At 36.7% G+C, this 288358-nt stretch overlaps 9 protein-coding genes and 3 pseudogenes across 10 annotated transcripts; 5 read left to right on the top strand and 7 right to left on the bottom strand.

The window, feature by feature from the left end:
* Positions 1 to 1707: 1707 nt before the first annotated feature.
* Positions 1708 to 2750, top strand: LOC101144624 (etoposide-induced protein 2.4 homolog; annotated as a pseudogene).
* An 11292-nt stretch (positions 2751 to 14042) lies between these two features.
* On the top strand, positions 14043 to 22753 carry LOC101146103 (olfactory receptor 10R2). Its single transcript, XM_004027042.3, has 2 exons — positions 14043 to 14175; positions 21757 to 22753. Exons 1-2 carry the CDS (start codon positions 14149 to 14151, stop codon positions 22702 to 22704), a joined length of 975 nt encoding a protein of 324 aa, XP_004027091.3. The 5' UTR covers positions 14043 to 14148; the 3' UTR covers positions 22705 to 22753.
* Positions 22754 to 33049: 10296 nt separating this feature from the next.
* LOC101146452 (olfactory receptor 10R2-like) lies at positions 33050 to 34057 on the top strand (annotated as a pseudogene).
* Positions 34058 to 65524: 31467 nt separating this feature from the next.
* Positions 65525 to 67695, top strand: LOC101151011 (heat shock protein HSP 90-alpha-like; annotated as a pseudogene).
* A 25008-nt stretch (positions 67696 to 92703) lies between these two features.
* Positions 92704 to 102555, bottom strand: OR6Y1 (olfactory receptor family 6 subfamily Y member 1). 2 transcript variants are annotated; one of them, XM_055374673.2, is made up of 2 exons: positions 102416 to 102555; positions 92704 to 97693 (listed from the first exon to the last, which is right to left on the bottom strand). In XM_055374673.2, exon 2 carries the CDS (start codon positions 96263 to 96265, stop codon positions 95288 to 95290), a length of 978 nt encoding a protein of 325 aa, XP_055230648.2. In that variant the 5' UTR covers positions 96266 to 97693; positions 102416 to 102555; the 3' UTR covers positions 92704 to 95287. The 2 variants fall into 2 exon arrangements, with proteins under 2 accessions (XP_055230648.2, XP_055230651.2); XM_055374676.2 differs by having other exon boundaries at positions 92704 to 96271.
* Positions 102556 to 108462: 5907 nt separating this feature from the next.
* Positions 108463 to 118424, bottom strand: LOC101147396 (olfactory receptor 6P1). The gene is made up of 3 exons (XM_055374546.2): positions 118286 to 118424; positions 114602 to 114696; positions 108463 to 111467 (listed from the first exon to the last, which is right to left on the bottom strand). The coding sequence occupies exon 3, from the start codon at positions 111443 to 111445 to the stop codon at positions 110492 to 110494; it is 954 nt and encodes a 317-aa protein (XP_055230521.2). The 5' UTR covers positions 111446 to 111467; positions 114602 to 114696; positions 118286 to 118424; the 3' UTR covers positions 108463 to 110491.
* Positions 118425 to 126753: 8329 nt separating this feature from the next.
* OR10X1 (olfactory receptor family 10 subfamily X member 1) lies at positions 126754 to 127734 on the bottom strand. Its single transcript, XM_004027046.4, has one exon. The coding sequence runs from the start codon at positions 127732 to 127734 to the stop codon at positions 126754 to 126756; it is 981 nt and encodes a 326-aa protein (XP_004027095.4).
* A 26672-nt stretch (positions 127735 to 154406) lies between these two features.
* On the top strand, positions 154407 to 155349 carry OR10Z1 (olfactory receptor family 10 subfamily Z member 1). The gene is given in 2 exon segments (XM_063693803.1): positions 154407 to 154664; positions 154666 to 155349. Coding segments are annotated over 2 exon segments (942 nt in total).
* A 3330-nt stretch (positions 155350 to 158679) lies between these two features.
* SPTA1 (spectrin alpha, erythrocytic 1) lies at positions 158680 to 240196 on the bottom strand. Its single transcript, XM_004027048.5, is given in 53 exon segments — positions 158680 to 159276; positions 159278 to 159340; positions 160744 to 160888; positions 161651 to 161797; positions 162184 to 162237; positions 163148 to 163335; positions 165455 to 165506; positions 165957 to 165974; positions 167140 to 167252; positions 168084 to 168380; positions 170891 to 171100; positions 174053 to 174129; positions 174746 to 174914; positions 175508 to 175606; positions 182450 to 182582; positions 183817 to 183938; positions 184544 to 184664; positions 185812 to 186020; positions 187360 to 187464; positions 187648 to 187785; positions 190206 to 190337; positions 190609 to 190771; positions 191117 to 191220; positions 192046 to 192189; positions 192981 to 193178; positions 193288 to 193387; positions 195325 to 195506; positions 196295 to 196439; positions 197644 to 197735; positions 199155 to 199256; positions 200254 to 200440; positions 201061 to 201212; positions 202399 to 202536; positions 204354 to 204446; positions 205265 to 205482; positions 214789 to 214911; positions 216204 to 216447; positions 220006 to 220187; positions 221544 to 221748; positions 223092 to 223247; positions 223393 to 223470; positions 225026 to 225136; positions 225757 to 225894; positions 228019 to 228120; positions 228230 to 228365; positions 229830 to 229984; positions 231379 to 231523; positions 232090 to 232223; positions 234268 to 234414; positions 235214 to 235354; positions 237059 to 237184; positions 238787 to 239026; positions 240173 to 240196. Coding segments are annotated over 53 exon segments (7293 nt in total). The 3' UTR covers positions 158680 to 159180.
* Positions 240197 to 253411: 13215 nt separating this feature from the next.
* Positions 253412 to 254389, bottom strand: OR6K2 (olfactory receptor family 6 subfamily K member 2). Its single transcript, XM_004027049.3, has one exon. It carries the CDS (start codon positions 254387 to 254389, stop codon positions 253412 to 253414), a length of 978 nt encoding a protein of 325 aa, XP_004027098.2.
* Positions 254390 to 269979: 15590 nt separating this feature from the next.
* LOC101149201 (olfactory receptor 6K3) lies at positions 269980 to 274377 on the bottom strand. The gene is made up of 2 exons (XM_019039566.3): positions 274340 to 274377; positions 269980 to 271781 (listed from the first exon to the last, which is right to left on the bottom strand). Exon 2 carries the CDS (start codon positions 271762 to 271764, stop codon positions 270817 to 270819), a length of 948 nt encoding a protein of 315 aa, XP_018895111.3. The 5' UTR covers positions 271765 to 271781; positions 274340 to 274377; the 3' UTR covers positions 269980 to 270816.
* Positions 274378 to 277794: 3417 nt separating this feature from the next.
* Positions 277795 to 278790, bottom strand: LOC101151362 (olfactory receptor 6K3-like). Its single transcript, XM_019039553.2, has 2 exons — positions 278743 to 278790; positions 277795 to 278685 (listed from the first exon to the last, which is right to left on the bottom strand). Exons 1-2 carry the CDS (start codon positions 278788 to 278790, stop codon positions 277795 to 277797), a joined length of 939 nt encoding a protein of 312 aa, XP_018895098.2.
* Positions 278791 to 288358: the final 9568 nt, after the last annotated feature.

The following is a 288358-nucleotide window of genomic DNA, read 5'->3' as shown; positions in this document are numbered from 1 at the left end:
AAATAGCTGGTAATACATTTTAAAAAGGAGGTAAAAATATCCACAAAAAGTATGAAACACTGATAAAAGCAATTATAGATGATACAAACTAATTAAAAAAATCCCAAGGTTATGGATTAAAATAATCAATATTGTTAAAAAAAATCATCATGCTAAAAGCAATCTATAGATTCAATGCAATTCCTATTAAATTACTAAGGTCTTCTTTCCAACAATTAGAAAAACATTCTGAAGTTCATGTGAAACCATAAAGAGCCTGAACAGCCAAAGCAATCCTACAAAAAGAACAAATAGTGTGATGCCTCTCTGTATTTGTTCCGTTTTTAGAAATTTTTTAAAAAAGAACAAATCCAGAGGCATCACATTATCTGACTTCAAATTATCTTACTAGGCCATAGTAAATAAAATGACACAATACTGGTACAAAAATAGACATATCAAACAGTGGAACAGAATAGAGAACCCAGAAATAAAGCCAAATACATACAACCAACTGATGTCCAACAAAGTCAACAAACATAAACAATGGAGAAAGTACATTCTATTCAATAAATGGTGCTGGGAAGATTAGCCAGTCATATGCAGAACAATGAAAGTAGATTCCTAGCTTTCACCATATAAAAATTAAATGAAGATAAATTAAAGACTTAAATGTAAAACCTGAAAGTATAAAAATCCTAGAAGAAAACCCAGAAAAACTCTTCTAGACATTGGCCTAGGGAAATAATGTATGACTATGCTGCAGAGGGTGGCTCATGCCTATAATCTGGGCACTTTGAGAGGTGGAGGCAAGCAGATGGCTTGAGTCCAGGAGTTCAAGACTAGCCCAGGCAACATGGTGAAATCTCTTCTCTACCTAAAAACAAACAAACAACAACAACAAAAACACAGAAAAAACCCCAAACCAAAAATTTATGACTAAGATCCCAAAAGCAAATATGACTAAACCAAAAATAGACATATAGGACTTAATTTAACTAAAAAGCTTCTGCACAGCAAAATAAATAATCAACAGAGTAAACAAAAAACCTACAGAATGAAATAAAATATTTTTAAAAGACTAATATGCAGAATCTACAAGAAACTCAAACAATTCAACAATGAAACAAAAAACAACCCCAATAAAAACTGGGCAAAAGACACGAACTGACATCTCCCAAGAGAAGACATGCAAATACATGACAAACATAAAAAAAAAATCAACAGTACTAATCATCAGAGGAATACAAATTAAAACCTCAATAAGATATCATCTTGCACCAGTCAAAATGATTATTATTAAAAAGTCAGAAAACAACAGATATTGGCATGAATGCGAAAAGGAAATGCTTATACACTACTGGTGGGAATGTAAATTAGTTCAACCTGTGTGGTAAAGAGTATGGAGATTTCTCAAAGAACTAAAAATAGAACCATCATTTAACCCAGCAATCCCACTTCCAGGAATCTACCCAAGGGGGGAAAAAAAAGCTATTTTATAAAAAAGAAAAGACACCTCCATTTGAATGTTTATCACAACACTATTCACAATAGGAAAGTCATGGAATTTACCAAAGTGTCCATCACTGGTGGATTGAATTAAGAAAATGTGAGCGCCCTGGTGGAGCGAGCCTGTGGTTGGTGAGGGGCTGGGCCGGAGCCTTCATGGCGGAGCCGCGGGTCCTTCATGAGAGATTTGGACACACTTTTCTCTCCTCTGTGTAGTTGATAGTTTGCTGGTGAAGAGATGGCTGACAGTGTCAAAACCTTTCTTCAGCACCTTGCCAGAGGAATCAAAGACTCCATCTGGGGTATTTGTACCATCTCAAAGCTAGATGCTCAAATCCAGGAAAAGAGAGAGGAGCAGCCTTGAAGAAGGCAAGTAGTGTCTTGGCCCAAAGAAGAGCCCAGCATATAGAGTGGAGGCAAGAGAGTGAGCCATGTGTTGTTAGCAGAATTTTCCAGTGTTGTGCTTGGAATGGTGGAGTGTTCTTGTTCAGTCTCCTTTTGTTTTATCGAGTATTTATTCCTGTGCTTCAGTCAGTAACAGCCCAAATTATTGGTGATCCATCACTACATGGAGATGTTTGGTAGTGGCTGGAATTCTTCCTCAGGTCAATTTTCAATGCTCTTTGGGTGCTCCCCTTGTTTGTGCTTAGCAAAGTAGTGAATGCCATTTGGTTCCAGGATATAGCTGACCTGACAATTGAGGTATCAGGGAGGAAGCCTAACCCATTCCCTAGTGTCAGCAAAATAATTGCTGACATGCTCTTCAACCTTTTGCTGCAGGCTCTTTTCCCCATTCAGGGAATGTTTGTGATTCTCTTTCTCATCCATCTTGTCGGTCAGCTGGTTAGTCTCCTGCATATGTCCCTTCTCTACTCACTGTACTGCTTTGAATATCGTTGGTTCAGTAAAGGAATTGAAATACACCAGCAGTTGTCTAACATAGAGAGAGCAATTGGCCTTACTACTTTGGGTTTGGTTTGCCCTTGGCTTTTCTCATAGCAATGCAGTCCTCATATACTATCAGCAGCTGCCTTTTCTCTATCCTCTTTCCTTTATTCATTATCAGCGCCAATGAAGCAAAGACCCCTGGAAAAGCGTATCTCTTCCAGCTGTGCCTGTTCTCCTTGGTGGTCTTCTTAAGCAACAGACTCTTCCACAAGACAGTCTACCTGCAGTCTGCCCTGAGCAGCTCCACTTCTGCAGAGATGTTCCCTTCACCTCATCCGTCTCTTGCCAAACTGAAGGCTGTTGCAGGCCACTGAGTTGCCTGCCATCCAAAGGGGATAGGCGGGATTGGAAGGAGGCTGTGGCAGCTCTTTTTCCTGTTCACCTCTCCCTGCCAAGGAAGACAGGACCCACTCTGCCAAGGGCCCTCTGCGTGTTCCCTTCTCTCTGAGGAATTGGAATTTTTGTCTCTGGTGCACGTGAGGCATAATGTTCCCTGACACCAGTGTGTGGATTTTTAACATCACCATGAGTCTAAAAAGGACCACAGGTTTTACTGCAGCTATTTTCTAGCATTTGCCAGTCCCTGTGCCTGGACTGATTTGAATACTTTGTTTTTCTCTCTGTGCCATCTACCCTCCCACCTTTCCATCCTGCCTTCTACCACCCTTAGATAAATGGATTTTGTAATTCCAACTTGTATTTTGTGGATTTGTTATTTTTGTTGTTTTTCTGCCAGGCACATACATTGGGTATGGGAGGTAAAGGAGTGTCCCAGTTGCTTCTGGTCACTCCCTTTATAGCCATTACTGTCTTGTTTCTTGTAACTCAGGTTAGGTTTTGGTCTGTCCTGCTCCACTGGGGGAAAAAAAAAAAAAGCCTGAAGAGATGAGATAGGAGGAAAGATCTCACAGCCAGATCTGCTGGGTTTTGAGGAGTGATATTTTTTCTTCCCCTTGAAGGGGGAAAAGCTGTTTTCACTGGTACATTTAAAGTCCTCCAACCATGGAGAGGTACCAATTCTGGACAAGTGCCACTGCTACAACACTAAACCTGAACTTTTCAACTCCATTGGGGGTGGGAGGCGGTGAGCAGAAATGTGCTGTTGGCCACTGCCAGGTCTGTTTCATATTTCAAAGGAATATTGGATGTTGAAAATAGGAACCGAAGGGGTAAATGTATTAAACATGTGATTGATTGCTGTTTTCCTGTCATTTTAAGAGACTAAATGTGGGGGGCAGTTGTCAAAATACCTGTACAATTTTAAAATGTCACAGTTAAACATGAGCTGGTTTTCCACACACACACACACACACACACAAATGTATATATACACTGTGGAATACTACGCAGCCATAACAAGAATAAAACTGTGTCCTATTTAGCAGCATGGAAGGAGCTGGAGGCCACTATCCTAAGTAAAATAACTCAGAAACAGAAAACCAAATCTCACATATTTTCACTTATAAGTGAGAGCTAAACATTGGGTACACATGGACATAAAGATGGAAATGATAGACATCAGAGACTCCAAAAAAAGGGAGGGTGGAAAGGACCTGAAGTATGAAAAGTTATCTATTCGGTACAATGTTCACTATTTGGGTAATGGTTACACTGGAAGTCCAAATCACATTAGTACACAATCTATCCATGCAACAATCCTGCATATGTACACCTTGAAACTGCAATAAAATAAAACAAATACAAGAATAAAAGGTCATAAGTTTACAACAGTACAAAACTCAATTGTATTTGTTTAGAATAGCACCAAAAAGTAAAAATCAAAATTAGAAAAGCTCTATAAAATGCTCTCAAAACCATGAAATAGTTAAGTGAACTGAAAACCAAAATAAAAGTTGTTGAGAAAAATTAAAGAAGACCTGAATAAATGTAGAGGTATACAATTTTCATGGATTGAAAAACCCAAAATAGTCAGGATGGCAATTACCCCCCAGTTTGATCTATAGTTAAACACAATCACAATATAAATCCTGGTGTGATTTTTCTCTAGAAATTGACACATTGATTATAAAATGCATATGAAAATGCAAAGCATGTAAAATAATCAAAGCAATTTAGAAATGTAGAAAAACATTTAAAATATATTAGCACACGATTTCAAGACATACTATAGAATGACATTGACTAAGTGATATTATCATAAAAATAGACATACAAATCAATGGAACAGAATGTATATTATAGAAATAGTCTTATGCATATATGCTTAATTGATTTTCAATAAAGTTGTCAAGGTAGTTTGATAAGGAGAGAATAGTTTTTCAACATACTGTTCTGGAAATATTGGATACCCATCCAAAAAAAAATTAAAGTTGATCCTTACACCACCACATACATAATTACACCTCATATAGACATTGCAACTTAAAAATGTCAAAACTGTACACATTTTAAAGAAAGCACAGGGGAAAATTTCTTCAACTTGGAGTAGACAAAGACTTATTAGACAGGAGACAGAAAACATGAATCATAAAAAGAAAAAAATGATAAATTGAACTATGTCAAAATTAAAAACTTCTGCTTTTAAAAAGTTAGGCAATTTGATGGGTGTAGAACTCTGTGAAAATACTAAAAATCACTGGACTATATAAATAAAGAGTATAGATTTCATGATATAAAATTATAGCTCAAAAATTTATATAAAAAGGAATGATTAATGAAATGGAAAGGTGATTCACATGCTAGGCTAACATCTTTACAAAATATATACCTAATAAAGAGCTTGTATCCAGAATAAATATATATCTCTTATATAAAAAAGGAAGACACATAATTAAAAGATGGTCAAAGGTTTGAACACACACTTCAAAAAACAAGATATACAAATAGCCACAGAGGACATACAAATGCTCAATATAATTATTCTTCAAAAGAATGCCTAATAAAACTAAAAGGATAGATATCTATACATGTAATAAATTAAAAAACTGACAATGCCTAGAGGTGGATAAGATAAGAAACCATTGGAATTTTTACAACATTGTTGGTAGGATTGAATTATGGTACAACTTCTTTGAAAAACAGCTTGGAGGTTTATAAATAGCTAAATTTATATCTATGATGTGGCAGAGTCACTCCACTCCTAGGTATGTACCAAAGATAAATGAACATATATGTCTATACAATGACTGGGAAACTTATGTTCATAACAGTTTTATTCCTATTAGCCTCCAACTAGAAAGAATCCAAGTATCTTCCAACAGTTTGATTTATCCCTCACTGAATAAATTGCAGTGTATTCATAAAATGGAATACTATTAAGCAATAAAAAGAATGAACTGACAAATGACACAACATGAGTGAATCTCAGAAATATGCTAAGTGAAAGAAACTAGACACAAAAGTTATCATACTGTATGATTCAATTTACATGAAACTCTGGAAAAGGCCAAACCATATTAACAGAAAACAGATTACTGTTTTTCTGGGACCAAGACTGAGTAGAATTGACCACAAGTGGGGAGGGGGAGAGTTCTGGCATTGTAGGAATGCTCTGTAATTTGATTGGAGTGTTTCTGGGACCAAATCTGGGTAGAATTGACCACAGGGCTGGAGGGGGAGATTTCTGGCATTGTAGAAATGCTTCGTAATTTGATTGGAGTGTTGTTGCTTAGTATTGCTTAAATGTACCAAACTGTACATTTAAGTTGGGAACATTTTATATGATGTAAGTTAATCCTCTATAAGGTTAATTGTTAGTATTAAAAGTTTTCTAATAAAAATAAAAGACAAGGTGGAACACTTTTAATTCAAAGGTCAAACACAATTATTGAACCAAGTAGTCTCTCAAATTTATAAAGAAAAAATGTAATAGGAAAATAAAATAAATAGATAATTTTCAAAAGTTGGATAACAGTGTCTGATAATTTTTTAAAAAGTGCTTACCTCTACTATTAATCAAAGAAATGTAAATGGGAGCATGGTGTGATTTTTATATTTCATCTTGGCTAGAATTTAAAAGATTAAAAGTAACATCATATACATTATGGAGAAATTGGCATCTTCACATATTGTTAATGAAAGTATAAGTTTTATAACCTTTGTGGAGGTTATATGCCAACACAATGCATATTAAAATTTGAAATAAGAATAGATTTTCAATCAGCAATTTCATTTTGTGGGTAATGCACAATTTTTCAAAAAACTATTTCATTTATCCAAACTCTGAGAAATTTATAAAAATTAATAAAATGGCATTTATAAAGTTATTCCAACTATGGACAAGAAAAATCACAACTCTAGCATCTATTGCAAAGATTGAGGTAGGTTTACATATTGTTACTTTTTGAGAGTCTAGGAATTTAAAATAATAGGTTTGATAGAGAAAATAGAGGCTTATGTATGTATTGGAAGATTAGGAGAATAAATGTCAGGAAAGCTGCTCTTGATTTTCCGAATTGCAAGGATCACAGGAAGCCCTCACAGATGATCTTGGCTGCTTCAGTACTGATGGATGATTCTCAGAAAATCTGAACGTGAAGGGCTAAAGTCCACATCTATCATCTGTTAAGTGCTGGCATATCACCCTGCCCCAAACAACTGGCTTCCCCCTTCTGCATCCACATATTTCATGAATGCTCCTTTTTCGTAAAACCCTTTTGGCAAGGTGATATGGAAAACAGACATCAGGATTTCCAGAATTTTTATTCCTACATTGTGGTACAGAGAACTTAGAAGTGTAAGTATGATACTAAATATCAGTAAAATATAGTCAGCACAGGTTTCCCTTTTAGATATTCACCATCCATACACATCCTTGTGTTGATGTTTAAATTTCGAAACAGTAATAACGAATATAATGAAAATACATCTCACATAAAGAGGTACCCACATTTATCTCTAAAAATGAAACAATAAATTATTTGATAGCCTTTTCTTTGTAGATGGAATTATAATGTTTTGTAACATCAACACACCTTATATATACTGGTAGGTTAAGACAAGATGGGAAAATGATCAACATACACATATATACATAATAAAGCAAAATAAAACAGCTACTGCAATCCTTGTTTCTGTAAATAAACATGAATATCACTGATGCTTATGATTTTTTAAAATGTCACCTGTTTATATTCTTTTGAACTCACCTAATACCCCAACATTTCTGAAGGGCTTGAACTATTAGTGACTGCCTAAATTAGGTTGTTTTAGTCTTCTATTAAATTTTGCCTTTATATATGAAGTAATAAAAAATGCCCTAGAACATCTAGATTCTAGACATACTATTTTCTGCCTTGGTAGTGTAGCGGCAACACCCTATTTTTCATTAAAAAACAGGATTCATTTCTGTCTGTAGATTACTGGTACAGAAGGACAAAGTAGACTGAAGTGGCCAAGGGGCCATCTCAATCACCATTTTTGTGTTTTCTGGTTGAAGTAACACTCCTTTGTGAAATAACACTTCTAATCCACAAAGCTCAAACTTATGCATATAAGTCATTAGGAGTAATAACAGAAGGATTCATTTCATCTCCCCTTACGTCGGTTCTCAGACTTATACATTCTTGTTATTAGAGAATGGACACAATCCTTTGGCTGCTGGTTCAGAGTATATTCTGCTTTGGGCAGGCACATGGGGCTGTACTAGGTGTTGGCACAGAGCCAGTGCAGTAACTGAGCCTCAAGTAAACCATTTCATATTCCACCAGGTCACCTCCTTCTGAGTGGTGGAATACACAGAGGCTTCCCAGTATTATTTAGTACATAATTATAATTCTCTCACTGACTTGTGAGGTCACTTCTGCCAAAGACCAAGTTCTCAAATACACATACATTAATTTCTGAGCTCTCCTTTCTGTCTCTATACTACTTATTTCTTCCTGCACCAATAGCATGCTCTTTTTTATTACAAAAGCATAGTTTTTTTTTTTTACTAGGAAGACTGAGGGCCTCTATTACTTGCCCTTTACAAAATTGTTTTATAATTTCATGAAAATTTTGGAAATCTGATTGTCAGGATGACTTCAAAATTTATGCACGGATTTGGGTTGGAATTATATTGGCTTTATAGATTAGCTTGAACAAAATTCACAACTCTATATTATTTTGTCATTCTGGTAAAATGCATTCATAAGATAACACACTGTTTGATGATAGAGCTCAACTAGATTTGGTATACTTACTAAAATTTTAGGTTTTTGCAAAACATCTCAATGTTCTTAATTAGAGTTTCTAGGGGCAGCGCCCTGGAAAACATAATTTAACCCTCTTTTGATTCTTAGAAACACTGAAGTTGAGTGTCATTGGACAAATACATCAGTCTTCTGATTAAAATTCAGTAAAAATTTTCCACTTGGTCTGTTGCATTACAGTCTTAATTGTGGTGGGCTCTCCTTCAGAATCCATCACAACTTTCAAATGGACTCAACTTTCAAAGCATAGATGGGCTAATTATGCTCATGACTTCAACTCCCCAGGCTTCTCAACTGAGGCCACCTTTGAGAAACTGGTGACATTATTTTTTCCAAAATGAACCTGACTCCTAATTAACCCCAAGACAACAGCTCCAGTGCAGTAGATCTAACCTCAGGAGTCCAGTGCTTACAGTACATGCTTCTAATAACCACAGCCCACGTTGGTCATCAGAACTTCTGAAGATGGTGACTTATCTGGAGAAGCTGGGAGTCCTGATAGATGGAGGAGGCTAGCTCTGTTGATTCAGATGAGAGTTTCTATCTCAAGGCAGCTTCCCTCTCATTTGCTGTTATTTCCTCAGGCTCTGATTTGTGGCAGTGGTGCTACTTGTCAGGAGACTGCCAAATACTGAATAGCTGCTTCTCTCTAAATTAGAAGGGAGAGAGCAATGTAAGTACTTACCGAGCAGTGGGAACATTGACATAGCTTGGGGATTTGTGGGGACTGGACTTGAATGATGAGTAGTGTTTGAGAAAGCCTCTTTCTGTGCCCCCCATGGAGTTCCAGTAAACAGAAAAATGAGGGAAAATACCTTACCAGTTTAAGTTGATTCTCTGAAGAAAAAGTGCATGCAGGTGATAGAGAGAATACTAAGATAAACCTAATTTAGATCGAATGTCATAGGGTTGGTTTCCCAGAGAAACTGAGAGTTAACCTGCATGTAACCTGAAGGGTAATTAAAAGTCTCCAGGTAAAGGGTATATCCTTTAGGACAGAAGAAACAATGTGTACAAAACCCCTGAAGCAAGAACTGGATGAGTTGGAGACAAGCAAAGAAGGCCTGTATAAATGCTGTTTTAAAAATGCTTTTCAATTGACAAAATTAAATATATTTATGGTGTAAAACATGATATTTTCTCCCATTCTGTAGGTTGCCTGTTCACTCTGATGGTATTTTCTTTTGCTGTGCAGAAGCTCTTTAGTTTAATTAGATCCCATTTGTTAATTTTGGCTTTTGTTGCCATTGCCTTTGGTGTTTTAGACATGAAGTCCTTGCCCATGCCTATGCCCTGAATGGTACTGCCTAGGTTTTCTTCTAGGGTTTTTATGGTTTTAGGTCTAACATGTAAGTCTTTTATCCATCTTGAATAAATTTTTGTATAAGGTGTAAGGAAGGGATCCAGTTTCAGCTTTCTACATATGGCTAGCCAGTTTTCCCAGCACCATTTATTAAATAGGGAGTCCTTTCCCCATTTCTTGTTTTTGTCAGACAAAGGGCTAATATTCAGAATCTACAATGAACTCAAACAAATTTACAAGAAAAAAACAAACAACCCCATCAAAAAGTGAGCAAAGGATATGAACAGACACTTCTCAAAATAAGACATTTATGCAGCCAGAAAACACATGAAAAAATGCTCATCATCACTGGCCATCAGAGAAATGCAAATCAAAACTACAATGAGATAACATCTCACACCAGTTAGAATGGCAATCATTAAAAAGTCAGGAAACAACAGGTGCTGGAGAAGATGTGGAGAAATAGGAACACTTTTTTTTTGGTGGGACTGTAAACTAGTTCAACCATTGTGGAAATCAGTGTGGCGATTCCTCAGGGACCTATAACTGGAAATACCATTTGACCCAGCCATCCCATTACTGGGTATATACCCAGAGGATTATAAATCATGCTGCTGTAAAGACACATGCCCACGTATGTTTATAGCAGCACTATTCACAATAGCAAAGACTTGGAACCAACCTAAATGTCCAACAACGATAGACTAGATTAAGAAAATGTGGCACATATACACCATGGAATACTATGCAGCCATAAAAATAATGAGTTCATGTCCTTTGTAGGGACATGGATGAAACTGGAAACCATCATTCTCAGCAAACTATCGCAAGGACAAAAAACCAAACACCGCATGTTCTGACTCATAGGTGGGAATTGAACAATGAGAACACATGGACAGAGGAAGGGGAACATCATACACTGGGGACTGTTGTGGGGTTGGGGGAGAGGGGAGGGATAGCATTAGGAGATATACCTAATGCTAAATGACGAGTTAATGGGTGCAGCACACCAACACATGTATACATATGTAACAAACCTGCACAATGTGCACATGTACCCTAAAACTTAAGGTATAATAATAATAAAATAAAAAAATTAAAAAAATACAAAAAAAACCATGATATTTTGATATACATATGTATTTGATATGCATATGTAGAATGGCTAAAGTTAATTAACATATACCTTTAGCTCATGTACTTATTTGTTTGTGGTGAGAGCACTTACAATCTACTGTTAGCAATTTTCAAGTATATAATACATTATTATTAACTATAGTCACCAAGATATGCAATAGAGCTTTTAAAATTATTTCTCCTATCTAACTGAAATTTTGTACCCTCTGATAAACATCTTCAAAACTCTCCCCTCAACTGCTCACCCAATTTCAGCCTCTGGTAACCAACATTCTACTCTCTGCTTTTATGAGTTTGACTTTTTTTAGATTCCACATATGTGTGAGATCACATGGTGTTTGTCTTTCTGTGCCTGGCTTATTTCACTTAGCGTAATATCATCCAGGTTCATCCATCTTATTGCAAACAGGACTTCTTTCTTTATATGGCTGAATAATATTTTATTGTGTATGTATACCACATTTTCTTATATTAGGTTGGTGCAAAAGTAATTGTGTGTTTTTTTTTTTGCCATTACTTTCAATGGCAAAAACTGCAATAACTTTTGCACCAACCTGATACATTTGTCCATTAATAGACACTTAGGTTGATTCCACACCTTGACTATTGTGAATAATGCTACATAAACATGGGAGTGCAGCTATCTCTTTGACATTCTGACTTTATATCGATATACATCAAGTAGCGGAATTACAAGATCATATGGTAGTTATATTTTCAGTTTTTTGAGGAACCCCTTGCTGAGTTCCATAATGGCTGTACTAATTCACAACTGTCAACCGTGTGTAGGGGTTCCCTTTTCTCCAAATCCTCCCTAACACTTTACATCTTTTGTCGTTTTGATAATAGCCATTCTTACAGGTGTGAGGCAGTATCTTGTGGTTTTAATATGCATTTTCTGATGAATAGTGGGATTTAGCATTTTTTCAGCTACCTACTGTCCATTTATATGTCTTGGGAAATGTCTATTCAGATTCTTTGCCCATTTCTAATTGGGTTATTTGTTATTTTATGATTGAGTTTTTAAAGTTCTTTACATGTTGTGAATGTTAACCCATTATCAGATATATGGTTTGCAAATATTTTCTCTCATTACATATGCTGTCTCTTTATTCTTTTGATTGTTACTTTTTCTGTGCAGAAGTTTTTTAGTTTGACGTAATCCCATTTGTCTATTCTGGCTTCAATTACCTGAGCTTTTGGGGTATAAATTCTTTTTCTGCTTTCTCTCTGGAATGAATTTGAATTTACTGACAGCATGGGTTTATGTACCAGACACAACTTTGTTGACCCAGTTCCTTGTATGGTGCCTGGCATAACAGAAATATCTGTTTTATGAATGGCCATCACTATCCTGCAATTTTATGTGCCCCCCAATCTTGCTCTGCCACCTTCATGCCTTATCTTGGTGAATATTAACTCCATCCATTCTAGCAACCATGCCAAGCACATGGAAGTCATCTTTACCACTTTTTTTTTTTTAATCCTCATACCACCCATTGTGTCCTATAGATTCCACTGGCTAAAAGTTCCTCAATCACATTCCTTTTCTATTTTTACAGGATCATCCTGTCTTTTCTGGATTACTGCAAAAACTTCAAGTCCTTTGGTCCCCAATCCATTCTTCACACTGCTGCCAGGGAAGTCTTAGGGTTGTTGTGATGGTTAATTAGAAAATATGTGTTAAACACTTACAACAGTTGTCTGGCATATACTGAGCACTATTTTAACGTTGATTTTTATTATCATGGTCATCATCATCTTTCTAAAATAAAAATCTAATTAAATAATGTCCCAGGTTATAAAACTTTCAATAGTTTCTAACAGATTTGAAGGTACATTTTAACTCTTTGTTAAAAATTCTACCAAAGTACTTGTTGTTCCAATAAAATACATTGTTTCATGCCCTTTACTTTTACATGTATTTTCTGAAAATTTATGATTTCTTATTATTTGTCTACCCACTACTCAGATTTCAAAACTTCACTCAAGCATAACCACCTCTAAGTAGTTATTGACCTCCATAATCCAATTGGTATTTATTTTCCGTATTTCTTTATAGCGACATATGCATATCTCACGTAATCCCCCATCGAAATGTGCAGCAGTCGCTGCTTTCTATGTTTCCTTCTCTGGGGGTTAATATTTTTCTTTTTTCTTTTTTTTTTTCTTTTGAGATGGACTCTTACTCTAACACCCAGGCTGGAGTGCAATGGTGCAATCTCGGCTCACTGCAACCTCCGCCTCCCAGGTTCAAGCGATTCTCCCGCCTCAGCCTCTTGGGTAGCTGGGATTACAGGTGCCTGACACCATGCCCGGCTAATTTTTGTATTTTTATTAGAGACGGGGTTTCACATGTTGGCCTGGCTGGTCTTGAACTCCTGACCTCAGGTGATCCGCCTGCCTTGGCCTCTCAAAGTGCTGGGATTAGAGGCGTGAGCTACTGTGCCTGGCTGGAGGGTTAATTCCTTAAGGTTAAAAACTACCAATTATTTGAACTGAGATCGCCTAAACACAACACAGTTCATGACTGAAACTAAACTTTGTAATAGATAAATACATGAATGCTCTCTCTGGGCACTATAACTGAGTTCTCCCACACTCTGCCTCATTTCCCATATTTGCTGCTTGCTGCTGTCACTGCTGGATCTACAAGCACCTGTCAGTCCATTGCTCTGCAATTTCTCAAAATATATTCCTTCCCTTGAAATAGAGGCTTGAGTTAAGGAGTGAACATTCTTGTCTCCAGCAAAAGGGCAAAAATCAGAAACTGTAGGAGGAAGCCCATGGGAGGTTTTTCTGCTGATTGTATTTCTAGTAGCTTCTAGATTTGTAATGAGTCACTTCACCAAAGGATCTAAAATAGGAAACCAACGAATTTCCTGAGTCTATTCCTTTATCTATTGGGGAAAAAAAGCCTTGAGGAGCATTTTCCCTTTGGATCATAGTTGCTAATTGAGGGAGGGCAGAATTTGTCAGAAGCAATGTGGTCATGGCTCTCTAGGGTGCTAGATAGTAAAATTACCAAGCAGGCATTGATGCTAACGTGAACCAGCAAAAAAGCTCATTAATTATACTCATTAGGGCTGTAGCTGATCCAGCCCATACAGAAGAGGCACAATGACCACTGTTCTGGGGAGCGAAGTAGTAAGTCATTTGTTGCTGTCTTGAAAAATTTTAAGAGACTAGCAGGAAGATGTGTAATATATTGGGAAGATGCTAGTTTTGGGGAATTACTTAGATTTTTCCTTAAAGGGCCTGGGCCATGATTAAGATATAAGGCAACTGCATTCCTCTGTACTCCAGGATTCGTGTTTTAAAGAAAGTGAAATTCTTTCATATTGGAGATTTGGTCTTTATTCCATAGATGGCTTGCAGAAATTAAATTATCTAAAATCTTAGGACATATTTATGTCATTTCAAAGATGTTAGCTAGTTATGCCTTTTATCTTATGTTTAATTCAGAAATTGTTGAGATTTTCTTCAAATTGCAGTCTACAAATACATGACAGCAAAGGATTGGAAGGTGGTAATAGGAAAAGTAGCTGGATGGGCAGATAAAATAATGCTCAAGTTGAGGTCTTAAGGTCAAGAAAAAAGAACATTAGAGATATTGCAGAATGGTCAAAAAGGCTATCCCTGGCACCAGTCTTAAGAAGGAATGAAGGAAGGAAGGAAATATTTAATTAGGGCTTCTTATAAGTCTGGGCTACGTTTTTTACTTATGTTGTCCATTCATCTTTATAATATCCCATATTACAGAAGAGAAAACTAAGATTCAGGAGGATTAATTTATTTGCTCAAAGAAAATGCTGAAAGAAGAATGTGAATTCCATCTTGAGTGCTTTCTTTATAACATAAATTTTTATCCAGCTTCCTTGATCACTTGCTGGAAGTATCTTTACCAACTGCATGAAAAATACCTACAAATTAGTTGCAATGATTTATTTAGGTATTAATTTGCTTAATTATAATTTTGTCAGATTTTGAATATTTGTTCTTGCTAGAAACTCTGATGCTGATGTGGTTAGAGAGATGTGTATAAATGTTTGGTGCATGATATGGAAACTTTTGTCAAATGAACAACATAGTCTTTGATTCTAAGAGCTTAAATTGTACCAGGTAAGAATGATCATTGTATAGAATGATCTAAAATGTAAGAAGTCCAAGAATGAGTGTTTCACAAGGGTAAAGATCTTTGATTTGCTCACTGTTGTATCTCAAACACCAAATAAGGTGTCTCAGATTTAGTAATGTATACAATAAATAGTTTTTAAATTGAAATAGTGCTTGGAAACCTGACTTACAGGGAAGTGATTTGAAAGATTAGAGGATCTGCCCTAACACAGGAAAAGGCATTGTCGTTATAAGACATGGCTCTTTGCATGTTCAGTGAACTAAGAAGTTCCATATGATTAAAACATTGGGATAAAATCTGGGAACCGGAATAAATGTTTGCAGTGTTGTGAGAGCTCTAACAGCCTTTTTCCTTGTCTTTCCTTCCTTTTTTCTTCCCTTTCTTTCCTTCCCTTTCCCTCCCTTTCTTTATCCTTCCTTCCTTCTTCCTCCCTCCCTCCTTCCTTCCTTCCTTCCTCCCTCCCTCTTTCCTTCCTCCCTCCTTCCCTCTTTCCCTTTCTGCTTCCTTCCTCCCTCCTTCCCTCTTTCCCTCTCTGCTTCCTTCCTTCCCTCCCTCTCCCTCCCTCCCTCCCCCTCTCTCTTTCTTTTCTTTCTTTCTTTCTTTTTCTTTCTTTTCCTTCTTTTTTTCTTTTCTTTTCTTTCTTCCTTTCTCCCTTTCTTCCTTTCTTCTTTCTTTTTTTCTAAGAAAATTGGAATTTTACAACGTTTGCAGGGATTATTATAGGGTTCTGAGTAAGAAGGTACTTGGTTAAATGTAAATTTAAATGTCTGTGTGACTGCCACTTCTTCTGAGTTGAACTGTTTCAACACCCACCTTACCATTTATTCTCCTATCCTCTCCCATTTTCTCCTAGCTGTTCTCTGTGTTCGCAATGCCATGCCTCCTATTCTCAGGCCCCTATATCTCTGCTGCCCAAATCACTCTGGAAAATAATCTCCTCCAATTGCCCTTCCCAAGTCAACAGGAGTGGAGGTAAAAATGAAAAACAGAATGAAACAAACAAAACCATATAGCTTCCTACTTTGAATAAATTTGTTTCTTCTAATTTCTCCCTTCAGGCTGGATACAAGAGAGGAAAGGCAAACAAAATTAAAGAGTGTCATAAGATATTTATTCTTTTTAAAGAAATACAGATTCTCTTCAGATTCCATAGTTCTGGCTCTAGAGAGGAATCAGTCATGTAGAAAATACCAGACAGGGGTTACAGGGGGCCTGGAGAGAAAAAGAAAGTTCATTCTCCAATAAAGATGTTATGAATCAGTTGGTCAGCCCATTGAGTGTGTATTCTATTTTTGTAGTTCTGTCTGCAAGAAAAAGTACAAATATATTTTAATTGACACCTAGTATGCATGCACACATACACAAATTGAAATAAAATATTTGCTTTAAATAAGGGCTATTCAGACTGAGTATGCTTTATTTTAATCTTCTTTTATCTGCTCTCCATTTAAATTTAAAAACTGCTGGGGTTGAAACCTAATTTGATTCTATAACCTCAGTGATGTAATAAACATAAAGTTTCAAAATCACTGTCTTAAAATGTATTTTCCTATAAGACAAAGAGACCAGCCAAAAAAAAATTAATAATAGTTAAGAAAATAATACCACTAGATAGAGCACTTATTATGTAGCAGGTGCTGTTCTCAGCACTTTATATAAATTAATACATTTAATATTAATCACAGCCTGTTTCATAGATGAGACAACTACAATATAGTGGGGTTAAATAAATTGTCTAAGGTTACAGTCACCCAATGGAAGAACTGGGACCCAAAGCCAAGTTACCTTCCTCTAGATTCCATACTGTCATTCAATACACAATAATCCTGCCTTTCTTAAAACAAATACTATTAGTTTGTGTTACAATTTTCAATTTTTCCTTATTAAAAATACGTTTTTACATATAAATCTCTATAGGCAACTTTTAAGAAATAGAATATTGGAATAAATTAGATAAATATATTCAAGGATGTTGATATATTTTGCTAAATTTCTTGGCATAAACAAAACCAAATTATAATCTTATTAGTAAATTTTTTGTTACTAGTCATATAACACCACCACAGCTAAGTTGATGAGTGTAAATAATATCTCTACTTTACTTTATTTGAAATACACTTCAAGTTAAAATATATTTTTGACATAAATTTTCATATGTTTGATGCATTCTATTTCTATTTTATAAACTGTATGCTTTTATATGTTTTCTTCTTCAAAGTTTGTTATTTTCTCCATTGGCTTGTAATACATTTTTTATTAATATTAACATCTGAAGAATATTTTTGGTAGTTTTCCATTGGTGGTTTGCTTTCTATTATTTCTAATTGTGCCTTTCTGTAAATAAATATTTTATTTTATACAAATTGTTGCTTAATACTCTTTGATAATATCTCATTATTGTTTAAGTTTAGCTTTTCAAATTTTCTGTCCAGTAATACAATGTTTTCTAATCCTTTACAATTTTTTTTGTATTTTATTAACATATAAATTTTGAATGTATGCGTTGAAAATTTAAACTGATATTTAAAATGTATTAAAGATGTATTTATTAAGTTACTATTATAGGTCAGAAACAGTTTAGATGGCATTGAGATGTTTTATATTTTAAAAATCATTAAATTTTTGTTTAGGTAAAGAATTAAGGTATAAACTTTCTTCTGATAACTGCTTTAAATTTAGCCATATTGTCTAATATATATAGCTGACATTATTTTCTAGAACTTATTTTATTTTACATTATATTTTCCCTTTGACCCAACACTTGTTTAATAGTATTTTCAAATTATCATATGGAAGAGCTTTCAAAAATATGATTTTCATATGATTTTATTGTTACTGATCAATAGTTTTGCTCAAATGTACAGACAGGTTTTCTATATTTTTTTAAAAAATTTTAAGTAGGCCGGGAACGATGGTTCATGCCTGTAACCCCAGCACTTTGGGAGTCCGAGGTGGGCAGATCATGAGGTCAGGAGATCGAGAGCATCCTGGCTAACACGGTGAAACCCCGTCTCTACTAAAAGTACAAAAAAAATTAGCTGGGCATGGTGGCAGGTGCCTGTAGTCCCAGCTACTCAGGAGGCTGAGGCAGGAGAATTGCTTGAACCCGGGAGGCGGAGCTTGCAGTGAGCTGAGATCATGCCACTGCACTCCAGCCTGGACGACAGAGTGAGACTCCAACTCAAAAAAAAAAAAAAAAAAAAAAAGGAAAAAAATTAGAATAATTAAACTTAAAAAATTAATGTTTTAATTAATGCTTCTTTAAATATATAGGATAAATGTGTAAGATACATTTTAGTCTTTACAGTTTTTGATCAATGTTTGTGAGCACTTGATAGTCATGAATATGAATAAGATGAAAGGGTAATGGATCATTTCTATGTATAGATACAAGTCTTTTATTTCATAGCATTCTGATTGGTGTGAAATGGTATCTCATTGTGGTTTTGATTTGCATTTCTCTGATGATTATTGATGATGAGCATTTTTCATAAGTTTCATGGCTGCTTGTATGTCTTATTTTGAGAGGTGTCTGTTCATATCCTTTGCACATTTTAAAATGGGATTTATTGTTTTTTGCTTGATTTGTTCAAGTTTCTTAAAGATTCTGAATATTAGGCCTTTGTCTGATGCATAGTTTGAATATTTTCTCCCATTCTGTAGGTTGTCTGGTTCAATATTTGAAAATCAATAAATGTAATTTATGACATAAACAATTAGAAATGAAATTCATATGATCATCTCAATACATGCAGAAAATTTTCAATAAAATCTAACATCCCTTCATGATAAAAACCCTCAACAAACTAGGCTTTAAGGAACATATCTCAAAATAATAACAGCCATCTGTGACAAATTCACAGCCAGCATCATATTCAACAAGCAAAAGCTGGAACTATTCTTGAGAACTGAAACAACACAAGGATACCCATTCTTACCACTCCTATTCAAGGCAAGAGAAAGAAATTAAAGGCATCCAAATAGGAAGAAAATGTCAAACTATTTGTCTCCATTATTGATATTATTCCATATCTAGAAAACTAATTTAAAGACTCTGCCAAAAGGCTCCTAGAACTGATAAATGACCTTAGTAAAATTTTAGGATACAAAATCAATGTAAAAAAATCAGCAGTATTTCTATACATCAATAATGTCCAGACTGAGGGTCAAATCAAGAACACAATTGTATTTCAATAACCACAAAGAAAATGAAATATCTAGAAATGCACCTAATAAAAGAGGAGAAAGGTCTCTACAAGGAGAACTAAAAAACACTGCTCAAAGAAATCAGAGATAACACAAATAAATGGAAAAACATTCCATGCTCATGAACTGGAATAATCAATATTGTTAAAATGGCCATACTGTCCAAAGCAATTTACAGATTCAATGCTATTCCTATCAAACTACCAATGTAATTTTATCAGAATTAGCAAAACTGTTATAAAATTCATATGAAACCAAAAAAGTGCTCAAATAGCCCAAGTAACCCTAAAGAAAAAGAACAAAGCCAGAGAGAAGCAACATACTAGCCAACTTCAAACTATACTATAATGTTACAGTAACCCAAACAGCATGGTTCTGGTGCAAAAACAGACACATAGACCAAAGGAACATAATAAAAAACTAAGAAAGCAAGCTGCACACCTACAACCATCTGATCTTCAACAAGGCTGACAAGAGCAAACAATGGAACAAGGACTCCCTATTCAATAAATGGTGTGGGAATAGCTGGCTAGCCATCTGCAGAAGAGGGAAACTGGACCCTCACCTTTCACCATATACAAAAATTAACTCAAAGTGGATTAAAAATTTAAATGTAAAACCTCAAACTCTAAAAATCCTAGACGAAAACCTGGGGAATACTATTCTCAATATCAGCCTTGGCAAAGAATTTTTGGTTAAGTTCCCAAAAGCAATTGCAGCAAAAACAAAAATTCCTAAGTGGGAGCTAATTAAACTAGAGCTTTTGCACAGCAAAAGAAACTATTGACAGAGAGAAGAGATTCTTATTTCCACCTGTTAGAACCTGAGGGGAGGTTTATGTGCAGTAATTAGAATAAATTTCATATAAGCTAATTTTATTTAATGGGATTCTACCTGACTAAAAAGTATTCTTGTCTTCTCTTATACTAAGATTTAATTAACTGTTACTAGAAAATCAAAGGTATACTACATTGCTTTGACTATTTACTGCAGAAAAAAACTATTGTAAGTTTCAAACCCCAATTTTCATTTATTCATAAACCATACACAAAGTTTTTCCTAAAAGCAGTTTATGTATCAGAATTCAATGACTCTACAATGGACCATGTTTTATTTAAGGCATGCTGGACTCCATGTGTGTCTATAGATAAAGATGATGGGTAAGGAAAGAAGGAAGGTGATAAGGATAATTCTAGTCACTTCAGAAAATACTTATTCTGCATATAAATACAGATAATTAGTCACAATCTGTTTGCTTATTTTTCTTGAATGTCTACATTATTGCTGTTCAAAGTGGGGAATAAGTGATATTAACCTAATTCAATCCATCTATATTGAGCTCAACAGAAGCTATCTCCCAACCCTCTGAATATATATATATTCAGGTATATAATATCTTCTTTTGTAAAATGTGTTTATGGTTATTTTAATTATTATTACAAATATAACTGGGCATTACTAGAGTGGTAAACTTTATCAGCCTGAGAATGCAAATAATCAACTTACAATTGTTTCTATCAACAATCTTCAAAGAGCTGTGATGTGTTCCAGAAACACTTAAAGATCCTATAGTAGGACTAAAATGGTGACAACGAAATGGATCACAATGCTCCAAAGGCCTCTATTTAGTGATTAAACTAGACACATTTGGGCAATTCTGATTTCTTTTCATATAAATTTTATGATCATCTTATCAACCTTTAGATGAAAATCCTGCTGGGATTTGTTAAGAATTATGTTGACTACATAGACCAATTTGGTCAGAATTGCTCTTTATTTTATTACATCTTTAAACTCATGAACATGGGTGTTCTTCACTTAGTCATATATTTTATAATTTAACCCAGCAATGTTTGAGAGATTTCTCTGTATATGTCTCACACTTTTTTGTTAAATCTGACACTAAGCTTTTTTATGATATTGTGAATTGAATTGTTTTCTTAATATCATTTTTAGATTTTTTGTTGCTTGTTGTAGTAGGCCAAATAATGAGCTCCCAAAGATGTCTATGTTTTAATCACCAGAACCTGAGAATATGTTAGATTATACAAGCTCGAGGAATTAAGGCTACAGAAGGAAAGTCAACTGACAATAAAATAGAGATATTATCTTGTATTATTCTGGTGGGCCCAAAGTAATCATAAGGGTTCTTAAAATTGGAAGAGAGAATCAGAAAGTCAGAGAAAGAGATGTAACTTTGTTGACTTTGAAGATGGAAGAAGGGGACCATGAACCAATGAACACGAGAGGTAGTTAGGAACCAGAAAAGGTGAATAAAAGGCAAAATTCTTCTTTGTCACCACCTGAAAGGAACAAAGGAGTGCATGCCCCAAATTCTTATATTCACGTACCTGAATATGTTTTACTTCTTTCCCCCTTTGCAGATCTTGGCAGAAAACCTCACCATGGTCACCGAATTCCTGTTGCTGGGTTTTTCCAGCCTTGGTGAAATTCAACTGGCCCTCTTTGTAGTTTTTCTTTTTCTGTATCTAGTCATTCTTAGTGGCAATGTCACCATTATCAGTGTCATCCACCTGGATAAAAGCCTCCACACACCAATGTACTTCTTCCTTGGCATTCTCTCAACATCTGAGACCTTCTACACCTTTGTCATTCTACCCAAGATGCTCATCAATCTACTTTCTGTGGCCAGGACAATCTCCTTCAACTGTTGTGCTCTTCAAATGTTCTTCTTCCTTGGTTTTGCCATTACCAACTGCCTGCTATTGGGTGTGATGGGTTATGATCGCTATGCTGCCATTTGTCACCCTCTGCATTACCCCACTCTTATGAGCTGGCAGGTGTGTGGAAAACTGGCAGCTGCCTGTGCAATTGGTAGCTTCTTGGCCTCTCTTACAGTAGTAAATTTAGTTTTCAGCCTCCCTTTTTGTAGCGCCAACAAGGTCAATCATTACTTCTGTGACATCTCACCAGTCATTCGTCTGGCTTGTACCAACACAGATGTTAACGAATTTGTGATATTCATTTGTGGAGTTCTTGTACTTGTGGTTCCCTTTCTGCTTATCTGTGTTTCTTATCTCTGCATTCTGAGAACTATCCTGAAGATTCCCTCAGCTGAGGGCAGACGGAAAGCGTTTTCCACCTGCGCCTCTCACCTCAGTGTTGTTATTGTTCATTATGGCTGTGCTTCCTTCATCTACCTGAGGCCTACAGCAAACTATGTGTCCAACAAAGACAGGCTGGTGACGGTGACATACACGATTGTCACTCCATTACTAAACCCCATGGTTCATAGCCTCAGAAACAAGGATGTCCAACTTGCTATCAGAAAAGTGTTGGGCAAGAAAGGTTCTCTAAAACTATATAATTGAAATATTATTACATTTTAGATTTCTCAATAAATAATGCCTTTTTATCACATGCATATTATAACTGTAACAAATTCATTGAAATAATAGGAGTCCTTAAGAGTCATGTCATAAAATATGTTTTTCTCCTTACAGTCTCTTTAAATTTAATCCACAAGCGAATGTTTTTCATTTTCTCATATGGAATCTCAGGGAACTCCTCAAATTTAAATGCCTAGTCCACTGGGATAACTGAAAATTTAAACTTAATTTAAAGCTACAATTTCTGCCTTTTCTGGGTGTTGAATTTTGAATTGGGAAGCCTTCATTGGTACCAGTGAAGGTTGACTTATGTATTAGCTCTTTCAGCAAACACTTTTCTCTCTACTTATTTCAGTGACTGACCCTTCAAGCATTATACTGGGGAGGGAGGGATAGGTGGAGGGAACGTCTTGCTTCATTGCCACAGTCATGCTCTGGCAATAGTGCTTTCAGATGTTGCACACTGAGTCTTTCTTATGCAGGCAGCTTTCATGGCTGCTGAAATAATTCCTTACTCGGAACTTCTACCACATTTCCTGTGATACGGTTGAATCTGCCTCTAGCTGACAGCTTGTAAATTTTCCTCTTAATTCTGAGGTTTCAGCATTTATCTGGGTCCCATGTTTTCTAAAGGTCTTATTGGACAAAATGTTATTTTTAAGTGATTCCACAATGACAATTTCTCCTAAATGGTCAATATGTGATCCAAAAGAAAATTTTGACAATCCTTGCTACCCATAGTCAGTTGAAGTGCTGACATATTTCTCTGTGTACTGGTATTTCAGGCCAGTAACTGCAGATTTCTACATTCAGATTTCTCAGGTGAGCTCAGATACCAATCCACTGTGTTCCTTTATCTCCAGCAGATATATATCAATATCTTGAAGCAGTTTTCTACTCTTGGGGAGAGATAAAACATTAAGAAAGTTAAGAGCTTCCTCCAAAGATTATATTTCCTCCCCTTTGTTCTAAAAATTTTTATTTTTTAAGAGTAGTTCACATATTTTATTCTCTCAGCTTTTGTGCCTCAACTGAAACTAAGAAAAACTGCCTTTTATGACATTGCTGCATGTTTTTCCTATAGTTTAAGGTGTTATGATGGTGTTTATTGGTAAATATTTAGTTCATAAAGTTACTATCTGTATACAGAGTCAGGTAGTTGGCCTGACCAGTGGTATAGCCGTAAATAGTCACCTTAATCACTCTAGATCACATTTTGCAGCACATGGTTTTTTGAGAATCTGTTGAAAGCTATGTATCTAATGCATGAAACTCTCCTCATGCACATATACAGGAAAAAAAAAAAAAACTTGCTTACAATCTGAGGAGTTTACATAGTATACAAAGTCCATCCCTAAATCCAATTCATGGGAGTACTTGTTCATGGCCAAAGTCATATAATCTATTTAAATTTGCTTTCATCATTTCACCTTTTCTTTTTTACTTTTAACAATTTGTTGTAACTTTTTTTTACCTGATTGAAAGGTTATTTATATCATCATGTCACAGAGTTTACATGTTTTATAATTTTATTATAACAGCAGGATAGACTAATAGACATCCCTGCTGCTATCTTCTAGATCCCTTTAATGGATTTAATTTCCTTTTTAATATCAAATTTCAGAAAAATTTACCACAAGGTAGGCAGAGAAACTATCCTGGTCAAGATAGCATAATCAATTAACTAGAGTATTGCTATTTTATGTCACATTCATTAAAAATTTAGGAGAAGATACTGTGCAGTCTAACATTTGAGGTTTTTAAATACAGAATATATATACGTTAGGAAAACTAAATTCTATACTGTGAAAAAGAAATGAAAAGTAAGCGGGAAGTTTCAGAAATAAACTACACTTAACATCTTGATCAACTTTCATGAAAAGTAGCTGATTTTTGTGTCCAACACTAATGTATAGAATATTTTCTGCAGCATGCCTACATGAATGTGATTCAAAACATTTTTTTCTATCTTACTATATGGCTCTAGTTTCCTACCATCCTGGCATATAGGTCTCTTGAATTCCTTTTTTTATTAGTAGAAACAAGAAAGATTTAAAATTATGTTTAAAAGGTATTATAATAATAAACAGTAGAATAATACTTCTACAGGAAAATAATTTGCAGTGACAAAATGGCCTTGTTTGCCATCATCATACTGTAGCCATCATTAATTAAAAAGGCAGTAGAAGATAAACATAAATTTGCCATTCTGTGCACCACATTTCTTTACTTACAGATTATAAAGTGGGATCCTATAGAGAATGGTCCTGTACTGGCCTAAGAATCAAAAAATGTCTTATTTGAAAAGATTATCTCCTTCTTTGTCCAATGTCTACCATCAGAGATTTTTTTTTATTTTCACCTGTTTCATGAAGTATTACCTGATTTCCATTCTTCAAAACACCATAGCAATGTAAGCTTTACTTATACTTCTTACTGAGCTCTGACATATTGAGCTGATTATGTACATATCTTATTTTCTCTAATGGACAATCAACAATGTGAAACGAAGTAATTTATTATACCAATACATTAACTCCTCCTAAATGTCTTTTATATCCCTGACATTCAGGAGATAACTAATACATGTCTCTTAACTTTAACTGAATAAATGACTGCTTGGTCTAGCTAAGTAAAACATCTGAAACTACACGTGAAAGTGTAGCAATATTTATGTCCCCCATAACAGTAATTAAAAATAACAATGACAATGATAATTTATTTTGCTTATTAATCTCTTAAATGGGAGAGGGCTTATAAGATTGGCTTGTCTTAACTCCATACAATGTCAACTGAGCTGCTCAACTAGAATTGAGGGACCCACTTCCATTTGGCTCATTTACACGGCTGGCAAAATGATGCTGATTTGTGGTGGAGCTGAGTCAGGGCTGTAGGTTGTGAGAGTCAGTATCTCTCCATGTGGCCCTTTTCATGGGGTTCTATAAACTTTCTCACAACATCATGACTGGTTTCAAAGACTAAATATTCCAAGAAACAGAAAGAGGAAGCTGCTAGTCTTTTAAGGTATAATACCAGCAGGTTGTCTGCTCCTGACACCCAAAAAGACAATGATGTGATGGGCATAGGAATAGCAATGGACATTCCCTTGTGAAAAAGGAGGAAATTAGACATATCACAGTCATTGGTCCATAGAAATTCTGAAATTCATCTGGACACATGTTGCCAGTCCTATTTTCTGGGAATGAATTCCATGACTCTTAGATCTAACCTGTGATGCCATTTCACCACTTTCTGATCATCCTTTTTCATCTGCAAGACATAGCTACAATTTGCAGACATGTCATTTCTTAGTCTGATACCTCCATGGAAGAAGTTGAGGGTCCAAAGGTCTATTCATTTCTGTTTGCTCTGTAGCCTTTAGCACATGTTGATAGAATGCCTTTTTAAAACTTGCTGAGTTTCTTATGTTTCAGTTTATAAATTAATTCCATTAGATAAAAGTCACATCCATATTCATTTCTTTATTATGGGTCACTTGTGAGGTAGCAGTATTAATAACTGCTGTATGGCAATTCCCTTAAGATTCTTAAAAAGACTTATTGCTTAACTTTAAGGATTCAGGCCCTTAGGATATTTATAAATCTTGTTGGGTATAGCCTAAAATATTTCTGAGTTCTAACAAAAAGTATTACAGCTACATTCTTAAGAGGTTTACCCTGAGGCATTGGTTTCCTGATAGCACCTTGGATTTGATTTCTTCCTTGAAGCCATTTTGTACCTTGAGAGTCTTTGTTGAGAGAGACTGTGCATGAGAAACATCTTTATTTGCAAACCCAACAAGTTTTGTTTCTTTCTGTTTCCTCTAAATTCTCAGAAACTTAAGAAACTTTAAAAAATTATGTACTTTTTAATTGACAAATAGTGATTGTGCATATTCCTTAGGTGCATAGTAATATTCTGATATAAATAATGTTATAGGGATCAGATCAAGGTAATTAGCATATCATCATCTCAAACATTTATCATTTCTTCATGTTGGGAATGTTCAACACCCTCCTTCTGGCAATTTGAATCTATACATTATTGTTAACTATAGTCATCCTACAGTAGCATAGAACACTGTAACTTATTCCTTTATCTAGTTGTAATTTTGTATCCTTTAGCAAATCTCCACCTATCCTTCCCTTTTCTCCACTATTCCCTTCCTCTAGTATCCTGCTTTCTACCGTCTTTTCATATTTTATCATTGGTTGGAATTTTCTATAATCTTCCTAGAAATTTACCCAGGAAGATAATGAGATTACTAAATAGTCTATTTTCCAGGCTGTAGCATGTGGCCCTGCTGCCAAACTTTAGAGCAATGGATAATAAGTATCCATGTTTTACCTAAGTATGATAACAGTTTCCTCTCTGTCCTTCAAATATTTTTCTCTCTGTGCTTCAAAGCTTTACCAAGAGTTGCCTCATGATCCTTTCACCTTTTAGTAAGAGACTCCTTAAGTCCTTATGGATTATTTATACCACCAATTGCAAAATTAATGCCAAATGTTTTAAATGTTGATTATAACAGCACCCTGCCTTTAGATACCAAATTCTGTTCTCATTATTTACTGCTGCATAATCAACTATCTACAACTTTAGTTGCTTAAATTAGCTGTAATTATTTTGCACACAAGTCTGCAATTTTGGCAGGGCTCAGTGGGGACAGCTGGAATTTGTTCTTTGTGCCAGCAGGTTGGATGATTCAATTGGGGCTGAAGGATTTACTTTCAAGATTGCTCACTTATGTGCCTGTTTTATTCATGTTAGCTATTGGCTGTTTGCTCAGCTGGGGCTATTGGCCAGGAGCCTTGGTTTTTTACCATATAGATTCTCCAAGGGCTGTTTGGGCTTCCTCAAAACATGGTTACTAGGGTACAAAAGTAGATGATTCAACACTCCATAAGTAGCAGCTACAAGACTTTAGAGACTAGGGTTAATAAACAGATACAGTCTTATATTTACTATAATTTATTGGTCAAAGTAGTCACTCTTCCTATCTGGATTCAGGGGAAGGAGGAAGCCACCAAAAGTTCCTGTCTGGGTTAATCACTTGGGCTTTTCTCTTGTTTTCTCATCCCTGCAGCATCTTTTTTTAAAAAAATTTAATTTAATTTAAAGTTCTGGGATCCATGTGCAGGATGTGCAGGTTTGTTACATAGGTAAACATGTGTCATGGTGGTGTGCTACACCTATCAACTCATCACCTAGGTATTAAGCCCAGCTGCATTAGCTATTTATCCTGATGCTCTCCCTTCCCCCGCCCCCCAACCATAGGCCCCAGTGTGTGTTATTTCCCTCCCTATGTCCATGTATTCTCATTGTTCAGCTCTGACTTATAAGTGAGAACATGCGGGACATGACTTATACGAGAGCAGTTCACGTGAGCACCTCGGAGAGACGTCCATGCGTGTCTAGCATTTGACCCATTTCCAGCCCAAGTGGATGGACTCACTGTCAGAAAGAATCGATATGTGAGCTGAAATGGGGAGAAAGCTGATGGGCTTTGTGAAAACCTACATGAAGGCATTGTCACACTTTTCTCTCTAACCCAAACTGTATTCATATACTGAGGAAATATTTACCAAATTCACATTATATTCCAGAAGCAAACCTGTTTCTAATGTATCTGAAAGATTCTGCCATTCTAATATTCTGTCCTCTATTCTTTATATCTTCTTCTCTTTTAGCTTTCAGAAATAGGAACGTGTAGCAGCATAAAAAAGAATACTTTTCTTCAACTTCAGAACGAAACTCTAGAGGCACTATGTAGGGAAATTCAAAGGAGATAGTTTCATTGATGTGTATTTTAACAAATGATGCCTGAAGAATCTCCACATCTCTGACTCCTTAGAGAATTTCCAAGAGAAAGTCAACTAATCCCCATGAATAATAGGGCTTTTTCTTTGGCCAATGAATTCTCGTAGTGTATTATCATGGTTCCACATGCTAATTAGAAAAATTATGGACAAGTATTGGGCACAATGTGGTAATTAGCTCCCTGTGGAGATGGCGAGCTCACTTACTAACCAAGGCATTGAGACCATGGCTAATGTAAAAAGGAAAGGCCATTGATGACACCCATTGAGGCACTACCTAAAGTACCCATGGAGACAGGGCACAGGTAACATTTTTCTCTGGAGTAATGCTATTTTCTTATTTTGGTCTTGGGAGTTCCTGAAAGATGAAGAAGAACCCTGAGGCATCATGACAGGGAAGGCAATTTTGGCAAATTTCACTTAGAAACCCTTTACAGAAGTTTCTAGGAAGTGCCTGAGAATGAATTAACTGGCAGGTTACAAGGCACTAGAACTCTGATTTGAAGAAATGTAAAATTTTAATTTTTATTTAGAGACCTTGATTTTTTTTATTAAGAAGACCAGTGACAGTCATTTATTTGTATGTCAAATTTAAAAATTGTTGAGTTTTTCCATGAGCTAGTGATCTGTTTATCCCTAGTTACTAGTAATGAAAAATAGAAATTGTGACCAAATGACAAAAAGCAAAGCTGAATAGCGAAGAAAATAAGGATAAAAATTGAGACCAAGGCCAAGACAAAGGCAGAGACCCAGGCTAAGTCTTGATTATTTCATAGGGTGGAGGTAGTATTAGTCTTAGAAAGGAAGAATAAAAAATTTACAGTAAACATAGAATGTATGAGGAAGACAGAAGTGTTTCTCACTTAAGAGGCACATGGTAGTGCCTCTTAAGGAAACCAAGTTACTACAAAATAAACTAATCGGAATTATTATTAATTCATTAATAGACATTTATTTTTTCATCAAGTATCCATATCTGATTTATTTAAATATTGGATAAAGTTGAGATACAAAGAGAATAAGGTGAGGCATTTATCCTTGGGACTCTTAAATCTATTGGAGAGACTAATAGGAAAAAAAAATTAGATATAACATGTTGAGTATTTTGATGAAGACATACTAGACAAGCTTTAGATTACTAAGAAGGGAACAGCACACCCTCCCTAGACATATTGGAGAAAGTTCAATAATTGATGACTCTAAAAATTTGAGGAATGAGTGGGCCATACATTAAGTGGAAATGATATTGGAGGCTGAGATCTCTCTCTCTCTCTGTCTCTCTGTCTCTCTCTCTCTCTCTCTCTCTCTCTCTCTCTCTCTCTCTTCCAGTGGAATCTTGAGACACAAGGGCATATAATAGAAACTGTATTTCAGTACAATTCCTGTGTGATGAAAACTTGGAGGGCTAGATTGTAAATGTATGTGGGACAGAGAATCAGATGTCCTATGATTCAGCTTAAGGAATTCTGACTTTACCTGTAGATGATGAAGAGTTACTAAGCAGTATAATGTGAAAATATCAATTCACAATTTCTACTTGTTAAGAAGGTGATCTAGTTACTCTATTTTTCTTCTTTTCTTTTTCTCTCTCTTTCTCATTTTCCTAAGCATTTCTTTCAACCTGTAATGTCTTGCCTTCCAAACTCATGCACTATCTCCTACTTAGCAGTTACTTTAAGCAGTATCCTAGACTGAGTTAAGTAAAGTCAAAGATTTCCATAGTAAATTTTATTTTTCACTATTAGTTCCACATAGGTTCCAAGGATGAGTTTGAAAGAACAGATGGTTGATGGGGTAGGAGTTATAGAGTAAATACTGAGTAATGTGACCTTACTTTTCATTCAGGTGCACCAACTTTATTTGCTTACTTTGTCACTATTAATACTGGCGATGAGCCTGTAAGTGAGAAAACACTCCAGGAAAGGATATATGGAAAGTGGAAAGGCACAGATGATGTCTCAGGAAGAATGTTAGTGAGGACTCTGTTTTGGTCAAATGCATGGTGTATATTCTTTATTTATAAAGCTTAGAGATAAGGCCATTCAAAGATGTATAGAGATAGAAAATAAATCTCTTGGTTCTAGTCCCATTTCAAAATTTTATTAAACATTTGCCTAAGCAAAACAGCAAACATTGATAGCAATTTAGTTATTTGTAAAGGATTTCAAGCCCCCAAATCAAGTGTTTCTAAAATTAAAATAAAAAGTTTAGCTAGTGAGATAATGGAGGAAACTATTTGATCATCAGAAATGATAAATAAGATAGCAATATTTTTTACGGGATTTTTTGCTCTGCATTCAGATAATAATATCAGAGAGATTTTTCATCCCAAAATGTTGAAGCAGAGTGTAATATTACAGGCTAGGTTGATATTAAGGTAACAAGTTTTGAAAATCCCTGGAATCAAATATCATCTACTTGAGAGTTTTGAAATGATTTAGAGAATAAAGTGATATCATTGGTCATTTATTTTTTTAACAGGCTTTGAAGCACTTAGTATATATTGGGCATCATTGTGTGTTTTTGAGATGCAGTTTCTGTTACCTGGTAAGTTATAATTTGTAGAGTCAAAGACATTCTTATAATAATAGTTTGTGGCAAAGCAAGTAAGATTCTAGTGATTACTCAGGAAATCCAGAAAAAATGGTGCAGCATGATTAGGAAGCTGTAGGAAGGATTCTATGAGTAAAGTCATTTTAAATGAAAAGTAAAAGGAGACCACAAAATCAGAAGCAGAAAAACAATAAGTATAAAGCAGAGACTATTTCCAGATATAGAAAGTAGTATGAAAAATGACTTGGTTGTGTAAAAATTCTCACTGCTAAAGTACATATGAAGGAATCTATAATGGCAGTTATGAGTGAAAAGGTGAAACTGGGAAAAGTGTGAAGGACCTAGAATATTTTATAGGTAACAGAGTCAGTTGTTGTGGTAATATGATAGGATTTGTTCTATAGAAAGACAATTCTGCTGCTATTATGAAGGATTACTCAAAGTGGAAGAGAGAATCTGGGCAGTTCATTTATAATACTATAGTCCAGGGAAGGGATAATTGCTTGCAAAAAATAAGAATGAATCCTAAAAATGAAAAAAAATAGATTGAATGTGGAGTATTACAAAAATGGTGAGTTTAAACACGTCTTAGAAATTTACAGCTTAGATGGCTTAAGAGTATTTTGAAACTATTTAATGAGATACAGAATCTAGATAAAAGAACACATTTAGGCAAGAGGTAGCACAGAATAAGAATGTTTTGATTAAAATGTATATAATTCAGTACCAGCAATGATAAATATGTTGGAGGCCTTAGGGAAGATATCTGAGCCCACTTATTCAGAAACTTAGAGACAGCTCCTTGGAATGACAGCCTTTTGGGCCTCCAACAGGTACATCAAGGATAGGACATAAAACAATGGGCAACAAGTGAATGCTGAAGCAAAACTAAAGATTCTAGCTATGTCTTTTCTGTAAGGAGAAATCAGGCCTATAATTCTGTAAGAGTTTGTAGAGTAATCATAAAGCTAGTCCTAAAACAATAGCAATAGTTCAAAACCAATTTATTTGTAACAAATGAATGCATAAAAATTGGTTATATAATTAGTTGTAAAAGGGAACTGTGCTCTTTAAGTAACGCAAAGATCAATGGATGTTTCTCTAGATGGGGAAGGTATTAAAAACGGGTGTAGAAATGTCAATTGTCAGACATTGGTGCTATTGCTTATTCATGCTATCACTTATTGACATATGTATCAGTAATCAGGATAAAAGTGACCATTGAAAATAATAATTAATATAGATAAAGGATTTTATAGCATTAGATTACAAGAATCCCCTCTAGTCTGCAGGGAATATATTCCAAGACTCCAATGGATGTCTGAAACTGAACAGTACTGAACCCTAAATATACTATGATTTTTTTCTATAATACATGCCCATGATAAAGCTTAATTTATAAATTAGGTATAGTAGGATATTAACAGTAACTAATAATAAAATAGATCAACAATAACATTATATCAGCATCACTACTCTTGAGCTTTGGAGCCATTATTAAGGAAAATAAAGGTTACTTGAGCACAAATTTGGTGATACCATGACAGTTGATCTAATAACTGGACGGCTTCTGAGTGACTAATGGATAATAGCATATACAGTCTGGATACACTGCACAAAGGGATGATTCTTATCCTGAGCAGGAAGGAGCAAGAAAGTCTCCAAGTAGGGGACCTAATAGATAGGCTTTATTTGAGCAAATGACTGTACACTTCATGTGTACATTTGTCCCCAGATTCACTGCTAAAATCAACAGCAGAAAATAGGAGTTTGAATGCATATCAATTTAGAAGAACTTCTGGTTAAATTTACAATTCTTTTTTCTCTCCCATGCTTGTTGTTTCTCATTCAAACAAGACTGGCATAGCTACTTTATGAGGGTAGGTCTCCCTGAATTTTAAGTTCCAAAGATCTCTGGACCTGATCATATTGACTTTATTCCGTGGGATCAACTCTTCATGGCCAATTCTTCCTCTGTCACTGAGTTCTTACTGCTGGGCTTCTCCAGCCTTGGGGAATTGCAGCTTGTCCTCTTTGCAGTCTTTCTCTGCCTCTATTTGATTATCTTGAGTGGAAACATCATCATCATCTCAGTCATTCATTTGGATCACAGTCTTCACACACCCATGTACTTCTTTCTAGGTATACTTTCTATCTCTGAAATCTTCTACACAATTGTTATTCTGCCCAAGATGCTTATCAACTTATTCTCTGTATTCAGGACACTCTCCTTTGTGAGTTGTGCCACCCAGATGTTCTTCTTCCTCGGTTTTGCTGTCACTAACTGTCTGCTTCTGGGAGTGATGGGTTATGATCATTATGCTGCCATCTGTCAACCTTTGCAATTCGCTGTTCTCATGAGCTGGAAACAATGTGGACAACTGGTAGCAACTTGTATTATTAGTGGCTTCCTAATATCTCTGGTGGGAACAACTTTGGTCTTTAGCTTCCCTTTCTGTGGCTCCAACAAGGTCAACCACTACTTTTGTGATATTTCACCAGTTATCCATCTCGCCTGTGCTGACAGCTACATCAGTGAACTGGTCATCTTCATCTTTGGGGTCTTGGTGCTTGTTGTGCCCTTGATATTTATCTGCATTTCCTATGGCTTCATTGTCTGCACCATCCTGAAGATCCCATCAGCTGAAGGCAAACAAAAAGCCTTCTCCACCTGTGCTTCCCATCTCATTGTAGTCATTGTCCATTATGGTTGTGCTTCCTTTGTCTACTTGTGACCCTCAGCCAAATATACATCAGGCAAAGATAGGCCGGTGACAGTGACCTATACCATCATCACCCCACTCTTGAACCCCATGGCATATAGCCTCAGGAACAACGATGTGCAGATTGCTATTCGGAAACTGATTGGAAAGTCTGGGTTTTCTCTTAAGACTCTAATCAGAATACTTTCTAACAGTATGGACACCATTAGACCAATTGTGTCACGATTATTTAAATCATGAGATTATCTAGTCTATTTATCTAACTAACTGTGAGGCCTTGGATTAATTGTTTGACATTTGGGGCCTACATGTTCTATGTAAAGCAGAGATAGCAATATTTTCTTCCTGGAGTCATTGTAATTAAGATAGATTACAAAATATCTGGCAATAAAACATAACTCTCCTCCTCTTTCTCTTCTTCCTCTGGATTTAAAGTCCTCAAAAAGGCCTTAGCAGCCATCATTTTTTGCCCTGTATTTGTCTTGCTTGACCAAAATCTCTGACTGCACTCTGTTTAAGGTTATGTCCAGCTTAAAATGAGGTGTCCAGGTCTGAAGGTGGCTTAGATCTAGTGGTATGACATGGCAGGGAAAACTGTACCATACAGGTAATTAGATGATTCAAAACTGGACACTAGGTCATGACTGAAGCTTTGACTCTTCTCTGAATCTAAATTCTAATATATGGAAGGTAGGGATAATGTAATTTCCCTGTTTTACTTCATGGGGGTTTTATTTGTATCTTATAAATAGTATAAAAGAAGTGTAAAAGCAGTGCAAAATGTGAAACCATATACAATGTAGAGCTCATATGAAACAAGCTTTGCATAACTGAGAGGATTTTATTTCTTTCAAGTTCTTCAAAACAGGTATTTTGGAATGGCTTTTCTGACTGCTCCTTTGAACCACTTCTTATATAATGTAGAAGTTATGCTATGTAACATAGAAGTTATGCTTCATAATGGAATGGAAAACAATATTCAACCATTCTGTCCCATCTTGGGCTAAAGGTATCTATGTGGCTTTCCACACTGAATTTATTAGGAAGAGGAAGCTACGCAGTTTCAAGTTTATCATGAGAATATATAAGATTTGAGAGAGAAGTACTTTGGTGATCATCTGGTCCAATCTGTCACCTGTACAGAAATTTCTTCATCAGTATCTCTAAGGGAAACCCTTCTCCACTGATTGGGCATCAACGACCTCATAAAATGTATATTCTCGTTGCACTCAGCTCATACTATTATCCCCTCTCATTTCAGCTGAAGTTTGCCTCTGCTTTTCATGCATTCTATCTCTTGTGTCATACAGTAAGTTGAGTCCTGATTCACAGATGTTTGAGACAGTTATGATGACAGTCTAAACATTTTCCATAATTTATGTGACCTGAATTTCAGATGCCTCACTATCCTGGGTGCAGTTCTCTAGCTATGCTGTAGATTATCAGTATTCTTTTAAAATAATAATAAATAAAACTGAAGTTCATATTTCATATGCAGCCTCTTTTTTCTGGGGTATAATATAACTGTATTCTTTCCTGTTAACCTTATTTAGATTTTCAAATTAAAATGTGTCAAATCACAAATAATGTTTTGTTATATTTAAAAATTATAACCTCTGTTCCAATTTTTATCTCCCTTTTCCAGTTTTTGGCCTAGGTATTTTTATTTATTTTCATTTTACTTCATTTCATTTTCATGGTTAAATAATTAAGGCATTTCAAGTACAACATTGGTTATTGCCATTGTTTTCTTCTGTTCTTTTTTTTTCTAACAGGTTTATATTTCTCATTTATTGACCAAATGTTATTTAGGAATGGAGTGTTTATGTATTATAGATATATTCTTGCTGATATTTAAATAACTTCTGTTATTTATTTCCAGTTTTGTTTGTGGGAGAATGTGATTGACAGTTCTATTTTTACAAATTATTATGTTTTATTAATGGTTTCTTATGAATTATGCCCAGTGAAGCACATTCATTTAGATTAAAATTTTGGTATGTGTAGATGTTATATTTATTTTATGAATAAAATTTAATTAAACTATTTTAGTACCCTATATTGTTATTGGTGTGTATATAACCTGTCATGGTTTCATAGTGCTGAATTAAAATGCTTTACTGCATTTTAGAGCTTATTAGAGTTTTATACACTTCTAACAACATTGATGTTGAATTTTGTTGTGAAATCTTTTATTACATACTAAATAAACCTCTTGGGATTTAACATGTATTTCTACCTATAAATGCACTAAAATAATAGTAGGTGTATTAAAAAATACATATAAGCCCTCATCAAGAAGGTGAACAGGAGAGAACAACACAGGACAGACATCAAAACAATTATAGAAGCAAAAATAAAAAGGATGATTGACATGGTTGTAAGAGAAAGAGAGAAAGTTGAAAACACACCTGCAAAATGGGGAAGCCAACCAGTTCACAACACCAAACTGTATCTGGACATTCTTGTCACAATTGGGTCACCCAGATGACATTGGAAAGAGTAAGATTGGCTTAATATCTGAATAAGGAACTCGAATTCTCCATCAGTGCTTCTCAAATCATCTGCAGTAAAGAACCAGTTTCTTTTTACATTTCATAGAAGGCCAATACTTCAGTAAAATATGATAAAAATCAACTACTAGAAAAAAAAATGAAAAGCACCTGAGCTATTCTATATTCTGCTCCAAAAATGTGTCTGATTATGTGCTTGTATGTCTCAGTAATACCAAATTTTATAATAGTTGCTTACCACTGGTAAGTAACAAAAATATAATTTAGTTTCCATACCTGTCTCATTACAAGCCAATAACAAAATCTCATAGATCAGCACTAGACTGCCAACTCCCAACGGAGTAGCATTGCTTTGTGTCTGTTGACTGCCAGTTTAAGATTGGAGGTTAAGTTTTACAGCAGTTAAACTAAGGACTTCTGACTTCAAACACTCGGTAGAACAGAGGCAAATGTAAGGGGCTATACTTCAAGCAGAGGATTAAATGTGAGTGCTTTCATACTATGAGGCAGCACCAGCCTCCTTCCCAACACTCAGACCCCAGATTGACAGCCAGTCTTACACCTTTCACTTAGGTAGTAGGAGTGTTTCTTTCTGGAGAAGGTAATGAGAAGTTATGAGTAATTTCAACGAAATGAATAACATTGCTTTGCCTGACTTCTGCCTTGGACCCACCAGTTCACAAGGTCTACCCATGTGCAGAGAGCTTCAAACAGCCTTTTTAGTGCTGTGGTCTGGAATATATTTGAACATCCAAGAGTTATCAGACATTTGAAGAAGGCTTTAACATGAAACACAGATACCTAAAGATAAGAGAGAATCCCCAGGGGGATATACAGAAAATGCATAGAATAAAAAATAAAATAATTGATATCTTCATATAAAATATATTGGAACCATGAAAGAAGAGTATACCATGTACACTTTTTGATCAAAACACACACACACAGAAAAGTGTACAAATTATGATGAATACATCAATTAATTACCACAAAGTGAATATGTGTAGATCAAAAAATATAATATTCCAAATACTTCATTACCCACTACCTATTATCTAACAGAAACAATATTCATGGCTTCTAATATCATGCATTAGTATTTTCATGCCTTCACACTTTATAATGATATAATTACAGAGTTATGTTCCCTAGTATTATTATTCTCTTTTACTCTAGTTTCTCTTTTCGTATCTTTTGCTGTTATAGCCTTATCCATCATGTTTATTGTCTTATGTTCCTCCAAGTTTAACCTTCATTTATGAAATAATTTTTCTTTCATTTCCAACTGCTTCCTAATCTACCCCCTCTTTTCAAAACTTCTCCTCTATTCAGTCATGACTGAGTTTATGATTCTGATCTTTGCTGTTATTTTGTATTTTCTATCACTTCTTTAACTTCTTTGACCTCATTTTGAAATATTTAGTTAGAGTTTTCATCGATTTTGAAGTCATATCTTCCTGGCTATTGCAAGTTGTGCTCCCTGGGAAGCATATTCTGAGACAACTTGGCATATAGAATATTTGTTAATAAACGTATGGGATTAACACCTATGGAATGTGGGGGGAAGTATCGGGTACAGAGAGAAGTCAAGCCGAATGCACTCCTAGTGACAGCCTCAGCTGACCCAACAGTGAGTTCTGTAGCTAGAATGACCATTCAGAGGCATCCTGAGCTGAGCCATGATAGCCAGGGCTTTATTAATCTGCATAATTTTGTCTGGGTGTAGTTTGCTCCACGAAGCCTGTTACTTTGGACAAAGTGTCTGTGTTGCTGACACAATGACTGAGTTGACAGCTAAAGTCTGCCTACTGACAGAGCTACCATCAGTTGGGGGGCAACAAGTCCTTTACTTGAAGGAGAACCTGGGCAGGATATCTTGGTTTTCACTCAGTAGGTGCACAGTTATTCTCTATAGTAATGTTGTACTGCTGATGATTTTTTTCCTCATAATAACTTCATATGAGATATAGGCATGATCTTTTCCTGAATTCATGTTTAGTGAGATTTGTTTTCATGTACTCTTGTAAGGGGAGGATAGTATTCTTAGTTTTGCAGCTGTTGAGCTCCCTCTTGTGTTGTCATCAGAAAGTATTCAGCTGTTAATTGGAGCCTCTAAACATTCCTTGTTTTGGCTAATATCAAATCAGCAAACTGACTTTTTAAGTTATTACCATTGGCAGTTGTTTTTTGTTGTTCTTGTTGTTCTCCCGATATTAGTACTTCCAGAAGTTGTTCTTTTGTTCCTATCACCATTTCTAATACTATGTTTAGAGTTCCTTGTGTGTATTTTCTTAATTATATTTTTAAAAAACAGGTCATGAGGGTTTTAAATTTCCGTTTTACATTCACTTTTTTCCTTATTTTTAAATTAAGGAATAGTTTACATTTAAAAATTTAAGTATTTTAAGTATCAGTTATTTGAGGTTTTACAAATACATTCACCCATTTAACCACCCCCACCAATCAAGAAATACGATATTTTCATCACGTCCAAAAGTTATCTCATGTGAATTTCCAGGTGACTCCCTACCCAGAGACAACACAGAATTGATTTTTATCAATATAGTTCAGTTTGCACTTCTTGAATTTGAGATATATGTAATATTATAGTAGGTACTCTTATGTGTCTAACTTATTTCAGAAAACTTAATGCTTATGAGAGTCATCTATCTTACTCCAAGTAAAATAGTTTGTCTTTTTATTGATGTATTCACCTGAATGGATATGCAAAAACATATTTATTCATTTATCTGTTGATAGACATTTGGTTCATTCTTATTGTTGGCTGTTATAAATAAACCTGCCATGAACATATTTTGAACAAATCTTCTGTGGACATTTGTCCTGTCTCTTACATGTTTAGGAGTAGCACTCCTGGGGTCATAAGGTAGGTACACGTTTAACTCCATAATATGATCCCAAATGTTTTCCTGTATGGGTACACCACATAACTTTCCTACCAGCTGCTTCACATTCTTTCCAACTTTTGGCACTGCCTGTTTTATGTTCCTGTATTTTTAATATATTAATAATTCTAGTGAGGGTAAGTAGTACCTCATTTAGTTTTATTTTGTATTAGCCTGATATATAATTATGTTGAACATTATTTTATCATTTGCCTATTGACCATTCCATTTTAGTAAATTACCCTAGTCTTCTGCTCATAAGATTATTTTAAAATTATTGAATCCTATTATTTATATATTCTGAATTAAGTTTGTTTGGAACACATATGTACTATGAACATTGTCCCCAAGTCTGTGGCTTGCATTTCTATTATTTAAATAGTGTCTTTTAATGAGGGCAAGCTTTATAGAATTTTGATTAATTAAATTTACAATTGTTTTCTTTTATATTTAGTATTTCTTGTGTCTTGTCTAATAAATGTTTTCCTAAACTGAGATTGAAGAAACCTTCCCTTATATTTGTGCCTAGAGCTTTATAGTATTAGCTCGTGTTTGTGGTGCAGGTTCATTTATGTTTTATGCCTTAATCAAATATATTGAGACATAATTTATATACAATAAAAGACGCCAATTTTAAGTGTATAGTTTGATGTTTTGACACATATGTAGAAACATGTAATCACCACCATGATCAAGATACAGAACATTTCTTTGCATGTAAGACAGAAACAAAGGGTTATCAGTGACAGTTTCTACCCTACATCAGGCTCAGCCTCCAATGTGTTTCTGCATTATATTTGTATTGTACTTTATTACTTATTCATACAGATAAGTAATTTCAAGTTAAAAGAGAATTATTTATTTTTTTATATTATCCCTTCTTGCAATGCTTTTCAATTAAAATCAGATATAGGCAAATCTTTAACCCCAGACTTACCCAAAGCAACTTTTCTGCTGATTTCAAATGCGTTAAAAGTTGTACAACAGAATATCCAGCCTGTATTTGTTTTAAAATACTTAAAAAATATCAAGAAATATTTATTAAGCTACACTTTAAAAGACCGTTTATATTAGTATAAAGATGAACAAATAGATTAATGGAACAAAACAGAACATTCAGAAATAGAAACACATATGTATAGTTAATTTTCTACAAGGCTCTCAAGGCAATTTATTATAAAAATGTTATTGAAAATGAAAAAAGATATAGAACATTTCCATTACCCCTAAATTTTCTCACATGCCCCATCCCATTGTGTCCCCTATACCACCATCAGCCGCAGGAAACCAATGACTTGCTTTCTATTGCCAGAATTTAGTTTGACAATAAAGAATCTCATCAAAATAAAATAACAATTTGCTTTCTAACTTCTTATCACTAGCATACTTTTGAGGTTTATCTGTGTTGTATGTGACTTCGCAGTTCATTCTTTTTGTACCATTGTGTATATATACACAATGGTTTTATTTTCTTACACTCTCAACAGAAACGTATGACAGTTACCAGTGGCTTAACATTCTCAACAAAATGTGTTAGTCTTAATTTCATACATTAAGTAGATGCATAATAGTATCCAATTGTGGTTAGAATTAAAAGTTTTTTTGATGACTAAAGACACTGAATATATTTTTGTGTGTGTATATTGGTCATCTACATATTTTTTAGTTGAGCGTCTTGTCAGATCTTTTGTCCATTCCTCAGTTAGAGGTATATTTTCTTCTTTCCAATATTTTAATTAGTTCCTTTGTCTTCATAATTGAAATGTAAGAGTTCTTTATGTTTTCCAGGTATATATATTTTTGTTACTTGTATATTACGCAAATATTTTCACCATATTGTAACTTGCTTTTAATTTTCTACCATGTCTTTTGAAGAGCAGAAGTTTCCTTTAGTTTTGATAAAGTCCAACTTATTGACTTTGACTTTTATAGTTCAAGTGTTTTCTGTCATACTTAATAAGTTTCTGAAAAATTCATGCTCACTAAGGTTCTATCTAATGTTCTTTTTAATAATATTAGTTCTTACAAGCAGGATGTGATTCATCTCTAGTTAATTTTTGTAAGTGGTGTGAAAAAATTTCAAGATTCTTTTCTATCCAAATGCATTATTATTGGAAAGAGTATTCTTCTACCATCAAATTGCCTTGAGGCCTTGTAGAAAATTAACTATACATATGTGTTTCTATTTCTGAGTGTTCTGTTTTGTTCCATTCATCTATTTGTTCATCTTTATACTAATACTAAAAGTATTAAAATATAGCTTAATAAACATTTCTTGAAATCAATGTAATGCCCTCTGGATTCTGCCCTCTTAGTCCTCATGGGAAGCCATCCATAAGGAAGAGCTATACTTTAGAACTTGCTGGAAAACCACTCTCTGAAGTACTCTGCAGGTGGGGGGCATCTATGGGAAGATGCTTCTGTTGGCAACCTTCTGGCAAAATACTTTTGATGATGGTACCACCTGGGAAGTAGCGCTACTGGGCATCCTACTTGTTACTAGACTTCACACACACAGCATGTCCAGGCAGATGAAAGCAGCCAGAAATGTGAAGAGAACTCTGTTTTAACTTCAATGTCCCTTCACACCTTCTACAGAAGAGCTTAACATCATGTCTGCTGGTACAGGGGAAACATTCCAGTAACACAATCAGGACAAATAAAGGTAGATTTGGAGCTAAAAGGCAATTACATTCTTAATTTTCTTTCTTTTTAAAATTTTGACAGAATTTAGTTTTTATTCACCTCTATGGGCCCTAGAATTATGTTAATGTCAAGGGATGTTTATAAAGTATACTCCACTAAAATTTTTCTGAAAATTCTAACAAGGACATTTGAAACAAGGGTTACAGAGGTCAATTACAATTTCACTCAGAAAAAACAATAGCACTCTTGATTTATTCAGTAGTTGTTTTTTAATATAGCATGAGTCACAGATAAGCTAGTTTTTCAACTAGGTCAACACTGACATTTTTTGTGTGTGATAAGAACATTTAACATGAATCCACCCCCTGATCAAAAGGTATTGGTAACTGTAATCATATATTATGTCATTCTTGCATTGCTATAAAGAAATACCTGAGATTGGGTAATTTATAAAGAAAAGTGGTTTTGTTGGCTCATGATTTGCAGAATTTACAGGAAGCATGGTGCTGGCATCCACTTGGCTTCTGGTGAAGGCTCAGGGAGCTTTCAATCATGGTGGAAGGTGAAGCAGGAGCGGGCACATCACATGACCAGAACAGGAGAGAGAGAGTTGGGGGAAGGTGCCGCAAATTTTGAAATGGCAAGATCTTGTGAGAACTTACTCACTATCATAGAAATAGACCAAGCCATGCGAAGTTCACCCCCATGACCCAAACAACTCCTACCTTCAGCACTGGTGATTACAGTTCAATGTGAGATTTGTGTGGCGACAAATATCCAAACTATATCAATATCTCTCCGGATCCTCCCAAATCTATGTCCTTCTCACATTGCAAAATATATTTATGCCTTCCTAACAGTCCTCCAAAGTTTTAACTTGTTCCAGTGTTAACTCAAAAGTCCAAAGTCCAGAGTCTCATCTTTGACAAGGAAAGTCCCTTTCATTCATGAACCTATACAATCAAAACCAAGTTATTTACTTCCAAGACACAATAGGAATACAGGTATTGGGTAAACATTGCTATCCTAAAAGAAAGAAATAGGCCAAAAAAATAGGGGCTACAGGCCCCATGCAAGTCCTAAAGCCAGGAGGGCAGTCATTAAATCTTAAAGCTCCAAAATAATATCCTTTGACTCCATATTCTACATCCAGGCCACACTGCTGCAAGCTCCTCAGAGAGGTGTCAGTCATGGCTCTCAAGGCTTAGGGCAGCTGTATCCCTATGACTTTGCAGGGTTGAATCCCCATAGCTGTTTCCACGGGTTGGTGTTGAGTGTTCTTGGCTTTTCCAGGTGCAGAGGGCAAGCTGACAGTGAATCTTCCTTTCTGGGGTCTGGAGGATGGCGGTCCCCTTCTCACAGCTCCACTAGGCAGTGCCCCAGTGGGAACTCTGGGGCGGGGGGCAAACCCACATTTTCCCTTTGCATTGCCACAGTAGAGGTTCCCTGTGGGGTTCCCCACCCCTGCAGCAGGCCTCTGTCTGGGCACTCAGGCTTTTCCATATGTCCTCTGAAATCTAGGCAGATGGTGCAAATTCTCATTCACTCTGAACTCTGTGTGCCTACAGGCTTAAAACCATGTGCAAATTGCCAAGGCTTACAGTGGCTTGAACTCTCCAAAGTGGCATGTTGAGCAGTACCTGGGCCCCTTTGAGCCCCAGTTGAAGCTGGAGCAGCAGGATGCAGAGAGCAGTGTCATGAAGCTGTGTGTGTGGCAGTAGGGATTCTGGGCCTTTAATGGAAGGGGCTGCCACAGAGGTCTCTGAGATGCCTTCAAGGCTCCTCCCCCATTGTCTTATCAGCACTTGGCTCCTTTACAGGTATGCAAATTTCTTTTTTTTTTTTTTTTTTTTTTGAGACGGAGTCTTCCTCTGTTACCCAGGCTGGAGTGCAGTGGCATGATCTCGGCTCACTGCAAGCTATGCCTCCCAGGTTCATGCCATTCTCCCGCCTCAGCCAGAGTAGCTGGGACTAGAGGCGCCCGCCACCACACCCAGCTAATTTTTTTTTTTGTATTTTTAGTAGAGACGGGGTTTCACCATGTTAGCCAGGATGGTCTCGATCTCCTGACCTTGTGATCTGCCCGCCTCAGCCTCCCAAAGTGCTGGGATTACAGGCGTGAGCCACCACGCCCGGCCCACTTAGGTATGCAAATTTCTTTAGTAAAGTGGTTGTTCCACAACCTGCTTGAATTCTTCTCCCCTCAAGAGCTTTTTCTTCCTTTGCCACGTTGCCAGGCTGCAGATTTCTCAAACTTTTATTCTCTACTTTCCTTTTAAATATAAGCTTCAGCTTTAAGGTGTTCCTTTGTGCCCACGTCTGAGTTAGGTTGTTAGAAGCAGCCAGGCCACATCTTGAATGCTTGGCTGCTTAGAAATTTCCTTCATCAGATACCCTAAATTATCATTTCAAAACTTTAACTTCCACAGATCCCTAGGGCATGAACAGAAGGCAGCCAAGTTCTTTGCTAAGGCATATCAAAAGTGACCTTTGCTTCAGTTCCCAGTATGTTCCTCATTTCCATCTGAGGCTTCCTCAGTCTGGACTTCACTGTCTATATCACACATCAGCATTTGGGTTACAACCATTTTACCAGTCTCCAAGAAGTTCTAAACTAAACCTCAACTTCCGTCTTCTTTTGAGCCCTCAAACTCTTCCATTCTTTGCCCATTACCCAGTTCCAAAGCTGCTTCTACACTTTCAGGTATCTTTATAGTAACACCCCACTCCTCTGTACCAATTTCTTGTGTTATCCCATTCTTGCCTTGCTATAAAGAAATACCTGAGACTGGGTAATTTATAAAGAAAAGAGGTTTAATTGGCCCATGGTTCTGCAAACTTTACAGAAAGCATGGTGCTGGCAACTGCTTAGCTTCTGGTAAAGCCTCAAGGAGCTTTCAATCATGGCAAAAGGTAGTGGGAGCAGGCACATCACTTGGCCAGAGCAGGAGCAAGAGAGAGACAGAGTGGAAGAGAACGTGCAACACTTTAAACTGACAATATCTTGTGAGAACTCACCTCACTATCACAAAGAAAGTACCAAGCCATGAGGGACTCATCGCCATGATCCAAACACCTCCCACCAGGTCCCACCTCCAGCATTGGGGATTTATAATTCAACATGAGATTTAGGTGGAAACAAATATTCAGACTATATCAAATCACAATGTTGTACAGTTGGTTTCTAGAATTTGTTTATCTTATATAACTGAAACTTATATTCAACAAAATGGAACTCACATTTTCTCCTCCCCTGCAGACTGGCAACCACTGTTCTACTCTCTGTTTGTATGAGTTTGACTAATACTGTATCAATTTCTATTCTGGGCATATATTCAAAATAATTAAAATTGGGATTTTAAAGTGACATTAACAATCTAATGTTTATTATAACATTATTCACAATAGCCAAGAAAAAAATAACCTAAATGTCCATGAACAGATTAATGGATTAAGAAAATGTAGTATATACTTACAATGGAATATTATTGAATGTGATTAGTAATCTTAGGCAAGAAAGAACTTGTTGCTCTTTCTCTGTTCTTCACCATGTGAGGATATAATTAGACCCCAACTATCTGAAATCCTGAAGCAAGCCCCCTTATTAGATGCTGAATCTGTGAGTAGTTGAGCTTGGACTTCCCTCCCTGCAGAACTGTGAGAAATAAATGTTTGTTGTTTAAGCCACCCAGTCTATGGTAATTTGTTATAGCAGCTGGAACTGATTAAGACAGATGGTTTTCATTTCTGTGGCATCAATGGTAATGGCTTCTCATTTGTTTCTGATTTAATTTATTTGAGACTTTTTTTTAGCCTAGATAACTTTTTATCATTTTTTTTTATCTTTTCAAAAAACTAACTCTTGGTTTTAAATTTTTTTCAATTGTTTTAATATTCCCTATTTCATTTATTTCTGCTTTAATCTTTATAATTATTTTAGGTATAAAGTTAGATGGTTTATTTGAGATCATTCTTTTTTAGTGACGGTGTTTCTTGCTATAAACTTCTCTCTTACTGCTCTTTTTGCTGTATTCCATAAGATTTTTTTATTTGTCCTGAGATACTTTCTAATTTCCCTTTGATTTCTGCTATGACTCAATGGTTGTTCAAGAGTATGTTGTTTAATTTCCACATATTTGTAAATTTTTCATTTTTTTCCTACTGTTGGTTCCAAGCTTCATTCTATTGTGGTTAAAAAGATATTTTTATGTGTATCAGTCCATTCTCACATTGCTACAAAGAAATACCTGAGACTGAGTAATTTATAAAGACAAGAGGTTTAATTGGCTCATGGTTCTGCAGGCTGTACAGGAAGCATGATGCTGGCATCTGTTTGGCTTCTGAGAAGACCTCAGAAAACTTACAATTATGGTGGAAGGTGAAGAGTGAGTAGGCATATCACGCAGCCATAGCAGGAGCAAGAGACAGAGTGAGGACAGAGGTGATATACACTTTTAGACAACCAGATTTTATGAGAACTCACTCACTCACTATCACAAGAACAGCACAAAGGGGATGGTGGCAAACCATTTATGAGAAATCGATGCCCACGGTCCAATTACCACCCATCGGTTTTCACCTTCAATACTGGGAATTACAATTTTACATGAAATTTGGGCAGGGAGACAGATCCAAACCATATTCATATGATTTCAATATTCTGTTTGTTGATACTTAGCGTATGATCTTTCCTGAGGAATGGTCTGTGTATTTTTGAGAAGAATGTGTATTCTGCTGCTGTTGGCTGCAATATTCTGCATATGTCTATTAGGATCATTTGATCTATTACATTGTTCCTGTCCACTGTTTCTTTATTGATATCCTGTCTGAATGTCCTATCCTTATTGCTATCACTGTGTATTTCTTTCTTCAGATCTGTCAATATTTGTTTTATATGTTTCTGTGCTTAGATGCTGGATGCACACACACTTATATGTAGATTTATAATTAGTATATCTTCTTATGAATTGACCCTTTTCTTCCATCCTTTCTTCTGTTGTGTAAAAGTAATCTTCTCTGATAGTAAGTATTAATTTCTTACTTTTTATTTTTTGTGTATTTCTTGTAGATTTTTGATTTGCTGTTACTATGAGCTGGTAAATGACATCTTATAACCAAATATTTTAAATTGATGTCTACTTAACTGGTTATTAAAAAAGAAAAACAAATAAAGAGAAAACAAAAAAACTACACTTTGACACTATTCCCCCTGCTTTTTGAGTTTTTGTTGTTTCTGTTTATAACTTTTTCTATTATCTATCTCTTAAAAAGTTGTTGTAGTCATTATTTTTGATGTTTGTATTTTATTCTCCCTATTCAAGATATGAGTGGTTTACACACCACAGTTACAGTGCTAGAGTATTCTGTATTTGCTTGTTTATTTACTATTACTAGTGAGTTTTAGACCTTCAGGTGATTTTTTGTGGTTCATTAATGTCCTTTTTTCAGATTGAACAACTCTCTTGAGCATTTTTTTTTTTTGTAGAATCAATCTGGTAGTGACGAAATCTCTCAGCTTTTGTCTGTCTGGGAAAGTCTTTATTTCTCCTTCATGTTTGAAGGATATTTTTGCTGGATATAATACTCTAGGATAATAGTCTTTTTCTTTAGCCCCTTAAATATATCATCTCACTATCTCTTGGCCTGTAAGGCTTCCACTGAGAGGTCTTCTGCCAGACATGTTCAAGCTTCTTTATATGCTATTTGTTTCTTTTCTCTTAGTGCTTTTAGGATTTGCTCTTTATCCTTGGTCATTCAGTTTTGATTAATAAATGGCTTGAGATAGTTTTATTTGAGTTGAGTCTTCTTAGTGTTCTATGACTCTGTATCTGGATATTGATATCTTTCTCTAGATTTGAAAAGTTCTCTGTTATTTCTTTGAATAAACTTTCTACTCCAATCTTTCTACCTCCTTTTTAAGTCCAATAAGTCTTAGATTTGCCCTTTTGAGACTATTTTCTCACTCTTGTAGATGTGCTTTATTTTTTTTCTCCTTTCTCCCCGACTGTGTATGTTTATATATCCTGACTTCAAGCTCACTAATTCTTTTAATTTATCAATTTTGCTGTAGAAAGACTCATGCATTTTCACCTTCTCGATTGAATTTTTTAGCTCCAAAATTTTTGCTTTTTTATTATTTCAATTTCTTCATTAAGTTGCTCTGATAGAATTCTGAATTCCTTCTCCATGTTATCTTGAGGTTCATTGAGCTTCCTCAAGACAGCTATTTTGAATTCTCTGTCTGAAAGGTCACATATCTCCATTACTCTGGGATTGATCACTGGAGACTTATTTAGTTTGTTTGGAGGGGTCATGTGTTCTTGGATGTTCTTGAGGCCTGTGAATGTCCAGCAATGCCTGGGCATAGAGGAGTTAGGTATTTGTTTCAATATCACCAGTTGGGGCTTGTTTGCACCTGACCTTCTTGAAAAGGTTTTCCATGTATTCAAAGGGAATTGAGGGTTGGGTTGTAAGCCTACTGTCACCAAAGCAATATCAGCACTAGGAGGCACCCCAATCCAGTAATGCTGTGACTCGTTTGGACTCCTGGAGTTACTGCTTTAGTGGGCTTGGGTAGAATCAAGGAGAATTATTTGGATTACCAGGCAAAGTCTCTCACTCTCTTCCTTCATTTTCCCTTCATCAAAAAGAGTGTCTCTCTGCACTGGGTTGCCTGGAGTTGGGGGAGGGTTGACGCAAGCACTCCTGTGGCTACACAACTGGCATTCTGCTGGGTGATACTTGAAGCCAGGAGGGTACTAAGTCTTGCCCATGGCCTGTGGAAACTACTGCCTATCTGCTGATGTTATTTATTCAAAGCCCAAGGACCCTTTAGTCAGCAGATGATAAATCCATGAGGACTAGGTCCTGCCCTTCAGGGTAGCAGGTTCCCTTCTGGTCCAAGGTGGGTCTAGAAATGCTATCTAGGAGCTAAGGCCTGGATGGGGTCTTCAGGAATTTGCTTGATGCTTTGTTTTATTGTGGCTAAACTGGTACCCAATGTACAGGACAAAGTTTTTTATACTCTTCCCTCTCCTTTCCCCAAGCAGAAAGGGTCTCTCCCCGAGCTGTGCAAGCACTCCCTTGGCCACCACACTTTGTGTCTTACTGGGTCTTGTGTGCCCCAATTGCATCACCTCCAAGCACAATACAGCACTAGGGCTTGCCCAGAGACTGCAGTCCTTAGGGCCTAACTACCTCTGAAATCTATTTTGCGTCCCAGACCACATTAATGAACTGGTGGTAGAACCAGCCAGAACTTAGTTCCCTCCTGCCAGGGCTGATCTAATTGTTTCGTCCATGGGTGCTGGCAGAATTCTCTCCTGTGTTGAGCTCTGCTGTGAAAGAGTAGCACTGAGTTTCAATGCATAGTCTCCTAATCACTTTCACTTCACTACCCCTTCCCCAAGCACACAGATTCTTTTCCATGTGGTGCTGCCAGGGATTGGGGGAGAGGTGATGTAGGCAAAGGAAGATTATCTTTCCTAACCTCTTCAATGCCTCTTTCCTTGATGTTGTTAACAACAGGTACTGTGATTGCTCACCTGATTGTTTGGTTCTTATGAAGGTGCTTTCTTGCATGGATTATTGTTCAATTTGGTGTTCCTATGAGGGGACAATTGCTGGATTGTTCTAATCAACTATCTTGTTCCCATGACTCGACACTTTTGTCATTATATAAAGAGCCTCTCTTTCTCTTATGATAGTTCTTTACTTAAAGTTTTTTTCATTTAATATAAGTATAGCCACCCCTTCTGTCTTTTGGTTAACATTTACTTAATTATCTTTTTCCATCCTTGTACTTTCAGTTCACATGGGTTCTTAAATCCAAAGTGAGTCTTTTGTAGATAGCATGAAGTTGGATCTTGTGTTTTTTTAATCAATTTAGCCTGTGCCTTTTAATTGAGGTGTTTAATCCATTTAAGTTTAATGTAATTATTGATAAAGATTTATTGTTGCCATCTTGTTATCCAGTTTCTGACTGTCTTATTGTCCTTTCATTCCTCTTTTTCTCTTTTGCTCTTTTCCTTTATGATTTGTTAATTTTTTGTAGTGATATGCTTTGATTTCTTTTTTACTTTTCTTTTGTGCATATTGTGTAGTATTTCTTTGTGGCTACCATAAAACTTATATACGACTTTTCAAAGTTATGGGTGTTAATTTCAAGCTGATAACAATTTAACTTCAATTACATACAAAACTCTAAACTTTTACTCTTCCGCCTTATACATGTTACTGAAATCACAATTTACATCTTTTTATGTCGTGTTGTGGATACCTTGACAAATTATGTAGTTTTAGTTATTCTTAATAGTTTAATCTTTTAAACTTTTTGTTAGAATTAAAAGTGATATTGCTACATCACCATTACAGTATTGCAGTATTCTGTATCTGTCTATATACAGATGATTCCCTATGTACAATGTTTCAATTTAGGATTTTTTGACTTTATGATGGTGCAAAAGTGACACACATTTAGTATACTCCTTGACATATGATGGGGTTATATCCAGATAAATCCGTTATAAGTTGAAAATATTTTAAGTTAAAAATACTTGAACTTAACTTTTAACTTAAAATATTTTAACTTTTAACTTAAAAATATTGAAACAGTTATTTTTCCTGATCCTCTCCCTTATCTCACCCTCCACCCTCCAATAGACCCCTGTGTGTGCTGTTCCTCTCTATGTGTCCATGTGGTCTTATCTTTTAGCTGTCACTTGTAAGTGAGAACACACGGTATTTGGTTTTCTGCTCCTGTGTTAGTTTGCTAAAGATAATAGCTCCAGCTTCATCCATGTCCCTGCAAAAGACATGATTACATCCCATATATAGGAGACATAAGACTGAGAATGTTTCAGCTTTTTGAATTGCTAAGAACATATATTTAAGGCTTTTACCTTCATTTTTTTTCTGTAATTTGGATAAAGCCAGGCCAACAAAAAAGAAATACAGCACATATAGTGAAACTTAATCAAGTAAAACAGAGAAAGAAAAAGTAGTTATTAATTCAACAAATATATATGTTACCTTTTTACTATGTATCAGGCAATATCCTAAATGATGGGGCTAGACATTCAGCAAAACATTAAAAAATCACCCCACAAAACCAGAAATATGTAAAGGAAACATGTAATCATAATTACACAGAAATTCTAATATATGTTAAGAATAAAAAGTAAATTATAATGGGGATGTTTTTCAGAGGTTGACCTCTCAATGAAGACTGAGCATAATGAAGTAATTCAAGTCCCTTTCTCTGAATATAGAAATAAAAGATATTCTTTGTTTGCATATTTGAACTGTGTTGGTATATTTGAGATGAAATATGTATCATACTAAGTTTACTGGAAATCTGGGTTTAAACTCCAGTTTCAAAAAGGAATGACTATCTTTAATTTCCTGGAAAACTATCCTTAGGTACATGAGAATGTCAGCAGAGGCAGCTACTGGTTTGGGGTCCTGCCTGAGTTCACCACAAATTGTGTCAAGAAGTATTTCTGTAAGTGTGACTAACTATAGTATTTTTTCCAGGTCTATTTCTGTTCTAATACTTTAAAGGTTTTTGGACAGTTTTCTTTCTAGAGTTATGCAGTACCAAGGCTGGGGACTTGGCCAGCATCCTGTGGAGAAATGTTTATCTAGGAAGATGCACTGAGCAGACCAGAAGTCCAAAAAAGCCCCAAAACTCAGCTGCAAATGGAGAAAAAAAACTTTGTGAACATTTGAAAATTGCTGGAAGCAGCAGTAGCTGCCATGGGATCTCTGTGGGTAACCTGTGACAATGGTTAGTATAACTGGAAAGAAAAAGACTCTGAGACAGGAATCCTCTCATTTGGGAGTTTCTGCTGCTCTGAGAGCACCTGCTGGGAACAATGCCAGGAACGTCTGCTGGGAGCCACTGCCAGAAACTGCAACAAATACAGTCAGGCTGGGGAAGACCTTGATGCTAAGTGCCTTCAATTCTCTCTGCCATCCCCTTGCGAGTCACTCATAACAAGCTGAGGGAGAATAGAGAGGGCAGATTTTTCCTCTGTTATCTCACAGAGGAGGAAGAATAACAATTTCCAGGAAACTTGAAAATCTAGATACTGTGTTACCTGAGTCCAGAAATAAAAAGTTCGACTTTTAACCTAATTTCAAATTCAGGGTCGCACAACAGTGGCGCACAAATGCAGACAGGTACTTAATTGTTTTCTCTCCAATCCCAAGTCCCTCTCATCTATCTTGAGTCAGACTATTAGAGAGTTGCAGGAAAGAATGAGAATAACGGGGGACTACCCAAGCCCTCTAGGAGGTTACCCACAAAGCTTTACTCCCATTCGCAAACGTTGAGGCGGACCCTTGATTGAAGTTATTTTCACCTCCAAAAAGCTAGAAAAAAGCAGAGTATCACTTCTGTGACCTGCACTTAAGCACTCCAGAATTTGTCTTCAGTCTCTAAATATATATTCTTTCCTGCTGTTCTTCAAGGTTTCAGCTCTGTCATCAAAACATTGCTCTTTTCCCCAGCCCTCATGCTGTGCTCCTATGCTCCTCTCCTTGGTGCAGCAACTCAATTGTTAGGCTTCAGATGAACACAGACTAAAAGAGAGAACTTTGCTTCTTTTTTGACAATGATAAAGCAAGACTTTGTCCTGATGAAGTCTAAGGAAAAAAAAAGTTTCTCCTTCACTAAAAAAGGCCTCGTAAAAGACAGGCCTGAATTATCTCCTATAATGTGGTTTTTTCCATATTCACTTGTACTTCCTTAATTTACAATAGCTTTCAGCCTCTAAGAGACACCAGGGAACTTGGAAGAGATGATCAACTAATTATCAATGCCATTTTTTTCCTTTTTTTTTTTTTGAGACGGAGTCTCATTTAATACACAGGCTGGAGTGCAGTGGCACAATTTTGGCTCACTGCAACCTCCGTCTCCTGAGTTCGAGTGATTCTCCTGCCTCAGCCTCCTGAGTAACTAGGATTACAGGCACCTGCCACCATGCCCGGGTAATTTTTGTGTTTTTAGCAGAGATCGGGTTTCACCATGTTGGCCAGGTTGGTCTCAAACTCCTTACCTCAGACGATCCACCTGCCTCGGGCTCCCAGAGTGCTGGGATTACATGCGTGAGCCACTGTGCCCCACCTTCTGTTTTTTTATTTTATTATTTGTTTCTATTACACCTGTGAGATTTTGGATCTGTGGTGTTCTCTGCATCCCCTTTGCTAAGTGAGAGAAGTACAGAACTGTGCCAAAAATAATATTGCAATAATGATTCCCTGGAGTTTTGGAAAGTATAAGTACCAAGAAACATTTTGGGGCCCTAGCTAATAAGAGACTAATGAAAAGTTTTCCAATGATGCTTTGGGGGATGCTTCTCAGAATTATCAGAAGAGCAGGTAGGTAAACACAGTTTGGGGCATTGAGAGGTTAATAGTAGAAAGGAATAGAATAGTGTTATTTCAATATAGAAATGGTTGTGATAACATTAATTTTTGAGTCTCATCTCATTAGAAGATTTCACTGGATTACAATAGCTAAGTTCTAGGGAACATCAGAAAATAACCCTGTTTGGATTATTTTATGTGGGAAAGTGAATGAACATAGTATGTGAATTTGCTAACAGAAAAGTACCAGTCACCATGCTCATTTTAGAAATGCTCTTATTCTCCCATGAGTTTTAGTTTGTTTATCCAGTTACTCAGTGATAGTGAGATAATATATGATAGCTTGAAAAAATGGAAGATAGTATAGGGCTTGGGAGAGATAAAATAGAGCCTCACCAAATGAGCTACAATAAGCTATTGCTTCAAGCAAATGCCATGAAATATGTTATATTGAGCCCATAGCACTGATTACTTGCCTATGAGCCATCTCAGAAAGACTGATTCCTTAAGCAAGGCTTCTCTGGGTAACTGAAAAAAGAAAAACATAGATACCCATAACTCTCCGTCAAGAATGAGCTTTCAACAGTTCACTCACTTTTCATTCTCAAATGTCACATGAGAGTATTATCTGGTGACAAAGGTATATTAGAAATGTCCAAGCAATAAGGAGGTAAAAAAATGAGTGTCTAATTAACTTGCCATTCTTTACAGACCTTCTGCTGTTTTTGAATCTCACCATCCTAACATTCTGTGGACAAAAAATCTACTGCATAAGCCTCAGAGATAGCAACTGGGGAGGTAAATAAATTGCACTCCTCAGGGAAGATCCTGGTGCTATTTGTTTCGTTAGTCACCAGTTAATAAATAAAGTATTGTGAAGAGCCAGACTGAGAGACAAAAAAGTAAAAATAAAAATAAATGCCACAGTAGGGAAATTCATAAGAGCTAGATGCAGTTCATATTCCACAACTTCTTGGTCATGTGAAAGATCAAAATGTGGGCAGTACAATCATAAATATGCAATGTGATCTAGTAGGTTGCCAACTGGATCTTTATTCCCATCAATTTCCTTTCGAGGCTTAAAATTCCACCACACCCTTAATGAGCTTAAATAATGCCTTTTACAGATGCCCTTTATATAATAAAATATTTAATAATCAACTAATTAAACAAATAGCTTTTAGATAGCAATTTGTTTGTAGATATTATTGGGAATACAAAATTACTCCAAGGACTTTATGCTCTGATATATGAAAAAGTGGATTTAACAGAGATATAGACCAATGGAACAGAACAGAGCCCTCAGAAATAATGCCACATATCTACAACCATCTGATCTTTGACAAACCTGACAAAAACAAGAAATGGGGAAAGGATTCCCTATTTAATAAATGGTGCTGGGAAAACTGGCTAGCCATATGTAGAAAGCTGAAACTGGTTCCCTTCCTTACACCTTATAGAAAAATTAATTCAAGATGGATTAAAGACTTACATGTTAGACCCAAAACCATAAAAACCCTAGAAGAAAACCTAGGCAATGCCATTCAGGACATAGGCATGGGCAAGGACTTCATGTCTAAAACACCAAAAACAATGGCAACAAAAGCCAAAATTGACAAATGGGATCTAATTAAACTAAAGAGCTTCTGCACAGCAAAAGAAACCACCATCAGAGTCAACAGGCAACCTACAGAATGGGAGAAAATTTTTGCAACCTACTCATCTGACAAAGGGCTAATATCCAGAATCTACAATGAACTCAAACAAATTTACAAGAAAAAAACAAACAACCCCATCAAAAAGTGGGCCAAAGATATGAACAGACACTTCTCAAAAGAAGACATTCATGCAGCCAAAAAACACATGAAAAAATGCTCATCATCACTGGCCATCAGAGAAATGCAAATCAAAACCATAATGAGATACCATCTCAAACCAGTTAGAATGGCAATCATTAAAAAGTCAGGAAACAACAGGTGCTGGAGAGGATGTGGAGAAATAGGAACACTTTTACACTGTTGGTGGGACTGTAAACTAGTTCAACCATCGTGCAAGTCAGTGTGGCGATTCCTCAGGGATCTAGAACTAGAAATACCATTTGACCCAGCCATCCCATTACTGGGTATATACCCAAAGGATTATAAATCATGCTGCTATAAAGACACATGCACACGTGTGTTTATTGCAGCACTATTCACAATAGCAAAAACTTGGAACCAACCCAAATGTCCAGCAACGATAGACTGGATTAAGAAAATGTGGCACATATACACCGTGGAATACTATGCAGCCATAAAAAGCGATGAGTTCATGTCCTTTGCAGGGACATGGATGAAACTGGAAACCATCATTCTCAGCAAACTATAGCAAGGGCAAAAAACCAAACGCCGCATGTTCTCACTCATAGGTGGGAATTGAACAATGAGAACACATGGACACAGGAAGGGGAACATCACACACTGGGGCCTGTTGTGGGGTGGGGGGAGGGGGGAGGGATAGCATTAGGAGATATACCTAATGTTAAATGACGAGTTAATGGGTGCAGCACACCAACATGGCACACGTATACATATGTAACAAACCTGCACGTTGTGCACATGTACCCTGAAACTCAAAGTATAATAATAATAAAAAAAATTAAAAAAGAAAAAAAAGAAAAAGTGCATTTCGAGATCATGCAATTGACTCTTCAATCATTGTATATTAATAATTTTTGTGAATAGCACTGTGCTGGGCACTAAAGAAAAAAATTAAATTTATATAACTAATTTTATGAACTTAGATATGCACATTGTGAACTTAGAGTTCATATCTATCTTCTGTGATTCACTCTAGTATAGAATAGAAATTTGCTAAATAATTTGAAAGAAAGGAAAGTTTATATCACCCTTATCTTCAGAGACCAGAGTTGCCCGAGGTTATAGTTCTATTTGGGTCATCAAAAATGAATGCAAAGTGGATAAAGATTTTCCAGATAGAGGGAAAGAGATGAGGAAATCACAGAGGTGAGGTGCTGCAAGATGAGAAAACATAGTCTTAACATGAAAAAATCTTCATTTTTTTATTGGAGCATTTAAGGACAGTGGTTGGGGAGAGGAGAGAACACTTGGTGAAGAAAGTAAGATGCTTTAGCATCATTCCTGCTAAGAATTATACTTTGCTTATACAGCCTAAGGAAATTGTGTAATATAGACAATGTTAGTTATTAAACATGTGTTTATTTAATAAAGTAGTTAAATTCACATGTTAATTTCCTGTTTGCTATTTAAAGTAGGCAATGTGATAAGATCACCTAGACTTAAACACTATAAGAGATGTAAACATGTCACTGGAAACAAACGTAATCTGAGTATTTTGAAACAATACAATGAATAGATATGATCACTAGGGCATTTACTACTACAGGTTCTACCCCCTTCTCTGATTTATTGTTTCTCAATCCATGGTGTAACTAGCTCTCTGCATCTTTTAGGGTAAACTATCTGTTCTTTCATTTTTGTTCTCTGTAGGTCAATCTCTGGGCCAAGTCAATCAAGCTAACTTCTCCTCTGTCAGAGTTCCTGCTTCTTGGGTTCTCCAGCCTTGAAGAAATCCAGCAGATCCTTTTTCTGTCTGCTTGTGGCTATATCTGATTGTTCTGAGTGGAAACATCACCACTGTCACTGTCATCTGCCTGGATCAAAGCCTCCACATACCTGTCTACTTATTCCTAGGGATCCTCTCCATTTCTGGGACATGCTATACCTTTGTCATTCTGCCCAAGATGCTCATAGATCTGTTGTCTTTGCTCAGAACAATCTCATTTATTAACTGCCACTCCAGTGTTCTTCTGCCTGGGTTCTGCTGTCACTAATTTCATGTTCCTGGGCATGACAGTTTATGATTCCTATGTTGCCATCTGCCATCCACTTCACTACCCTGTCCTTATGAGCTGGCAGATATGTAAACAACTGGCAGCAACGTGTGCTGTGATTGTTTTTGTTTGTTTGTTTGTTTGTTTTCACTGATAGGCTCCTTCTTAGATTTTCAGCTGCTTTTCTGTGGCCCAAACAAGATCAACCACTACTTCTGTGACATCTCACCGGTTATTCAGCTTGCCTGTACTGATACCTACAACAGGGAGCTAGTCATCTTCATTGGTGGAATTCTAGCACTTACGGTTCCTCTGATTTTATTTGCATCTCCTATGGCTTCATTGTTCACACCATCCTGAAGATCCCATATGTGAAAGCAAGCAAAAAACCATATCTACTTGTGCCTCCCATCTTATTATTGTCATTGTCCATTATGGCTGTGCCTCCTTTGTCTACCTGTGACCATCAGCCAACTAATCATCCAGCAAATAACCATCTAGCAAGAACAGGCTGGTGACAGTGACCTTACACAGTTGTGACTCCATTGTCGAATCCACGGTATATAGCTTCAAGAATAAGAACGTTCAGATGGCCATTTGGAAAGTGATTTGCCAAGGAGGATTTCCTCCTAAAGCTATAATAAGATTATTTCACATCTACAGAAACATTATTTCAGAGGACATAGTGATAATTATAATTATAATGTTAATAATACTCTTGTTTTTCATTCACATAGCACTTTACTAGCCTCATAGTACATGCTTCCCACGATATTATTTTAATGAACTTTTTGGGGTGCCATCTCAAACTTGGGTTTATTAAAAATCAGATCCAAGCCTCAAAGACTTTTTAAACTTGAACAAGTAAGTATTTTGATTTCTCAGTATATTTAAAGGATGGTTTTAGTTTATTTGGTGGCAGATAAGTAAAACATCATGGGTGGTAATTTAGTATAGAAGGTTCAACTATTACAACTTCTCTATCATCTAGAACAATCTTAGTAAGCCACCTTACAATGAGATTATAAAGAAAATGGAACCAATGTAATGGAATTTTTTTATATAATTATGAGCTACCAGTGTCGGAGAGAACCTAGGGCTATCATGTCCACTTCTCAGTCATTGTAGGATTCTCACCTGCAGCATTCTAGTCTCAATTAACTGCTCAGTAGGGAGTTATATCACTGTTAAATATTTCTAAGTGTTACGAAGTTTCACTTTTATGTATCATCCTCCTTTTGCTCCTATTGTCTCTAGAGATGTATAACTTGTATATAATATTTAACCTACACAGCAACAATTCAAATATTTGAAGAAGCATAATGTATACCTCCATTAAACACTTAACCTACCTGAAGATGCTTTTGAACTGCATGATATATCTGAGTTCACAGGCTCCTCAAAATCTTGGTTATCTTTCTCTAGATTCTTTAGATACTTTCCATTTTGTTAATAGTGTTCTCAAAATGACTTACCAGGAAATGAGGTAACACTGCAGGTGAGTTAAGATAATCACTTTCCTTATTCTGGAAGTCAATTTTACGTCAATACAACTTAAAGTTCACTACTTCTCTATCAGTTCTACCACATATGTGCTCCCCTCTGACCCTTAAGTTGCTTAGACTAAAGAGTTTAATGTTATATATCTACAACCCTATGATCATGAAACCTATTATGCTTAGTTTAGTTTAATTTTATTCTTTAAAACAATATTATATTTGGAATTTGTTCTTTTAAATTACTGTTTTTGATTTTAGCATATAGTTTCAGAATACGAAGGTCTTTTCACATCCCATTTATAATATGCAATCTACTGGCTGCCTCTCTTATTGTTTCTTTGTGTCTCTTCTAGACTTGAATAGTAAACAGTATTTGTATTGTATGAAAACACAATTAATAGTGGTTGTGTGGATTCCAGTGCTCAATGGCAAAGAGAACTATGGTTGAATACTGATGCCTGGCAAGAGGTGAATGTGATTCATGGTTATATGGTCAGATGTTCATACCTTTGTCTTAGATACTCAATAAAATGAAATCACTTATCAGTCAGTCTCCACAAGCTCCATTTTGGACACCCTCATGCTTGATTTCCTCTCCATCACATAATGGGAATCACTGAAAATATGTTCTTCTTTAACATTTACAAGTTCCAAAATGTAAATAAATGTAAATGTAATAGGTAACCCTTTTAAAAAACATATTCTTGGGCCGGGCACAGTGGCTCACACCTGTAATCCCAGCACTTTGGGAGGCTGAAGCGGGCGGATCACGAGGTCAGGAGATCGAGACCATCCTGGCTAACACAGTGAGACCCCGTCTCTACTAAAAATACAAAAAAATTAGCCAGGAGTGGAGGCATGCGCCTGTAGTCCCCAGTACTCAAGAGACTAAGGCAGGAGAATCGCTTGAACCTGGGAGGCGGAGGTTGTAGTGAGCCAAAATTGCGCCACTGCACTCCAGCTTGGGCGACAGAGTGAGAGTCGGTCTGAAAACAACAACAACAAAAACCATATTCTTGGAAATAATATAAATCTCATGGGTGAATTAGAACAGATTAATTCATGATGCCATAAGAATTACCTGGATTGCCAGATTACCTAGGCAACTTCGTAATAATCAGGATGGTAGAAGCAGGATCTGTGGGTGGGTGGGACATGATCTTATGAAGTGGAAGTAAGAAATCACCCGAGGTACCTGGAAAAGTTTCTTCTATTGCCACAGAGAAAAATGCCATGGCATTATTTTCTGTCAAGTCTCTCATGTCTCCCACGTATCTCTTATAACCTTCCTTTGTGGCAGTGATATTCTGAAACAGTTATGCCCTTTACAACTATTCTTAATGCTTATATTACATGTTTTGTAATATAAGAAAAAGATTTGCTTTTCTCTTCATTTTAACAAAAATACACTATGATAAAAAATGAATAGGAAAAGATACAGAGAATGATATTTCTCTGCTTTTTTTTTCGTGTCTTGAAAAACAGGGATTAAGAATCTAACATTCTGTGAATAAACACAAAGAATGAATGTGTATAAATTATTTTCAGGTTGGATACTTTCAGACTGGTTCTATCTACCCACACTTACCCTTCAGTAACAGATCTACCAGAAAGCTGCAGCAACTCAAAGGAAGCCAAGCAATTAATCCTAGAGGAAGGGACTCTTACTACCCCTTGATTTGTCAACCTTTTTTTTTTTTTTTTTTTTTTTTGAGACAGAGTCTTGCTCTGTTGCCCCGGCTGGAGTGCAGTGGCACGATCTCGGCTCACTGCAAGCTCTGCCTCCTGGGTTCATGCCATTCTCCTGCCTCAGCCTCCCAAGTAGCCGGGACTACAGGCGTTGGCCACCACGACCAGCTAATTTTTTGTGTTTTTAGTAGAGAAGGGGTTTCACCGTGTTAGGCAGGATGGTCTGGATCTCCTGACCTTGTGATTTGCCCGCCTCAACCTCCCTGTCAAGCTTTTATAGGTAGGAAAAGCAGCCTTAGTATAGATATTGGAAAATAAAAGACAGAAATTGACTGACTAGTAGCAATTTAATAAATAAATAAAGCTGCCTTTAAGAGTCCATCAATTATTTACTCTTTCATCAACTATATATTGAGTTTGATGATGGAAGTTACAACAATGAAAGATCCATTTTTTCTGCTTTCAAAATATTGAATCTACTACTTACTTCCCCCAAATCCTCACTCAGGTAAGAGAGTAGTTTTCCTTTTTCTTTTTTGTTGCATATCTTATTATTATTCCTACTGAACCAGTAGTAACACAATATACGAAGTACATTCTCTTGGGCATAAGGCCAGTATATAGGTGGGAATCCCATAGGGCTAAAAAGAAAAACAATCTAGGATTTCTGGATGTGCTCTGAAGTGGCACCTTCTAAGCTGCAGTATTTGTTCAACAGTGTTTTTCCAACAAAAAAGAGGATGAGCTCACCTGAGAAGCATCCTGAAGGGAAACACCGTTGCACTAGGCAGAGATCAGGAGACCTAGAAATTCTTCTAACACAATCTGTGACTGTGTACTTGTTTCTTTTATTAAGTAAAAACTGTTGAAAATTCTATTGTACACATTTTAAGTAATGCTTTTTTTCTTTTTCTGTGGCCTCCTTTTCTACTTATTTTACAATTAAAATATTCAAAAATATGTTATGTAAAAGGCATTGAGTAAGTTAATGAACATCAGTACGGTAGAGAATCCTATCAAGATGGATTAATATAAATTGTACTTAACTTTTTACATTAAAAAACTAAAAGTTAGAAAAATATGTGACATAGCAGTTTGTAGACATTAGACAAGAGACAGAATAAGACTGTTATTCTTGAGAAAAGAGAAATAAATGATTTCCACATGTTATGACTTAAAAAGTATTTGAAGAGTACAAAGCAAAGAAATGTGGATCCTGTAACAGACTCTAGACAATCCTAATTTTAGTTCTAAAGAAAAACTGAAGATGGAAATGGGAGTTAAGAGAGTGAAAGAGAAAAAACAGCCCGTGATTAACTTCAGCTGGAATTATTCCAACACTTATGTCTCAGTATTATCCAGTTGAACATAAGTAATTCCATAGGACTTTAGTACTGGACACTGTGTGACCATGATGGAGTAAGACAAAATATGTTAAAGTATTTTAAATATAAGAAATTTATATGCTTCTTATATTTAAAAATATAACAACACCGAGATAATACTGGATAATACTGAGACATAACTGATGGTATAATACAAGCTCTATATGTGTATACACATGTATGTATATTTATGTGTTTATATATAGAAAGAGAGAGAAAAAGAGAGAGAGAGAGGCAGCAGAGGACACCAAAATATATCAAGTAGTCTTACTGAATTAAGGATTAGATTAGATAAAGATTATAGAGAAGACTAGATTACATAGAGTAATTAAGGAGACTAGATTAGATAAAGATTAGAGTATAGAGAAGACAAAGGGGCCATTTCAAGACAGATAACTAAAGAGAAGGGATTAACACACACATAGGGAGGTCTAATAGCTGCAAAGGGATCTCCTCAAATCTTTGGAAGAGTGCTAATTCGTACATTTGTTAGAGTAAACTTCTTGTAGAAGATGAACAACTACTGGAAGCAATAGACTAAACAAGTCCTAGAGTTCACACAAAGAGTTTATATTCCCAACAGCCATCAAGTATAATTTATAGAAATAAAAAATATTATCTGAATTTTAAAAATACATTAAGCAGGATTAGCTGCAGACACTGCCAAAGAAAAGGTCAATTAACTTAAACACATAGCCAAGGAAACAACCTGTAATTACAGCAAAACTTCAAAAACTCCAAATAACGACAACAACAACAAAACAAAAACAGAGGCTTGATGACCTATGGTAAAGTGCCAAGCTGTCAAATATTCATGTAATTGAGATCCCTTATAAACCCCCAAACCCAAAAATCTCAGAAATTTCAAGCAGAATAAAAACCAAAATTATGCTAGAACATATAAGAATATAAGAATTCAATTATTAAAAACTAATGATAAAAAGAAAATTTTAAAAATAGTGAGAGACAAAAGGAAAGAAAGATGGTGAAACAGAAAGTCCACTGCTTATATTCCTCAACAGCAGCAATAAGTTCACAGCCATCAATGGGAAAATACCTCTTTGTGGGAGCCTTGAGATTTAGATAGGAGATTGTGAAACCCTAGTGAAGATCAAGATGTAGGAAAGCCATTTTGAGGGGGCAGACCTGCCAACGGTGGTCTCAGCTCTAGACTTAGCAATGGCCTTGTTTTATTGTGGACTTGGATACAGCCTTATTTTGCCATCTGTCAAGCAGCCCAGGAGGAGTCACATATACTAGTGCTTCAGAAAACAAGCTTGTTGACCTCGGTCCCAGGTGTGGAACTTGAAATGGCTCTGAAACTCAACTCCAGGCATTAATAGTTGTGGTCTGAGAGTAGGCTTGTCCAGTCAAGAACCAAGAGAAGGACGAGCTTGTCTATGACCCTCAGAGGCAGACCTGCTGCCATCAGTCTCACAGAGGATCCTGACACAGCCTTGTAACTTGGATTCATCCCCGCTCAGGTGTGGTCTGAGGGCAGTTTTGCCTGACCAGGGACCAAATGGGGGATACACCAAACCTTGACCTCAGAGGCAGGCCTGCAGATCTTTGTCTTTACTGCAGCCCTGTGACTTATATTCATCTCCTCTCAACTGTAGGCCAGGACAAGTACTGTCTGCAAAGGGGCCTACCCAGTCACTTAATGGGAGCTCTCCCAAAGACCTGGAGGAAACCATACCCATCCACAAACCTAGTAACAGGCCTACCATCTGTGGACTCTGAAATGGATCCTCATTCTAGCACCAACCCTACTGTCCAATGTACTGGAGGTAATCAGTCCACCTGGGGTGAACCAGACAGAATCCATACCCACTGAAGGCCCTGGTAACAGGTCTATTAAGCACAGATCCCATTGTAGATGAAGAGGCAGCCACATGATCTAGCTCGAAACCCACTTTACTAGGATCCTGGGGGCAATCTCACCAGCATAGAGGCTCAACAGGAGAAAGCTTTTATCTGCCAAAAGCAGTGTTTAAATGCCAGAAAAGATGTTTATTCAGACATCAATGGGCAGACATCAATGCAATCTATACAGATAATGAAGAATTAGGCAAATGTGACACCACCAAAAGAAACTAGTAAAGCTTCAGTAGTAAATCACAAAGAAATGGAGATCTAGGAATTGCCTGAGAAAGAATTCAAAATAACCATCTTAAAGATCTTGAACAAATGCAAGAAAATGCACATAGAAAATTAATTGAAATTAGAAAAACAATAATAAACTACCGGTGTCTCAGAAGGAAAAAGAAGCAAATAAAGAGGCATAAAGCTTATTTAAAGAAATACTGGCTGAAAACTTCCAAAATCATGGGAGAGACATAGACTCAATACAGTTTCATGGAAATCAAAATGTCCGAACAATATCAACCCCAACAGTAACACTCTGAAGCACATTATAATCAACTTATTATAAGTCAAACACAAAAAGAGACTTTTGAAAGCAGCAGTAAAAAGAAACTTGTCACATAAAAGGGAACCCCTTTAAGGGTATCAGCAGACTTGGCAAAAACAAAACAAAACAAAACCTAAAAAAAAAAATTTTTATATGCCTGGATGGTGTGGGATGATACAGCCAAAGAGCAGAAAGAAAAAAATAAAAACTGCCCAAGAATACTATACGTAGAAAATCTCTCTCAGAAATGAAGCAGAAATAAAGACATACCCAGACAAAGGTAACACAGGAATGGAAAACCAAACATTGCATGTTCTCACTCATAAGTAGGAGTTGAACAATGAGGATACATGGACACAGGGAGGGGAACAACACACACCACGGCCCGTGTGGGGTTGGGGGGGAAAGGGGAGGGAGGGAGAGCATTAGGACAAATAGCTAATGCATGCAGGGCTTAAAATTTAGATGACGGGTTGGTAGGTGCAGCAAACCACCATGGCACACATATAATTATGTAACAAACCTACACATTCTGCACTTGTATCCCGGAACTTAAAGTAAAATGTAAAAAAAAAAAAAAAAAAAAAAAAAAAAAATACTAGAGTTCTTCAAGTTGTAACAAAAAGATGCTAAAGCCAGGTGCCGTGGCTCATTCCTGTAATCCCATCGCTTAGGGAAGCCAAGGTGGGAGGATCATTTGAGCTCAGGAGTGTAAGACCAGCCTGTGTAGCAGCGACATCACATCTCTAAAATAAAGAAATAGATAACATGAAACATTTTTAAGAAGTTAATAGTTAAAAAAAGCCACTAGTAAAAGTAAATAGTCAAATCCGGAATAATCTAATACTGTAATGACACTGTGTAAATCATTTTAAATTATATTATAAAAGCTTAAAACACAGAAATATTGAAAATAACTATATTCTAATTTGGCAATGAATACACAATCCAGAAAGATGTAAAGTGTGACATGAATAACATAAAATGTGGGCAGAGTGAAGTAAAAGTGTAGAGTTTTTGTATGCAAGTTCAGTTGTTAGCAGCTTAAATTAGAATGTTATAATTATAAGACGTTTTATATAAGCCCCATGATAACCAAGTAGAAAAACAACTCTAGTTGATACATAAAAAACAAAGACATGAATCAAAGTGTACAACTATCAAAATTCAACAAATTATAAAGAAAGATAGGAAGATTGGAAAAAAGAAATAGAAGAACTACAAAGCAGTCAGCAAAAGTCAAAATGCCGGTAGTAAATCCTTTACCTATCAATACTTACTTTAAATGTAAATGAATTACATTTTCCAGTCAAAAGATACGAGTGGCTGAATGGATTTTAAGAAAAATAAATAAATAAAAAATAAAAGCCGAGGTGCTTCAGCATCCTGGTGGTACTGATGTGCTGTGGAGCCCTTGTGGTCCCTTAACCAACATGCCTGAGGAAACCGAGACCCAAGACAAATCGATGGAGGAGGAGGAGGTTGAGACATTCACCTTTCAGGCAGAAATTGCCCAGTTGATGTCACTGATCATCAATACTTTCTACTAGAAGAAAGAGATCTTTCTGAGAGAACTGATTTCAAATTCATCAGATGCATTGGACAAAATCTGATATGAAAGGTTGATGGATCCCAGTAAATTAGACTCTGGGAAAGGGCTGCATATTAACCTTGTACCAAACAAACAAGATCGAACCCTCACTATTGTGGACACTAGAATTGGAATGACCAAGACTGACTTGATCAATAACCTCGGTACTGTCACCAAGTCTGGGACCAAAGCGTTCATGGAAGCTTTGCAGGCTGATGCAGATATCTCTATGATTGGCCATTTCGGGGTTGGTTTTTATTCTGCTTATTTGGTTGCCAAGAAAGTAACTGTGATCAGCAAACATAACAATGATGAGCAGTACACCTGGAAGTCCTCAGCAAGGGGATCATTCACAGTGAGGACAGACGAGTGAACCTATGGGTCGTGGAACAAAGGTTATCCTACACCTGAAGGAAGACCAAATGAGTACTTGGAGGAATGAAGAATAAAAACATTTTTGAAGAAACATTCTCAGTTTATTGGATATCCCATTACTCTTTTTGTGGAGAAGGAACATGATAAAGAAGTCAGAGATGATGAAGCTGAAGAAAAGGAAGATAAAGAAGAAGAAAACGAAAAAGAAGAGAAAGAGTCCGAAGACAAACCTGAAATTGAAGATGTTGGTTCTGATGAAGAAGAAGAAGAAAAGAAGGATGGTGACAAAAAGAATAAGAAGATTAAGGAAAAGTACATCGATCAAGAAAAACTCAACAAAACAAAGCCCATCTGGACCAGAAATCCTGATGATATTACTAATGAGGAGTAAGAATTCTACAAGAGCTTGACCAATGACTGGGAAGATCATTGGCAGTGAAGCATTTTTCAGTTGAAGGACACTTGGAATTCAGAGCCCTTCTATTTGTCCCACAACAGGCTCCTTTTGACTTGTTTGGAAAGAGAGAGAAAAAGAACAACATCAAATTGTATGTACACAGAGTTTCCATCATGGGTAACTGTGAGGAGCTAATCCCTGCGTATATGAACTTCATTGGAAAGGTGGTGGACTCAGAGGATCTCCGTCTAAATATTTCCCATGAGATGTTGTGACAAAGCAAAATTTTGGAAGTTATCTGGAAGAATTTGGTCAAAAAATGCTTAGAACTCTTCACCAAACTGGCAGAAGATAAAGAGAACTACAAGAAGTTCTATGAGCAGTTCTCTAAAAGCGTAAAGCTTGAAGTATATGAAGACTCTCAACATTGGAAGAAGTTTTCAGAGCTGTTAAGATACTACACATCTGCTTCTGGTGATGAGATGGTTTCTCTCAAGGACTACTGCACCAGAATGAAGGAAAACTAGAAACATATCTATTACATCACAGGTGAGACCAAGGACCAGGTAGCTAAATTTGTGGAATGTCTTCGGAAACATGGCTTAGAAATGATCTATATGATCAAGCCAATTGATGAGTACTGTGTCCAACACTGAAGGAATTTGAGGGGAAGACTTTAGTGTCAGTCACCAAAGAGGGCTTGGAACTTCCAGAGGATGAAGAAGAAAAAAAAGAAACAGGAAGAGAAAAAAACAAAGTTTGAGAACATCTGCAAAATCATGAAAGACATATTGGAGAAAAAAGTTGAAAAGGTGGTTGTGTCAAACTGATTGGTGACGTCTCCATGCTATATTGTCACGAGCATATATGGCTGGACAGCAAACATGGAAAGAATCATGAAAGCTCAAGCCCTAAGAGACAACTCAACAATGGGTTACATGGCAGCAAAGAAACACCTGGAGATAAACCCTGACCATTCCATTATTGAGACCTTAAGGCAAAAGGCAGAGGCAGATAAGTACAAGTCTGTGTAGGATCTGGTCATCTTGCTTTACAAAACTGCTCTTTCATCTTCCGGCTTTGGTCTGGAAGATCCCCAGACACATGCTAACAGGATCTACAGGATGATCAAACTTGGTGTGGGTATTGATGAAAATGACCCTACTGCTGATGATACTGCTGAAGAAATGTCACCCCTTGAAGGAGACAATGACACATCATGCATGGAAGAAACAGACTAAGCTCCAGCTGAGGGAAATATATTTTCAAGGATATTTTTCTTTATTTTTTGTTAACATTAAAAAGTCTGTATGGCATGACAACAACTACTTTAAGGGGAAGATAAGATTTCTTTCTACTTCTAAGTGATGCTGTGATACCTTAAGCACTAAAGCAGAGCTAGTAATTTTTTTTTAGTTTCACATTGGCTTATTTTAACAGATCGAAGTAATGTGTGTTGCAGGATGTGTGAAACATGATGTTTACTTTGTGGTCTAAAGTGTTTAGCTATCAATCCATATTCCTTAATAGGCCAAATCTTGTTATCCAAGTGTTCCTGAGCTATACCTTGATGTTTAGAAGAAAAGTATTTGTTACATTTTGTAGCATCTACTTTTGAACTTTTCATCCCCTGTAGTTGTCAGTTCTGTATGAACTAGTCCTCTAGAAATAGGTTAAACTGAAGCAACTTGATGGAAGGAAATCTCCACAGAGAGTTCTTGTTTTCCAAAGAAAAGTATTGTTTGGAGGAGCAAAGTTATAAGCCTACCTAAGCCTATCACAAAGCTTTTCAAAAAATAACTCAGAGCCAGTCTTGTGGATGGAAATGTAGTGCCTGAGTCACATTCTGCTTAAAGTTGTAACAAACACAGAAGAGTTAAAAAAAAAAAAAAGCCAAGATCTAACAATATGCTGCCTACAAAAGACTCTTTTTAGCCTTAGGAACACATGTTAAAAGTGAAGGGATAGAGCAAGATATTTTATGCAAATGTAAACCAAAAAAAATCAGGGAAAGTTATATTTCCATCAGACAAAATAGACTTTCAATCAAAATCTGTCATAAGAGACAAAGAAAGTCACTGTACAATGATAAAGGGATGACATCATCTTGAGGATATAAGAACTGTAAAGATAGATGCATTCAACATGGGAACGCCTAAACATATATAAAGCAAGTAGTAACAGAACTGTAGGGAGAAATAAACAGCAATATAATAATGAGACTTCACTATCCTACTTTTAAAAATGGACAGATCATTCAGAGAGTGAATCAATGTGGAAACAGGAGACTTCAGTAACACCATTGGTCAAATGGACTAATAAACATATACAGAACATTTCGCCCAACAGAAGTTTAATACAAAATTTTCTCAAGTGCACATGGAACATTCTCCAGAATAGATCATGTTAGGTCACAAAACAAATCTTATCAAATTGAAGAGGACTAAAATCATCTCAAGTATCTTTTCTGGCTACAATGATATAAATATAGAAATCAGTAACAGGAAGAAATTTAGAAAATTACAAATAGGTGGAAATTAAACAACACACTCATAAGATACCAACAGGTCAGAGAAAAAATCAAAGGGGAAATCAAATGTACATGGAAATAAACAAAAATTGAAACACTACAGCTTTGCCCAGATGTGTCTCCTCATCCCCATGGAACAGGAAGCTAGGGAACCTGGAACGCCCATCCAGGCCATCACCTGAAGTAACAGAGAACACCTGAGAGTAAACAAAGATCAAATACATAGCCATCTGCTTATGCTACAGCTGGCTCTTACCCTTAAGCGCCATCTACTGCTCCACAGGTCAAATTGCAATGCCTAATATAAAAACTGCTAAAAGAAGTGAAAAGGGATATAGAAACAAAGCCAAAAGACCCTACTCAACATACTCTACAGTTGCACCACTTAGAAAGAAGGGGAAAGGAAAAAAAATATATAAGGAAAGAAAAAAAAAATCCTATCCACACAAAAATAATTACAAAAATTAGAAGTGCCATCCTCTCCAGATGAAAGGGACCAGTATAAGGATTCTGGCACCATAAAAAATCTGAATCTTGTGACATCACCAAAGAATTACACTAGCTCTCCAGCAAGGACTCATAACCAAAATGGGAGCTCAGAAATGACAGGCAAAGAATTCAAAGCATGAATTGCAAGAAGGCTCAATGAAGTCCGAGGCAATGTTGAAAATCAACACAAGGAAACTACTAAAGCAGTCCAAGAAATGAAAGAAGACATAAACATCTTAAAAAGAAATTAATCAGAGATCCTGGAATTAAAAACTCACTTAAGAAATTTCAAGATACAATTGAAAGTTTTATCAATAGATTAAACCAGGCAGAAAAAAAAAAAGAATTTCAGCCTTTTAAACTAGCTCAGGCAGACCACACACAGAGAAAGAGAGAGAGAAGAATAAAAGAAAAGAAAATCAACAAAGTCCTTGAAAAATATGTGATTATGTAAAGTGACCAAACTTATGGGTTACTGGCATTCCTGAGAGAGAAGCAGTAGAAGTGAAAAACTTGAAAAACATATTTGAGGGAATAATTCTAGAAAAATTTTCCAACCTTGCCAGAGTAGTAGACACCTGAGAAAGACTTTACAAAATATATATCACCAAGAAACCGAGTTACCAGACTAAGCAAGGTCAACACCAAAGAAAAAAATCTTAAAGGTAATTAAAGAAGATGGTCAGATAACTTACAAAGGGATTCCCATCAGACTAACAACAGACTTCTCAGCAGAAATCCTAAAAACCAAAAGAGATTGGCGACCTATTTTCAGTATTCTTAAAGAAATGAAATTCCAACCAATGTTTCATATCCTGATGAACTAAGCTTTATAAGTGAAGAAGAAAAATTTTAGTGACAACCAATCACTAAAGGAATTTCTTACCAGCAGACCAGCCTTACAAGAGATCCTTAATGGAGTTATAAACATGGAAACAAAAGAATGATACTGGCTACCATAAAAACACACGTAAGTAGCCCACAGACCTAATAAAGCAATTGTACACAATTAAGACTATAAAGCAGCCAGCTGGAAACTTCATGACCATCAGGTTCAAAACCTTGAATTTAAATGGTCTAAATATCCCACTTAAAAGGTACAGAGGGACAAGTTGGAGAAAACACAAAACCAATCTATCTGCTGTCTTCAAGAGACCCATCACTCATGTCATGGCATCCACAGTCTCATAGTAAAGGGTTGGGGAAAGACTTATCACACAGAGAGAAAACAAACAAACAAACAAGAAAGAACAAGGGTCATTATTATTACATCAGATAAAACAGACTTTAAACCAACAACAGTAAAAAAGGACAAAGACGGGGGAGGAGCCAAGATGGCCGAATAGAAACAGCTCCGGTCTACAGCTCCCAGCGTGAGCGACGCAGAAGAGGGTGATTTCTGCATTTCCATCTGAGGTACCGGGTTCATCTCACTAGGGAGTGCTAGACAGTGGGCGCAGGTCAGTGGGTGCGCACACTGTGCACGAGCCGAAGCAGGGCAAGGCATTGCCTCACTTGGGAAGCGCAAGGGGTCAGGGAGTTCCCTTTCCAAGTCAAAGAAAGGGGTGACGGACGGCACCTGGAAAATCGGGTCACTCCCACCCAAATACTGTGCTTTTCCGACGGGCTTAAAAAACGGCACACCACGAGATTATATCCCGCACCTGGCTTGGAGGGTCCTACGCCCACGGAGTCTCCCTGATTGCTAGCACAGCAGTCTGAGATCAAACTGCAAGGTGGCAGCCAGGCTGGGGGAGAGGCGCCCGCCATTGCCCAGGCTTGATTAGGTAAACAAAGCAGCAGGGAAGCTGCAACTGGGCGGAGCCCACCACAGCTCAAGGAGGCCTGCCTGCCTCTGTAGGCTCCACCTCAGAGGGCAGGGCACAGACAAACAAAGAGACAGCAGTAACCTCTGCAGACTTAAATGTCCCTGTCTGACAGCTTTGAAGAGAGCAGTGGTTCTCCCAGCATGCAGCTGGAGATCTGAGAACAGGCAGACTGCCTCCTCAAGTGGGTCCCTGACCCCTGACCCCCGAGCAGCCTAACTGGGAGGCACCCCCAAGCAGGAGCACACTGACACCTCACACGGCAGGGTATTCCAACAGACCTGCAGCTGAGGGTCCTGTCTGTTAGAAGGAAAACTAACAAACAGAAAGGACATCCACACCAAAAACCCATCTGTACATCACCATCATCAAAGGCCAAAAGTAGATAAAACCACAAAGATGGGGAAAAAACAGAACAGAAAAACTGGAAACTCTAAAAAGCAGAGTGCCTCTCCTCCTCCAAAGGAACGCAGTTCCTCACCAGCAACGGAACAAAGCTGGATGGAGAATGACTTTGACAAGCTGAGAGAAGAAGGCTTCAGACGATCAAATTACTCTGAGCTACAGGAAGACATTCAAACCAAAGGCAAAGAAGTTAAAAACTTGAAAAAAATTTAGAAGAATGTATAACTAGAATAACCAATACAGAGAAGTGCTTAAAGGAGCTGATGGAGCTGAAAACCAAGGCTCGAGAACTACGTGAAGGATGCAGAAGCCTCAGGAGCCGATGCGATCAATTGGAAGAAAGGGTATCAGCGATGGAAGATGAAATGAATGAAATGAAGCGAGAAGGGAAGTTTAGAGAAAAAAGAATAAAAAGAAATGAGCAAAGCCTCCAAGAAATAAGGGACTATGTGAAAAGACCAAATCTACATCTGATTGGTGTACCTGAAAGTGATGGGGAGAATGGAACCAAGTTGGAAAACACTCTGCAGGATATTATCCAGGAGAACTTCCCCAATCTAGCAAGGCAGGCCAACATTCAGATTCAGGAAATACAGAGAACGCCACAAAGATACCCCTCGAGAAGAGCAACTCCAAGACACATAATTGTCAGATTCACCAAAGTTGAAGTGAAGGAAAAAATGTTAAGGGCAGCCAGAGAGAAAGGTCGGGTTACCCTCAAAGGGAAGCCCATCAGACTAACAGCGGATCTCTTGGCAGAAACCCTACAAGCCAGAAGAGAGTGGGGGCCAATATTCAACATTCTTAAAGAAAAGAATTTTCAACCCAGAATTTCATATCCAGCCAAACTAAGCTTCATAAGCGAAGGAGAAATAAAATACTTTACAGAAAAGCAAATGCTGAGAGATTTTGTCACCACCAGGCCTGCCCTAAAAGAGCTCCTGAAGGAAGCGCTAAACATGGAAAGGAACAACCAGTACCACCTGCTGCAAAATCATGCCAAAATGTAAAGACCATCAAGACTAGGAAGAAACTGCATCAACTAACGAGCAAAATCACCACCTAACATCATAATGACAGGATCAAATTCACACATAATGATATTAACTTTAAATGTAAATGGACTAAATGCTCCAATTAAAAGACACAGACTGGCAAATTGGACAAAGAGTCAAGACCCATCAGTGTGCTGTATTCAGGAAACCCATCTCATGTGCAGAGACACACATAGGCTTAAAATAAAAGGATGGAGGAAGATCTACCAAGCAAATGGAAAACAAAAAAAGGCAGGGGTTGCAATATTAGTCTCTGATAAAACAGACTTTAAACCAACAAAGATCAAAAGAGACAAAGAAGGTCATTACATAATGGTCAAGGGATCAATTCAACAAGAAGAGCTAACTATCCTAAATATATATGCACCCAATACAGGAGCACCAAGATTCATAAAGCAAGTCCTGAGAGACCTACAAAGAGACTTAGACTCCCACACATTAATAATGGGAGAATTTAACACCCCACTGTCAACATTAGACAGATCAATGAGACAGAATGTCAACAAGGATACCCAGGAATTGAACTCAGCTCTGCACCAAGCAGACCTAATAGACATCTACAGAACTCTCCACCCCAAATCCACAGAATATACATTTTTTTCAGCACCACACCACACCTATTCCAAAATTGACCACATACTTGGAAGTAAAGCTCTCCTCAGCAAATGTAAAAGAACAGAAATTATAACAAACTATCTCTCAGACCACAGTGCAATCAAACTAGAACTCAGGATTAAGAATCTCACTCAAAACCGCTCAACTACATGGAAACTGAACAACCTGCTCCTGAATGACTACTGGGTACATAACGAAATGAAGGCAGAAATAAAGATGTTCTTTGAAACCAACGAGGACAAAGACACAACATACTAGAATCTCTGGGACGCATTCAAAGCAGTGTGTAGAGGGAAATTTATAGCACTAAATGCCCACAAGAGAAAGCAGGAAAGATCCAAAATTGACACCCTAACATCACAATTAAAAGAACTAGAAAAGCAAGAGCAAACACATTCAACAGCTAGCAGAAGGCAAGAAATAACTAAAATCAGAGCAGAACTGAAGGAAATAGAGACACAAAAAACCCTTCAAAAAATTAATGAATCCAGGAGCTGTTTTTTTGAAAGGATCAACAAAACTGATAGACCGCTAGCAAGACTAATAAAGAAAAAAAGAGAGAAGAATCTAATAGATGCAATACAAAATGATAAAGGGGATATCACCACCGATCCCACAGAAATACAAACTACCATCAGAGAATACTACAAACACTTCTATGCAAATAAACTAGAAAATCTAGAAGAAATGGATAAATTCCTCAACACATACACTCTCCCAAGACTAAACCAGGAAGAAGTTGAATCTCTGAATAGACCAATAACAGGATCCGAAATTGTGGCAATAATCAATAGCTTACCAACCAAAAAGAGTCCAGGACCAGATGGATTCACAGCCGAATTCTACCAGAGGTACAAGGAGGAACTGGTACCATTCCTTCTGAAACTATTCCAATTGATAGAAAAAGAGGGAATCCTCCCTACCTCATTTTATGAGGCCAGCATCATTCTGATACCAAAGCCAGGCAGAGACACAACAAAAAAAGAGAATTTTAGACCAATATCCTTGATGAACATTGATGCAAAAATCCTCAATAAAATACTGGCAAACCGAATCCAGCAGCACATCAAAAAGCTTATCCACCATGATCAAGTGGGCTTCATCCCTGGGATGCAAGGCTGGTTCAATATACGCAAATCAATAAATGTAATCCAGCATATAAACAGAGCCAAAGACAAAAACCACATGATTATCTCAATAGATGCAGAAAAAGCCTTTGACAAAATTCAACAACACTTCATGCTAAAAACTCTCAATAAATTAGGTATTGATGGGACGTATTTCAAAATAATAAGAGCTATCTATGAGAAACCCACAGCCAATACCATACTGAATGGGCAAAAAGTGGAAGCATTCCCTTTGAAAACTGGCACAAGACAGGGATGCCCTCTCTCACCACTCCTATTCAACATGGTGTTGGATGTTCTGGCCAGGGCAATTAGGCAGGAGAAGGAAATAAAGGGTATTCAATTAGGAAAAGAGGAAGTCAAATTGTCCCTGTTTGCAGACGACATGATTGTTTATCTAGAAAACCCCATTGTCTCAGCCCAAAATCTCCTTAAGCTGATAAGCAACTTCAGCAAAGTCTCAGGATACAAAATCAATGTACAAACATCACAAGCATTCTTATACACCAGCAACAGACAAACAGAGAGCCAAATCATGAGTCAACTCCCATTCACAATTGCTTCAAAGAGAATAAAATACCTAGGAATCCAACTTCCAAGGGATGTGAAGGACCTCTTCAAGGAGAACTACAAACCACTGCTCAAGGAAATAAAAGAGGATACAAACAAATGGAAAAACATTCCATGCTCATGGGTAGGAAGAATCAATATCGTGAAAATGGCCATACTGCCCAAGGTAATTTACAGATTCAACGCCATCCCCATCAAGCTACCAATGCCTTTCTTCACAGAATTGGAAAAAACTACTTTAAAGTTCATATGGAACCAAAAAGAGCCCGCATCGCCAAGTCAATCCTAAGCCAAAAGAACAAAGCTGGAGGCATCACACTACCTGACTTCAAACTATACTACAAGGCTACAGTAACCAAAAGAGCATGGTACTGGTACCAAAACAGAGATATAGATCAATGGAACAGAACAGAGCCCTCAGAAATAACGCTGCATATCTACAACTATCTGATCTTTGACAAACCTGAGAAAAACAAGCAATGGGGAAAGGATTCCCTATTTAATAAATGGTGCTGGGAAAACTGTTAGCCATATGTAGAAAGCTGAAACAGCATCCCTTCCTTACACCTTATACAAAAATCAATTCAAGATGGATTAAAGACTTAAATATTAGACCTAAAACCATAAAAACCCTAGAAGAAAACCTAGGCATTACCATTCAGGACATAGGCATGGGCAAGGACTTCATGTCTAAAACACCAAAAGCAATGGCAACAAAAGCCAAAATTGACAATTGGGGTCTAATTAAACTAAAGAGCTTCTGCACAGCAAAAGAAACTACCATCAGAGTGAACAGGCAACCTACAAAATGGGAGAAAATTTTCGCAACCTACTCATCTGACAAAGGGCTAATATCCAGAATCTACAATGAACTCAAACAAATTTACAAGAAAAAAACAACCCCATCAAAAAGTGGGTGAAAGACATGAACAGACACTTCTCAAAAGAAGACATTTATGCAGCCAAAAAACACATGAAAAAATGCTCATCATCACTGGCCATCAGAGAAATGCGAATCAAAACCACAATGAGATACCATCTCACACCAGTTAGAATGGCAATCATTAAAAAGTCAGGAAACAACAGGTGCTGGAGAGGATGTGGAGAAATAGGAACACTTTTACACTGTTAGTGGGACTGTAAACTAGTTCAACCATTGTGGAAGTCAGTGTGGCGATTCCTCAGGGATCTAGAACTAGAAATACCATTTGACCCAGCCATCCCATTACTGGGTATATACCAAAGGACTATAAATCATGCTGCTATAAAGACACATGCACACGTGTGTTTATTGCGGCATTATTCACAATAGCAAAGACTTGGAACCAACCCAAATGTCCAACAATGATAGACTGGATTAAGAAAATGTGGCACATATACACCATGGAATACTATGCAGCCATAAAAAATGATGAGTTCATGTCCTTTGTAGGGACATGGATGAAATTGGAAAACATCATTCTCAGTAAACTATCGCAAGAACCAAAAACCAAACACCGCATATTCTCACTCATAGGTGGGAATTGAACAATGAGATCACATGGACACAGGAAGGGGAACATCACACTCTGGGGACTGTTGTGGGGTGGGGAGAGGGGGGAGGGATAGCATTGGGAGATATACCTAATGCTAGATGACCAGTTAGTGAGTGCAGTGCACCAGCATGGCACATGTATACATATGTAACTAACCTGCACAATGTGCACATGTACCCTATAACTTAAAGTATAAAAAAAAAAGGACAAAGAAGTATATTCTGTAATGATAAAGAATTCCATTAAACATGAAGACTTAACTATGCTAAATATATATGCACCTAACACTGGAACACTCAGATTCATAAAACAGGTACACCTAGAACTACAAAAATATCTAAACAGCCACACAAAAGTGGGGTACTCGACACCACTGACAGTATTAGACAGATCACCGAGGCAGAAAACTATCAGGGAATTCTGGACATAACTTTGACACTTGGCCAATTGGACTTAAAAGACCTCTACAGGGCTTGGCACGGTGGCTCACGCCTGTAATCCCAGCACTTTGGGAGGCCGAGGTGGGTGGATCACAAGGTCAGGAGATCGAGACCATCCTGGCTAACACGGTTAAAACCTGTCTCTACTAAAAAGACAAAAAATTAGCCAAGCGTGGTGGAGGGCGCCTGTAGTCGCAGCTACTCAGGAGGCTGAGGCAGAAGAACGGCGTGAACCCGGGAGGCGGAGCTTGCAGTGAGCCGAGATCGCACCACTGCACTCCAGCCTGGGTGATAGAACGAGACTCCGTCTCAAAAAAAAAAAACAAAACAAAACAAAAAACAAAAAGAAACCTCTACAGACTACTCATCAACCACAGAATATATGCTTTTCTCAACTGCACACAGAATGTACTCTAAGAGGGACCACATGCTAGGCCATAAGGCAAGTCTCAATAAATTCAAACAAATAGAAATCATACCAACCATACTCTTGGACCACGGGGGAATAAAAGTTGAAATTAACGCCAGGAGGATCTCTCAAAACCACACAATTACATGGAAACTAAAAAACTTGCTTCTGAATGACTTTTGGATGGACAACGAAATTAAGGGTGAAATAAAACAATTCTTTAAAATAAAGGAAAACAGAGATGCAACATACCAAAATCGCTGGGATGCAGCGTAAGCAATGTTAAGAGGAAAGTTTATGATGTTAAACTCCTACAACAAGGATTTTAAAAGATCCCAAATTATCAATTTATCATCACACTAAGAGGAACTAGAAAAACAAGAACAAACTAACCTAAAGCTAGCAGAAAAAAATAACCAAAATCAGAGAAGAACTGAACAAAATTGATATTCAAAAATCCATTAAAAGGATCAATAAATCCAAAAGCTGATTACTTGAGAGAATAAACGAGATCAATAAACCACTAGCTAGATTGGCAAAGAGAGAAGATCCAAATAATCACACTCAAAAATGGCAAAGATGACATTACAACCAATCCCACAAAAATACAAAAGATCCTCAGAGACTTTTATGAACACCTCTATGCACACAAACTGGAAAATCTAAAGGGAATGGATAAACAACTGGAAGCACACCACCTCCCAAGATTGAATCACGAGGAAGTTGAAACCCTGACCAGACCAATATCAAGTTCTGAAATTAAATTGCTCATGAAAAGCCAGCGACCACCACCATCACCACCACCACCAACAAAAGCCCTAAACCAGATAGAATCACAGCAGAATTCTAATAGACATACAAAGAGAAGCTGATACCAATGCTACTGAAAATATTCCAAAAAATTGAGGAGGAGGGACTTTATTCCAACTCATTCTATTAAGCAAGCAACATACTCATACCAAAGCCTGGCAAATACACAACAAAATAAGAAAACTGCAGGCCAATATCCCTGATGAACACAAATGTAATAATCCTCAAGAAAATACCAGAAAGCAAATTCAGCGGCATATCAAAAATTTAATTCACCATGATCACATAGGCTTTATTCCTGGAATGCAAGTTTAGTACGACATATGTAAATTAATAAATGTTATTTACTACATAAGCAGGATTAAAGACAAAAACCATATGACAATCTCAATTGATGCAGAAAAAGCATACAAAATTATACCATGTCCCTTCATGATAAAAACCCTCAACAAGCTAGGCATCAAAGGAACATACCTTAAAATAGTAAGAGCCATCTATGACAATGCCATGGCCAACATCATACTGAATGGGCAAAAGCTGAAAGCATACTCCCTGAAAATCAGAACAAAACAAAGATACCCTCTCTCACCACTTGTATTCAATACAGTACTGGAAGTCCTGGTCGTACTAACTAGGCAAGAGAAAGAAATAAAAGGCATCCAAAAAAAAAAAAAAGAGAGTAAGTCAAACATCCTGCAGAGGATATGATTCTATATCTAGGATATAAACTCTATAGCCTCTGCCTAAAGACTCTGGAACTGATTAAAAATGTCAATAAAGTTTCAGGCTACAAAACATTTCTCAGAGGATATACCCAATGATAGAACTGCTGAGTTGAACGGTAGTTGTAGGTTCCTTAAGAAATCTCAGGCCGGGTGCAGCGGCTCACGCCTGTAATTCTAGCACTTTGGGAGGCCGAGACGGGTGGATCACCTGAGGTCAGGAGTTCGAGACCAGCCTAACCAACATGGAGAAACCCCATCTCTACTAAAAATACAAAATTAGCTGGGCTTGGTGGCACATGTCTGTAATCCCAGCTACTTGGGAGGCTGAGGCAGGAGAATCACTTGATCCTGGGAGGCGGAGGTTTTGGTGAGACGAGATCATGCCATTGCACTCCAGCCTGGGCAACAAGAATGAAACTCTGTCTCAAAAAAAAAAAAAAAAAGGAAACCTCCACACTGGTTTCCACAATGGCTGAACTAATTGGCATTCCCCCCAGCAGTGTATAAGCATTCCCTTTTCTTCTCAATCTTGCTGGCATTCATTATTTTTTAAACTTTTTAATAATAGCCATTCCAACTGGTGTGAGATGGTATCTCATTGTGGTTTTGATTTGGCTTTTTCTGATGTTTAGAGATATTGAGCATTTTTTCATATGCTTGTTGGCCATATGTATGTCTTCTTTTGAAAAGCGTCTGTTTATGTCCTTTTTGACCTTTTAGTGAGGTTGTTTTTTGCTCCTTTAATTATTTAAGTTCGTTGTAGATTTTGGATATTAGACCTTTGTCAGATGCATAATTTGAAAATATTTTCTACCATTCTGTAGGTTGCTTATTTACTCTGTTGATAATTTCTGTTGCTGTGCAAAAGTTCTTTAGTTTAATCAGTACCCACTTTTCAATTTTTGTGTTTGTTGCAATTAATTTGGGAGACATAGTCATAAATTCTTTGCCACGGCTAATGTCCAGAATGGTATTTCCTAAGTTTTCTCCTAGGATTTTTATAGTTTGAGGTCTCACATTTAAGTCTTTAATCCATCTTGAGTTAATATTTGTTTATTGTAATAAATCGAGGTCCAGTTTTTTTCTTCTTCATATGGCTTTCCATTTGTCCCAGCACCATTTATTGAATAGGGAGTTCTTTCCCTATTGTTTATTTTTGTCAACTTTGTCAAAAAAGAGATGGTTGTAGATATGTGGCTTTATTTCTGGGTTATCTGTTATGTTCTGTGAGGCTGTGTTTTTGTATCAGAATCATGCTGTTTTGGTTACTGTAGCCTTGTTGCATAATGTGAAGTCTGGTAATGTGAGGCTTCTGGCTTTGTTATTTTTGTTTAGGATTGTTTTGTCTATTCAGGCTTTTTTTTTTTAGTTTCATATGAATATTAGAGTAGTTTTTTAAGAAACCCTTTATTTTAAGTTCTGGAGCACATGTGCAGGTGTAAGTTTGTAATATAAGTAAACTTGTGTCATGGCGATTTGTTGTACAGATTATTTTGTCATCCAGGTATTAAGCATAGTACCCATTAGTTATTTTTCCTGATCCTCTCCCTCTTCCCCATCTGCACCCTTCAATAGGACCCAGTGTGTGTTGGTACCCTCTGTGTGTCCATGTGTTCTCATCATTTAGCTCCCACTTGTAAGTGAGAACATGTGGGATTTGGTTTTCTGTTCCTGAATTAGTTTGCTAAAGGTGATGCCCTCCAGCTCCATCAATGTTTCTGCAAAGAATACGATCTCATTTTTTTATAGCTGCATAGAATTCCACAGTGTATATGTACCACATTTTCTTTATCCAGTTTACCACTGATGGACATTTAGGTTAATTTCATGTGTTTGCTATTGTGAATAGTGCTGCAATGAACATATGCATGCGTGTGTCTTTATAATAGAATGATTTATATTCCTTTGGGTATATATCCAGTAATGGGATTGCTGGGTCAAATGGTATTTCTGTTTTTAGGTCTTTGAGGAATCACTACACTGTCTTTGGTTACATTGGTTTTGCATCAAAAACTATCAATTTGGAGTTCTTTAGCCAGGAGAAATATCTTCAAAAATTGAGATGAAATAAACTCTTGTTCAGACTGCCCAAACCTGGGAAAATGTATCACTAGCATACTTTTACCACCAGTAAATACTATATATAGCTTCAGGTATATAAAAAGTTATCAGATGAAAATTTGCATCTACACAAAAATATGATGAGAAAATAACATGCTAGATAGAAGTGTAAATATAAAATTCATTTTCTTTCATTTAAAAAACCTTTGAAAGATAATTGATGGCTTAAAGCAAAAATAATAATAAAGAATTGAATGTTTAGAATAGTTGAAGTAAAATATGTAGCAATAATAGAATAAATAATAGGTAATAAGGATTTTCATTATATATTAAATTATATAATATTACATGAATGGTGACAGTTATATATTATACATCATATCTAGATCTATGTTAGCTAATGAAGTAATCTTTAGCTTCATGTATTTACTTTTAAATTAATTATGATTCAATAAATGTAAAAATTCAGCACCCTGTTTATATTACCTACATTTTAATGTTTAATTAATAGTCACATGTTGTTGACATTGTATTGGATTGAACAGACATGGAATATTTCCATTATCCCAGAAAGTTGCCCTAAACAAACATTAGTAAGCCAAAAGTGAGGTAAGTGGAAACATTAAAAGAATACTTAATTAATACTTTTAAGAAGGCGGTAAAAAGAAAAAAAATAGTTTAAGAGAAGATGTTGTCAGATTGGATTAAAAACTAAGACCAACTTATACATAACCTATAAGGATGATATAAGTCTCTAGAAGAATCTTAGGAGAAAATTTCTGTGACCTTAGACAAAGATCTAATCACAGACGTTAAAAGACGAATTCAATACATTATACTTTAAGAAAATTAAAAACATTTGCTCTTCAAAAGGCCTTTTAAGGAAACAGATAAAGACTACTGAGTCAAAAAAAATTAGCAAAACATATAACTGACAAACACTTGCATTGTAATGCAAGAATAATTCAAATACTTAAAAAGAAATAAATCCAATTTAAAAATGGGCAAAATATTTGATTAGATCTCAACAAAGAAGTTTTACAAATTGAAAATAAATAAAAAGATGTTAAACCTCAATAGTCCTTAGGGAAATGCAAGTTAAAATCAACAAGATACCACTATATGCCCTCTAAAATTATCACATCAAAAGACTGACATTATTAATCATTTGTGAAGTTATAGATCAATGGAAATTCTCACAGATTGTTTGTTGGAATGTAAAATCATTCAGCCACTTAGGAAAGTTTTCCAATTTTGCAAACCTTAAGCATAAAATTCCATATTTTCCACTAATAATCTCCCCAACCAACCCTCATCTCCTAAAGAGAAACAAAAGTCTGTGTTCACAAGAAAACTTGAACATTCATAGCAGCTTTATTACTAATAGTCCAATGTTGGGAAAAAGGCTTATGGGGTGGCTGTATAAACTGGCCATAAAAATATGGGACAATAAGTTGTGGAAAGCCACAGGAGGCCTCTGAGGAGGAAAGCCTCCTTATTGCTGTCACATTCCCATGACCAGAGCGTGACCTGCTCTCTTATCTATAACACTGTGCTCAAGGAGAAAGACACTCTTTTGAAGCATTGGAATGTGGCCAGACATGCTGGCTCTTAGTTAAGCCCACTCCCCACAGCTGCTCTCTGGTAAGTTAAAGAATAAATCAGTCTATCATTTCTCACTCATAGGTGGGAATTGAACAATGAGATCACATGCACACAGGAAGGGGAACATCACACTCTGGGGACTGTTCTGGGGTTGGGGGAGTGGGGAGGGATAGCATTGGGAGATATACCTAATGCTAGATGACGAGTTAGTGGGTGCAGCACACCAGCATGGCACATGTATTCGTATGTAACTAACCTGCACAATGTGCACATGTACCCTTAAACTTAAAGTATAATAATAAAAAAATAAAAATAAAAAAAAGAATAAATCAGTAGTTAAGTTTATGCTGCTTCAGCACAAAGAAAATTTACCTAAACCGCCACTGCTATAGATTAGGTGTATGACACACCGTCCCCCTTTCACCGTTTCACCCCTAAACATCTGCTTCTTAGATCTAAGTGATTGTACTCAATAAATATATTGTGGAGACCAGAGCTTGGCGCCTTTGCAGCCTCCAAAAGTGCATTGGCCCCCTGGCACCCCAGTCTTTTTGTATTCTTAACCTGTATCGTCTCATTCCTTCGTCGTCACCAAACTTCGGATACCCTACGGGTGGTGTTGAGGCTGATCCCCAACAGTCCAAACTAAAAATCACCCAGATTTCTATTAACTGATGAATAGAAAAACAATTGTGTTACATCCATATGATGGAATATCACTCAGTAATTCCATGTAACTGATGCATGAAACAAAGTGGAAGACAGTCTCAAAGACATTATGGTAAGGGAAAGTAGCCTGACACATAAGACTACATATTGGATGATTCCATTTATGTGAATTGCTATACAAGGCAAAGCTAAAGGAGCAGAAAGAATATTAATTGCTGGTGACTAAGGGTAGGGGGATGGGTAGGAGATTTGATGTAAAGGGGCATGAAGACACTTTATAGGTTGATGAAAATGTCCTAATGAACAAAAACATTCATATTAATTGTTTTTGCTTAAGAATATACCCATTTTCAAAATTCATTGAACAGTACCCTTAAAAAGGTGAATTTTATTGAATGGAATTACCCTAAAAACATATTTTTAAAAAGGTATTGTAATATCAATCAGAAAAAAGTGAAAAGTAATTTCTAGTGAAAGCTCTGATGAGGAAATATAGAAAAGCTTCTCTTTTAATGCTTAAAATCTTGAAAATATAATGATGTACTTTCTTAATTTTTATTGGTGTTCCCTGAAGCTTGGGCCATTCATTGACTTTGCACTTTCTCATCTACAAATGAGTCAATTATAATTAGATGGTGAGTTTATTTTAATGAACAAATATCCGTGTCTTTACAGAAAAATTGAAAGGGTCAGAGAAAGTGGAGGGAGAGAGTAAAGAAATCAAAAAATCTATAACTGAAAAGATAGAACAAAAATATAAGCAACTAGAAGAGATGAAAAACTAATAGACGACAAAGTCAGAACAAAAATATTCATAAAGGAGGAATTGGAAGCAGCAAATAGTCAAAATGTATTCAAAATTCCCATTTTCATTTCTATGTCTGAACATATACTTATTCAATTATTCTTTTGACAAATTTATTGAGCACCTAATGTGTGCCATAGTTGAATGTACACATGAAATATTAGTAAACTAAACAGACAAAAATTCCTCCTGGAATCTGCACTTTAGTGGGAGAAAACTATAGACATGAACAAATACATACATGCAAGGGCAAAACAGTATTCTGAAAACAAAAATAAATAAACCAATGAGAAAATTGATAGCAGAGACAGGGTGGTTCAGGAAGCCTTCTTTAATGAGTGATTTTAATGAAGTTAGGAAATCATCCTTGTGTATTCTAGGTCAAGGAAGCAAGAGAAAAGAAACTAAGGCAGGAGGGGCTTTGATAGTTTTAGGTACAGAAGAAGGCAATTTATTACATAACTCTTATTCTGTTTTAGATCTTTCCACTGCAGCGGGGTTAGCCTCTCCAAAGAATGCTAGACTTATAACCTCCTTCCTCCCAAAAATTCAGGTATGTGGAAATTTCATGAGATATCACAACAGGGAGACAGTAGTCAGTAATAAATTAATTGTACATTTTAAAATAAAGAGTGTAACTGGATTGTTTCTAACACAAACGATAAATGTTTGAGGAGATGGATACTCCATTCTCCATGATGCACTTACTTCACATTGCATGCCTATATCAAAACATCTCATGCACCCAATAAATTATACACGTACTGTGTACCTACAAAAATTAAAAATAAAAACAAAAAAAGAAAATTATGAGAAAATTTCAGCTCTAAGAAACAGGCTTGATCAGTGATATTATTAAAAGGGTATCTGGTCCTGGCCTACTTGTCTTGCTCCAATGTCCTTGACACCCTGGCTAGTCTCTTCCCATTCTTAACTTGACAGTGCATTTGGGAAAGAGGTCAAATATCCTGAAAGAGATGTGCAGCCACCAAAACTTCTTTCAACTTAAGACCTGTTTGAGTGAGAGAACCTGAACAGGGAAAGAGAATTTGAATTGAAATTTAGTTTGGTTATTTGTTGACTTGACAACAAATAATGCTTGAGAAGTTAGATTCCCAGTGTGGTACTATCGCAAAAGAACAAAGGTGGGGTCTAGGATTCTAATTTATAAGAGTAAGCAGTTACTGTATTTGGGTCTAGAAATGTGTGACCTCAATCCCTGAGAGCAAAAACTGTCTTTATGTGGAAGAGAGAACCACACAAAAGAATGCTGGTTCAATATCCTCTGTGTCTTCCCTTCTCGGGAATTTGAACCAAGCAGTATTTTTTTTTTCAGACATAGACAAATTGGCATTTTCAGGATTTCTGAAGGTAAAGATTCAAGATGGTTTTCAAGAGCGCACAGGTATAGATTATATGTCAGCATTCTGAAATTGTTTCCAGGGTTATGAAAAAAATCTCTGCCTTGATCATTTAGGGCCTAGATTTTTAGTGATAGAGTTGGACTATTTGTGAGGACATGGAACGACACAGTATCAGGGTTGAGTAGGATTTAGTTTAAGCTTTCAATCTAAGATAAAATGACAGGTCTAGAGAAGTGTGGGGTGGTTAGTTGTCAGGCTCTGAATGTAGGCATTATCTTAGGTCACAAATTTTGTCTCTATGCCTTTCTCTCTCTCTCATCTCTCATCTGTCCAGTTTATTATTTTTAAGCATACAATTTCAGCAGTTTTCACTGTTTGCAAAGTTCTGCAAGTGTCATAATTATTTAATTCCAGAACATTTTTATCATCCTCTAAAGAAACCTCATACTGATAAGCAGCCACTCCCCACTGCCCTCTCTCCCTACACTCAGCCCTAGGCAATCACAAATTTACTTTTGGTATCAAAAGATTTGCTTATTCTGAACATTTCATATAAATTGAATCATACAATATTTGGTTTTCTGTGTTTTGCCATTTTTACTTTCTATAATGTTTCAAGGATCATTTATGTTGCATTATATGTCAGTGCTTAATTTATTTTATGGTTATATCATACTTTGTTCATTTGTTCATTGTTCATGGATACTTGGCTTGTTTTTATTTTTAGCTAGTATAGATAATGCTGTTATAAACACTTGTGTTTAAGATTTTTGTGTACTTGTGTTTTCAATTCCCTTGGGTAAACCTAGCAGGAAAATTACAGGGTAAACTAGTTTTTTGAAGTATTGCCATGCTGTTTTCCAAAGCAGCTGTACCATTTTATATTCTCATCAGGATTACAAGAGAGTTCCAATTTCCCCGCATCCTCACTGACGCTTGTTACTATCTTTCTTTCTTTTTTCTTTAGTCATAACATCCCTAGTGGATGTGCAGTGTATCTTATTGTGGTTTCAATTTCAATTTGTTCAAAATTAATTGAGTATACATGTAAAGGTTTATTTCTGAACTCTCAATTCTATTCAAGTGATTTATATGTCTATCCTGAAGCCAGTACCATGCTATCTTGATTACCATAGCTTCACAGTAAATTGCTAAACTGAAAAATGTAATTTGTTCAGCTTTATTCTCCTTTACCCCCAATTTTTGGCTATTTTCTGTCTCTTTCATTTCCACACACACTTTACGATCATTTTGTCAATTTCTGCAAAAAACCAGCTGGTATTTTTGTTAAAAGTGTCTTGAATCTGTATATGAATTTGGGGACTATTGCCATCTATTAACAGTTCTCCAATTCATGAATATAAAATATCTGTGAATTTAAGTTTTCTTTAATTTCTTTAACCGGTGTTTTACAGTTTTTAGTGTATAAGTTGTATTTCTTTTGTTAAATTTATTCTTACGTATTTTATTCTTTTTGATGCTATTGTAAATGAAATTGTTTTCTTAATTTCATTTTGGATTGCTCATTGTTAGAGAAATACAACTGATTTTTGTGTGTTGACCTTGCAACCTGCAATATTGCTGAAATCAGTTATTAGTTCTAACATTTGTGCATGTGCGTGTGTGTGTGTGTGTGTGTGTGTGTGTATGTATTGCTTAGGTTTATCTATACACAAGCTCATGTCACTTGCAAATGCAGGTAGTTTTAATTCTCCCTGTGTAGAACCTCTGATGCAATGTTGAATGGAAGTAGTGAAAGCAGACATCTTTGTTCCTAACCTTAGGGGTAAAACATCCAGGTTTTTACCAGAAAGCATGATGTTAGCTGTGGATACTCCATAAATGCCTTTTGTGAGATTGAAGAAGTTCCCTTATTGTTCTAGTTTGAGTGTGTGTGTGTGTGTGTGTGTGTGTGTGTGTATGTGTTTTAATTAGGAAGTGGTGTGGGATTTTGTCCAATACATTTTCTGCATCTACTGAGATTATCATGTGATTTTTGTCCTTTAACTTATTATCATATATTACATAGATTGATTTTTATATGTTGAAGCATTCTTGCATCCACTTGTCATGGTGTATAAGCCTTCTTATTTGTTGCTAGATTTAGTTTATTAGTATTTTATTGAAGATTTTTGTGTCTATATGCAAAAAAAAAAGGAAACAAATTGCCATATAGTTTTATTGTCTTGTGATGTTGTAATGTATTTTTCTGGTTTTATTATCAGGTGATATTGGTCTCACAGAATGAGGTGGAACGTATTCTCTCCTCTTCTCCTTTTTGAAAGTTTGTGGAAGTTTAAAATTAATAATTCTTTGAGTGCTGCTAAGATTTGCCATGAAGCCATCTGGTCCTAGTTTTTTATAAATTATGAATTCAATAATTTTCTGGTTATATGTCTATTTGTATTTTCTATTTATTCCTGAGTTAGTTTCAGTAGTTTGTGTATTTCTAGAAATTTGTCTACGTCATCCAGGTTAGCTAGTTTGTTAATACAAATTGTTCATAATATCCCCTTATAATCCTTTTTATTTCTGTAGGTCAGTAGTGAGGTCTTCTTTTTTATTTCTGATTTTAGTAATTTGCATTTCTCTCTCTCCCTTTTTTTGGTCAGTCTAGCTAAAGATTAGTCAATTTTGTTGATGCTCTTAAAGAACCAACTTTTGAGCTTGTCAATTTTCTCTATTGTTTTTTATTCCCAGTTTTCTTCTTTCTCTGGCTTTGGACTTAGCTTGTTCTTATTCTTTGTAATTTTATAAGGTAGAATGGCAAGTTATTAATTTGAGATATCCCTTATTTTTAATATAGGTATTTTCATCTACAAATTCACCCCAGGCACTGTATTAGCTGCATGTCATATATTTTGTCATATATTTTGAGTTTCATTTTTATTTATCTTCAAGTATTTTTAAATTTCCCGTTTGCTTTCTTTTTTGATTCATTAGTTATTTGGGAGCATGTAGTTTAACTTCCACATATTTGTAAAATTTTCTATTTTTCTTTTGTTATTGATTTCTAGCTTTATTCTATTATGAATTAGAGAATATATTTTATATGATTTCTGTGCTTTTTAATTTATTGCATCTTGTTTTATGTCCTAGGTCTGTCTTCAAGTATGTCCCATGTACAGTTGAGAAAATTTATGTTTTGTTTTGCTGGAGTATTCTACAGTTGTCTAAGTGTGTTTAGTTTATAGTGTTTCACTTTTATATATCCTTGCTGTTTTATTGTTTGTTTGTTCTATCAGTTATTGAAGTGGGGCATTGAAACCTTTGTCTATTATTGTTGTATTGTCTTTTTCCCCTGCAATATTGCCAGTTTTCAATTCATATATTTTAAGACTCTGTTGTTTGATAAATGTATGCTTACATTTGTTAAGTCCTCTTGATAGATTGAATCTTTTGTCATTATAAAATATCCTACTTTGTCTCTAAAAACAATTTTTGTCTTAAAGTCTATTTAGTCTGATATTAACATCATCACTACTGCTCTCTTTTGGTTACTGTTTCAAGTGGTATAGCTTTTCCATCTTTTTACTTTTAACTAACTTTTGTCTTTGAGTCTGAAATACATCTCTTGTGGAAAGCATGTAGCTGGATGTTTTAATCATTCTTATTAATTCTATTGTTGAGAGGCTTTTTTTACCCTAGGATTATGAGGATGACTAACCACACAACACTCAGTGCATTCTGTTAATTCCTGTTTCTAATTGATATTTAGATTGAAATATCAATCCATTTATATTACTTATAAGACAGATTTATATCTGACATTTTGCTATTTGTTTTCTATATATCTTATGTCTTCTCATTCCTCAATTGCTACATTTTTTTGCATTAGATTGATGTTTTATTGTGTATACCTTGAATTTCTTTGTCATTTCTTTTACTATATATATTTTTAGTTATACACAGTGTTTGACCTGAGGATTGCAATTAGTTTCTTAATTCACAACAATCTGTTTCAGATTGATATCAATTTAATTTCAATTGTATTCAAAGTATTTGCTTCTATATATCTCTCTTTCCTCCTCTTTGCTTTGTATTATTATTATCATATCGGTTATGTCTTTATTTATGATAAGCCCATCAACACAGGCTCTTGAAATTTTGATTATTATGCCTCTAGATATAGATTTCTTTAAGTTTATACTATGTAAAGTTTGTTGAGCTTCTTGCATAGACTTGGGTATACAGATTTGTGCTTTTATCAAATCTGGAAAGCTTTTGCTTATTTATCCAGGTATTCATTCTTCCTCTTTATCTCTCTTATCTCCTTCTAGAATGTCATTATGTATATATCGGTCTGCTTGATGGTGTCCCATGGGTCTCTAGGTGTATTAGTAGTCTGTTCTTGCACTGCTATAAAGAAATACCTGGGTAATTTGTTTTTAAAAAGGTTTAATTGGTTCATGGTTCTGCAGGCTGTACAGGAAGCATAGAGGTTTCTGCTCAGCTTCTGGGGAGGCCTCAGGAAACTTTCAGCCATGGCAGAAGGCAAAGAGGAAGCAGACAAGCCTTACATGTCCAGAGCCAGAGAAAATGAGATCAAAGTAGGAGGTGCCACACACTTTTAAACAACCAGATCTCATAAGAACTCTATCAAGAGAACAGCACTAGGGGGATGGTGCTAGACTATTAGAAACCATCCCCATGATCCAATCACCTCCCACTAGGCTCCACTTCCAACATTACAATTCAACATGAGATTTGGGCAGGGGCACAGATCCAATTCATATCACTGGGGTTCTGTTCATTTTTCTTCATTCTTTTTTTCTCTTTTTCCCAGACTAGACAATTTCAATTGTCCTCAAGTTTGCAGATTTTTTTTTGCCATTTCAAATTTAATGTTGAGACTCTAGTAAAATTTTTATTTCAGTTATTGGATTTTAAATCAGGAATTTCTATTTGGTTCTTTTTTATAATTTTTCTCTATTGATATTTTCTTTTTTTAAAAAAATTTATAATATATATATATATATATATTTTAGACAGAGTCTCAATCTGTCGCCCAGGCTGGAATGCAGTGGCGTGACCTCAGCTCACTGCAAACTTCATCTCCCGGGTTCAAGTGGTTCTTCTGCCTCAGCCTCCCAAGTAGCTGGGATTACAGACATGCGCCACCATACCCAGCTAATTTTTGTATCTTTAGTAGCGATGGGGTTTCACTATGTTGGCCAGACTGATCTCAAACTCCTGACCTCAAGTGATCCACCTGCCTCGGCCCCCCAAAGTGTTGGGATTGCAGGCGTGAACCACCATGCCAAGCCTCTCTATTGACATTTGCTACATGGTGAGACATTGTTCTTATGTTTTCCTTAGTTCTTTAGAAATAATATGTCTAATTCTTTAAACTATTTGCAATAGCTCATTTAAAAGATTTATCTAGTAACATTCATGTTTGGATTTCCTAACGGACAGTTTCTACTTACTACTTTATCTTTCTGTGCGCAGGCCATAATTTCTAGTTTATTTGCATTTTGAAAAGTTGATTTTGACAATTTTTGCCAGTGTTATTGCTTCTTATATGAAAGAATGAATTTTCAGAGGTTCTTAATCCATCATTCTATTTTTAAAAATATTTTATTTTATTTTATTTTAAGTTCTGGGATACATGTGCAGGATGTGCAGGTTTGTTACATAAATGTGTGCCTGGTGGTTTACTGCACCTATCAACTCATCACCTAGGTATTAAGCCCAGTATGTATTAGCTATTTTTCCTAATGCTTTCCCTCACCCAGTCTCCACCCTCCACCGCCAGGCCCCAGTGTGTGTTGCCATATCTGGGAGGAGGGGCCTCTACACATCCCCATTCTCTTTTTCTTCTCTTTGGGAACCGACAAGTCACAAGAGGCTAAAACATTAGGGGAGAACTGAAGGTGTCTGACTATGCCAGTTCATTTGGTACAGAGAAGTCTGTCTAATTGGAGGGTTTAGTATTCCTCAAACTTAGCCATAAACACTAATAAAGATAGTTTTTTTTTGTTTGTTTGTTTCGTTTTTTTTTTTGAGACAGGGTTTCACTCTGTCACCCAGGCTAGAGTGCAGTGGTGAGAACACAACTCACTGCACCCCTACCACCCTGGCTCAAGCGATTCTCCCACCTCAGCCCCACTACCCTGGCTCGAGCAATTCTCCCACCTCCACTTCCCAGGTAGCTGGGACCACAGGCGTTCACCACCACACCCACCTAATTTTATAATTATTGTAGAGATAAAGTCTTGCTACTTTGCCCAGGCTGAACTCAAATTCCTAGGCTCAAGGGATCCTCCTCCTTTGGCCTCCCAAAGTGCTGGGATCACAGGCATGAGCCACAAAGTCTGTCCAAAGATGAGATTTTGATTTTCATTCTGTTGTCTGATTTGTTTTACTTCTCAAGTGGCTTAAGAACATGGTCAGGCATAAGAGTAGTGATATATGGCTTCATAAAACCCCCAACATAGTATCAGTTACAATCAGGTACTACAAATGACTGAATTTTTATAATTAATGTAATTTAAATGAAGGAAATGTATTCAAGAAAAACAAAAACAAGAGGACATGTTTTCTTTTCCCTCATTGGTTAATATTTTTGGTGAATAGTAATTATAGAGTTAATACATGTTCATTATAGAACTTTTATAAAATACAGGTAATTATAAAATAAGCCATAACTCTGGAGAAAATAATTTGAAAGTATCACTTAAAATCTCTCTAGAATTTTTTTACATACACACATACACACTTATCTTTCTATCATTAATTATATCTTTATTAATATAGTTGTTCATAATATCAAACTATGCTACAATTTTATATTCTACCTTTTAATTTAATATTATAATTATTTTGTACCATTGTTTTCTTTCAAAATATGACTTGCAATATCTGTATAGTATTCCCTTTCATAGGTAAACCATACTTTACTTAAATATTCCAGTTATTTGGAAAATGTACATGCTTTTAAAATTAAATATGCTTAATTGAATATGTGTGTGCATATAGCTTCATAAATTATAACCCTAATACAGACTCCTATATTTGAAATTATAGAGACAAGGGAACTATTTCTAAATTGACTTCCAGAGTTTAAAATAATTTATGTAACCACAGGCAGTATTATACAATTTCTTATGTCACTTATGTGATGGATAATATCTCACATAAATAACCAATTAAAATTTTTGGGTATCTTAATCTTGTCTAAATTTTAATTTTTTTAGTTTAATTTTTATTTTAAGTTCAGGGGTACATGTGTAGGTTTATTATATAGGTAATCTTGTATTATGGGGGCTTGTTGTACAGGTTATTTTGTCACCCAGGTATCAAGCCTATTACCCATTAGTTATTTCTCCTGATCCTCTACCTCCTCCCACCCTGCACCCTCTAATGGGCCCCTACTGTGTTCCCTACTGTGTGTCCAAGAGTTCTCATCATTTAGCTCCTACTTACAAGTGAGAATATGTGGTATTTGGTTTTCTGTTCTTGCATTAGTTTGCTAAAGGTGATGGCCTCCAGTCCCATCCATGTTCCCGGAAAGGACATGATCTAATTTTTTTTTTATGGCTGCATAGTATTTCATGGTGTATATGTAGCACATTTTCTTTATCCAGTCTATTATTGATGGGCATTGTGGTTGGTTCCATGTCTTCGCTATTGTAAATAGTGCTGCAATAAACATACATGTGCATGTGTCTTTATAGTAGAATGATTTATATTCCTTTAGGTATATACCCAGTAATGGGATTGCTGGGTCAAACGGTATTTCTGTTTTTAGGTCTTTGAGGAATCGTTACACTGTCTTTTACATAGATTGAACTAATATACACTCCCACCAACATTGAATAAGTGTTCCCTTTTCTCCACAACCTCACCAGCGTCTGTTATTTTTTTACATTTTAGTAATAGCCATTCGGAGTGGTGTTAGATGGTAACGAAACGAGACGTTACTTCACACCAGTTAGAATGGCTGTTATTATGGACACAGGAAGGGGAACATCACACTCCGGGGACTGTTGTGGGGTGGGGGGAGGGGGGAGGGGTAGCATTAGGAGATATACCTAATGCTAAATGATGAGTTAATGGGTGCAGCACACCAATATGGTACATGTATACATATATAACAAACCTGCACGTTGTGCACATGTACCCTAAAACTTAAAGTATAATAATAATAAAATAAAATAAAATAAAACCACTCATTGTGGTTTTGATTTTCATTTCCCTAATGATCAGTGAGACTTTTCTTCATATGATTGTTGGCTGCATGTATGTTTTCTTTTGAAAAGTGTCTGTTCACATCCTTTGCCCACTTTTAAATGCAGTTGTTTGTTTTCATCTTGTAAATATGTTTAAGTTCCTTATAGATGCTGAATATTAGACCTTTGTCAGTTGTATGGTTTGCCAAAAATGTTTTCATTCTCTAGGTTGTTTGTTCACTCTGTTGATAATTTCTTTTGCTGTGCAGAAGCTTGCTAGTTTAATTACATCCCATTTGTCAATTTTTGTGTTTTAATATCTTTTTAAAAATTACTGAGGTTTATTGGCTCCAGTATTAGTTTCCTAGGGCTGCCATTACAAAGTACCAAATACTGTCTCAGTATTTTTGATGTTAGGAATCACAAATAAAGTACTTGGGAGGGCCATACTCTCTCTCTCTCTCTTTCAGCTCTAGGGTAACATCCTTCCTTGCTGCTTCTAGCTTCTGGTGTTTGCCAGCAATACTTCTTCCTTAGCTTATAGATGCATTACTGCAGAAACATGGTTGCTCTCTGCCCTGTGTGTGTGCACATTGTCTTTCCTCTGTGTGTGTCTGTGTCCAAATTTTTCCTTTTTATAATGACACCAGTCATATTGTCTTAGGGCCCATCCTAGCAGTCAAATTTTAGCTCGATTACCACTATAAAAACCCTACTTTCAAATATGGTCACATTCTGAGAGACTGGGGTTAGGACTACATACTTTTTTGGAGGGAGGGAGGAGTGGGACATAACTTTGCCCATAACAACTACCTACTTTTAAAATTATGTTTATATACTTAACTTGTTTTTCCATTGAGAGTTTAATTTTTATAAGTTTATTTTAAAGTGTTTTTTAATATATAAGTTTGGTATATGTTATTATAACATTAATAATAAAAATTAGTAATAGTTTTCACTTTGTTATTTGATATAAACTTAATCTTTTGTTTTTAAACGCCTTAACAAATTAGTCATTTATGTTATTTGGAGGGAAGTGGATGGGGACTCCCTATGTTGACCAGGCTGGGCCCAAGTTCCTGGACTCAGGGGATCCTCCTGCCTCAGTCTCTTGAGTAGCTGGGACTACAGGTATGTGCCACTGTGCCTAACAGGCATTAATTTATGTTGAACTTTTTCTTTTACTTCTACGATATAGAGTGTTTAAAAACCCTTTTCTAACCACCTGAGAGATGAACGATGGTTTTATTCTTTATATTTAATTGTTTGTCCTGTATGGCATTTATTTTGATAAGTTGTGTGGAAAAAGTATTCATCTTCCTCCTTTCCTCCCTCCTACCACCCACTCTCTCTGTCTCTCTCTCTGTCTTTCTTCCTGATTTCAAATAGCTTTTCTAACATTTTTAAAACTTGTCTCTCAGCCTGATACCAGAGGTTACTTCTTGAGAACATGTTTCTCCAGTCATGATTGTGTATACACACACACACACATGCACACACACACAGAGGAGAGCAGTGTTACAGTACTGGAGATTGGGGGATAACCAAAGACAAGACTGAGGGGGAAAGCGTGTAGTGATCATCTCTCAGTTCAAGCCTGAAAGGAATCTATACATTTTTTAACTACTGAAAGCCCCATTTCCCTGGGGCCCACTTCCTCTGCAATGTATGGTCTTTCTGAGGGCTGCCTTTACTTCATGGTTCCTCAGACAGTAAATGATGGGGTTGAGGAGTGGGACAATGACAGTGTAGAGAACAGATACCACTTTGTTGGAATTGTAGGCATACATGAGTTTGGGACAGGCATAGGTGAAAAGGGTCGTGGAATAGAAGAGAATTACGACGGTCAGGTGGGAGGCACAGGTGGAGAATGCCTTTTGGCGGCCCTGAGCAGAAGGGATCCTGAGGATGGTGGCAAGGATAGCAGCGTAGGATGCCACCACAACACAAAAAGGAATAGCAATGACCATGAGGGCCAAGAAGAAGTCCACCAGCTCAGCCTGTGAGGCATCCTCACAGGAGACGTTAAGGAGTGGAGAGATATCACAAAAGTAGTGATTGATCTGAGGCGTGCCACAGTAGTGAAGTTGCGCTATAAAAACCATCTTAATCATGGCAGTCATGAGTCCACAGAACCAGCATCCTCCAGCCAGTGTGCCACAGAGCTGGTTGGTCATGATGACTGGGTAGCGTAGTGGATTACAAATGGCTACATAGCGGTCAAAGGCCATGATAGCAAGAAGGATGTACTCAGTACAGACAAAGGTCACAAAAAAGTAAAGTTGAGTCATGCAGCCATTGAAGGAAATACTCTTGTCATGACTGAGGAAGTCAACAAGCATCTTGGGGCTGATGACTGTGACATACCACATCTCCAGGAAGGAGAGGTGGCTCAAGAAGAAGTACATGGGCTTATGCAGCTGCCCATCACTGTGGATAGCTAAGATGATAAGAAGATTCTCCAGCAGTGTCAGCAGATAGGTTGCCAGGAAAATGGAGAAAAAGAGAAGCTGGAAGGCTGGTCGTGTTGGAAACCCCAGAAGGATGAAATGTGTTGTCACTGTACGATTATCTACTTCCAGAATTATGGTGGTCATGACTGGCTGTGGGCACAGACAAAGTCAGTTCCTTCCATGACACAAGCACTAGTCTATGGTTATTTGTATTGATAGAGCCCACCACCAGCAAATTTATCACAATAGGAGGTTTCTGCTTTTTTATCTTACTGCCTCTTGAATTATGAAGAGAACCAAAGCTTTTGAGAAAAGATGGAATTTAGGGAGCTTATATTTTAACTTGTTTTCAGATTTTCTCAAGAACAGTAACTTGTCCAAGGTCATACAAAATAGAGTTTATAACTTTCTAAATCCCAGTTCTGTGCTTTACCAATATATCACTTTTGGGCACATAAATGGTCTCCAGACCACCCTTTCACTACAGGCAAAACATCCTCATCTGCTGAATATGGAGAAGAGAAAGAAGGCCCAACTACCCATTCTCTAGGGGCAATTTGTGTGACTCTGGAGTGGTTGCATGACCCCACTTATCTGTAAAATGGAGAGAACTTTCTTGCTTGTGTCTAACAATGTGGTTAAGCTTGAATGAAGCAATAGTTGAGCATACCCACAGGATTAACAGCAAAATCAGGTTTGATGCAATTATTCACCAGCTTTTCAGAGAACAAAATTGAATGGATAACATGAAGGGTAATAGTTTCTTCAGTACAATCCATTGTATAAAATGCTTGCTTAGGAGTTTGACAAAAGTGCATTCAAATCCAACTTTTGTCTTTGTATAGCTAAGTGAGAATACCACATAATCTTTTAGAATATTAGTTACTTTATTTCTAAAATGGGGATAATACAATGGGGTTCACATTTTGTGAATATCAAATGGGATTTAGAGTTTAAATTCAGTTCCTATGATATTTGCTGTTACCTTTCCAGGCTACTTTACTTATCCCACATACATAGCTCCTCCTCCTTTTAAAACAACACACACTCCACCCCACACAAAGCTTCCCCCACCCCAACTTCAACCCCTGCCGAAAACAGCAAAAAACTGGTGCAAACAGCAGCCATTGTTAATGAAAAAAGGGAGAGGACTGTGGGACCTTTCCAAGGGTAATAAATTTAAAAACCGTAATCTGTTGGGAGTAATATCAGAGAAAACAAGCAAGAATTCTATTAGTGACTCTTCTGCATTTCTGTTCATTAATTTAGCAAAATGTGTGACCTCTTTTTGTGTTAGGCTGATAATCATTCCCAAACCTATTAATACTAAACACCTTCCCATTTCAAGTCTTGCTCTGTGTCCTATTGCTTCAATTCTCTTTTCTGCTCTTCTCCAGAGCCACAGTCACTCTTGATCCCCATTTCTCAACAGCTCTATTTTATGGCATAAATATGTAGGACAACTAGGGGAGGGTTTTTTTTTCTAAGGAATGATCATGAGGTTGCAGAGCCAGAAAACTACTGCCCATACTATCCATTTCCTCTTCCCACTTAGATTTCAGCTTTAGATTCCTGAAAGAAAGGCAGAATAGACAGGCAGGATTATTCCTTCTGAGAGAGGGAAATGGACACAGATAACCCAGAAAAGGCAAAGAATATATAATAGTGTAAATGCAAATAATTTTCTTTTCTGTTGGAATACAGTTCCTGAGAAACACACACACAAACACACACACAGTCAACACAAAACTTGTCCTTGCTCACTGCAGCTTGGTATTCACTAGGCAGTGTGAGAGTGGGACTTACAAGCAAGGTAAGTTTTATGAATCCTCCTTATCTTTTTCTTCATCCTGATTTAAAAAAATATCTTTGAGTCCAAAAATTCAAACCAACTTAAAATCTATTTGTGAAGAGTGTAGGCCAGTCTCCATCTTGCTCTCTCTTACTACATCACCACCATTTTCAATGAATTGATGAAATGAACATGTTTCTAGCTATTGAGGGTAGTATTACTGTTTGGGAGGCACTTTCTTGGTCCATAGTAATAGGATACTAGTCTCCAGAGCCATGTCCTTGGGCTTAATCTTTGTGTCTATTTTTTAAAAATATTCTGGAAAACTACAGGCAAGACATTATACCCTAATGTCCTCTTTTCTTGGAATCACCCACAGTGTCCTGTAGAAGATGCCTAGCCTAAAAAGCATAGTTAGAATAATTCTACTAAATAATGTAACATATTCTCCATTCCTTGGCAATAGATATTGTCATTCTCGGGTAGCTGCTTCAGACATGAAGCTGGAAATAAAAACATCTAATTTAATTTTAAGAATAAGAATAACTAAATAAATTGGGGGATATTTTCACAGAACTATGCATTCATTCATTCTTCCTCTAATTCCAGCAGAGTCCAGATGAAGCTCCACAAAGTAAAAATACAAGGAAATAAAAAGGAAAGGGAGTATACAGTATATATAAAGAACATCTGATTAAGCAGCTTTATCATTTGAGCATGGAATTTAGCTTTGAGGTCCCTAGCAGTCAAGCAGAAGAGGAAAACAATTCAAAGCACAATATGCTGACATTCAAGTTTCAAAATTATTCACACATATGTATATATAGAATTATATTTTGATAAGTGTGAAAGTTAATGTATAAAGAGGTAGAGTGCTTTATCAAAAGGCACATGCATTGTGGATATAGTAAGGGGTCTAGATTCCTAATTTCTAGGGCTAGATTGTCTGAGTCACATCCTAGTGCCTTCTCAGACTGTTTAGACAGTCCATTGGGCAGGCTTGTGAGGAAGAGAGCAAGGCTCACATAGTTAACAGCCTTCCCTCCAGTGGAAGTTTTATAGCAACTGGATTCTGAGGAGGCTACGCTGAATATATGGAATCATCTTTACTGCCAGATGATAACTCACATTTGTGTGTGTGAAAGACATTCATATCATTCTATCTGATGTTCACCATCATGGAGTTAGCACCAATGTCACAGTGCTGACTTGACCCAAAGATATTAAATGTCTAGCTGAATGGTACGCAGCTAAATTGCTTAATGGCAGAATTGAAATTAAACAGCAAATTTATTTTTTATAATCCACTGATTTTTGTGTATGAGTATGTAGAGGATGATCTATGAATTGGGTGAGGCTTTTTTTTCTTCTGAGAATTAAATTGTACCTTTAAAAATAGTTTGAATGGCACTCTATGCAAGGAATGAAAATTTAAGGAGAATCAAAGGGCCAGGCTGAGAGCCAAGAGTCAGTTGAAGGTTCCGGTACTCTGAATCTCAAACATATTACCTAGCAGCAGGTTAAACCATCTCACTTTTTCTTGTAGCCAACTCTCAGTCATGCATTGTGGACTTGTCTCATGAAATAACAGCATTTTAAAATCAGCGGTATTTTAATTCAAACTTCTTTTTTTTCCTCAGATAAGGAAATCCCAGAGTGATTTAAGTGATTTTCTCTAGTTTAAACAACTATATAGTGGCAGAGTAGCAATTTATTAATGATTACATTTTAGTCCCTGTCAAGCTTTAATCCCCAATTGTCTTATACAATTCATTCAATTTAATTCCTTCTGTGGCTCGCTGTTATCTCACACACTTCATTCAAATTAATTACTTATCTGACCCAATTCTCAAGAAGGACAAATCATCTTAAGTTTTAGCCTGATTTAAATAGAATCATAAAAGTTAGTGCGAGTCTTACAACTATGATTTTCTCAAAAAATATATATATTTTAGCTTTCACGATTGCTTGTCCATTGTATTGATTACACACACACACACACACACACAAACACATTGCTAAGCAAGTAGAATGAGATCCTTCAGCTCTAGAAACACAGGATTGTAGGACTGCAAAGAACCTGAGAGGTAATATGATTTAGCTCCCTACCACATTTGTGAATCACCAATGTATAGACACAAGTATTCACCCAGACTTTGCCTGATTTTTTCCAGGAATGGAAATCCAGTATCTATAAAACTAGCCGCACTTTAAATAAGAGAAACTTTTGATTTGGGAGATGGAACCCTTTCTTTTCTGAAACCCAATGCACCCACATTCAGGGGTCCTGGTTCTGTTTCTGAAAGTAAGTCTCATCACGTTCTCAAAGGATAGACTTCACTGTCTGAAAATAGCTGTAAGGTCCATTAAACCTCCAATTGTCCCCCTCATCACCCCCATTACCCCTGTCTCATAATGTCTTTCCTTTTTTAGATTAAGCCACTCAATTTCCATATATATATATGTATATATATATGTGTGTGTGTGTATATATATATGTAGCCAGTTTATCGGTTCCCTAAAGTTTGTGATCATCCTCTTTGGATGATTCCAGCTTAACTGGGACATTTAATGGGGACAAATATCATCAGGCTATGGAAAATACAATTGGTATTTAAGGCTTAGTTTCACTCTGGAATCAGAGGATAAGAATATCTTCTTTTTCCCCTTGAGTCTTCCACCAGAGAGGACCAAGAGGCTCTCTTTCTGATTTCCCAGGGAGGGTGGATATGACCTTTCCCACAGCTAGTGGGCAATGAGCCCAGGATAATAATGGGTCTAGGAAATGACCTACTCTGTTGTTTGTGGGAAAATGAGGTATAGGGAAGAAAATGTATATGGTCAAATTGCTCCTGGTAATGGAGGCATTTTAAAAATTGCCATACAAGCTCTGTGGGGATTGGTTTGGCCAAACTGAGGGTCTCAGAAGTCTTCAAAAATGGAACATAGGTAGTGAAAGAAGTAACAAAGCAATCACTTGTGCTCAGTCTAGTCTTCTACTAATTCCTGCAGGGAGGTGAGAAAAAAAAGTGTAGGTTAGCCAGAGGTGGACATTGAGGGTCTTGGACCCTCAATAGGCATTTTCTAAAGGGTAGGGACACATTCTTACTCCTTCAAATCAGTTTTAAAGGGATACAATTCTAATCCAGCTCCTTTTTCCTAGGCCCTTTCAGGAACAAATATGCTTCAGGGTGATATGTGTAACAGCTCCTAGGTTTGTGGTAGGACAGAATGCCTTGCTGCTATGTAGTAAGCCCCTCTGCACCTCTCCGTTTCTACTGTCAGTTGGCTTTGAAGACTTTAGTGAAAAAATATCTATTTCATATCCCTGATCCTCTATACTGTATAACTTTCCAAAACCATGACTTGTATTTTGAAATAATTTAATTTCCAACTAGGTCCTTTGGGAAAAGTGGCTTAATTTCCATGGGTCTCATTTGAGTACGATTAATCTTTGCAGTTTATTTCAGGATTTCAAGTTGAAAATAAATGTGGTCACATAATGTGATGCATTTTTTTGCTCTATGGGAATTTTTCTTGCTCTATGGCACTATCACTAGAAGTGAAATTCTAGTGTTCTATAGCACTGTAGGATGACTGTAGTTAACAATATTATGATACATAGTTTCAAATAGCTAGATATTTGAAGGAGGATACTGAATGTTCCCAACACTAAGCAATTGTCAGTGTTTGAGGTGATGAATATGCTAATTACTCTGATCTGATCATGGTTCATTATATGGATCAAAATATCACTATATACCCCACAAATACGTACAATTTTATATATATACATATTAATTAAAAATAAAAGAAAAAAAGTAGCAGGAATAATATTATAAGCCATCCGATCCTCCAGACATCATTTTGTTTGTCAGTCCCTGCTCTTATTTAACATAAAACACACATGCTTACTCACATACCTATGTTCTACCCACCACTTCTCGCATACATGTATTCATTCATCTACACTGGTCCATTCATTTCATCCCCTATTCCGTTTTCTCTTTTTTTGTCCCTTATGTCAGAGTAGATTTGGAATCTGTGCTTTGAAAGGCAGAGTTGGGCAGATGCATTAATTTGAGGCATCTTCAGAACAGATCTTTGGGAAATTTTCATACTCAGGCTTATTTCACCTGGAGTAAGTTATCACAGTAGAGTCTTAAAATGACATGAGAATCCATATTACACTACATTTCTGAATCGTTAACATATTTCATATGGCTAGCTATACATAGATGCTGAAAAAAATCTTTGTTGAACTGGAACTAATCTATATATATACTAAATTCCTCTCCATCTGTAACTTGTTGTATCACTACCCATTATAGGCTTAAAGATGACAAACCATCTTTAAAAATCAATAAAATAAAATTTTGGATGAATCAGTAATTTACATATAACTTATCTTCAATTATTCCCTACTTTCCTTCATAAAAATAAATAATTAAAAGACGGCTAAATTCCCCTTTGGAAATATCTGAGTCTTTTTTTCAACTCACCATTTTCTCAGGAATATAACCCTTTTCCCACCTAGCTTTATCAAAGATGGCCAGCTTGCACTGAGAAAAGAGAAGAAATCATGTAGACCAAGAGAAGAACAATGTACATAAGCCTAGAGAGTTCCTGGGCAAGTCTGATTCTGTCTCTGCTTGAAGAAGGCACAGAATGGAGCTATTTGTGCTTCTGCCTGCTTTCAAGCTACTGGAGGAGACAAACCAACTCCCTTCTATTCACAAGGGACCTCCCAAGAGGCACAGCCTTCAGGAACATATTTGGCCTTTCCAGGGCTCAAGGGGATCTGGGAGGATATTAAGGAAGAGCTAGCAAGCTAAGTGGAGTCTCCAGGCACAAAAGAGACCTTAGACTGGCTGGAAGTACACTGCCTGTCCTCCCCAACGAGACTTGGGAAGAGGAAGGTGGCGAGGGGAAATGTGTGTGCGTGTTTGTGTGTGTGTCCTCTTTCTGAGGAACAATCTCACAAATAAGGTCTTCCAGAAAAAGACAGTGCTATAACCCAAGTAATTCAGAAAATAAAAATGATAAGTACACTTCCTTATTCGGGAACCCAAGTGTATGAGCACATGCACATTTGCAAACTCCAAACACACTCAGATATTGTGCTTATAAGTATACACAAAAGTAACTGTAATGCATCAGTAACTCAGTAGATGTGAATGATGAATACACTGCATTCAGATGATATCTGTATTTTTTTTAAAAAGTAGAACATGCTATGTATTTACTCTTTTTTTTTTTGAGACGGTATCTCACTCTGTCACCCAGGCTGGAGTGCAGTGGCGCGATCTCAGCTCACTGCAAGCTCTGCCTCCCAGGTTCATGCCATTCTCCTGCCTCAGCCTCCCAAGTAGCTGGGACTACAGGCACCCGCCACCATACCTGGTTAATTTTTTTTGTATTTTCAGTAGAGACAGGGTTTCACTGTGTTAGCCAGGAGGGTCTCGATCTCTTGACCTTGTGATCTGCCTGCCTCGGCCTCCCAAAGTGCCAGGATTACAGGTGTGAGCCACCACGCCCGGCCTGTATTTACTCTTATTGTCTACAACTAGTATACATTCAGAAGCATACAGATACTCAGAGAACGTAAATGACAATAAGATTATATGGAAAATAAACTGGCATGGAAAAGGACAGTTATCTCTTTAGGTGTATATGTTGTTTCCTGGGTTTGGATACCTGCACATCCAGGATAATTAGCTTTAGAACCACAGACCCAGGACTATAGTAGAAAGTGAGCAGGCTCTGTTGGGTTTTGATATGCACTACTATGAAGGATATTGATCACTGTAGGAGACTGTGCTTTTCTGGAGTTGGGAAAGATGAGAACTAGCCAAAAAAGAATAACAACTCCCAATAAAAAATTAAGTTCTTTATTTTAAAATAACAGAATTCCCCTAAGGAAAATAACAAAACCTGTCAGATTCCAAACAGCCTAGTTCATATTTTTAGGAGTAACCACTCTTTACTCCTCACCATTTTTCAATTTGATAAAAAATTTAAAAAGGAAAGTTTTTCGGAAAGTTTTTCCCATAGAAAACTGGAATAACACTTCATTTATTTCCAGGCAGTCTCTTAGCTCATTACTGGTTCTGTGGTGATATTCTGTGTTACCATTCTATAGGAACCTGACCATTCATTCAATAAATATGTATTGAGTATCTTCTAAGTGTCAGGAGCCATTCTGGTCACATGTCACTACTCTTTTCAAATAGTTTTACTGTAATAGTTTTACTCAGCCCTTAGGAATTTGATGATAGACTTCAAGAACCAGAACCTCTTCTGATAACAGAGGAGTTTCAGACTGAGTGGTATTAAACCTGTGTCCTATTTCCTATTACCTAAAGTTCAGTAAGTAGGAAACATAGGTTTAATACCACTCAGTTTTAATTCCATTCTCTTGAAATAAGGAAAACATGATACAGATAATTAAAAATTGATGCGAAACGTAAAAGAAAGAGGACATGGCTTTCAAGTCAGCAAAACATGGATTTGTATTGCTCTTTGTCAGCTCTCGGATGTAAGTAAGTTCTCAAACCTCTGGAAGTATTACATTCTTCATCTTTAAAAGGTGATACATCAAACCAAAGGTTAATCTTGAGTACCAGCTCCGAGTAAAGACTCTGCAGCTAGAGTGCCATGGTTCAAATCCTGGCTCATCCATGTCCTATTACATGACCTTGGGCAAATTATTTTGTCTCTCAGTTTTTTTTTTTTTAAATTGGAAAAATAAAACAATAAGAGTACTTATCTCTTGGAATTATTGTGATGATGGTATGGGTTATATATGTAAGCTGTTTAGAATAACACTTGCCATGCAAATACATGTTTTTATGTGTGAGTATTTGTATTATGTCAAGCAAATAGAAGGTGTTCAGAAAAATTAATTTAATTTCCAATTTCCTTTATAAGTTACTTGCACATGAGCATAAGAATTTTTGCCATTTTTGAAATTTTTAATATATTTGAAAGAAACAATGAATGAAGCTGTTTCTGACTAAGTGACTCATGAGTTAACTGGCTTCTTCATCAAGAGATCATCTCATTTTTCCAGTTTTCATGTGAAGTAGAGACAGAACCTACTGTATGCTACTTCTTAAATAAGTTCTGTTAACTTAATTTGTAAAATTTGATGAAATATAGAATGATTGAGACTCTTAAAAATTATTTAAAAATTACTGGACTAAGGATTCTCAAGGAGAGAGACTTCTCCCAAGTCATTGCTTTTCACTACAATGTCTGGTACATAGTAGGCACCTAAAATATCTGCTCAATGAGGAAATGAGCTGAGTCCCATTCTATTTAAATGAATAAAAATGTGTAACTTTAGTGGAGAGGAAAATAAGGAATCGTAGAAGCTCCTGGCTGATTAAGTACTATTGTGAGGAGATTTGTAGAAAAAAATATGATTACTATCTTAGATCTTTTAAAAAAACTTCCTAACTAGTATTGTGAACTGAGGAATGAATACAAAGAAAACATGGTCTTTTCTTGGTTTATAATCATTTCTCAACACAAAAATATGTAGTTAGAACTATGAGTGCTTAAAATGAAAAAAATAATCTGTTTGTTATTATTTTCTGTCAAGAAATCATTTTAAAAGTTAATATTAAAAAACAATAGATAGACTACATCTACGAGTAGAGTGACAAAAAGCACATGCTTATATATTGTAAGAAGTTTGGCTCTGAGGAAATATTCAGAATGATTATGCATTTATCTTTGATGAGAAGAAAGAGGGTAATTTTTAAATGAGTAAGTTAAAATTTACTAGGGACCTATTTTTCTTTTGTGTTAGTATTTGGTAATTCTTTCTGAAAATTGTAAAGTTTCTATATTCTCTCTAAAGTCACAAAAATTTAGAAGCAGATAATCATGTCTTGTGTCTTCTATAAAGTGTCTTGTAAATAAAAAACACAAAATTTTTATTTTCTTTTTAAATTCAAGTACATTTTAGTCAATTGGATGAATAGTGCTGCTATTTTAAAAAAGATTAATTTCATTCAAAAAATCATGATACCGCGTTTTCCGCAATGTGTTTATTTCACATTGCATGCCTGTGTCAAAACAGCTCATGTGTCCCATAAATATATACAACTACTACGCACTCAATTTTTTAAAAAACAAATTAGATGGCCAAAAAAAAAAAAATAAATAAATCATGATAAGCTTCACTGCATGCTACTTTACTGTTCCCTCTCTGTTACCTTTATCTGGTGAAAAGCTGGCCGCACTGAGTGCAAATTAAGAATCTTAAAAGAAAACAAAACAAAATCAAGTAAAATAAAATAAAACAAAGCAAGGTGCTTCAAAATAAAATAAAACAGCCTCAGTAGTAGTTACTGGAATTTCAGATATCATGTCTGGAAAAAAATAACCTGATTTTTTCTGGCTAGGCTTTTGAATTGCAACGTTAAGGAGACAGTAACTATAACACCTGATAGAAATGGTTCGTTGTTGTTGCATAGAATAAGAGAAGACAACACTTCAAAATGACTATTTGTTTTCATTTTCACTCATCTTATGGGGCACTAACTTATCGACCTTTTTCACCTTTCCAATTTCTTCAAATGTCGAACAACCATAGAATGGTCGACGTTAAGTTCTTTGGCAACTTCTCATGCAGTTGTAAAAGGATCAGCTTCGATGATTGCTCTCAATTTGTTGTTGTCAACTTCTGATGGCCAGCCACAATGCTCCTCATCTTCAAGGCTCTCATCTCCTTTGGAAAACTTCTTGAACTACTGCTGCACTGTACATTCGTTAGCAGTTCCTGGGCCAAATGCATTGTGACTTGTGAAGAAAAGTGGATTTTATATAACAACTGGTGACAACCAGCTCAGTGGTTGGATGGAGAAGAAGCTCCAAAGCACTTCTCAAAGCCAAATTTGCACCATGAAAAGGTCATGGTCACTGTTTGGTGGTTTGCTGCCGGTCTGATCCACCACAGCTTTCTGAATCCCAGCAAAACCATTACATCTGAGAAGTATGCTCAGCAAACCGATGAGATGCAGCAAAAGCTGCAACACCTTTAGCCGGCATTGGTCAACAGAAAGCCCAATTCTCCACCACAACGTCCAAATGCATGTCACACTACCAATGCTTCAAAAGTTGAATGAATTGGGCTATGAAGCTTTGGCTTATCCACCACATTCACCTGACCTGTCACCAAACAACTATCACTTCTTCAAGCATCTTGACAACTTTTTGCTGGAAAAACACTTCCACAATCAGCAGGATGCAGAAAATGCTTTCCAAGAGTTCATCAAACCCTGAAGCATGGAATAAACAAATATATTTCTCATTGGCAAAAATGTGTTGGTTGTAATGGTTCCTATTTTGGTTAATAAAGATGTGTTTGAGCCTAGTTATAATGGTTTAAAATTCACAGTCCAGAACCACAATTCCTTTTGCACCAACCTAGTTCAATTTTTCAGCCATACTACTAAACACCCATGATTTTTATATATTTCTGCATCTCTAGCCTTAGTGTGTTGAACTTTCCTCCCATATTTATTACCTTATAGATGGCTGCTGGAGTTCCAGCCATCAAATCCAGGTTCAGAAAAGGAAAAGGGGCAGTGCTAGCATGAGCACCAGCCACCTCTTTCTCTCTAAAAGATAACCTCTCCAGCAGAATTCCACTTATGTTTTATTGGGAAAATATTAGATACATAGCCAGTCTTAGTTTCAAGAGAAGCTGAGATATCAACTGTATGGCAGAGATGTAGGTTTACTGCCTGGGTCAGGCATGTTTTCAGCTTCAAAAAATTAGGTTATCCTAGCAATGAAAAATGAGGTCACTTTTGGCCAGGCAACCAAAAAACAACCACTTATTTTCTTAACTGAAACTGAGTTGCAAATAAGAACCATTTGCAAAGCATGTTTTATATTAAAAGCACTGTTGTTGGAGTAAAATAGAATATTTGAAGAAATCTATGAAGTAAGTAGTTAGAAACCCATCAACACCAATTAATGCACTATGGGAAGCTCTCACAGTAGAGGAATAATAAATCCAAAGCACTGTGATCTTCCAATGGGAAAAAATACGACAATGACATCATGAGAGTCATAGAAATAGCATGTTTTAATCATTTTTTAAAGGAGGAACTTCACTGACTCAATCTGATGACATCTTGGCCCAATTTTAGATTGTATAATTGGGAATGCTAAACTTTCTGATCAACTTGCTACCTACTCCACATAGTTACAAAGTTGCTTGGAGCTTTCCTTTCTATATGTGTCTTAGAGAAAGCCAATTATCCAATCTCAGTTTGAGTAAGAGTGAGTTTAATACATGATTAATGGAACAGGCATATCCTTTCAAAAGCATATCATGATATTTGTAATGATAAAATGATAATAATGATGGAGCTTGGCATTTATTAAATGCTTACTGTGAGTTAACGGTATTACATGCCAGAAGGTCTTCTTAGGGTCCAGCAAACAAACTCACACACTATCAAAGACCTCACCTGGCATAAAATTAACTCAGGGAAGCAGGATAGCAAATCCAACGTTCTAGAAGGGCAGTTTTAGGAGTTTCTCTTACGGAAAGGAAGTCCTGAAAGCAGTTGAAGGAATAGACTCTGTCATTTAAAGTCTTAGCTCAGGTAGGTGGACATAAGATTTTCATCAAGGGGTGCAGAGTCCACCTTAACTTGGAATTTTCAAGCCCTGTAAGGGCCTATATCACTTGTAACAATTTCATGGGCATCCATAGCTTCTAGAATTCCCTCAGAAGACATGCCAAGTTACAAAAGTAGCTTGAAGCTATTATTTCCCACTAGATATCCTTAACACATTCATCATCCTCCCAGTCCAGAGGTCATTTGCTGCTCAGAGATAACTTATGCCATAAGTAATTTTGTGTAGTAATGTTTATTAGGTTTCCAGGGAACCAGAACTAGAAATTAATCCAAGATCAAATTTATCCGAAAAGAAAGAGAAAAAAAATGCTAACCCTTTGCCCACATATGTGTTATTTATTTAATATTCACAACAAGCCCATATGATGAAAAGGGTATTATTTTTATTATCAAAGAGAAACTAAGAGCAGAGATGTAAAGTTTCTTGCCTATGATCACATAACTTGTTATTAGTAAAGCCAGGATCCAATTGAAATTTGCTCGTTCTAGGGTCTGAATTCTGAACTCCATGTCTCTCATAATTCTATGAAAGGAGAGGAGAATGTAATGTAAATTGAGCTATGTTCAGAGCTGTTTCTAAGGCTATTTAGAAATGTTATGAAAACAAAACAACTTAAACTGTTTTAAGTATCAGATCTTTTATTGTTATTTTGTTTTTAATACTGGAAAATCTGAAATGATTGTTGATAAAGTAGTTTGCATTGATGGACACATGTCTTTTTCTCCCTCAAAATCTGTCTCGGAATAGGCAAATGTGCACTGACCAACAATCCATGTTTACTGGAATTTGTTCCAATATGCATATTTATTGTTATTGCATATTTATTTTGTTTCACATATCCCACATCTAAATAATCATTGAATTTGGTTCAATATGAAGAAATTTGTGTAAATGAGCCTAGATTCAAGATAAGAAAAATTTCTCTGAACAATTCAAGTAACTTTCCAAAAATCAAAGGAACTTGCTAGAATACCTATGATTCAGGCTATGAACCTGAGACACCCCAATTGCCATAGAGATAGCTGCATCCTATCTATAGCTCTTCAATCTTCTTTCTTATGAAGGCATTTTCTGTTCTTACAATCCTTTGACTAGGAACACAATTTAAAATAGTTCACAATCGGTATAGCCCTGGCACTAATTAGTTAAAACAGGTGCTGGCCATAGTGAAGGAGAAGATCTGTATATAAGCTTTCTAGAACTTTTTACCTACTACCTGGTCAATATTTGTTAGGTCAACCAGCTTTACATGCCCCTGAGATTCAAAGAAGGGAGATGGAGAGGATAGTTAGCCATACTGAGTCATGCATATATGGCTGAATATCAGCACTGCATCTCTCTCTGCTTTGACTTTCAGTGAATATGAGTTTTGTAGATAAGATGATATGAAATTAGGTCTTGGGGTATAACCTACTTGTGCAGTTTCTTATGAAAGTGGGATTTGAAATTGTTACACTGAAGTCTACCAAATTGTTTTCTTGGCATGTCCACCAGTAAGTTCCCTTGTTTTCTCATATTATATTTTCTCACTTGTAAAATAATGGGCTTGGTCTAGACTAGGGAATCCCAAACTGTCTATGAAATAGGAATTCCCAGGAAGTTTTGAAAATTATTCACGGCAGGGTTACATTCCACACATACTCAGTAAGACTCTCCACATATTTTTTGGGGGGAATCTGTATTTTAACAAATTCCCAGGTGATTCTTCTGTAGCTAGTCCAAACTTAGTTTGAAAACCCCTGTAAAAAATAAATGATTCATAAACTTTCATTTGTATCAGAAGGTCCCAGACAATATTTAGAGAAAATGTTGGCAAATTATATTTATGTTCCCTTTAAGCCCATTCTGATTCCTTGAGGAGGCCCTATTAAGATTCTGCTATTTTCACCTCTCCCAGGACCTGTTGTATATCAGTCCGGAACATCCCTAGGATAGTGACATCTGCCCATCACTGTCTTCCTGAAGGCCTCCTTCACCTCCTTGTTCCTCAGGCAGTAGATGGCTGGGTTGAAGAATGGTACAATGATAGTGTAGAGCACAGAGATAATCTTGTTGTGGTTGAAGGTGTACATGGCCCGGGTCCGTGCATAGGTGAAGAGAGTGGAGGAGTAGTAGATAACAACCACTGCCAGATGAGCGGCACAAGTGGAAAAGGCTTTGTGGCGTCCCCTGGAAGTAGGGATCCTCAGGATGGCTGCAATGATGGCAGTGTATGATGAAACCACAGCCAATAGAGGGAGTAGAATCATCACCAGGGCCAGAAGGAAGTCTACTAGCTCTGCTTGCTCCTTGTCAGAGCAGGTGAGGTTGAGTAGTGGGGAAATATCACAGAAAAAGTGGTTGATAATGTTGGGTCCACAGCAGGACAATTGGGAAATAAAAAGAAGCTTCATCATGGAGCTGAAGAAGCCACTGCCCCAAGAGGCAGCAGCAAGGCGAGTGGCCAGACTGGAAGGCATGAGACTGGGGTAAAGGAGGGGTCCACAGATGGCCAGGTAGCGATCATAGGCCATAACTGCCAACAGCACACATTCAGTACAGGCTAAGGCAATAAAGAAGTACAGTTGGGTCATGCAACCTATGTAGGAGACTCTACCATCCTGGGTAAGAAAGGCTGCCAAGAGCCGAGGAATGGTGACATTGATGTACCATAGCTCCAGGAAAGAGAAATGGCCAAGGAAAAAGTACATGGGGCGATGAAGGCTTGGAGCAAGCCATATTGTGAAGACAATGAGTGCATTCTCCAGCAATGTCAGAAGGTAAATTGCAAAAAAAAGGACAAAGAGGAGCAGCTGGAGGGGAGGCGTGGTAGGGAAACCCAGCAAGACAAACTCCTCGACATGGCCTCCACTCAAATTTCTCATGGCTCTCTGTCCACTTGAGTGCCTAAAATAAATCACAGGAAGAACAAGAGGTTTGAAAGATAGCTGCAACAAACCACCAACATACTCTCACAGGTTATAACCACTGAAGATGCTTAGTGGTATATTAATTATTATATCATTTTTCCTCTTCACTTTGCTGTTTTTTCTCTCACCTTATAGGAAAAGTTAACAGACCTGAGTACTCAATTACCTAGCAATCTTAACTACAGTGGGTATTTGATAAATACTTTCTGAGTGATTTCAGAGCTGCTTGGCATTTTCATTCTTGTTTTCTTGTCCAGGACATGCTCTTCCTTTACATCCCTTAGAAACAACAATAAACTCCTAAGTCCACAGCACCTTTACTCAGTATCTGTTGAATGAGGGAATAAAAGAAGGTGTGACCGCAAGCTAGAGCCTACAAGCTTATTTCTCAAGGGAAATTGTACTAAGGGGAAGTAATAACTCAAGGCGATTTCTTGAACTATAATGCAAGGCAACACGGCAGTATGAAGATTGCTTTGAAAAATATTCATTTCCAAATAGAGAGACAATTCAATACAAAGGAGTTAATGAAGCTCTGCTCCAGAGAATAGCTATTTTTCCGTTCACTTTACATATATTTTTGAATACATTTGTAGTGCTAGAATTAGACAGTCTTATTTCCAGGAGGTATAACAGGTTAAAAAATTGAACTTCTGAAAGTTGTACATGTCTTAATTCCTGGAATCTATAAATGTTACATCATACAGCAAATAGTTTGCAAATGTGATTAAATTAAGGACTTTGAGATGGAGGGCTTATCCTGGATTTTCTAGGTGGGCCTTAAATACAATGAAAAAGGTCTTTACAAGACAGAGATAGAGTGAAATTTGAAACGGACACACAGAGGAGAAGGCAATGTAAAGATGAAGCAGAGACAGATTTAAGGATGCTGGCCTTGGAGACTGCAATGATTTGGCCACAAGATCTTTATCTTGAATGAATGCCCACAGCCATCAGAAGCTAAAAGAGGCAAGAAGAATTTCTCAAGAGCCTCCAGAGGGAGTGCGGCTCTGCCTATGCCTTGAATTGAGCCAAGTGATACTGATTTTGGATTTCTGGCCTCCAGAACTGTGAGAAAATAACTCTCTGTTGTTAAAACCCACCATATTTGTGGCAGTTTGTTACAGTAGCCATGGGAAACTGATGCAACTGGTGAGGCAGGAAAATGAAAGAGGAAGTCATTTTCTCCACCATTCTTCTATGCTTTTCCAGTCTTCTTTTAACATTGTCAGCGACCTGACGTCTCCAGGGAGACCCTGGTAAAATTGCAAGTCTGACTTGAGATTGGGTGACATGTCATTAAGCATTTTTACTTTTGGTGTGATTTGAGTACCTGTCTTTAAACATTATTTTCCTCTAAGAAACTCAACAAATGATATACTAATTTGCATAGTTTTAACTTGACTTCAAATTTTTTATTTTTATTTTTATTTTTAAAGGATGAGACCTTGCTGTGTTCTTCAGGCTGGACTCAAACTCCTGGGCTCAAGGAATCCCTTCACTTCAGCCTCCTGTGTAGCTAGGACTACAGGCGCAACATCTATTTTTTTATCAGACATTTACGTGGCCACAGGGAGTCTAATTTTTTACTGCATTATGAGAATTGAACTTTTAAATGAAACTATTAGATTACTTCTTTATGTATTCAATGAAATCTAATGAAATCTAAATATCAGTGCTATGGTAATGATATCCACTGATACTTGTTTAAACAAGTACACAAATGAGCGTATCTTTTTAAAACTGGAAATTTTAAATCATTTATTTCACCAAAGTCACAATTCATGGTATTGTAATATATTTATAATTGCAAGTCTTTTATTGATTTCTCTGTATCTACCTACATGTTTATTGTTTCCTGTACTTTTAAGACTATGAGTGCTTTATAAAATATTTTCTCTAGCTGTTATATAATTAGCATACATTTACCTAAAGCAATATAAATATAAATATATAAAACATCTAAAAATATATTGGACAAAAATTTTTAAATTTACTGGAAAACTATCTCATAATAATGTATATTATGCTTTTGTCCAATGTTTGTGTGTATTGTAAGACTTATTACCACAATGAGAAACATTTTAGCATCGATTCTATTCTGAATTTTCATTTTGGAGGTGTAAACACTAAGAAAACTAGTTCACATATAAGTAATATTGATGTACCATAGCTCCATGAATGAAAGTTTGTTTTGTTATAGAAATAACACTGGATTATTTAAACCTTTTATTAGTTGTGCACCAGAAAATATTCAGTAACATATCATCAAAATTATTTTCATTCATCTATTAGCTGACAACTTGATTAGCTTCTATTTAAATTGCATTGAAAGAAATAGATTGCAAACCACTGGCCTGCAAAAGGATTTGATACCCAGTTATTAGCCATTTACTTTCTCTACACTGACATTGGCACTGGCATTAACTTACACTCTTGGACATTTCCATATGGCAAGATTTTGCTATGCTTTTCCTTGTTAAAAAATATAAAAAAGAAGTGGGAAAGGAAAAGACACTTTCTCTACCAGATCAATTTTAAGAGCTCTAAAAGGGATTGAAGATGAGAGAATCAGTCCTTTGGAACTATTCTCGCCTGGACATTGGAAGATTTTTATTTTTATTTTTATACCATCAAGTGTCCAAAAAGTCCAGTTTGGAAACAGTGACTTTAATGCATCAGATACTTTTCTGAGTGAGAGTTTAAAGAGAAGGTATGCATGGTAAGGTTAGGGACACGGTAGGAAGGAAACCAACATGCCTCAGGAGTAGGTAATAACAGAGGATGGGAAAAACTTGAAAATGATGGCTTGAAACTCTCAAGAGACAAGGTAAGGGAACTGAGATGCTAAGGCAGACTGAACAATGACAGAACATCTGAAAGGGGACTTGTCCTTACCCTTCTATTATCAGTGTAACAGAGCAGTAGCAAATCATAGTAGGCACTCAATAAATATTAGTGGAATGAGTTTCAGTCTTGATTTGTTTAGTCTTGAATTTACATTATTCAGATTGATATTATACTTTGAAAATATAGGTAATTGAACTAAAGGAAAACTAAGGTTCTTTTCCAGTTATTGCACTGCATAAAATTGGTGAAATTCCAACTTACCAGGGTCAGTCCTGAGGGATGTGGGAGAGTTGTTGGAAAACGGAGTGAAGGGTGGGAAGCAGCAAAAGAAACCACCATCAGAGTCAACAGGCAACCTACAGAATGGGAGAAAATTTTTGCAATCCACTCATCTGACAAAGGGCTAATATCCAGAATCTACAAAGAACTCAAACAAATTTACAAGAAAAAAACAAACAACCCCATCAACAAGTGGGCGAAGGATATGAACAGACACTTCTCAAAAGAAGACATTTATGCAGCCAAAAAACACATGAGGAAATGCTCACCATCACTGGCCATCAGATAAATGCAAATCAAAACCACAATGAGATACCATCTCACACCAGTTAGAATGGCAATCATTAAAAAGTCAGGAAACAACAGGTGCTGGAGAGGATGTAGAGAAATAGGAACACTTTTACACTGTTGGTGGGACTGTAAACTAGTTCAACCATTGTGGAAGACATTGTGGCGGTTCCTCAGGGATCTAGAACTAGAAATACCGTTTGACCCAGCCTTCCCATTACTGGGTATATACCTAAGGGACTATAAATCATGCTGCTATAAAGACACATGCACACGTATGTTTATTGTGGCATTATTCACAATAGCAAAGACTTGGAACCAACCCAAATGTCCAACAATGATAGACTGGATTAAGAATATGTGGCACATATACACCATGGAATACTATGCAGCCACAAAAAATGATGACTTCATGTCCTTTGTAGGGACATGGATGAAATTGGAAATCATCGTTCTCAGTAAACTATGGCAAGAACAAAAAACCAAACACCGCATATTCTCATTCATAGGTGGGAATTGAACAATGAGAACACATGGACACAGGAAGGGGAACATCACACTCTGGGGACTGTTGTGGGGTGGGGGGAGGGGGGAGGGATAGCATTGGGAGATATACGTAATGCTAGATGACGAGTTAGTGGGTGCAGCTCACCAGCATGGCACATGTATACATATGTAACTAACCTGCACATTGTGCACATGTACCCTAAAACTTAAAGTATAATAATAAATAAATAAATAAATAAAACCACAAAAAAAAAAAAGAAATTTACTGACTGTTCACAAGTTTGTTGGAAGCCAATCCTGCTCTGTAGCCTACAGTGGCTTAGATTGTCTGCTGATTCAAAGACAAGACTGCAAGTTGGTCCCCTTGTGCCCAGAGGTGCCCATACCCCTCCCTCCTGCCCACCCCTCAGACATATTATGTCATCATCTTCACGAGTTTCAAGCTCAGTTGCTGAAAACTGAACCCTTTTTGCTATTTAACCTGGCCTGCTATTGCAGAGAACTTTCTTCTCCAACCAAGGCAACTTCAGCCCTTATTGTCCACCAGAAATGGTCTGTTCTTTTATTCTTTTCCTGCTCCCAGTCTGCCCTCCCTTTTTGAAGAGGCCCTCCTCGATAGACTACTTCTGAATCATAGTACTCAGATCCCCTCTGTAGCTCTGAGTATATCACGGCACTGTGCCCACTGAACTCTTCTTGTATTTGTTCTTTCTTTTTGTTTCTTACTTGCTTTAACTTCTAGGTGTGTCTTCTCCATCATCAGTCTGGGAGCCCTTCCTCCTCTATTAGTGCTACAAAATTTTTATATCAAAGGAGGATTCTACCATCAGGGCAGCAGAGTACAGCTTAGCCTGCAATGTTAGCAGTCACACAGTGATGATCTCTTTAAACATACCCTTCTCATTTGGCAACTTAGATTCCAAGTAATAATTAATGGGGAACACCTTGAAGAATTCTCCCGTTGCATTTTCCGTCAGAACCAAGAACAGCTCTTTATGGGTTGGTCTTCTCAGGACTAGATGATATTGATGCTATTGTACAATTTATCTTTTATTTGCCTTTGAATGCTCCCGTTCAACATTACCCTCCCCTTTACTCCTGTTTTCCATTCCTCTCATTTATTCCTCCAGTCACAGCAGAGTTCTTCAAGACACCACTCTGTTATTTTACCTCTGGTCTTTTGCACATGAATAAACATAATAAACAACAAAGCCTCTGTGAGGACTTTGTCCAAAAGTCCTTCACACTCACAGCTGCTATTATGACCATGACTCTATTAATAGATCTATGGGGTAGCTATGTACCTTCCTGGATTTGTCCTCCTTGGTAGCAGAGATCTCACTCATTGCTCTATTCTAGTGAAGTTCATTGCTTTGGCCATAATACATAACCAACGTATATTCATCAAATTAGTTAAGAAATAAATAAGGTAATACTTTAAGAACTTGGAAATTTAAAAGGTAGAATGTCATTTCAGGGGTGGAATGTCGAACCTGTTTTATTATTTGTGAAATAGTTCTGCTGCTGCCACTGCTGGTAATATTTGTCATTCCTACTTCACTAGATTATATCGCATTAACAGAGACGATTACCTGAGAATTATTTGCCCATAATATGAAACAACTTATTATTGTAAAGTGCATTGGTGATGCCATGCTCTGTGGGCCTGAAACCATGTAGATATCACTTGGATCTTCCAAATTAGCTATTCACACCAGCACATTTGCCTGGATTCCTGTTTAACCTCTACCTTTTAGATGTTACATAAGTGAAGGTTAGTAGTAGATTGCCTGGTGTTCAGTGGTGCTCTATGGGAAGCAACACAAGCCTTCATCTGGAGACACATTGGGCAGAGCCCTGTGCATAGGTATATCCCACTCCCAGAGAAAACTGCCTGTTTTGTTTTTCTTTGTTTCCCTTGAATTCCTCATTTATCATCACAAATTGAAGAATCTTAATGCACATACCAAAAAACTGGTGAATTAACAACTGAGGACTGTCTGAAATTATAATTACTGTCTTCGTCTCTATCTATAAGGCATATAAAGAAGATATAATAATAATTCATTACTCTGTGCAGGGTAGTGAGTATTTTTCATATGCTAACTTAATTCTCACAACAGCCCAGTGAGTTTAAGCACCATTATTTCTATTTGTAAATGACACAGAAAGATGAGTGATTTTTTTCCTCAAGATCATACATCTAGAAAATTGCAGAAGTGGAATAAACTTTGATAATCTTGCTATGCAGGTATGGTGGGAAATTTAACCTCTATCCTGTACATCTTCCATGGAAATAAGTAAATGTCCATGGGTACAGCCAAGTGGACTCATTTACACAACAATAAAGGGTTTTTGTTTGTTTGTCTTCTCTGTGTATGGCAGTCAAATTCATTCAATAGTTTTTTTCTTTTTTAAATCTCATTTGAATTTGTAGATATAGACTTAATATGATAGGTATTTCTTTGGGTCTTGCCTTAGGGCACGGGAAGTGCTACAGCCTAAACACACAAAGATTGGCTTCTGCCTCTCTTATCATGGCTTTCTGCTTTCTGGGTTCCCCTTTCCCACACATATTTTCCTGCCCTGACCAATGCCTTCACAAATCTCTAACATTTTACCTCATTGCCACTTAAAAAAAATCCCTCACCCCTGTGAACATTTCAGATGCATTTCTCAGGTGCTATCTCTAGAATCATAAACACATGAACAAAAGATTAAAATGACAGGTTACTCACTCTGAGATATTCGAATGATTAAGCTTTTTCAAATTTTAAGCACATCGTATATCTTGAGAAATTCAAGCAATTTTCAGGATTATAAGGAATTGAAAATCATAGGGAATGGATGAAGGATTTGAGGGTGTCTAACCTGAATAAGAACAAAATTTGTCACAGAAGTTCACCTACTTCTTTGCTTGCCTGTCTTCCACATTCACACACATACCCTGCCTTTTGATATTTGTCAATAGGCTGATTAACTTTTGCCTCTGGGCAGGTATGGTTTGCCCTAGAAACTCTTCAATAAAGTTGATACTTCATGCTGGTCTCTAAGTTGTTTGTGGCACGGTAGGGCTGAGGTTTTGCAGATGGGGCCCTGAAGCAAACAGAGGCAGCAGTAGCAAGCCCTTATTACATTTCCCTTATTATATTCTCATCAGGGACATAGCCCCTTAGTATGCATTGTCATGGTGACCTACCTCTCCCCAACAAGACTGTGTCCAAGTCGCCTCAGGGACCCTTTCTTCTAGGGCATAGGTGATACAATGAAAAAGCATTGTCCAGAGGGACACGGGTGTGCACTGAAGTGGAGTAACGTCCTCGGGTTCATTGCCTGAGTGTCATCCATGTAGTGCTTCCACAAACCCTATTTTCAGAAGTGCCTAAGAGGCGCCTAGATATAATGATAATTCAAAACTAAAATTCTTTGAGGAAATAACACAATAAAGTAAGAGTTATGGACAAGTTAATTCTGATAGGTTATTTAGACTGTTACATTTTTTGAGAAGATGTTTATTTGTTAAACTCTGTTCACCGTTGCCTCTTATTACTTGTTTGTGCTTATGTATGAGGGAGAAATGCTTTATCTCTCTTCCATAAGTCTACAAGTTCTGTGAGGAAAACCTGCTTGCTGCTTGCCCTTCTTTACAACCCTTTGTAAATAAAACTTGGTGCACGGGGAAGATCTCAGGATAATTGGTGGGAAGATGTGTAGAGGAGTGCTTGTGAATTCCTGAGTCCTGCCTCAGATCTGAGTCTGTTTCTGAAAATAATGGGGTTTTCTTTCTCTTACCACTCTGGTTTTCCTGAGTGTCATTCATACCCAGGTTACTTCTTTGCTTCTTTTTCTTCTGAACTGTAGCAAATGGAGTAGGGTTCCTCGTGGGGTATGTGCTAAGCAGCCTGTCACCGAAAGTGTTCAAGCAGAGCCCAGACGACCTGTTTAGGATGCAATATTGGAGAGGAAGTGCCTCCAGTAAAAATGATGGCTCTCTTCTCTTGGCAATAATGACAATTTGTTGTTACGCAGAACAATAGAGTTGTAAGTAAATACTTTGCAAAAGATTAAATGATGCTATAAGGAGTTGGAGAAATGCAGTTATTGCGGAGATTTTAGCTCAAATGGTAAGGAGGTGGTGACTTTCAGAAAACACAGAAGGCAGAACAACATGAGAAATCCAGGGATGAGTTCAGTCTTGACATATTAAGCTCAAGGGAAAGGCAGATATATGCAGCAATAAATCAGAAATATTGGCTTGGATCTTAAGTCTGTCTTCAGTTTATAAACTTGGGAGTCAGCATTAATAAATATGTAAAATCACACTTGATAAATGTAAACAGAGGAACAGAGTTGAGAACAAAAAAAGAGAAAGATGGAAAGGAAATGCTTGAGAAATGCAGACCAAAGAAGGAAAAAGACCAAAAATTGCCCAAGAAAGGAATTGTAAGAGTACAGTGTTTTCTGGAAGTTAAGGGGCTAGACAATTTCAGGAAGGTGAGGGTGGTGATAAAACAAGAAAAAAGTATTAAAATAAAAAAGAGGAAGCTGTTTTTACACTTTTTCCTATTGGTGCAAAAAAACACAATTGCCATTTACTGAACAATCACTGTATACTGGACATTTTGCTAAAAACTTTATACATATTTTATTTAATTATCTTAGCAATACAATGTAGCTATAATCTAAACTGCCAAGTTTAGAATGGTACAAAAATACAACTGCTTAAATAAGACAGAATTTATTTCTCTTTCATATAGCCCTACAGTGATGAGTGGTCCATAATTGTCAGGGCCTGTGGAACAGCTTGATTTCACAAGATTGTAAACAGCACAGGCAGATGGTTGGTCCTCCCAGGCTCAATAGAAGGCTTCTATTGGAAGTCCAAGGCACTGTTCTGTTTTTCCATGTCCTCGCCATCAGGAAAGCAGAAAGAGAGAAACTGATCTTCAGAGAGAGAGATACAGAAGTTTCACCCATCATTTCCACTTATATCTCATTGATTAAAAACTTGGTCACTTAATAGTCAAACCCAGCCACAAAGAAAGCTAATAAATGTAGTAACTAACTGGCCATCTGTGTACTCAGCTAAAATTCCAGAGAGTTCTATTATTAAGCTTGTAGCGAGAATATATATTATCACTGGCAGTTTCAGATACAAGAAATTATGATCCTGTTAAAGAGGTAAAAATGATGCTTAAAAAAGTAAGTGATTATCATAGAATCACACACAGTATATGGCAAAGACAGAAATTAAACTCAAATCATATTGATTCTGAGTTTATTTTTAGATGACTGTGGATTCATATGCAATTATGAGAAATAATACAGAAAGATCTCACGTATCCTTTACCCAATTATCCTCAAGAGTAATATCTTACAAAACTATACTATGCTGTGACAGCTAGGATGTTGACATTGTTACAGTGAAGGTACAGAACATGTCAATCACCACATGATTCCATTCTGTTGCTCTTTTAGAGGCACATTAACTTTTCTCTCACTCACATTCTTAACCGTTAGCAGCTTGGCAACCACTAATCTACTTTCAATTTTGATAATTGCTTCATTTGAAGGATGCTATACACACACACACACACACACACACACATCTCTGTGTATATATATATATGACAGAATCACAAACCTAGTAAGTGACAGAGACAGAAATTAAACTGAAATGTGAATTTTATATATTTATAAATATAGTATGTGTTTATAAATATATATGTATATACATAGCTGTATGGATTTATAAATATACATGTATACATTTATAAAGGTACATACGTATATTTTTTAGTGCTCTTGTGAATTCTTCTCTTCAGTGATTATACTTTCAACTCTAGAGTTTTCATTTGGTTCTCATTTATATGTGTTTATAGTATGTACCTTTAATGATATTTTTCATTAGGTATAATTGTCTAGAGATTGATTTAGATTGTGTGTTTCTATCAACAGCTTGTCCCTTTTCATTGTTGAGCAATATTTCAAGATATAGATATACTACAGTTTAAGTAGTTTCTTCTTGAAGAAAATTTTGGTGGTTTCCAGTTTGTGTGTGTGTGTGTGTATGTGTGTGTGATGCAGTTTCACTCTTGTTGCCCAGGCTTGTGTGCAATGGTGTGATTCTGGATCACTGCAACCTCTGCCTCCTGGGTTCAAGTGATTCTCCTGCCTCAGCCTCCTGAGTAGCTGGGATTATAGGTGTGTGCCAACATGCCTGGCTAATTTTGTATTTTTAGTAGAGACAGTGTTTCACCATGCTGGTCAGGCTGGTCTCGAATGCCAGATCTCAGGTGATCCGCCTCCCTGGGCCTCCCAAAGTGCTGGGATTACAGGCTTGAGCCACCACGTCTGGCCTCCAGTTTTTGATTATTTTAAATGAAGACAATTTTAAAATCCCTGAGATTGAATTCTTAGTTGACAAGTTTTGTTTTGTTTTTTGAACACTGAGTATGTTATCCCACTTTTTAGTCTTCATTGTTTCTGCTAAAAAGTCATCTGTTAAATTTATTGGGGCTGACTAGTAAATAATCAGCCATTTTTCATTTGATGCTTTCAAAATTTGCTCATTGTCTTTGACTTTCAGCATTTTTACTATGATGTGTCTTTTTGTGTACCTCCTTGCATTTATCCTATGTGAAATTTGTTGAGCTTCCTAGATGTGTAGCTTTATGTTTTTCAATAAATTTGGAAAGTATTCTGCCATTATTTCCTCAAATATTTTTTTCTTCTCCTTTCTCTTTGCTCTTTCTTCCTGGTACTCTCATTACACCAGTTTTGGTGTGTTTAATTGCACCCCAGACTTCTCTAAGGCTCTATTTTTTTCATGTTTTTTTCTCGTTCTCCTTTGAGCTGCATAATCTTTATCACTCTAACTTCAAGTTCATTATTTTCTTTTCCTGTTAGTTCTAATTTATTGTTGAGTGCTCTTGTAAACTTTTCTCTTCAGTGGTTATACTTTCAATTCCACAGTTTTAATTTGTTTTTTATTTATAATTTCTATCTCTCTGTTGGTATTCTGTATTTGATGTGATATTGTCATATATCTTCCTTTACTTCTTTAATCATGATTTTCTTTACATCTTTAAATATATTTACAATGGTTATTTTGAAGTCCTTCTTTTAGATACGGCATCTAGTCACACTCTCACCAGCAGTTTTTGTTGTCTGATTTTCTTTTTTTTTCATATGGGTCATATTTTTCTCTTTCTTTGCATAGTTTATAGTTTATATTGGAAACTGGAATTTTGCATAATATATTGTAGAAACTCTGGTTACTGGTCTTTCTCCCTTCTCTCCCCACTAGGTCTTTTTTTCATTATTTGCTTGTTTACTTGTTCAGTTGCTGGCTGGATTATTTTTGTAAAGTCTATCCTCCCCTATACTTCTGCTGTGTTAAGTCTTTGATGTTGCTTTTCAGAGGATACACATATGCCTAGTCACCCTGGGGTGACAATAATTTTGGCAGAGCTTATGTTGTCCCTTTTCCTGACTACATCCAGCTTTTAATCTAATAATTACCTGCTGATTGCTCCATTGTTTCCAAAATGCCGTAGAACATAGGTTTCTCTACTGAGTAATGCAATAAAATTCAGACTTCTTGGAAGGAATGATTACTGAGGTCAGTGTTTGCAATTTGTTATTACCCAAAGAGGGTTCCTCCTGGCTCTTTCTTTTTCCTGTTTAGAGGATGTATTAAATGATATTCAGGTGGAACAGTCTATTCTGGGGATGTTGGCCAACAATATAGGTAAATTCTATAGTGATCTTATGTGGGTACTGTATCTCCTGAGTGCTCCCATAAATCTGTATAAACCTTAACTCATATTGCATCATAATTTCTTAGCCTCCCCACTAGCAGAATGTAAGTTTTTTGAGAGAAAAAAATTTATCTTGTATGTTCTTGTTTTCCTCATGGTAAGTGTAGCGTCTTGAACAGAATGAGTTATTCATATATATGGAAGAGAAAAATGAACATTATTTTCACAAAAAGCAATCTACATGTAGATGCAGAACAGAAGTAATTTATCTCCTATTTTGATTCTTCATTAATGTCTTACTATATTGCTTATTGACAGCAGAGAATATTTTCATTTCTTCCCATTAAAGAAATTTCTTGGGTATAAAAATTTAGAAAACCCTAATGAGAAAGTGGGTCAGAGACAAAGTCTTGAATTATAATAATATCTTAGATTATAGAAGAAAGACATGATATAAAAAGGAGAAAAAGAGTTTCACATGTATGCTGAAGTATGTAGCTATAGTTTATTCATTTTTATTGCTTCATGCTGATACATACATGAATATGCCATAATTTTTCTATCTATTCTGTAGTATATTAGCTGAGTAATTTTTGGCTCTTGCCATTTGCAAATATTGTGTCTAAGGACATCTATGTATGTCTTATGACACACATGTGCAGACTATTCTTTAGGGCATACACATAAGAATAGAAAAGTTTAACCACAGGGTATGAGAATCTCCAAAATAAGTTTATAATACTAGACTGTTTTCTAAAATGACTGAACAGGTATACACTCTTATTAAGAGCACTGAAGGCTGGGTGTGGTGGCTCACGCCTGTAATCCCAGCACTTTGGGAGGTTGAGGGGGGTGGATAACCTGAGGTCAGGAGTTCGAGACCAGCCTGGCCAACATGGTGAAACCCTGTCTCTACTAAAAATACAAAAATTAGCCAGGCGTGGTGGCAGGTGCCTGTAATCCCAGTTACTTGGGAGGCTGAGGCAGAAGAATCGCTTGAACCTGGGAGGTGGAGGTTGCAGTGAGCCGAGATCGCACCATTGCACTCCAGCCTGGGTGACAGAGCAAGACTCATCTCAAAAAAAAAAAAAAAAAAAGAGCACTGAAGAGTTCTTGTTGCTTCATGTTTCTTTTTTGACACTCGTTAATGTAGCCTTTTAATTTTAGCCATTCAAGTGAGTACGTGGTAGTACCTCCTTGGGGTTTTAATGTTCATTTTCATGCTTACTAATGAGACCAAGCACCTTTTAAGGTATTTATTGAACATTTGGATATTCTCTTTTATAAAGGATCTATTTGCATCTCTTAGAAATTTTTCTATTGTCTTTTAATTTATTTTTTGAGAATTTTATTTCTTTTAGAAATTATTTATACAGCCATATACCACACAATAATGTTTTGGTCAATGACAGACCACAAAGACAATGATGGTTTCACAAGAGTATAAAACGGTATTTCTACTGTACCTTTTCTATGCTTAGATATGTTTAGATACATAAACACTACTGTGTTAGGACTGCCTACAGTATTCAGTACAGTAACATACTGTACACATTTGTAGCCTAGGAACATTAGGCTATATCATACAGTCTATGTGCATTGTAGGTTTTTGTAAGTACATTCTGTGATGTTTACACATTGACAAAATCACAAAGTGACACATTTCTCAGAATACATCCTTATTGTTAAGTGATGCATGACTGCATATACCAAATGAGGGCCTTTGACAGTTACATGTTAGAGACTTTTTTATCTTTCTTTGCATTGCTTTGTTTAATCCTTACATTAGAAAATAAAATGTAAACACAGAAAATTATCTAAACAAATACATAGCTTAGTGAATCTTTCACGGGCAAAAACCTTTGCAGTTACTACCTAGACCAAGGAAAATAACTTTGCCCGTCAGGAGTTTTTCATGTGCCCCTCATCCTGCCCAATCACAGACCCTCCTTCTAAAAGTAATTATGATCCTAAATTTCATACTTATCAGTCTCTGAAATTTCTTTATAGCTATATGATTTGGCTTTCTTTTCCACTCTCTCAATAGCGTCTTTTTGATGAATAAAATGTCTCAATTTTGATTTAATCAGCCTTTTTCATTTTAGTTAAAAATTTTACATACAGTTTAAACAGTATTTTCTATCTCAAGTTGGTGAAGATCTCTTCTTCATTACCTTTTAAAAGTTTTATTGTTTCACTTTTCAAATTTAGTTTTCGATTTCCAGAAATTGATTTTTTTTTCAGATTTTGTTTTTCCCATATGGATATGCTATTTTCCTAGCACCAGTTATATTGAAAGTCTATCATTTTCTCACTGTACTGAAATGCTTTACTTGTCATAAAGCAAGTGCCCATATGGGCATGAGTCTTTGGGTATTTTCAGCTTCCATTTACTTACTTATTTCTGGCAACTAGCAATCCCCGCCACAGTCACTATATCAGGCACAAGCAGGCTAATTGGTCCAAATTTAGGTTCAGGATCTTGAGTCTAGACTTGACGTAACATCCTCTGCATCCATAATAAGGGAGTAAATAGTATTTATTTTTGAGACTTTTAGCTTCCCTAGATTGAATAACCAATTGTCGGGAGTGGAACCAAAGCAAAAGAAAATGCTTGCCACTAAGTAATGGCTGCAGATTGAAGGTAGCAGAGATTTTTGTCTGCACCTGTATCATGAAAATAATCCCAAAGAAAGAGTGTCGTGGTCAGGGGTAAACTTAATCAGTTAATGTGCATAATAAATTTATCCATTATTTCATTTATTTCATAACATTCCCATAAGTAACAGAACTCAAAATTACATCAATACTCTTACATCTCTTATCAGAAATGATTTGTCTCATAGGAGGTGGTGCATTTCAGTGCTTCATAACATTTGCCTAAAAAAAATCCTTAACTTTTACATCTATTATTATTATTATTATTATTATTATTATTATTATTTGAGATGGAGTTTTGCTCTTGTCACCTGGGCTGGAGTGCAATGGCATGGTCTCTGCTCACTCTGCCTCCTGGGTTCAAGCTATTCTCCTGCCTCAGCCTCCCGAGTAGCTGGGATTACAGGCACCCACCACCATGCCCAGCTAATTTTTGTATTTTTAGTAGAGACGGGGTTTTACCATGTTGGCCAGGCTGGTCTCAAAACCCTGGCCTCAAGTGATCTGCCCACCTCGGCCTCCCAAAGTGCTGGGATTACAAGCCTGAGCCATGGTTGACATCTTTAGATATTTAAAACATCTCTCAGTGCAGTGGATTTATATGCTGTTTTTTCCTTCCACACTTTTTACTCAATTCATGAATACTGCAGGACACCCGGAAGTTGATTACCAGAATCTTTTATCTGCAGGGACATTCTTCTTCTGATACTGGATAGTAGAAGGGTTGGACAGCTTCTCTAACAAGCTAAGTGGATGCCTGTGGCTACTTAGTTCCCAGTCTGTGTCACTTGCTTCTTACATCCCAACCTCTGGAACAAGGCAAATGGTATAGGTTTCTCCAGGGGTCGCAGGATAAATGCCGCTATTGAATTCTGGGGACATTGAGCCCTTCTTCAAATAAGCAGCAACAACCCAAGATTATTTTTTCAAGGCAACTGTGTTTCCCATCATTCTTCTAAAAACATTTTTCATGTCCTTATTCCTCAGGCTGAATATGATGGGGCTGAGGAAGGGGGTAATGACAGTATAAGGGACTGCTATGAGTGTGTCATCTCCTGAGGCTTCTGGCTTCAAATAAACAATAGATGCAAAACCAAAGTGGATTATAACCACTGTGAGGTGGGAGGCACAGGTGGAGAAGGCCTTCTGCTTGCCCTCAGCTGAAGGGATCCTGAGGACAGTAGAAATAATGAAGACATAAGTCAGGATGATGAGCAGAAGGGTACCCAGCAAGCCAGACACTGAGATCAGTGTTACAATGAATTCTGTGTGGTTACTGTCTATACAAGACAGCCTAATAACTGCCCGCATATGGCAGAAGAAGTGTTTGACAAGGTTGGGTCTGCAGAAAGAGTCCCTGAATATCAGTGCAGTCTCTGTAAGAGAGATAAAGAAGCCTGCAGTGCAAGCAGAGGCCACAAGTTGTCCACATACAATGTTGGTCATAAGCAGTGGATATCTTAGAGGGTTACAGATGGCCAGGAAGCGGTCATATCCCATCAAAGTGAGAATGATACAGTTTGTGCCACCAAGTCCCAAGAAGAAGCACATCTGTAAGCTACAACCTGTGACTGAAATGCTTCTGTCCTTGGCCAGTAGATCTTCCAGCATCTTGGGGACGGTGGTCAGTGTATAGCAGGTCTCAGAGAAGGAGAGTGCACTAAGGAAGAGATACATAGGGGTGTGGAGGGACCTGTCCACCCAAGTTAGACCCATGATGGTCAGATTACCTGCAAGGGTGAGAAGGTAGAGACAAAAGAAGACCACAAAAAGAAATGTCTGTACATGTGGGTACACAGAAAAGCCAACAAGAATGAATTCCTTCAGGATTGTCTGGTTGATCTTCATCGTTTGAATGTCTGAAATTTGAAAGAAACAACAATAAACATTCAACTCCATTATCTTTTGATACCATCAAAGGAAAATTGTGATGACTAAGATAAATCATCAGAATTACAATTACCAACCACTTTTTCTTGTAGTTTAGCAAAACTATGTATATGTAGGTAATGTGTTTTTCTCATTTTTCATCCACTCATTTTTTCCTTTATTCAGCAGCTAATTAGTGATGACTTAGTATATGACATCACTATGTATATGACAAGAAGGCTTGCTCTGGGCCTATTTTTAAAAGGATTTTATGAGCATGTGGTGTACTATGGGAGAAAACACTCCAGTTGATGCTCAGATAAAGGAGGTTCAGATGCATTAGGTGAGCTTTATTTGGATGAGCTTCTGAACACAGAGAAAACTTTTAAGTGGCTAATAGAGTCAGGGTCCAACACAGAAACTTCCACACAATGTATGGTCTATAAATATTTACTGCGTAAATATCGAGAACTGATTTCCAAGTAATTTTAGGACAAAACTTGGACAATCACTTGCAATTGTTGGAGAAGTCCAAAGTCATTAACCCTTCTTGGAGAATATATTTAGGTCCTAGAATTTTAAAAGAAAGTTAAAAAATGTGTGTCATTATTTCTGCTCTGAGAAGAGGGAAAGAAGAAAGATAGGGTAGCCTAGGACTCTTAGGATTAATAGTAATTAAATCTGTGGATGGTTTTGATAAGCAGACTATACAAGCATAGTGCAGGTGGCAATTGAGATTGTTTCTATTTTGTTAATTCCCAGCTCAGCATTCAAAGAAAATAAGTGGCATTTAATAATTGTATAAATTTTTCAATAATGCTACATCTGATTTAATCTTATAGTCCTCTGATTTCTATAGCATGTTGTTAGTCCCTATATTTAACACATTGTTTCAGCCCTGTAGTGTATTGAGCTACTGATTTCCCTGCCCGATATGTCAACATATTTAATAACTAGCATTTGTGTGGTTTATATTTTTCCAAATTATTTCAAATGTTTATTAATTTTACTCTTCACAGCATAAACATAAAGTTCATGGGACAGTTGTGAAATGGGTAGGACAAGTGTGATTGCTCATTTTAGAAATAAAATTATGTTTCAGAAGTGGCATATTTGTGACTAGAAGCAAAGAGTTTTGACTTGAATTGTATATTCTTTCCATTTATCAATGCTTAGTGCTTCAAGAAAGAGACAATAAGTCTTATATTTTTGTATTTTTCAGAGTAATAATATGGAGCACTTTAAGAAGGTAATAATTCCTGGTGAATGTTAGACGGATGAGTTAATCATCAAAAAAGTGCTTAGTATATAAATGATTTTTGTTTTCCTTTGTTATTCAGCACTGTATAGCATTTGATTTTTGAGCGTGGAGGTTAACAGACTTTCCACTCTAATTAGGTTTTGTTTAGGCTAAGATTAAGCATTCTCATGGCAGAGTCTAACTTATCACTGAGAGTCAGAAGACACAGTAGAAAAAAGGTCTGAATTATAAGTGGTTCCTAAAATAATCCACAACCCTTTGGACTCTACTTTAAAGGTCCCTTTGGTTCTTTGTCTTCTTAGACCTTACAAGATTCTTACTCTCTGACAGTCATACATGAATCACATGACTTAATCTTTTCTTATCTCCTGTCAACTCTTTCTCCATTCTGTTTCCCTTTCACTCACTGTATCTACTCTTCTTAGTGAGCAGTCATTTCCCAATAAGAAGACCATTTTTCTGTTCTCTTACCTAAGGGAATATTATAGAGGACCATGTCTATTATAACCCCGGGCTTCCTCTTGAGGCCTTTTGGTGTGAGCCTCTTTAGTAACCACATTCAGTATGAGTATCTTTGGTTTCCAAATCTACTTGCAGATGATTGTTCCACTTTTCTCTATGATCAGCATTCTGCTACATTTCAGCTGTTCAGAGGCATCTTTTTCCTTCCAGAAGTATTAGGCTTCAATAGGTTCCTTCTGCTTACTCTTAAGCCACTGCAAAAAAATTCCTCCTATCAGTAGAGCACTTCATACACCAATGCTCCCAAGCACTCTTGACCCATTCACAGTAACTCTGTAAGAAAGGAAATTATGTGGATTCTACAACTAAAGGATTAAATATAGCAAAGGGTAAATATGAAATAGATTAGCAAAACAATAAGTTATTTTAGTACTTGATGGCCTTGGTACAAAACCCAAGCTTTTTCTAGCATACTACCAGAAAAAAAACAGTCTGATTTTACACGTGTTCTACCTCTTCCAACACAGCCCTGGGATTTGAGGCAGGGACTAGGGGGCAGTGAGGGGGTTGGAGGAGGTGCTGTTTTTAAAGTCACCATTAAATGCATAAGCTTTTTGAAAATGCAAATAATCACCAATACAAATTCCAAGATAGGTCTTTTCTTATCTAGTCCTTACTTGACTGTGTGCTAAATATTTCCTTGGTGAATCATCAGCAGTAGAGTATAAATGTCAGAATCTCTACTTCTGGTATATTCTAAATGTGTGCGTGATTGTGTGTGTGTGTGTGTGTGTGTGTGTGTTGTGAAGATATTATGTCCCACCCTACCTCATCTATCTCTGAAGTTGTCCCTAAATCCACCTGTGTCAAATTTAATTTGGGTTATGATTCCACTGACATATATATGTCATATACGACACATATGTCACATATATGACATATGTGTGACATATGTGACATATATGTGTCATATATGACATATATGTCACATACATGACATATACGTGACATATATATACACACACACACTCACACATACACACACACACTTTCCAAATAGAAATGGTGATATGGAAAAGATATGTAATTTTATCCCAATGACCCTTTCTTTTTGTAGTGACAGTTATGAGGAGAAGAGAGTAAAACCGTCAAGAATAGTTTCCTACCTTGTTTATTTTATCAGGTTCCAAAGCCAATTCACTGTCACGATTATATTCTTCCAAAAGATAATCTTCACAATATTGCTGGAAGCATACTTTTTTCACCACTCAAAAGAGACTGAGATTGATTTAATATGAAAAACACTGGTGCTGGCTTGGTGACATTGGGAAAGCTGCTGTATCTTCTGGATTTGAGTTTCTCCAGATGGAAAGTAAGAAAAAAGGTCCTGAGTTTATGCAAGCTTTAATATTCTATGTCTTTAGAGTTCTGTGACATGAGTTGTGAGGTTAGGCCATACGTGATGTGATCAACCTCCACTGCCCACTAAATTACAATGGTTTAGAACCTTCCTTTCTACTGATTTAGAGATATAGTTTGATTATTATAAGTGCTTGAGATTCCTGAGCTCTAGAGGTTTGGTTTTGGTTAGGAGATCCTAAGGGATTCCTCTCTCTTTCATCAGAGAAAGCAGATAACTTCCTCACCCAACTTTGTAATTTGCTCTCATTAGTTACAGTGCTTTGTGTAATATGTGACTTGTAAAACTCTTCTGGGAGTCTCCGGAGATTTTAAACTTGCAGAGTTTATATACTGCCCATAAACAATGCTTTCTGCTACTTTATAAGTTTTGTTTTGGCAGGGAGGGTGAATAAAACTTGCAACCCTAATGCTTATTCGATTCATTCTTTCGCTGTCAAAAATGCTCACCTAGACCAGACTTTAGTCATACTCCTTTAAGCTCTCTTCTCAACTGGGCTTCAAATTGTCCATCCTTGTTGAGTCTGTACCACCTAGTTGTAGCAAGAACCTTGCTAAGTCAGTTTGGAGAGAATCCCTTACCCTTAATATTCAGTCACCTCAACATCTAATAAAATTCCTCATCCTACACCGTCCTCTGGGTAATATCTAATCATCCTGTCCTGTCTTCAGCAAGTGTCCTGTTACAACAGTTCAGTGAGAATTCCTCCTTACTCCTGATGTGGAGTCCTATTCACTGACTCCACTACCTATCCTTTGGCTATGGATCCCCACTTTTCCACAGTGTATTCAAAATTGAGCCCAGTATTAAATGGACGTCTGTTTTTCTCTATTGCAACAGCTTCTGAGTAAAGTATATTTTGCTATCTTAACTACTGCATAGTTCTGGATTTCATTGACACCACTCACCACAAATATACTCACTATTTCCCTTTCATCACTGACTCCCTTTCTGGGTACTTAAGAAAGATCTACAGTGTATAAAAGACTGCTCCAAGCATTGCAGGAGAACTCAGAAAAATACAAGAAATCATATCTTCTTACAAGAGGTTTATACTTCTTTGGAGGAAAGAAGGTTGTGCCCATGAAAAGTGTATTGGAGTAAGCAGCACTGTAGTAAGCTGAGAACTACAACAATGATTAGATGAGATAAGATAAAAGCAACTGGACCAGGTTGTCAGAAAGACATATAGAGTAGGGGTGTTAGGAAAGACTTCTAAAAATAAGCAGCAAGTCAGTGGCGTTTGCTCATGCCTGTAATCCCAGTGACTAAGGAGGCTAAGACGGGGAGGATTGCCTTAGACCAGGAGTTTGATACAAGCCTGGATAACATAGCGAGATCCCATCTCTAAAAATAAATAAAATAATAAATAAAATAGAGTTGAAATTCTGGTTTCCGTTGTACTATAGGTTGTACTATCTTGTAGCAGTTCAGTACAAAGATATAATTAGATGGGAAATAAGTACTTGAAAAGATACTCAGCCTTATCATTTATTAGACAATACAAATTAAAAACACAATATGATTCTACTACATAAGTGTTCAAATACTTAAAATTAAGAAAAAAAGATTGACCATACCAGTATTGGTGAGGATTTGAAAGAATTGTAACTCATACACTATTCTTAGAGACGTGTAAGTGATAAAATAGTCCAGCATTTTGAAAAGTAATTTGTCAATCTCTTGAAAAGTTTAATCTATTCAGGTTCCCAGACAAGATGATGTATATTCACTATTTTTCTGTCCTTCTGTAAATACAACCAAATAACCTGGAAAGAATTCAATAAACAATCATAAAATGACTCTAAAATGTGAAAAAGAAAGGAAGGTGGACTGACCACATACCTCAGGACTTGAAGAACACCACAGTAAGTTCCCTAGGATTTATTTTATCTCTCATTTATTTTATGTTTCATCCCAGACTGGGATGTGGAAAGGCCTACAGCTCAAAACCTTGAACTGGCAACAGGCATAGACAAAAACAAAGAGAGGAAAGGTAAAATCCATTGTCTTTGGTCAAAGGAAAAGAAAAAGGAAGCCCAACAGAGGCTTCATAGGGAGACCCATAACCAATGGCAATGAGAACTCTAATCTGTTCATAGCTGCAATACCAAGAAAGCTTGAATCCTAATTCAATCTCCATCTTGCACCAGCTATTTAGACCTCATCTGCTCGTAGTTGCATGGCCAGCAGTGCCTAGAAGAGCAATCTATCCTCTGCCTCACACAAGCTGACAGTAGCAGGATGATCATTGCCAGAAAAACCTGGGAAGCTCAACTTGTCTCTTGGCCTAGTGTTGATAGGTGGTGAGCTCTTTGGCTCCAGAGTCTATGTCAACAAGGCCTGGGATGGTTTCCAGAACCTATACACTAAGCCTAAATATGGAGACCTTACCATAATATTAAATATGCCAAGATTCAACTGAAAATCATCCCTGATACCAAGAACCAATAAAATCTCAATTAAGTGAGAAAAGACAACCATTTGATGCCAGTACCAAGTGAACCAGATAGTGGAATTGAAAATGATTTTAAAGTAGCCTCCATAAGATTGATTCAATAATTAATTACAAATTTCCTTGAAACATTAAAAAATAAAAAGTATAAAAGCAATAACAAAATGGGATTACAGAAATGAAAAATATAATAAGTAATATCTCAAGTTATTTCAGATCTGCTTGGGAAGTTCCCTTTATATTGGGGACTGCTAAATATTTATTTACATATGGAGATAAATACCTATCTATCATATATTATATATATATATAATATATATATTATATATAATATATATATATTATATATATTATATATATATTAGCTCATTTAAAAAAATGTATTCAACACAATTTAAATGCAACAGTAATTTGTTGTTTTACATCTTCCATTAAAATATATCTTATTTTTCTTTTTGAACATTTCTAATACACACACACACACACACACGTATATATATAATGTGTATATATCTTTGGTTGACTGCCTTATACCTTTACTTATACTTTTCAACATTTACTTATAGTTTTGAACATTTCTAATACACACACACACATATTATATATATGTATATATATATATATGTATGTGTATACCTCTTTGGTTGACTGCCTTATACTTCTCTATAACAAAATATTCATTTGTTGATTGTAAAATAAGTTTTTATTATACATTATATAAAAGAGAAAGTGTTATTAAATGTGATAGTTAAAATTTTAAAGTACAATTATCCCTGAATAAAAACACTGCTTTAAAATTACTTCATATATCCATGACTAGCATTTATTTTTATAAAAACAAAACAGACCAGAATCAATTTCATTGCAAAATGTTTTATTTTTACAAATAGAAACACTGGAAATTCTTATTTATGGTAACATGAAGAAAGTCATTAAAGGAGCTTTAATGAATTTATTTTTTAATAGTAATGCTACTTGATTCTTTGAATTCCATCCAAGTTATATACCATTCATAGATTAATGATCTATCATGTAAAGTTGAATTCAATGATTTAATTAGAGGATAATTTTATCAGTTCCTTTTTCTGTGTTCCCAAAATAATAAGGACTCTACTTGACCTGTACAAAAAGGTATTCACTGTTTTTCATTAACATTCAATTTTCTTTCAGTTTCTGAGTAATTCATCATAAGTTTTCCAGTTATTATCAAATGATTGTTAGGTATGATTGTTCAGCTCTTTCTTCTGAACACTTTGTTTAATGTTTTATGTCTAGAAGTTTGGGAGAAATGAAAATACTGTTGATTTCAATCACCTTGTTTCATATATATTTTGGTAAAATCCTTTTAGCCTACAATATGCTCTAGCTATTTTATACTCTTCTATTCACCCCATCTCCCACAGAGGTGTTTGTGGAGACCATGTAGGAACCTGGGATTTCCACCGTCACTTGGAAGAAGCAAGGCACTCTGTGGTGTCAAAGACACTTACTGCAGAGCCAGGACTTTCACCACTTCCCAGAGGTAATAAAAATGAAGTAGAGGTTCCTCTTCAAAGGGACTTTTCTCCCAGTCAAATTGAGAATAAATAGTAACCTCTCTGAGAAGCAAAATTTACTCAAATACCTGTGCTAATATTCTTAAATATCTGCTAGCCATAATAAAGAAATCAATATACTTTGTGTTTTTAGATCCTACATTTAGCCTAAGATATCTGCTCTGGCATGCTTAAACAGGTCCAAGTAAGCATTAGGTCATAGCCTGCTCCTCTTCCTTATTTGGAGGTGTTTTTGCCTTTCTCAGCATTCCACAAATTACTTCCTCTATTCCTTTGTTCTCCTCTGCTTTCACCTCTTTTGGAAAGTTCTAAGTTGCTAGTCAGTCGGGACAAGGATAGAATGTGAGGTCTTGTTCCAGCTGATGGAAACTGGACACAACTGTAGGGTGGATGCATCAGGTTATAAATGACCCTGTCTCCTTTTTTCATGTGTGCTCTTGTGGCAAGGCTGCTAGCAAGTGGCACCCTTTCTGCAGAAAGTAAATTAGCCTTGCTGAGAGATCCTTTGTCTCAGTGTCAATTCTTGTGACACCGAATGCCCATTCCCAACATAATCCTCAGTGATGTCAGTGGAGGCTAAGGGAGCCCTAAAGGGGCACCCCTTCAGAATGGTCAAGGTAGGGTAAGCAAAAGAGAGTGGGGAGCTGGAAATCCTACCCAGCCCAGCAGTAAGGAGGATTCTCTCGCTGTCCCTGAAGTCGACAGAGGCTGAATGGAGAATCTGGACTTCCAGCCTAACTAGTAGTAAACGTCAGCACTCCCACTTTCCCCTGTTGCAGCAGTGTTAGAAGAAGCCAGGTAAAACAGAAGGTTTAGGCCGGGCGTGGTAGCTCACACCTGTAATCCCAGCACTTTGGCAGGCTGAGACAGGCGGATCATGAGGTCAGGAGATCGAGACCATCCTGGCTAACACGGTGAAACCCTGTCTCTACTAAAAATACAAAAAAAAAAAAAATTAGCCGGGAATAGTGGCAGGTGCCTGTAGTCCCAGCTACTTGGGAAGCTGAGGCAGGAGATGGCGTGAACCCGGGAGGCAGAGGTTGCAGTGAGCTGAGATCGTGCCACTGCACTCCAGCCTGGGAGACTGAGTGAGACTGTCTCCAAAAAATACTAAAAACAACAACAACAACAACAACAAAAACCAGAAGGTTTAAATGAGATCCAAAGTGTCATAACAAGATAACTCAAATACCCAGCTTCCAACAGAAAATAACTCATCATGCTAAAAACCAAGAAAATTTCCATTTACTTTTTCTTTTGTTGTTGAACAAATACCAAACAGGATAAAACCAAATAATTCTATACGAAGACACATCATAGTTGAAATTCCAAAAGACTAAAGACAAAAGAATCTTGCAATTAGCAGAAAAAGTGAATTTTACCTACAGGGAAAAACATGTTTAGCAAAGAAGTGAACGTTTTTGGCAGTTGATGAGTGATATGTGTTTTCAGTATTCCATTAAAGCATGAGCCCTTAATGGAAAACTAAATTATCAGTTTAGCCAACAGCTCCAGCTTAATATCATTTAATTGTCTCAATATCAGATACAAACGGTCTAACTCTGACAATCATCTCATTTCAAGCTTTTAGCATCAAAAAGAACACAAACTCATAAGTAAGACACATTGAGGTATAGTTATATAATGCAGTTTACTTGCCTCAAAGAACTTACGTCTTTTTTAGGAACCAACATATATAGTATTTTATTTAACTTAAACACCAATTCACATGTTTACTTTTAATGGAAATAAGAGTTAGGTTTATGACAGTCATAAAAACAGAGTTGACTCATCCAAAAGTGAACATCACATTTCATTTTAAAAAGCATCATAAACAAAGGTAATTTTACAATGTATATTTTCTCTAAACTGCAAATATTTATTGATTCTCTCTTCAATGGAAAATTGTTTTCCTGGCTATTAAAAAGTCAAAAAATAACAGATGTTTGCAAAGTTGTGGAGAAAAGGGAATGCTTATACACTGCTGGTGGGAATATAAATTACTTCAGGCACTGTGAGAAGTAACCTGGGGATTTCTCAAAGACCTAGAGGCAGAAATTTGACCCAGCAATATCATTACTGGGCATATACCCAAAGAAATATAAATAATTCTACCATAAAGACACAAGCATATGTATGTTCATCACAGTACTATTCACAATATGAAAGACATGGAGTCAATCCAGATGTTCATCAATGGTAGAGTGGATAAGGAAAATGTGGTACATGTACACCATGGAATACTACACAGCCTTAAAAAAGAATGAGATCATGTCCTTTGCAGCAACATGGATGAAGCTGTAGGCCATTATTCTGAGCAAATTAACATAGTAACAGAAAACCAAATACTGAATGTTCTCATTTGTAAGTGGGAGCTAAACATTGAATACACATAGACACAAAGAAGGAAAAAATAGACACCAGGGCCTACTTGAGGGTGAAAATTGGCAGGAGGGTGAGGATTGGAAAATTATCAGGTATTATGTTGATTACCTAGGTTACAAAATTATCTGTACATCAAACCCCTGTGAAACGCAATTTACTCATGTAAAAAACTTGCACTTACACCCCTTGAACCTAAAATAAAAGTTGGACTGTGAACAAACAACAGCAAAAAACCTAAAAAAATTAGCGACAATACCACATGCTGACAAGGCTGTGAATACATAGAATCTCTCGTAAACTGCTGGTGAGAATGCAAAATAGTGCAGCTACTTTGGAAAAATAGTTTGTCAGTTCCTTTTTAAATGAAACATATACTTACCATAACACCTTATAATTACTTTGGGCTTTTCTCTCAGGGAGATAAAAATTTACATCTATACAAAACCCTGTATTCAAATGTTAATAACAGCTTTATTTGTAATAGCCCAAAACTGGAAATTAAACGACATCCCTCAATAGATGAATGGTAAAACAAACTGTAGTATATCCATATCATGGCATATTTCTCAGCATTAAAATTGAATGAACTATTGATATTGATTTAGATGAGTCTCAAGTGTATTATGTTGAGGGAAAAAATTGTAAAAGGTCACATACTTTATGACTATCTATATACAATTCTGAAAATAGCAATTATAAAGAATGAAAACAAATTAGTGTTTGTCAGGGGTCATTAATGGTGAGGGTAGGTGGTGAATGTGGCTAAAAGAAGTAGCACAGGAGAGATGGAATACATATTGATTTTGGCGAAGGTTAAATAAACCTACACATGCCATAAAATAACATAAAAATATACACATATTCCAACATCAATTTCCTGGTTTTGTTTTTGTCTTATAATTATGAAAAATGTAATGATTGAAGTAAACTAAATTAAGATTTTTAAAAAAGAATCATTTTCCAAGAAGACCTTGTCAAGCTTTTGTATCTGCAATTCACATCAAGAAGACAACATATTTTAAAACTGAGATATTATTTAATACAGTAGGATGCACAGATAGTGAGTGTAGAGTGAGTGTTGACAAACACATGTGCATAGGAAATCAAATCTGAATGCAAGATCCAGAACATTTTTATTACTCCAGAGAGGTCCCTCATGTTCCTTTCCAATCAAAATGCCAGAGACAATCACTGAGCTGATTTCTGTAACCATTATAACATTTTCTTGTTCTGTAAACTCATACGCGGAATCATACTGTATATGTACTCTGTTGCTTCTCTCTTCTTTCACTCAACATGTTTTTCAGATTTATCCATGCCATTGCATATTGATTCATTTTAATTGCTAGGTATTATTTCATTGTATGAATATTCCACAACCTATTTATTTACTTGCTTATGACCATAGGGTTATTTCTAGTTTTTCATTATTATGAATTAAACACTAAAACTTGTTTCTACAACTCGGTGGAAATATATATACTCATCTATGTTTAGCTAAATGGAAATGGGTATTTCTTATAAAGTAGTTATATAATTTCCTCTGCCTTTCTGCTCCTTGATGAGCAGTTTTTAATTTTCATAGTTTCATTTGTTAATTTTCTAAGTCTATGTGTTTTATGTTCTGGCTAAAAAATATTTTCCTACCCTACGATAATGAAGATATTCCCCTATGTTGTAGTGTAGCCACTCTATATTTTTGTTTCTTCATTTAGGCCTGTGCTCCATTTTGTATAACTTGTGTATATAAAACAAAATAGGAATTAGGGGATTGGTTTTGTTTTTCTTATACCAAAATGCAGTTATTTTAGTACCATCTGTTGGAAAGATTTTCCTTTCTTCATTTCATTGCACAGGCACATTTGTGGAAGTTAAATTGGGATATATGTATGAGTTTAGAATTAGCCTATGAATTTCTATAGCAAAGTTTGTTGGAATTTTGATTAAGAAGGCATCAAATATATGGATAAGTTTGAGGGATTCATATGTTTACAATATCGAGTTTTAAAATAAATTAATATTGCATGTATCTCCATTTATTTGGGTTTAACTTAATTTTTACCCATTAATTTTATAGTTTTAATTATAGGATACTTTATCATTTTTGTTAAATTTAATTCTAATTGTCTTATATTTTTGATGCTACTAAAATTGACATTTTAAAATTTCATTTCTTATTTCTGTTACTAATATAGAAAATTGATTTGATCTGTCATCTATTTACCTATCAAGCTATCATAACCTGAGATCTTGCTAAATGAACTTATTAGTTCTAATAACTATTTTTGTAGATGTAGTGATATTTTCTAGGTACTCCATCACATCATCTGCAAATGAAGAAAGTTTAATTATTCCCTCCAAATAATTGTACCTTTTATATCTTTTTCTTGCATTAGTGCACTGGTTTGGGCTTTTAATAAGATATTGTACATAGTTGGCAAGAGTGGACATCTTAGGAGAAGGAGTTCAATATTTTGCAATAAAGTGTGATGTTAGCTTTATGTTTTTCGTAGAAACAAAGTATGTACCAAGAATAAATATTGATTTTTACAAATACATTTTTTCTCAAATATTGAGGTGAATGGATTAATGTTTCACTGTTTGTTCTGTTAGTGTAGTTAATTATATTAATGTATTTTCAAAAAGTAAATCAGTCCTGCACTCTTAGATTAAATCCCCTTTGACATGGAATATTATCCTTTATATACATTGATGTAATATGTTTTCTATTATTTTGTTAGAAACATTTTTGAAAGTATTTTAATATATTATAGTGGTCTCTAATTTTGTTTTCTGATAATGTGCTTCTTGGGTTTCAGTTTTAGTGCTATTCTGGTTTCATAAAATGAGATATTAATAATTCTCTAACATTTTATTTACTGAAAGAATTTGTGTAAGCTTGTTTTATCTTGCTTCTCAAATAATAAAACAACCTTGGACTAGAGTTTTCATCCTGGGAAGTTTTATAGTTTAAAATCAATTGTTTAAACATATTTTTTTATTTTTGGTAGGCTATGGTTTTAAGGGAATTTGTTAGAATCTAAGTTTTCTCATTTATTGACAGTAACTTGTTCCCAACATTTGTAGGACCGGAATTAATATTCTCTCTTTCATCACTCCTTTTGTAATTTCTTTCTTTTTATTCCTGATCCGTCTTCTTAGGGATTTATCAATTTCTCTAAGAACTGCAAAGAATCAAACTGTGATATTGCTGATTTTCTTTTTGCTCTTTTTTAATTGTTTACTTTTCATATCCTTATTATTTTCTTCCTTCTCCTTATTTTTGGGTTAAATTTACTTTTTCTTTTACATTCTTAATTTTAAGCTTAGATTATTATTTTATTACTATCTTCTTTACTAATATCAGAATTTAAAACCATCTCAATATGATTCTATATCTAGAAAACACTAAAGACTCCACCAAAAGGCTACTAGAATGGATAAACAATTTTAGTGCTATTCCTACCAAACTACCACATCATTCTTCACAGAATTGGAAAAAAAGTATTCCAAAATTCATGTGGAACCAAAAAAAGATCACAAATAGTCAAAGCAATTTGAAGTAAAAAGACAAAGCTGGAGGCATTACAACACCAAACCTCAAACTATACTATAAAACTATAAGACTATAAGAATCTAGTAACCAAAGAATCATGGTGCTGGTATAAAAACAGACACACAGATGAATGGAACAGAAAAAAAAAAAAACCTCAGAAATAAAGCCTCACACCTACAACCATATGATCTTTGACAACACTAACAAAAACAAGCAACGGGGAAAGGACTCCCTGTTAAACAAATGGTGCTGGGATAACTAGCTAGCCATATGCAGAACATTGAAACTGGACTCTTACTTTTCACCACATATAAAAATCAACTAAAGATGAATTAAGGATTTAAAGATGAGACCCAAACTATAAAAATCCCAGTAAAAAATCTAGGAAATAACCTTCGTGATATTGGCCTTGGCAAATAATTTTTGGCTAAGTCACCAAAAGCAATTTCAACGAAAACAAAAATGGACAAATGGGCCTAATTAAACTAGAGTTTCTGCACAGCCAAAAAATAAAATAAAATAAAAAACACTATAAATAGAGTACACAGATAACCTACTGAGACCTACTGCATGGGAGAAAATATTCACAAAGTATGCATCAGACAAGGGCCTACTATCTAAAAATCTATAAGGAACTTAAACAAGTCAATAAGCAGAAAATATATAATTGTATTAAAAATGAACAAAGAACATGAACAGATACTTCTCAAAAGAAGACATACGATTTGCCAATTAACATATGAAAAAATGCTCAGCATCGCTAATTATCCAAGAAATGCAAATCAAAACCATAATGAGATACCATCTCCCAAAAGTCAGAGTGGCTATTATTAAAAATTCAAAAACCAACAGATGCTGGTGAGGCTCAGAAGAATAGGTAATGTTTATATACTGTTGGTTGGAATGTAAATTAGTTCAGCCACTATGGAAAGCAGTTTAGAGATTTTTCAAAGAACCTAAAACAGAGCTACCATTCAATTCAGCAATCTTATTACTGGATATATACCCAAAGGAAAACAGATCATTATACCAAAAAGACACATGCACTCATATGTTCATCACCATGCTATTCACAATAGCAAAGACATGGAATTAACCTAGGTTCCCATCAATGGTGGATTGGCTAAAGAAACTGTGGTACATATACACTATGCAATACCAAGCAGCCATAAAAAAGAACAAAATTATGTCTTTTGTAGGAACATGGATGGAACTAGAGGCCATAGCCCTAAGTGAATTAATGCAAGAACAGAAAGCCAAATCATGCATGTTCTCACTTACAAGTGGAGCTAAACATTGAGTACACATGGACATACACATGCGAACAACAGAAAACTGTGGGCTATAAGAGGAGGAAGGAAATGATGGCAGCATGGGTTGAAAAACTACTTATTGGGTACTATACTCACTACCTGGGTGCAATACACCCATGTAACAAACTTGCACATATACCCACTCTATCTAAAATAAAAGTTGAAATTAAAAAAAAATTTAAACTACAAATTTTCCCTTAAGCAATTTTTAGGTGCATTTCATAAACAAAACAATTTTTGTTTTTATTATCAAGGTGGAAATGTTTCCTTATTGAACTTGTGTATTACTTTTTGGCTATAAAGTACATAAAAAAACAAAAGAGAGAGAGAGAGAGATAGTTATTAGCCTAGCTTTCTTCATTTGCCCACCACTTGTACCAATTACTGCATCCAGAGACTTATGTACTCAGATTGGCCCAGTTAATATTAGGTGGCCCTCCTAGATTGAGGCATGGGTTGAGAGAAAAGGATATTAAGCAATAAACATGGGGAATAGGGATGTTGTATATGAAATTAAATAGAGATAGTAAGAATGGAGTGAAAAGGTCCAGTTATTCCTCCCATAGGTAAAAATTATGAAACATGAACAAAAGCATTAGAAACAATGATTTGAAGTCATTAGAAAAAACAAAGGCAGTCATGAACTTGAGGAGCAGTTAATATTAAAATATTGCTATTTTATATTATCAGTAAGAACTATGGGTTTGAAGCTTTATTGTTTAGGAACAGTCTCCAGCATACCCAATGCAACCCCCAAGAGGGCAGATTATAGAGTTTAAAGCAGACACAGAATTGGAAATTTAGAAGAGCCATTTTGTAAATGAGAGAGCTAAAGAAGAGCTAAAATACCAAATCTGACTATTATCTCTGCAAAAGCCCTGACTTATCACGGGAAGCTCAGTGGAAGATAAAATACATAGACAAGGAAAAACGAATATACTCTTGAAAGACTGAATGACTTTTGGTATTATTTGTGAGTTTGATAGTTTATAAGCATCACCTGAGTGTATTCCTCTGGTACCATACAGATTTGAAGGCTGCAAGTGGACACCATATTGGCTTAAGTTGTTAGACAGCAGAATTCAGAAGTGTTAAAGGAACTACAGATCTAGGAAAATACAGAGAGAAAGAGTCTCAAGATCTGAGGATAAATTCTGTACAAATATTTGCTGCCAGCTAAACTATATGCAGATAGCTAAACTATACATTCAGTGGAGATAATCAGGAGGCCAGACTAGAAAAGAAAGATAAAAGAAGTAAAGCAGCATCTTGAAGCCAAACAACATGAAAAAATACATAAATTGCTGCAAGAAGTTGGTAATAAATATTTTGAATTGGTCCAGAAAAATGAACTGCCTGTTAGACACAAAAAAAGAGTAACTCCCCAAAAAATCAGATTTTAGAATTACTACAATTTCTTTTTAAAATGTTCGGTTTTCAACCAAAAATATTTACTAATACAAAAATTTTGTAAACTACTTATACACAAGAAAAAATGTAGCCTATAGAAATTGATTTCAAGTGAACTCACAATTTGCATTTTGCAGTATTCACATTCACGTTTTTGAGAAATATGCTCAAAGAATAAAAGGAAAATATGCCAGTAAAGAGTAAACATGTAGATAATTAGTAGAGCAGTGGAAATTATAAAAAGAAACCAATTGGATATCTGGAGCTTACAAGTCCAACAATAGCTGAACTGCAAAGTGTGTGAAATGGCCTCAACAACAGATTAGAGGTAGTAGAAAAAAGAATAAGTGAATCTGAAGCAATTTCAATAGCAATTATCTGATCTGAAAAAATACAGAAGAGAAAATATAAATAAAATAAACAAATCAGACTTTTTTTTTTAACAGGGTCTCACTCTGTTACCCAGGCCAAAGTGTGATCATAACTCACTGCATCCTTGACTTTCTGGGCTCAAGCAATCCTCCTGCCTAAGCCTTCCGAGTAGCTGGGACTACAGACATGTGCTACCATGCCCGGCTAATTTTTGATTATTTGTAGAGACAGAGTTTCACTATGTTGTCAAAGCTGGTCTCAAATTTTTGGAATCAAGCATTCTCCTACCTCAGCTTCTCAAATTGATGGAATTACAGGTGTGAGCCACCATACCCAGCCTCTTTCAGACTTTTGAGACAATATTAAATGATCCAACATATGTGTAATTGAAATCTCAGAAAAAGACAAAAAGAAAGAAGACTTCAAGATGGCTGACTAGAAGAATTTCATGCCTGTATGCTTCATTTAGAAGAACCAAAATAGCATGTAGACAGTCACACTGCACATGCATTATCCAAGAGGGAACACTGGAATTCAACAGAGAAGCAACAGGAAACATCAAAAGCAGAGAAACAAAAGGGAGAGTGGTAGTGTGCCTGGCCAAGTTCAAATGGGAGCCAGGAGTGACTTCCATCATGGGCAAAGGGTAAGTGAGAGACTTCTAGCAGCCCACATTTGTACAATGGAATCATACAAACCTGGTCACAAGAGAATTCCTTGATCCTCCCAACTCCTAAAATGAACATAGGCAGCTCCTGGGAGACTGTGGGATGGAACTGCTCCAGAAAGGGAACTCATGATGAGTCCCACACCCTGTCTGAGACATAATTGGCTACAGTAAAATGCGAGCTTCAAAACTAATCTTTGGCAGACTCCCATGCTTTCCTGGGGCCCAGAAATGCTGGGACTGAGGTATTTCAGAAATTCAAGCTATCACTTCTGGAATGGAATAATGAGCTGGGGGTACTCCCAACACTGGAGCCAAGAAGTGAACAAGGTGTGGGCTACAGCTGCCAGTGCCAGGAAGCAAGTGCTGCCAGGACAGAGATGGGAATCTGAGTGGGGCACAAGTTGCCACTGAAACTTGGTCACTAGCTGGTTGGGGCTCCTGTAGCAGGAGCAGGAGTGTAAGCTAGTCATGGGCTATCACCACTAAGCCTGGGAAGCAAGCCCTGTTGAGACAGGGGAATGAGAGGGACACTCTTTGCTGGCCTTAGCAGTGGTCACTGAGGATGGCCCAACCCTCTCCATTGGCAGGGCCTCAACATGGATGGTACTACCCCTCACTGAACACTCCACCTGGGGCCTGATGATTGCCCTTCCCAGCAGGCTAGTGCCTGCTCTCATCATTGGTGAGGCTGGAGCACTGGGTGACCAAACCTGGTTTTGCCCCCCACCTCAAGAGCACATCTCCTGAAGTCCTGGAAATTGACTAACCCAATCCACCATGTTGGACACCTGAGCACTCCTGGGTGCCCAAGTTTTGGTATAAACTTCTAGCTGTTACCACCTGTATTAGTTCATTTTCATACTGCTATGAAGAAATACCCAAGTCTGGGTAATTCATAAAGAAAAGGGTTTAATGAACTCACAGTTCCACATGGCTGGGGAGGACTCACAATCATGGTGGAAGGTGAAGGAGGAGTAAAGTCACATCTTACATGGCAGCAGGCAAGAGAACATGTGCAGGGGAACTGCCCTGTATAAAAAACCATTAGATCTCATGAGACTTATTCACTATCATGAAAACAGCATGAGAATAAACTGTCTCCATGATTCAATTACCTCCTCCTGGGTCCCTCCCATGACACATGTGGATTATGAGAGCTACCATTCAAGATGAGATTTTGATGGGGACCCAGCCAAACCATATCACCACCTCAGATGGCACCTACCTGAAGGACTGAAGACTGCCCCACCACGCCCATCACATTCAGTGCCAACATCAACACACACCATACAAGACCCAGAGAATCAACAAACCACAGCTATTGCCGTCACTCACACCATGCCAGCTTCCCTGTGTCCTGAGAACCTCACCACTCACCTAGTCTACTACTGCCACTACTGAATCCAAATAAGTCACATGGAAGCCAAATAATTGGCTCGCCAGTAACTGCTAACACAGGTGTCTGTATATACCACCCTGGTGCATAAAGATAGGCACTCTCAGCCCACAGCTGCCACCACTGGGGCCTGACGACTAGCCAAACTGGCATCCTAGATTGCAGCACCATTTACCACAGCCTCCATTAATAATCACACCTTAATCCACCAAGGAAATCACAGATGCCACTAACCCTATTTGTAGGCAAAGAAATCATACAAAGACTACACTAATGCACACACCTAGATTCAAAGCCAAAGTACCCTACCCAGCCAACAACATAGATACATCTTCAGGAAAAAGTCTTCCCCTACAAAAGTAAATTCAAAAATTGAAAGAAGTGATGGTTATATCAGATGAGCAGATATAAATGTAAGACATAAAAAATATGAAAAATCAAGGAAATATAACACTCCTAAAGAAACATGTTAAATCTCCAGCAATAGATCTTAAACTTTAAAAAAAATTTAAAAATTTTTAAAAATTCAAAATTCGGGAAAAAGAATTAAAAATATTTATTTTAAAAAAGCTCAGTGAGACCAAGAAAATTGTGAACAACAATATAAAAGCTACAAAAATAATAAAGGATGTAAATAAGAAATAGGTTGTTTAAAAATAAGCCAATTAGAAACTCCAGAACTGAAGAATTCATTGAAGCAAGTATAAAATACATTTGCAAATGTCGACAATAGACTAGATCAGGCAGAAGAAAGAACCTCAGAACTTGAAGACAGGTCTTTTAAAAATAATCCAGCCAGACAAAAATAAAGAAATAATAAAAAATGAGCAAAGACTTTGTAACATTTGAGGTAATACAGAGCAATCAAATATTCAAATTATCAGTGTCTTCTAAGGCAAAGAGGCAATAAAAGAATTCAAAAACCTATTTTAACAAATGATAGATAAAATATTTCCTACTTTAGCAAGATATGTAGACATTCAGATATAAAAGTCTCAGTGATCCCTAGCAAGATATAATGGGAAAAGTGCTTCCCCATGGCACATTATAGTCATATTTTCTAAAGTCAAAGAAGAAAGGTGAATTCTAAAAACTGGAAGAGAAAAGCATCTAGTAATCTATAAAGGAAAATCCATTAGATAAAGAGTGGATTTCTCAGTAGAAATCTTATAGGCCAGAAAAGAATAGGATATTTTCAAAGTGTGGAAAGAAGAAAAAAAGCTAACAACAAATAATACTATGTCAAGCAAAATTATCTTTCATAAATGAAGATGAAATACAGTCTTTCCCAGATAAGCCAATGCTGAAGAAAATCATTGCCATTGAACTGACCCTAAAAGAAATGCTCAAGGAAGTCCTAAACCTGGAAGCAAAAGAACATAATGGAAACACATGAAGGTATAAAACTCACTGGTAAAGTAATCACACATAAGATAAAGAGAAAAGACTCAAATGATACCACTACAGAAATCCACCAAATCACAAAGGTAGTCAATATAGGAAAAAGAAAGCAACAAAGAACATAGAAAACAAACAGAAAACAACTAATGATATGACAGCCTCACAATTACTAATAACCTTGAATGTAAATGGATTGAATTTTCTATTTAAAAATATAGAATGAATGAATGGATTTAAAAAAACATGATCAAACTATATGCTGCTTAGAAAAAAACTGTCCTTAAGGAAAAACTTAAGAATTTTTTTAAAAATCATGAAACAAATGAAACTGGAAGCACAACACACCAAAACCAGTGGGATACAGCAAAAGTAGTGCTAAGAAGGAATTTTATAGCAATAAATGCCTACATCAAAAAAAAAAATAGAAAGATAACAGTCTAACAACGCACCTCAAGAAACTTGAAAGGCAAGAACAATGCAAACTTAAATTTAGCAGAATAAAAGAAGGAATAAAGATCAGAGCAAAAGTAAATGAAATAGAGACTAAAAAATTATGAGGGTCAACAAAATGAGAAGTTAGTTTTCTATAGAGTCAAACAAAATTGATAAACCACTAGTTCAAATAATGAAGAAAAGGAGAGAAGACTCAAACAAAATTGGACATTAAAAAGAAGACATTTCAACTGGTACGACAGAAATTCAAAAGATCATCACACACTATGCTGACATATAGGCTGACAAACTGGAAAACCTAAAGGAAATGGATAGATTCCTGGAAATATAGAACTTCCCAAGGTTGAGTCAGGAAGAAATAGAAAACCTGAACAGTCCAATATCAAGTAGGGAAGTTGAATTGGTTATAAAATGTCTCACAACAAAGATAAGCCCAAGAACACATATATTCACAGGTATATTCTACTAAATGTACAAAGAACTAATACCAATTCTTCTGAAACTATTCTAAAAAAATTAAAGAGTATGAAATTTTTTTCTAACTCATCTATGAGGCCAGCATCACCTTGATATTACAACCAGATAAGGACACAACAACAACAGCACACCACAGGCCAATATCCTGATGAACACAAATGCATAAATCCTCAACAAAATACTAGCAAATGGAATCTTGGAGCTCATAAGAAATATATATATGATGATCAACATATTTATACTGGGCATGCAAGGATGGTTCATCATATGCAAATCAATAAACATGATACTTCACATTAATGGAATGAAGCATAAAAACCATATGATCATCTCAATAGATGTAGAAAAAGCATTTGCTAAAATTCAACATTGCTTTATGATAAAAACTTTCAACAAAGTAGGCATAGGAGCAACATATCTCAAAATAATAAAGGCTATGTATGATAAACCCACAGCTAACATCATATGAATGAAGAAAATGTGAAAACCTTTGTTCTAAGATATGAAACAAGGATGCCCACTTTCCCCAAAACTATTCAACATGATACTGGAAGTTTCAGCCAGAGAAATCAGGAAAGAGAAAGAAACCAAGGCATCCAAATTGGAAAAGAGGAAGTCAAATTGTCCCTCTCTGCTGTTGATATAATCTTATATATAGCAAAATCTAAAGACTCCAGCAAAAACTACTAGATTTGAATTCAGTAAAGTTGCAGGGTAAAAAATCAATGTAGAAAATTCAGTAGCATTTCTATATATCAATAATTATCTAGCCAATACAGAAATCAAAAGGCAATAACCTTTATAATAGCTGCCCTCCTCCAAAAAATACAGAGCAATAAATATAACCAAGGAGGTAAAAGGTCTCCACAAGGAAAACTATAAAACATTGATGAAAGAAATTGAAGATGACGTAAGCAAATGGAAAAACATCCAGTGCTCATGGATGGGAAGAGATAATAGCAAAGAACAAGAAAAAAAAATACTAAAATGTATATAAAGCCCCAAACAAGCCTGAACAGCGAATGCAATTCAGGGCAAAAAGAACAAAGCTGGAGGCATCACATTACCTGACTTCAAAATGTATTACAAGGATATAGTACCCAATACAGCATGCTGTTGTAGAAAAATAGACACAAAAACCCATGGAATAGAATAGAAATTCCAGAAAGAAAGTCACATACTTAGAGCCAACTGATCTTCAACAAAGCCAATGAGAACTTACATTGAAGACAGGACATGTTCTTCAATTTATGGTGCTGGAAAAATTGGATAGCCACATGCAGAAGAATGAAATTAGACCCCTATTTCTCACCATAAACTCAAAATTGATTAAGGACTTAAACATAAGACCTTAAATGATAAAACATTAGAACAAAACCTAGAGAAATATTTCCTGGACATTGGTTTAGGCAAATAATTTATGACTAGGACATCAAAAGAACAGGTGACAACAACAACAAAAAAGTGGGACCACATTAAACTAAAAAGCTTCTGCACAGTAAAGGAAACAATCAACAAAGCAGAGAGCAATCTTTTGAATGGGAGAAAACATTTGCAAAATATTTGTGTTGCAGGGAAATTATATCCAGAATATACAAGAAACTCAAACAACTCAGCAGGAAAAAAAACCCAAATAAACCTATTAAAAAGTGGGCAAAGAATATGAATAAACATTTTTCAAAAGAAGACATACAAATGGCTAACAAGTATATGAAAAAATGGTCAACATCAAAAATCATCATATAAATGCAAATCAAAACCACAATGAGATATCATCTTACTTCAGTCAGAATGGCTATCGTTAAAAATAACATGTTGGTGAGGATGTGGAGAAATTTTCACACATTTGCTAGTAGGAATGTAAACAAGTACAGTCACTATGAAAACAGTATGGAGAGTTCTCAGCTATTTTATCCAGCTATCTCACTACTAGATATCTACATAAAGGAAAAGAAATGGCTATATCAAAGGGATAACTACTACACTCACATGTTTATTGTAGTACTATTTACAACAGCAAAGATATGCAATCAATCTAAGTGTGCATAGATGGATGAATGCATAAAAAACAAAAATGTGGTAGATATACACATTGAAATAATATTCAGGCATAAATGGATGAAATCATGCCATGTGCAGCAACATGGATGGAACTGGAGGTGATTATCTTAAGTAAAATAAACCAGACACACAAAAAGTAAATATTGCATGTTCTCACTTTCATGTGGGAGCTAAAAAATTTGATTCCATGGAAGTAGATAGTGGAAAGATAAGTTAAAAATACTGGGAAGGGTCAGGATGAATGGTTGCATGAAGATAATTCTGTTAAATAGTGTTAGTCAGGGTTCTCTGGGGGACAGGACTAATAGGATAGATGCATATATGAAAGGGAGTTTATTAAGAAGTATTGTCTCACACAATCATAAGGTGAAGACCCACAGTAGGTCATCTGCAAGCTGAGGAGCAAGGAAGCCAGTTCGAGTCCCAAAACCTCAAAAGTAGGGAAGCCGACAGTGCAGCTTTCAGTCTGTGGCTGAAGGCCTGAGAGCCCCTGGCAAACTAATGGTGCAGACCCAAGAGTCCAGAAGCTGGAGAACTTGGAGTCCGATGTTCGAGGTCAGAAAGCATCCAGCATGGGAGAAAGATGGAGGCCAGAAGACAGTCAGTCTAGTCATTCCACAACCCTCTGCCTTTATCCTAGCTATGCTGGCATCTGATTAGATTGTGCCCACCCACATTGAGGCTGGGTCTGCCTCTTCTAGTCTACTGCCTCAAATGTTAATCTCCTTTGGCAACTCCCTCACAGAGACACCCAGGAACAATACTTTGCATCCTTCAATCCAATCAAGTTGACACAGTAATAACCATCACCCAGTGCCAATATACAATGAGATGGAGTAATGTTTGATATCAGAATAGGGTGACTATACTTAACAAAAATGTATTGTACTAGGGTGACAGAAGCCCTGGATACCCTGACTTGATTACTATGCATTATGTACATATAACAAAATATCTCATGTACCCTATACATTTGTACAAACAAAAAAGAAAAAGATAAAGAAAAATATTGAAGAAATAACAGCTGAAAACTTCCCAAATTTGGTGGAAAATATTAATTCACTAGTTCAAGACATTCAAGAAGCCACAAGTAAGAGAAACACATAAGGTACATTCAAGTACATTTTAGTTAAATTTCTTATAGTAAAGAGAAAATATTAAAGCAACAAGAGAAAAATGACACATTATGTGAGTGGAAAAATGATACAATTAATGGTAGCATTCTCAACAGAAACTTTTGAAGACAGAGACATTGAAAATGGCATAGAAAGATGAAAGAAAGAAACCCTGATGACTAGTAATTTTATATCCAGTAAAAATACATTTCACAAAGAAAGAAAAAGTGAAGATATTTTCAAATAAATAAAAATGGAGATAATGTATTGCTAGCAAAACTACACCATAAGAAATACTAAGAGAAATCCTTAAGGATGAAGGAACATAAAATCTGATTATACAAGAAAGATTGAAGAGCACTGAAAATGATAAACATTGGTTAAATATAAAAGATTTGCACAAACATAATTTTCTCTTAATTTCTTTATAATAGCATATGCCTGTTCAAAAATTATGACAACGTGTTAGTAGATTTACATAATTGGGACTAAGACATTGCAATTTTTCTACACTTAACTGGAAATAATTCAATGTTAAGTTTAAGTAGATTATGTTAAAAATACATGCTGTAATTGCTAGATCAACAACTAAAACAACATTGCAAGAAAAATAGTTATAAAATCAATTGTTATTTTGTTCCAACATCTAACTCATCTTCCTAACCCCAAAGCAGGGTCCTGGGAATAGTATGGTAAACAAAAGAAAGGCTTCTTAAGTCTACTTACTACTGCATCACCAATTGACTGTGTTATCTTGGGTAAGTTATTTAATATTTTTCATGCCTCAGTGTTCTTATTGGAAAAATAGGAATAATAATAATACTCACATATTTTATTAAATTTATATAATGAAATTAGTCAATATCTGTTGATGAATACATGTTGCCAATTATCATTGTTGTTTCTATTAAATCAGTCAATGAGTGAAGATGTTTGTTGAAGGTGCAACTATTTACACCATTAGTATATCAGAGAGATATGCATTTTAAGAGTGACAAGTCAGATTAACCTAGTTGTAGGTAGACTTTTGGGACATTTTAAGGTTTCAGAATAATCTGAAGGTGGAAAGTATATCACTTGTCTGGGTGCAGATATTGCAGCATTGTTGAAACAAAGGAAGAGGATGAAAATAAGGTAAAGTTGCTTTTAAAATGATGCATCTGAGAAAAAAATGGAATAGACAAATGAGGATGCAGGAATAAATTGACCCTGAAAGAGATCAGAATTTTCTTCAGAATGACTTTGAAACCAGGCACATATCCAAAGTAGTTATATCAAGCTCTTGAGACAGCAGTGGGGAACAGCTGAATTCTTGTTTCGTTTTTAAATTATACATCTTATGGTATAAATTTATAAGCATAAGTCCTTAGTTCTGTAATTTTGGACCAGTTACTTAAAGTCTATTAGGCTCAGTTACACTTCTATAAAGTGTAACTATTAACACTATCTCACTAGGCTGCTGTAAATTTTAAAAGAGATTTATCTTGTGAAAAAAATTAGTGTAATACTTAGCACATGATACCATACTTATTATTTAAATCATGATCCTAGTATCTCTTGTTCACATTCCCGTTTCTGCTTTCCCCAAAAGGATATTCCCAACTAATGACAAAAAAACACAATTAGACGTGCTTCCTGAGACAGCACCCATTGGGACTAGAGAATCCTCTGAGAAAGAAGCTGTTTGGATGGAAGAAGGTATTATTTACCACCTGGAACTAGGGGTGTGGAAGAAGGTTTCTTTGTATCATTTGGAGACATCACACTGCTCAGAGTAGGAGATTTCAAGATGCATCTCAGGTCTTTCTCCTGTGGTCTATCCTGCTGGGAGGCAGTCTAGTGCATGGGAGCTAAAAGGCAGGACTTGCTTTGTGAGCCTCTTCAGGTCAGCGTGAGTCTGTTCAGGTGAGTGGAGAATCCTCCCTTGACTTATGCTTTGGTTTAGAGTAGAGTTTTTTGGAGGCAGCAGTACCTGATTTTGGGCTGAGAGACGCATGCTGCACAACCTGCCTTGAGCCCTGACATTTTCTTCAGTGCTTAACATAGATTCACAGGTAAAAGGAGCCTGCCCTACTCTGCCCAAGGAATTTGGAAAGGGTAAAATGGCTTGGAAGAGGGGTTGTATAGATACAGTGATTATCGTTGAACTATTTCTTACTCCATATTCATATTAGTGTGTGTTCCATAGTCTCTAAAGAGAGTCGTCATTGTATGGGGAAAATAAGGATAGATTAAGACTCACCATACTTGTTTTCTAATACTGGTTCTGTGTGACTTCAAGAAAGTCACTTCACCTCTCTTGATCTTTGTTACCTGATCTATAAAACAAAATCCATCAAGATCAAGTTTCCCCACCTCCCCACAAAGTTCTAACAAGCAATATGGGTGTGTCCATATGTGTATTCTTATGTGATAGTGTATGTATAAAGACAATATAAACGTATATGTGGTGTGTGTATCTTTATATGTGATGTGTGTATCTACGAATTTGCATGCTATCTATATACATATGTGTTTGTAATGTATGTGCCTGCCTGATATATTTGTGGATATGGCCATTAATAGCAAATGTATAATTTATAGTTTTGAATGTGTAAGATATGCATAATTATGTGTGAATGCTATAAAGCATATATACACCTGCATGTATGTAGTCATACATATGTTTGTGTGCAAGTATGTGCATATGAATGTCTGTGATTGTGCATCTGTGTATGTGTATATGTACATACAGTCATATGGGAATGGATCCATACATTTGTGTCTAATTTAACAAATACTTTTTTGAAGTTTGAGTAGAGTCTAAATCAGAGCTTCCTTTTTAAGTTACAACAGGAACAAGAGAAAAAGAATCCATATCATCCACCTTTTAAAGAAGTTAGGCATCTACTGGCAAGGTGGAAGAAATCAACAAATCTATCAGGGATATACCTCTCAGAATGGGGCAGACCAACGTAACCTCCTGGAGGGATTTTGTCTTCCTGGGCTTCTCCAGTTCTGGGGAGTTGCAGCTCCTTCTCTTTGCCTTGTTCCTCTCTCTGTATCTAGTCACTCTGACCAGCAATGTCTTCATTATCATAGCCATCAGGCTGGATAGCCATCTGCACACCCCCATGTACCTCTTCCTTTCCTTCCTATCCTTCTCTGAGACCTGCTACACTTTGGGCATCATCCCTAGAATGCTCTCTGGACTGGCTGGGGGGGGACCAGGCTATCTCCTATGTGGGCTGTGCTGCCCAGATGTTCTTTTCTGCCTCATGGGCCTGTACTAACTGCTTCCTTCTGGCTGCCATGGGCTTTGACAGATATGTGGCCATCTGTGCTCCACTCCACTATGCCAGCCGCATGAATCCTACCCTCTGTGCCCAGCTGGTCATTACTTCCTTCCTGACTGGATACCTCTTTGGACTGGGAATGACACTAGTTATTTTCCACCTCTCATTCTGCAGCTCCCATGAAATCCAGCACTTTTTTTGTGACACGCCACCTGTGCTGAGCCTAGCCTGTGGAGATACAGGCCCGAGTGAGCTGAAGATCTTTATCCTCAGTCTTTTGGTCCTCTTGGTCTCCTTCTTCTTCATCACCATCTCCTATGCCTACATCTTGGCAGCAATACTGAGGATCCCCTCTGCTGAGGGGCAGAAGAAGGCCTTCTCCACTTGTGCCTCGCACCTTACAGTGGTCATTATTCATTATGGCTGTGCTTCCTTCGTGTACCTGAGGCCCAAAGCCAGCTACTCTCTTGAGATAGATCAGCTTATTGCCATGACCTATACTGTAGTGACCCCCCTCCTTAATCCCATTGTTTATAGTCTAAGGAATAGGGCTGTACAGACAGCTCTGAGGAATGCTTTCAGAGGGAGATTGCTGGGTAAAGGATGAAGGTTACCCCAATAGGACACTTTCTTCTGTGTAGGCTGGGCATAGACCAAGAACCCAAGCCAAAGGGCCAGGTATTCAAGGCCTCAGGCCAAAGCTGTCCTACCCCCAATCTTCTGGGAAAGCCTTATCCTGCCTCTTGTCCTTCCCCCCGACTGCTTGGAATGCAGAGGCGGGGCTTCCTGCTCTGCTCACTGTGCACAACTCAAAATGAGCCCAAAATCTGAATTTTAACTTTCAGCCTCCTAGATGCCACCCCTAGTTACTGAAACCCATTAAGAATTAAAAATTTAATTAAGATAATCAAGAATTTTTTAATTGAGCTGAACAAAATGAGGGAAGTTTGGAGTGTTCAAGTTCAAGGCAGGGCTGGCAGGAGCCCATCAGGGATACTGTAGAGATTTCTAAAATCATTACATAATTAGACTATTTGACCTGTAATGTTCTTCCAAGATTTGAAACCTGGGGAATATCAGCTTGACAGGTTAGTTTAAAGCTTTGTTAAATGAACAGGTGGGTCATTTTTACTCCCACTGGGTGTCTTTCATCTTTTTATGTTTTTATTTTTTTTAATTTCAACTATTATTTCATATACAGTGGGGCACATGTGCTTATACATTCCTCATTGTGCTATTGACAGTAGCAAAAACATGGAATCATCTTTTTATATAGTTGTCCTCACTATCTCTGACTCTGTTACTTTGCCCTTTTTGTTTTGATTGATTTTCCAAGCTGGGTGGATTCTATTTCAGAAAATGTATTTACTTCCTATTTTTTTTTATAACTGTTAATGTTCTCTGGTAGCTTCAGAATCTTGAGTTCCAAAGACTCTTCTCATTTGGGTCACTTACCAAATTGGATACTGTTCTTTTGAATCTATTGCAGAACTATCTATTCTGCCTATTCCACTTTCCACATATAATGTGGTTATATATAGCAGCGGACATTATTAGAGAAAGTGTAATGAACTCACAAGACCGTCAGGCAGGAGTTTGAATCCAAACTCTTCAACTTACTAGCTGTGTGACTCTAGGTAAGTTATTTAACATTTTTTCAGCTTCCGAGTTCTTATCTTTACAATGGTTGGTGACTAAACAGGATCATGCATACAAAGAATTTAGCACAACCCTTGGATCATAGCGATCGTCCAATAAATTCCAGTTGCTACTATTAAAATGTGTGAAGGAAAAAGATATTGGCTTTTAGTTTAGGTAGAGTTTACTCTAGGTGGAGGATCAGAGAAGACTTCATGTCTTAAATAGTATCTGAACTTGTTCCTAAAGGATGGGTGAGCTTTGAATGCACTGACTGGGGAGAAAGTACATTCTCAGAAGAGAGAATGTAATAGCCAAAGGCTTGATGGTAAGACAATATAGGCCTATTTTAGTGTGTGTGAGTTATTCAGAGGGGCTGGAAACAACTCACAAATGATGCTGAGAAGTTAGTTTGAGTCATGACTTACTTGTTGAAATAATTTGAATACCTTGCTTCAGACATGGTCCTTTTGTCTATAGGAGATAAGGCACAGTAAAACGTTGAACAGAGAGAGGCATCTGGGAAGGGATTCAGGAAGATTAATCCAGCAGCAAAGGGGATGATAGATTTCAGTAGAGAGAAACCAGAGGCAAGGAGATCAGCAAGAAACCCATGGATATCAGCTTAAAAAAAGGCAAAGAGGCTTGAATATGGATAGTGACATTCAGAGACTGAAGGAAATCACAAACATGAGATTTTGAGAAGGTAGAATTCATAGGATTTGGCAGTGAGATCGAAGTGGGGCATGGCTTGAGAGACAAGGAAAGACCTTAGGCCGAGAAGATATTTTTCAGACAGAAATCCATATTTTTTCATGCTTTCAGGAAAGAAATACATCCTTTAATTGGAATTTGATGAAAACTGAATTTGAGAGGAAGGAAGCTAGAGCTCAGAGAAGAGAACAGGATGAAGACAAGTAGATGAGTTAGTCAGATAGCCAAAAGGGCCTCATCAGGGGAGAAAGGCCATCTACTCTGAAGTTCTCAATATTGGAAGAAGTAATCCCTCATTGCACTGAGGCCGTGTGAGCAAATTCATTTCAACAGTTCATTCAGTCTGCCCAGCATAGCATTGACTAAATGCACAGTGACCAATGGTTAGTAAGGATGTTTCAAGTATTGCTAAGTTATACTTAAAGGTCTAACTTCCACACGTAGTAGTCTTAAGTATGGAAGGGTATAAAATCACTTGGAGGGATTTTTCCAAATAGATGTTTCTGGAATCTATCTGTATTTGTTTCTACCTTGAAACAATTGATTTGGGATAGGGACAACATAATAGTCTTCAAAATCTCATTTGGTGATTCAAATTTCCTCTCTTGATTAATTAAGTATGTGACTACGTGCTTAAAAAGGGCAAACTCTTCTTCCAGGTACACACATTTGACCCACTAAATGACTAATAATTTGATTTAGGCCTTGAAAATTTTTGGCAGGGTTAGCATTGGGGGAATGGAATCACATCCACCTTTGCTTGTGATTATTTTCAGCACAAATAGTTTTAGACTATCCATATGTGGTAAGTGTGATATTAAACAATGCTAATTTTCGATGGCCTATATCTTTTCTAACTGTACTATTTTTGGTAACTTATAGTCAGACAATTTAGACATTTGTGAACATTAATTTTGAAAATACTTTCTGCTTGTTATATTCCATAGTATTTGACTATTTAAGAAAAGAATCACTAAAATACCTGTATGTTGTTAGTATCAATGATAACTTTTTAGCTTTAACCAACTTGTTTAAAAAAGGCTCCTATGACAGGATTTGTCCTGCACAGATTCGTTTCTATGCAGAGGAAGGGACTGAGACTTAAGATGGTAATCAAGTGGCAACATGAATGGATTGGTAAGTGGGGACTATTTGTGCAGAATGCTAGCAGTTTTATACACAGCAATTAAGATATCTAAGAATTCTCACCAGCAAATGACACCATTACCTTTTATAAATCAAATCAGAATGTCGGCATGTAAACCTGTTCAGAATAAACCTGGCCTGAAAATTTTTGAAGATAGCATCACCACTTCTTTTTTTAAAATTAATTCTTAATTTTATAAATAATTCTATTAACTGTTACTTTAACAGGATATTGAAGTATTATTTTTATTACATTAAAACTTAAGAGAAAATACGGGAGCTTGGAGGACAAGAGTAAGCCCTGCTATGCTGGAATTTTGTCATTCTGAGAGTAATAACATCTACAATAATTTTGAAGTATGGAAAAAAAACAAGAAAACAGGTGTCATGCTGATCTGTGTGTTGTTTCATTGTACAAACTAAAATATTCATATTCCCCAGAAAATCAAATATCTTTATTTTCAAATTTAAATTTAAACACATTCCAAAGTTTAAAAAATTGTTTGAAAATTGCCTTGGATTTTATTTATCTACTATACTATGGCCCTTCTTTACAGTAAAATTAGCTGCCCACTCTTATATGAGTACAGTTCCCAGAAATATAGAAGCTCAACATTTTACTTAACTTTGCCCCAAAAAATATTTTTAAAAAGAATTACTTTATTCTATAATCGGAATAAAGCAAAATGATAAAGACATGCAAAACAGAACAAATAAAAATAGAAACTTTGACACCCCTCAGCAGTGACTAGTTGCATACAAAATAGCTTCTACTCCTCCAACTCTATTAACCTTTCTATCTCCCACCCTTGAGATTTTTTAAGATCCTACAATAAATGTAATATGCACACAAACACAAGCACACACACACACACACGAGGCCATCTTTATCTTCCACATTTGCCTGTACTCTTTACCCCCCAGTAAATTTCCCACGACACTAAGATTTTCTACGATCCACGAGGAGCTGCTTATTAGTTGCCAAAGTAGGAATTGGTGAAGCCAACGTAGTCATAGCCAGAGAGATGGCTTCGACCCCGTGGGTCCATATATTGCTGCATATGTGTGGCACAGAATGACACTTGCTCTGGGGTAAGGGCCTGAAAAGTATAAAAAGAGAAAAATACAGTTATAGGGATTCAAAATAGCTGGTTCCTTGGAGCCTCCCATATTACGCCCTAAATGCAGGAGATGGAAAGTCTCTGGAAGACGCAAGCCCTATTTCTATTACACACAATTTTTTTCTCATAAATTTATAATTTCTAATGAGTAACTTAACTTTTAATCTCAGCCCTTTCTTGAAAAAGAGAGCTTACTCACTTTGATTATTCTGTAAATCTCATTCCCTAAAGTTGTTTTATTAAATAGAAGGAATTATATGCCTAACAACATTTGTTGACCACTTGATCTATTTCATCTTCCTGGCTGCTTTGAGATGTGGGGACTAGCATGTTTTATGAGTAAGGTAAAATACTCAAGAAGGTAGAATAACTCATCAGTGGTTACACTGCCAGAAAGTGGCAGAGCTGGGACTTGAACCTATGATCCTCTTATGCCAAAGAGTTCCTCTATTCACTGCGCTGTTTGACTACCAAGTGGATCCCTAAAGACTCCAATAAGTTAGCGTGTGGGTGGGTGGCTCCAGATAGTGTCTGGAAGACCACATCATTCTCTTTTTGTAACAGCTTTTTCGAGGTATGATTGATAAAGAATTGCACCTTTAATGTGTACAGTTTGATGAGTTTAGACAATTGGATGAGTTTGTGCAAAATGATACCATCACGTATGTGACCCTTTGTAATCTGATTTCTGCTTAATTGTTTTCCCTTTCACTTCCTGTTACTATCTTCTTACTTTATGCTTTAGGTATTAGGAAAATCTGTTTTCTCAAGTTCCTTTGCACACACACTTGCCTTCGCCTGAAACACTTAGGCTTTCCTTTGATGACTTGATGAGTTCCTGCACGTCCTTCAACACTCACCCTGTGTTAATCATAGATGATACCTTCCCTGATGCAAGTATTTTAAGGAGAGGAATGAAGAAAGCTCTTGGAATCAGAGAGAAGAGAGATTACTTCTGGTTGTAATAAAATTCCCCACATCTTTGTTCCCATGACAGATGTGTTTGCTTCTGTTACAGTGTTTTTAACTTGTAAAGTTCTGTCTTCCCCACTACACCTGAATTTAGGGACTATGTCTTACTAAAGTTTGCACTCCTCATGCCTGGAACATAGTAAGCATTCAATAAATGCTCTTTGAATTAATGAGAAAAAAAAGAAATAGCCTTCAAAACTGAGTTGCAGATTTTGAATTGACTCTCACAGTACGTTTTTGAGTTGGGTCAAGACAAAATGAAGTGGTTACCAAAGCAAATGACATCTTGTGAAAAGGGAGGTCTGAAAAAAAAAAGTGGGTGGGTTTTTTCAAAGTAGGCTACCGGGCCTGAGATGACCAAAATTCAAATTAGGATGACAGTGTAGTAGGGGAAGCAACCAGAATCGGACCTGCTTCATGTCTTCTTTGGTAATATATGACTTGCCCTCCGCCAGGGCTTGGAAGCCATTCTCTATTTCATCACTGGACTTGATGTTTTCTGACTCCTTGTCAATCAGGAAAGCAGTATAGTCCTCCAGTGAGACATAGCCCTTCCTGTGGGAGAAATGGATCAGGAGTTGAGCCTTCTCAAGGCAGAGAAGGAAGTCCCCTTTTTAATCCTACTCAGTGTCTCAGAAACAGAGGAAAGCCAGATTCTCCAAGTGCCTCTTCCAACTAAGCTTTCTGGGATGAGATGGGTTATGCTCTCCATTTTGGCTCCCCTTCATCACCCTCTTACAGCCAAACATTACTAAGCCAAATATTACTAAATATTACTAAGCTCCAGACTCTGTTTCAACATGGGTCATTCAGCCTGATTCTCGGTGAATTTTGAAATTTCCCATCAGCACCAGTCCTCAAATAATTTCTGGTCTTCTTTGGTTTTAGTATTAGCAAGAATTATTCCCTAACAGTTACTTGATCTCTTGATGATTCTAACACACTCCCATAAGCTCATAACTACCCCAACCCCATGTGTTGGTCTCTGAATCACCTATGTCTCCTTAAAATCTCACATACATGAAGGGATTCTTCTCTCTAGTCTCATCCTCAAAAGTAGCTGAAATTCATAGATTGAACATAAATCATGAATTGGAGAAATTGTAAAACTAGTCCTCGAGTTAAAATTAGCACCATTCACTGCTGAGCTAATCTTGAAAGGGCACCAAGAGCTGCCTAATTCATTTATGGTTACCTATTTCTTCCTATTTTCAGATGAGTTAATTTCATGTTTTATGGATCATTTTACTCTCTGTGCTTCTCCCTCCAAACCCCCATCCCTGCAGCGGTCTGACCCTTACTTAGTCTTGTTCCTACCTCCCTGGATCCACAGCATCCAGAAACTTCTCAAACTTGGGCTCATGTTCATCCTCCTCCACCATGGGCAAGTAGTAATTGAGTCCTCTCAGGCAGGACCGGAACTCTTTGTGAGTCAGGCGTCCTGTCAAATTCTCATCAAAGTGTCTAAAGAATAAAAAAAGAAAAAAAATTTTATCAAGCTCAGTAGAAAAACCAAGTGAGAACAGAAAGGAATATGTCTTATTGTGTCAGCTGAAGCTTTATTGACCTGTCATAAAACTATCAGAGGACTGAATAGAAAGCCTGTCTGTGTCATGTACATTTTTTTTAACCTAATGGATAGAGAGAAAAGCATAAAACATTGAGAATGAAGAAATGTATTTTTTGAAGTCTGAAAATCTCACAGAAAGCCATGACTGGAGCTAATGAGCATATCTAGATCTTCATTTAAGATCCCACCAAGCCTCATAGAGTGAGAGAAACATTATTTGTAGACTCATTCTGAATAATCTGAAAAACAAAGAAGCAGTTAACTATGAAATTATACTCACTTATAGATTGTGCTAAACTCCTTTAGGGTCTCTTCACTCACACCTTTGGTGTCCCTGAAAGAAAAAAAAAAAACATGAATTTACCCTGTATGTAAAACACAGGTTAGCAGAACACAAGCCACATGGAAGAGAGAGGAATTTCAATGGACAATTTGCTATTTGAGTCATCTAGTACAAGAGTTGGCAAACTATAGTCCATGGGCCAAATCTAGGCTGCCACCTGCTTTTGTACAGTCCATGAGCCAAGAGTAGATTTTACGTTTTCATATGGTTGAAGATAATCAAAAGAAAATTTTTCAAAACATGAAAATTACATAAAATTTAAATTTCAATGTCCATATATAAAGCTTTATTGGAACATGGCCATGGTCATTCACTTATCATAGCTGCTTTTTTCACTACAACAGCAGAATCAAGGAGTTACAGCAGAAAATATATGTGCCTTACAAGGTTAAATTATTTATTATCAGACCATTTACAGAAAAAGTTTGCCAATCCTGATCTAGATAAAAACGTTGCCAAAATGCTATTGAGACCTAGAGCTGCTTTGATACAGTGAATTTATCTAGAAAATGAGTTTCTGCCCTTCTGCTCTATTTGGCCACACTTTAAATGTTTCTTTTATTCTAGACATTACATTTTAGATAAAATTCTATGAAAGGGAATGGTTTCCTAAGAGATCACATAAGATGGTGAAAGAACTCTTGAGAAATTGGGTATAAAAGTCAGTTGTTGTCCAAGTGGGTGATGAGTAGGCTCAGGTGGATGGAGAGCACTGTCTTTTATTTCATGATGGATTTCAGTATAAAGAGAAATAGTCATTCCGTGGGGCAGTAAAGACCCAGAATATTGGTTCTCTGAAGCAACTCTTTTATCTGGTGCACCAAACTCTCGCCCTTAGTTAAGGTCCTAACACCTAACACCACCTGCACCCCTCCCTGCTCTGGCCACACGCCCTCAATACATGGCCTGGATCTGTTGCTCCAGGTTGTGTTGCATCCGCAACCCAAGCTGGTAGAGCTGGTCCCACTGCTGAGCCAATCCAATGGTGCTGTATTTGATATCAAGGATCAGAGCGTCTTCCAGGTTGTCCCCCAGGTCCACAATCTTGGTTAGTTGACGCTTCATCGCCTGGATCTCCTTCTGTTTTCTCTGGAAAAATGACAGAGAAGAGAGACAATTAGTTGCCCAGGTTACCAGCTCAAAACCTAGAGGTGGAAGAGGAGATACAGGCTGATTTTATTTTCAGGGATCTTCTTGTTCTCTGTGAAAAGATGAACTACTTGGGAAAACCACTTCACTTCTATAGTCCTCATTTATAAAATAATGGGAAGTTTAGGTGAATAAAACTTGTCATTCTGGTATTCTGTAATATATAAATCTAAGAGTTAGTAGTTATACACACACACACATACATCTATATCTGTATATTCTTTCTATCTATCATCTTTCTATCATCTATCTATCTGTCTGTCTGTCTATCATCTGTCATCTATCAAGAGAGCCAATAAAGAAAAATAAAATTTCCAGAGTCCATGCATCATCATTGGCTCACAGTGATCTGCACTGGGACTTATCTGCAACACTGATTGTGGCTGAGCTCTCAGGCTCACTTAAGCTCCACAGTGTTCACTCCTGGGCCGCTTTCATCAACTTGGGATGATGTTCATGGGCTGCTCCTGCCACGCAGACATGTTTTATGCCAAATTTCTGCATCTTGCCCATGCTTTCTCGGTGAGGGAATATTGCTCATAAGGGTAAGTGTGAATTTATTCTGATGATTGTGAAGTGCAGTGAAAAAAATGTGGAATATGACAAAGCTTGTAGCCCTTCAAAGGTCAAATTTGCCTGACATCTTTTTTTTAAGTTTCATTTATATATAATAGAGGTACATACTTCAGGGTATACAAGACAATTTAATACATTCATATCATTTGTAAAGATCAAATCAGTATATGTTGGATGTCTATTACCTTAAATATTTGTCTTTTCTTTATGCTAGAAACATTCACAGTATTTTCTTCTAGCTATTTTAAAATATACAAGATATTATTGTAAACTATGGTCACCCTACTGATCTATCAATTACTAGTCTTATTTCTTCTATCAAACTGTATATTTATACCCAATAATCAACCTCTCTTCATTCCTCTATCTCCCCCTACCATTCCTATCCTCTAGTAACCTCCAATATACTCTCTGTCTTCATGAGATCCATTTTATTTTGCTCCCACCTATGAGTGAGAACATGCAATATTTGTCTTACTGTGCTTGGCTTATTTCACTTAATATAATGACATTCATTTCCATCCATGTTACTGAAAATGTCAGAATTTCATTTTTTAATGGACAAATAATATTCCATTGTGTATACCATGACTTCTTTATCAGTTAATCCATTGATGAGCAGTTAGGTTCTTGTGAATAGTCTCCCTGTTATCTCCTGTCATAAACATGGGAGGGCAGATATTTCTTTGATATATTAATTTCCCTTCTTTTAGATATATACCCAGTAATGGGATTGCTGAATCATATGGTCTTTATCTTTTTAATTTTTTGAGGAATTTCCATACTGGTTTCCATAGTGGCTGTACTATTTCCACTTTCTCTACATCTTCACCAGCATCCATTATTCCTTGTTTTTTTAATAAAAGCCACTTTAACTCAAGTGAGATGACAGTCAAAACTACCTGACATAGTATTCTCTAGCATTTCATTTTTTTGTTAGAAAAAAATTAAATGTGATTACTTAATTTTTTTCTTCTGCAAGAATAATAGTAAAAAAAAAATGTTGAGAAACACTGTTCTAACCCATTACTTCGCTCGGTTGTCAAGAGATGATTAGATTCAATTGTATCATCTTACTACATCATATAATAACAGAAATTTGCCAGTGTTAGGCGCTTTTACATTTGCTCCTTTACTTCATCATCATGTTCTAAATCCTTTGTAGCCACAAAACGTGAAACCACCCACCCACTCTTCCCAAAGCCTCTCCCACTCTGGGCAGATCAGAGTCTCCCATGAAATTATTTCTTCAGGGCAAACAGTGACTCTACAATGGGTACTAACTCTATTGTGTAGATGCAGAAATTGAAATTCAGAGATTTAAGTAGACTGAGGTTTATATTCATGATGTGATGGCCTGTGGTTAAAATGGACTTCAGGTGCTACATACCTAAAAGTATCACCTGGGCTTCCCTTAAGTGATTATTTTTACACTCCTTATAATTTTGGCAATATCTTCAGTTAATGAAAAAACAATACTTACTTTATTTGCTTCCAGCTGAGATTCCAGAGTTCCTGTTTCTTTGAGCAATGATCTAGTTAAGAACCGAAGGAAATCATTATGTATCACATCACAGGTCAATATTTCATACATGCATAACAACTCGAAGCTCCTCTGTTTCAACTTCTCCAAGGTTATGTGGCTTCCATGAAGCAAAATTTCACAGAGCCAAATTTTCACAACCTTGCCAGACTGATGAGAAGGGAAGACTTTCCCTAGTTCTTCTCTGACTAGGAGAAGGCTTTCACGTGCCCCTCTTAATTATTCTTCTTAAATACACACTTAAGCAATGTAGGCAAGATTCCGTCTAGGGAAGTATAAGGGCAGAATGAAATATAATGAGCTTTTCCTTCTCACTCCACATTTTTATTTACATACTACCAGATTACAATGGAATGAAGATGTCTCAGCACTAAGTCTTTCTTAACGAATTCTTCCAGAATAATATAATAAAACAAACATGATGATAACATAAAATACTGACCCATCCAGAAAGTAAGCCCTGGACATGGAGGTCCGGAACAGGAATCGCATGAGAGAAAAGGGAGATGATATGTTAAAATGGATTACTTTAAAGATCTCATTTCCTCAGATTTATGAAACATTTTAAATCTTTCGTTGCCACAAAACATGAATCTGTCCACCCACTGGTTCCCAAGGCCTCTCCCACTCTGAGAAGATCAGAGTCTCCCATAAAGCTCCTTGCTTCAAGACAAGGAGCACCAATGTCAAGGAATATGCTTAGTGTTGGACACACATTGCCAGGATGTGATGAAGTCACCAAGAAAAGAGGAAGAGAAGGGTGTTCTGTGTCTTCTCTGCCTTCTGTCAGATGGTTTAGACATGGTATAGGATTTCTTTTTGTTCATTTATCGTTGTCAGTGAGTATGTAGAAAAGTATATATCATGAATTATCTAAACCACCACATGAACCCTCAAAACACCACAGTTTTGACACACCTACTGGATACAACTTTGACCATGTATTCTAATATATTACATCTTCTAAGTCTCCTTTTTCTAGGTCATTTACCCCAGAAGATGTGACATATGTTATCTTCAGGTACAGAACAGTTTGCTATTAATAAGCACAATTAACATAAATTATCTCACTTGATTCTCATTAGAACTTTAGTAGGTACACAACAGAATAGCTTCATATGAGGTATTCATAGAAGATTCTGCTTCTGGTTATGCCAGTAAATATATATGTGACCTTGAGCAAGTAAATTTATCTACTTGAACTTTCCACACTTGGAAACAGAGCTAATAAGAGCTACTCTGTGTGCTTTTCAAGGTTGCTCTGACAGTTAAGTGAGGTAATGGATATGGAAGTACTCTGTAAAGTGCAATATGGCATGCAAACATAAGAAATTGTTATTATTTTGGGCTGAAATTACAGGCAACAGAAAGAAAGCTGAGAGTATCAAGGAGAGAATACAGAAGTGTACATAATAAGCAGCAGGATGAAATTGTGATTTCTTGGTTTTCCAAGAATTGATTCAGAAAACAGTCAACTCCAAATATGAAGCATAGGCAAGATATGGGGATTTTAGGGCAGAATACATGCTGTCAGAGTCTCTCCTCTTCCCTTCAAACATGTATTTCATCCCTATGGCAAATGGTGGTGGCACAGGGGTCATGGTTTGGGATGTAGCATAGCACACCTGGTTTCCAGGATCCATTGAAGGAAGGTACTGGCATTCTGTTCAAACTCCTGACACATCTCAAAGTTCTTGACCTGTCTTGCCTCTTCCTTTTGCAGCTCCTGCTCCCGTTCCTAAAACCCCAAATCACAGACAACTGACATTGAAGGCCTTTCTTTGCCATAAGAGAATTGGTTTGTAGGCTTAACTGCATATCTTTCCTCTCTCGAGTCTAACCTATCTTCCACAGTTATGTGCCTGTGTGCTCATATTTCATGCAGTCAACCTCTCTCACCTCTAAAATGTAAAGATAGCCTGTGTATTTCCCAAGAGTACTTGCAAGGTCCTCTAAGACCAAGTCCCATAACAAGTAAGCTAGTAATCAAAGCAAACCTCCCCTGTTTATAATTTCTTTTGGGGAAATTTAATTTAAATGAACACAAAAGCAGCCTTAAAGGGCCTGCTACCCTTAGAAACAATAGTTACTATCTAAAAATGGTGACATTGCGGTTAGTTTTCTATTACACTTTTTTATGTTTCATAGTTTCAATAATGAACATTATTAACACAGACAAAAGCTAAAAATACATACGTAGCAAGGCACTTTTGGAGGTGTGTATAAAAAAGAAAATGTCTTGAATGAGGGGGATATGTAGACAATGAATACATATAAAGCCTCATGAACTTTTCATAGCTCATCATTAGAACCATGTCTTGGGGCTTCTGTTTGCTTCTCAGAATCATTGTTCAATACTCAAAAACAGGAAACTGCCCAAATTATGGGGCATAGGGTATACCTATGATAAACATATTTTCCGGTTTTTCTTAGACAGTCATGTTTCATGACTTCTGTCCCAGTATAGTTATTAATAGTGTTCCTTCTATGTCAAAAGTCTATTTACTTGGATAATATAGTGGTTATGTTCACTGTAGTGAAAGGAAGTTTCTGCCGTGTTCCAGGTTACCTCAATGATGTCAGATAGGTGCTTCCAGGTCCTTTCCAGCACCTCCACTGTTAACCAGGTATAAGGGCTGGAAGGCACACCTAAGGCCTTAATCTGCTGGTCTAGCTCCAGCAAACATTTAAAGTCTGCTTGAGCCCCAGCCAGGGAGGCCAAGAAGTCCTCATGGTCTTTCTGCAGCTGCCGAATTTCATTCAGGGAGACACAGTGCACAGGCTCTGACAAGTTTTCTTCCATCTTTTCACACCAGTTGTTCAAAGCTGAAGCCTTATGTGCAAATTCCATGAACAGGTCCTCAGCCTGCAGAGAGAAAAAAAAGACACTACCATCTTTCCTGATAAAGCCTCTCAGCAGAAGAGAAGATTGAGGATAAAAATAATGCCTGTCTTTAAATATCTGCAGGGCCACCAATCTAAAAGGGCAGAACTAAAACCAATAGGGACTGTGTACTTTGATGGTTGAACATGTGAGTTAGCGGTACGAGCCCTGGTTCTGGCATTTTCTCATTGTGTGAAATTGTTTAAGTCTTCCATCATTTACAAATGAGGGAGGTCGAATTATTTCTAAAATTATTTCAGTTTTAAAATTCCAAAAGTAGCAAAGGTAGTTTTCAATTATATGATTTCTTATTCTAAAGTCTATCCTCCAGTTCTACCCGGCAGGTAGTAAACATGAAAAAAAAAAAAGGCATTGAATGAATGGATGAAATAATGATTGAATAAACAAACCAAGAAAATCTGTTATCTCCTTTATCTTATTATCCTACAAGCTTCTGTAGACCACACCCAGCTGACTTCTCTTTGACAAGGCTATGTCATTTTCCTACCTTCCTTTTAAACCTTGTTCAGGCCTCATTTTATGCCCGAAGCTTTTCAAACCACTGCTTAAACTTATTTTCTATCCTCTAACCTGTATCCTTAGCACAAATATATGTATCATTGTATTACTGTCTGGCATTATCCAAGTGCTCTGAATAGCTCTGAATTTTCTGTATTACTGAATGACAGAAAAAGCATGAATTTTTTCAAACAGCAAGTGATCAAAGATACTTTTATACTTAAAATACATCACAGATTTTGTGTCAGCAGATAGTACTTCTAAAGAGGTTTGTCTTGAGCAAACATAAAAATGAATTTTTCATTCCCAAATACAAGAATTAAAAAGAAGAAAACTGGCCCAAATGGAGGGAGGATTTCAAAGGTATTAAACCGTTACATCTGACCCTGTACTCATTTCAGCAATCTATATGCCAAAATAGATCAATACAGAGAAAATTAACATGACCTCTACACAGAAAGGACACAGAAACCTATAAAGTATTTAATATCTTATTCATAATGTTATAGATTGAGTGAATATTTTATAAATATCTTGTAATCAGAAAATAAACAAAACTCATAGCAGTTTGAAATTTTTTTAAAAAGAAGATTAAAAATATGAAGGAGCTTCCTATATAGAATGCACATATATGTGTAAAGTTGCCCACTTAATTGATTTAATTTTTCACCTAAGATTTATTTGATGTAGGCCCTATGTTTTTCAAAAGTGTGGAAATTAACTAAGACTCTGATCTGACTTTTACTCGTGTGTTATTTCCTAAATTCCCTAACTCCTTGACTTAATTTGTTACCAAGTACAATGATTCTTAGGGTCTAGGAGTGCTCAGTAATTCCACTGACCATTCTGATTTCCTTTTATTTATTTTTTGAGGTGGAGTCTTGCTCTGTCGCTCAGGCTGGAGTACAGTGGCCGCGATCTGGGCTCACTGCAAGCTCCATCTCCCGGGATCATGCCATTCTCCTGCCTCAGCCTCCTGAGTAGCTGGGACTACAGGTGCCCGCCACCACGCCTGGCTAATTTTTTGTATTTTTAGTAGAGACGGTGTTTCACCGTGTTAGCCAGGATGATCTTGATCTTCTGATCTAGTGATCCACCTGCCTTGCCCTCCCAAAGTGCTGGGATTATAGGCGTGAGCCACTGCACCTGGCCTCCTTCCATTATTGATATTTTTATGATCAACATCCAATGCCTTAGCAGCCAACATTTGAAGGAACATTTTGATTACATATTTATATGGAATTTTATATGGATGTAATAATGTAATAATGTTACATCATTATATTAATCCATATTAATCATACATATTTATTATGTATTATTAATGTACATATATTTATGTACATATAATGTATGTATAATTATGTATTATTAATACATACATATTACATCCATACATATTTATATGGATGTAATAATGTAATAATATGGAATTATTACGCTTTTAGATTCATTATCTTTTTTAGTAGTAATAACAGAAAGGCAGAATAGAATGGTGATGCCACTCCATTTTCTAAATGGGGATATCAAGGTTTAGAGATATTAAGTGACTTTTACAAGGTCTTCAACCTAGGAAAGCTTGATATAAGGTGAGAACATGTTTTATGACAACTTGTCCAGTGCTCCTTTTATTTGGGTTAGGAAAAGTACAGGGACAACCTTGACTTTTGCCTGACAGTTTTAATTCTATCATACACAAAGACCTCCCATCCTCTTGTTCCATCCACCTCTTCCACTATGTTTGCCTGGCTTCCATCTCAAGTTAGTTATGCAACTAATCAATCAATCTAAAAAATTTTTTTAAAGCTTCTTTTCAATCTACTTTTTGCTCAGTAAGAATGTCTTCCCAACATCTTTCAATGCAATAAAAGGTTTTTGTATTATCCAAACCGAGTTTCCAATATCTGTTTCCTAATTTCATGGCTAATACACAGGTAACAGAGAACTGATCATGCCTCATAATTTTTTTAAACCTTCTGTAGAGGCAGCTGTTTCTCCAGCAATTTCTGTCTGTGGACTGCCGAGGCTTCCAGCAACTGTTCCCAGCGCTTCAGCAGGGCGGCATAACGCTCTTCAATGGCTTTAGACTGGTTGTGTTGAGCAGCAATCAGTTTGTCCTTCAGGTCAGTGATCTCGGGAAGTCTCTCTTGCTGGAAACTCTGCAGACTGGCATCCAGAGCGTCCTGAGAAAGATCAGGAGAGAGGCCATGAACAAGAAAACGGTGCAAGGGTCATTCACATCTGGGTTCCACCAGATTTTAGTCATAGATAAGGCTAGGCAAGAATTAAGATGATGATTAAGAAAAAGGAAATATAACTTAGAGATGTAAGCAAACATTTTGGGCTGAAAGCTCCAGTTTATGTATATTTTACAATTAGATTTTATGTTAGGTATAAAATTAATTGATATGGTTTGGTTTGACTGTGTCCCCACCCAAATCTCAAGTTGAATTGTAGTTCCCATAGTCCCCATGTGTCGTGGGAGGGAGCCAGTGGGAGGTAACTGAATCATGCGGGCAGTTACTCTCATGCTGTTCTTGTGATAGTGAGTGAGTTCTCACAAGATCTGATGGTTTTATAAGGGGCTTTTCCCCCTTTTGTGCAGCACTTCTTTCTGCTGCCTTATGAAGAAGGATGTGTTTGTTTCCCCTTCCGCCATGATTATAAGTTTCCTTAGGCCTCCCCAGCCATGTTAAATATGTCAATTAAACCTCTGTTCTTTATAAATTACCCAGTCTTGGGTATGTCTTTATTAGCAGTGTGAGAACAGACTAATACAGTGCATTGGTACAGCAGAGACTGGAGTGCTACTATAAAGACACCTGAAAATGTGGAAGTGACTTTGGAACTGGGTAACAGGTAGGGGTTCCTGGGCTGGGCCCAGGGCTCCCTGATTTGTGTAGCCTAGTGACTCGGTGCTCTGCATTCAGCTGTTCTAGCTGTAGCCGAAAGGGGCCAAGGTGCAACTCAGATCATGGCTTCAGAGGGTGCAAGCCCCAAGACTTGGCAGCTTCCATGTGGCATTGAGCCTCCATGTACACAGAAGTCAAGAATTGAGGTTTGGGAGCTTTGTAGATTTCAGAGGATGTATGGAAACACCTACATGTCCAGGTAGAAGTCTACTGCAGGGGCAAAGTCCTCATGGAGAACCTCTGCTAGGGCAGCACAGAAGGGAAATGTGGGATTGGAACACCCGCCCCTGACAGAGTCCTCACTGGGGTACTGCCTAGTGTCCTCCAGACTCCAGAATGGTAGATCCACCAACAGCTTGCAACATGGATCTGGAAAAGCTGCAGACAATCAATGCCAGCCCATGAACGCACCTAGGAGGGAGGCTGTACCCTGCAAAGTCACAGGGGTGGAGCTGCCCAAGGCCATGGGAGCCCACCCCTCGCATCAGTGTGCCCTGGATGTGGGACATGGAGTCAAAAGAGATCATTTTGGAACTTTAAGGTTTAATGACTGTCCTATTGGATTTCAGACTTGTATGAGGCCTGTAGCCCTTTGTTTTGGCCAATTTATCCCATTTGGAATTAGTATATTTACCCAAAGCCTGTACTCTCATTGTATTTAGGAAGTAACTAACTTGTTTTTGATTTTACAGACAATCTCATGGAGCTAAAGAGACATAACTTGGCATAATGGGTAACTGTCAGCCAGGATTTGAGGGGCTATAATAAGGAAACTGCAGAAAAGTAGTCAATATTGTATTTTCCCCTCAAAGCATTTTAGATGCCAAAACTGTATAGTGCACAAGTCTAGAAGCCAAGCAGAAATGGTAGCTAAAAATGTAAAATCCTAACTAGAATTTTCAGTAGTGACACAGTGCTGACTTCAGGACCCATCAGGTAGGAGCAGCCCTGGTTAAAGGGCTTCCACTGAAATGCCTGAAAGGCCACAGAGGCAAAGTAAAAAAGGTGAGTCTTCAAAGAAATTGAAATTTTGTCCTGGATCATTTCAATCCCTGACCAAAAAGTAGGGGTTGGATGGCAGAGGGTGTTGTTATAGCTTTAAACCAAAGTTCATGAGTTAATTATAATACTTTAAATATAAACAGACTCACTTTTTCCATAAAATTATCAAATTAGGTAAAGTAATATCCAACTATACAATATTTACAAAAGGCACATACAAAATATGGAGATAAAAATGTTTCAAAAAACCCTAAAAAGTGGAAATAGATATTTCTGCAGACACTAAAAAAATGTTGGTGCAGTATACTGGTATCTGAAAAAGTACACTTTAAATCAAGAAATGTAGTTCGAGATAAAGAGGAACATTTTATAATTAAAAGTATCAGTCTGTCAAGATGATTTCACAATTCGAAATGTCAACACAACTTTTAGCCTATCCTCAAAATTTATAAAAATAATGAAGTATTTAAACAACATGATTAAAAATGAAAATCTGGTTGGTAATATAAACCACTGCAAAATACACATTCTTTTCAAATGTACATACAATATACAATAAAATAGACTGTTGCTGGATATAAATCAAGTTTCTGAAAAATATAGAATATATTTTTAAAATACAGTGGAATTAAACTAGATATAAATGTCAAAAAGATAATGAGAAAAGTCCCAAATATTTGAAATTAAATAATACACTATCAAATAATAAAAAGATAATAGAATAAACCAAATAAGAAATTTCAAAAAAGATTAACTGAATGATAAAAGAAATGACAAAATTTGCAAAATGCAGCTAAAGCTTTGTTTGGGAAAAATTATATATTTAAAATCGATATGTTAGAAAAGATGAAAGGCTAAAATTTTGATAATCTAATTGTACATCTCAAGAAATTAAAAGAAAACATTAAAGTAATTCCAAATAAAGTAAAAAAAGATAATAATATAAAAAGCTTTTAATGGAATAGAATACACAAAAAAAAACCCAGAGAAAAATTAAAAAGCTGAATGTTGGTTGTCTAAAAAAAAATTGATGAAAACCCAGTAGCAAGATTCATGAGAGAGAGGGAAAAAATAATAATTAGGAAATTATTAATATTAAGAAGGGAAAATCTTACCGAGGCTACAGACAATAAAATCCCAAAATTCAGAAATAAATAATCATGGAGGATGAGCTTCCGTGTGAATCAGGTCTTGGGCTTACCTAACATCTATCAATCTCACCTGTTTTGCCAGGAGAGTGAGGAAGTCACCAAGGTCTGCACCATTGCCATTGGTCTTTAGGCTTGTTTCCTTATCAGCTAAAAGGCAAAAATAATTAAGAAGAGAAAGACATTTGGTCTTGTTTGAGTCCTGGGAAGCAGAAAAGGAATATTTACAACACACAACAAGAAAGCTTCTTGACTCTCAAAGTTGATGATTAATTGGAATACGTGAGCAGTGGGACCAATGGATCGTTTTTCTACCTAGGCAGGATAAAACTTAATGAAACAGAGCTAGGGTCATGAGAGCTTTTGAGTACTTCATAGAAAAAAATAGGGAAATTGTAGATTAGATATGAATTGTAAGTAAATCTAACAAACATTTTAGATTGTTTCTTAGAACATTTTGCTATGGCTTTCCCTTTCTGAATGTCACACACAAAATCTCCAATTCCCCAAAAATGTGTTTTCTGGAGTTACGGTACATAATTACTGCATCATCATATCTATCTCTTTCTCACTTTGTGTGTGTGTGTTTATGTGTGTGTGTATGTGTGTGCAAATATGAGTGTAATTCTGTCCAGAAAGGATAGGAATGGGTAGTGATGGAAACACCTCCTTTCATACAGTAAAAGTCCCAGAGACCATTCTACACATGGATGGGATTTATTAGGATTTCTCAAACCCAAGGGACCCTGAACCTGACACATCATACCTATCCAAGCCTCTACCACATCAGCCTTCCAGTTGAATTCCTGAAAGACATAATCGTCTTCCAATTGCAACTTCCAAGCAGCTATTGCCTTGGCCAGAGAAGGGGTCTTTTCATTCAGAGCCTCTATCTTGGAAGAAATCTCTTTGTTCTGACTTTCCTCCTGCAACACCTGTGAGAAGGGGAGAGACAAATATATTTATAAATGTGCAGGGCTGGAAATGCGAATCCATTAGTACCAATAGAAAGCACTCATCTCTCCCATTTCAAATATATAACCAAGTGTGACCGTCTTAGTTTGTGTAAGTTTCTAGGAGGTAGGGAGTCATCTCTGTTTAATGGTCTTTATATAGCAGTTAGATCAATGAGGATTTATTAAAAACTACATTTAAAAAAAGAAATGATTCTCAAATTTAAAAGAGCTTTCAGTGTTGTTTTCCTCTTAGAGGCTTAGAAAGCAATTTCTTCAAATTCTTATAATATTCTATGGCCAAAGCTAGTGATAAGACTTTTATAAACACCATGTTCTGTATAGGACAACAAGATGTCAACAAAGGATTTAAGGAAAACTGAAATGTGTATGTATAAGAACTTGAAAAAAGAATTACAGCAATTGAGTAGATAATTATTTGCTAACCGCAACAACAACAAAAGGCAGTTTAGAAGAGATTGTTAAAGTTCTACATACGATCTCAGCATTTCTACATTTGGGCCAGTCCCTTTTGGAGAATGGAAGTTTGAGCTGGAATTCCTGAACTAGCTCACCTTATTTAGGATGTCTTCTCCTTGTGCACACACATTTTGTACTCGGGTCTCATGGACAGCAAAGTCATTTTCCAAAGCTTCATGCTTCATTAGCAAGCTCTGCATAAATGAGTCAGTGAGAATCAAGATATCCAAAGCTGGAAAATCTATATTCACTCATATTCAGACTCACTGGTATATTATTCCCGAGGGTTGACTCAATGAAATTGGCAGACTAGGTGAATGCCCAGTTTTTCTGGAACAACTATACTCAATTGCTTTCTCAAATTCTCACTTGTCACTGAGTGCAACTTACTGGAAAAAAGAGTCAAAGATATACAAGTGACACTCTTTCTAATTTATTATGTGACTAATCTTATTTTGATTTTGGAATGAGGGTTTTGACTGGGGTCGTATATAAAGATTCCTCCATATTGAGATTTATCTAATTCACTGAAACAATGTGTCTAGCAGAAAAAAATTTAGTATCAAGAACATCCTAAACTAAGTCCTGATCCTAAAGAGAAGTTAAGGGGAACATGGAGCTGCCATTGACGATTACTCCAATAGTTCTCTGACTGCTTTCTGGAAACATGATGTCTGTGTAGCTGGCAGAATGAAAAGAGAAGTGAGGCTGAAGCATGAAGAGTGGTACTTTGTCTTCTGTTGTACCTTCCAGAGAAATATCTATAGAAGCCCATAATCACCACCACCACGACCACCCACCACTGCCACTGCTCCCACTACTGCCTTCACCTCCCTCTTGTCATAAAAGCACTCTGTCAATTTTTTTCCTATACAACATAGTAACTCAGGTTAAAGGAAGAAACAGGATTTCTACGACTATTACACTTTTGCAAAATCCCTATTGAAAATAAAAGAACTTTCAGTTCATGGTGTTGAGGCACTAAAATAAGATGGTTACTCATTGTAAAACAAGATGGACTACATTATATATTATGACTGTATTACATTTTATTTTTTGAAGAAATGGTAAATGAATATTGGAAAGGTGATTGACTTTGTATGACTGAAAGCCTGAATGAATCATATTTTTATATATGTATACTGCATGAAATAAAGTATCTTTAACATCTTCACCTTCACCTTCTATTTTCAAATAATAAATTCAAAAATAAAACAGGAAACATTAGAACTGTTGTCAAAGAAATAAAAGAGATCACAAGAAAAGATTACAAATAATTATATGCCAATAAACCAGAATATCTAGAGAAAATAGATAAATTCCTAGAAACAGACAACTTACAAAGACCAAATCATGAAGAAAGTCCAAACAGACCTATAACTACTGTGGAGACTGAATCAGAAATAAACCTCTCAACAAAGAAAATCCCAAGACCAGATGGCTTCACTGATGAATTAAATCAAACATTTAAATAATTAATACCAATTATTCTCAAACTGTTTCAAAAAATTTAAGAGGAGGGAACATTTCTAAACACCTTTGCAAAGTCAGCATTACCCTGATACCAAAGGCAGGCGATAATTCTCTCAATAGATAGATAGATAGATAGACAGACAGACAGACAGACAGACAGACAGACAGACAGACAGATAGATAGATAGATAGATAGATAGATAGGTCTATCTATCAAGAGAGACAAAATATATATCTCTCTCTCTCTCTATCTATCTATCTGAATATAGAGGGCCTAATATCCCTAATATCCTTATTGAATATAGATGCAAAACTCCTCAACAAAATACTAGAATATTGAATCCAGCAGCACATTAAAATGATTATATACCACAAACAAGCAGAATTTATCCCTGGGATGCAAGGATGGTTCAACATATGCAGATCAATAAATGTGATACGACACATTGACACAAAAAAAGATAGAACTAAATCATCATCTCAATAGATTCTGAAAAAAAATGGACAGAATTCAGCACTCTTTCATGATAAAAACCATCAACAAACTAAGAACAGAACGATATTACTTCAACGTGATAAAGTACATGTATAAAAAGCCCACAGCTAACATCATATTTAACGGTGAAACTAAAAGCTTTTCCTTTAAGTTTATGAACAAGGCAAAGATAATCGCTCTCACTATTTCTATTTAAGATAGTACCGGAAGTCCTAGTAAAAGGCATCTAAATAAGAAAGGAAGAAGTAAAATTTTCTTTGTTTGCAAGTGACATAATCTTAAATACAGAGAACTCTGAACACTCCATAAAAAACTGTTAGAACTAGTAAACCAATCAGCAAAGTTACAGAATAAAACTCAAAACATAAAAGTCGGTTTGGAAATTGTAAACAATAAGCTATCTGAAAAAGAAATTAAGAAAATAATTCCTTTTACAATCACATCAAAAATAATAAAATATATAAAAATAAATGTAACCAAGGAGGTGAAAAGCTCATACACTGAAAACTACAAAACATTGATAAAAGAAATTAAAGAAGCCACAAACAAATGGAAAAATATTCTGTATTCATGGATTAGAAGATTTAATTTTGTTAAAATGTGAATACTACCCAAAGTGATGTACAAAGTCAATGAAATCCCTATTAAAATCCCAATGACATTTTTTACAGAAATAGAAAAATCAATTCTAAAATTTATGTGGAATCAGAAAAGACCACAAATAGTCAAATCGATCTTGACAAAGAAGAACAAAGCTGAAGGAATCACACTTCCTGATTTTAAAATACATTAAAAAGCTACAATAATTAAGAGTATGGTACTGGCACAAAAGCAGACATAGATGAATGAAACAGAGTAGAGAGTCCAGAAATAAACCCATGTATATGTAGTTAACTGGTCTTTGACAAGGGTGTCAAAAATATACAATGGAGAATAAACAGCTTCTTTAACAAATAGTGCTGGGAAAACTGCTTTTCACTTGCAGAATAATGAAATAAGACCCTTATGCCATACCCAAGAATCAACTCAAAGTTGTTTAAAGACTTAAATGTAAGTCTTGAAACTATAGAACTCCTGAAAGAAAACGTAGGGTAAAATCTTCATGATACTGGTCTTGGCAATGATTACATAAATATGACACTAAAAGCACAGGCAACAAAAAGAAAAAATAAACAAATGGGAGTATATAAAGCTAAAACTTCTGCACAGCAAAGGAAACAATCAACAGAGTGAAAAGGCAGCCCACTGAATGAGAGTTAATACTTATAAATGATTTCCCTAATAAGGGGTTAATCTCTAAAATACATAAGGAACTAATATAGCTCAATACTCAAAAGTAAATAAAAAATAAAAGTAAAAAACCCTAATAACTTGATTTAAAAATGGGCTAAAAACAAACATGAAAAAATGTTCAATATCACTAATTATCAGAGACATGCAAATTAAAACCACAATGAGGTATCACCTTACTCCTGAAAGAATGGCCATATTAAAAAGTCAAAAAATAATAGATATCGGTGTGGATGTGGTAAACGGGACACTCTTACACTGCTGGTGAAAATGTAAACTAGTACAACCACTATAAAAAACAGTATGGAGATTCCTTAAAGAACTACCATTCAGTTCAGCAATCCCACTACTGGGTATCTATCCAAAGGAAAAGAAGTCATTTATGAAAAAGACACACGCATACTTGTGTTTATAGCAGTACAATTTGCAATTGCAAAAATAACCAACCAACTTATTGCCCAATTAATGAGTACATAAAGAAAATGTGGTATATGTACATCATGGAATAGTACTCAGCCATGAAACAAAACAAAATAATGGCGTTTGCAGCGACCTGGATGGAGTTGGGGGGGCACTCTAAGTGAAGTAACTCAGGAATGGAAAACCAAATGTCTTACGTTCTCACTTATAAATAGGAGCTAAGCTATGAGGATGAAAAGGCATTAAAATGATACAATGGACTTAGAGGACTTGAGGGAAATGGTGGGAAAGGGGTCAGGGATGAAAGACTACATATTGGATATAGTGCACACTCCTCGGGTGATAGGTGTCCCAGAAATTTAGATATCACCACTAAAGAACTTATCAATATAACCAAAACCACCTGTACCTAAAAAAGTATTGAAATAAATAAATTTAAAAATAATAAAAATGAGCTAAGAAGTTGAATAGAAATTTCCCTAAAAAGGCATGTAAATGCCCCTCAGGTATATGAAAAGATGCTTCACATTATTAACCATTAGGAAAATGCAAATTAAACCATAATGAGATATCACTTCACACCTGTCAGGATGGCTATTAACAAAACATAAAAGGCCAGTGTTAGTGAAGATATGCAGAAATTGAAGCCCTTCCACATTATTAGTGGGAATGCAAAATGGCACAGCTGTTATGGAAAACAACATGAATATTCTTCAAAACATTTAAAATAAAACTACCTATCGTCCAGCAATTCTATTTCTGGGTATTTATCCAAAAGGATAAGGAAATAATGATTTCAATAAGATATTAGCATCCATATGTTCATTGCAGCATTATTAACAATAGCCAAGATATGGACACAACCTAAATGTCCATCAACAGATGAATGAATGAAAAAAATGTGGTATATTCATTCAATAAAATACCATTTATTCTTAAAAAATAAGAAAGTTATGCAACATTTGACAACATAGGTGAACCTTGAGGACATTACGCTAAGCAAAATAAGCCAGTTATAGAAAGATACATGCTACATGATTCCACCTATATGAGGTAGACAAATTTATAAAATCAGAGAGTGGAATGCTAATTACCAGAGGCTGAGAAAAAAATTGAAGTTTTACTAATCATAAGGCATAAATTACAGTCAAGCAAGATGAAAACACTCAAGAGCATTTCTATACAGCCTACAACATTGTACCTATAGTCAACAATAATATGTTATACATGTATAAATGCATTAAGAGAGTAGATCTCATGTTCAGTGTTTTTGTCACAATAAAACAAATCAAAATGAACAAACTAACAATTCAATTAGAAAATAGACAGAGACATTTCACTGAGGAAAAATACAGATGTTAAATAAACACATGACAAAAAATGTAAAACATCATTACCCATTAAGGAAATGCACATATGAACTACAATGAGGTATCATTATATATCTATGTGAATGGCTAAAATAAAAGTAGTGACAACACAGGATGCTAGCAGGGATATAGGGAAACTGCATCATTTATGCATTGTTGTTAAGAGTGCAAAATGTTATAGCCATACAAACAGGAAAGCAATTTGGCTTTTTTTTTTTTTTTTGGTCCAAAACTAAATAGGCAGTTACTATATGCTTCAGTGATTGGGGTCATGTACATTTATCCCAGAGAAATAGACTTATGTTTGCATTAAAATCTGTGCATGAATATTTATAGTGGCTTTTCTCATAGTCATCAAAAAGTGGAAACAGCCCAGACGCCCCTCAACAGGTGAGTGGTTCGACTGTGATATACTTATACCACGACACTGCTCAGAAATAAGAAGGAATGAACTACTGTTACACACAATAACCAGAATTAATTACCAGAGTATGGTGCTGAGTGAAAAGGTCAATCTTCAAAAGTTACATACTATATGATTTCATTTGTATAGCAGCGTGGAAATGACAAACTTATAGAAATGTAGAACAGATTAGTGGTTGCCACAGTTTGAAGAGGCAGGAAGAGGAGGTGGCTATAAAAAAGCAACATCAGTGATCCTTGTGATGATGGTAGCCTTCTGAATCTTAACTGAATCTTGACAATGTCAGTATCCCATTTATGATATACTGCTTTTCTGGATGTTTCCATTAGAGAAAACTTGGTAAAGGACATGAGATCTGTCTGTATTATTTCTTATAACTGCATGTGAATCTATAATTCTCAAAATAAAAAGTTCTGTTTTAATGCCTGTAATCCCAGCACTTTGGGAGGCTGAGGTTGATGGATCACTAGGTCAGGAGATCGAAACCATCCTGGCTAACATGGTGAAACCCCTTGTCTACTAAAAATACAAAAAAATTAGCCTGGCGTGGTGGCAGGCGCCTGTAGTCCTAGCTACTTGGGAGGCTGAGGCAGGAGAATGGCATGAACCCGGGAGGCAGAGCTTGCAGTGAGCCAAGATGACGCCACTGCACTCCAGGCTGGGAGACAGAGTGAGACTCTGTCTCGAAAAAAAAAAAAAAGAAAAGAAAAAAGAAAAAGTTCTGTTTTAAAGAAAGGGAAGCCTTTGAGAGCATTTGATAGGAAGCCTTAAAATGCTTGAACATGTGCAGTGGGGTGCACATGCATGATCCAAAAGACTTACAAATAACATGAGCTGATAATTTGAATTATATGCTATATAGGTTTAAGTTATCTTTTGCAAGTCTAAGCCTTTCCTTATATCATCATATTAAAGTGAATTAATTTCTACAAAGAGTTCTTGGTAAATTCCCAATTTTTAGGGTTACTAGGCACAGTTTCCAAACTCCTAATACATTATTGTTTTGTAATCACTCTCAAAAGCTGTGAAAATTTACATTAACTCAAGATCACACTGATTACTTGTTCATTTCTTTATAGAGAAACCCAATCCTGCATTTAAAAGGATGTCTATAAATTGTGGAACTATTTTGTCCAGTAAGCCCTTCTTCCTAAAATTATATTTTGTTAAAACTGCAGCCAATGTCCAGACATAAGAAGATTTTTTGCCAAATCAAGGTAACATGAAAATTTAAGGGAATCTTTTCAAAATCTATAATCTACAAGGAATCTAACTTGTAAGGAAAGGTCTTTAACCATTATTTCTTTGACTCACAGACAGATCACAGATTATGGAATTAAGATTTGAGTCCTGCCTTCATGCCTGATTGGTTCCATAATCTTGGGCAAGTCACTTACATGCTTGGACTTTAATTTTCCGTATTTAAAACTGTCAGGATTATTCGTATTTCCTTCATCTTCTTTCACCAGAAAAATGTCCTAATATTACAGGTAAAAACACTGACTACCCAAGAAAATAAACAAGTTGAAGAGAAGAAAATTGATTCATTCTTCCTGTTCCTCACCTGAGTAGCAGCCAATGTATCTCCAGAATCTCCTCGGGCGGCCAAAGCATTCTTTTCATTGATCCAAGCTTCCTCTTCCTCAGCATTCTGCATGAATTGCAAGTATTCTAGGGATTCTTCCAACTTAAGTCCTCTATAACAACGTGGTAAGCCCCAGTGAGGATAAGAACAAACTGGTAAGCAGTGGAGTACAGTGGGGTGGCACAATCTCATTCAGGCAGACCAGCTTATTCTCACAAGGCAGCCACAGTTGAAGTGGGCCTCAACACAATACAATACGTGCCTACTGCTCAGTGGTGAAGATCTGCTGTGAAATGGAGGAGACGCCTGCTCTAGAAGTTCATTTTGTGGCACCATCTACTGTCTTAAGAAACTTTGTTGGAGGGAGGAAGCCCACCCTAACCAAAAAAAGGGAAATGATGACTTCAGTGTTGGAGAATATCAGCAGTGACACAATGTCTCTTTCTACTGTGAGCACTGCCTTCTTTCGTATATGATGAAGACACCACAAAGTGCCAGAATCTCCCTTTTAGCCCCCCAGGAAAAATGGAACTACAGACAGAAATTGTTATATTTGGCTATACGTGTGGTATGGTTTGGCTCCGTTTCCCCACCCAAATCTCATCTTGAACTGTAATCCCTATGTATCAGGGGAGGGGCCTGGTGGGAGGTGATTGGATCATGGGGGCAGATTTCCTCCTTGCTGTTTTCATGATAGTGAGTGAGTTCTTTCAAGATCTGATGGTTTAAAAGTGTTTAGCACTCTCCCCGCCCCTGCCCGCTCCCTGCCTTGCTAAGATTTGCTTCTTTCTTTGCATTCTGCCATGACTGTAAGTTTCCTGAGGCCTCCCAATTATGCTTCCTGTACAGCCTATGAAACTTTGAGTGAATTAAACTTCTTTTCTTCATAAATACCCAGTCTCAGGTAGTTCTTTATATCAATGTGAGAACGGACTGATACATTGTGTATGTGGTTCAAATTGGCTATATTGCTATAGGGAAAAATAATTATTTGTCCTTACATTACTAAGGGCTGCATATAATACGAAAACTGGGAGATAAAGCAAAACAGATGTGTGGCTAATAACCTGATAGGAAGGATAACACATGCAGGAAAACAATAATAAAAGACAGCTGCATGTAAATGCAGAAGGAGAGGTAGATTTAGAACAGAGGCAGTGATCACCGTGTCTGGGGTATATGGAGGAAAGCTTTGTGGTAAACTTGTCATTTGAGAAGGGACTTAAGGAGATAGATAGGTAGTTGGGGATAGTAGACAATGCTGAGCAGGCACTTAAGTATCCTCCCAACACCCGCCCAATATCCAAAATCCAGGAAGGAAACTGAGCCTTCTGTACCCCACTCACCGGGCCTTGGCCAACTCTTTGAGCTTCTCCCAGTGTTCAACAAACTGAGCCAGCCGTAACTGGATCTCCTCTTGCCCCACAGCAGCCTTGTCTTTCAGCTTCTCTGCCATATCCAGCACATTCTGAAGGACAACCCCCGCATGTTCCATTACCCCACAATCTCTCCCCATTTAGCCATAGTCCCTGAGCAAAGTATCTAGCCCATCCTACCCTCCAGATTATTTATAAACTCCACGAGACTTTGTGAGGATCCTGAAAGTCCAGGGAGAATGATGAAAGCTGCAAGAAGATTTTCTATGCTAAACTTTCCCAAGTATTTTGCAAATATATCAGTACTTGCACTAGTCTACTCTCCCTAATCTGCTTTCTCGTCTATTCATGGTCACAGAGTGACCCTGCTGCCAAGTCAGACCCAGAGTTGCCTTCTTCCCAGATGACTCAAGTACAGTTTTCCCAGATGTCCCAACCTGCATCCCAATTGTCAATCATTCCCCAGGAGTGTTAAGAGTGCTCCTTCCAGGGAAGAGCATGGGTTCTTGTTCAGAACTCTTCTACTTATAGGAGACTAAATGTGGAAGAGAAAAGAATATTTGTAAACTCTTTGACTAACTCTCTCTGACCTTGACATCCTATTTTCACATTTTGTAGCACCCTCTTATTTATCTGTAACACAAGGGGTTGCTATAGGATGATTTCTATATTTTCAGATCTGGTATTCTATTCCTACCTGGATGGCAGGCTCATGTGCCACCAGCTCCCCCTCTAGGCGTTTGTGCTTCTTCAGCAAGTTCTGAACGCCCTGAAGATCTCTCCCATAGTCCTGGGAGCTCACTCGTATCAACTTCTCCCTAAAATCACGGAAGAAAACAGAAAGTTTGGAGTCTAGACATCTAACGTCATCCTACAGCAATAGCTTTCTATGACTATGTGTGTGGCTGGTGGTGAGGGAGGTGGTTGTAAATTCTGTAATACCCTGGTGCCAATGACCAAAAATATAATTAGTGGAAGAGGCTTGCAGCAAAACTTCTGACTGAGCCAATACAAATTAAAGTAACATACTGATCTCCACCATAGGCACAACTGTAACAGCCTTTCCATTAGTCCCTTTGCTTGTCCACCTGCGTATCTTCTCTTTTTTGCTCAAGAATATATACTAATGTTTCCTATTTCAAAAAAATGTGAAAATTATATATGACCTCCACAGGTTTTGTTATTTTCATTTATTAATGTCAATAGTAAATTCAGCTAGAATGGGTATAAAGAGCTGATTTCATAGGAGTCATGGCAGTTGGGATGCTTCCAAGTGCAAAAGGTTTGAGCATCACCACGAAGTACAGTCGAAGACTACATGGACAAGATTATTCTATCTTATGGTCTTATCCAAAAAGGTTTTTAAAACATGTTATTTGTTGCCCTATGCATGGTGCTTCCCTCTAATTTATTGATTACTCACAATAATCAAGCAGCTTTGTAGAAGAGAAGCGTGATGAGGCAGGTTAAATGGGAAGTAGGCAAAATACTGTAATTTGCTAAGATTTTCCAAATCATATTTTACAACAAAAATGGAATGAGTAATGAAACCTTGGCAGATACTTTGTAATATTCTCTATTGAGTGTTCAATGTAGTGTCATATAAGATACACTGGATATAGAATGACAAGGATCTGATCAGCTGTGTAAATGTCCAGGTGTCTCTGTGAGTGTTGCATATTATTCTATGAACTATAGAGCAAATGCAGATGGCTTCTTAGTTTTGTTCCTGTCATGTATGCTAACTGCTCCTCACTTCCTCCACACCTGTCTTTCTCTGGCTTGCATCCAGTAAGGGAATTTGGGAAAAATAAAACCAATGTTAACTTTAAGCTGAGGCAAACATGAAGTAATGCTATCTTCAAAAAACAATTACACATTTCATTTCAGCATAAATTGGAACAAGTTTGGTGGATTATCTACTCGCTTGGATTATCCACACATTTTTGAGCTGGTGGCACATACTCTATCCAGGATTCCTCATCATCTAGATCCTGGAAGAACTGGAACAAGGCATAGGCCTCTTTCAGTTTTTCATGGTGTGCAGCTGCCAAGTCTTGGACATTCAGGAAACGCTTGTTGACATCATCTGTTTTCTCCATAATCTGATCAACGTTGAAAGTCCCGCTGGAGAGCAAATCTGCAGCCAATGTATTCAGGTCCTTGAGTGCATCCTAGAAAGTCTCAGGATACTCAGTGAATAGTATAGTATAGGCATTACTCAGATCCCACACTTTAACAACAGCTGGTCTGGCTCAAAGATTGGGCCAAAGGGATTGCTTTTAAAGATATGGAGTTTGATTATGTGTTATACATGTTAGCATATGTTCAGGTTGGAGAAGGGCCATATGTGGGAGTAATCGAGGTAGCATGACTACATTACTCAAACTGTACATTTAGCCTGTGTCCTGTTTCTCCTTCTGATGTTTTCAGTATTTGCCTTCTCTCCCCAACTAAAAAAGAAAACCAGCAAGGTGCGGTGGCTCATGTCTGTAATCCCAGCACTTTGGGAGGCCAAGGCGGGTGGATCAAGAGGTCAGGAGTTCAAGACCACCATGGCCAACATGGTGAAACCCCGTCTGTATTAAAAACACAAAAATTAGCCGGGCATGCTGGCGTGTGCCTGTAATCCCAGCTACTTGGGAAGCTGAGGCAGGAGAATTGCTTGAACTGGTACCAAAAAAAAAAAAAAAAAAAAGGAAAATCTTGGTGGGCAATCATTCGTTCCCATACAAGACTGTCTTATACTGACTTTGACAGCCACAGATTGATTGATTTGACAGTACCAACTTTGGCAGCCACAGATTGATTGATTCAATATTCAGCAAGAACTACTCTATGGGCAACATTCTTAGCTGCCCATTGAACACACCTATCTCTTCTGTGTCTACTCCTATTCTAACCCAGCCCCTTAGTGATGTCACAGGAAACATCACCAAGTCCCAAGGCCTTTGACTTCCTGCCTTTTCTGTGTGTATCTGTATTATCATGTAAAATGATAATTATAAAATTCTTTAGTATAAAATTAACAACTGTCAGCATTTTTATCACTGCTCTCAGCACAAATTTTTGATTGCTCTTAGGATGCAACCAGAATCCTTGACAGGATTTCCAGAGTGTTTGTGTAGTTCAACTTCATTTCACATGTCCCCATCTGATTTTTTGTTTGTAATTCTATAAAGTAAACTTCCACTTTCTTTCAAATACCAGATCAAATATATAGCTTAAAGATAATTGGCTTATATGTATGCATCAGTAAAAGATAAAAAAGATAGTTTTCAGGGTCCACTTTCTGGAATCTTAAAGTCTATAGTTTAGGGATAATTGATTATCGGTGACAGTTTTAATGTCTTCACAGCCCATTAATTTTACCTAGTTAAAATGACTGCTGGTTGAGAACACTAAGAACAATTTTGCAAGGCTATGTTTTCAAATGGTCTCCTAAGATGGGAGGGAGAAGAGCCAGAAATATTTCTATTCTGCCCAGAGGAGAGGGATGCCAACACTACTTACCTCTCGAGCCAACATCTCTGTCTCCAATAGCTGATGCTTCTTGAGTAGGTTTCCCGCTGAAGCCAAGTCCCTGGCCTGATCTTTCATGGCCAGCAATGTCTCTGCCTGGAAATAGATAAATAAGCAATAAAGCTGCCAGGTGAAACTGCCTTTAAGGAGAATAAGATCAGCAGCTGTGTCCCCAAACTTTTCCCAGGAAAGTTCAAGGAAATTGCCCATGTATAAATTCATTTGTCTGACAAGTATGTATTAAACGCTTGTGCCTCTACTCTTTCCGGGTGCAATTACCTCTGAGAGCCAGAACTCAAAGTCCTGGATGCTTGTGTTGAATCTCTGTTGACGACTGGCCTCATTGAGCTTCTGCCCTTTGTCAGTTGTTCTCTCAAGCAGATGAACCCAATGTTCCTTCAGCCATTCCAGATGCTCCTAACCCAAGGACAGTGAGGAGTCATTACAATCTTTAGGATCCCGGGCCCTGTGACTATTTGTGAGAATAATGTAGGAAGGTTGTGAAGGCAGGAACTAGCCAAAATGTGCTGATACTTAAATATCATACATTTCAAACCAGTTATACTTAATCTGGGAAAACAATAGGAGTTGTTGGACAAAAGAGAAAGTTTAAAAAAGGGTCCTGTGTTGAGTAAAGAGACTGACATACAAATGCCAAAAAACTATTGAGAGAAGGGATAGAAAATGTAAAACAAGCATGATAAGAGTTTGGAATTAAGCCTGAAGCTTTCTTAGGGTTCCAGGTACTGAGTATGATGGGAGTGATAAGGTCTGGGCATCACTCCTTTTCTCCTTCTTTGTGCAACAATCAGAGGGAAGACTGTTTTTCTGTGATATGGTCACAGAACATATTTTATATTTCTACTCATGGAACATTAAAGTCTCAGGATACAAAATCAATGTGCAAAAATCACAAGCATTCTTATACATCAATAACAGACAAACAGAGAGCCAAATCATGAGTGAACTCCCATTCACAATTGCTTCAAACAGAATAAAATACCTAGGAATCCAACTTACAAAGGATGTGAAGGACCTCTTCAAGGAGAACTACAAACCACTGCTCAATGAAATAAAAGAGGATACAAACAAATGGAAGAATATTCCATGCTCATGGGTAGGAAGAATCAATATCGTGAAAATGGCCATACTGCTCAAGGTAATTTATAGATTCAAGGCCATCCCCATCAAGCTACCAATGACTTTCTTCACAGAATTGGAAAAAACTACTTTAAAGTTCATATGGAACCAAAAAAGAGCCCACATTGCCAAGTCAATCCTAAGCCAAAAGAACAAAGCTGGAGGCATCATGCTACCTGACTTCAAACTATACTACAAGGCTACAGTAACCAAAACAGCATGGTACTGGTACCAAAACAGAGATATAGACCAACGGAACAGAACAGAGCCCTCAGAAATAATGCCACTTATCTACAACTATCTGATCTTTGACAAACCTGAGAAAAACAAGCAATGGGGAAAGGATTCCCTATTTAATAAATGGTGCTGGGAAAACTGGCTAGCCATATGTAGAAAGCTGAAACTGGATCCCTTCCTTAAACCTTATACAAAAATTAATTCAAGATGGATTAAAGACTTAAATGTTAAACCTAAAACTATAAAAACCCTAGAAGAAAACCTAGGCAATACCATTCAGGACATAGGCATGGGCAAGGACTTCATGTCTAAAACACCAAATGCAATGGCAACAAAAGCCAAAATTGACAAATGGGATCTAATTAAACTAAAGAGCTTCTGCACAGCAAAAGAAACTACCATCAGAGTGAACAGGCAACCTACAAAATGGGAGAAAATTTTCGCAATCCACTCATCTGACAAAGGGCTAATATCCAGAATCTACAATGAACTCAAACAAATTTACAAGAAAAAAGCAAACAACCCCATCAACAAGTAGGTGAAGGATATAAACAGACACTTCTCAAAAGAAGACATTTATGCAGGCAAAAGACACATGAAAAAATTCTCATCATCACTGGCCATCAGAGAAATGCAAATCAAAACCACAATGAGATATCATCTCACACCAGTTAGAATGGCAATCATTAAAAAGTCAGGAAACAACAGGTGCTGGAGAGGATGTGGAGAAATAGGAACACTTTTACACTGTTGGTGGGACTGTAAACTGGTTCAACCATTGTGGAAGTCAGTGTGGTGATTCCTCAGGGATCCAGAACTAGAAATACCATTTGACCCAGCCATCCCATTACTGGGTATATACCCAAAGGATTATAAATCATGCTGCTATAAAGACACATGCACACATATATCTATTGAGGCACTATTCACAATAGCAAAGATTTCAAACTAACCCAAATGTCCAACAATGATAGACTGGATTAAGAAAATGTGGCACATATACACCATGGAATACTATACAGCCATAAAAAAGGATGAGTTCCTGTCCTTTGTAGGGACATGGATGAAGCTGAAAACCATCATTCTCAGCAAAGTATCGCAAGGACAAAAAACTATACACCACATGTTTTCACTCATAGGTGGGAATTGAACAATGAGAACAGATGGACACAGGAAGGGGAACATCACACACCAGGGACTGTTGTGGGGTGGGGCGAGGGGGGAGGGATAGCATTAGGAGATATACCTAATGCTAAATGACAAGTTAATGAGTGCAGCACACCAACATGGCACATGTATACATATGTAACAAACCTGCACATTGTGCACATGTACCCTAAAACTTAAAGTATAATAATAATAAAATTAAAAAAATAAAATAAAACAAATTTAAAAAAAAGAAAGAGTAAACGATTCCTCTTCATTTGACTTTGTAGCCCAAAACTCATCCTGAGCTTTACCTTCATGGCCTCTTCATTGCCATCACAAGCGCTACGCTCAATCAGGGAGTTCCCCAGGTTGATGACGCCATCCACCTGATGAGATCGGCCATAGACTTCATTTGCAAAGGTCTGGTGTTTCAGGTATTTCCTCTGAAGGGAAAATGAAACAGAAATTATATTATCTGTTTATTTATGGAGACAAGATAAGGTAAATTATATTTAAAAGGAAGGGCTAATATTTCTATCATAACTGAGGTGATGGTGACTTCTGAAGAACCTGCTCCACATCAGACTCTGAAGTCTCTGAGAGCAGGCACGGTAGCCTCAACAGTCAGAAAGTGTTAAAGTATCAAGGGTGATGACTATCCAACCAACAAGCTCGGAATGGTGAAATTTTCCAAGGTTCCTATTTTGAACTTGCCTGAATGTTAGTGGGGTCTTTGTAGGATTCATCACAGGCTGTGGGCAGCATCTCACTGATCCATTCTTCCAGCTCCTCAAGGTCTCGGTAGAATTGTTTTAGGTCGGCATAGTCTCCAAGCTTTGTCCGCTCATCAATCAGTTGTGCTTTGAGAGCCTTCCACCTATAGGACGGAGCCAGATCACTCTATGCCCTCCTCCACCCTTCCCATGCTCTGACGCCATATCCATAAATCTTCCCATTTGCCAACATGCCTCTTTTCTTCTCACATAGTCTTATTATTTTCATTATAAAATGCAGTGCTAAAGCCAGTTAATTTCTAAGGTATCTTTCATCTTTCATGTCTTTCATTCTATAAATCTAAGTCAGAAAGTCTGCATAGGTGTCAAGATAGTTTTAGTCACCTAGAAATGACAGGAAGTCAGAGTATTCCCCCATCTCAACGCTAGCAAAGACGTCAGTTTGCTACATCTTCCTGTAGCACATAAAACAATCACTCAGGCCTGACCTGTCTAGTACACGTTGGAGCCGCGTAGCAATCTCTTCTTTGGCATAGTGTTCATCAGCAATGAGGCGCTCAGCAAAATGTTCTAGGTCAGTGATCTTCCCTTCCTAAATAAAGGAAAAGGAAAGAGCCCAGATGCCTGGAGATTAGGCCCTTGGTGCAATCCCAGACTCCCTCCTAGAAAAGAATGAAGGTATCCTTTGTGGATTCAGAAGATATACTCAGGGTCAAACAATATATGCCTTACAGGGAGGTGGGTTTCAACTTAATAGGAGGAGAAACATCTAATAACGGGCTACTTGTGTGGTACGGAGTTCCCTAAAGAACAGACACTTCTCATGACCATTGTAGAGGGTGAATCCTGTATTGAGTGAGATGATGAAATGACTATTTCATCAATCCTAAACGTCAGAGTTTAGAATGCTGGATTTAAAGTAAGAGAGTCCGCTTGCTGCCTGTGACTTGGGTGAAACAATGTCAAGTGTCAGGCTGCCCTGCCTGCCTCAGTTTTTCTGTAAGAAGCAAACAAGAATCAGGGCTGGGCACGGTGGCTCACTCCTATAATCCCAGCACTTTGGGAGGCCAAGGTAGGTAGATCACTTGAGGTCAGGAGTTCGAGACCAGCCTGGCTAACATGGTGAAACCCTGTTTCTGCTAAAAGTACAAAAATTAGCTGGGCATGGTGGTGGGTGTCTGTAATCCCAGCTACTCAGGAGGCTGAGGCACGAGAATCACTTGAACCCGGGAGGCAGAGGTTGCAGTCAGCCGAGATCACACCACTGCACTCCAGCCTGGGTGACAGAATGAGACTCTGTCTCAAAAAAAAAAAAGTAAATCAAAATGTTTATAAATTATAAAACCAGACAAATGTGTAGGATTTCTGTATTATTACTATGGATTATTATTTTAACTCCTTTACTAGTCATTATTACCTGGGCAGTGATTGCTTTGTCCAAATCGTCCCGTTTCTTCATCAAGGCCTCCAGACTGTCTAAGGAACCTTTGTCATCTGACCTCAGGGAATTCTCACGTGCCACCATCCAGCTCTCAACTTGATCACAGTTCCCCTGGAACATCTATGAGGAATTAAATGAGAGGGGTATGGTATAGTCCAGGTGGTGTGGAGGAAATGATGTTACACCTCTTTCACGATCGTGACACAAAGGGTTTTGCAAGGAGTACTTACCATCTTCCAAGAAACACTCATGTGACAAATCTTAGCTGTATTGGAACTTTTCCTCTTTTCCAAACATACACTTTATGTTTCTGTATATGCTACCTCCAATTCCTGGGGTGCTATTTCCTATTTCTTAAACCTTGTTAATACTGGCTGGTCATTTCCTTAAGACTTTGTGAAACGTTATCCTTCAGGGTAGCCTGTGACACAACCACTTACTTCCCCCAAAAGCTTTAATCACTTCTTGTTTTTTAGCCTCAAAGCACTCGTACATTTCGGTTTATTAATAATCATCTCACTGTACTAGTAAAATTTATCTATATGTTTAATTTCACTATTTAAGAAATGGGAAACTATCTTACCAATCTTTGCGGCACTCCGAGCCTCCACAGAGTAGAGTCTCAACAAAAATCAGCCAATCAATTCCTCAATCAATCAACAAATGATAATTAACCCACCTCATGCTCAGGACTGATCACCATCTTGTTTGGCTCTTCTAACAGGAAAGAGCAGAGAATATGACAATGATCGGTATAGAAAGCATAGTACAATGCTAGGTAATTAAGAGATGAGCTCCCTTTGTGTTTATAACGTGGAAAGTCTAGTGGATGGAGCCTGTAATGACCATATGAAATTGCATAGGAGAAACAGACTACTGAACCTGCTTAACAATTGGGAAATTTGCTGTACCTGCAACTCCAGGCACTGGTCTAGGATCTTCTTGCGTTGTTCCCAAGCCTTCTCCAAATCATCTCTCTCTAGCTTGACAGCTTGAAGCTTTTTTTCAATTTCAGGGCTAGCATGGTGCCCACTGTCGATAAGTTCTGCACTGAAGTCCTCTAAGGCCTGGAAGGTGGGAGCCTCTGCCTCCATGTCAGCACGGTGCTCCTGTGGGAAAAAGGGGGAAGAAATCAGTGAGGCCAACTCCACTGGAAATTTTAAAATTAGTAGAGGTTTCAGGTCAAGTGATCAGTGGCTGTGACTTTTGTAGTTTTACCTGATGTCTCTCCAGCAAGATCTCTATGCCAGTTAAGTCTTCGGCCAGCTCCTGTGATGATACCATGCCACCAATGCTACTGATCCAGTTCTGCAGATCCCTAGATAAACAGACACATTGGAATTGACAAGAAAACCTTGCAACTTGCTACAGTGCTGTTTATCCTACAGTTTTCCATTCTCTAGAAAACATTTCCAGAATAACATTTTTTATCTGGCTTTATATGCTTTACAGATCTTACGTTTGCTGTTTTTATTATATCACCTAATGATAACAATCCCTTGTATTTGAAAGCCCCTTCACTTTTATTATCTTTTTCAATTCTTGCAGTAATCCTGCAGAGATTCTGGGAATTTTTTGTTTTCATTATGGAGATAAAGAAGTCACCTTAGAAAAGATAATTAATCTGCCTATGTGATATAACTAAAAGCAGACATCTTCAATAAAACCTAGACCTCTGGAATCCTGGACTGTTATATATTTCATTACTTCTGTTGGTTACTGTTCCTTTTAAGTGGTTTCTAGGGTTTGAAGATACATCTTATTACAGAGTCTCAAAGAAATCCTGTCTTTCCTCTTACTTTTATTCTCAAGTGAATCTAGCACATATTTTGGCCAACATACACATACACACACAGGCCTCCACACTGTTGATTAAATCAAGGTCTATTTCCCTACCCTTTTAGTAGTCAGGAAGTTAGACGAGCAAAACTAAGGTGTATCTTCTTAAAAGGCAAATTTTAACCATGCATTAACTTTAAAGCATATATGGTGTATAAATTAAGCATCTCATAAAGAATGTCATTACTCTTGTTTGCTCAATAGGAACCCTTAGCTCTCGGAAAGAGAGGTCTCTTCTTTTGTAAATTTATTTATTCAAGCAACTAAGTTTTATTGGGTGCTTACTAAGTGCCAAACGTTGTGAAAAAGGCACATCTGTGCCTTCTAGGAACTCATACTTTAGGTTAAGAATGGGTAAAAACAAAACAACAAAACAAACAAAAAACAGAGCATAGGCACTAACAGCAATTAAAAAACAAAACTGAAAGCAAAAGTATCATATGGGGTAAAATAAGATATGAATGTTGCTCAGGGGTGGGAACACTACTCTGAAATACTGAGGAGTACAGCTTCATAAAGGGAAGGAAGCACCATTGGAATGGGTGTGGGCGCTATTTATTTAAACTGTGTCCAAAACTATAGCTTTCCAGTGCTGAACTGGGGAGGGGATTTCCAAGAGGAACTACAGTCATTTGCCAAAATTTGCCTCCTTTTTTCTTGAAAAGCATTGCATTGAGAGCTACAGCTTCCTGGACCCTCCACTCTGATGCTCCTCTCAGCTGACTGATGTGATAGAGCCAAACGTGGGAACTGTTCCACAAAGTATATGTTTGAGAGGTGAATTTTGGATTGTGATAATGTCTAGACTTTAGTAAGATATTCACAGTTCTCTGGAATTTGGTCCCAATATTATTTTTAAGTTTATCTCTTACTACTTCTCCTTACCACCCCCTCCACAAACATGTTCTTATGCTTATTCTTTTCTCATGATTATGTCTTTTTTTTTGCACAGTTCAGTCTACATGAATTGTTTTCTCTTCTGTTGAAAGTTTGACTGATAAGATGTAATAAAATGTTACTTTATCTACAGTGCATCATCTATTCTACCCAACTCTGAATTCCCACTGCTGTTTGTTACAATGTGTGTTTTCGGCCTCATTATGTTCTACCATAATTATTTGTATTCAACAGAATACTGAATACAGTAGAAGACTGAATACTACTGTCTCTTCAGTAGAACAAAAAAGCTTCTACATTATAGAAGCTTACTTAATTGGCCTACATGGCTTCATATTTTTTCAAACTTTGTATTTTATTGCTTCTAGTTTCAAACCTGAAATTTGTTATGCCTTGCAAGAGGTGAGACTTAAACGTAGTAATGCCCTCCAAAACCAGCAGTGAACAGCATCTGTACCCAGACTGCTCCCAGACAGTCTACTTAGAGGCCAGACACGGAAATTACCCACCCCACTCTACCTGGCCTTGCTGAGGAACAGGTAGAATTTCTGGGCCTCATTTAGGGTCTCCTTACGATCCTTTGTACGCCCCTGCAGATCTTCCCAGGCTTCATTCAGCTCCATTTTCTGTCTCTGCAGGTCCTCAGTGGCATCTGGATGCGACTCACTGAGCCGCTCTGCTGTCTCCCCCAGTATGGTCACCTGGGGAGGTACAATAGCTCTGATAATCAGCCTAGAGACACACCTGAATCTTAGCAAAAGGAGAATCCTGATTCCCAGTATTCAGCTCCTCAGATAGATATCAGTGATGTACAAGTATGTCATAATACTTTACAAAATAATATCAACCTTTTAGTCCACATAACTCCCTAAGGTAGTTACAATTGGCATTACCATACTTCTTTTTAAAAATAAGAGAGTTGTGGGGAAGAGTGGTTAAGTGACTCTGCTGGTTAGTGGCAACCTCAATTAGGAAACCCAAGGGTCTTGATTCTTCATGTGAGGAGCTTCTTTTTGCTCTGCATGATAATGCCAAGCCTCTGAGTATATCTGACAAGCTCCAGAGTACACTTTTGGGTTGAAACAGAGTTAAACAACTCATTCAATTCCTTGCTAAGAAAAACATGCACCATACTCAGATATTGGCCTGATCATCCTGGGTATGGACATTTGCTATTTCTCCTGGGCTACTGGCCTCCACCTAGCTGCCACAAGATCTGGTCACTTGTAACCCACCAAAGAGGCAAGGGGATATAGGGTGCTCACTCAGACAGCAGGAGTTTAACAAGTTTTTTCCCCATGTTAATGGTCATGGGGCATATCCTTTTCATGGTCTTGCCTTAGGGACAGTGTACAAGAATAAATATGGCACAGGACAGAGAGAAATATAAGAATAAAAGACTGAAAAAGAGAACCAAAGAAGAGGGCATTGGTATACAGCTAAATATAAAGTGGAAAGTGTTGGAAAAGCTTTGAAGGACTTGTCTCACCTTATCTCCCAGGGGTACAAGGTCCCTTTCAAAGCCCTCATGCCGTCGCTGAAGAGCCTGAACACTGAACAGATCTGAGCCAGGGTCTGCAGCACTGAGGGCCTGGCATTTCTTCTCAATCTGCTCCTTCGTGTCATCTGCTTCTCTGGTATACAAGACAGTAGAGAGTTCAAAAGTAAGGATATGCACCAGAAGCAGGCTAGTGGGGATCACAAGAAAGTTATCATCACTACCACTCACCACCCTCCCACCCAACACCCCCACCCCAACCAATTATCATCATTGTTTTTTATGTGCTAGAAACTTAGGCTCATTTAATCTTCACAACTCCAAGAAGCATAGTTACTATTACTATTCCCATTAAATAGATCAGAAAACTGAGGACTAAAGAGGATATGTATTTTCTTAAGATTATACCACTGCTGAATGGTGGAGCCTAAGCTTGAACCAGGCCATCTGACAGCAGTCACATGCTTAACCATCATATTTCCATAGCTTTCTATCTTAAGCATTTTACACACACAGACCTGTCTGAGTCTGTTTTTCCTTCCCTGAATCATCAAAAATACATTTATACACAATGAAGGTGTTTGGTTTCTGTTTTGTTTGTTTACTTTTTTGTATGTGTCTTTGTGTTTCTTAGTTTGAAAATCAAACAAGAAAAATGTTGAATGAGCTGATAGTCAATGTGATGTCTGTTACCCTCTACTGTCAGCTTCTAGTTCAGAAATGTAATTACTTAAACCTCCTGTTTCAACTTCAAGTTTCTTTCTTTCTGTTTTGATTTTAAAGATAAGGGTCTCACTCTGTTGCAATAGGCTGGAGTGCAATGGCGTGATCAAGGCTCACTGTAGCCTCAGCCTCCTGGCTCAAGTGATCCTCCCAGCTCAACCTCCCAAGTAGTTGGGACCACAGGCCTATGCCACCATACTGGGCTAATTTTTCATTTTTTATTTTTTTGTGGAGACAATGTCTTGCTTTGTTGCCCAGGTTGGTCTACAACTCTCGGCCTAAAGCAATCCTTCTGCCTCGGCCACCCAAAGTGCTGGGATTACAGCTGTGAGCCACTGCCCCCAGCCTCAGTTTTATTCATTTTCATGGAAACATATATAGACTACTAATTATGTTCCAAGGCCCAAGCCTAGGCTTTAGAAAATTGAAGCTAGTTGTCTGGGAGTATCCTGCTTGTGAAGTGAGAGTTATACTACTAAAAAACCTAATTTTCTATTGGCACTTTGTCTCCATCTCAGGAAAAAAGATTATACCATGGTTCCACCATAGTAATAGACTTAGAAGTTTAGTGAGTGGGTTTTAAAGCAGCACTGCTTTTTTAGTGTTATAATTATTACCTGTGAAACACTTCAACAGCATGGGCACTGCCCAGCAGCTGCCGCTGTTCATCTGCAAGCCTCTGCAAAGAACCCCAGCGGGCATTCAATTCCTAAAAGAGGCAAAAACATCAGACTTGAGACAGAGAACTAACTCACATGGCTCAGTGGCGTCTGAAGACCAGACAAGATTTAAACCATAGTTGTTTTTGCGTTATTTTCTTCAGAAATTGCATAGCTTTGCTTCTTTCTTGGACAGCTTGAGCTTGGGCCTCATTTTTGCCAGTGCAGCAGAGAAAGTGATTTCTTCCCAAACTGATGTTAAAGGGTGAAACCATCAACTCTGGAGCGGTAAATAAGTGCTTGCTATTACAAAGACTGCACTGTAAACTCCAAAAAATGAGTGGAAAGTGTTGCCTTGGTAGTTAGAAGTGATCACATTTCTCTAAGATAAACAATTCTGTATTCTGAATTGAATAAACCAGGTAGCCTTTTAAAGCCCTACTTTCTATAGGGGGTAAGTACATTGTTCCCCTTCGTATTTCTTCACCTTCTTATCCCATAACAACCACTACAAAAACAGGCAGAAAACTCATCCTCACTGACTATGGCAATCCAGAGAACTAGACTGAACATTTATTAATGTTCATTAGATCTTTTATGGAATCATAGATCCAGATCTGAATCAGGTCAAGAATGGCCTCTCCTCTATCTCTACTGACCTATATTCTCCTTCTTCAGCACGTTGATCAGAACCTGTGTCTTCCAGTAAACTTTCTTGATCAACCTCTTCCCACTATCATAGCTTCTTTATCTGCATTGTCTTTGCATTCATGTAATTGAGAATTTCTTGTGTGTGTGACAGTGAAAGAGAGGTGAGTATGTGTTGTAATTTAAGAATTTTAGGTCAGTTCAAATGTATATATTCCAAAATTGCAATTCAAATTCAATTATATTATTGGGTGGACATGTAAGGAAAAAACTTTACGTTTAATTTGGTGTAGCCTGGTACAGAAGATTAAGAGGAGGTTTGGATATTGTAATTTGGATATTGTGCTATCCAATATTTGCTTTCAGATATAGAAACTGAGGTTTTTAGAAATGAAGAGACTTGTCTGAGGACACACAGTCAGACAAGAATACAGCTATGACGTAAATCTAATTTACCTAATGTCCAGTGTAATATTATCTAAACCTCCTAATCCTGCCTTTTAAAGCTACTTCTTAATTTCTGCTACCAATACTTTTGTCTCCTTTCCCACCCCATCCATGAAATGACATATGTGAGGGCATGGAGGACACTCAATATATGTTAACAAATGAGCCTGCTTTAATTAAGTTAATTTAGACAACAAAAATACAGGGACTATTTGGGCTATTGTCTTTGGCCTTTCCTGCAGCTAATTCCATACTGCTGTTACCTTCTGCATGTTCTAGTGGATCTGCAGAATATAAAGTTCCATGTTGAAGTGAAATGAGGACTCCCAAAGCCCAACCTGGTAGTGAGGAGGAATGGAGGGAGCCTTAGTTACCTGCCGGATTTGAGCTCCTTCTGGTGTTAGAAGTCCTTCAAATAGTAGATCATCAGCTACCTTGTTGATATCCCTTAGCCGAGGCTCATTGGCATTCAAATCCTGAATGGGAAAATTCATCCAAAGCAGTGTAAATTCATCCAAAGCAGTGTAAATCCCCTCATCAAGAATCTACCATACTTACCTGTCCATCACTGCCCCTACATCACCGTAATACACACCAAGCTCCTCTCCTCCAATCCACCGAGAAGAGTATCCTTAAAGATCTTGACACCTAGTGGCTGTCCAAAACTTGTCAAGATAACTATTATTTATCTGCAGTATGAAGCACAGCCATTTTTCTAGATTTCTTAAAATCTCCCCTGGATTAAATCATACCATTAGAGGGATTGATACCTGAGCTGTGTAACATCCTTTTCTACCAGTACAAACTCCAGCTTTAAAGATTTCTTTAATTGAGTTATTATCTGCCTATATTATGAGATATTGTAAGAAACAGCTCTAGGGAGTGCTCTCTCTCTCTCTGTGTGTGTGTGTGTGTATGTGTGTGTGTGTTAAATCCCATGTGGAAGATATCAAAAGAAAAAGAAAGAAAAGAAGGAATGTACACTTACTGCTAGTTAAGATAATGGAAAAAAATCTAAGGGAAGAAAGAATGTTGAAAGGGTTTTAGGTAGGCAAAAAATTAGAAATTGTTTGTCAAGTCAGGTTCTTCCTTCTTCCACCCCAAACTCTGCCCCATAATTAAACTTTACACATGGTACAACAATACCTTATCCCAACCTGGGCACTGGAAACAAAGTATAGTATAGGGCAAGTTGTGAAGAATTCAGGAAGACCAGCACTCCGGGGAGGATTTTGGAGTGGCAGGCACTGAAGGCTGCAGTTAGGGTAACTAGTTTTCTCTGCATTTCCCTTCCAATTATTAGCAACTACAATACCTAGAGGGAGATCTCAGCCACAGAGTTGCCAATAGCTTTGGGGAGAATATTTAACAAGTGTGAAATAAATTAAAAGATCGTGTAGGATATGCTGAGGGTATAAAAGGAAACAATGGCCACCTTCAAAAAGGTGTCTGGAGAAGGTTCCTCTTTCTCACCTTTTGGAACTCATCAAACTTTTTCTGCAGCTCCCAAACATCATCTAGTTCCACTCCAGTGTTTTCTGCCTTTTTCTCTTGAATCCATTCCAGCATGTCTCCTGCCTCATAGGCCAATAAAAATTCATTATAACGTTGCAATAGACGACGTCTGCGTTCTTCTGCCCGATCCAAGAGGGAGCGGTATCTGGATGGAGAATTGGGAAAAGTGGAATAAAAGAAGGAGAAAATACAGAAGAGTAGAGGCTGAGTGACAAACATAGAGAAAGAAGGAACAAAAATGAAAGGGAAAACAAATCAAAAGCAAAAGAACAGTAGAAGAGAGGAGGAAATAAACATAGAAGGAAAACAGCCTTGGGGGCAAAAAGATAAACACATAGGATTGCATTTAAAAATAGTAAAAATGCCAGTGACCCAATAGTATGACTGGCAACATTCCTTTCCCATTTCATAAAAGTGACATTTTTACATGGTAACTGACAATTGGATATGAAAAGCCTGGCATAGTAAACAAAGTTCATATAGATGTCAGGAGACTTTAATAACCTTGAAAGAATGTGGGGCAGGGAATCAGAAGAGCTCTGTGAAGTGTCTGACCTCAGGAAACTGATGGAATGATTCTGGGTTTGCCTTTCCTCAAAAAGAAACTGAAACATTTAAAAGATTCTAGGTTTACTTTCGATTCTTAAAATCTTCAAATTTTCTGTGGCATCTCAAATCTAACAGATGCAGGGTCATGAGAAGAAATGTCTTCGGCCAAAAATGTCTGGCCAAATACTGTTCAGTTCTCCAGGCTCCAGAACTTACTGGTTCTCAATCTGCTCCTGGCGCTGGGTGATGTTGCCTGGCTCTTCTCGTCGCCGCTTTGGGAGCATCGGGAACTCATCGTGGGCCAGTCTTCTGACATAGACAGCTGGGACAATGCCCTGATGATCAGCAGCTTCCACCTTCCACCAGTCCTGAAGGGAGAGCAGATTCCCACTCCTTCATTAATTCTTGGAAAAGCAACAAACGGGAGAGACTTCAACACCAAGTCTCTTGGCCCAGTCACAGGTTAATGGCAAAGATAAGCTAACCATGTCTAATGAGTGGCACATAATTTTCATATATGACCAATAAATGAAATGAAGAATTGCATAGACAAGCCCCTGAAATCCAGTAATCTGATACCTAATGTTAGACCCTTAACTTTGGAGAGATTTTCAAACACCCAAGACAGCTCTTTTAATGATGGGGCACTTTGTTCATGAGGAATTTACAAAAAACACATGGAGCCAGGCTCTAGCTGGATTTCTTGGCAGTGGAGCGTCTGTGTAAGAGGATATTGCACAAAAATGTCTTCTCTTCTATTCTTCTTGCAGAGGTCTGAAAAATGTGAATTGCTCTGACATTCGTATACCTGAGTGTTATTTTATTTTTTATTTTTGAACTGTTGCCACATCTACCAAAACTCTGAGGTTAATTTCCTCAAAAAATAATGAAGAGGCCTAGACAAAGAAAAAATGGACTGGCACACATTATTTGATAATGAAACATCTGCCGCATCAAACATTTACTTGTCTTTGGAATAACTATAGCCCAAACTATTTTCTTTTCTTCTTAAGAATTTTTGTAGATTAATTAGGTATCAGAGTATAAAAAATTACTTCAGTTTTTATGAAAAATATATTTAACAATCTCAACCAATATTTTATCACTGTTCTCCCAGGCACAAGATCTAAAGAAAATCAAGTTGACAAAAGACTCATCTTTTAGTAGGCTCCTTCTAACCCCAGACATTGTTATTTTATCACTAGAAATACTGGCACAGAAGAGGAACAAGCAAAGAGGAAGAAAGAAAGAGACAGCTTAGCCCTTTAAATATATTATAGAATTTCCACTCATACTTTCTATATCTTTGGGCTAAGTATATAACTTCAATTCTTTATGATTTTAACTGCAACATTGGGATTATAATTCCAAAAGATATGTGTAGGATCCTGCAAAATATCTACAGGAAAAATACTACTTAATCAGTTATAGTTATTCAAGAAATAAAATAATAAAATAAATGTTAGATGGTAAAAATATGAATATCTGGCAGGATTGGGAGAGATGGTTCTGAAAGAGCCACTTTTTGATGGAAAGATTAGAAGGAAAAGTCACCTTATTGATGGAACTGAGCAGCGTTAAGACATCACCTTTCTTCATGGTGACTTCTCGGGGGCCGCGGGCCTGGAAGTCATATAAAGCCATGACCCTTTGTTCTCCAGCAGCTCCCTCCACTGGTGCAGCCTGTTGTTGCTGAATAAAAACAGGAAGCAGATGTCAGTCACGCACTGGAAATATATCTCCCTGTACAGCTTACCAGGGATGAGTAGTCCGTTAGGCTTCCCAGGAGAAAAGAGCCTCTGGCTGGAACCTCTTACGTGGCTGCAGAGATTAAAGTATGTGGTCTTCAGAGAGACTGCTCCATCCTGACACTTATCGGGGACAGGCAGGTTGGGAACTATAAACCCAAAGCAAGGAAGCAAATACATAATTTGTCAGAAACGTATTAAATGCTCTAAGCCATCAGTTCTTAAAATGGGAGGAGTACATTTTAAGAAGTGTACTCCCTTAAGAAGGTCCAAAGGGATTATACACATCAACATTTCAAAAAATTGTTCAAGAAAGTGAAAAGACCCACTCTCTGTCATCACCTTTCCCTGTACCTCCAGTGATAATTCTTCCTACTCCTTCTGGCCTTTAAGTTACTATGTCAGGAGCTCCAGACCTTCTATTTGAGATATGAGTGATCAATAGCACAGGAAAGGCCACAGAATTTTAAAAACTGAGAACATTAACTGAGATCATTAAAAATATCTTGTGTCTCAGTTTAGTAAGCAGCCTGCATTCTAAGGTAGAATTTTCTCTGATTTTTACTTTCTGCCAATTTCATGTCTCTGAGAAATCAAGCAAAACATAACCCCTCTTCCTAAGGAATGACCCACCCCTTCCTCAGGTTGGAGTTGAATATGCACCTCCACCGACAGAGCCCTCTAATTTCATCTCCTTTAGGTAACATGTTTCCTCATACCACACAATATATAAATCCTTCTGTTCTTGTTTAGGCACCCACTGTGCAGAGCCTGGTGAAGGCACAGTACAGGAGGTCTGTAAATATACACTGATTTGACAGACTGAGTCTAAGTCTTTTGTTTACTCTGAATGTGTGGATTAACAACCTCTCATTAGAAAGAATTCCTTGAAGGTAAGAAGTGTGTCTCTTTTTTTCTACCACTACATACAGTAGACATTGTTATAACATTTATTTGATTCCAGTTCAATTAATCTTCATGATACCCAGTTTTGCCCTGTACCTGAGCCATTCTCATATTCTCAACCAATTGCATCTTCCATTCTCACATTCTTAACCAATTACATTTTCCACAAAACTTGATTGTTTTGTGCCTCAGTGCATTTGCTCTCACAGTTTATTGACTAGAAAAACCCTTATCCTCTTTCTCTGCACAGTAAACTACCCATCTGTCTTTCCTTAATAATTCAGATCAGGTGGTTTCCCTTAGCTTACAAAAATTTTCCTATTTTCCAGTACTGTTATTTCAAGAGAACACAAGAGGCCTTTCTTTGAGACTCTTTGTCCTGTTCATACATCTATTATATGTACTTACTGTCAAACATCTGGCCTCCTAATAGACTGTAATTTTCCTGCAAATCAGGATTTTTTATTCATACTTACATATAGTAGACATTTAATAAGTTTTGGCATTAAAAATTAAGAAACAAAAGAAGGGAGTAAAGAAGAAAGATAAGAAGGAGAGATATAAATGAAGAAAAGTAAGAAAGAAAGAAGGGTAGAAATATAAAAGGAAGGAAAGAGGAAAGCCAAAAATACACCAATGAAGACATGATACCATTTATCAAAAACCTCTTTTGGACAAAGTCTCCTTTGGACTAAATTGTGGATGCTACAGTTCCTGCATACAAGGGTCATAGAACTTAGTGTTTTCTTTGTCATTGTTTTTGGGGTTGTAGAAAGTAAAAAATCAGCAATAAAGACAATTTCTTTTTCTTTGTGGTGGGAGGTGTGAATCTTGTCATCGCTAAGTTAGTCTTACCTGGCAGGCGTTTGCCTGATTCTGTAGAGCTTTCATACTGTCTCCAAAGGAATTGAGATCTAATAGAAAGGCCTCATGCTTCTTTAGAAGAGCCTGTATTTATTGATGGAAGATCATCAGAATGAATATAGGAGGAACACTATTATTTCAAATACTATTATTTTGGGTTATGCTATTTGTCTTAAATCCTGGTAAAAGCTACTTTCCATCTATTATAAAGTTATTTTTAACCCTAAATTTGCAAGCATGAAGGAAATAGGAGTTAATAAATTATAATTTCACTATGGTTACTAAAATCAAAATTAACTCAAACTTGCAAAAGTATTTTTATCAACACAGATTATAGCTGAAAAGAGGATGCTGTTGATACTGTTACTTTATAGGATACACATTAGTGTACCTTAAATATGCATACCAATAATTTCTAGTGCCAAAGGTTTGTGAAATACTATACCAGCTTCCTATGGGACAATGTGCAAAACAAATAAATGGATAAAAAGTGTGATTGTAACCTTTGTGGTTCTTCTTGCCCCAACATATCTGTCCAATTTTATTTTAATCAAGTAATTAAGGTGTCTCTATCTTAAAACCATGATTAATTTATAAATGCTCAAGGTTACTCTGGAAAGTTTAGGATGGGATTATGACTATGACTCTGATCACACTTTTTGATTTAGATAATCTCTAAAGAATATATGAATCTCCATGGGATGAGAAAAATGTAGCATATCTTTTGGGATTCCTGTCAACTCTGAGGGAGTCTCAGCAGATGAAGGCCAAAGGCGACCACTCTGGAAACCCCAAATAATCTGGCAGAATCTGGAGCTGTCCCACAACCTAAGCAAACCCTAAATTGATAATTAGGTTGCGTTTGTTGAGGATTCACAATGTTAAACCCACCCCCACCTTACCCCAGCTGCTTCTTCATCAGCCCCATAGTTAGTATTATCTACAATAGGCTCCTTCTCTCTGATCCATGTTTCTGCTTCATGCAGGTCAGCCAGGTACTGCTGGAACTGGACATTGGCTTCAAGATTATTTTGTCGCCTAGCAGCTCGAGCACGGAGAGACTCCATATTCTGGTTCAAACTCTTGACCCTAGAGGCCACATCTTCTGCAGCAAAGTGTCCTATGGAGTAATTATAGAAAAGGTGAGTATGATCCTCATGAGTGTTTACCATACTCTAATCCTTTTGGTACCTTGGAAAGGAGAAAGGAAGTGATAAAAATGGTATGTTATTTAGTCGACGTTATATTTTTCTTGAGTTACCTGGTAATTGAAATATCCTAAGTGAGATTAAGTAACAAAAGGTACTAATGGGAGATATGCATGTGGTGGTGAATGGGTTGGTATCGTTTGACAAATAGAGACTTGAAAACAGAATACTAATGTGTGGGTGACTGAGAGTTCCAAAATCATGTCTTCTTTAGATGAAGCAGAAAAATCAGCTGATTTCCATTTCTTCCCATAAAGGAGTTATTACTATGAGAGTTGCTCTTCCACCCTAAACAACTAGAAAACAGGAAAAGCTGTAAGATAAAATAATTTTCAGATAATGGAGAGGACTGTGATTCCTGAGAGAAGGGAAATAAATGAGATATGTTCTATAATTGCCAAGCTTATGCCTCGGGAGGTTTCTGGGCTGTAGGCCTGGGGAGCTAACCCAGATAGAACCACCAGTCACACTGAATTGAGGACACAGAGATCAACATTTGGGAAAGACAAGAGAACTAGAACTTGTGAGGTTGAGTGTCAAAGAGAAGGGTGTTACAGAGAGATAGACCTTTTCAGAGAAGTTCCCTAGAGTATTTGTCTGATTACTCATATGCACACATGTATAAGGAAATCCTGGAGGGTGAGAAAAGAGTGACTTAAAAGCAGTGGACAAACAACTTCTAGGCCTCAATTAAGAATGAAAATAGTTGGGGGAGGAGCCAAGATGGCCGAATAGGAACAGCTCCGGTCTACAGCTCCCAGCGTGAGCGACGCAGAAGACGGGTGATTTCTGCATTTCCATCTGAGGTACCGGGTTCATCTCACTAGGGAGTGCCAGACAGTGGGCGCAGGTCAGTGGGTGCGTGCACTGTGCGCGAGCCGAAGCAGGGCGAGGCATTGCCTCACCTGGGAAGCGCAAGGGGTCAGGGAGTTCCCTTTCCGAGTCAAAGAAAGGGGTGACGGACGCACCTGGAAAATCGGGTCACTCCCACCCGAATATTGCGCTTTTCAGACCGGCTTAAAAAACGGCGCACCACGAGACCATATCCCACACCTGACTCGGAGGGTCCTACGCCCACGGAATCTCGCTGATTGCTAGCGCAGCAGTCTGAGATCAAACTGCAAGGCGGCAGCGAGGCTGGGGGAGGGGCGCCCGCCATTGCCCAGGCTTGCTTAGGTAAACAAAGCAGCCAGGAAGCTCGAACTGGGTGGAGCCCACCACAGCTCAAGGAGGCTTGCCTGCCTCTGTAGGCTCCACCTCTGGGGGCAGGGCACAGACAAACAAAAAGACAGCAGTAACCTCTGCAGACTTAAATGTCCCTGTCTGACAGCTTTGAAGAGAGCAGTGGTTCTCCCAGCACGCAGCTGGAGATCTGAGAACCGGCAGACTGCCTCCTCAAGTGGGTCCCTGACCCCTGACCCCCGAGCAGCCTAACTGGGAGGCACCCCCCAGCAGGGGCACACTGACACCTCACACGGCAGGGTATTCCAACAGACCTGCAGCAGAGGGTCCTGTCTGTTAGAAGGAAAACTAACAAACAGAAAGGACATCCACACTGAAAACCCATCTGTACATCACCATCATCAAAGACCAAACGTAGATAAAACCACAAAGATGGGGAAAAAACAGAACAGAAAAACTGGAAACTCTAAAACGCAGAGCACCTCTCCTCCTCCAAAGGAACGCAGTCCCTCACCAGCAATGGAACAAAGCTGGATGGAGAATGATTTTGACGAGCTGAGAGAAGAAGGCTTCAGATGATCAAATTACTCTGAGCTACGGGAGGACATTCAAACCAAAGGCAAAGAAGTTGAAAACTTTGAAAAAAATTTAGACGAATGTATAACTAGAATAACCAATACAGAGAAGTGCTTAAAGGAGCTGATGGAGCTGAAAACCAAGGCTCGGGAACTACGTGAAGAATGCAGAAGCCTCAGGAGCCGATGCGATCAACTGGAAGAAAGGTTATCAGCCATGGAAGATGAAATGAATGAAATGAAGCGAGAAGGAAAGTTTAGAGAAAAAAGAATAAAAAGAAATGAGCAAAGCCTCCAAGAAATATGGGACTATGTGAAAAGACCAAATCTACGTCTGATTGGTGTAGCTGAAAGTGATGCGGAGAATGGAACCAAGTTGGAAAACACTCTGCAGGATATCATCCAGGAGAACTTCCCCAATCTAGCAAGGCAGGCCAACATTCAGATTCAGGAAATACAGAGAACGCCACAAAGATACTCCTCGAGAAGAGTAACTCCAAGACACATAATTGTCAGATTCACCAAAGTTGAAATGAAGGAAAAAATGTTAAGGGCAGCCAGAGAGAAAGGTCGGGTTACCCTCAAAGGGAAGCCCATCAGACTAACAGCGGATTTCTCGGCAGAAACCCTACAAGCCAGAAGAGAGTGGGGGCCAATATTCAACATTCTTAAAGAAAAGAATTTTCAACCCAGAATTTCATATCCAGCCAAACTAAGCTTCATAAGTGAAGGAGGAATAAAATACTTTACAGACAAGCAAATGCTGAGAGATTTTGTCACCACCAGGCATGCCCTAAAAGAGCTCCTGAAGGAAGCGCTAAACATGGAAAGGAACAACCGGTACCAGCCGCTGCAAAATCATGCCAAAATGTAAAGACCATCGAGACTAGGAAGAAACTGCATCAACTAATGAGCAAAATCACCAGCTAACATCATAATGACAGGATCAAATTCACACATAACAATATTAACTTTAAATGTAAATGGACTAAATTCTCCAATTAAAAGACACAGACTGGCAAGTTGGATAAAGAGTCAAGACCCATCAGTGTGCTGTATTCAGGAAACCCATCTCACGTGCAGAGACACATATAGGCTCAAAATAAAAGGATGGAGGAAGATCTACCAAGCAAACGGAAAACAAAAAAAGGCAGGGATTGCAATCCTAGTCTCTGACAAAACAGACTTTAAACCAACAAAGATCAAAAGAGACAAAGAAGGCCATTACATAATGGTAAAGGGATCAATTCAACAAGAGGAGCTAACTATCCTAAATATATATGCACCCAATACAGGAGCACCCAGATTCATAAAGCAAGTCCTGAGTGACCTACAAAGAGACTTAGACTCCCACACATTAATAATGGGAGACTTTAACACCCCACTGTCAACATTAGACAGATCAATGAGACAGAAAGTCAACAAGGATACCCAGGAATTGAACTCAGCTCTGCACCAAGCGGACCTAATAGACATCTACAGAACTCTCCACTCCAAATCAACAGAATATACATTTTTTTCAGCACCACACCACACCTATTCCAAAATTGACCACATAGTTGGAAGTAAAGCTCTCCTCAGCAAATGTAAAAGAACAGAAATTATAACAAACTATCTCTCAGACCACAGTGCAATCAAACTAGAACTCAGGATTAAAAATCTCACTCAAAGCCGCTCAACTACATGGAAACTGAACAACCTGCTCCTGAATGACTACTGGGTACATAACGAAATGAAGGCAGAAATAAAGATGTTCTTTGAAACCAACGAGAACAAAGACACAACATACCAGAATCTCTGGGATGCATTCAAAGCAGTGTGTAGAGGAAAATTTATAGCACTAAATGCCCACAAGAGAAAGCAGGAAAGATCCAAAATTGATACCCTAACATCACAATTAAAAGAACTAGAAAAGCAAGAGCAAACACATTCAAAAGCTAGCAGAAGGCAAGAAATAACTAAAATCAGAGCAGAACTGAAGGAAATAGAGACACAAAAAACCCTTCAAAAAATCAATGAATCCAGGAGCTGGTTTTTTGAAAGGATCAACAAAATTGATAGACCGCTAGCAAGACTAATAAAGAAAAAAAGAAGAATCAAATAGACACAATAAAAAATGATAAAGGGGATATCACCACCGATCCCACAGAAATACAAACTACCATCAGAGAATACTACAAACACCTCTACGCAAATAAACTAGAAAATCTAGAAGAAATGGATAAATTCCTTGACACATACACTCTCCCAAGACTAAACCAGGAAGAAGTTGAATCTCTGAATAGACCAATAACAGGAGCTGAAATTGTGGCAATAATCAATAGTTTACCAACCAAAAAGAGTCCAGGACCAGATGGATTCACAGCCGAATTCTACTAGAGGTACAAGGAGGAACTGGTACCATTCCTTCTGAAACTATTCCAATCAATAGAAAAAGAGGGAATCCTCCCTAACTCATTTTATGAGGCCAGCATCATTCTGATACCAAAGCCGGGCAGAGACACAACCAAAAAAGAGAATTTTAGACCAATATCCTTGATGAACATTGATGCACAAATCCTCAATAAAATACTGGCAAACCGAATCCAGCAGCACATCAAAAAGCTTATCCACCATGATCAAGTGGGCTTCATCCCTGGGATGCAAGGCTGGTTCAATATACGCAAATCAATAAACATAATCCAGCATATAAACAGAGCCAAAGACAAAAACCACATGATTATCTCAATAGATGCAGAAAAGGCCTTTGACAAAATTCAACAACCCTTCATGCTAAAAACTCTCAATAAATTAGGTATTGATGGGACGTATTTCAAAATAATAAGAGCTATCTATGACAAACCCACAGCCAATATCATACTGAATGGGCAAAAACTGGAAGCATTCCCTTTGAAAACTGGCACAAGACAGGGATGCCCTCTCTCACCACTCCTATTCAACATAGTGTTGGAAGTTCTGGCCAGGGCAATCAGGCAGGAGAAGGAAATAAAGGGTATTCAATTAGGAAAAGAGGAAGTCAAATTGTCCCTGTTTGCAGACGACATGATTGTTTATCTAGAAAACCCCATTGTCTCAGCCCAAAATCTCCTTAAGCTGATAAGCAACTTCAGCAAAGTCTCAGGATACAAAATCAATGTACAAAAATCACAAGCATTCTTATACACCAACAACAGACAAACAGAGAGCCAAATCATGAGTGAACTCCCATTCACAATTGCTTCAAAGAGAATAAAACACCTAGGAATACAACTTACAAGGGATGTGAAGGACCTCTTCAAGGAGAACTACAAACCACTGCTCAAGGAAATAAAAGAGGATACAAACAAATGGAAGAACATTCCATGCTCATGGGTAGGAAGAATCAATATCGTGAAAATGGCCATACTGCCCAAGGTAATTTACAGATTCAATGCCATCCCCATCAAGCTACCAATGACTTTCTTCACAGAATTGGAAAAAACTACTTTAAAGTTCATATGGAACCAAAAAAGAGCCCGCATTGCCAAGTCAATCCTAAGCCAAAAGAACAAAGCTGGAGGCATCGCACTACCTGACTTCAAACTATACTACAAGGCTACAGTAACAAAAACAGCATGGCACTGGTACCAAAACAGAGATATAGATCAATGGAACAGAACAGAGCCCTCAGAAATAACGCCGCATACCTACAACTATCTGATCTTTGACAAACCTGAGAAAAACAAGCAATGGGGAAAGGATTCCCTATTTAATAAATGGTGCTGGGAAAACTGGCTAGCCATATGTAGAAAGCTGAAACTGGATCCCTTCCTTACACCTTATACAAAAATCAATTCAAGATGGATTAAAGATTTAAACGTTAGACCTAAAACCATAAAAACCCTAGAAGAAAACCTAGGCATTACCATTCAGGACATAGGCGTGGGCAAGGACTTCATGTCCAAAACACCAAATGCAATGGCAACAAAAGCCAAAATTGACAAATGGGATCTAATTAAACTAAAGAGCTTCTGCACAGCAAAAGAAACTACCATCAGAGTGAGCAGGCAACCTACAACATGGGAGAAAATTTTCGCAACCTACTCATCTGACAAAGGGCTAATATCCAGAATCTACAATGAACTCAAACAAATTTACAAGAAAAAAACAAACAACCCCATCAAAAAGTGGGCGAAGGACATGAACAGACACTTCTCAAAAGAAGACATTTATGCAGCCAAAAAACACATGAAAAAATGCTCATCATCACTGGCCATCAGAGAAATGCAAATCAAAACCACTATGAGATATCATCTCACACCAGTTAGTATGGCAATCATTAAAAAGTCAGGAAACAACAGGTGCTGGAGAGGATGTGGAGAAATAGGAACACTTTTACACTGTTGGTGGGACTGTAAACTAGTTCAACCATTGTGGAAGTCAGTGTGACGATTCCTCAGGGATCTAGAACTAGAAATACCATTTGACCCAGCCATCCCATTACTGAGTATATACCCAAAGGACTATAAATCATGCTGCTATAAAGACACATGCACACGTATGTTTATTGCGGCATTATTCACAATAGCAAAGACTTGGAACCAACCCAAATGTCCAACAATGATAGACTGGATTAAGAAAATGTGGCACATATACACCATGGAATACTATGCAGCCATAAAAAATGATGAGTTCATGTCCTTTGTAGGGACATGGATGAAATTGGAAGCCATCATTCTCAGTAAACTATCGCAAGAACAAAAAAACCAAACACCGCATATTCTCACTCATAGGTGGGAATTTAACAATGAGATCACATGGACACAGGAAGGGGAATATCACACTGTGGGGACTGTGGTGGGGTGGGGGGAGGGGGGAGGGATAGCATTGGGAGATATACCTAATGCTAGATGACGAGTTAGTGGGTGCAGCGCACCAGCATGGCACATGTATACATATGTAACTAACCTGCACATTGTGCACATGTACCCTAAAACTTAAAGTATAATAAAAAAAAAAAAAGAATGAAAATAGTTAACATTCCACCCATCAAAGTGGAAAAATATTGTAATACATGAGATACGGTCCTCAGAAGAGTAACATATCTCAATATTACTTTCATCTCTAAATCAGTCCCCGAATAAACCCTGCCCCAGGAGTACCATAACAAAACAGATCCAAGGAGCTCAACAATCACCAAGCTGAGGAAACAAGGAAAACTCCATCAAGTTATAGCATAATCAAATTGTTTAATACCAGTGATAAAGAGAAAAGCTTTAAAACAGTTAGAGGGGGAAAAAAGACATATTACATACAGAGGAGCAAAGATCATGAGGACAGCAGACTTCTTATCAGAAGCTTGCAAAGTCAGAAGACAAGGCAGCACATCTTTAAAATACTGGAAGAAAGAAGTTGTCAACTGAGAATTTTATATGTAGTGAAAATATATTTCAAAAAGGAAGGTAGAATGAAGACCTTTAGATGAACAAAAGTCTAGAGAATTTATGGATAGAAGACCTGCAATATAAGGAATGTTAGATGAAGTTCTTCAAGCAGAAGAAAAATAATACAAATGAAAATATTAACCTAAAGAAAGAAATGAAGAATACTGGAAATGGGAACTATGAGGGTGAATTTTTTTCTCATTTAATAATCTCATTCAAAACCGGTTGACTACCAAAGCAAAGATAATGATGTTGAATTATAGGGTTTATAACATGTAAAAATTTAAAATATGTGACACCAATAGCACAAGGGTGAAAACAAACGGAAGTATCAATTTAAGAATCTTATATTAAACATGAAATGCATAATATTATTTGAAATTAGACTATGATAGATTAAAAAATCTATATTTTAACTCCTGGAATAGTGGCTCTCAAATTTGTGCTTTTGGGATCCCTTTACAATTTTAAAAATTATTAAGAATGCAAAATATCTTTTGCTTATATAGTTAGACTGATTAATAGTTCCCATATAAGAAATCAAAACAAGAAGCTTTGAAAGAAAAGAATGTACAAGTATATACTCCATTAGACAGAACAGTGACATCATCACCCATCTCTAGGCTCTGGGAAACTCCATTCTATGCTTATAAAAGAATAAGTCTGTAAAAGAAAATAATAGTCTTAGCATTATTATGAAAATATTTTAACTTTGTGAATCCACTAAAAGTGTGTCAGAGACCCTAAAAGGACTCCAAATCACAGTGGCAAAATCACTGCGCTGTAATAAACATACACACACAAAACACAAAACAGCAATTGTAGCTAATAGGCCAATTTGAAGATAAGATGGAATCACAATAAATGCAAAATTGATCTAAAGGAGACATAAAGTGATAGATAAAAAGAAAAAATATAGCAACTTGCCAGATTTAAAATAAACAATATTGATGATTGCACTAAGTGTAAATTGTCTAAATATCACAATTAAAAAAGAAAAATTACCAGATTGAATAGAATAAAAACAAGGCCTGATTATACGCTATTTATAAGAATCCCACTTTAAATATAAGAAACAGAGTGCAAGCAAAAAGATGGAGAAATATACACCTTGCAAAAACTAATCTAAAGATAGCTCATGTGGCTTTTATTAAAGTTTACTAAAGGCTTCAGAACAAAGAATTTCACCAGGGATAAAGATTGATATTTCGTAATGTGAAGATTTAACTTCATCAAAAAGACATAACAATACTAAATATATATGCATGTAATAACAGAGCTTCAAAATATATGAAACAAAAACTGATAGAACTGAAAAGAGAAGAAGACAAAATCTACAAGTATAGTTGAAGATTTAAAAAACGGGCGAATTTCTACAGTTGTTGGTTTGAATCACTCAGTTGGGATCTAAAGTTTTGCTCAGCAAACTGAATTTTAACCTATACTTTTGAAAACTAGATACTGGTTGGCACCAACTGATTCTTCAATCAACAGAGGGAAAATCCCAATGTAATCTGCACTGCTTATACCATACCTGGCTTATGATGTTCAGAACTGAACATCATACTTAAGCATCAGGAATTTCTGAATTGGATGAAAAGAATGAACAGAGGTATTGAAACTATATGAAGTGAGAAGCTAAAGAAATGGAACAGTTTACTATAAAAATAGTTCAATACTGCATAACTAAGATCTGCCTTCACAGATCTGGAAGCTCCCATATGGAAAAGAGACCTGATTTAATTCATAGGGCTTTGTAAATTAGATTCTGAATTCTGGAACTTCTACAGAGAAGCATATTAATGATTAGGATAAAGACATTTTACTTTAATAATTTTTGTTTTACAAACAAATAGTGGTTCACAGGATTGGAATATTCCTGTTATTGAAATATACAAACAAAACCATATGCCCATTTGTCAGAAATGCCAAAAGACCATTAAGTGGGAAAATGAGTCAGATATTTTTAAATTCCCTTGAAACCCTAGGATAGTACAAACTTCTTCCCAGAGGTCTGGCCTGGTGATGTTTTGTCCAACTGAATCTCAATCATACATACCTTCCTCTACCATTTTGTTTCCCCTTTCTGTTATCTCTTGAATGCGTGGTTCATGGCTGGCAATGTTCTCCAGGATGACTCTGTGCCTATTCAGAAGCTTTTTGGAAGCAATCAGGTCCTTTCCTGCAGAGGAAAGGAATTTCAAAGTTTCGGATTATCCTGGTGTATGGAAGTAGCATACCTCACTTTTTTAGAACTCTTGGACCCACAGGTTCTTCCCTTTGAAGTTCTAACCATTGAGTAAGATCCTTTAAATTTATATCATCTGTCTGAATTCACTCTACTTATCTTTGTTCTTCCCCTGGCCTCTTTTTATTAATAAATTGCAATTCACTGTTATACATGAGATAATGAAAACATCACTATTTTTGTTGAAAGATAGGTACGAAGGCAAGTAACTTCTTAGTTCAAATGTCCAATATTATGCACACAACTCTCTTTCAGCATATTGTGATGTACAAGGAAGGAACTTCTACTTGCTAATTTCTATGGACTTCAGAAAGTTTTTAAATCTTCTATGCCCAATTTTTCTCATCATGAAAAAGGCACAGTGTAACTGGTTTGAAGATCTATTTGTAATCATTAGAAATAACTTACAAAAAGTGCCTCATTGATTGAATAGCATTACAAGCAAACAATAAATACTGCTTACTGTGAATTTCCTTCATCTTCTAAGATCCCGAAATCCTGCTGTCTGCTTTATCCTCCCTGTATCCTAACCATGCTTTATCTCTTTTCCCTCTAAACTTTCTTTCTTACTACTTCCCATTCAAAATATACTCTCTAGAAACTTTCTATGCCTTTCCAATAAGCCTCAGGCTTTTATCTTCCAGGAAGTTTTCCCAGACTAACCCTTTCATTGTCCTCATTGTCCAGTCTTTCATAGATGTTTCTGAAATATGCATACTAAGTTGCACTGTATTTGTGTACACCTTTTTCTCTGCCTCAGTATAAGTGTACTGGCTTTGACACTGGTGAACTAGCAGCTTCTGAAGGAAAGGACAATATGTGCTTTATCTGCTACTTTACCCCTGCTATTGTCAGAAGAAAAATCTCGTATAATTTATAAGAAGGGGCCAGCTACAACCTAAACACAAACACTTAGTATCTCAGACATTAACCATGACTGTTCAAAGACCTTCACAGTTTTAGAGCAAGCAACAAAATGCTGAGCACTCTAGCTCTTCCCAGAGGCCCTAAATTCATGGCATTGCTCATGTCCAGTTTTAGGAGGTGTAATTTTTTAGTATAATTTTTAAAAATCTTTTTATGAAGGACTGGACAAATTTTCATGAGTGTGAGAAGAAACAGCTAAGAGCAAGCCTTCTAGACTCCAACTACTGTACCCCAGATCTCTCTCAATCTATAGACCTTGGTCCTTTCCTAGTGGCTCAGCCTGCTCAGGCTGTACTAACCAAGGTAGCTGGAAGTAGCTGAGGGTTCAGTCTCTTGGATCCAGGCCTCCTCATCCTCTGTGTCTCTACAAATCATCTGCAGATGGAGAAGGTCTAAGAGCTTCTTCTTTCGGGTGGCCAGTGGCTCTTTCAGAGCTTCAAATCGGCATACCAAGGACTCTTGCCTTGCCCTTATATCCTTAGAATCAGGATGGCCTATTTCTTCAAAATATGCAGCCAAGTCTGTAAGGATATCCACCTGATCCTAAGGGAGAAATAGAATGAATGCGAAGAAATCCCATCATTTAGTAGGAAGTAATAGGAGTTTGTCATGGTGGAAACGGGGTCATGGGAAAATCAGTTCCCATATGCATTGTGTTCTGATCTCTAATTAAATCAGTGAAATGGAGTTGGAGGGGTTGCTACACTGGGGACCACCACATCAGGTGAGGGCTATTCACACGAAAGTAGTTCTCAAAACATATTTTAGAAACATCAAAATATTTATAGAATGCTTCAAGGAAATCAGAAAAATTAGAATTGCAGAGTTTGATTGTTTAAGAGTATTGATAAACTGGGCCTCAAGGAAAAAACTGGAAGTGTTTTTCTATCTCAGTTCACCTTCTGTATTCTTTCTCTCTCTTTAAAATGAGCTATAACTGCAAATAAATGGAAACTTCTCAGGCTTAAGTTTGTTGCATAGCAGAAACAATACCTATGAGATGAAACGTGATGTTATAAAAAATTGTCAGAAGCTCAGAAAGATAAATTTAAGGGAGTGCCTTGCCACCAGCTAGTTGTCCTCCTTTGAGCCATATCTGAGAAAGGAGGGATGCAGAAACAGGATTTTGAAGGCTCTTCCTAGAAATCAAATTTTAGTCATATACCTATAAGGTGAAATAGATACAATAGGTACACTACATTTTTATTAGTGAGGTAAACTATACCTGGCCTGGCAGACACAGTACCCAGGATTTTTATTTGCTTGTTTTTCTCGTTTGTTCATTGGGTATAAGAGTGGCACATAAGCAAGTGAGACGTAGCATTAGGACAAATACCTAATGCATGCAGGGCTTAAAACCTAGATGACAGGTTGATGGGTACAGCAAACTACCATGGCATATGTATGCCTATGTAACAAACCTGCACATTCTGCACATGTATCCCAGAACTTACAGTATAATAATAAAAAAAGAAGTTCTTCAAGAACAGAGAAACATCTGGCACTTTGTTTTATTTTTGCTATTTTGCCATTCAGTGCTCAATCTATAAAGGATTTTATCTATGGCTCCTCAATTTGGAAAAAAGTTTAAAAATATGGACTATCAGTAACTTCTTAAAGCACATACTCACTTCTCCATAAAAAATTAGAGGCCTTACACTTTTACTCTGTGGGTAGGAGTGTAAATTAGTTCAACCATTGTGGAAGACAGTTTGGTGATTCCTCAAGGATCTAGAACCAGACATATCATTTGACCCAGCAATCCCATTACGGGGTATATACCCAAAGGATTATAAATCATTCTACTATAAAGACACATGCACATGTATGTTTACTGTAGCACTATTTACAATAGCAAAGACTTAAAAGCAGCTCAGATGCCCATCTATGATAGATTGGATAAAGAAAATGTGGCACATATACAATATAGAATACTATGCAGCCATAAAAAAGAATGAGTTCATGTCCTTTGCAGGGACATAGATGAAGCTGGAAGCCATCATTCTCAGCAGACTAACACAGGAATGGAAAACCAAACACCGCATGTTCTCCCTCATAAGTAGGAGTTGAACAATGAGAACCCATGGACACAGGGAGGGGAACATCACACACCAGGGCCTGTCGAGGACTTAAATACCCACTGCATGCAGGGCTTAAAATGTAGATGACAGGTTGATAGGTGCAGCAAACCACCACGGTACATGTAAACTTATGTAACAAACCTGCACTTTTTGCACATGTATCCCAGAACTTAAAGTAAAATAAATTAAAACCAAAAATCAGATAACTTATAAGGAAATAAAACTAAAATCCCTCAGTAGACAACTGTTCTCATTTCTTAGGACATTTTTGTAAATCAGAACATAATGGAAGGATTTTCAAACATAATCATTATCATCATCACTATAGATCCGCTGTGCTCTTTGAAAACCTCTAACGTAGTGCAGGATGCACCAGGCGAGGGAGAGAGGATATCTGGCTCATATACTTGGCTGCCAGTCCATTGCCATTTGATCTTAGGGAAAGTTCTGTCACCTGTTTTGATCTTAGTTTCTTAAACTATATAATGAAAATTTTGGGCTAGAAGATATTGAAGATCTTTTTCAACTTTAACATTCTATATCTAAAATTTCCTTTGCAAGTATTATTTCTTTGCCTCTACCCACATTAGGAGTTCCAATTCCTGGTGACCAGCCACCCTAACTTTCCCAAATGGTGTCACACACTCCTATTTCTCAAGCTCTTACACATAAAGTTTATCTTCTTCAAGATGTCCTTTTTTGTTTGCTTTTAAACAACAACAAAAAATTAAACAAATTATACCCTTCCATCCTTTGAAACTCTGCTCTCCGGGTAGATTTCAGAGCTATATTTGTATGATTTTTCCTACTCCAGTCTTTTACCTTACTTAAAGCCCCAGAGAGCCATCTCTAAAGGTATACAAATGACTTTTTTCTTGTTTTCTGTAGATTCTTCTGTTTCTTTCCATTTAACTCGAGTGACCATAGAGTAGGCATCATGAAAGTGTATTTTTAAAAGGCAGATTAGTGGGATCTTCTAGGGAATGGTGGAATCATTTTTAAATACAAGCTAGGATTCCTGGGATGAGAAATTGAATGGCTGGAAGTGGATTTCCATTGAAATCTCCCAAACCTCACATAGAATATCCACAACCTAGGAACTTTTGGAATAAATTCATTTTAAATAAGAGTCTGTTATGATGTTGGAGAAAATATCTCTGAAACTAGAAACCTTGACATCAGTTCATTGTTCTGGCTCTGTTGTTAATTTTCGCTGTCACATTGGGAAAGTCACTTTACTTCTATTGGTTTCAATTTTCCTTATTTTAAAAAAATGTAGGATTTAAAATATTTTTAAGCTTTGAATCACAGAATACCTGAACAGGAAAAGACAACTTTATCCCAACCCCTTATTTTATAGGTGAGGATAGTGAAGATACGGAGATGCAAAAAGTGAAATGACCTATCAAAGATCACATAACTAGTAAGCCACAAGGATGTATATACAACCCAGATTTCTAGATTGAGAGAAGAGTTTATGTTTAGAAAAGTCAATAAAGCCTTACACTAACCATGAGGTTCTGACCAAAGACACTGAGCACCCAGCACCCCTGGCTAGATTGGAGAAGATTTTGGGAAAAGGCAGTTGGTTTACTAAAAATTTCGAATTTTTACCTTTGGTTCTTTGCTCTTTTGCTCTCTGAATAATAATAATTACTTATTAAGTAATAATTACTTATTACTTAATAATCAGTGTGCTCAGAGCATATACACCCATTGCTTATTACTTATTAAGTAATTAATAAGTAATAATTATGTATTCATAAGTAATAATTACTTATTAGTAATTAATAAGTAATAATTACTTATTAGTAATTAATAAGTAATAATTACTTATTAGTAATTAATAAGTAGTAATTACTTATTAGTAATTAATAAGTAGTAATTACTTATTAGTAATTAATAAGTAGTAATTACTTATTAGTAATTAATAAGTAATAATTACTTATTACTTAATAACGAGTGTGCTCAGAGCATATACACCCATTGCTTATGGCTGGCCAAAGAGCTAACAACAAACCTGACGAGCAGCCACAGCCGACTCCAGGAGGCCGTGTTTCCTGAGTCGATTCTGTACATCGGCCAGGCCTTTCCCATAATCCTCAGAGGTGACTTGCCACTCAACATCCTCCAGCCAGCGCTGCAAATCTTCTGCATTATTTTCAAATTGCAGCAGCTGGTTGGCCTCATGCAACTGGGTCCCTGGGAGAAGACATAAGGTAGAAGACATTAGGTACCGTAACTATTCCTCTTTACACTATAATATACCTTCCTCCAATTGAAGGATCAATACAGTATTTTAATATTGCAAAGAGGGAAATATAACTGTCTCACGTGTCTCACAAAAAGTCATCTTAAATTTGTAGAATTCTGATAATATTTGTTTCTGAATATAGTGATGTTCTCAAAGCAAAAATAAATAAGAAGTTATATTGCCTGATAAGATATAGTTCTGCTGTGTCAGATTTTAACCATCTTGGGTGTTTCCTTATGTGATTTTTACTCTCTATCCAGACCTCTTTTTCAAGGAAATTCAAATTCAAACACTCTATTTTCTAGGAGAAGCATAATGAGGTTGGTTCAGTTTGAAATTTGTAAGTTTCTTTTTATAAAATTATTTCACTGAACTTCGCTTTCCCCACTTAGTGCCTGTCTTTCATCACCAACTGTTCCCCACAATTTTATCTTCCAGAAAATGTCTTCATTCACACTCTGCTCAGATCGATTCTGTACTATTATCTTATTGCAATTATTTGCATTATTTCTGCAAAGGAATTGCTGTGTCTCCTGATGGTGAACAGTAGCAGTGATATATTGTCATACCAAGTTTGATTTTGTTTCTCTAAACCAAAAATAAGGATGGTATCCAAAAAAAATCAGTATGACATATTTATTCTGTAATCAAGGAAAAGTTATGTTTATAGATGATGTTTATAACAAGGGGCACATGAATAGAAAACTCATTATTTGTGTTAATTACTAAAAATTGATTAATTTTCCAAAGTAAAGGGTAAAATATAAGTGAAGACTCTCCAAGAAGACATGTGAGATTGTTTTAAGAGCTTATAGCAAGCCTAAACACTTTCAAATAGATTTTAAAAGATCAATAAGTCATCAGTCTCTGTAAGAATAAAATGTAGGAAAACCACGTGTGACATCAACAATCTTTTAATGTGTAATGAGTCATAATATCTTGTCTAGCTTATAGAACCAAAATATGTAAAACTCATGGTTCAAAAATACTTGTTCAAGGGAAAGAAAAACAACAAAGGAAAAAAGTGAGGAAAACAAAAGCAATTTCAGCTCACCTGCCACTGCCAAAAAAAATTTTTTTGAAAACCCTACACACTTGAAGGAAACATAAAATTGTGTTAATATATAGTGTTATAAATTCAGGTTGGATTTTTAAAATTTTACCAATAAAAGAAAGACACATGGAAGCAAATGAGTAGTATGCCTTCTCATAGAGGCCACCAGATAAATTTACAGTGGTAAAGATAAATGTAGTAGATTTCAGAATTTAGAAAATGACCTTTCACCAAAACCTCTGCTTTTTACCTTTCTGTTCTGTAGCCTCCATCAACTCCTTCCAGAGGCTGGCAACTTCACTCAGACGAGTGGTCACATTGTCAGAGGCATAGTGACCATGCTCAATCATCTCTTGGCCAGTTTTCTGTATGTTTTCCAGCAGGGTCTTATTAACTTCCAACTCCTTTTCAAAGACTTGCTGCTTTTGAACCCTACTCTTCAAGTTCTGTATGTCCTGAGATAAGATGAAAAAAAAAAAAAACATTACTTGAAGAATGAGGGACAGAAATTTTGAGAATAAGAGGTTACTTCTCACTATAAATCTAACGAACGATGCTAACAAGAAGATAAAAGGGGGAACTTTCCCAGTCCAACGTTTGAGAAATTCATGCAATGAATCCCTCTTTCTACATGTGGCAGACATGGCAAACTAAGCTGGCAATTTTTTTTGCTGGACTTAGACATGGCTTGAAGATCATTTTGAATATGACACCCCATTCAAGTACTAACAATCAGAGCTGTGATGAAAGGTGAAAATTATCTTGCATTCCTCACCGCATACATGAACCTTCCATCCATTTGACCCATATAGAGATCTGTTTATTAAACATATAGTGGAGCTATAACTCATCTAGTGAATGCAAACACATATGAACAAGCTTCACAAAATGAAATGCAAGGATAAGATGTTCATAGCTCTATCAAGATATAAGAACAAAACGATCAGAAGTATACATTTAAAACTGAATAATATCAGGAAAATAAATACTTTCAATAGATACCGGCCTAGAAATCAAAAGCCTAATTCTCATTCTGATGGTAAATGTGAAGGTTTGTAAACATACAAGTGTGTACATAATAGTTTATATTATATAACATTTTTGAGTGCAATATATGTGTTAGTACAACCCTAAGGAAGAGGAATCTATGGCACAGAGATAATTCAGGAATTTCCATAAACAAACTAAAGCAAAAATTCAAGCCCAGGTTTACCTGCTCCAGAGTTCATGCTTCTAACTTTTTATTAAACTACCTTCTAAATAACTGCATAACTTTGGGCAACTCACTTCTCAACTTAGATCCTGGTTTCTTTAACTATAAAATAAGGGGCTGTTCTCTTCCAGCTACAAAATTTTATAAGTTTATATTATACCAAATATTTAGGTTACTTTTGAGTTCCTAGTAGTTTTCACAAACTTTAAATGTATTGGTGGGATTAGACACAACATTTACCTACTATAGGGATGCAGAGGGGAGCAGAAAAGGTGAGAAAAGGTCAATAAGCAGCTCAATAAGGAACATTCCCTACCTTCCCCCATTTGGCTAAGAATCACCAGAAATTGTGCCAGAGGAAAGAGGTGAAGAACATCAGAATACAGGAAAACCAAAATCTAGATCCTTGATATTTAACTGTATAAATAGCCTTCAGGGAGTCATTGCCCTTTTCTGAGCCTCTGTTTTGTCATCTATAAAATGAGGATCACCAGCTGAACGCTAAAGTTCATTTTACTCCAAGACTGTACTTCCAATGAAAGGAACTCCTGATAACTACAACTAGCTCCTGAAAACTCTGCCTACCTTGTAATCTTCATCATCTGCCAACTTTTTCTTCTTGTTGATCCAGTTCTTTAGGTCATCTGAGTCCTCATACAGTTTTTGCAGAAGCAATGACTCCTTCAGCAATCTACGTCTAGTGGCAGCCTTTTCACGTAGGGCATCCCGCCGGGCTAACAGCTGCAAAAACCATGAGTAAACTTACTGTCAGCACAACCAAATATGGACACGTGAGATTCGCTGACCACCCTGGTCACCATGCCCACCAAAACTCTTCTTGATTCTAGTGCGTAGGCACACAGAAGCTCTAGGCCCTTGGACATACCCCGTCACGGATAGCCTTGATGTTCTCTGAATCATAATGGTCATCACCAATCAATTTGGTTGCAGTCTTGTCTACAGTCTGAAAAAATAAAAGTAAAAATGAATGTTTTTCCTTCAGTGACCACTGAGTAAGTGGCCACACTTTGGGTAGCTGTTTAAAGATGAAGAACAGCAATGTGGGAGGAGAAGTTTGAAGGCCAGCAGATGTAAGTCCTTATTCAGGTTTCTGTTATAAATTGTATTTCAAAATATATACCTCAGGGCATGTCAATTACATTCTCTGTACCACAATATTTTTTAAATACAGGTTACAGTAAATGAATGCAGATGTCGCTATGAGATGATTGATTTATTCTTGTCTTCAAGGGGAAGCACTACCAATGATATAGCCATGTCCATGGCCAGTTGTCCATCCATCTATCTATCCATGTATTCATCTCTCAAATATATCTCTATCTCTATCTCATCTCTACCTCTATCTCTATCTCCTTCTATCTCTAGCTCTAGCTATATCTCTATCTCTATCTCCAGTTACATAGGAGAAGAGTCAGAAATTATAGAGGTAAGTTTTCACCCTTGTTTAACCAGAAATCCCCAAATTGCTAGAGCTCAGAATTAATTGATTGGAATAAGAAAATGATCTAAAATAAATGATAACACTTTATAAACAATAAATTATTTTACACTGTTAGCTTTGACCAATGAGAATCAACAGAAAGGACACACATATCAATTAATGAGGGACTTGATATTAATTGGACTTCCACCTCTTCACCATATTGATTTAAGATTAACAGAGAAGACTAGGAATTTGCCTGTTATTTTTGTTGTTGCTGCTGCTGGTGGTGGAGGTAGTGGTATGTATGTGCATGTGGCAAGGGTGGTGTTAAAGTCAGCATCATCCTAGGAACAGCCAGAGACATACAATGTATTGGACCCATGAAGTCTTCCTTTCACTTCTCTGAGTCCTGCCTTTACATTCACCAGCTTTCTGGGACATTGTAACTTAAGGCTCACAGGAAAACTCTGTAGTCGTATTTGATGAAAAACAGAGATAAAGATATACTATAAAGGAAAAATATGCTGTAAAGGAAAAGAGTAGACAGTACTTAGATATCTAGATGTTACCAAGGAAGAGAAAATTATATTAAGATATTGCTAGAGAGGAAGAAATGAAAAAAAAATAAAATTTCTAAGTAATGATTCTATACTGAATAAGAATTCAATAATTTCTATTTACACTGAAGAAAATATAAAACAAAATCATACACTTCATCAGAAAAAAAAAAACATGGCCTACCATCTAGAAAAACTTTCCAAATATGCTTTGTAGAACAAGAATTGTGTGATAAAAATTGGTATGAGTATTTTTCTGGCTATTTTCACTTTTTTTCTAAAGATTAGTATTGTTTTGGCTTTCTCACTATATAAACATTTTATGTTTATAAAATTAAAGAGTTTGAAAAACACACAAATAAACACACCAACAACGAAAGAAGAGATGCAACTTGATTGTGGATAATCCTCAGGCTATGTCTGGTAGTTACAGGAGCAATGCTGTCTGGGGACAGGTATTGTGTAAAATTATGTATACAAAGAGGGAGCCAATGCCCAAACTAGGGCCCATTTCTTACTGTGATCTTCTCTTCCTGGGCAGTAAAGGCTTCCTCAAAGTCTTCATGCTTCTGAAGAAGGGCTTCTGCACTGCCCAGTGAGTTTCCCAGATCCTCGTTTTCCAGGAAGGCCTGTAGAAGACAGAAAGACACACCTAAGCTGTGTCTGACCGGTAAGAAACATTCCTCTTGGAATATCTCTGAGACAAGGACTAAGGCAGGAGGGAACAAGGTGGGAATTAGCACACCTTGATTATGGGTAGAAATTATGATTATGATATGGTAGAAATTAAACAGCAGGAGTTTCAGTCCTCCTTCCTGATACTCTCATACAATTTTCTCACCTATGTTTCTGGGTCTGTCCACATGGAATTCCTCAACCAGTCTAGACATTATTCTGAGCTCTCAAAACTGCCTCAAGTGGCCTACTCACCTCCACTCTGATGTACTCTGCCTGACTCATCAGTTTTCTCTTCCTGACCCTTTACAAATTTGATATTTATTTTGCCTTATTTCAATTGTAGTTAAAACCTCTCTGCTATGTATTTAAGTATATATGCTTTTGTTGATGAGGGAATTGTAGGAGCCTTATAGAAAGGGCCCACCTTTTCTTTTTCTTGTGGATCACCCTTTAGTTCCCAAGACAAGCTTTGACTCACAGGAGTGGTTGTGAGGGAACTCATGGTAGTCATGGTGGCAAATGAAGGGTGAGATAAATTACTTCTAGAGATGGTATGGACCCCTCCCGTTACCTCTTGTCTACTCATCCAACTGTCCACTTGCTCACTGTCTCTGTAGAAGAGATGAAAGTCCAAGCACTGCTCATACTGATGATGACGCTTGTCCCACAGTTCACGCAGGGCAGTCCAGTTGTTGTCAAGTATTTCCATCTTTGGAAAGAAGGAGATAATGTATATGGAAGATAATTAATTTATTTTATTCTATATTTACTGAGCATATAATAAATGCAAAGCCGTTTAAGGATACAAAAATAAACAGCAAATGGGTTTTTAAGATTCCAACATTTAAGCAAATGATTGTACTATAGCAAGAATGGGATAAATTCCATAAAAGAGGTAAAACACTACATGTATAAGGAAATTAAAAAGACTAATTCTAATTAAGAGAGCCAGGAAGTAGAAGTATAGGAAAGCATGGAAAATCTCATACCAAACAGAGATTTAAAAGGTAGGGAATGGGTATCAGGACTTAATGCCATGAGCAAATGAACTGCAAATAATTGTTAGATAATGTAATGTGAGCTAGAGAAAAGTGCAGTGTCTAAAAAAGTGTAGACAGTCGATGAAATCCAAGTTCACAGAGCACATAAAACATCACACTGAGAAGTTTGCATTTTATTCCCAAAACAAATAAAAACCATCAGGGAAAGAGAGAAGAGACATTCTCAAACACTTGAAGAAGCCTTTGTTTCTGGTCAAGCATGTGCCCGAGAATTTCCAGCTTGTTACACCTGCAGCTGTATTATCTCCATCAAAAAAGCAGAATAGGGCCAGGTGTGGTGATTCACGCCCATAATCCCAGCACTTTGGGAGGCCAAGGTGGGTGGATCACTTGAGGTCAGGAGTTCAAAACCAGCCTGGCCAACACGGTGAAACCCGGTTTCTACCAAAAAAAAAAGTAAAATAAAATAAAAATACAAAAATTAGCCGGATGTGGTGGTGCACACCTCTAGTCCCAGCTATTCAGGAGGCTGAGGCGGGAGAATCACTGGAACTCGGGAAGCAGAGGCTGCAGTCAACTGAGGTTGGCCACTGCACTCCAGCCTGGGGGACAGAGTGATACTCTGTCAACAACAACAAAAAAGCAGAATAAACTATCAGAATCCCAGGATAACTGTTAAGTTTTTAAGGACTTTGAGTTCTGCTTTTTCTTTGACAGAGCCTTGTTAAAAAAAAAAAAAAAAAAAACTATATTATAATGTCCCCACAGAGTTCTGGGAGAATTCAAAACTTGGTTATCTCAACCTCATCCACTGCACAGTGCTAGAGGCTGTGCTTGGCATCTAGTGAGATGCAAAGAGGCATGCGGATCTTACTGTAACTATCATTCCAAGGTGTGCCTAGACTCTGCCACTGGTGCAAAATCTCCCTGGATCAAGGTGCAGAGGTGAAGCCCTATGATGTAGGAGGTTAGGATGATGGTAAAACTGATTTCTTCATTCAGTGGAATGCTAGATTGTCCTGTTTTTTAATGCAAATTTGAAAATCACAGATGCAGGAATGTCAGCTTAATTTGAGACTGTATAGAGGAAAGAAGAACATGCACAGATGTCAACCATGTCAGATGCTGTACTGGGCACTGTGGGGAACCCAGAGATGAATAAGGTGCAGTCCTCCTGGAGTTTACAGTCTAGAGATGAGCATGGGAAGGTCACGAAACTGGACATACGTCAGGAGGCAAAATGGAATGGAGGTTTCAAATTAGGTGGAAGTCAGAGGGTTGATGAAATAAAGGCTCAGAGATGATGAAGCACACATCATGTCTTGAAAATTTCAAGTGACTCAATTTAGCAAAACAGTAGAGTTAACTCCCCATATCTGTAGGTCCACACCTGTAGATTTAACCAACCATGGGTATAAAATATTTTGTAAAAATTCCATTTGTACTGAACATGTACAGACTTTTTGCTTATTCCCTAAATAATACGGTATAACAATTATTTACATAACATTTACATTGTATGAAGTATTATAAGTAATCTGAAGATAATTTAAAGTGTACAGGAGAATGTACATGCATCGTATGCAAATATTATGCCGTTTCTTGAGCATCTGCAGATTTTGGCACCTGAGGGAGGTCCTGGAACCAATGCCCCATGGATAATAAGTGATAACTGTATATGAAAGGAAGCAGTGTAAAAGTTTGATTCATATTATTAACACGTTTAAATGACTTCTATTCTTTTCCCATTTAGAGATTATCATATTATTGTGAGATTATGTAATGACTACAAATATAATTGGAATTTGACAAACTCTGTTAAACCAGATTACCTTTTCCCAAACTTCATCGGAGGCTTCATGATTGGCATTCAGGAGGTCTTGACCAGTCTCATCAGCAGATTGAAATCGGTCATCGTAAGAGTCAATCTCATGCTGTGGCCACAAAACAAAGTGTCTCAAAATGCAGCAAGAAACCTGGCATTTCTGGCATTCTGCCAAATAACCTGCCCCCTCCTCCTACTGGGTAGCCTTTCTTCTCTACCTTATGCTGCTGATGCCTGTCCAGCAGAACTTCTCCACCAGCCACATCTGTTGGCAGCTCATCAGCATTGATCGCAGCAGTCTTCTCGTTCATCCAGCCTGAGAGTTCATCAAAGTCAGATGAGAATCGATGGTACCTGTGGGAAAAGTGAGGTAAAAGACAGGAAGGAGAAACCAGATATGAAAGGACATTGAACAAAGATTTAGGTTTGGGGTGAGGTAAGATGTGTGAGATGCTCCTTACTCTAATCCTAGGTTCCCTTTTTCCTGATTATTTCCTGTTATTTACAGTCAGAGATTAGTGGTGCAGGCTGTAAGTCCTTCACCCCAGGTTTTATATTTCTAGGGTACGTGTGTTGCTGTGGGATGTGACCCATGAGCATTACACCTCCACCACCTCAAGGTCACCCCTACCCTAGAGGTACTTAAAATGGAGTAAGGTGCTCACAATGCAACCAATAAACAATATATGTTGTTATATAAATAACAATCACCTTGTGGGAAGGAAGAACTAGAATTAGTATTAGGATTCCTCATCTATCTAGCTCATCTTTAACCCTGTTAATAAGAAACAAGAGCTGCAAAACAGTTTCCTATTTTAAAAAGTTAAATGCTCATCTTTTGTTTTGAAATCACAACCATATGACAAGCACTGTCCTCTGGTTGTTTAAGGACTAACCATAAGAATGAATACTGAAATGATGCCTGATTATTAGGGGTTTTTGTAAGCTTGTAATCCACATTCAGGAAATAATACTGAAATCATTTTGATGCTCTTCAGCTTGTATTGCATGTCTTTCAGTTCCTTATCTAGAGTCAGAATTTTGAAATGTTTCTTCAGTTGCTTTTCCAGCTTTTTGAGCCACTTCATAGCATCCCACAATAATACAAGCAGGGGAAGATGGAAATTTGCATATGAGTGGAGGTGTGATACTGATCACAGGAGTCTCCCTTTATTTGTGGGAGATACATTTCAATATGCCCAGCAGGTGCCAGAAACTGCAGATAGTACCAAACACTATATACACTATGTTTTTTTCTTATACCTATATGCCTATAATAGAGTTTGATTTATAAATTAGGTACAGCAAGAGATTAATAACAATAACTAATGATAAAATAGAACAATTAAATAAAATAAGAATTATTTAACATAAGCACTGTGATACTAAGACAGTCAATCCATAACTTAGATTGCTACTAAGTGACTAATGAGTGAGTAGATATACAGCAAGGATATGCTGGACAAAGGAATGATTCATCTTCCAGTGGGACAAAGTGGACCAGCCAGAAATTTTATCATGCCTCTTAGAATAACAAGCAATTTAAAACTTATAAGTTATTTATTACTGGAATTTTCCATTTAACATTTTCAAACTGTGGTTGACTGCTGGTAACTGAAACCACAGATAAGGGGGTGCTACTATATTATATCAGTCACAAAGGATTTCCTTTGGCAACTTAAATATTTTGTCTCTACTGAGCAGGCAGGAGAGCTGATTCTCTCGCTATTTGACTCCCTTTACTCTTATTTCTTCTCTCGCTATTACATCTGGGCCCTGTAGAGATAGGTAGAGCAATAAAGGGGAGGGATTTCCCACCAATAAGTAGCCTGCAGTTTTTCATATCTGCTGGTGGCCAGGGCACGAATATGCTCCCAGTTGGAGACCAGATCTTCTTTCATCTCCTGGATCTGAGGTGCATCTGAAGGATGGGAAAGTGTCAGCTTCTCTGCTTTAGCACATAACTCCTTCACCTTCGGGATGAAAAAGAAACCTAGTAGGAAATCCAAGTACTCTGACTCTCCCTGGCAAAGCTTTGTGGGAGAGGTATAAAAAATCATACGAATAATAATAATTTAGAAATAGACATATGAATAGATTTCTATTAATATACTAATGTACTATATTGATAATTACAATTCACTAAGTACTTTTCAGTCTCTCATTATGCTAAGTACTTTACATGAATGTTCTCATTTTATATTATTCATTTAATAATACCATGAGGTAGGAATTACTCTTATTTTTCTTTTATGCGAAAACTGAGAGATTAAGTATTTTATTTGCTTAAGATCATTCAGCTAGAAAATGTCGGCAGCAAGGTTCCAAACTAAGTTTTTCCTTCCCCACCCCTCTATAACATTTCCCTAAATATTACTGTGGGAGGCAGAAAGACATTTCTGTCCACAAGGCCAAGAAAATTTCAGTAATGCTGGATAATTTTCAGCACAACCTCTGAGGAGCAGGGTTACTAGGGCAAAATGTGGATATGGGTGGGTTTTCACATGTTATTAGCCCTTTCATTATACTCAACTATAATCAGATGATGTCTGGGGATTGGAATTTCCATACCATTATTTGTCAACTTATGGGTTTTATTATTCATTATTAGGGAAAAAGACCAACAACAACAACAACAACAAAAAGGAAGAATGAAAGAAAAAGTAGAATGGTGGAAGTTTGCAGAAACTGGACACAGGGACAGGCCTAAAATTAAATTACAGCAAATGTGGATCTTTCTGTGGGCTGACTCCCCTGTGCACTCTCAGTAGTAATTGGTTTACGTTCTGGCTACATTTGTGAGGGGAAGAAGTAAAGGATGGAAATCATTTAAGAAAATAGGCTTGTTCTAAGTTCTAGTGTGCCTGAGGTTTTCCAGGTTTTAAAAGGAAACCTAAAGGTAGGTTTAGCATTAAGTGTCTTGAAGTTTATTTTAAAAGGAGAAGACAATGTTTTTCTGATCTACTGAGTACAAAAAGAATCAGGATTCAGCTACAACAGAACAAAATGTGGTTAGATGAAAGGGTAGAGTCTGGCCACAGTGTATTTTACTCAGTGAGATTAGGAATCAACCTTGAAGGTATATTTGTTTTGTTTTTAAATTGTGAAATAAGTTAGGAAAACACAAGAGAATATAAAACATATGTGTATATTTAAATAAAAATAATTCAAATGAAAATAAGGTATATCCAGTATCCACGTACGAGTTATGAACTAGAATGAAGAAGCGTATTCAAGTGCACACAATTTCTTCTTCATTGAAAACAGTGAACTTATTGTGCTCTCTGGAGGCACGGTAATAGGCAAGATAATCAACAATTGCCTCTTCTAGCTCAACGGGCTAGCCATTTCTCTAACAGCGCCTTACCTTGTCACTCATGACTGCAAGATTTCTCTCAAGTCCCTTGTGACTGTGAAACAGTCCTTCAGAGGCAACAAGGTCTTTGCCATAGTCCTCAGAGGTGAGTACAGGTTCCTTCTCCTTGATCCACTGGATGGCTTCAGTCACATCCCTGCAGACATTAACAAGAGCTCCAACCAAAGAAGATAGCAAGCATTACAGGGCAAACGGTCCAACAGAACTCACAGCAAGGACCATCCTAGTTGACCCAGGAGCAATTATCCTTTCTTCCTACATACCAGCAAAAAGTAATATAAAATGTTCTTACTTAATGGTTATTTCTATTGAGATGTTAAGGTCCTGGGCTTCTTGACAGCTGAGCCTCTAGAGATATGTTCCATATTTGGGTCAGCTCTTTACGAATGCTTTTCTTCTTCCTAACTCCACCTTCCATTTAATTATTAACCTGCTTCCCTTCTGTCTGCAGCGCTTCCATTCCTAAATTACCAATGCTACTTTTTTAGTTATTTTGATCTCCAATCTCTACATCCTTGGCCATAAAGTAGGTCACAGATTTCTTTACCTTCTCCTTTGCTGTCCCAAAGGCAAGTACATGATCCACTTTTGTTTGAAGTGTTGACCACTAATTGCTAACAGAATTAGAAACAGCCTAATACAAATACATGGTTTTTATAAAGCACTTCAAAGTTTTCTATGAAGCAGTGGCCAGATCCATACCTTTTGAATCGTTGTAAGTCTGCAGCATTGGACAGAGCTTTCTGTCTCTGGAGAGCCAAACCACGAAGGCGCTCCCAGGCAGCATTCACCTCATTTTGCTTAGACTGAATTAAGGGTAGGTCAGGATGGTTTTCCTGTTGAAGGAAAACAACACTGGAGTTATACAGAGAAGAGATTATATTTAAAAAATTATTCAAACACTTTTCATTTTACATTAGTTCATACTTTTACAGAAGTGAAAACTGACCATTGTAGCCAGACACTGAACTTCATCATAGCCCTCCTCCCTAGCTCCAACTTGATGTACACTACCAAAACCTAGAAAAACAACCTGCCAGATGTTGCATCTGTGCCCACAGCAGTGGACTAGCCTATTAGCACAGGTTGCCCAGCCCTGATGTTATTTTTAAAGCTCCACCTTGTCAATGCTTGAGATCTCCTTGAAATCCTGGAAACCAAAGAAAAGAAGAGGAAATTCCTTTTATGAAATATGACTTAATTTTCTCAAAGACTAGTGCTGTGGGTCTTAACATTTTTGTGGTCCTCACACCTTTGAGAATCCAATAAAAGCTATTTCTTTCTTCCCAGAGTTATAGACACATGCTTTCACATATGATTTTGCATAAAATTTCAGGCATTTTTGCAAACCATCCAAAGTAGTGAGATCTGTGAATACTAGACTAAGCTGGAAGCATCAGTCTGTTTTGATACTTTGCAATTTTGAGGCATTCCCATATGCCTAAGTCTCCTTACTCTTCCTGTCCCTGTTTCTCTCCATTTTCATTCCCATATCGAAGTCTCTCCAGACAGAATTTTCTACATTCTCCTTCTCAAGTACATGGTTCTTTCTATTACAGCAGTGTAGGCCCCACTCGAGAGCACAGAATATAACCTAGCTGTGTTGGATTTATTCTTTCTATGATAGATTGGAAAAAATGGCATGCTATTTTGCTGCTCATCCCTTCAAAAGGTAGAGTATGTTTCCTCAAGTCTTGGATCTTGGATGGTCTTTAACTTGCTTACTGATAGAAAGTAGCAGAAGTAATTTTCTATGAGTTCCAGCACCTAGGCCTCAAGAAAACTTTCATTTTCTATTCTCACACTCTTGTAACACTGGTATGTAAGAAGCATGGTCTACTGCATGATGAGAGGTCACCCAGAGATCTCCTCAATCCTCCCAAATCATCCTCACCAGGGCCCCAGACATGGGATTGAGGCCACCTTAGATCTTTCACCCCAGCTGAGCCACCTGATCACTTCAGACACATAAAAATGCCAGGTAAGATCAGGAAAACAGCCCAGCAGAGCAGCTCAATCATCTGACTCACAGAGTCATTAACAAGTAAGACGTTAAGTTTCTTGATTAGTTAGACAGTAATAGATAAAAGAAAAACTTCCACAGCAAGAGAAAAGTGATGGAGGTAGAAAATTTAGAAACTACTGGAAATATGGCCTGAAAGAAAAATAGGAAAACATAGGTTATTTTTCCTACTCCAGCATTCATTCATTCTGAAGTCTTCTTTTTATTAAGTCAGGAAAATCATTCTCACTATAGAGCTGCAATCATAATGAAACTATAAATGGAAAAGCAAAATATAGCCAACTGTTGGAGTTTATTTATTTTACATCTATATACTTACATATACATGTAAACTTATATATATACACATCACAAACTTAAGTATTTTCTTAAGTAAATAAAAGTAAAACTGCTTCCTTTCCTTCCTCAATCCTCTGAAATAATCTTGTATAATGATATTACATATGCATATATATGTATAAATAATGATAGCTCAACATTATTTTATATGCTCTGCTACTTTATTTTTGTGTTTTTTCATGAAGAAAGAGTGCCCCATTAACATGAGTAATCAGTGTACTGCATGGTACAGGAGCTACTATAAATGGCAATAGCTTCACTGCCCATTGTGTATTTAATTTCTCCAAACACACAAAAACACACTCTCTCTTTCTCTCTCAACCCTCCATTTCAATAGACTTGTAAGAGGTGGGTCCAGAGGGGAGAGGAAACTGCTCAGAATATGTTATTCCAGGGACATGCCAACCTCTGTTTTCTCACAATGCCCCATCTCCTTCATATCCATCTACTAATGTCCAGAAGTTATTCTTAAGGATCAGAACCCTTTGTACAGAGTGAATATTTTGCTCCCACCTCACCTCAGCACACTCATTGGCATATTGGTTCACTTCAACAACTCTCCCTTCTTTAGCTACCAGCTCCACTTGGAAGTCTTCAAATTTCTTATGCAGAACTTCGGTGCGCTCCCAGTCTTCACCTAGCTCCACTGATGTCGCTATAGCCTCCTGTAGACACATAAGTTTATTGAGTTGCCAGCAAACATTTAGGAGTTTCTGTAGGTCAAAAACTCAAAACTCCTGCTTGCATTCCCAGGATAACTCAAATGGAGATACTGGGGGAGACTGGGAGAAGCTCTCCTGGAAAAGGCCAGCAGCAGAAGTATATTTGTTAAGGTAGCACCTTGGCACAAGGGAAAGTGCTCTTTCCGGCAGTTCTTCAGCAAGTTTGTGGCATTACTGGCAAGAGACCCTGAAAGTACCCTTTTGTGTTTTGAAACATGAGGGATAAACTCATCCTGTTTCTACTCAATTCAACATACTCAGTATCTACGAAAGTATTTTGTTAGGCATTTGCTTATTTAAATCTTTAGTCCTAACTATTAAATTATTCCTTAAGTATTTAGAAAAATAAAACCCTCCATCTTTATAGGCACCGAGACACAAAGGATTAGAGAAAGAGCTGTCAATACTCTCAGCCAGACCCCAGAGTAAGAGCAAAAACATAGGAGAAGGAGTTAAAAAATCATGGAAGTGGAAGAGGGATGAGCCTAATTATCTTTCAATGCATGGTCTTTGTGTAAGTCTTGCCTTTTTCATATTCAGATCCATATGTTAAGACTTACTTCCATACAATGTTGACCTCCAGATACCCCTACATTTTGGCCCCAATTTCCTCTTGTTCCAAAGAACAAAGCCAGGAACAGACATCCTGACTTCCTTGTGAGTAGTCTGCGGTAATTTGCTATGGGGTACCTGGGACAGAGGAGTGGGAGGCCCTGTGTGATTGCTGTTTTAAGTTCGATACCTTGTCTCCAATCCACTCTAAGATGTCAGCACACTCCTGTACATACTGCTGGAACTTCAGGGCCCGCAGCAACAGGTCACCCTTCTCAAGGGTCAGCTCTAACAGCAGGTCCCACAGGCGGCGTAGCTCCTCTATATGGGCCTTTAGGAAAGAGGGGCAAAACCACTCAGCCACAGACACTGGGAGCAGGGAAACACTCAGAGACTTGTGCAGAAAGAGACCTGGATAAAAATTCTTCTCTCAGTTACTCATGCATTAGTTGTTCAACAAATATTTAAAAGAGGAAATAGGATAGATATATGGAAATAGCTAACAAGCCAAGCCAAATGCGATCTTACATAAGAGAACAATTTGTAAAAATGCTTTGCAGTTTTAAAGGATGGAATAATTACAAACAATAAGATGGGAAGGAGGAAGAAAGCATGGAAAAGTGTTCATTTGAACTGAGCCTTATGGAGCAGAACGATTTTTTGACAGGTCAATAATAAGCATAACATGTTCTAAGAAGAGCAAACAGCAATAGCAAAGGCATAGGAGAAACTTAGCATGAATTGTCTGCCAGAAAGTGTGAGAACTATAATTTTTATAAGTTATAAGGAAATCATTGGCACCAAAACAATAACAGTGTTTTGGGACTATACAGTTTGAGAATCTACAGAGGGCTTTGAATGCCAGATTAACTCAGAACATTATGTATTACCTGTCTTATATAACTGAAATTGCCACCTATGTCATATCTTCAAGAATCTTACATTTTTCAACTACTCCATTGCTCTGGGTAGCATGTGGACCACATATGTCCTTAAAGCCTGCAATGGTACCATTTGCTATAGCCCCAGTGATTCTGACAGAAATGAAGATGTTTCAAACATTTCTCAAATATTGTAATTAATGTAGATGCTGGTTACATGCAAAACTGTGCATAATACAAAAGTTAGTTATACTTTATACAAATAAACAAGTTTTGAAATTTTCCTTTTATGGGTTCTTCTTTAAAATAAGATTCTATTCTGGCTAAAATCTGTGTCCCTTGACCATATTTTGATGACAGAATGGGCTAGAATTTTTAATGCTATATATAGAAAGGCCAGACCCAGTTTTAAGGTATATAATGCAAATTTGTTTTGACAATTTAAAAAATACATAAACAGTAAAAAGTTCACTCACACACAAAAAAATTGGATTGACAATATTAGCACAAACATTTGGAAGAGTTCATAGATTAAGTCCAAAAATAGCTGTTACATTAATAATAGGTTACAGAGTATGAATGCTTATTGAAATAGTGATGATCTTCAGTTCTAGATGTTCAGAGAAAATTTTCTGACTACATGATATTTAGGAGTTTTTAGAAGTAATAAGAAGGGACAGTTTGGAGAGGTGCAATAGTAGTCATAGGGTATGGTGTATGAAAAGAAAGAGGCATCATAGACAAAGGAAAAATATTTTGGAAAACATTCAAACGAGAGCATTCCTTGTTTGGAGAAGTTAAGAGACAAGGACTTTGAGGTTAGAGGAAATAATTAGAAAGAACACTGGAAAAAACTAATTGATCTGGATAATGTGGAACAGGTTTAAGTGGGCTTGATCTTGAGCCAAATTATCCTGCACTGTTATAGGAGGAATTTTATGCCATTTAATGACAGCTTTAATATCACAGCTCTCTCCACTCCAAGAAACACGAAGATATCCCATCATTTTTTATGCCTCAACCCCAGGGGAAGATAAGAGGCCGGAGTCCTGGGTACAAGCCAGCCACCTCAAGGTTTATATCTCATATAATCAGTTAAAACCCTGATAACATAATCAATAATTGGAAACTTCTTCAAGGGCTCATACATATACCTTTGTTTCTTCGTGGGCAGAATGACCCATGGTAAATCGTTCTTCCCTTGTTTTTTCCAGTTCAGACATGAGTCTTGATTTTGTTTGCACCTCTGCTTCAAGGGATTGATGCTTCTGATATTTCCCCTAAAGTTTAGAAATCAGAGTTTTTGGCTAATGAAGCACAGTCTTCATGGGAAATGTTCACTCTATGCAGAGCCACCAAACACAGGTTCTCAAAGGGTCCCAGACTCAGAGGCCATAAAGAGTATTTTCCTGTCCCCACTGGCTTTAGGAAGTTTTCAGTGAATACTGTCCTGAGCTATGCTGAGCCTTATGATCTATGCCGAGCCTTATTTTAAAGGCTCAATAGACTGCCATAGGAATAAAAGAGTGTAACACACAGTGCCCTTCCTCATCAGAAAAGAGGAATAACTGATTTTTTTTTTGGAGGTAGAGCACAATGAGAAAGATGATAGTTATAATAATGGTTTAAAAAAAAATTGAGAGTTTTTTTTTGCATGCTGTGCCTGTTCTTGTAATCTATAAATTGATCCATTCAATATAGCACATTATTTTGCTCTTGTTCTAGGTGTTGCCTGTCCAACATCAATTGCTTCTGATTATGACAACACCACATGCTATAATTTTAGGTGAATAGAAAGGAGTAGGCACTTTCACCAAATTTCTTCTACTGAAACGTCTCTTTTGAAGTTAAGAGCCATGAATAGCAATTTAGGGGGAAAAAAAAAACTCTGGTTAACTCATCTTTCTGAGAAGAGTAGAGAACAGGTATCACATGCTATAATTTTAGGTGATCAGAAACGGGTAGGAGCTTTCACCAAACTTCTACTGAAACCTCTCATTAGAACTTGAGACCCATGAACAACATTTTAGGAAAAACTTAAGAGGCATGAATAGCAATTGAGTTAACCAGGTTAACTAAATTGGATTTTAGTTAACCTGGTTAACTCTTATCTGAGAAGAGTGGAGAACAGTTGCTTCAGAAGCATTGATGACTCTTCACCCTATTTCCCTTCTTAATGTCCCAAAATATCAAAAATCACATGGTTTGTCAGAAATTTCTTGAATTTGCAGTTGCTGTTTTGCCTGTAGATCAATTTCAGATGAGTATTGTAACCATCAAATTCTATATAGAATAAATCTCCTTTGCAAATAACACCCCAATGTTTATGAAGATGAAGCCATGGACTATTTAGACACAGAATTACTGTTTCCAACAGACAGTCTAATTTTTCCATTACATCACTCCCACTACAATTAACCAGATATACACTTACATTACCATAATATTTGTCCTGGATCTGAAAAAAAATTGATGTAATTTTTTACTTTTGGCATTGATGAATGCTTCACCATGAAAATATGTAAAGTATCCTATGCCCTTATCAATAAGCAATATCCTTGGTTAATGATTAAAAAATGTATATTCTGAATGAAAGTTCATTGTAGGAAACAGTTCTATGCTTTCAATAACTGAAAAACTGCAGCTTTTTGTTTGATTCTTACTTTCTCAGTCTCACCTCTCCAACTTCATAAGGGAAAATGCACTTTTAGATTTTCTATTAATTCATTTCTTTAACTTCCCACTCCACTGACTTATTTTTGTTTCTAAATGGAATCTAATTCTACCCGCACATACCCATTAACATTAACATAAAGAAAAACCTATTTCCTTCTCTAGAGATCTTAGGGTCTGCTCTGAGGCAATCAAGAGAACTGAGTGACCTGTATATTAGTTGGGTCTTCATAGCTCTTATCGGTTAAAATATTGACTTTCTCCATGATCCACTTCCCCAGATCATCTGCATCTCGCTTGAAAACTTGTAAGTGATAGGAATCCTCAAGCTTCTGACCCCTCTCAGCGACCCGCTCCTTGAACCTTTGATACCGAGTCAACACTTCCTGACGCCTCTCCTGGATCTCTTCTGCTGTTTCCAAAACCTTTGGCCCACTGCTCTCCACAACCTGCAAGTTAAAAAGATTCTGTTAATTGCTAGTTATCAAATATTTAACGTGTTGCCCCGCTTATATGTGTCAAGGTGTTTACTCGTGTTGGACCTATATTCAGATATCCTGAAGGTTCTAGGGACTATTGTCAGAAGAGCTGTAGTATATTTACGTAATTTTTAACCAGACATAGCTACTGTTTAGGTTAAAAATTCTTGATTATCCAGAAGACTCTCCTCACTTTTTACATAAATTTGTGCTAGCATTTAAGTTCTATAGATAGAATTATATTGGACTGATCATGGAGCAAGTTTAAATTAGCGAAATCACATAATTTCAGATAGATAAAAAGAAATATAATGTTATTGCTTTCAAGGGCTAAAAAGGTGTTGAGAAGTGCTTATTATTTTTAACTTAATTTAATAAATAATTAAGAATGGCTTGCAATTAGTTTGGTTAATGATATATGCAACAGTTTGAAAATTTTGTTTTCTTCATACTTAAAAATAAATCTCATATATTTACTCTTTACTTGCTTTACTCACAAACACTATAAATCAAAAGTTCAGCTATCTTCTGCCCAATTATCACAAATTTCAAATTATTAGCATGTCTGCAATTGATTTTTGAAATATAAAACCTTTTACTCTAAAACAATATATAAGTATCATTTTCCCAGAGAGGGAGCCAACCTGTTTGTGACAATATCCAGCAAAATCACCATAGGGTTCACCTTCATTCATCTGGATATGGATACCATTTTCCCTAGCTTACCTCAGCCAAAATGTTTAATATAGAGTTTAAATTTTAATCTCCCATTATTCCTCCTAAGTATAATTCCTACTCTGTGAATTGCCATTACTGGCATGGCTATAGAATTAGATCATTCCATGGAGACTCATGTTGTTACTAGGTGTTATTTTGCTTCAAGCTCCCTACTTATTCTCTCTGGGAACCGACTTAAGTCATTACTGGGTCTTGGTGCTGCACAGACATAAGCTCAAGGTTATTGTTCACAAAAAATAGTTAAAAGTAAAATTATCTATTTGTTAAAAGCCAAATAATTATTAATGTTCCTGGGAAAGATAGTATAGAAAGTTTAAAGGAAACATCTTTCCTAATAATATTAGTGGCAAATTGCATGGAAGAGAAATATGTACTCACGGTTTCCTTTGGAAATTTCTCCATTTTTCCTAAAGGTTTAGAACCTGGCAAGATAAAATGTGTCAGAGAGAGAGAGAGAGAGAGAGAAATAATTCAACTGGAACTGTCCAGTCGAATTCAAATAGAAATATAGAAATGTTAAGTATGTGGGGGGGGGAAAAAAAAAAAAAACCTCTTGCTTGGTCCTAGAATCCCATCAGCCATACACAATCGACATTATCTTTAGAAGACATACCCAGCTGAGGCAACTGCTAACTTTTACAGATACTGGGTGACTCAGCAGTTTTGGGAGGCTCTGGCTTTCAAAGTTACTCAATAAGACTTAAAAAATGAAAGTAAGGTTTTTGGATGAAAAATTAGAAAAAAAACCCCATCTATTTATAGGAAATACAGCTCAACAACTTCATCCAACTCAACTGCAGATTTTTCACAGTCTTTAAGTCAACGAATTATCCTGGCTTTTTCTAGAGAGTCTTTCACAAAATAAGATTTTATTCCTAACCTCAACAATTTGGTCTTTAAAAATCTGATTTAGTTGTACTCTTAATCATTTAAATGGAAGGAACAAAAAAAGTTATATGATGTGTTCATTAATATTTTGTAAAACAAAAATTAGGATACCTTATTTGACAAACCAATGATGTCACAAAAAAGTTGAAAATATGGCTGACTTCTGATATATATGGTATAAATCATCCTACTGTATGTATTAATTTTAATGGAGAACAAAAGGAGGTAGACTTTTTCCATAGGCATAGTTATTTTAGACTAACTTACAAAAATGAAACAAACAAGCAAAAAGAAAATAGTGGAATGCTCTTAGACTTTTCTACAAGCCAGTGGGGCTATCCATGCCAAACTTCATTCCAGTGTAAATGCAGCTTGAATAATCTAACTTCCATGATCTACAAGAGAAGATTTTGATTCTACATTTGTGGTTTCCCCTGTTCTTGGATCTCACATAGAAAAACTGAGAGTCCTTTACATTCTCTTCTTGAAAGTCTGGATTACTTTACTTTTCCATATAGTTTCATTATATTCAAGTCAAATTTAGTAGTAAAGGCAGGAACATAATTTTAGAGACTGCACTATAACACATGCACTGAGGAACATTTGTCTGAAGTTGGGATAAGGAGAGGAAATTATTTTATCTTTAAGAGAAAAGAACCAACATCTATGAAATATTTATATATTAACATGATCAATTTACATTAATTTCTAATGTTTAAAAATTCTGTGAGGCAGGTATTATCATACCCATCTTTATATGAGAAAACAGTCCCTAAAAAACAAAGTTTCATACTATGGTGATTTGGTTTGAAAGTATTTAAATAGTCAAATCCGTATCAATATGACTATCATGGCACTCTGCTCCTTATTTTTTTAGTCAATCTTCTCTTAGTCCATCAACATTATTTGTTCTGTTTCCCTGTTCCAGAATCATCTTAGCAAGAAGGCCAAACATGTGATAACCTTGTGACCAAAGAAATAGTATGGCCCGTTGTGAATAGTGCCACAATATACATATGTGTGCATGTGTTTTTATAGTAGAATGATTTATAATCCTTTGGGTATATACCCAGTAATGGGATTGCTGGGTCAAATGGTATTTATGGTTCTAGATCCTTGAGGAATTTCCACACTGTCTTCCAGAATGGTTGAACTAACTTACACTCCCACCAACTGTGTAAAAGCATTCCTATTTCTCCACATTGTCTCCAGCATCTGCTGTTTCCTGACTTTTTAATGATCGCCATTCTAACTGGCATGAGATGTTATCTCATTGTGGTTTTGATTTGCATTTCTCTAATGACCAGTTATGATGAGCTTTTTTTCATATGTTTGCTGACTGCATAAATATCTTCTTTTGAGAAGTGTCTATTCATATCCTTTGCTCACTTTTTGATGGGATCATTTGTTTTTTTCCTGTAAATTTGTTTAAGTTCCTTGTAGATTCTGGATATTAGCCCTTTGGAACCAACCTGAATGCCTATCAATGAAAGATGGGATAAAGAAAATGTGGTACCTATACACCATGGAATACTATGCAGCCATAAAAAAGGATGAGTTCATGTCCTTTGCAGGGATATGGATGAAGCTGAAAACCATCATTCTCCACAAACTATCATAAGGACAGAAAACCAAACACCACGTTTTCACTCATAAGTGGGAGTTGAACAATGAGAACACATGGACACAGGGAGGGAAACATCACACCCTGAAGCCTGTTGCGGGGGTGGTGGGCTAGGGGAGGGATAGCATTAGGAGAAATACTGAATGTAGATGACGGGTTGATGGGTGCAGCAAACAACCATGGCATGTGTATACCTATGTAACAAACCTGCATGTTCTTCATATGTGTCCTAGAACTAAAGTATAATCATCACAATAAAAAGAAAGTAAAAATGCTTACTAATTCTATAATGTTTGTTTTTTAAAAAAAGAAATAGCATGGCCCAATCAGCAGAACTGATCATAAGGAAATAAAAGTGTCTCTTCAACATATGTGTTGGAAAAATTGCATATTCACATAAAAAAATTAAATTGGACCCTTATGTTATGTACAAAAATCAACTCAAATGGGATTAAAGACTTAAATTACAACCTGAAACTGTAAAACTCCTGGAAAAAAAAACACAAGGAAAAAGCTTTATGACTTTTATCATATATAATAAGAATTATATATTTAGTATTTTATACAGTTTTAAAAGGATGGGGATAATTTGGAGGGCTGTTGTATCTGGCCATGGTTATCACCTCAGGGAGGATTTGTACTTTACATAGTAGTTTAATCAGCACTGAACAGCTTGCCTCAGCCACTGCTCAGGCATCAGAGCAAAGTGATCTGTTTGGTCTTGCCAAGTACTTCTTGGATACGGTACCAGAAACAAATGCAACAAAAGCAAAAATAGACAAATTGGACTACATCAAACTAAACATCTTCTGCACAGCAAAGAAAACAATAAACAATAAAAAAAGTTCTCTTATGGAACGGAAGAAAATATTTGCATACATCTAACAAGAGGTTAAAATCCAAAATATACAAGGAGCTTCTTCAAATCTATAACAAAAACGAAAATTAGAAAATGAGCAAAGGACTTGAACAGATGATTTTTCCAAAGAAGACATACAATTGGCTAACAGGTATAAGAAAACGTGCTCAACATCACTAATTATCAGGGAAATGCAAATCAAAGCGATACTGAGATATTATCTCACATCTGTTAGGATGGCTACTCTCAAAGGAATAGAAAAATAAGTATTGCTGAAAATATGAAGAAGTTGGAACAATTGTACACTGTTGATAGAAATGTAAAATGGTGTAGCCACTGTGGAAAAGAGTGTAGCATTGCCTAAAAACGAAAAATAGACCTATCATACAATCTAGCAGTCCCACTTCTGGGTATACAGCCAAAAGAATTAAAATCAGGATTGTAAGGAGGTATTTGCACTTTTGCACTTTTATGTTTATCGCAGCACTATTAACAAAAGTCAAGAAATGGAAACAATTGAAATGTCTATGACTGATGAAAGTGGCATGTACATACAGTTGAAATAATTCAGTCATAATAACAAATGGAATCCTGTCACATATGACAACATGAGTGAACCTTGATGAAATTATGCTAAGTGAAATAAGCCAGTCACAGAAGGACAAATACTGCATGATACTACTTATATGAAGTATATAAAATAGTCCAACTCATAGAAACAGAGTAAATAGTGCTTGTTAGAGGCTGAGGGAAGGAAAAATAGGTATTAAGTAGGTATGAAGTTTTATCCATGAAAGATGATTGAATTCTAGAGCTGTGCTGTACAACACATCGTATAAGTGTTAACAATACAGTATTGTACACTTCAAAATGTGTTAAGAGGATAGATCTCATGTTAAGTTTCTCACCACATTAGAAAAAAAAGTGTATAAGAATCATAGTGTTTTTTTTGGTTGGTTGGTTGGTTGGTTGGTTTTTTTTTTTTTTTTTTGAGATGGAGTCTCGCTCTGTTGCCCAGGCTGGAGTGCAGTGGCACGATCCCACTTCACCACAATCTCCGCCTCTCAGGTTCAAGTGATCCTCCTGACTCAGCCCCCCTAGTAGCTGGGATTACAGGCATGCACCACCATACCCGGCTAATTTTGTATTTTTAGTAGAGACAGGGTTTCATCATGTTGGCCAGGCTGGTTTCGAACTCCTGACCTCAGGTGATCCACCTGCCTCGGCCTCCCAAAGTGCTGGGATTACAGGAGTGAGCCACCACACCTGGCCAGAATCATAGCCTTTAGAGCAAAACTGCAATATGGAAGTACACAGGAGACATTCAGGGGAAAGTTTTGACACATAAAAACTGGTGAGTTCCTTGAGTTTTCCGTCATTGTAGACAGCAGAGATTCATGTAAAGTTTGCTCTGACAGTACTCTGGCTGCTGCTCTGGCATTTAGTGACTTAAAATTCAGTCCCATCCTGCACTCAAAGTCCCTTGAAACTAACATTGATTCTCCAGTCTCTAAGCATTGTTTATGATTATTAGTCCACATAACAAGCCATGTCGCTGAGATAGAAGAAAGGGCATGATGAAAAAGTCTTATACCTTGGTGGTTTAACACTTGGACCTCTGACTTTCTTCTTCTACTTCTACAATCTCCCAAGAATATTCATTGGCTCTGATCACATAGAGACCCTTATTTAAAAGGACTCAGGAAAAAAAAATGGATGGCAAATACCATGGAAGTATAAAAGGAAGTACAATCTATAAAACTGCATGCCCTAAATGTCCATCAATGATAGACTGGATAAAGAAAATGTGGCACATATATACCATGGAATACTATACAGCCATAAAAAAGAATGAGTTCATGTCCTTTGCAGGGACGTGGATGAAGCTGGGAATCATCATCCTTAGCAAACTAAAAGAAACAGAAAGCCAAACACTGCATGTTCTCACTCACAAGTAGGAGTTGAACAAAGAGAACACATGGACACAGGAAGGGAAACATCACACACTGGGGCCTGTCATGGGGTGAGGGGCAAGGGGAGGGAGTGCATTAGGACACATACCTAATGCACGTGGGGCTTAAAACCTAGATGATGGGTTGATAGGTGCAGCAAACCACCGTGGCACATGTATTCCTATGTAACAAACCTGCATGTTCTGCTCATGTATCCCATAACTTAAAGTAAAATAAATAAAACAAAATGAATAAAAACTGCATGCTATGCTATATACATTGGTGCTGAGAGTTTACAGGAGACACTAGGGTTTGTTACAGACAGATTATTTAAAGAAAAAATTGGAAAAGAGTTCTATTTTTTATTAGAGAATTACGAACTTGAGTAATAAGTAAATTTTCAAATAAAGTCAAGGGGTAAATAATCTTAGAGGACCTGAAGTGAAGTTAAAGTGAATACAGTTATCTGCAAAACAAAACAAAACAAAACAAAACAAAAAAAAAACTTTATTTTTTGAATTGTATTATCTAAATGCTCTGGCCCATTTAGAAGTCAAAAATTAGAGACATTTTAAAATGAGAATTATATATTTAGATATATTTTACACCACTTTACAAGGGCAGCAATAATTTGGAGGGCTGCTGTATTTGGCCATGGTTATCACTTCTGGGAGGGTCTGTACTTTACATGACAGTTTAATCAGCACTGAACAGCTTGCCTCAGCCTCTGTTTAGGCATCAGAGCAAAGTGATCTGTTTGATCTCCTAGACTCAGAAACTTTAAGAGATGCTTTATATCCAAAAATTCTTAAGTCTTCTCAACTGGAATCACTAAAATCCATACCTGTTTTCTGTGGATCTTTTGGAGTTCAGCTTTTTCTGCTGATTACCAATAAAGACAAATATTTTAACTTAAATGTAAAACTATTTTTTTCTCATAAAATGTTTATTATTTTAAATTTTTACTTTGTGTTTCTCCAGAAATAGTTTTTATTTTAAAATTCCTCCAATTTTGACTTATAAATGGGTTAGAACAGTAGATAATGTCATTCAAAAAATTTTACAAGGCCTTTTGCAGTTTACTGTAGCCACCTTGATTTATCACTTTAGGTCTTCTAAGGTTATTTGTCCCTTGACTCTTTGCTTACAGAACTGCAAACCTGAGCAATATATAAGTTATCAGATGTATATATTGCTCATTTATAATTCTCTAATCAATGAAATAGAACTCTTTTCTTTTCCTATCTTAATCATCTCTCACTTTCTTATTTATTTTATTATCTTTCTGTTGACTTATTTGGTTTTACTGCTTTGAGTAAGAAAAACCCTAAAACCATGGTTTTCTTTAATGCAATTAACTATGTAATTGAAATTGGAAGACAGCTTAGGCCAACAGAACATACACTGATTTAAGTTCTGGTTCCAGCATTTAATGATCAGATGATTATTGGAAATTTACTTAAAATATATTAAGCATATAATAAGTACAGTAGTGACTAATCCCTATTCCAGAAAATCATTATATGGCTCAATTTAGGTGGCAGACTAAAAAGCATTTGCATTTAAGTCTACATAGTAAAATAATTATTATTGTAAACTGATTTGAATAATGTCAACCACATATATTTAAGCCTTTACATTTATATATTTCATTCTGAATCATTCAATTTTGAAAACCAGAATGTAAAGGACAGGGATTTGATATGGGATAATTTCTCATAAAGCTAAGTACTTATCTCTTAAAGAATAATTTTGCAACGTATCATTAGCATATCTTGCATAAAATTGCTTCATGCTCCTGTCCACTAATAATTATCTCTGATTACAGCAACCCCGAAGGGAATTATCTAAGCCTAAATTTTCAGAAGCTTCACAAAACCAGCATACTTGGTGATGTGGTCCCACTCAGGGAAATAAACTTAAAAAGAGCTCAATGGAAGAATATAATTTCTCATTTGAATAGAGGCAAGTAGGAAATAAAGCCAAGTGTGGAACTAAATGTATCATTGCCTTCAAATCCATGACTAGACTATGAAGTTTAATTACTATGTTTATGGTAGTAGAGTCTCAAGATATTAATGAAAGCCCCATTTAACATCTAGGTTTATGTCAGTCATACAAATCTAAGTGGATTACCTGTTGTATAGCTTCATTTTACCATTAAAAATTGTCTCTATGGGCCAGGTGCTGTGACTCACGCCTGTAATCCCAGCACTTTGGGAGGCTGAAGTAGGTGGATGACTTAAGGTCAGGAGTTCAAGACTAGCCTGGGCAATATGGTGAAACCTCGTCTCTACTAAAACAAAACAAAACAAAACAAAACAAACAAGCAAAACAAAAATTAGCCGGGTGTGATGGCGAATACCTGTAATCCCGGTTACTCAAGAGACTGAGGCATGAGGTTCACTTGAACCCAGGGAAGCTGAGGTTGCAGTGAACAGATATTGTGCCACCGCACTTTGGTCTGAGGGACAGGGCAAGATTCTGTCTTAATGAAAAAAATTGTCTCTAAGTGAAAATATACTCTGCATCTTATCTTTACACATTCTCTCCCCTATCCCTGCCATTTTCTGTTGAATATGAAAATAGTCTGAGTTTCCTTTTCTATAATGTATAGCTTCAAGAGATAAAGGCTGCCTCTAATTATTCATTTACTCATTCAGCAAACTATTATAGAGAGTTTCTATGGGCAAAGCATTCTGTTAAGCGTTGGGAATGTGGAGATAAAGTAAGATACCTTCTTTCAAGTAGCATACAAATTAGAAAAATATAAGATATATAAACTGTGACATAAGAAAGTATAAAAATCATGCCAAATAGAGGGTCCAAACAATGTGTTATAGAAACAAATAAAGGTGTGTTTACTGCTCTATGAATAGGCTGGAGAAGACCTCAGGGGAGAGACAATATTTTATGACTCTCACTGAATTCAAAAAATAATAAACCAAGGACCTGTGTACAGTTTTATCTTACTTTCTTTGAATTCTATGGTTAATCAACCTCTGAGGACATTTACTAAGTCCACAGAGATAATAAGAACGACTAAACATCATTTACTACCTGTACACCACAAAAGGAAGCACAGCAGCAACAAACACACTGAACATAGTAATGTAAATATTTGCATAAATATTCTTTGGTAATTAAGAGGTGTGTATTTGGTCTTATTTGACATGATGTGTGCATATCATTGATTGGCGCATGTGCTTTTTTATTGCTTCCTTTATCTCTTTATTCCTCAGACTACAGATAATTGTGTCGGTGACAGCACTGCAAACATTAGGCTGGTGGTTGTGTCCCAGAAAGAGGAGTACTTGGCAGAGAAGAACAGGTACATCAGGGCTACACTTCCAAAAAAGATTAAGAAAATAGCAAGGTGGAAAGCATAGGTAGAAAATGCCTTTTGACATCCCTCAGCAGAGCAGTTTCTTAGGATCACTGCAATAATTTGGACATAAGCCAAAGTCACAAGCATTATAGCTGTGATGATCTCCACAGCATGTACAATGTCCACAACCTTGATTAATACAACTGGGCCAGTGTCTACACATGTTAGATTCAGGATAGGATCAAGGTCACAGAAAATGTTCTGGATTTGATTTGGACCACAAAATGGCAGTGTGGATATCCAAGCAATCTCAGGGAGCAGCGTGAAGAAGCCACAGATGCCACAACCTAGAATCACCTGAGTGTAGAGCTAAGGTGTCATGACTGTGGGGTAGCAAAGGGGATTACAGATGGCCAGGTATCTGTCCATAGCCATGGTGGCGAGCAAGCAAACCTCAGTGATGCCGAGGGAGTGAAAGAAGTACATCTGCAAGAGGCAACCATCCGGGGAGGTGGTCTTCTGCTCACTGGCTAGGTTGAAGAACATCTTGGGGATGGTGATGGTGCTATACCCGATCTCTAGGAAGGAGAGGACACTGATGAAGAAATACAAGGAGCTGTGCAGGCAGAAATCCAGTTTGATGGCAAAGAACACCATAAGACTACCAATGATGGTGAATAGGTAAATGAGGAGCAGAAGGATAAAAAACAAAAGCCAGCCGGGTGCGGTGGCTCATGCCTATAATCCCAGCACTTTGGGAGGCTGAGGTGGGTGGATCACCTGAGATCAGGAGTTCGAGACCAACCTGGCTAACATGGTGAAACCCTGTCTCTAGTAAAATTACAAAAATTAGCTGGGCGTGGTGGCAGTCGCCTGTAATCCCAGCTAGTCAGGAGCCTGAGGCAGGAGAATCACTTGAACCCGGGAGGTGGAGGTTGCAGTGAGCCGAGATCGTGCCATTGCACTCCAGCCTGGGTGACACAGTGAGAGTCTGTCTCAAAAAAAAAAAAAAAAAAGAAAGAAAGAAAGAAAGAAATATAGGCGTGTATGAGCTTAAGACTCTCCCTGGGTGGGTCTAGTGCGGCTGCTGTTGGGGATCGGGGTGAGGTTCCCAGGTCAATGGAGTTGTGTACCTAGGAGGATTATGGCTGCCTCTGCTGAGTTATGCAGGTTGTCAGGAAAGTGGGAGAAAGCTAGAGAACATATATGAAAAGAAATCTAGAGAACATATATGAGAATAGATAATAAGGATATGGAAAAATAGTGGAAGGAACATAAAGTTGGATCAAGTTAAATTTATTGATATGGGCTCACTAAGCAGAGATTTTGAATTTAATGTTCCAGCTCAGGGAGTAGGAAAGGGCTGCAATAGGTTGGTAGGTTGGTTGGTTGGTTGGTTGGTTGGTTGATTGATTGGTTGAAAGATGGCTCAAAAAATGACCCACGAAAAGCAGAGGAAATGCCTGAAATTGGACTGTTATTCCATAGATTCCACAGTGAAGGGAAGGACGAGTATGTCTGGTACACAGGAGATTCTTTAGGATGTCTTTTAGTATTTCCGTGCCCTGTGATTAAGGACAATAAAAAATTACAACACCACAATCCAGAAAGGACTACTAATGACCAAGATCCTTGAGGAATTAATGTTCGGGTCACCATATCGGTTAAGGAACTATGACCAATAGAAGTGCTTGATGAAGGCAAAGTGAATACAGAATAAGTAGTAGAAGAAGGTAGTTATAAATACTAGCTATGATAACATGACTAGTTATAAAAATGGAAACTATAATTATAATTGCCAGGAGTGTTTCCTCCTTATTTTGTTGTGAACATGTTTATATATACTCACACACATATATATACACACACATTAGCAAATGTGTTTTCTTTCCTCTCTTACTTTTATCATATAACATAAGACACATTGCTTTATATCAATATTTAATAATTGTTAATTTTACATCATAGTATTTAAGTTATGAGATATTAAGAAAAAAGTAAACATCACTCAAGGATTTACCGCCTCTTCTGATCCTTTGAAACCCTAAATAGAACAAAAAGGTAAAGGAAGGGCAAATTTGTTTTTGTTTTGAGATGGGATATTCATCTCCTTCTGCCTTTGGACACTGGGTGCTCCTGATTCTCAGGCCTTTGGATTTGGACCTGGGTTTATGCTATCAGCTTCCCTTGTTTTCAGGCCTTCAGACTCAGGCTAAATCATGTCACAAGTTTTCCTGGTTCTCTAGCTTATAGGCAGCAGATCATGAAGCTCGTGGTCTCCATAAGCATACGAGCCAATATTTATAATACATTTTAATAGATAAATAGATGAATATCCTATTGGTTCGGTGTCTCCAAAGAATGTTAGATAATACATCTCTCTATTTCCTCAAGAATATAGCTAGAATATTTAAAAATGTAGCATGGTAGTTAAGAGAAAGGCTTTTGAACAAGCATAGACCTGGGTTCAAATTATAACTCAGCTTCTTACTAAATGTGTATCCTTGGACAAAAGCTTAAGCCCTATACGCTATAGTTTCCTCCCTCTTAAAGCAGTACTGATATTAATACCTATTGCAAAGAATTTCTATAAAGTAATGTGTGTGTGTGTGTGTGTATGACAATGTCTTAAAAGTGAAGAGTGCCCAATAAGTGGAAAATTGCATTAATATTATTATCAATAAATATAATTACAATTGTGAAAATACTAGGTATATTAGTTAGGGTTCTCTAAAGGGACAGAACTAATAGGATAGATGTATTATTAAAGCGTATTGACACACTATCACAAGGTGGGGTACCACAATTGGCCATCTGCAAGCTGAAGAGCAAGAAAACCAGTCCGAGTCCCAAAGCTGAAGAGAAACTTGGAGTCTGGTGTTCAAGAACCATAGAGCATAGGAGAAAGATGTAGTCCCGAAAACTAAACAAGTTTAGTCTTTCCACGTTCTTCTGCTAGCTTTTATTCTGACTGCACTGGCAGCTGATTAGATTGTGCCCACCCAGATTGAGGGTGGGTCTGCCTTTCCCGGTCCACTGACTCAAATGTTAATCTCCTTTGGCAACACCCTCACAGACACACCCAGGAACAATACTTTGCATCTTTCAATCCAATCAAGTTGACACTCAATATTAAACATCACATATGGTATTTTATTATTACTAGTAAAAATTTGATTAATAAATGCAGTGCAGTGTTAGGTAAAATAAATATATTTAAAATTAACAGGGAATAAGTTAGCAGTTTCTGTCCTCTCCAGGCCAGAAGGCATATATTTCCTTAATCCTGTGTATTCACTAAGAGCACATTTACAAGGTAACAGGAACATCAACACACGATGAACTTTTTTTCTCTGTTTTATTTTCTCTTGTTTTTCCCACAGCTTGGAATTTTTTTATTACATGCATGCACACACACACACACAGAACTAGTAAAATTACTTTATGTTCATAATTTGAAATGAAGGTATGTTTAATCACAGAAGTTTTTAAGGCAGGCTAAGAAAGCAATCAGATTTAAGTTGTAAGAACAGCTCAGTTTGCAGTGGGGAAAGAAGCTTGAAGTTGAGAAAGTATGGATGTAAGACAGGTAGTGTTAGCTATATTACTTTTTAGGGATATTGGTAATATTTAGGAAATGATTATTTATTGAAAAACTTAAAAGTAGAGAGGACAGAGAAAAATGGTGTGACCCTTTCACATAATGGAGCTTTATGTAGATCAGCTCTGTAAAAATATTGCACTTACAACAGCATCAATTAGTCAATAAATTGGAAAAATAATGACATTTTTTGTATCACTTGAAGAATATTAAAAATACATGACTTAAACTCAGTGATACTTCTTGCATTTCTTTTTCCCTCTGTCCTCCTGTTCTTCAACCAAGTATCCCCTAAAGCCTTTTTTTTACCCAGACCCCCTGCACCCACAATCAACAGGTTTTCTCTGATTTTTCTTCTCTTCTGTATCCCAGACTTTTATTTGATAGCATTAACCCTTTTTATAAGATCTCTCCTTAACTTGTCTTTCCATTTTATCTTAAAATATCATAAGATTTAGGAGTAAAAGTAATGAAAGGATTGTGGCACAAAAGTGGGGAAATCACACTGACAGCTATAGGATTTGTGTTGGCAGGCTAGAGAAGGGTAAAAATTTATTAACATTTGCACAGTAATAAGCTTTATCCTATCCCAGCTGAATCATGAGCCCTGGAGAAAAATCGCTTTTTATAAAGCATGTATGACATGAAGACTCAGCAAGAGAAAGAAGCATCAATGAGGTAGGATAAAAAAGAGTTTGGAATCCTAAAAGCCAAAGAAGAGAGCTTGAAAGAGTTGTTGCCTAACACAATTGATCGATTGTCTAAAACAATCAGAATGCAGCATGGCGGTATGTTGGTTTATTCATTCAACAGATAATTTTTATGTTTATTACTTAATATGTACAATGCATTTGATCACAGTGAATGCAACATCTAGGTTTTTTATTTATCATAAAAAACTGATTATTTAATGAGTAACTTAATTAAATTGCTTATTGATCAATACTTGGATACTCAATTTAAAAATCTGAGTCATTCTTCAACTATAGAAGCTAGAGGCACCATGGATAAAACTTAGTCTTATGAAGGATACTTTTTAAATTACCATGTCTTACAGACAAATATTTTAATCGCTTTAAAATTAAAGTAAATGTTTATGCAGAACATTTCAACAAAATGAATTTACTTTGAATAACTTGAGTGGCAGAAAGTGTAATTAATAAAGTCAGATTGAAAAATATGTCTAATTGAGTAAAGATTAAATAGAAGTTATTGACGTTAGCTATTGCTGAATTTGTTTCCTTTTGTTTGGTTTGGTTTGGTTGGTGAGCTTTGGGAGACCAGTTTGAATAGAAGGTTGATAGGAAAAGACAGACTGCTGAGAGCTGAAGGTGAAGAGGAACCAGCAACTATACAGAATCTCAACTAAAATATCTTACTTGAGGTCCCTGGTCTTATGGAAAAAGATATCTTAGCTTGACCTATGTGCTTTTTTATAGCTTCTTTTATTTCTTTATTCCTCAGGCTATAGATAATGGGGTTGAAGAAGGGAGACAAAACTGCAAAGGCCAGAGCAATGGCTAGATCCCAGAACAAAGAGTAGGTGGCAGAGAAGCGTAGGTACATGAGAGTCACACTGCCAAAGAAGAGCGAAAAGACAATGAAGTGAGAGACACACGTGGAAAATGCTTTGCGGCAGCCTCCGGCTGAACGAATACGTAGAATTACAGCCGCAATACCAACGTAGGACATGAAGATGAGCATCACAGCTGTAATAATCTCCACTGCATGAATGACATCCACTACCTGAATCATGACGATGGCTCGTGTGTCTGTGCAGGCCAGACGCAGCACTGGGAGGAAGTCACAGAAGATATGCTCAAGGTGATTCAAACCACAAAATGGCAGTGTAGAGATCCAGGCAATCTCAGGAAGGGGTGTGATAAAGCCACAAACACAGCAACTTAAAGTCAGTTGGGTACATAGCTTGGGGGTCATGATAGAGGGATAATGAAGAGGGCTGCATATGGCCAGGTAGCGGTCAAAGGCCATAACTGTCAAGAGACACACCTCACTGATGCCGGTGGAATGGAAGAAATACATCTGCAGGAGACAACCGTTGAAGGAAATGCTCCTCCTCTCACTAAGCAGGCTAGACAGCATCTTTGGGATTGTGGCTGTGGTATACCAAATCTCCAGGAAAGACAGAGCACTGATAAAAGTGTATATGGGAGTGTGGAGGTGAGTATTCAACTGGACCACTGTGATGATGACCAGGTTTCCAACAACAATGAAAGCATAGATGAAGAGCAGTGGAACAAAGCAGACAACAGACTTAACCCAGGAATAAGGGAAAGCAGAGAAGATAAGCTCCTGAATGGTGGTTCGATTGGGGCTCTCCATCTCCAAGTTGGAAGTGAGAGTTTCAATTTCCAGTGCACTCAAGCCTTCTAGGAGGCATCTACTATTGGATAAAGGAATACACTTACAAGAAGCCAGCGTCTGAATAGAGCCCTGTAATGGGGATAGAGAGGAAGACAAGGAAGAAGGACATGGTCCATATTCCATAGTTGCTTACGACTTAAGTTGTAGTGTGGAAAAAATCCAGTCAGAAAGCACAGTCAATATTTTGGATGTGAGATTCTCAAATATTAACATGCATCAGAATCACCTGGAGGGCTTGTTAAAACTCATATTTCTGGTCCTCATACTGAGAGTTCATTCCTAATCTGTAGTTCTGAGGTAGGACCCAAGAATTTTCATTTCTAACAAATTTTCAGGCAATGGTGGTCCTGCTGGTCAGGGGACTATATTTTAAAACAACTTTGTTTAGGCGAATATAGAATTAGACAGGGCATTGAAGGAATAATAAATAATTAAGAGGACGTTCTTTTCAATATTTAAATCTTATTGATTCCCTAATAGTCTCCCCACACTGTTCCATATATTTTTTCTTCAAGCTCCCAGTTTATTGGATTCTTGGCGTATGATTTGATTGGCATATTTTTATAATAAAGACAAAACCATTACTGGTGAATTCTTTCAACCCTCTTTCTCTAATAACTCTTCCTCTCTTCATATGTATATTCTTAACCATAATTCAGAGAATATTTGGAGAAGAAAAGCCATATAAATAATCATAAGTTATTTTACCTTGTTTTATAAGATAGTCTATTCTATCTCCTTCCTTTCCTTCTCTTCTACGTCTTCTTGGTAAGGAGATCTTGAAGGGGTTTTGTACCAGAAGCCTTTGGTCAAATGAAGTAACTTATGAAAACTAACTATATTAATAAATAAATGCTTAATATAGTTGTACACTTGCTCTGGTACAATTGAATGGTGGTAGTTAGAAGGAAGGGCAGAGCTGCAGTGCCCTGTAGAATACAATTTAAACTACACACATTATAGGAAATTGTCCTATTAATTTATTCTCTTTTCAGAATGTTTTGTTTTACTTTATTTGTCTCTTCTGCAATCAAACATGCACATTTCTTCTTATCTTGGGAGAAAATACTGTTTCTATTCAGGTTATTTCCCTCCTTTGTAACAACTGCATTATTTTTCCAATGTGTAAAAGGTATTTATTCTATTCATTCTTCTTTGAATCTCTGAATAATGTATCCACCCTCAACTTCCCATATCTCTTTTCTTAAGGTATACTAGCGACTTTCTCATTTAAATTTAATGGCCTCCCTCTGTCTTCATTGCCACTAACTTCCAAAGGTCAATTGCCCAATGTTTGAAACTCTCCTTTCTTTGCCTATTTGACACCACACTATCCTGGTTTTCCTCACTGATTATTCAATTCTTTATATCCCAAGTGTAAACATAACCCCAAATTGTGAGATCATTTTCTCTTTTCTCTATATTTCCTTTCACACAGAAGAATCTATTGTTTCAAGATCTTATTTATTCAAGACTATTTATCAACTCGTATTGGCCTTCTATTCTCGGTGGTTATTATGACTCCAGAATTCCTTGTTTTTGATATCTCTCACGACCTCCACATTTTCCTTTTTTTTTTTTTCTTTTTTTTTTTGAGTCGGAGTCTCACTCATCACTCAGGCTGGAGTGCAGTGGCGCAATCTCGGCTCACTGCAAGCTCCGCCTCCTGGGTTCACGCCATTCTCCTGCCTCAGCCTCCTGAGTAGCTGAGACTACAGGCGCCCACCACCACGTCTGGCTAATTTTTTGTATTTTTAGTAGAGACGGGGTTTCACCGTGTTAGCCAGGATGGTCTCGATCTCCTAACCTCGTGATCCGCCCGCCTTGGCCTCCCAAAGTGCTGGGATTACAGGCGTGAGCCACTGCGCCTGGCCGTGACCTCCACATTTTCTTCAGGACTCTCTTACTTAGAAACCTCACCTTGACCCAAACGTACATCCTCACCTATTATGGGCTGTTAAATTGTGTCCCCTGAAAATTTGTAGGTTGAGTTTCTAACCCCCCGTTCCTCGGAATGTGGTTGTACTTGGACATACAGTATTTAAAGAGGTAACAAAGTTCAAATGAGGAAATTAGGGTGGCCCTTAATTCAATAGGGCCAGTGTCCTTACAAGAAGAGGAAACCGGCTGGGCGTGGTGTCTCACGCCTGTAATCCCAGCACTTTGGGAGGCTGAGGCGGGTGGATCACGAGGTCAGCAGATCGAGATCATCCTGGCTAAAACTGTGAAACCCCCTCTCTACTAAAAATACAAAAACAAAATTAGCCGGGCGTGGTGGCGGGCACCTGTAGTCCCAGCTACTCGGGAGGCTAAGGCGGGAGAATGACGTGAACCCGGGAGCTGGAGGTTGCAGTGAGCCGAGATTGTGCCACTGCACTCCAGCCTGGGCAACAGAGTGAGGCTCTGTCTCAAAATAATAATAATGATAATAATAATAATAATAATAATAATAATAATAATAATAATGAAGAGGGAATTTAGACACAGTTTCAGAGGGAGAACCATATGAAGATTCAGTGAGAAAACAGCCACCTACAAGCCAAGAGGAAAGGAGTTGAAAGAAAGCAACCCTGCTGAAAACTCGATCTCATACTTCTAGTCTCTAGAATTGTGATAAATTAAATTTCTGTTGTTTAAACCACTCAGTGTGTAGTACTTCTTATGGCAACCCTAGCAAACAAATATAACACCCTTACCCTCAGCACTAAACCATTTTCTCTTGCTGACTTTTTAAATTTTTGTCCACCTAGATAACAACTTTACTCATTTTATGTCTATTATTCCTTACACTCTCAAACCAAATTAATCATCAAGGTCTGCACAATTTATTTATTTTTTACTATATCACTAATATCTTTTATTTCCACTCTTTTTACCCTAATTGGATGCCTAGTCATAATGTATACACTATTGCAATGAGTTTCCAGAAGTTTCTGCATCCAATCTTACTTTTGGCTACCCAAGCCTCCATTCTCTGAAGGTCATCTTTGTGAAGCTAGTTTCCTCTTGTGACTCTCCTCTCATATCTATACTTAAGTATCATTTTCTAATCATTTTCTTCATCCAAATTGTCTCTTCTTTAAAAGTGAAACAACCTCATATCCTCTAGGGTAACTCTTTCCTAATCAACGAATCAGGAAATAATAAATTCCCTTTATTGTCTGGCATTAATAATAGTCTTGCTTTCTATATGCTTTAAGAAATGGAAATTTATTAATAACTTCCTATTTATATTAGCTATACATGCATTTGTTAATTGATTATATGACTAAGTCCCATCAAACTCCTATTTTTTTACACACAAAAGTTAGCATCATCTTCCTTTAATATGGTCCTAAAATTTATTTATTGTTATTTTGTACAGAAAACAGAGAGACCTTGTCTCCTGTTGCTATTGAAACTTGCAAATTATCTATCCAGTTTAGCAAAACTGTTATTTCAAACATGTAACATACATTTTTCTGGTCTCTGAACATTCCTAAAAGGAATCTCTCCTTCCTCTCCAATTTCTGAATTTCTGCCTCCATGTTTCCTAAGTTCTACATGTGTCTTTTCTAGTTTTAACAAGTGTGTGTGTGTGTGTGTGTGTGCACGTGTGCGCATATATATAGAGAGATGATGTGTGTATTACATATATATATACTCCTATAAAAATATTTTTAAGTGTTCTTGAGTTTTTACATACTCATCTGATTTTTCCATAAGTCTTGATGTCTCTAAAAGTAGTCACAACATCTAACTATGGCCCTCAGGACAGGGTTTTACAAGTTGAATCGGGCTATGAGTTCAAGAAGGTGTCTTCTGAACAGACCCAGACCTAATTCCCTAATCTTTTGAAGAGATGCAATTATGACAAAGAAATAATCAGTAAGATTTAAACCAAAAAGAAACACATTCAACTTTACCTATTGAACACTCTATCTACATGCAAAATTGAGTAATAGTAAGTCTAGTGCAAATGTCAATGACATTAAATGACCAAAAGATAACTGGAAATCTCACCTGATTGCTGCAACATTTATTCCTGAAATATATCAGAAGTTAATCACAATACTTATTTGTGGTTTTAAAGATATCCTTTGAGCTTTGACCCTATTTGAATCCCACCCCTTACCTAGGATATTTAGTAACTGAAATCTTTACACTTTGTATTAACTTGCCCTATAATACTCTTTCCTAAGTCCTCCTCGCTGAAAACCTTCCCAACAGCTATTCTGAATATCTATAGGCATATTTGGATATCTGTTTTTACACAGTTGTGTTATTCTTCCTCTATCTCTTATTCCCCAAAATGAGTTAATTCACTGACCTTGCTGCTGTTGGGTTCTGGAGTTAAAATAAACATTGATGAAGACTATCTTTTCTACTTTGATAAGGGGTATATAGAGCTACTAAGACAAACTTTCTTTGCTCTTCTGCCATGTTTCTACCCTGAGTCCCTCAAGATGAATTTCCTTTATTCAGTGATGTATAGATCTGACTCTTTCTGTAGAATTCTTCTCTCACTCTTTCCCTCTCCTCTCTGTCTTTGTCTCCTTCTATCTCTCTTTCCCTCTGTATGTGTGTATGTGGGTATGTTTTCCTAAGCATAACTAGAATAAGAAGACAGACTCTCTTGGGAATTCTACACAGATGACTCAAGATTTAAGTAGGAAAACAACTATCCCTATAATGGCTCCAATTAGGTAAAGCAGTTTAGGCTGGTAATTAGGGAAACCCTACTACTGCCAGGAAACTCCAATTCACAGAGTTGTAGGCATCAGAATAAATGTTCTTTTTAAAAACTTCTTTTTTCTGTGGCACCTTTTGTTGGACTGAATTTTTAATGAATCAAAATGCTAAAATCCAAGACCCAGGTTTGAGGGATGTTCATACAATAGAGGGAAGGAGATAATGAAAGGAGGGAGCTAGACTCACATCCTGTTTGTTTCCAGGCCATTTTCCCCACCTTAGAAAAAACAATTGGTCTTCCACATGTTCCATCTGCTAGTTCCTATTGAAATTTGGGGCTAATATTTTATCTAATAATGTTGATTTTCTCTTGTTTTACTTTCTTTATGCACAGAGGTCAGAGACATTTCTAGGCAGAGAAATGACAGGCAGGGAAGTCTCCCAAGGCTAAAGCAAATTAACAGCATTGCGTGCTAGTCGCATCAAAATTGTTTCCACTTTCCTTCATTTATTCATGAAAACTTTGAGAATAAAAAGATTAATGTGATATGATTCCCTTTTTAACAAAATCAATATGTACCATAGAATAAAGAAATGCTGACAAATTTGCATTTTGCAAAATGTTAATCTCCCAAGTAGATATCAAAACAAAGTGCTGGAAGGGGGCAATTAATTCTCCCTCATGAATTCAGAGGAGGCTTCACCAAAAATAACTACATCTGAAAGAACATAGCTTGCTAAGATACCTGACTTGGAAATGGTGAGATGAAGATCCAATTTCAGCTCTGTTCAACTCCGAAAGAACACACTCTTATGTAGGTAAGGATCAGAAGCATGAAAAACAGAAGGCCTGCCTGCAGGTACTGGTGTCAGTAGGGTGTGTGCTCCCTTCCTGTGCTCTGCAGAGCTGTCTCTGCGTAGGTGCTGTCTTAGGAAATCAGGATCTGACAGACAGATCCTGCCTTTCATTTTAGGAACCAAGGTCCCTGTTTCCTTTTCCAGCTCTTCTCTTCTCTTTCTATTAACTTTTAACACTGTTAAGAGGTTTCTTATATAAAATTCACAAAGTCGAGGTCCTAAAGTGCTGGATTTGTTCACTTTTAATCAAAAATATCTGTTATTAAAACCAAACAAACGCACACACAATTATGTTCAGGAATACAACTCTTCCTATGCTTTCCTCCTGTTAGTTTTTTTCATGTGTGTTTTGGATGGGAAAGGGAAAAGTAAATGGGTAAATTTCTGTGAATTTTCAGACTTCAGATGAGGAGGGTGATATCAACATAATGAAGACAGCAATGCAATGAATTAACCAAGAAGGTTTGGCAGTCCACAGGTGATATGGATAACAAGAGTTGAAGATCAAAGACCAGTGGTTACAGATACCTTCAGAAAACATTATTTGTTGACTGAAAGAAAACTAGGCAAACTAGGTTGTTATACAGATGACCTTAATAATAAAAGAACATTTATTAAACCCTTACTATGGGTCAGGAACTCCATGTACTATTTAAACTCATTTAAGAACTATGATTATGCCAATTTTACAAATGAGAATAGTGTGGTATAGAGAGGTTAAGAATCCTTCCTAGGGTCACACAACTGGTAAGCGTTAGAATTAGAGTTCTGCTCTAGAAGTTTAATGTCAGAGCGTCTGCTATACTTTACTGTCCTTGTCTCTGTTATTTGGACTGTGTCTTTTTTGACAGAAGAGTGGCTACTGGGCTAAAACTGTTGCTTTAGCTCTGTGCTCCGAGTCATAGAGAATGTTTCAAGAAAACCTACTCTCTGTCCCATGAGGGAGAAATGATTAACTACTTTCTTTTACCTGAAGAATGGTAATAAGAAGTATCTTACTTTTTCTGGAATTTTAATAGCATTGGATAAAAAAAGAATAAAATATGGGGTGCTCAGTAATCTGGAAAATAGCGGAGTGGTCCTATGAAAGTAGGCAAATGTGGAGACTCCTGTAGGCCTTACAGTCCTTTCATTGTAGTTGTTAACATTGTTTAAAATATGTCTCTGGAGGAAACTTGACATGAATTTAACTTGTAGGTTATAAAGATAATAGCTTAGACTGTTCTTATTCATTAAAAGGGCTTTTAACATCTGTGAGTAAAACACTTGAAAATAGTTTTACATGTTTTTTATAATCTACTTTATCATTGTCTAATATATTAATCTCATGTAAGCACATGGCTATTTAATAGAATAGAATTTTGCAGGGGGCTGTCCAAAGTGCTAATCTCATTCTAGCTTTTAGGGAAGATACAGTAATAAAAGATGCAATTGCATGTTGAAAGTCTTAAAATGGTTTTACAATGAAGGATGTAGGTGTTTTAAAACCTAGGAGTAATGACATTTATTTAGTTAGCTACCGATTCCTGAGTATAAATGTGCTTGAATAGACTTTTCGTCATATTTTTAAGGTTCACATAACCGATTTATGATTTATATTTTTTGTATAAATTCAAATCACATATATTAATTATTTGACAAAATCATTTAAATTGAATTGCTTCATTTTTTGAGTATCCTTATTGACATATAGATTTTATAAGCTTATTTTTAATTGAAACATCCATGTTTCAATTATTTATTATTTTATGTTTTGCTCCAGAATTTTTTTTTAATTTTATTATTATTATACTTTAAGTTTTAGGGTACATGTGCACAATGTGCAGGTTTGTTACATATGTATACATGTGCCATGTTGGTGTGCTGCACCCATTAACTCATCATTTAGCATTAGGTATATCTCCTAATGCTATCCCCCCCCGCCCCCCACCCCACAACAGTCCCCGGTGTGTGATGTTCCCCTTCCTGTGTCCATGTGTTCTCATTGTTCAATTCCCACCTATGAGTGAGAATATGCGGTGTTTGGTTTTTTGTCCTTGTGATAGTTTGCTGAGAATGATGGTTTCCAGTTTCATCCATGTCCCTGTTTATAGCAGCACTATTCACAATAGCAAAGACTTGGAACCTTCGCCCACTTTTTGATGGGGTTGTTTGTTTTTTTCTTGTAAATTTGTTTGAGTTCATTGTAGATTCTGGATATTAGCCCTTTGTCAGATGAGTAGGTTGCGAAAATTTTCTCCCATTTTGTAGGTTGCCTGTTCACTCTGATGGTAGTTTCTTTTGCTGTGCAGAAGCTCTTTAGTTTAATTAGATCCCATTTGTCAATTTTGGCTTTTGTTGCCATTGCTTTCTGTGTTTTAGACATGAAGTCCTTGCCCATGCCTATGTCCTGAATGGTAATGCCTAGGTTTTCTTCTAGGGTTTTTATGGTTTTAGGTCTAACATTTAAGTCTTTAATCCATCTTGAATTGATTTTTGTATAAGGTGTAAGGAAGGGATCCAGTTTCAGCTTTCTACATATGGCTAGCCAGTTTTCCCAGCACCATTTATTAAATAGGGAATCCTTTCCCCATTGCTTGTTTTTCTCAGCTTTGTTGAAGGACATGAACAGACACTTCTCAAAAGAAGACATTTATGCAGCCAAAAAACACATGAAAAAATGCTCACATCACTGGCCATCAGAGAAATGCAAATCAAAACCATAATGAGATACCATCTCACACCAGTTAGAATGGCAGTCATTAAAAAGTCAGGAAACAACAGGTGCTGGAGAGGATGTGGAGAAATAGGAACACTTTTACACTGTTGGTGGGACTGTAAACTAGTTCAACCATTGTGGAAGTCAGTGTGGCGATTCCTCAGGGATCTAGAACTAGAAATACCATTTGACCCAGCCATCCCATTACTGGGTATATACCCAAAGGACTATAAATCATGCTGCTATAAAGACACATGCACACGTATGTTTATTGCAGCATTATTCACAATAGACCTGGAACCAACCCAAATGTCCAACAATGATAGACTGGATTAAGAAAATGTGGCACATATACACCATGGAATACTATGCAGCCATAAAAATGATGAGTTCATGTCCTTTGTAGGGACATGGTTGAAATCGGAAATCATCATTCTCAGTTAACTATCGCAAGAACAAAAAACTAAACACCGCATATTCTCACTCATAGGTGGGAATTGAACAATGAGAACACATGGACACAGGAAGGGGAACATCACACTCTGGGGACTGTTGTGGGGTGGGGGGAGAGGGGAGGGATAGCGTTGGGAGATATACCTAATGCTAGATGACGAGTTAGTGGGTGCAGTGCACCAGCATGGCACATGTATACATATGTAACTAACCTGCACATTGTGCACATGTACCCTAAAACTTAAAGTATAAGAATAATAAATTAATTAATAAAAAAAAGACTTGGAACCAACCTAAATGCTCCAGAATTTTTTTAATGTAATCATCCTTTGAGCCCTCAAGACAGTACATTCTCTTCTTAAATTTATCCTGCCCCATGATATGGAGTAAGCTCTTTTTCAAGAAGTTCCAGTTTCCTTATTAAAAATAACTATTAGTAACTCAAATGAACATGTTAGGGAAATAAATGGCATTTTTTTTGTCCCTTGAGTATTATTTCATGTGAGAATAGACAGCTAGAAATTTATTTTTCTAAACTTGTTTCACATCGACAACTTCAACTGGATGCTAACATTGTTTATCAACATACAATGGTTTAGTAATTCTGTAATTAAACTATATTTTACACTTATACCAGTTAGGCATGCTCTTAGCTTATTCAGTTCCTGATTTAAAAAACTATTCTCCTGGACTTTTCCTTATGGTTACAAAGTTAATCTCTAAGTTTCAGGCATCACTTCCACATTCAAGGCAAAATGTTGTGTGATTGGGAGGCAAACAGCAAACGCTATCCCGAAAACCCTAGTAGATTTCTGCCTGTAACACAATGGGAAGAACTCATTTACAAAGGTGGACAAAGAGTAATTGGTTTGAATATGGTTTTTGGAATAGACAGTTGAGCCAGTTTTTAGATTTGGAATTTAAAGATCTGTACAATTTTAAGTACTAAATTTGTTTTATGAGACTTTATAAGGAAACATTAGTTTTTAACATAGTAACACATTTAGTTGAAAATACATGATTACACTGAATTCTGTTATTGTTATAGATTACAAAATCAGATAGTGGTAGCCTTCAAGTTGTTTATAAAAGCATGTATAGGAAATGTATATAATTTCAGCCATTTTAGATTTATTTAAAAAGTTCAATATTTTACTAAATTATGTGTATAAATATTCATTTTTAAATTATGAATAATTATAAAAGAATAAAATATGTGGTTGTTTTTGAATGAATTGAAATTCATAAAATAAAGAGCTCAATGGAAAATAATTGGCAACAAATAATAAAGTAGTTAACAACAACAACAAACTACGATTGACTGTTAGATATATGTCAGTTTATTATTCTCTGGTAATTTTTAAATATATGAATACATGTATTTTTTGCCTAATTAGATTGACAATGAATACAAGAAGCGACATACACTATGTGAGATAACGTGTTGAAATAGGAATGTCCAATGAATGCTACTGGATAGATATAGTGTTTTAAAATATTTGGAATGGTGATTTGTCATTACTCAATTTTTAATCTTGAATAATATTGGATACTGTAGTTATACTTCTAAGAATTGATCTCACAATAATATTGCAATATTCAAATTTGTATATCAAGTTTCACTGCAGCCCCATTTAAAATTAGAAGTGTTTGAAAACAATCTAAATTTCCATCGATAGGAATAAAATAAATAACATGAGGTGCATGCAGACATAACACAGAATATTATGCTGCAGCAGTTTTATAGGGAAATAGATCTGTATGCTGTGACTATAAAAATAGAGTCATAAACAAATATTAGAAAGACATAAACATATTGTCAACTCAAAAAGCAAATATCAAAACACTAATTTCATGTGTTTTTTTGAAAAATACACTTTTACATCTAAGTTTATATTGAAATTTATTTTTTGTGTGCTATCACGTGCTAGATCTTGTTTATTCTTTCCATTTTTTATGCCAATTAACCATCCCCACTCCCCCTCCAACCTCTCCACTTCCCTTCCCCGTCTCTAGTAACCATTATTCTACCATCTCCGTGAATTCAATTGTTTTTATTTTTAGCTCCCACAAAAGAGTGAGAACATGCAAAGTTTTTCTTTCTGTGCCTGGCTTATTTCACTGAATATAATGACCCCCAATTACATCCATGTTGTTTCAAATGACAGAATCTCATTCTTTTTTATGGCTAAATAGCACTCCATTCTGTATATTTTTATGTATTTCCCTTTAATTCTACTTATCCTCATTTTTATACACTATTTAAATTAACTTGACAAATATTTTCTCTATGTATTCTTATAAAACATGTGCTTTTGTTTCATACCCATGTACTTTTTATTTATGTAAACGGTGTTGGTTTCATTGTATTGCTTATTTTTGCCTTTGAGTATTATTTACAGGAATTATTTTTGTTTCTTTGTGTTCAATAGCTCATAATATTTAACACCTGCATGCTTCTCTGAACTATTCATTTGGCGTATGTTAAGTACCTGTTTTCTCCGTGATAAGCTCCAGATTGCCTCCAAATACCTTACATTCTGAAGAACATCTTCATGTATGTCAACTTATAAACATGTGTAAAAATGTCTTTGACAAATATTCCTAGAAGCAGGATTATTAAAACAGAGGATACACTTGAACTTCATTTCTACCAGATTTTTCTCCAAAATGGCCACAACAGTTTACATTCTTATCAGTTGTGCATGTATTTCTTTGTCTCTTCATCTGCTCTAACACTTGGCCTTAATAAAGATTTTTAAGCATCTCTTCATGTAATTACTAGACTTTCAAGTTTATGTGCCTGTAAATTGTTTGTCTATATCATTTGCCAAATTTCTTCTGTTTTCTCTATTTTCTCACTTCTTTAAAAAGGTCATATTTTTTTCATAAAACTACAATAAACTTTCCATCCAAAACTAAATAAATGTGAACTAAGAGGTAGTATTATAATTTCAGACAAAGATACACTGACCAACTTACCTAACACAGCAGTTTCTAGTTATAGAATTATCATGTAGAGTACATCTGAATTTTGTGCTATTTGGAGTAACCCAAAACATTTGCTTACATACCGATGGTAAGCAATAAGGATAAAGTAAAATGTTCTATAATTCTTTCATCTCTTGTACATATTTCTTATTTCTGTACGGTATGAAGAGCTTTTGGATTTAGTTTTTATTTTAAAGGACTTTTTAAATGCCATAACTTTATTTTCAAGCACAGATCAAGTAAAGATGATTATGAGCCGCAAAAATGATGAAGAAAATGTTACAAAAAGGAAAATGAAACTTTCAAAGATTGACTCCTTTTTATCTCTTCACAACCCAGCACTCAGTCTCAAGTCTTCAGCACCTGCTCTATTTATAAATAAGCTAAAATCTCTTTAACGGGTAAAAACTCTTTAGCATATAAATGAGTAGAGTGTGGTTAAATAACAACACATTTGACACAAATAAACTTTCTGAAAATGATAGAATTGTTTTAAAACTTAACAATACAATTCAAAAGTAGATACAACTCAACAGAATATCTTAAGATTCAGATAGTAAGTACTATATATTAAATTTATGCAGTCTCAGAATGGTACATTGTCAAATGAAGTACACACGCAACCAAGTATAGTGACTTATCAAACGTTTTACACATGGGTGCTAAAACAACAATTAATTAGCTTTGTGCTAGTAAATCTGTAAGTGAGAGGCAACAAGATAAGATAGGCTACACTTCAGATTCTGGACCCCAGGCACCAGGTTTTAGGCAGGTTGGGTTCAGGTGACCTTTACATGTTCTCATTCTGTAAACCCGTGGCTCTCGGGGCATGGCTTCATATGGGTTTAGTGTTGAAAGGGAAGGAGCTACCTAAGGCAAGCATGACATGGTTTGGTTGTGTCCCCACCCAAAATCTTATCTTGAATTATAATCCCCAGTGTCTATGGGGATTAAGTGCCCATAGTGTTTCCATCTGTAATACCTCCAAGCAGTTTTTAATCTTATTTTATTCAGCTTCCTCATTATTTTCAGTGAAAAGTTGGGTCTACCACAAACTATTTTATTTTGATTAGAAGCATAAATAGTTGTCTGATTTCGTTTTAAGGTAATTTTTTTATTGCTAACTGTTGTAGCACTTTCATTTTATTCTCAGTCTGCTATGCCTTCTCTTTCTGGAATACGTATTTCATTAATATTGCATTTCTAGGATTTAGTTTTTTTGTCATCAATCTTGATAGGGCACTTTATTATTTTTTGAGCTTTATGATACTTTCTGAAGTCAAAATTCTAACTCTCTAGTTTTCTGGAGCATTCCATTTTCTTCTTCTTCCATTGCATTTTTATATTCTGTAATGTTTTTTATTATCACTAACTTTGCCATCACAAACTAATTTATTTCATGTATTAATAGTAAAAGTTCTCTATGATTTCATTATATATTTAAAATTATTTTTGTGACTCTTGCTTAGAGTGATTAATGGCTAAATATTTGGTATTATTAACAGAACATTTTCATTTTAAAAATTACATTAGCCTGTGTCCAAAGGTGCATCATGTACCTGAAAATGCACTTTTCCATGTAGTTTTCATACACACACACACACACACACACACACACACACACACACAAATCTCCAAATGACACATGCTAAATACACACACAAACACACACATATATATACAAAGCATTTGGGAAGGTGTTTAGGGGACATAAATACCCTCAAAACAAGCAAAAAGAATATATAGACATTAAAACCTGATTGGTCACTTCTTTCCAAAATCATGTTTTCAACTGATCACGAAAAAGAGTTGTAGATCTTAATCTCCTGATGAAAATGTCTCAAGAGTTTTATGCAATATAGAATGTATCATGTTTTAACATTTTTCAAACTAATGTTTCCTGGTTAGAAATATAGTATGTTGTGCACATAAATTCTCCTTGGTTTTCTCCTTTTGGTTTGATTTACAATCTTTTAAAGAATGTAGATATAATGGATTTACCTTTTTGTAGATTATTGGGATTTTCAGGGGCAAGTTACCCTTGAGTTTGTCTTCTAATCATATATTGAGAGGTTAGAGCATGAAGTAAGCAAGCACCTCTCTGGCTCATAAATATGCTTTTGAGAGGAGAAAGCACAAATTGCTACACCCTACCTCTTTTGGGGTTCTGTTTAAAGAACTAAACTAATGAGGACATCCCTAAGGTCACTGTAAATGTTGATGGTTTTTATTCAGATATATACCAATATCACCTCCAAAACTATATTTTTAATTAGGCTAATTTTCTGTTTGCTAATTCTTATAGAAGAACTATTCTGGTTGAATTATATAAGACATTGTGAACACCTCCTGTAAATCTTTTAGTCACAGAAGGGGAAGAAACAAGTTTCTTCTTCCTCTCTCCCTCCCCCTTTCTCTCTCTCTCTCTCTCTCTCTCTTTCTCTCTCTCTCTCTCTGGGCTAAATTGTTTGGCTACTATGCATGCAGGTACTTGTGAGGACAGTTCATAAAGGTGTCCACTGGGGTAAAAGTTTCACTCTATGGTCTCTCTGTGGATTCTCCAGCACCCCGGTCCATCCTCTTCTTCAACTCACGTTGCTGGAAACCTGGGAATGATAAAACAGCAGGTTCAAATTCCCGTGAGAAAATAATATGTTTCCTGAGGAGGCCACCATTAAGCCATGAAATGCAGCCTTTAGTCAAGTACAAGTCTTTTGGTGTAAGTTTTTGTTTTCTTTATTTATAATTAGTATGAACCATGTTTAAAATGATTGGGAAGGAAACAGGTTAAAATGTCATATAGGATTGAAAGACCATCTCCCCTTTCTTAGCTGCTTTTAACAGCAGTATTTTAATTTTAATGGTTTCCTTGCTAGATTAGAGCTCTAATTCATTTAGAAAAATGTATATAGTCAAAGTATATTATGAAGAATCACCAATGTGCATTTTTTTCTCTGTTGGCTATGAGAACCTAAACTAGAACTATTGAAGTTAGAGTAGCCCAGCTTTACATAGCATGTGATCCACCAGGTGAAGACCAGGGAACAAATATTTAGGTGAGCAAATTTCTCACCTAACATGCTAGAAATATTTCAGATGTTCATAAATTTCACCTCCCCATCCCTACCATTCAATTGTTCTCAGTTTGGAATTTCCAACACCTACTGAAAAGATTACTTCAAATTGTCTTCTAAATAGGCCCTTCCCTTGCCTCTATTGAATTCCTTTGAATTTTATTTTATCTGCCCTATGTCTTCAGGAAACCATTTAGATTTTGTCTATTGAAGTCACTCTTTTCTGTTTGTCAGGATTTATATAGGTTTTTAGGGGGTTTTTTTAGGGGAAGTAATGTGATACATGTTGGAAAGGGTAGTTTTATGTTTTCTCTGTGTTCACACGTTGATATGACCACTGCTGGACCACTCAGTAAAAAATGAGAATCATTATTATCTTTTCTGGGTTTAAAGCCTTTAAGAAGTTTATGTGATCTAAGGTTTGGTTATTTTATTGGATTCGTTAAAGAAGAAAATTAAAACATAAGATAAAATCACTATCTTCATTTCAAAATTTTACTGTATTTTTAAAAGATAATTATAATAATTGTGCATAAATAATCATAGAAAATGAAATTAAGGCAATGTTAGTAAATATGGAAAGAAGAGGAAAGTTTTTAAATTTATTAGTCAAAAAGCTAAATGAATCATCTGTGTTTTTGACACTACCTTTTAGTGAATACACCAAAGATTTTTACTGTAAATAAAGTGAAGATGTTTAACCTTGGAAAGGGCAAACAATAACTAAAATTGATATTTGTGGAAACCAAAGTATATTACTGTAAATAGTATCCTATCTTGTAGTTTTCTTTTAAACATGTGTGGCAGTACTAATAATCTAATCTTACTAAACATGTAATTATTCTAATGAATAGGTAACTACATAACTAAAAATAAAGATATAACTTAATTAAATGTTGTTTGGGCTTTTTCTTAGATCTCTATTTCTGGAAAACCCCAATGAGGTAATCCATGATTCATAATTAAACAAAAAAACTTTTCTAAGATCTGTTACCTAAATAGAGACATACTACCACAGAGCACATTGTCAGCTTCTGAAGCTCAAGCTCTGTAGTTCTAACCCTCTAAAGTGGCAAACAAATTTTCTTTAACCACAGCATTTCAGAAGAAAGAAACTACAGTTATTCAGCCACATAATAAGGTTCCTCATGATATGCACAGCAACTTTTATAACGATGACACAGAGAGTATAAATATTTTTCAAGGTATAGGGAAAATAATTAGGATGACAGAAATTTCAGTGTGACAAAGCACTAGGTATAGAGTAATCTCATGTTCTAATATGTTAGACAAAAATTAAAGCAATGGAAAGGGCCAGACGCGGTGGCTCACAGCTGTAATCCCAGCATTTTGGGAGGCGGAGGAGTTTGGATCACCTAAGGTCAGGAGTTCAAGACCTGCCTGACCAACACAGTGAAACCCCATCTCCACTAAAAATACAAAAATTAGCTGGGCATGGTGGTGCATGCCTGTAATCGCGGCTACTAGGGAGGCTGAGGCAGGAGAATTGTTCAAAACCAGGAGGTGGAGGTTGCAGTGAGCCAAGATCATGCCATTGCACTCCAGTCCAGGCAACAAGAGTGAAACTCCATCTCAAAAAAAAAAAAAAAAAGCAACGGAAGGGAACCTGTGGCTCTGTATTAACCTCCAGACTTGTTCAACACTTTTTGAAGACAGAACAGTTTTTTAATCGCATTGTTCATGTCCTTGTTTCTCAGGCTATAAATGATGGGATTGAAGAATGGAGCAAGTACAGTAAACATCAGTGCAATGGCTGTGTCCAAAACTGGTGGATAAGTGTCGCTGAAACGCAAGTACATGAGTGATACACTGCCAAAGAATATCAGGAAGACCATGAGGTGGCCTGCACAGGTAGAAAAAGCCTTTTGCCTCCCTTCAGAAGAGGGAATCCTCAATATCACAGTGACAATTCTTACATAGGACAGGGCAATGATTAGGAAGGTAATGATGATGGTCACAGCATGAATCACATCCTCAATCAGAATCATGGACGTGTCTGTACAGGCCAGGCTTAGCACAGGGACCAAGTCACAGAAGATCTGATGGATTTGGTTGGGCCCACAGAAAGGCAGTGTGGAAATCATCACAATCTCGGGAAGCAGGACAAGGAAACCGAAGAGGCAGGAACCTACAGAGAGTTGAGCACAGAGCCGGGGGGTCATGATCATTTGATAGCGAAGAGGGTTGCAGATGGCAACGTATCTGTCAATGGCCATGGTGGTCAGCAAGATCCCCTCCGAGTTTCCAAGTGAGTGGAAGAAATACATCTGCAAGAGGCAGCCAGTCATTGAGATGGCCTTCTTTTCACTGATGAGGTTGGAGAGCATCTTGGGAATGGTGGCTGTGGTGTACCAGATCTCCAGAAAGGAAAATATACTGATAAAATTATACATGGGGTTGTGGAGATGGGTGTCCAGCCTTACAGCAGAGAAGATTAATAAGTTACCGATGATAATAAAAGTATAGATGAAAAGTAAAGGAAAGAAGTACAGAAGACTACCATCCTGAAGCTGAGGGAATCCAGTGAAGATAAATTCAGTCACTGTTGATTGGTTTCCGCTCTCCATATTTCTAGTAGAGCTACCTGTGAATGGAGAGGGCATAGTCCAGCACATGAGAAGGTAGAGAAAAAAATAAATAAGATGTACAGCTAAACAACTTTGAGAAGTAAGAAGAACTACCTTGAAGGTTTCATTTTTTTTCCTGACTTTAAACTCGTGTACATATTGTCCAATGTTTGATTTTTTTCATATCAAACATATCAAACTTTTTTCATATCAAACATTGGACAATATGTACACTAGTTTAAAGTCAGAAAATAAAAACAAAACCTTCAAGGTAGTTCTTCTTATTCCTCAAAGTTGTTTAGCTGTACATCTTATTGATTGGCACAACTGCAGAAATAGGGGTCTCCAAATGTTTTAATAATAAAAAAACTAGTTAAAATTATTTTTATTTTAGCTTAATCTCTAATATAGGTATTTGCATTTATAAGTTATACACATTTACTATATTAAGGCATAATAACACCAAATTATATATCTGTATCTCATATAATAAATTTTAAAATTAAAAAGTATGAATACGAATAAACATAACAGAAGTTATATTATGCTCTTTCCCTACCCGACTGGGCCATTGTGCACGTGCTCTTTGAAAATCTCTGTTCTAAGGTGTTACAATGTAAACCTGAAGTTGACATTGAAATCATGTCTATTGTTACCTATATGTCTTTTGGAAAATTACTTAATACCTCAGAGTTTCAGGTAATCATTTGCAAAATGGGATTAAAAATAGTACCTATCTAACAAGGATGCTGTAGGATTTAGTAAATACTTGCAGAAAGATTTGGACAGTGTTTAATAGGCAACTTCTGGAAAGAGTAATACAATCTACCTCTCTGCATTTCTTGTTCTCCTTTAACACTGCTGTGTGCTTCCTCCCGAGCATTACGCTGATACTATACTGATCACGTTCATCAATGCCCTGCTATTTACTAATGGAAACTATCCAGTCATCTCTGGCACTCGACACTTTTCATTACTCCTGCTTAAGACTTTGGTCCTCTGTTTCCACGATTCCACTCTCAAGGGACATGACGCCCAGATGGCTTTAAAGGCAGTTCTAGCTTTGACTTTTGCTTCTGTTTTATTTATTTTTATTTGTATTTGCTTTCTTATTCTGCCTCTTCTCTCTTATATTAGCTTGTGTTGTCTTTCTTAAATTCTTTCCCAAGAGTCTATTTTCCCCAGGTTCCTATCATCCACTTCAACCTCTTATAGTTTTATACACTCCCTTAGTGGTCTCATCCGCTTACAGGATTTAAACTATTAATACTTCTAAATGTTTTTCTCTAACCAATCTCTCTTTCATAAGCTTCACACCAACTATCTGACTCTTAACTCTCTGTAGCTTCACCTGCTAACATTCTCCCACTCCTCTCTCCCCTGCAATCCCATTGTTCATGTTACTTTCTAAAATCACAGTTCCCTCCTGTTTGTGCTACTTCCTCTGACTTTAAAGTAACATACCTCTCCCTCCTCTGCCCCCTCTCCTCACACAAAAGCAATATATACAGCTGGTTAAAAGTCTAGATGCCAGAAAAAAAATTGCTAGCATTTAAATTCTCTTTATGGCTTACCAGCTCTGTGACTTAACATGAAGTTACTTAGCTTCTCTATGCCTTTAATATCTCATTTGTAAAACTGAGAAAATATTAATACTGGTTAATGAAGTCCTGAGAATAACTAAACATTTTATAATAACAACAGAATTGTATAGTATAGTATACGGTATTATTACCTCATTAATGCTGGCACTATTCCAAGCACATTGTATATATTTTTCACCTCATGCTCTTAATGCTCTAATGAGGTGAAATGATTATCCCCATTTTACAGAGGAGAAAACTTAGGCACAGACAGGTTAAGTTCTTTGTCCAGAAATTCTCGGCTAATGCAGGGCAAAGTCAGAATTTAAATCTATGCACTGTATCTCTAGAGACACATTCTAACCTACATACAGTTGACTGCCTCTACCAATACATGTAAATGTATTTTAAAACCTTAGTGTCAGGAATATAGGAAACACTTGGAAGTGTTGAATTCCATTATGCTGTATTGAAGCGTTTGTCAGGATCCATCATCAGCTTACTTGTTTTACCTTCTCTAGACTATGGGTTTCTCCTTCAGGACAGTGAATGTCTTTTATCCCTCATAGTGACTACAGCAGGGTTAATATGTAGAGATGTTAGGCATCAAATAAATTAACTTGGAACTCAGCCGCTTGGTACAATTATAATTAAGTGCACAAGACAGCCATGAGTAAGTGAACAAAGAAAATTGGGGACTGTTTGAAAAGGGAACTATGACAATTCAGTTCTAATGAGAGCCTCAATCAAGTCTTGACTAGATGATCTCTCAGAAAATGGCATTATAAATGTGGCATGCTGTTTCATATATACCCATGCCCAGAACCACACTGAACAGAGCTTCCTCCTGTAAATACCTTTGCCTTCCACCCTTATTCAAAGTTCTAAATTCTTTAATAATAAGGTCTTCAGGTTATGAGATGATGATGATGATGACGATTATGCATGGCGAATGAATTTGGTCTCTTTATGACTTAGTCATCTACACTCACCTTTGCTAAAAACACAGGGACTCCTCAGTCTGCCTGGGTCACTGCATCCTTAATATTACTTCAGCCTTTTCAAAAAGGGATTTATAGTCTCTCCATAGGGCATCCAGGGAATAACAGGACAGGGAACTGGGCTCTGTGGAGGATTCTTCCCCTCCACTGCACTGAAGTGAATCACCTTCTCTCACGGGGTTAATTAACAGAAAGTTTCCCCTCTTACTCTCCTTTTGTTAGATTTTCAGATCGAAGTTGTCAATAAATATATATATTTTTCCTGATTGTACTCATCTTCCCAAATTTGTAAGCTTCTTTCTCCAGCACTTTCATGATTGTCTCAGCTGTTCTTGAGTCTACCAGTGTACTATGCAAAGGGTAGTTTTGACATGGTCCTGGCCTTCTTATATGAACACACAGATTTGGAAAGCCTGGAAGGAATATACTGACACCAGAAGATCATCTTGAAAAGCTATTTTACAGAAAATAAGGCCATTTCATAATAAACATGGCACTGGGAATTTAGTGCCAATACTGAAGAAAGTGAGGAAACCATGTCTTCTTTTGTTTTTCTCATGTCATGAGTGTGTATGGGTCTTTCCTACCTTGAACAACTCACACTGGTTCTGCTGACTTCTTTATTGAAGATCAATATCTCATCTTTTCTACAAGAGTATTATTTATATCATGTGCTTCATCCACTGATCTGCTGAAATTGCAAAGTTCTCATTTTTTTCAAAGTTAATTACTTTTATCATGTCATCTTCTTCTGGAAATATGTATCAAGTTCTCAAATAGGAAGACATGCTGTCTGAGTTTTGTCTAACTTTTCTTCTTACGATTTGGGAGCCTATTTTGGTTGTCTAACTTGTAGGTTTTTTTTAATTCAAAAATGTCAACAGGCCACATTGTATTTCCAATGATTTTGTATAATATAAAACAGTCTGTTTTGATCCCATGACTCAAGTATTCTCAAGCTCAGAAATATTTTCCTTTAATTTTACTTATTATTTTCCTCTGTTTTGTTTTTTTTCTAGAATTCCCATAATCATATTTTGCTCTGTAATATCTATTAATACATTCTCCATATATATCTTTTTCTCTTTGCATGTAATATTTGGCTCTTCATGTGGCTTCTCTAAATTCTGAGACATATCTTCCAGGCAATCTTACAAAACATTAATTTAATTTCCTGTAGTATTTAATATATTCTTCAATATCTCCGTTGTATATTAAATTTTGTATTTTTTATTTCTCAACTTTTTTTCTGATATCTTCACCAATCTCATCAAAATTTTAAATAGGAAACATTTTAATGATTTGTGTCTTAGAGTTAGTCTATGTAATGAAAGAGCATTTACTTTCAATTCCCAAACCTCTCTGTCTCTCTCAGTCTCTCTCTCTCTCTTTAACTGTAGTAATCCAACTACTTATTGGGCTATGCATTTGACAAAGTTAATGATTTTAATACAAACGGTGTATAGCAAAACTAAAATCATTGTTTTAAAGAAGGCAATCTGTGTTTGTCTGTGTGTGTGAGAGAGAAGGAGAGAATATATTTGGATACAAAAAATAATAAGAATATCAGGTATCTAAATATGCACAGCAAATGTGGAAATATCTGCCACGAAGTTCAGTATTAGTTATAGATTATTGCTTTGTGCTAAAAAGTTGTGCTTTTTTTGTTTTGTTTTAGTAGCCTCAGTTTACCTGGATAGTTCCTCACTTCTCTGACTTGTAAATTTAAGATTTACTTTTCATGCCCTTCTCTGAACACAGCTCAGTGGATAACTCCATTGTGACTGGGAAATTTCATACGTTCTTTGGCTCCATTCTCTCTATCCAGATTTCCCAAGTAGAGCATGGTTCTCAATTTCTGTTTTTCCAAGTTTTAATTATTTTTTCCATCGGTTATATGTGGAATTTCATCCAGTTAATTTCTAGGCTCTCCTCTTCTGTTTTCTTGTCCAACACCGGGCAGATAAGTATTTCCCTCAGTTGGATCTCATGTACTCATACCTGAGGAAGTGTTTTAACTTTGGAGGTCAATTGTGGGAACTCTTTTTCCCAGGATATATAATGCTTTGGTTTAATTTAATTTTGATTTTTGTTTTTTGCTGTTAAATTTTCAATATATATTTTTGTTCATTCCTGGACTATCCAATAAACAGAATCAACTGGTGCTTTTGATATAAACAGAAATTATTTTCTTTTCTAGAAAAAAAGAAAGTGGTATGTAATATTTCAGAGTACTGACATAGCTATCATGAAGGTTTTTAGGTAAACGTATACATATTTTAATGTTCGTTACTATATCCTTACACTTTTCAGTTCTTAGGTCATCTAACAGTTCATCTAGTCCTGACTGTTTTATTTCTATTGAGTTTTTTGTGGAAGAAAATTTAAATATGTGTGTTTAAACTGTTATCTTAATACACAAATCTAAACTTGAATTTTAGAAAATTAATTTCTAGTGGCAATGCATAGACATTTTAAAGGCAGCAAAAGTGAAAACAAGAGTAATGTAGTTCAAATGATATATATTTCTATTACCTATCTGTCTAACTATCTATCTATCTATCTATCTATCTATCTATCTATCTATCTATCACTTTGGAATGTGCTGGAGACTACTTTTAACGAAATAATTTTATTCAACGAAATTGGATGAATTCAACCAAAGCAGTCTAAGTAAATGAAGTTTGAATTCAACTTGGCTCCAGATAAATAATAACAACAAATATACTATAAATAATAATCATAGCTAAGTATTCCTAAGTATGAGTTTTTGTTTTTAATATATCACTCTTTATTAAAGCATTCTCTAAAACATCAATAACAAAAGATAGTAATTAGTTGCAAATGATATTAACAGATAACACTTATTTTGCACAAGCTCTGTGTTTTGCACATTCTATGCACTTGCATGGGGTAAGTCATTTAATATTCATATTAGCATTTGAAGTCCTACTTTTAAAATATATTACTTTTATACCAATAGATGATAAAACTAAGATGCAGACAAGTTAATTATCAACTTGTTCAAAGTCACAAAGCAATATGTGGTATCACTGAAATACAAACCTTAACCTCTTCTACAGATCTGATTCTTTTAACTACTGAGGTTCATAATTCATAGTTGTTATTAATGCTTATGTAATGTAATAAGCATTTACTTAAAATGTTTATATACAAATAATAAATTAATGTTCATAAAACATATTAATTATGTTTAATGGCTTAAACATCATATTTCCTTTCTATATTTTACCCACCTGTATAAGTCTAGACAGGTAGTCCATGCTATCTTAATTTGGCTTGTGTAAGCAGGATATACATGTACACGGGAAAACCGGTATAAAGAGACACAAAATATCCACGTGACAATGAATGAATTATATGTTAATTATATGGTTTATTGTGTTAGAGTAACATCCACAGTGAAAGGTGCCTATGAGCTAGCATTAATCTACAGATAAATTAACCATCTTCTGAGGGCAGAAAAGCTTTTTAATTGCAATCTTCATATCCTTATTTCTAAAGCTATAGATGATAGGGTTGAAAAAGGGAGCAAGAACTGCAAACATCAGTGCAATAGCTGTGTCCAAAATCGGTGGGAAAGTGGCAGAGAAACGCAGGTACATGAGGGATACACTGCCATAGAACATCAGAAAGACACCAAGATGGGCGGCACAGGTAGAAAAGGCCTTCTGGCGGCCTTCAACAGAGGGAATCCTCAGGATTACAGTGATGATTCTGATATAAGAAAGGGCAATAATCAGGACAGAGAATACAATGGCCACAGCATGGATCACATCCTCAATCAGAATCATGGACGTGTCTGTACAGGCCAAGCGCAGCACAGGTTCAAAATCACAGAAGATCTGGTGGATTTGGTTGGGTCCACAGAAGGGCAGTGTGGAAATCCATGCAATCTCTGGGAGCAACACAAGAAAGCCAAAGATGCAGGACCCCGCAGAGAGCTGAACACAGAGCCTGGGGGTCATGATGGTTGGGTAGTGGAGAGGGTTACAGATGGCAACGTACCTATCAATGGCCATGGTGGTCAACAAAATACCGTCTGAATTTCCCAGTGAATGGAAGAAGTACATCTGCAAGAGGCAGCCAATCATGGAGATGGTCCTCTGCCTGCTGATGAGGATGGAGAGCATCTTAGGAATTGTGGCAGTTGTGTACCAGATCTCCAGAAATGAGAAAATGCTGATAAAATTATACATGGGGTTGTGGAGACGGGTATCCACCCTGACTGCAAAAAATACAATAAGATTCCCAATGACAATGAATATGTAGATAACAAACAATGGAATGAAGAAGAGGAGGCTACCATCTTCAAACTGTGGGAATCCAGAGAAGAGAAACTCTGTTACTGTAGCAGTTTGGTTAATCCTCACCATGGTCTCAGCAACCTTAACAGCTATGGATAGAAAGACACAGCTCATTTCCTAGAAGAAATTGACAAAGTCAGATGTGTTAGCTTATATAAAAGTCAAATGAAAAATATGCTTTAGGTGGCTCATGTACTTCTCTTTATTTACTAATTAAACAGATATTCATTTAGTGCCTACTATGTACCAAACACAGCTGTGGGTTTGTTGAATTCAGCAGTAAGGAAAATAATCTCTACATTCATGAAGCTTACATTCAAAAGAATGATACAAACAATAAGAAAATAAGATATTAAGAATGTCATATTTGTAAACTATATAAACTAAAATAAATATATAAGGGTGTTAATAATCTTTTATAATAATTCCCTAAATTGTTTTGAATCATATACCATATAAATTTTCTAATGGTTCTTAGACGCAGATTAGACAAAACTTTTAGTTTTCTTTCTCTGTATATAATTATTGTAAAGTTGTATTCTCCACTTTCCTGAATACTTTTAGTTTTTAGTATTCTGCTCCTTTATCGCACCACAGAGTGACGCTGAGTGTGGCTAGAAAAGAGAGTAAAGTTTTCAGGCACAAATATGAAGGTAAAGCCTTGGTAGGAAATTCTATTCTTAGCAGCAGAAAATAATTAAGCCACCAGAAATTGACCAGAACAGAAAGAAGGGATCAGTGAGAAATTCGGCAGTGGAAGATTTGGTATCTTGTCAGTCATGTTAAGTGTCTGTCCATGACAAATACTGAAAAGAAGCAGAGGTTTTTTATAAATATCTAAGTCACGGGATTCAGATTGTTTATATCCTGACAAAGACCATCACCATAAGAAGGCAAAGGCCAAAATGTGGTATTCTAGCACAATTTAGGTCTCTTGATACCACGTCCCTCAAAAGTGGCATAAAATATAAAGATGCTATCCCTAAAAGTAGTGCAAAGAAACTCATCAGCTGCCCCCAGGGCTTATTGTCCAGGCAATTCAGAAGCTAGCCTAACAGATGGATCGAAAATTAGTTAAGGAGAGAGATTTAGAACACAAAGGAAGTTTGAAAGATAATATCTCCTTTGGGGTAAAAATGAATGTCTGAGGACAAGAACATTTGCTTATGCTGTACACCAGCATTTCTCCATGAAGAGAGCAAATATTTTTCCTGAGCTAATACTATTTTTAAAATTATTTATAAATCATGAATTTAAAACTTCATGTTATTTTAATAAGAAATAATATTTGAAGTTTCAAATTAAAGCAAGGCATTTGAAACATAGATCAAGGAAACAAAAATATTTGGTACATTTTGGTATTTGTCAGATACCTCATTACAGAACAAAATATACATCTTGAATACATTCTATCAAGAAAGTTTATATTAACGAAGTTTAACAAATATTACTTTGGCAGCTTCTGAAAAATCAAGTGCCTACAGAGAATTAGGACATTTTTATTGTTTTTATATATGCACATCCTTCAGATTTTCATAAAGTAAAATTGTTGCAAACAAAAATATTACTGCTCTACAGATATTGTCATTGATTTGTTTGTTGTTTATGGAACATCTGGCACATGGATATCTATCTATCTGTCTATCTATCTCTCTATCATCTATCATCTATCTATCCCTTCCTGCTTCTCTTAACTGTTTCACTTTGGAAAATAATCTTTCAGAGTGAGCTTCAACTTTTCTCTTGTAGTGCCAGACTACCAAAATACTCATGTTTAGTAGCTTTTTGATATTATGCAGTATATAAAACATGTTGCTAAAAATGTTTATGAGAAAGTTGATCAATCCAACAGTTAATTCACATGTTTTTCCATATCCTTATTATTTTAAAGATATAATTCTGAATTTGTGAATCTGGATGCTGGATGCTAGAAAATTAGCAGGTTCCACTTACTCCAAACTGGTTATCATTGATGAATTGACTGAGAAAAACAAAGAAATTGATCTGAGGACCAAATAGAAACAGGCTTTTGCTACATTGTAAGGTAGCTTGTCAATAAACAATAATTTGAGTATTGACAGTCACAGAATTAGACCTTAAATCTGTTGATGCAGAATGGACACCAACAAGAAAAGTTCTTTTGACTTTCCTCTGAGGAAAGTACTAGCTAGAGAAGAGATATTAAACATAAGCAGAAAAGCGAAACAAAACAAGACAAAACAAAAATGTAAACAAACTAAACCAAAAATAAACAAATCTTGATATCATTTGGAGCCCAGTTTAATTTAAACATTGATTAAGGAGGAAATAATTTACTTTTATTACTTTATGAGCAGAGAAAATCCATAACAAAGTAAAAAAATAAAAATCTCAGATCCAAAAAGCAAGTTTTGAAATAGAGTATATTCAAAGGCACAGCAGAAGGAATTTTATACATTCTCTTAGTATGTAATTATCTTATACATATATGTATCTTATTTTATTTTAAATTGATAGAATTACATGTATTCATCATGCACAAGATGTTTTGACGTATATTCCTCTTAATTATTTTATACATTGGATTATATTATAGAAAAAAAGGAATATATATATATTATATATATATACACCTGATCTTATTTTAGTTTTAAGTTTAAAAGATGATTCTAAGAATAAACTATGCTTACTTTTCCTATTGAAAATGAGAGAATGCCTATAGATAACAGATAACGGCCTTAAATGCTAAAATACCATACAGGCAATTGAGTGACTTACTTATAAAAATGAATTTTTCAATTATAAGCTATTACTAGTTTATTTATTTACATTTATTATTTCCTATTGTGTGTCATTTTATAGTTTACTGGGCTTTGAGAATAAATAACCAAATAAAACATTAAAAATAAAGAAATGCTCTTTCCACAATGAATTAAAATTAATAAAAAGTGGAGAATTTTGGAGGAGGAGGAGATTTGGAGTAAAGTGAAGAGATAGGTTTAGAGTGGCTGAACTTTGGAGTACCAGTGGGATCTTAAAAGGAAGATATCCAATAGGTCATCAAGTAGACAGGTGTAAAGTTCAGAATGACGTCTGCATCAGTCATATGTATTTAGAAGTTACCCACATATAAGTCATATGTGACAACTCAATATGGAAAAGGTATCCAGGGAAAGTATATAAATAAAGTAGAAAGTAAAGTGACAGAAAATTGTGGCCTGGGAAAACACCAGTCTCTAAGAGGAAATGGGGAAGAGGATCATGAAAAGCTAACTGGCAAAGGTGCACCAGAAAGGTAGAAAATTTAAGGGAGAAAGTAGTACATGACAGTTTCAAATCCTGAAGATTATTCAAGTAATGCAGAGGTTGAAATATAAGAATATTTTTAGATGAAGTGATTTGGGAATTGTTGCTAACTATATCCAAATAATTTTCAGTGAAATATGAGAGAGGAAGGCACATGAGAGTGGGTTAATTCATTTAAATAGGAACAATTTATTGAGAACATAATTTAGAGGCCGTCCAGAGTAGAAACTGGATTAAAATAAGTTAGTATTTAAGAACATGGAATTTGGTTATAGGCTGCATGGGTCTGAATCATGGCTCTAACACTTCTTATTACACTTGTGATTCTAGGGTAATTGTATAAACTATACTCTCAGTTTCCTCATCTGTAAAATGGAGATAATAAAAGCAGTACATTTGCATAGTTGCTGTAGAATTACATCAGTTTATATAGGCAGAATGCTTAGAACAGTGACTGGCACATTATCTGAAGTATTTGTAGAAGGGAGACTGGCAAAAAGTTTGCAGCTACGAAGAGGTGTGTTTCAGAAAGAATAACAAGTATAAATATTTTTTAAAGCCACAAAAATAGGCTGATGCATTCCAGAAATTAAACTCATTGCCTCTGGGAAGAACAGGGAGAGAGAGAGAGAGTGTCAGAGAGAATATGATGATGATGCCGTAGATAAAGCTGGAGAAATCAGCAAAAAGCTTATCTTGAAGGAAGTAGTAAGTTTTGTCTTGACAGAATGAGACTTTACCCTGCCAGAAATAAGGAAACCACTGAATAATCTTAAACAGAGAATTAAATTTATTTGACAAAGCTTTAGATTTAGAAAAGTGAGTCTGGTTGCATTATGTATAATGGATTAGAGCAGCGATGACTTGAGGTAGAAAAACAAGGTTAGTGGATAAAAGGCCAATACATAAAAAATCAATTACTGTATATATTATATATGCTAAGAATGAACAATTGGGACATAAAATTTTAAATGATTCAAAATAACATAAAAATATAAAGTAGTTTTAAATCTCTCAAAATATATTGCAGAATCAATATGCTGTACCCTGTAAAACACTGATATAAGAAATCAAAGAAGACTTAAATAAGTGAAAAGATGCGGTGTTTATGGATAGGAAGACTTTATATTGTGAAGATACCAATTCCGCAAAGCTAGTCATTCATTGCAACTTAAATCAAAATCTCAGTCATTTATTTTTGTTTTTGTTCATGTTTTTATTTTGAGTTACTGACAGGATAATTTATTTGCAAAAAAAAAAAATCTGACAAAAACCGTATAGAATACCTCAAACCTCAAAACTCAACAATAAGAAAGCAAACAACACTTTTTAAAAGAAATTAGCAATCTATTTGAACAGATATTTCAGCAAAGAAAACTTTCAGATGTCAAATTAGTCCACAAAAATATGCTCAACATCAACATCACTGGTCATTAGAGAAATGCAAGTTAAAACCACAATGAGATACAGTATCATTACTCATCGATAAAAATAACTACTGCAATTTTTTACAAAAAGAAACAAAACAGCTAACAATATTAAGCCCTGGGCAGAATGTGGAGCAACTTGATCTTGCATACATTGTTTGTGGGAATGCAAAATGTTACAACCACTGTGGAAAAGAGTTTAGCAGTCTCTTACAAAGTTAAACATACACTTACTATTAATCCAGCAATAACACCCCTGGGTATTTACCCAAGAGGAATAAAAGCTTATGTTCACTCCAACACCTGTAATCAAATACTTATAGTGGCTTTATTTGTAAAACTAGAAACAACCTAAATGGTGGTAAATGGATTTGAAAAAAAGTGATAAACAAATGTGATAAATAGAATACTACTCAGCAATAAAAATTAATGACTGCTGGTACACACAGCAACGTGGATGAATCTTAACTATGCAAGTGCAAGAAGTCAACGTCAAAGGCTACATACTGTATCACTCACTTATATAATATTCTGTAAAAGGCAAAAGCATAGGAACAGAAACAGATAATGATTGCCATGCCAGAGGGTCTTGTCAAAGGAAATGTCAGTTTTGAATGGCACAATTAAGAAATTTGGAGAAGTTGCAGAAGTGGACTTTTTCCTTGTCTTGATTTTGGTGATTGTTACATGATTATGTGCAGTGTATCTACTGTCTCTATACAGTAAGATGACCCCCAAATCTGCACTGATCCACCTGACCCTCCACCTTCGTTTCATGGGAGAAACGAAACAGGAGAATCAGCGTTTATTTTGGAGGGAGTTTAGCCTTTTGCTGATACTATCAAAGTAAATGATTAAAGGATTCACTGTCACTTTCATTTTGGCTCCTTGTTCTTTTAATCAGCTACTCCTGGCAGTTCAACTCTCTCTCTCTCTGTCTTTTTCTTTCTCTCTCAACTCAGTTGAGGTCCTGACAAATTGGGGCAGTAAGCGGGAGGTGGTAGAAGAGTCTGAAGGACATTGTAGAGAGATGCTACCAGATTGTCTGCAAAAGTCCCAGGGTCCTGCAGGGCACTTTGCCATTGATTCTTGGGAAGTGCCAGTGAATCCCAAGGGGAACTTCTCTAAGCATACCAATGAGACTGGGAACACGCTAGCAGAAGAAATGGGACATTCTTGGAGGTTGCTAGCATATTGTTTATATAAACTATTTGTTCTGAAGGAGAACTTTAGTTCTCTCCTTTAGCTCTTGTTTGTTAAAGACCAAACAGAGGGGCCAGGAGAAAGCTAAGGAAACTGGGGTGAAACTAGCCTGCCCTTTGCAGCACCTACAGGTCCTGGCCAAAAAAAAAAACTGTCCACCTCAACCTGCTGCTCCTCCTTGTTCTCCAACTCCTGCTCCTGCCCCAGAAAACTCATCACCAAATCCTGATGGACCAGCCTCTATAAGTGATAAGGGTTCTCTCTGTCCCTCCCTGTGGGTCTAGGGATGGGTTAGAGGACCTCATTGACTTACCCAGAGCTCTCAGTTTTCAAAAATAAACAAAACTAGGGGTTTGGACAATGTCCTTCTGTACATAGGGGACTAGAGACTCTAAACCAAGGTTAACACTCAAAAGGGAAATAAAAGAAAATTGTACATCTTAAACTTTTTAGCTACCCATTCACAGGTGACTGTGAGTCTCACTGGCAACAGAATGAGGATAAAACATATAATGCTTTCTGTTTTGAGGTCACCACCACTGGTACCCTTGCCCAGGCTCATCTATGAGTGGGTTCCATCAGGCCCCTATAAATCTTCACTGTTATAATCCCTACTGTTAAATGTATTATCAGTACGAATGTGTAGTCTATATATACCTCTGCAAGCCTTTGCCCCCATACTCTGAAATTGCTGCAGTTTAGGCCATTTTAGCAAGGCATATGGAAAACTATAAACCTACCTGATACATGGACATTAGCTATTAGCCTGGCCATTTGTTGGAGCCACTGGGAAGCCTAGTACTGACATATAGAAGCCCCACTGTGAGGACAAGACATTTAGATAGAAATCAGTTCCGTTCCTACTTTTTTTACCCATGTGGATGCTGACCAGAAAGGCCCCTATGCTAACAAGGATAACATGACCAATGAGCAGACTGCACTTGCCAATTAAACACAGAGCCCAAACTGTCCTCTTCCCCACAGCAAGCTGATGTGTGGCTGATCACCTCCTTGATCCACAAGAGGATGGCCCATAAATATTCAGGAACCACCTTAGACTGGGCCTACACATATGGACTGCCACTGCCAACAGAAATCTCAAAAACAGCATGAAAAGCTGGTCTGCTTGTCAAATGTTTAAGGCTAACCACACTGCCCATGGACAGAGGTCAAAGCCAATGGGCCAGGATGTTCTTGGCATGTAAATCACATTGTCCCATTCAGAGGGGTTCTCTAGATCCTGACGACAGCAGACATTTTCTCTGGATTTGACCTAGTCATTCCTGTGCATTCCACTGACCCAGACCACACTATCCAGGTCCTAGAAAAACACATTTGCTTTCTGTTCATTTTTCCTGAGCATATCGCATCTGATAATGCCCCCAATTTTCTACCAAAGCTGCACATCAAGGAGCCCAATCATGGGCCGTAGGATGGATTCTCCATGTTCCATAACACATAAAAAATAAGCAATAATTATTTTTAAAATATAACATTTTGGTTACTATATGAGACATATTGATAACAATAAACTAAAACCGACATCTGAGGAGACATGGGGAAATGGAAGGATGCTGATAATCTTTTTTTCAGGCTTGCTCTTAAAAGTTTTCCTTTTTTCTAAAAAAGAATGAAACAAATAAGTAAAAAGAAAAATGAACCAAACATACTTCCCTGTGCTGCCTTTCCAAGCTGCTGAGAACTGATAACGCTGACTCTGAGATAACAGAGGATGCTGTCAGCTTCTATACATCCCACAAAAAATACCTGCAGATGTCATCCACACTTGTGAGACCCATAGACAAATGCCACAGACAAATAAAACTATTTAAAACTGACTGCCCCAGACAGTTACTCTAAAACCAAAGATTAAACTACATTATTCAAACTGAGCTGAAAACACCAGGGCAGGAGGCTCTACGATGGGAGGCTATACTGGGGGCCCTGCTAACCTGACTACCTGCCTAATGTATGCCGGCTTGGCCTGCCTTAACATTGTTAACTCTTTGTTTACAGGGGACCACATGTGTTCTCTGAAAGGATGCTTCTTGTGTGTGTACCCCAACTGTCGTGACAATGCTAGAATCCTGGGAGGCCTTTAAGTCAGCTTATTGACATAGTTGCTCTGTTTCCGAACTGATGCTCCAGGCAGGTAAAAAAGATTCATATAGAAATAGGAGAAAGCCTTCTGGCTCTTTTAAAGTAGATCCTAGTGGACTTTGGTACATCTTTTCCTTGCTTGGTAACTGTTGGGACTCACAGTTCCATTCAATCTTCCAGGCAAGCCTGATCATCTTACTTGGAATGATCTTGATCATAGTCTAGGTCTACCATTGCCTCAGACTAATTGTTGTGCTGTTGTTGTCACCTCAGCATCTGACCTGACTCGGGTCCATGTTAAAGTAGCCTATGTTTCTTACGCATGTCCTAAAAAATCAAGTTGAAGAGTTCCAGCTCCTGGTTAAAACCTATGTGTGAATTTTCAGGCTTGAAAACAGGCAATGACAAAGGCTAAAGCCTTTGGGAAACCTGGCAGTCTCATGGGAAAAGCTTCTCTCCCCATACCAGACTTGGTGCAGAACCAAGACTGCATTGCAGTCTCTCCAGTGAGTTAGTCAAGGACTCAGGAACCCCTGGCTGGTCGTGTTTTTTGCATATTTATATTCCTAGCCCCAGAGCCTTCATCCTGAGTCTCTTTATCTGAAGACGCTGGCTGATGCCCTTTTGAAGTGTCTCTGCTGAGACCTCTGCTCTGGTGGGGCTGCATGGGGGGAGGTGGCAAGAAGAGAAAACCTTGAAGACATGTTGCCCTACTCTGACTTAGCCCAGTACTTTTCCACTTCTAGCTCTCTTCCTTCCCTTACCACAGGATCCATAAATTTGCTGCAACCTTTTTTGGGGGCTCCCTCAGCAAGGGAACAATCCCTAGGTCTGCACTGATCCACCTGACCTGTGCACAAGTCCATGGGGGAAAATAGAACAGAGAGGAGTAGCACCTGCTCCGGTTTTAGCTTGTTGCTCACATTATCACCATAAGTGATTAAAGACTTCACTGCTAACTTTCATCATGGCTCCTCCTTGCTCTAATTGACTACCCCTACACCTGGCAGCTCAATGCTCTCTCTTAACTCTACGGAGCCCCTGACCCACACACTTGAAGAGATTAAAGAAAGAGGTAAAAAGATTTATATACTATCTCAATTTTCAAATTAGTGTAGAGATGACTGCTACTAATTCCAGAAATTTGAGATCATTGGGATCTAAAGCAGTCAGAGCTACTGTCTTACTGTGTTTCTGGCATTCCTATGTATTTCTTCAAAGTGTTTGGTGCTAATCCTTTTAATAAAATCAAGATACCTGTGTTTTGGCAAAATCAATGTTCTACTCCTCAGAGATTAATATGATAATTAGAAGTTTATCTGTTGGAGACTTGGAAGGAAAGACATAAGCTCACTCAATTCCACTGAGAGAAAGGAAGGTAAGCATAAAAAATTGATCTGGGATAGAGACTGTGTTCTGTTTGAGTCAATATCCTGACATAAGATTTTCAGTAATAGACTCTTCTGATATATTTGACTTCTCTTATTAACAATATTGATGATTTATATTTATCTGGCTCAAACAAGGTACCAGTATGTGCAATGGTGTCCTCCTGGATCATAATTAATTTAGAAAATTCTGAGGACATGAAAGCAGAGAAACAATCTTATGACCAGTGAAAAGTCTCAATTATTCAATATGTCATGCTCCAGAAAAAATAAAACCTT

Source organism: Gorilla gorilla, chromosome 1 (assembly GCF_029281585.2).
Source record: "Gorilla gorilla gorilla isolate KB3781 chromosome 1, NHGRI_mGorGor1-v2.1_pri, whole genome shotgun sequence".
Classification (NCBI taxonomy): Eukaryota; Metazoa; Chordata; class Mammalia; order Primates; family Hominidae; genus Gorilla; species Gorilla gorilla.
Note: the sequence above shows the minus strand (reverse complement) of the source record. Positions and strands in the feature narration are given on the sequence as shown.

Bases quoted from the DNA above. Each gene is read 5' to 3' on its own strand.
- LOC101146103 (XM_004027042.3), top strand. From the start codon at position 14,149: ATGACCACTGTTCTGGGGAGCGAAGTA. The intron at 14,176-21,756 runs GTAAGTCATTTG...CCCCCTTTGCAG, and splicing joins CTGTTCTGGGGAGCGAAGTA to ATCTTGGCAGAAAACCTCAC.
- LOC101147396 (XM_055374546.2), bottom strand. From the start codon at position 111,445: ATGAGAAATTTGAGTGGAGGCCATGTCGAGGAGTTTGTCTTGCTGGGT.
- OR10X1 (XM_004027046.4), bottom strand. From the start codon at position 127,734: ATGGAGTTGAATGTTTATTGTTGTTTCTTTCAAATTTCAGACATTCAA.
- OR6K2 (XM_004027049.3), bottom strand. From the start codon at position 254,389: ATGGAGAGCCCCAATCGAACCACCATTCAGGAGCTTATCTTCTCTGCT.
- LOC101149201 (XM_019039566.3), bottom strand. From the start codon at position 271,764: ATGGAGAGCGGAAACCAATCAACAGTGACTGAATTTATCTTCACTGGA.
- LOC101151362 (XM_019039553.2), bottom strand. From the start codon at position 278,790: ATGAGCTGTGTCTTTCTATCCATAGCTGTTAAGGTTGCTGAGACCATG. The intron at 278,686-278,742 runs GTGAGGATTAAC...GGATTCCCACAG, and splicing joins TTAAGGTTGCTGAGACCATG to TTTGAAGATGGTAGCCTCCT.